Source organism: Triturus cristatus, chromosome 3_2 (genome assembly GCF_964204655.1).
Source record: "Triturus cristatus chromosome 3_2, aTriCri1.1, whole genome shotgun sequence".
Classification (NCBI taxonomy): Eukaryota; Metazoa; Chordata; class Amphibia; order Caudata; family Salamandridae; genus Triturus; species Triturus cristatus.
In genome coordinates this window covers 512,641,431-512,929,788 of record NC_140584.1, presented here as the reverse complement: position 1 = coordinate 512,929,788, position 288,358 = coordinate 512,641,431, and the positions used below count along the sequence as shown (strand labels likewise).

Sequence of the window (288,358 nt, the reverse complement as noted above, 5' to 3'; positions counted from 1 at the left end):
CCTTGTAGTTCTAAGTAGAGCTAGGTGAGCAGTCGAGGGGTTTTGTCTCAGAGACCTTTCTGCTTGTCTGAGTTCTCTTCTTTCATTGTTGAGGTCTGGGTTAAACCATGATTTAGATTTAGTAGCTCTCAGTTATTTTAGTTTGAGCGGGGCCACTTGGTCAAGAACAACTGAGATCGATGAGTCGTAGTGTGAAGTAAGCGCTTCAGCTGTGTACGCGGGGGGGAAGCTGTAGTTGCTCAAGAATATTGGATTCAAGTACAAGAATTGGGACAAGTTTGATATTTCAGGTTAATTGGTTGGGTTTTTTGTAACATCCAGAAAGGGTCTGAAAGTGGTATCGATATTGAAGAGAATCTGATGGTGGTCAGACCAATCTATAGGAGATATGGAGCTGATGGAGATCAGGTCATTTTTAGTGATAATTGCATCCAGGGTGGAGCATTTAATGTGTGTTGGTTTATTGCAGAGTTGATTTAGGTCGTTAAGACCCAGACGGTTCAAGTAGTCGCACTGAAGTGTCTTCTGCGTTGTTCCAATGAATGTTGAAATCACCCAGGAACACATCCTTCGTGTCAGTTAGGGCGAACCTAGAAATAAGGTCAGAGAGCTTTTCTGTGAAGAGGGCTCAGTCACCAGGAGGATGGTAGATGGTGTGGAATTTGATAGGATGAGAGCCTTTGGTCAAAAGTTCCACCGCAAGGTATTCAAAGGTCGAGTATTTTGCCTTGTTTAACATGGAGAGTTGGATTTCTATTTTGTGAATAATGGCTAGACCTCCCCCATCCCTTTTAGGTCTGTCCTGTTTGATGATAGTATACCCGGGAGGGGTAAGCAGGTCGAGGATGGGGTGGCGTGTTCTTTTAGCCAGGATTCAGTGAGGAAAGTTATATCAATTTCTTCTTTGAATATAGAATCGGCACTATCAGTAGCATGTTTGGCTGCTGATCTACAGTTGAGGAGCATGCAAAAGAGAGGGCTGGACTTTTCTGTGGAGGCTGGAATAGTTTGAATGGTGTTGAGTTAAATTTGTGGTCTGGTTTCATTTCTGGTTGAGGGGGTTCTATTATTGTTCACAATTACTGGGATAGTGAGGGGGGGTTGAGGAGGCCTTGTCTGTGCTTTAGTAAGGCAGGATTAGCTGAGAGCAGCGGCTTCAAGATCAGATAGGGTGCGGAGAGCATGGTGGGGTCTGTGGGACAGACGGGTTAAGGAAGTGGAGAGCCAGGGGGAGTGTTTGGAGGCTATGGTAGGGAAGCCGATGAGAGGAGGTAGTTTATAACTCTCTGGGGTGTGGTTTCTGGATAGCTTCGCCGGTCTAGAGATGTCAAGTCTAATGTGAGCTATTTCATTAGCCAGTAAGTCAAGTTTCCGTTCCATACGGGACAGATCTGTTAGAGTGTGTTATTGACGCTTCCAGCAATGTGTGTAGGAGGCTTCGCGACAGGACCTCGGGTTCTAGGGGCTAGCAAGAACAAAGCAAGGGCTAGCAAGAACAAAGATGGGCGCCAACATCTGCATATTAAAGACCCATCCCAATTTCTAGCGTTTCCTGTACTCTTTAAGAAAGGGGAAATGTTTCTCAGTAATGAGACACACCCAATCTTTTGTAGGTTGCGTATAACCACAAATTTCTAAATGTCTAAACAAACCAAAGAAATTAATGAGGAATCCCTTTCATCAATTTGGTACATACTGAGGTACAGAATACCTAGAAAATATTGCTTACATCTAACTTTCCTAACATTTTCTATAACTGATTATAAACTAATAAACAGTTTCTTAAAAGCCTGTATTACCCGGAGATGTCTTCGTTCTTCAAGTGAGTGTGGGTCCATTCCACATTTACTCATTGTTTCCAAAGTATGTCTCCTTACTCAACATAGCAAATCATTCAAACCCTCAAAAAAACAAATCTCTTTTGTGTGATTTTGCTTTTAGAGACAAGAACCAGGCAAACATAAAAAAATAGTAATCGATATTTTTGGTTGTTTATCTTTTTTGTTGTAATTATTTTATTAATATAACAAATTGCAAGGGAAACATTACCATGTACATCCATCATGGGTACAGAAGAAGGGAACATCAGTCAATAGTAATACATTTACATCCAACAAGGGACCATGGTATGTCCAATCTAACTGAATGTCAACGACAATGGGTGTGGGGAGGAGAGCGATTTGTAAAAGAAGTGAGAGAGAGGGAAGGAAAGGAAGAAAGAGGAGAGAGACACAAGAAGAAGAGGTGGTGAGGATCGGAGGATGGGGGTAGGAGGAGTAGTAGGGGTAGCCAGTACATGCGAGTAGTGTAGTGGAGAGAATGGGAGGGGGATGGGAGAAAGGAAAGTGGGGAGGTAGAGGTGGCAGAGGTAAAGGGTCAGCCGTCCTGTAGGAAGGGGACCATATACGAAGAAACATCTCGGCTTTATCCATTAAGTTATAAATAATCCTCACATAGGAGGCCATTTTGTACAATGCAGGGAGTGCCAATGGCAAAGGATACAAATCTAGGCTGTTGCAAGGGTGGTGGTGGTGAGTAAATGGCATGCATGATGTGCCTACTGGGGGAGGTCCGTCAGGTCATGCATTAGGATCAGTGGGTGGAGCAGTGGTGTAGGCACATCCATGATTCCCTCAATGTGCACCCCACCACTTTCCAAAAGGGGCAGATGACAGGACATTGTAATAAAACATGGACAATGTCAGAAGGTGTGTGGTTTCACCGCCAGCATGAACAGTAAGGCAACAGTCCAGCGATTTGAAGCTGGTCCAACATCCAGTGCCATCCCTGAAGAATCTGGAAATGACTGAACTTCACTCTAGGAGCTCCACCCTCTCCTTCTCCTCATTCTCTATCCAAAGACGGGCCTGCCAGGTCAACCTAAGGCTTGCTACTTTTGGCTGAGAGTAGAGGTGATGAATCAGGAGATTAGAGAACCCAGACATCACACCTTTAAACTAGCCCCAGGTATTAAGGTGTGCAAGCACTAGGGAGCTGGGATCAAACCAGGACTGCAGGCCCAATCTGCTCGTAAGGCAATGCAGTAATAGTGAGTCATGGCAGGTGAATTCTTCTTGCAATGCTGCAAAGGATTTGAACTCACCACGGTAGATCAGGTGTGTTAGGGTGTTGATCACCACTACAAGCTAGGGGCCCCAATTAAGCATGGTGCCACCAATGCCGATAGCAGGGAAAGCATGGTCAGTACATAGGTGGACAGTGGGAGGGTCCTTCCCCGCAGTGATGAGTTTGGTTGGGACCAATCTCAAAGTCAAGCTCCATTCTCTCCATAAGCAAATGCAGGTGGTCCGCTACCATGTGCTCCAGGTCTCTGTTAAAATAGATGGCCAGATAATCAAAATGGGCAGTTTTCCACTGGAATGGATACCTGGCAATAGCAGTGCAGGTGGTAATCCTTGATAGTGGGTGGGCCTCACTCTTTCCCCACTTGCACCCATAGCCAGATATGGCCGCAAACATGTCAATAACCTCCAGAACCTCAGGGATGTAGGAGGGTAGGGCTAATAGAGTGAGCAGAATATCACCTGCTTATCAGTGCAGCATTGAGCCCCCCACAAGCATGCCCACGATCTGGTCTGACTGGCTCAGAGTCACTGCCAGGGGCTCTATGGCGAGGAGAAATAGCAGAGGGCAGAGCGGGCATCCCAGGTGTGTACCCTGTTGGACCGGGAAAGGGTCAGAGAGAAAGCCACCACAGTTAACCTGCATTGAGGGATGAGGTCATAGAGCCAGTGCACTATCCTGTCGAAGGCCTTTTGGCATCTAACAACAGTGGCAAGCCCTCTTCCTGCTCGTCCACTGCCATCCAGACCACATGAGCTAGTGTTCACAGGTAGTTGTGTGACTAGCAGCCTGGGACAAACCCTAACTCTGTGTGGTGGATGGGGGGGCGGATCCATTTGAGGTGGATTGCCAGTATGCTGGCCAATATCTTAACATCACAGTTGAGGAGGGAGATGGGGAAATAGTTACTGCAGAGGAGAGTCTCCTTCCCCGGCTTGGGGAACCAAAATCAGGGCTTTGTGGAGAATAGGCCCAGGGAGCTAGACCGGTCAGTCTCTGCATGAGCCTCATTGAGATCTACCACCTCGGTCTTGGTCCACCTGCAAAACTCAGCCAGAAAGACATCCTCCCCTAGGGCTTTATAGTAGGGTAAATTCAAGATGGCCTGCACAGTGTTCTCTTTGGTGTTCGCACCGTGGAGCAGTTCCCTTCCCCCATCCACAAGGCAGGGCAAGCAGACATTGTCCAGGAAGGCAGCAACCTGTGTTGCTTCTGGGGGTGTTTCAGGTGCATAAAGGACCCTATAATAGGAGGCAAACGCGTCCACGAATTCCTGCGGCTTGGTGACTAAGACCCCAGAATCAGTGGTAATGGTGGGTATAGCCATCCATGCCTCTGTTTGTCTCAGCTACGCTGCCAAGAGTCTGCCCGCCTTCTCCCCTGCTCCTAATACCTGTACGTCAATTTCATATTTGGCTTTGGAGGCGAAGCGGGTACTGAGGTCCATGCGCGCCTTCTCAAGGCTGCACCTAGCGGCATCAGAGGGACAGGCTTTGTAGGCCCCTTTTAATGCCTTTTGCTGCTCTTCTCTCTGCCTGTTGGACGAGGCAGCATCAATTATTAGCTGGCCACTGACAGCTGCCTTCGCCACCACTGATAGGGTCAGGGCTGAGTCAACTGAGTCTTTATTGCGCTCACGGTAGGTTCTCACATGAAATTTGAGTTGTTCCTTGCCCTTTCGATGATTATAGCAGGAGAGGTTGAGTCATCAGAGTTTTCAGATCAGCCTTGCCAGACTCAAATATGCCAGCAGATCAGGGAGTGGTCCGAGCGTGCCCTCTAGGATGGAAGCCTGGCACACAAGGATGAGCAGAAGGTGGACCTCAAGGAAGGAGTCCAAACCCGATTGAGTATCATGTGCCAGGTGCAGGTAGGTGTATTCTCTGTCCCCCGAGTGCAGAAGGCACTACATGCCCAGAAGGCTGCGGTCTACTATAGCTCCCAGGAGAGCCCCATCCACTTTATGGATCATGTCGATAGGGCCTGTGTGGTCCAAGATCATGTCCCAAGTCAGGTTCTAGTCACCCCCTACCAAAAAGCTTGCAGTGTCTATTTCTGTCAAAATCAGGTGAGCTGGATGAAGAAGGGGATTTTTGTGCCCGTCAGTGTGTATACGGATCCCATGCACAGCACTTTCTGGATGATTTTTAGTTTGCAAATGCATTATGGCCCTCAGGGTCAACCCAGATTTTGAGCATCATGTGGGGCAGGTCCACCCAGAAAGGCATGCAGCAAATCCGTGTCGTAGAAGTCTTTGGATTTGCCATGCATGGTGATTCACATCTGTGCCAGGTCAAAGAGCCAAACGTGATGTCCCACTTGCAAAGCAGTGACTGGAGCGGGGAGAGGAAAGCCTCTCACCTGTCGTTTGACATCCAATGTCCAAAATGTCCACTCTAGACTGTGCACTCACCACTCACAGGGCTTGTCAAAGCATGGTTAGGCATGGACCTATCTCATAAGGGTCACAGAAAACCGCTTCTGTGCTGGCTCCCCATGGGCCACAGTGCTAAGCTGGCCGCGTGCTTCCAGTTCTTCAGGGTAAGCATCCGGTGGTGTTACCCTCAGGAGTGGATGAGGCAATGTGCTCAAAACACAAGGTTCAGAACTGCATTTTAAAATTCAATAAAAAAGTAAGGACAAATTCAAAAGGAAGTCCCAGATCAATAAATAAGAGAAAACCATGAAGCTTTATCAAAAAAGTAAAGTGCAATTAAGGAAAACAGAAATAAAGTTCAATAGATCAGTCATAAGTCTCAGAAATCAATTGCCACGAAAGCTCGAAGCATTTTCAATAGATGCAGAAATTAGCAAAATCAGAAAATAGTCTAAGTCCAAAAAGGCCACCATCCCTATTAGAAACTCAAAGGGATCTGGCTCACCACCCCAACTGAAGGCCTTTTATAATACTTTTCACCATATAAAGCAACGGAAATCTCACAGTCAGCATGGGGTGAGTAAATGTATCATTACGAAGCATTATAAAATGTCCTATATTACCACCATCCCAGCACTGACCCATAAATAAATATTCATATGCCCATCTGCACTAAATTAATCAGAGTTGTCAGAATAAATCTAGTTACATTGACAATGTAAAGACTCATAATGAATGACCTACAGCAAATGAGCAGGAAACACCAGTCTTCTCCAGGTGTTCTTCAAGAACAACATGCCGTTATAAAACAAACAGTGCACATTTTGCTGCATGTGGTGTCAATGAGAAATATAAACACACTGTGAATATTAGGAAGCATCAGCCATGCAAATTCAAAATGGTGTTGAAGCTCAGTTGAGGCCTAGCTTGGCATAGGCCAGGAAAACATAGGGGCCGTTTACGATGGTGGAAGAACCGCCAGCCACGTCAACCGCAACCGTGGCAGTCGCAAAGACCGTCCGCCACGGAACCGACACAGGTGATCGGTCCACATTAGGGAAAATGGTGGCGGTGCCCAGCAGGCAAATTACAATGCGGGCTTCAGCCAGCCTTTCTGTGGCAGGTAAACCGCCATTGAAAGGCTGGCGGAGATTGATTTTGCAGGCCCGTTGTGGGCCCCCTGTCGGGGAGAGGTGTGGGTGCACTGGGGGGTCCCCATGGTACCCCCCTACATTTCACTGCACCAAGTGGCAGGAACCATGTTGTGCCTGCCACATAGTGCAGAGAAATGCACAACATTCACTTTTAACATCGCGGTGGGTGCTGCTGTCTGCAACACCCACTGCAATGTTAAAATGTTAAAATGCAAGATGCGACCGCCATGGTGGCGGTAGCATCCTAATTTGGTGTGCGGAGCCGCCGCATGTATTACGGACGGTCCCGGTCACCACCACGATGGCGGACAGACTCCAGTCCGTCCGCCATCGTAATCGGCCCCATAGTTCTGACCATTAAAGCATGTGTGTTTCAATTGCAATAAGTTCATATTAATATGCATATCAAACATTAGTTCTAACACATGTAAAATACCCAACATAAAAAATAATGATAGGGCTTTTGTTAGACTTGAAATTCTCAAGGGTCATCCCCAGACATTTTGCCTTCCTCCTCCTATTTTTTTGCTGAATTCGTTTTTGTTGGCCTTAAGACTCTGTTCACTTTACCACTGATAACTCATGATAAAGTGCTTGTGCTCTCTCCTCTAAACATGGTAATATTGGGATAAATCCAATTGGCATATTTAATTTACTCATAGGTCTCTAGTTAAGTGGTACTGTATGTACCCAGGACCTGTGAATTAAATGCTACTAGTGGCCTTGCAGCACTGATTGTGCCACCCACTGAAATCGCCCTCTAAACATGTCTCATACCTGCCATTGCAGAGTCTGTGTGTGCAGTTTAAACTGCCATTTAGACCTGTCAAGATAAACCTTTTGCCAGGCCCAATCCTTCCATTTTAATATATATTAGGGCACCTCTGTGGTAGACCCTGGCCAGCCCAGAGGGCAGGGTGCAGTGTATTTAAAAAGTTGGACTTGTACTTTTAAGTTTTTAAATGTCCTGGTAGTGAAAAACTACTAAATGTGTTTTTCACACTGTAAGGCCTATCTCTCCCATAGAATAACACTGAAGTTGCCTTATTACGTTTTGTAAATGTAATTTCCAAATGTTAAGAGGTAACTTGTTTCATTTTTGGTGAAGCTGGAATCCTAATTTAAAATGCTAACTTATGGTGAGGTTGAATATTAAGTTACAATTCTGAAAATGCCACTTTTCTTACCTTAGCCATTTCAGTCTCTGCAGCCTGTGTCTGGACACATGACTGGGTGTAGTTGGCAGTTGAGCTTTGTGTATTGCTCATAGACAGCCACTCACAATGGGTGTTTCATTGTGCCTGGATGGGCCATCACTGGCAGGATGAGAGGGAGGAGCTGGGCCCAACCTCACTTACACCTGAATAGGCTGTCTCGTCTCCACACAAAAGGCAGCACACACCCTGTAGCTAGTCTGGAGCAGGGAAGGCAGGGCATCTGTACACTTCAAAGGAATCCTTCAAGAAGCTTTTCTTCCACTTCAAAGGCACAAGTGGGTATAAAATCTGGACCACAGACACCACCACTTCAGTACACTTCTGGACCTGTGGCTACTATTCCAGGAAGATGGACTTCTGTGCTGCTAGAAGGACTGCTACTCTTCTGGACTGCTGCTCCTGAGGAACTGCTGCCCTGCTTTGCTGACCTGCTGCCTTCTTGCCTGGGTGAGAAGGACTGGACCTGCATCTCTTGAATACAGAGTGACTCCAAGTGCTTGTTGGCTGGCCTACTGATCTGAAACCTAAGGGACATAACAGGGTTCAAACAACATTGCAACTGAACCTGGACTCTGCCATCTATGAGTCTATCTGGCCAAGGGCTGCCACCCCAGACTTGGACCCTTGAACGTAGGCTTAAGGTGCCCTGCCAGCGTCAGAGGAGCCAGTGGAATGGACTCATCTCCTCTGTAGCCCTGCCCCGAGCAGAACCAACACATCTCCACTGCTGCGTGGACTGGACCCGTTGCAAAGACTTGCATCGCTGCAGCAGCTCGTGTTGCCTTTGGAACCATCGTTGTGTGACGCATTCTAGGTGTAGGCCCTCGCATCTCTCATTGATGACGATGCTGGACTCCACATCACAGCTCTTCAGAAGTGACACACTGCCCCAACTGTACGCTGCATCCCAGACTCCAGACCACGCAACACAAGCCCCCTCAGAGGGATCCTTGACGTCGACATAACAGGACCTCGCACTGCAGCCCCATCACATTTTGGAATCGATGCATTGCTACGGCTGTGCAACACATCTTTAACACAGATCCACACAATGCTCCGCAACCCAATATTTAGGGTAGTCTGTTCAGCGAGCCTAACTGGGTCCCTATAGCTGGCCTGCGCTCCATCGCAGTCAGCCTGAACTTGTGACATTGTCCCAGTCCTGTATGGCCAGATATCCACAGTTGTTGCTTTATGCCTTTTGCTGCTATTTTCTCTAAAAACATTTAAATTCACAACCTTCTGTACTACTAATTGGATTTTTGTCATATTGGCCTTGTTTTATGTACTTAAAACGATTCTATTTTTCTAACTCTAACTTTTGTTGTGGGTAATTTTTATGGTGTGTTTTCACTGTTTTACGGTTTCAAGTGTTGCGCACATATTTTACAAAGTTCCTCTATGTTAATCCTGACTGCTCTTTGCCAAGTCACTATGGGGGTTGAGGACAGGTTAATTTGGGGTTGCTTGTGCATTACCCTGACGAGGATTGTGGTTGCTGCTTGACCAGGACTCACGCCCCAAACAACCAACAACTCAATGTCTTACAGCTTTCCTCCTAGTTATAATTTTAGTCCTAGTCAATATATTATAACTTTTTACCATAATGCTTCTCATCACTTAAGTTGCCTTTAATTGAATAACCTTGCTACCATTGCAAATGACAAAATACTCTAATATTCTATTTTCCATTTCCTCCTAATCTTTTCCTTATCTTATTTCTTCTCTTCTGGACCACTTCTTCCTCACCTTACGTGTTGCCCCTGCATCCTCACTGCCACCATCCAATGATCTAGCTTTCTGCATATCATTATATGTAAATCATTCTCCATAGAGTACTTCAAGGCTGTTTGACATGTTTTAATGGCCAAGGACAATGTCAGTATGATTCAGCCAGGAACAAAGAGACATGAACTCAATGTATGTACCCATCCAGAGCGCTCAGTGGAGCTTTGTTTCCCATGCATAAGCCAATAATCGAAATTGAAGGACCAGAACTTGAAGTTCCTCTGATTTTTCTATTATTGGAAAATATCCAAATTATTCCCATATGCAACATTTTAGTGGGCAAGCGATCATGTTGGCAATTGTTCTGTGAATTTCCTCAAATATGCTCCTTCTAAGAAGAGGTGCACATGTCCAGAGTATCATTGGATGTTCTGCTTCTTTTTCCATAAGAGGCCACACTACCTATAGTTCTAAGCCTTTTTCAAGAGAGAGACCTGAAGGACTAGAATATTCTTGGTTTTGTCACTTAAGGTATTACACATATAAAATAGCAGATTCCTTAGATGTGCACATTCTGCTAAGTGATAGAGTTGAGGAGGCAGACTATGCACATATTGATAGTGATTCAATGTGATCCCTCCTCTTTCTAGATAAGGTAATGCTGTAGAACAGGTAACAATGTAATAAGATGAGGACCAAGAAATCATCAGGGGATGAGATTAATTGAAGCATTCCATCCATCACTTTTTTGTATACCTCAGTGTGGTACCCTAAGTGGGATGGGTATGCCCAGACGTGGGTCCCGTGCACACTGTGCCACCGAAACCAAGCTATATGTGACTGAACAGCTATGATAAGGTCGAAACTGGTCTTGGGTTGCTTCTGGTTCAGGTAGGACCTGGATTGGCAGTTCGGGCTGGACTGCTCCTATTGAAGTAGCATCAAGACTGATTTACGTATGACTGAGGTCCAAACTGAGATGGCATGGTTTGCAAAAAAACGATGCACTGTAATGTGGTACTTGCATGTTCAAGGGAAAGTGTTGTGATTGCCAGGTTCCAAGTACAAGGTACCAATGGTTAGCTAGGTTTTTGCTGCAATATATTTTTAGGTTTCTGAGGACGACTTAACAAACACTGGCTCACAGTTGAACAGCAGATCGCATGCAACAAATGGGAACATTTCAGGAAAGCAAATGTTTGGTGCAGATAGGAATTTTAAGAGCTTCTGAAACAGAAATGTTTTACACATAATTAGCCAGTTCCCTGATTCTTGAAGAACTGAATTCATGCTGATTCATAATGTGACACCCTACAAGAAAAGCTGATGAACGTTTTTAGGCATGGAATCTCGCCAGCATCATGTTTTTAAAAATACATACAAATATTCTTCTTTTTAAACTGTTTTTATCTTTAAACATCAGCCAAAACATCAGCAGGTGAGCCTGATACACGTTAGATTTGATATTCTTACAATCCTTTGTTCCTTTCAGGGATACGGAAATTGCACTATGGGAGTTCATTCTCCAATGCTCCTCTCTCCTCCATTACTTTGGATTAGACATGGCTCTTCCTGGCTGAACATTCTTAAAAAATGAGGTAGTTCACTTACAAGTTACAAATTCTGCGTGTTGGGGTGTGTGTTATCAATCCCAGCCCCCTGTATCTCGAGATTGTAGTATTGTAGCCATGGATTGCCAAATTTTCGTAAACTTTTTTAGACATCCTCTGGGCTTGTATAGTGTTTTTTCAGCTCCCATATATAAGTCCAAACTGGCACGCCCTTCCGCCAGGGTGGGCAGGCCCTCCCCTGAACAGTGTCTAGCAATGTCTCTTTTTAAGACTATCAGGCCCCAATTGCTGAATAGGAGTTTGTATCTAAGGAGATCAATTTCTGTAGTGATACCCAGGATGATATATTTAGGGTCCATATGGATCTGTGCATCTAGTATATCATTAAGTTCCTTCACTATTCGTGACCAGTATCTTAGTACATGCAAACATTCCCATGGTGTATGTATGTAGGTGCCTTGATCGGTTTTACAACACAGACAGTTGGGTGTTCCTGCCCTACCCATAGTGTGGAGTCGCGCCCTGTCTTAATATACCCTATGTAGGATTTTGAATTGTATTAACCTTAGGCAGAGTTTAATCGGTACCTCTTGTGAGTGCATCAATGCCCCCTCCCAATCGATGTCTTCCAGCGGGCCGGTGGTTTCCTCCCATTTAGATATGAGGGATATCAGTCTGTCAGGGATGTTGTTAATTAGTGTTGTATATGTCCAGGAGACAGCCTTTGAGGGTATATCCTCTTGTAGCAATCTCCCTTCTAGTGGTGCATATTTGGGGATGTCTGTAATGTTCATTTTTTGTGTCCTCCAAACATGTTACAATTGTAGATATTTGCATTGTTGAGTATACAACAGTTGGTATTCAGCTTGGAGAGCCGTAAAGGTAATTAAGTCCCCTTCTGTGAGTATGTTACCTAGTGTTGTTATCCCGACTGTGTCCCAGCCCTTAAAGCCCCATAATTTCGCTAATTCAGGTAACCTTCTACCCTCCCATAATGGTGTAGCTTTAGTTAATTTCTTGTCGTTCTCATCTGGCATTCTGACCCCCTCCAGGCCTCGACCCTTCTCTGTGTGGTTGATAGTAGGTCTCGTACTCCCGCCCCCCACAAAGAAAGTGAAGATAGGTATGTTTCTGGAATTAGAGCTTCTCCAGGGTGGTCTCCCGGAGCATGACACCATTAATTAATTACAGTTAAATATGTGGCTCGATAATAAGCTTGAATACCTGACAGGGCAATTCCCCCATTGTACTGACTGCGCTGCAGCGTTTGCAGCGCCACTCTGGGGTGGCCCACATCCCATAGGAATGTGTGAAGTTCATCGTTAATTGTCTTAAAAATAGTCTCTGGGATCTTATGGTATGTGTTTTGGAGTATGTATAACAGTTTAGGGAGTGTTATCATTTTATACATGGCTGCTCTCCCCAGCAGCGCAAGGGGGAGCTGTCTCCATCTGGCCACATCTTGGAGGAATTCTGCCATAACCAGTTTGATGTTTTGATTAAGGCAGTCAGCTTCATTTGTGGAAATGTATAGCCCCAAGTATTTGAAGCCCTCCCCGGTAATATGTAGTTTTCCTGGCATAGAGCATAGTTCTATGGAGCTTCCCACTGGCTAGAGACTCGACTTTCCCCAGTTGATATTATATACTGTGTATTTACCATATTCCTTAAACAATTGTAGTATCAGGGGGAGTGTAATGTCAGGGTTGGTGATGTAAAGCAGAATGTCATCTGCGTAGAGGGATATTCGTTTGTCTGTAAGTTGACCTCCAGTGTCCTGGAAGCCTCTAAGTTCTGGGTGAGTTCTAACTAGGCAGGCCAATGGCTCCAGGACCAGCGTGAAAAGCAGAGGAGATAGGGGACATCCCTGTCTGGTTCCTCATCTAATGGGGAAGTCAGCTAACTTTACCCCATTAACCCTAACTCTAGCTCTGGGGTTAGTATACAGTAGCTCCACCCAAGTCATAAATTCTCATCCAAACCTTCACAAGGACTTGCCTCATGAAAAGCCAGTGGACTGTGTCGAAGGCCTTCTCCGTGTCCAGTGATAGCAGACCTTGTGGGGTAGACCTGTTCTTCACTGTGTCTAGCCAGTTGGCCAGCCAATGGAGATTGAAACACATAGCTCAGCCAGACATAAAGCCTGCTTGGTCCCAGTGGATCAGGAATGTAATCACAGAGTCTTGTTTGTCGCTAAGATGGAGGCCAAGATTTTTATTTCAATGTTTAGCAATGATATTGGGCAGTATGTTCTGCAGCTCTCTGGGGGTTTACCCGGCTTTGGAATAACTACCACCGTAGCTTGACAAACATCTGATGGAAGCGACCCCTCCTCCCACGCCACCTGAAACGTATTTAGAAGGTGTGGACCCAGCAGACTAGCATTGTGCTTGAAGAATTCCGCTGGCAGCCCATTTGGTCCTGGAGTTTTCCCTGATTTTTGTCTATTGATGGTGTCAAGGACTTCAGTTACGGTAATTTCTGTCTCTATGGCTTCTCTATCTTCTCGCCGCAGGGTAGGAGTGTCTATAGCACTAAGGTATTCTGTTATCTGGGATTCGTCTGCCAGTAGCCTAGCCTTATATAGGTTTGGGTAAAAGCATGTGAATGCCCATGCTATGCTGTGTGCAGTTACATGCCGTTCTTCCGACTCCTGGATCTGGGCCACCCAGCTCACCACTCTATCCTTCCTGCCCAGCCAAGCCAGGAGCCCCTCTGCTCGGTCTCTCGACTCATAGAATCTGTAGTGTGCAGCCTGAATTTGTGCCTGTACCTCCCGTTCTTGTAGGGCTTGAAGTTCCCTGCGTGTAACTGTGATTTGTCATAGCAGGATAACCTCAGTGTCTGGGGAAATACTTCTCTCTCGTTCCAGGAGTTTACCTTCCAGTGTTTCTATTTGGTGAGTTTTCACCCTTTGTTTTCAAGCTATGACATCCTACACTCTACCTCGAATTACCACCAAAGGGTGGCAGCTGAGGCCACTGAGCTCTCATTCTCTTGATAGTATAATTCAGGCTCCTTCCTTATTGCTCCCGCTACTGTTTTGTCACGGAGCTCCAAAGCATTGAGTCTCTAGTCTGATCGTTGCCTGTCACCTCTTCCTCCTATTGTCAACCAGAGAGGTGAGTGGTCAGAGATGCCCCTTGCAAGGTATTCCACCTTGTCCACTGTTCGTATGTCCCCTCCCCCGGGGCAAAAAAGTAATCGAGTCTGGAGAAGACTCGATGTGCTCTGGAGAAGTAGGAATAGGCACGGTCTAGCGGATGTTGTCGTCGCCAAAGGGTGATGAGTCTGAGCGAGCTCTCGATGTCCACCAATGGGGTGGGAACCCAGGTTCCTGTGGCAATGTGTGTGCAGTCGAGGCCTGGGTCGATTACATCACTAAAGTCACCTGAAATGATGTGTGTGGAAGGGTCCGATTCTAATAATATCCTGGCAATTGCATCTAGGGTTTGGGATTTCAGTCTTGGTGGGACGTAGACACTGTAGACACTGATTAACATTAGCTCTCGTTGTCCCCAGGTTCCATGGACAGTCAGTACTGTGTATGTTTCGTCACTCATTATGTGTATATCTTATATCCGTCTTTGTGTGCGTGGGTAAGCCTGTTTGTTGGTCTCTTCCTTCCTGTCCCTGTCAACTACAGCACTCCTGCTTCTGGCTGTATGGGGCACATATTCACAGACAAAACTATAAGGCTTTTGGTCCCTCAACCTATCCCCCCACCCCACTCTCTCCCACTTCCTAAGTCGATCCCCTGACGTGTCAACATGACAACCTGTTGCATGTGTAGCCTCAGAGGTCTGTAGTCCCACCCTCTTCCCCAAACCCTCTAAATACAAATCAATTCCAGTAAATCCTTGTGCTCAGAAACACTAAGGTCTCCTTAGTGGTTCTGCAGTTCGTCTGCAATCAGCATAGCCCATGGTTTAGCCCTTGTCTTGCTGCTGGTGTGTGTTCTCTGAATTTCTTATCTCGGTGCCTTGATCTTCTAATTGGTTAATGTTCTTGAGAAGTAGATGGTTACTGTCAGTGTCCGCAAGATACTCCTTATCCGAGGGTTCAGTGTGCGTGCTGTCCCGTTGACTGTAGTGCTTTTGGCTGGCTTGGGCCTGTTTTGAATCTTCGTCTGATTCTGAGTGCATCTGCTTGTCCAGCGCGTATGGGGTTCCCCTTAGTGGAGTACCGATCCATGTTCTGCGCTCTCCCATAACCAGACACCTCTTTTTCACCCTCTGTGGTTTGGGTTCCGGCCGCACTATTGCATCTCCGATTTGTGACCACTAGACCTTGTCATGCGTCTCAGAGGGGAGCACTCCTTAATACAGGCCCAGGCTTCTTCTGGGGTTTGAAAGAAGTGTGAGTTGCCTTGAAAGATGACTTTTAGCTTGGCTGGGAAGAGAAACATGTACTGCATTTGCATGGCTTGCAGTTTAACCTTCACCGAGTCAAATGTTTGCCTAATCTTCTGCACTTCTTGTTAAATTGGTGAGTTTAAGTTCCCCTATATGCCGTGATTCTCTGAGGATTGTGTCACTGAAAATTCAGGAACCATGCAATTATTGGTCGCCAGGGGGCACTGTGGGCCCATTCAATTGTAAAGCAGGATGAAAACCTTTCCGTTGGAAGGGAGTCACGCAGCCACGTTATTAAGTATGTCACTGGGTCTAAGTCCTCTGCAACCTCCGGAAATCCATTAAAGCGTCTGATTGTAACTTATGTGTTGTGTCTCCTACCTCTGAGAGGCGAGTTTTGGTTTGAGTCACCCTTTCGGCGATATTACGCAACCAAGGAAATCGAAGATCTGGAAAAGGTACCTCACAGCTATCGAACTAGCAACCCACTGTAAATATGCCCTTTCCTCCCAAGCGGACATGTCTGAGGTTCATGTACTCACTGACTTCTACAACTCTACTATCTCTAGCATCATGGATTCTATTGCACCACTCCAACAACAAAATGCCTGAACAAAAATATCCAAACCGTGGTTCAACGACAACTTAAACTCAGAACGCCGCAACCTTAGGGAAATTGAATGATCTTGAAGATCCAAACCATCTTCTGATCAGCTAAAAATCCTTAGAGCGGTTAGGAGTTCCTTTAACAAACAAATCAAGAGCGCTAAGGCCAACTACTTCAGATCCCAACTTAATCAAGCCGCTAATCGCCCCCAAAAACTTTTGGAACTGGTTAAATAGCAATCGGTGGAAGCTCCAAACCACTCTTACTCTGGAGTCAGCCCACCCTCATGCGACAAACTGGCTGCTTTCTTTACTGAAAAATCAAGACTCATCAATATTGAACTTGTTTCTAAGAAGGCTCTATTGCCACCCTTTGGGTCCACGCCCCCGCTGGCCCTCTTAGAGAAGCTCAAACCAATCTGCCTTTACTCTCCTCAGTGAAAGCGACATTAACAAGATTCTTCAGAGTATCAATCCATCTAATCACTTCAGCGATCCGTTGCCACCTTCTATCTTCAAAGAAATCAAGGATGTCGTCATCCCCATCTGGACAAAGATTGTCCACGCGTCACTGTCACAAGGCACGATACCAGATTGCCTAAAAGCAGCTCAAGTATCACCTATACTAAAAAAAACTAACGCAGATAGTGCTGACCTTAACAACTTCCGCCCTATCTCCAACATCCCCACTCTAGCCAAACTCCTAGAAAACTGTGTCCAATCACAACTCTGTGCTCACATCGAGAATTTCCAACTTCTGAACCAACATCAATCTGGCTTTCGGAGTGGGCACAGCACTGAATCGGCTCTCACTTACGTTATGAATGAGATTTTAAAAATGCTTGACCAAAATTAATCTTGCCTCCTAATCCTCCTTGACCTTTCCTCTGCGTTTGACATTGTCAATCACAACAACCTCCTATTCATTTTGAAGAACAGGATGGGCCTCTGGTCGTGTGTTGCAATGGTTCTCGTCCTTCCTCCACCACAGATCCCAAAGAGTCAAGGCGAACCACTCTCTCTTCCAGCCCTCTCCAGTATCCATGGGGGTCCCCCAAGGGTCCGCCCTATCTCCTATACTCTTCAATTGTTCTTGGAGCCATTAGCTAATGCTCTAAATTCCATGAACATTCTCTTCCATATGTATGCGGATGATACGCAAGTTTATCTGAAAATCTCCTCCCCGGATAACCTCATATTACTCAACACTACTCTGATGACTACTCAAAACTGGTTAACCGAGAACCCCCTCCTGCTCAACACTCCAAAGCAGAATTCCTTCTCATTTCTCCTCCAAATCACATCCCCAAGTCAGACCTTTGGATGGACCACTTCACTGCCTTCAACGGCTTCCCCCTCAAATCTCTCGGAATCACCCTGGACAAGTATCTGAACATGAAGACTCATATTAGCAATGTGTGCAAGGGAGCTAATCACCTGATGAGGATACTCAGGAATCTCAAACCATTCCTTCCACAAGTTGACTTCAAGCAGGTGCTCCAAGCTCTTGTTTTGCCAAGGCTAGACTATGGCAGTGCTACTCTCTGTATCCTCCCCAAATATACCTTGGCCCCCCTAAGTGCACAATTGAACGCTGCTGCCAGATTGGTTATGGGTACCAAAATAAATGCGAACATATCCCCAGTCCTAAAATCCTTTAAGTGGTTACCCTATGAAGCAAGAATACAGCTAAAGATTGCCTGCCTGTCTCACAAAGCCCTCCATTTCAAAACCCCCAGTTATCAAGTGCAAAAGCTAGAATTATCAGGAGGTTGTAGACTTTCAAGAAGTGCTAACTCTTTCCTCCTGAAACCACAGATCTTTCGCAAAAAGAGAACGTGTCACCGAGCTTTCTCCGGCTCTGTCCCAAATATCTGGAACTCTCTCCACCGGAAGTACGCAGAATCTCCTCCACGGTTGCTTTCAAATTGGAAGCTAAAAGATTCCTTATAAACAAGTTCTTTCCTTAAATGGGTTTGGATCGTCTTCTCTAAGGTACTGGACTTACAACTTTAAGCCCTGCTCTGGGTGCTACTCTTCTGTAACTTATCATTTGCTCCCCTCCTAGTTCGCTATGTACTAGTTATTGTATTATTCTCTATTGACCCCTTTTGTTTGTAACTGTTCTGTTTGATATTCTTATTTGATGCCGGTACTGCATTTATTACCTTCCTTCCCTCCAATTGTAAAGGGCACTGATATCCTTCGGGATCATGTTCGCACTATATAAAACTTTATAAATAAATCCTAGTGCAGGAGGGACAATTCCGAACTTTTTTCCACTATTTTTCCCTCAATGACCTCTCTGGAGGCGTGGATCACTTGGAGGATGGCTGCATTGCCTGGTGGTCCTGAGGGCTCTTCCTCCGTTTCCACTGGCGGGGGGAGCACTTTTGTGTACTTGTCCATTTTGCCCTGCTTCTAGGTTTTGGGTTCTTCATCCCACGCCATTGTTCGGTTGGTAGGATTGGATCTACTGGCCGGTTTCATGTCTCTTCTTGATTACCTGTGCTAGGTCCGAAAAGTGATGTTGTGTGGGTGGCCCAAGAGTCATTTAGAAACCTAATCGGAGGTGACTGGGGGGGGGGGGTGTCTCGTGTTCCGTTGCAATCTTGGCCTCAGTCGGTGTCTGTGCAGTGTTGACTCCTATCTTTTATCGGTGGCCGCCAGCTACTGCTACTTTCTCTGTTACCTCCATCGCCACTATCTCGGGTGACAATCTGTCCCTCACCACTAGCAGCGTGTGGTGTGTCTTTTAGCGAGGAGTGTGGACCTCTCCGAGCATAGATGTCTCTCTGTAGTCCAGGGGGCGTTCTTGTCTGTCATCAGAATGCTTTTTGCATCATCTGAAAGTTCAGGTCTCTCCGCTCCTACACTGGATGTTGCATCAACTCTTCGTTGCATGCCAAACTAGGTGGTGGGGGGAAGAGTCATCCGCCCACAGTTCCCCATGTCTCCGGATGTATTATGACCTTTAACGCTGTTTGTCTGGATCTCGACCTCCGATTCCCATTTACTGCTGCAGTCGGTGTCAAAGGGCCCTCTGTACCTATTTGCTTTGGTTCTTTTCCAGCTCAGCCTCAGGGATATTGCCGGTAGAGCTATTTGTCCTGATTCTGCGGTGCAGGCCAGCGTTCAGTGTCGTCTCCCAAGGTTTTCTTTTAATCGGTGTTGGAGCACACCTTGTTCATTAGGCTATGGGGTCGCGCCTTCCACACATCTCCGCTGAGTCTTCTTAGTTTCACAGGGGTCTCTGAGAGATTCTCTGCACCTTGCATCTACTTCTAATCAGCAAGAGTGCGGGTCGTGTCGTCTGTGTGCAGCCATTTTGACTGCACATGGATCAGAGTACAATTGTCTGTATATAACTGGAAACGGCACGGCCACTCTGCCACACTGACCTGGTAGGCGGCAGGCCACCTTGCTGTTGTAGCCAAAGCTGTGTTGCATTCCTGAGTGCTCTTTGGTAGAGTCTCTCTCCTTAGGCCTGCGGTGTGGGTTGGCGTCTTGGCCCATCCACTGCGGCCCTTCCAGGGCCGATCCAGCTGTCTCCTTGCACTCGTTGGGCTTCTGGGAGTGTGAGAAAACCCGAGCCTTCTTGGTTTTGCAGGGGTCTCCAAGAGGTCTCCTGTGTCGTCCCTCCACCTTCAAATGGCATGGGGCGAGGCCTGGCACAGTCAGTGTCGTCTGTGTGCAGCTCTTCTCACCTGCACAAGGATCAGGTCCCGATGATATATGCGTAATTGGAGACAGTCCGATCACCCCTGCTACATTGATCTGGCACGCCGCGGGCTGTCTCACTGCTTCAGCCAAAAGCGTGCTGTGCTCTTGGGACCCCCCGGATGGTCTTATCATAAGGGCCTCTATCAGCAGGGTCTCTCTCTCCAGGCCTGAGGCATGGGTGGCACCTCGGTCCTTTCTCTGTGCCCTTCACTGGAAACACATCACTGCCTCTCTACTCTCAGTAGACATCTGCAGCTGTGGGCTGGTGTCTGGGTCTGTCTTCTCTGGCCCTCTCAGTGCCGATACTGCCGCTTCGCTTCCTACTTTGGGCTACGGGGTTGCGCCCCCCACACAGCGACTCTGAGCCACTGCAGCTTTGCTGGGGAGGCCTCCGAAGGGCCCTCTGCTCCCTGCCCTCACCTCCAGCCAGTGTAAGAGCATGATCCAGCCCACTCTGCATCGCCTGTGCACAGCCCCTCTTGCCTGGGTGGGTGGGTGCCGCACCGCGCCGGAGACGACAAGTCACTTTGTTGCACCAACCCGGCTGTCGTGGGGCCTCCCCTTGACTCCAATCAAGCCCTCTCACTAATCTTGGGGGCTCCCCGGGTAGCCACCTACTCCGGGGCTCTGTTTTTATCTCAGGGGGGAATGCGACTCAGTCTGCCCTTTCTCACCCGTGCGCAGTCTCTCTGACCTGTGCACGGGCTAGGCCCGGATTCTCGTGTCTCCTCTGGTGGGGTTGGGTCCCCGGTTTCTTGCCTCCGCCGCCACTCAATATGCCCCCAAGCCTAATATCCCACAGAGTGCAGCAGAGGGACTGACATCCGCACTTGCAGCTCGGCGCAGGTCGGTGTTTTCAGCCTAGAGCGTCGCTTCCGCCATCTTGGGCGGGCGCGCCTCGTCTCTTTGTCGTCTGATTTTTTCGCTGCCGCTCACCTCTCTGCTCAGATGGGACAGCGTTATGGGTGCTCACATGTTGCGGGTAATGAACGGCACTGCAAATAAGCAGCGGATGGTGGCTTGAAAGGCAGGATTATAGTCAGGATGAGTGTTGGGCTGCCCGAGCTCCGGCATACGCTGCTGTTCGGCCATGTTCCTGGCCACGCAATATGTACAAATATTCATACATGCACAAGCTTTAGGTCAGCCCTCTTCATCCATTGGTCCGTTCAAGTTTCATTCTCATTTGCTCTCACCTACCACAGCATAGGAGATTATTAATGAGTCCACGTCTTCCATTGGGTGACTTACAATGTCAGTGCCAGCATTCTGCCACCAGAGAAAAGGGTGCACTTGAGGGCAAGGCTGGTGTTGCTGGGCTGCTGGTCCACTCCTTTATTTTTATCATTTATATATTTTTGACAATTACATTTTTTGCATGTCCCTTAAGTTTGCAAATGAAAATGTTTAAACTTTGCATGCTTACCATGGCCAGACCTATTGCCTTTGCCAATGATTTCTTGTTTAGTTTTAACTAAAGTCTTGGCTACCGGAGTAGGAGACTGGCTGTCACCCCTACCAATAAATCAATCAACAGTATTTGCACTTCTTATGTAGCTTGATCTGAATACACTACTCCAGGGGTGTAATCAGTGGCGGGTCCTCCGCTAGGGGCGCAGAAGTGTCGCCCCACAGCCTCGGAGCAGCAAAAGAAATGAAAAAATAAAATTATAATAACTAGTGTGATTATCATTTTATTTTGTCCTCCGGCTGTGGCAGTTTACTTAAGGAGCGGGGCTGAAGAGCAGGGGCAGAGTGGCACAACCCTCCTAAGTGCGCAGTGACTGTTAGGTTGGCCCTCTCGGCCGCCCAAACCGATATTGCGCACTTTCCCCCTTCTCCATGCAGGCTGCTTTACAGCGTGCATGAAGAACATGCCCACCCTTACAAGCCCTAGCTGAGCACCGTGTCACGGTGCTCAGACCAACCATAACATTGCATTGCAGCGTTGGGATTGGCTGCGGGCAGCATGGGAGCCCTGGTACTTCCTGCTTCTTACAATAAGGCAGGAAGAGGACGCAGGAGAGGCGGCGGCGGCCGGACGGGAGGAAGGGATTTTTTTTATAGTGATCCCCCCACGTCCCACCCCCGCCCCTTGGCCCTCCACCAGCCCCACTGCTGCTTCCAGGCAGCAGGCTCGACTGGGCATAATGGAGGCCCCTGCAGCGCCCGCGGTGCGGGGGCCTTATGGTTCCTTGCCTTGGAGGGGCCCCCTCAGCCCTTAAACTATGCCATTACAAACCTTGCAGAATGCATGCAATGGCAAGGAATAAGAAACATAAATGCTTGGTAAAGCCACTCTGCTTCCCTAAGCAGAAATGAAAAACAGAAAAGAAACACTGTCAATGTAATATCCCTAGTGTTATGTTCAAGGGGAACACCCCCCTGCTCACGGAGAGGGTGGTCTAGGCTGTGACCCGGAAGAGGTTAAATAAATAAATGGGGGCTGGACCGGATGATCCGGGTCAGTGCACCTAAGCGCAACTAAGGTGTAGGTGTGTGTTTCTTTCCCCCGGATTCCGGAGTGTATGCTGCCCGCCTACCGTACACGCTGTACTCGCTTGGTCTGCATCCAAATATAACAACTGGCGACGAGGGTTTTTTTCGATAACTCCCGACCCACGAAGGCTGAATCCTCGCTGCCTGCTCCCCCGGAGCCCGTTGTGTCCCCGAGCGCCGGAGCGCTGCCTGACCCGCTCTGGTGGCGGCTGCCACACGGAGCGCTGCTCCTCGCACGTGCGTGCGTCTACGCGGCCTGCACCTGCCGCCTCCCTGTTTTGCTCTTCATCCAGGGCCCGCATCGGGGCCGATGTCGTCACGGTGACGAAGCACGCGCACGTGCCTGGCGTCGTGCATACAGCGCGTGTGGGAGCGCTCTCTTCGGCCGGCCTGCTGCCTGGCTGCTTCCTCGCAGGAGACTGAGTCCCGGTGGTGCTGCACAGAAGAAAGGACGCCACCTACAGCCTGCTCTTCCCGGTTAGTTCCTGTGTGTGTGCCCTGTGCAGTGGCCTGCTGACCGTGGTGGAGGCATCGGTGTGACTTATGGGCTGCTGGGAGACAGCGGGGTGTTCATGACTGCTGAGTCTAGCCCAGGGGGCCTATCCTGACGCCTCTGATTTGCCACGTGGGGCGCGCCCTCCTACGCTGGACGCCCGGACCCTGAGGCCTGGCTGCTGAGTGCCTGTAGGCCGCAATTTCACCGCTGCCTGCGCCGGAGGTGAGGGGTTTTGGTTTTCTTGACTGCGTCCACCCCTGTAGCACATACTCTGTCGCGTCCAGGTCCGCCTGCACCTGCTGAATCGGACCTCCCGCCCAGCCGGCGTGAAGATGACGACGGTGCCCCCGATCGAAGCGTTCATAGTGGACGGCCCGCCATCCGCCCAGGTGGCTAAGTGGAAAGAGTGGCTGGAGCGCCTGGAGAACTATTATGCCGCAGTCGGCCTAAAGCCCGAACGACATCGGCCCATGCTACTGCATCTGGGTGGTTCTGCCATTCACCGACTGGCCAAATCCGTGGTGGAAGCCGGGCCTCCCCACACCTATGCTACGCTCAAGGCAGCTCTGACCGCGCATTTTGAACCCCTAGCAAATCCAGATTACGAACGTTTTCTCCTACGACAAGCTAGGCAACAACCGGAGGAATCCGTTGACACCTTCTATGCTCGGTTGAAGGAGCTGGCAAGTACCTGTACCCTACCAGACACAGATGACGAGCTGCGGGCGCAGTTCATCCAGGGCTGTTCGTCCGTCAAGTTGAGACTCACAGACTCTTTTACCTTTGCTGGTGCCCTAATCTATCGCCCCCCAGGTCCCTGTAAAAGCTTTCTAGAAAGCATAGGAGAAGCACTGAGCCCCCTGGCTACGCGCTTCTCTAATTTCACTGTACTAGGAGATATCAATATCCATCTTGATTCACCTATGGATTCCTCAGCAATCACCTTTAGGGATACCATGGACGTATTGGGCCTGACTACATGCGTCATACAGCCCACTCATGAGGCGGGGCACACGATTGACTGCATATCAACTAACCTGCAAAACATTCAAATCAAATCCCATAAAATCCTAACCTGGACAGATCATACATTAATACCATTTGTACTACCATTTAAAATACTTAGAAATAATAAACTCGCAGGGAAAACTGTACACAGCAGTCAATTAGAATGGAAAGACGCCATGAAACATCCAAAACTGCTTAACATAGCAAAAGAACACGAACCTTTATGGTCAGGTCAGCCTGAAGATGATAATAACAACTTCAGGAAATGGATGTCAGTCTTGAAAGCAACAGCAGCCCCGACCAGCCGTAAACCTAGACCTACGGCTAAAAAACAATCAGCACCATGGTTTAGCCCCATGTTAAAAATAAAACAAGGAGAGGTTCGTAGAGCCGAACGCAGATGGAGAACTAACTACTGCATTGAAGACAGGAATAACTACAAATCCACCAGAAGCGCATATCATGCTCTGATTAAACAAGCCAAAACCAACTTTTACACCTCGGAAGTAGAAAATGCCAGAAACAAACAAAAAACTATTTTTAAAATTGTCAATAGTTTTAATAAACCTAAAATATTAGAGCAAGAAATACCGCCTTCAGAACAATTATGCAATACCATCGCAAACTACTTTGAAAACAAGGTATTAGCACTCACCAAGGATTTCATCACCGCTGAAGTTAGGGTTAATGAGGAAAACGTGGAAAGGGACAGACTGGAAACTTTCCTGCCCATTAGCCTGGACGAGACCCATAAGGCTATCTTAGCGGCTAAGTCAGGTTCCCCGTTTGACCCATGTCCTCCCGCACTGCTACATATGATGGTGGAGGTAGCTAACCCTGTGATTAACAGCATTGTGAACTCCTCTTTGACCACAGCAACAGTCCCAGCTGAATGGAAGCTAGCGGCAGTCAAACCTTTGCAAAAAAAGCCACTCCCTGATCCTACCACCTTATCCAACTTAAGACCAATTTCCCTTCTCCCTATGCTGTGTAAAATCACTGAAGCCTGTGTAAATAAACAGATTACCAAATTCCTGGAAGGAAATGAAGCCTGGCATCCCAATCAATCGGGTTTCAGGGCTCAACACTCCACGGAAACTGCCCTCCTGCTCACCTCAGATACCATCCGCATGGCCCTGGACCAGGGTAAGAAGGCTGTCCTGATTTTATTGGATCTGTCGGCGGCCTTCGACACTGTGTCACACGCCATTCTGATTAACAGACTTGAAACCTCTGGCATTTCCGGCACAGTGTTGGAATGGATCAAAAACTTCCTGAGTGACAGGAGACAAGTAGTTACTCTCGGAGAATTTCGCTCCAAGGAAAAACTGATAAAGATGGGCGTTCCACAGGGCTCAAGCCTCAGCCCAACGCTGTTTAATGTATACACCGCCCCTTTAATTAAACTAATATCGTCATTTGGAATTGATGTAGTCGCCTATGCTGACGATACTCAATTGATATTGGTTCTGGACAAAGACACACAGGAATGGGAAGAAAAACTTAAAAACTGCCTCACGGCAACCTTTGATTGGATGAAAGTCAATCATCTAAAATGCAACACAGGCAAGACAGAAATCGTGCCAATGGGCCCAAATAACAACTTCACGCCCAAAACCTGGTGGCCAGAAAAGGCAGAAATCCCACCGAACACAACCCAATCGGCACGAAACTTAGGGATTACATTTGACAGCAATCTCTCGTTCAAGCAGCAAGCCTTGAAAGTGGCAGGTAACTGCTTTGCCATTATTAAAGGACTCAGGAAGTTTTTCGACCTCCTTCCTCTTGAGGCTAGGAAGACGGTAACAGTTGCTTTGGTGACGTCGCGGATAGACTATTATAATAGCCTATATGCAGGTACTACAAAAACCACCACACATAAACTTCAAATGGTGCAGAATGCCGCAGCTAGGTTAGTCCTTAAATGGCCGAAGAAATCTTCTGCATCATCTGCACTAAATACTCTACATTGGCTCCCAATTAACAAGAGAGTCCTCTTCAAAATACTGATTATCACCTTTAGAGCCACCCATGCTCTGGGACCAAAATACCTACAGCAGAGATTCGCCAGATACCATCCCTCTCGCAATCTCCGTTCATCTAGCTCTAATCTCCTGTCAGTACCTAGGTTCAAGCTCAGCACAAGAGGTGGCAAATCCCTTCCAGTACTTGGGGCAAAAGCATGGAATACTCTTCCCCCCGACCTTCGTGCCCTAGACAAGGAAAAAGATTTCAGAAAGGGACTGAAAACCTGGATTTTCAAGCTACAGGACTCCCGCGTTAGAGCACTAGTGTAACAGTTGGGTGAGTTCCATCCACTCCCTACCTGTTTCCTTCATCACTAAATCAGTATCTGGCGCCTTGATGCTCCCTGGAGTGACTGCAGCGCGGTACAAATGCTATTTTACATTACATTACATTACATTGAGAGAAAGGGTCCTCGAAACGCCCGGAATCTCCATGGCCGACATTCTCACCATGGGCCGGTCTAAGGAGTTGTCCAAAGTGCGCGCCGCACATATGGAGACAGCCCTTCAACGTCAAGTGAAGACGGAGCCAGTGAACGCGGTGGTGGCGACCACCTCGAAGAAAGCACCTACAAAGAAATCGGAACACAGCAAACCACCACCCTCGTCTCGTTCCTGCTACATGTGTGGAGGACCGTACCCACACCAAGGTCCATGCCCTGCACAAGGAAAGAGGTGTTCGGCGTGTCGTCGTCTGAACCATCTAGCCAAAGTGTGCCGCTCGGCGGGACGTCAGCGGCAACAAAGTCGGCAGATCAATGCGGTGGAGGCCCCTCAACAGGAGGCTGAGGAAGATGATATGGACGACGATGAGGACGAAGGCACGGTCCATGTAATTCACGCCCTGCAACCTGATGGATGTCCGAGACGGAGGGCCCCAAAGTGTAACGTCAAGATTGCAGGACATCTGACGCCGGTGCTGATTGACACAGGTGCGTCCATAAACATAATGGCCCAGTCCATGCTGAGATCCTTCCCGATACAGCCCGTCCTAAAGCCTACGTCCATACAGGTGTTTGCTTATGGCTCCGGCACACCACTCACTGTGCTAGGCGTCTTCACCACCGACATCGCCCATGAGGCTAACTCCGTTCGCACAAAAGTGTACGTCACCAAGGAGGGTGCGGGAATGCTGCTGGGCTGTCGTACGGCGGAACATTTGCAACTGGTGGTGTTTGCCTTCGCTGTGCACCTGGAGGATGTTGAGTCACTGGTGAACGAGTTTCGAGACCTGTTTGACGGAATCGGATGCTTAAAGAACCACCTGGTACGGCTGCACATAGACCAATCAGTACAACCAGTTGCTCTCAAGCATCGGAGAGTAGCGTTTCATCTGCGGCCGAAAGTCGAGGAGGAACTAAGAAAATTGGAGGCCGCTGACATCATTGAGAGAGTGGAAGGACCGACACCATGGGTCTCCCCCATTGTGATAGCCCGAAAACCGAAGCAACCAGGTGAAGTCAGAATATGCGTGGACATGCGTTTGCCGAATCATGCCATCAAGCGGGAACGCCATCTGACACCCACGGTCGACGACATTGTTGCGGAGGTCAGCGGATCACACTGGTTCTCGAAGATGGACCTTCGGGCGGGCTACCATCAACTCCTGCTGGATCCCGAGTCAAGGGCCATAACCACTTTCTCCACCCATGTGGGCCTGCGCCGCTACAAGCGCCTCAGCTTTGGGGTGTCCAGCGCGGCGGAAGTGTTTCAGGACACCATCAGAGGTGTATTGGCTGGCCTCAGTGGGGTCATAAACGTCAGTGATGACATTCTAGTACATGCACCGACTCTGGAGGAACACATGAACCGTCTACGATGCGTGTTCCGGAGGCTCCAGGACAGTGGCCTTACGTTGCATCGCGAAAAGTGCGAATTCCTAAAAAAAGAAATAGCGTTTTTTGGATATCACTTCTCACAACAAGGAGTGTCGCCCGACCCCGCGAAAGTCCGTGACATCCAGACGGCACCTGCCCCGACCACAGTTACCGGAGTGAGAAGCTTCCTGGGCATGGTCACCTACTGTGGTCGATTCATCCGGAACCTCACGAACCTAACGGCGCCCCTACGGGACCTCACGAAGAACGCCGCCACATGGGAATGGGTTCCCATTCAAGAGAAGGCTTTTCAGGACACCAAACACGCTTTGTCCGCCGAAACAACCTTAGCGTATTTTGACCCCACCCGGGAGTCTGAACTGTCGGTGGATGCCAGTCCCATTGGTTTGGGTGCCGTATTGTCCCAGAAGCAACTGGACGGTGAGTGGGCCCCGGTAGCCTACGCGAGCCGGGCTCTGACGGAAACAGAGCAAAGATACTCACACATCGAAAAAGAGGCGATTGCGATACATTGGGGGTGTCGCCACTTCCACCTCTATCTATATGGACAGCCATTCACGGTTCACACTGACCACAAACCGCTGATTCCTCTCTTCATGGGCGTGTCGTCGAAACCACCTCCAAGAATTGAAAAATGGATCCTGCAGCTGCAAGAATATCAATTCAAAGTAATCTATCGCCCCGGGACACAAAACCCGGCGGACTTCCTATCCAGACATGCCCGGCCGGTTACCCGAGAAGAGGAGTCTGAAGCACAGGAGACGGAGGAGTACGTCAGGCTGGTGGTGGAACGCTCTCGGCCTCTGCCCATCAGGCTCGAGGACATCCTGGAGGCGACCAAACGGGATGACTGCTGGGAGATGGTGATATCAGCGATTGGATCAGGAAGGTGGCATTCCCTGCTGGAGAACCTGACACACCGCACAGATGATGCACAAGTGGCGTTAAAAGCTCTTCACAACGTCCGGTCCGAATTGGCCGTGTCCCCCGAGGGATGTCTGATGAGAGGTACGCGTCTGGTTATCCTCAGGTCACTACAGCAGCGAGTGGTGGACTTAGCTCACATCGCGCACCAAGGGGTGGTCAAGACAAAATCACGCCTGAGGAGCAAGGTGTGGTTCCCGGACTTGGACAGTGTGGTGGAGAGGACTGTCCGGTCCTGTGCGCTCTGCCAAGCGGTGGGCCCCGCTGATCCGCCGGCCCCAATCCTGACGGAAGACATACCTCCTCACCCGTGGAACCGGGTGAGTGCCGACTTTGGGAGCCTACCGGATGGCCGACACATGCTTGTCGTCATTGATGACTTCTCAAAATACCCCGAGGTTGAGATACTGGACTCCATTACTGCGAGCAACACCATACCTCGGTTCGAGAAAATCATGGCCAGCCATGGGCTAATCAAGGAGCTACGCACAGACAATGGTCCGCCATTCACCAGCCACGAGTTCTCTGAATACCTCCGATCAAGAGGTGTCCGACATGTGAAGATCACACCCCGGTGGCCACAGGCTAATGGTGAGGCTGAGCGCTTCATGCGCACCCTAAACAAAGTACTCCGGATAGCAATGTCTCGAGAACAGAACATGGAGTGTGCCCTGTACAATTTCGTGAAAGAATACAGACTCACACCTCACTCGACCACCATGGCCAGCCCTGGGTCTTTGTGTAATCAACGGGTGCTGAATGATGTGTTTCCTCAGTTGACACCGTCCTCGCCTGCATATCGTCAAGTATCCAAACGCCTCCGACAGAGGCGGGCCAAGAATGACCGAATGTCCCAGAGGCGCCATGCCAGAAGCAGAGCGTTGGTGGCCGGTGACTTGGTGCTGGTGAAGAATCGACATCCCCGAGGGAAGTTCTCCCTTCCGTTTGAACCTGAGCCCTGGGTGATCCAGACAGTCAAGTGCACGATGGTCACTGCCCAGAGGGGTCGTGAGACAGTCACCAGGAACATCTCCCAGTTCAAAAAGTACCAGTGTCCGGCACAACCAAGTGAGGTGGTGCCAGAGTCTGAGGATGGCGAACCGACGGGTGACGTCTTCAACGAGGAGAGTGTTTCACCTGGGTCAGCCCCCCCAATGCCCGGGGCAGCTGTGGACCATTCGCCAGGGGCAGTTGGGGCTGAAGGCAGTAGAGATGGGAGCGAAGGTCGAGGTGGACACAGATATCATCTCCGAGCCAATCCAGCGGTGTCGTCTCGACTGAAAGGTTTTGTGATGGACTGAGGAAAAGAAATGCAGTCTTGTCTTCTCTCTCTCTCTCTCTCTCTCTCTCTCTCTCTCTCTCTCTCTCTCTCTCTCTCTCTCTCTCTCTCTCTCTCTCTCTCTCTCTCTCTCTCTCTCTCTCTCTCTCTCTCTCTCTCTCTCTCTCTCTCTCTCTCTCTCTCTCTCTCTCTCTCTCCTGGAAGGTTTTCTCCAACCGGTGTTGTTTTTGTTTTGCCATGATAAAGTAGGAATGTTATGTTCAAGGGGAACACCCCCCTGCTCACGGAGAGGGTGGTCTAGGCTGTGACCCGGAAGAGGTTAAATAAATAAATGGGGGCTGGACCGGATGATCCGGGTCAGTGCACCTAAGCGCAACTAAGGTGTAGGTGTAGGTGTGTGTTTCTTTCCCCCGGATTCCGGAGTGTATGCTGCCCGCCTACCGTACACGCTGTACTCGCTTGGTCTGCATCCAAATATAACACCTAGCAGGCAGAATCCCAGCAAAAAGTACCTCAGGTGTCTATGGCAGGAGCGCAATGTAGGCCCCTGCGGCACAGGGAGGCCCAAATCTCCAGGGGACCCCATTTGAGCCCAAATCCAAAGAATATTTGTGCAATCTGGGTGACACCGGTGCCCTTCATCACATTCTGCTGGGCTGCCCCACTATTTTGTGTGACCGCCACTGCCAAAAGCTTATCTTCAACACATATCTTGACAAAGGGAAGACAAAAACACACCCTGACCTCTCTAACTGAAACTGAACGGTATGAGTAACACTGGGTCGGAGAGCAGATCTTTATTCACTTTTTCTTACAAACATACTACAGCTAGAGATGTATATGCTCGGATAAAGAAATTATGCTGTGCCAGTGAAAATAAATGTAACCCAATAACACGATAATTGGAGCAAGTTGAATAGTATAGGCATATTCACGCATGCAATGCTACAACACAACCTGATCACCTAAGAACAGTGTAACTGGCTTGAAAAAACACTGCTATTGTCACCCAGAACGCGTGTAAATATGGCTTGACAGTGGAAAACAACCTTGCTAATCGTTACGAGTTATTTTCGTGTGTGATTGTTGCGCAGTCAATAAAGGTAACCCTTGCATCCTACATCTAGTTAAACACTTTTGTTTAAAATGCACACACAAGACAATGCTGCATGGTACCCAGACATGCAGAGTGGAATAAGCTTTTTATTGTCCAGCATCAAGTCCCTTTTGAGGTTTGGCCTCCGAGTCATAGTCCGTCTCCACACTCTACTCTAATGGTTAGAATACTACAATGTTCACTAATGCAAAAAAAATACTATATATCGAATCTATATGTTCAAATCTCTTGTTTATGTTGACCCTACGATTATGCTGCTCAGCAAGCACATCTGCTTTACGGAAGAGCTGTGCAGACCGTCTCCCTAGGCTAGCACCGAAGGTGCAGCTGCGGTCTGCGCTCGGCCTGGGCTCCCCAGTGATTGGCTGCAGTGTTGGAACCTCGAGGTTCCAGCTCCGGCAAGGGGAACGGGCGGAAGTGAGGACGGGAAGATTAAGCTGGCTGACGGGAGGCGCTGGCAGAAGGCAGGCAACGCACTGGGACGGACGGCTCAGTTACACACCAGCTGTTTGAGCTTGGTTCAACAGCACAAATGTGGATATTTGTCACGGTAAAAAGTAAACCAGAAGGCGCAAGGGTAAAAAAGGAGAATGGAAAGAGGGCCGCATAGTGGGAAGCAGAGATGAATGGCGTCCATAGTCTTACCGTAATTGTTCAAGTGTCAGGCCATTGATTCAGGAACTGCACTACATTAGCTGAGGGAGGCCAAAACAACAGCTGATTATACAGATACAGTGCTTCCGTTGTTTGTTGCAGATGTGTGTAATAAACGATCTAAAACATTCTAAACCACCAGCACGGAGCAGAAATGGTAGTTACCAGTTTCCTGAATGTGCAACATTCCTACAGATAGGTTTCTCTTCAATAAAACAGCTGCAGATTGGGGAATACCTCCAGCGTGCTCTGTGACTGTAAAATATTATAAGATAAACCAAAGGTATTACCACTGTTTATATTACGGACTTTGCAGCTAAAGTTAATTTATGGTTTTACTAACGGTGGAAGCCCATTATAGGCTTCTATTTTTGCCTACAATATTTTCTTATTATAGGTGTTTTGTGAGATAAGATTGCATCTGTAAAAAGATCATAACATCTGTAGTTGCTTGTAATAAATTAATACAAGCTAGTAGTGATGCTTCAGCACCCTCGGTTTTACTTTTGACCTACAAGTGGTTGTAACTACCCACCTTTATTTATCACATCTGCAGTCTGACATCAGAGTGCAGTTGTAACACTCCTAGTCACCTGAAGTAACTTGCTATAAGCTAGTGTTCGCGGAGTCTCAGTTTCACGTTTGGCCTGCAGGAGGTAGTAGCCACCAACCTATGTTACATATTTCTTTATGTCTTGATTGATTAGTGATGAGTCAAGGCATTTGATTCATTTTGGCTCCGAGCATAAATAAACACAGAAATTTAAAAGGAAGTAGCACTCATAGCATTCTCGACTTTAGAGTATTTCATGTTTCCGATCAATCAGAAGTCTCACCTTATTACATACAAATATGTTCAGGTCACGATAGCCCGGTTGAGCCCACACATAGTATCAATGTACAGTAGGAAGAGGAAAAATCCTACAACTTCATCTCTCTTAGCTTCCTTCATAATCACCGACATCCTCCCAAGATTGGCAGTGGGTTCAATGGCTCATGGATCCTGGAACATTGCAAGGATGTTTGGGACTATAGCCAAAATATAATTTAGCTGTTGGTGCAGATCAGTCTACAAATAAAAAAGCGTCTTTTTGTCCTTTTTTCTTATACATGATGGTAGCACTCAAAGGCTACTTACGTCATGAAGGCACCAGCGAACAGCTTTGACAAAAGGAGCACAGTGGACCCAGGTGCATCTGTAGTCCTTAGTTCACCATCTTTCACACTAGGATCTTAGGAAGTACAAGTACAAGAGTGCCTGGTTTATGTCTTCAGAGCTGTGGTTAGCTCTTACTTTGTGGGTAAACTTTGATCACCTCTTTTGGTGAACGAGTAAGGCTCCACAAGAACATATATTTATAACAATGTCCAAAGGCATAGTGTGACCTTGGTTGATCAGTCAATCCAAGGTGTTTGGCCTTTTTCTAATTCCTTGTGTTCTCAGAAGCTACCAGGCAAATATCAGGTGACACATGTCATCCATCAACACTGTCCCAAGGCATTGTGTCTGTTGCACTTCTCATTGGATTCTAGGTACTCCTATTGGGCTCTGACTCTTCAAAGGGTAGTATGGTCAAGCAGTTGAGTCTTAATGTAGAAAGTGATAGAGTTTTGACAATGATATCCTGCTAGGGAAAGATTCTTACTTTTCAGCTTATCTCTGAAAAGTTTGGGTGGTAGTCTTCTGTGTATGGCTTAGTTTGCAGTTCTCACTGAGTGGCACAATGGTAAGAGACAGAATGTTATGAATAGATCCAAAGATATGCATCCACAGTAGGTTCATCGTGGTCTATCAAGATAGTGAGGCTTTTATCTAATAAATGGCTAACAGCAAATAAATTTCAGGGAGTCAATGCACCCCGAGACTACCAATTGGACAACTATGGTTAAGGCCGGTTTCAGTAGCATATTTACATCTGGTTATTTGATTTTCAGAGTTAGAAGTAGATGTATATGAGGACATTGCTTTCCTGCTTCTGTTTTGCTGGGATCTTTATTAGTGACTGATAAGCAACCTGATGGCTCACTCTTCTGACGGCTGGTGATTCTTTTCTGCATGTACCTTCTCTCCTTCATCGGCAAAATAATTTTAAAGTTGGAACACAATTAGCCAGAACTGATCCATGGGTCAGTCTAATGAACAGGATTCTGTTTCTATCGCTACTCTATGTGAAGTTACTGAAAAGAGGCCCGACAAACTATGCTCCATCCAAAATGCCTTTGGGTTATATCAAATTGTAATAATGGTGAAAGGTGCACATAAGGAGGGAGGATCCTAGTACACCTCATTAGTTGAACTGCTTAAGTGGAGAGTGTTTTGACCTTAGCTTCTAGATGGCATATCTCTTTCTTTGTACTTGTGATCCAGTAACGAACCCCTAGATTAGTTAATATACATAGCAGTAGGGGCGCTAGATAGCCAGCGAGCAAGATGGCCGCGCTCTTGTGAGGCTCTTGCAGCCCGGAAACAACATCCACCAGAATCTAATGCCTTGAGGCGGCGAAATCGCCCCAACACCTCAGTATGAACGATACGTTCTAAGATGCAACTAATGCGGTGTTCGGGAGCCCAAGAGGACATTCATAACTAGCTCGCTGCTGCGGGCTCCCGGATGCGTCCTGTGACGACGATAAAAAGGCGGAGGTGGTGGCGTACTAACTGAGCAGGAGACCCGGAGACCCAGAGATGTTCCACTGAGGAGATGAGCAGTGATAAAGTAAGCACAGTGTGGCTGCGAGTGGATGGCTGCTCGGCAGTTCGCCCGACTGCGACAGGGGGGCCTGTGTGCTTAAACCACAAACTGCCTGCTGATCGCACTACTAATCGGAACCGGCCCTGGCCACTAGATGTGGCGGAGACCAGCCTTGCCTGGGGACAGTCCCCTGGGCTGAGAAAACTGCAGCGGGAGGTGCGGGCTAACTGACCGGGCAGCGGGGACGCAAAAGCGGCCACTCCTCAATCCAACTGCAGCATGATGTCGGGTCGTCCTGGTTCTCGGCGGTGAGGGCTGAGCTGTGGCTCCTGCCGAGAAGTGGAGAGTGAATTGTGCGCAGCCCGCAGGGTGAAACTACGAGGTGGCGGGCCATGTGAGATAACAGAGACCTCGACCTGGAGTCGAGGAGTCCAAGGGGCATCGGAGTCACTAGTGCGAACTGCTAATTCTACAGAGGGAATGACCTGGCCCCAGAGCACATACTGGGATCTGTCTAGCTCGGCCCAAATCGGGCCACACAGTTATTAGAGGCCCCCATGGGACACATAAACACTGCAACCCGGGCTGTGGTAGGGGGGAGTGCAAGACCCTCCAACTCACATTCTGTGCCCACAAGCCAGCACAAACAAAGATTGGAGGGCAGTGAGGGGCCTGCTCACCCTTCTAGGAGGCTCAGCAGAGAAACGCACCCCAAACCCCATGTAAAACAAACTGCACCTACCCAGGGGGCTGAAAAGACGGACATCATGGGCAGCACAGATGGAAAAGAGGCCAAATTACAATTTACAGCACAGAAAACAGGCCCCGATGAGCCAGATGATACAGACCAGCAGCGGGAAGAAGACAGCACCACATCTGGTGACTCACAAGATGCGGATATATAAAGCCACTGCTCCTTATAATGCGGAATAGCCTCACAGCCATCGAGTCCATGATGGACGCAATGAACATGCAAATGGACTTCATTACGCAGAGATTGGAGAAACACGATGGCCGCATAGCTGAAACGGAACAACAAATCTCTACCTTAGAGGACAACTCCTCACTAGGCCATGAACGCCTCCAAGACATGGAAAGGATATTAAAAATCATAGCTGCTAAAAATGAAGACTTGGAGGCGCGCTCACGCAGGAACAACGTACGCATACTGGGGGTCCCAGAATCCACCAATACAGGCTGCATGGAGGAGTATGTAGAGAAGATGTTGCTGGAACTGTTCGGGGCGGAGGCGCTCTCAAAGATCCTGGTGGTGGAGAGAGCCCATCAATCACTCACGACTCGGCTGCCATTGGGCGCCTCCCCACACCTCATCCTGGCTCGGCTGCTTAACTACAATGACAGTGACAATGTGCTTAGACTGGCCAGAGAAAAACATGAACTAATGTATGAAGGAAACAAAGTGTCGATGTTTCCAGACTTCACTATGGTGGTGCTGGAGGCACAGAGAAAATTCCTGCCAGTCAAGCGAAAACTTCAACAGGCCAACATGCAATATTCAATGCTCTACCCCACCAGGCTACGACTCCCATATCGTGGAAAGACACATATATTTATTACCCCACAACAAACTCAGGACTTTCTTAATAACATGAAGAAACGATCACCTTCCACACGGGATGAAGATCCAGCTTCAAGGCGGTCGTCCCTGGCTCCTGAAGAAGATTAAAGACTGAAATCATAAAGGTAATGCCCACCCATACACATTTCGAACTTACACGCCTTACCCAGGGCACACTTCTGATGCATAAAACTGACCTGACACCGGGCTAGACAATTGCCTCTCCAGCCCGAACCTGCACAGAAGACACTGCTAGAGGTGAGGAGCTAGCCTCTCCAAAAATGACTTCCTGGCACACACCCGCTTTCCAGCGGGGAGTGCAAACGCCCTCTTTAGTGCATTCCCCCATCGGGAATCCCCTGAATAGTGCATCTTGTTTGTTTAAAGTTAATAATTTTGTTTTCCTTTCTCATTTCGATGGGCACTGCTCCAGATCACCCTCAGACTACATTGTATGTTATACAAATGTTCTTGCAACTGCCCACCCACCTATTGGGAGGCCCACAGTGGTCTAGAAACTGTAAGATGTATTGGATTTCTATGGGACATTATTGAGAGAGTTACTATTCACCTGCGGGATTGGGCCGTAGGTGTGGGTGGGGGGAGGGTCATACATGTTGGTATAGTTTTATAATATTGCAATGTACTGGTAAATCAGATGTCTACACCGTAATGCATATACTTAAACCATTTTGCACATCCTCAGCATGACAGCTCCCACACAGAAAATATGTCAAGAGACAACATGGCCGTCACAACTAAGACAAACCCGAACGCGGCCCTCGCATACAATTTTTTAACTTGGAATGTACGCGGGCTCCGCGACCCCTGCAAGCGCAGACACATTTTGAGCTATCTAGATAGACATCAAATACAGGTGGCAATGCTACAAGAGACGCGCCTTGACCCCAAAATAACACCATCCTATGGAAAAAGATGGGCACCACACAGCTGTTTCTCAGCATAATCTACATACACCAGAGGCACCGCCATCCTGGTTAAGGCCGGCGTAAAGTATTGCCCAATGGGAGAACTCCAAGGCCCGCAAGGCAATACAGCGTGATGTGGGGCAGACTAGTGGATCACACGGTAACAATGGTGAGCTGTTATGGCCCAAATACAGACGACACTACGTTTTTTAGCAGACTCTGGGGACGCATTCTAGAGATAGGCTCCACCTTTATCATATGGGTGGGTATTTAATATAGCGCTAGACCCGCTTGCTGATCGCTCGCAAGTGATCTCGCCAACACATCCGCAAGCAACCAAACATCTAGCAGACATTGTCGCAGACCACCAGCTGTTTGATGCTTGTCGGTCTCTATACCCACTAGCGTACATTCCAGCTGGTCCATAACAGGTTTCTGGGTGCTTTCCAAAGGCTTAACCACATGGCTCCGCACAGCGACACACTTGCAGCCCACATCTTCTGGCCATTGCACTGGGCTATTCACCTTAATCCCGCCATGCAGGGAATCCCCATATAGGTCCTGGAGATTACAACCCACAACCTTGTTAGATAGTGCTTTCTGCAAGGAGATATGACAGGAAATTGAGGATTTTTTTCCCTGTAACCAAAAAAGTGTCCCAACATTAGCGTGTGTTTGGCAAAGCTTCACGGTCACAATACGTGGGATATATATAGCCAAGGGCATAGGAATATTGCGTACCATTAGGGAGACCCTACATTCACTAGAAAAAGAAATCAAACAGACAGAGGAGTGCCTACCTAATGCCCCCACCCCTCAATTGAAGGCACAGCTCAAAGAAATACTAATAGATTACTCAGCTGAGGCAGAACGCAAGTCCAAGTTCCTCTGCAGATATCACCCGGCGCGGGCCTATGGGGATGGCGAGCACCTTGGAAAGGCCCAAGCTGAAGCATAGAGAACCCCCAGATTCTCTAATCATATCCTGGAAATATTAGACAAAGAGGGTAATGGACACATTGACTCACAGGAGATTCTCAACATTTTCACTGACTATTATGAGAAGCTATACCACCAACAAAGACAACCTTCTACTGATGCCGCATCTTACTGGGAGGATACTGCCCTAGGGTAGATCAATAATTCCAGCATAGACTTCCTATCAGCCAATATTGAAGAGCTGCTATAATAGGCCTACGCTCGGTAAAGGCTTCCGGGCCAGACGGGCTACCTGTGGACTTCTAGAAGTGCTACATTGACCAGCTAACCCCATTTCTCAAATTAGTCTTTGAAGAAGCCAGTGAGCGCGGGACTCTTCCCGCGACCATGCTGCAGGCCCTGATCATTTCCTTACTTAAGCTGGGCAAAGATGCCAAGAAGTGCGAAGCAGATAGACCCCTATCCCTGATAAATTGCGACACCAAAATATTAGGGAAGGTTATTGCAAATAGACTGTCACTATTGATGGAAGGGCTGGTCCTGCCAGATCAGTCAGGCTTTATACCTGGCAGAGCCACCACCCAAAATTAGCGCAACACGTTCGCGCTGATACATGATGTGGACCCAGAGATCTCTGCTGCTGGGATTTTTTTCCTGGAGATGCAGATACCGAAGACACTCTGACTTTGGTGCTTCACACAGACGAGGTCCATCATGTCCCCTTCAAGCATACCCGACTGGTGAAACCGCGGACGGGATTCACAACATTCTTAGCGCAATTCCATAGGACCACAGGTGTATCATTAACCCGCAACTCTGTCTCCCCTGTGTCTTGGTCCTCCAAGCACGTTTGGTGCAATACCGCTAAAGGGGTTCACATCTACATCAGTGTTTCCACACTGATTAAAGGCAATTATATTCAGGCATGTAATAGAATGTCCTGATGATGATCCCGAAATGTACAAAAGGGATCGAAACATTGTCGACTTAATGTACATCATAGACACTTTTCTATTGAATACTATTTATGTGTAACGGCCAAAATCATCAAGAAAAATTGGAGAATCATCAACACGGGCAAACGAGACTGGGACCTGCCCCTTTTTGCCTATAAAAAATCAAACAGCCTACGGGATCAACTCATCTCTACGCGGCCGAGAACCATGGAAACCATCACCAACCCCACACTGCACAAAGTGTGGAACCTCCCTAAAGTTATAGGTCACTACCCCTGTGGCGACTGCAGTATCTGCCACCTCACGACATATACCAAGACCTTCGACCTGGAAACCGGAAAAACATGGCACCAACGTAAGCACACGAACTGTAATTCAACCAATCTAGTGTACTTGATTGAATGCCCATGCCAGCTCCGTTACGTGGGTATGACCACGAGAAAAATACGCACCAGAATCACTGAACACAGAAGTACGATTCGGTGCAAGAAGACTATCAGCAAACTCACAGACCACTTCCTTAGGTTTGGACATACCACCAATGACCTTAGATGGACGGTCATTGAACAGATCCCTGCCCACCCTACAGACAACGAGAAGCAGCTATTGTCCAAAGAACAACGCTGGATCTACAGATTGTCCACCCACACGGAGGGACTGAATGATAATATTCCGTGGAACAGCCTCAGCAGATGAGGACCCCCACACCTGACAGATCATTTCCACTCTCCTGAGTGCCACCTCATCAACAGGGCCCGCCTAGGGCACAGGATGACCATGTCCCAACACCAAACGTCCTCAGGGCGTCATACTGGCTGAAACATCCAGGTGGTGACCTTCTCACTCACAGGTCCTTCCTTACATACACCACATAGTGGGTTCATCACCCTTATTATTATTTTTTGCAGGACCAATATGCAATAAATATCTCTGCACGTTAACGTACGTTACCTACTTAGCCCCGCCTGGTTGCCACTTCCATTTAAATAGAGAGGGTGTCCTCCCATTACAGTGCACAGATGGAGCGCGACTCCCCCAATTGGGTTAGCACTCCCCTAAATAACCGCACATTTGCACGCACATGTTAGCAACTTAGACATCCAATTGCACCATGGAAATTAATAGAGAGAGCGCTACATACACCTGCATGCGAGTCTTTCTTCCATTTCCTCTACTACAGGCACCTCCTCGAGACAACAGGAAGCGGAATACGCCCCGTCACTCGTGCCCAGGCCAGAACACCTGACACAGCTAACAAGCAACACCTGGCGCTTTCCACAGGTATTTAAGCGCTTTCTACATTGAAGCTCATTTCTCACGGAGCCTCTGCCCGGACAACAGGTTCATTGAGGGTCCAGCGACATCGCGCAGTAAGTACCTGTACTCGACCAAGCTAACGGTACAGCCACCTTTCATGCTGCCCTCGGCCGTGTCTGTGTGTGCATCCTTTTACCGTTACCTTGTTGGGTGCATACTACCCCCTCCCCCAACAGCGTTTTTCCTTTTCTTCCCCCAATTTAGAGTGCACATGGTCCTGGCCCCCGGCTGAGCTCCATGCTGAGTTGTTCGCTACAATCAGGTGTAAGCAACTCCACTTTACTATTTTCACCAACATTGGTTACAGCATATAGGCCTAATTTCACACACAATAACGCATATTGTGAGACCGGCCACTTTTTCACTACCCGTCACTGACGCTAACACTACCGCCTTGTCCGTGGTCACTTCTAGGCACCTAGCACCGCCTCACTAAAAGCTTTTAGCCTACTACTAGGAGCCTTTACTTAAATCTTATGTCTGTCCCCCCCCTTTTTGTACTCCCTACAGGTACAACCCGAGAGGAAACACCTCTTGCACATATAAGCACCGTAGCGTGTGCTTTACACACAGGGCACTGACAAACTCATAACTACCCCTGTAACACCCCACACATATAAGGTCCTGATGAAAGCCAGTAGAAGAAAAGGCCTAGCTGAAACTAGTTCACCGCACAGGACGTCGGAGGCCATAAGCCTACCGTGCACGTCCCACAGCCTTTGTTTTTATCGACTGCCTGGGGCCCACCATTAAAACAGTCTTTGGGACACCCAGGACAGTATTTTAAACCTCACTCAGAGCACACTCACAGCACCCTCACGAACCAAAAAACCCGCTCCACAGTAATCTGGCGTCGAAGCACACCTGAGGTACACTCGGTACCTCGGATGGGGCCCAATGATGAAGCATGCCACCAACGAGGTTGGTGGGTGAGGGCCTTCATAAAAAACCTAATGGTTTTTTTTCCACCCGCAGACATACAAACAATTTAAACCAGAGCTAGTTATCATTGATTACTAACACTATTTGAATGTGCAACATACAAACAAATTACTATGCCTGAGCCTTTTTGTTTCTCTATTTTGGATTCTTTTGCTCTTTTCACATGTCTTGTTGGATGCAGGCTTGTGTCCTACTTTATTGTTTTTGTTCAATTTTATAAATGAAAGCATATCCTATCTGGTTGGGCAGCTTTAAATATAGTACTGACTCTGAGTCTATATTAATCTTTCTCCTTGTTCTTTGTCCCTGTTTAGGGGATTTTTTTAGACGCCACAAAAGCCTTCGATTCCCTCGAATGGGATTACATGTACACAATACTGGGTAGGATGGGCCTCCCCATGCCATTTCTGGCATATATAAAACTATTATATTCCCAACCAGAGGCCACCATGCAGATTAATGGTTTATACTCTGCTCCGATTCTCACCACAAGGGGCACTCAAAAGGGGTGCCCTCTCTCCCCATTACTTTTCACCCTGGCCATAGGGCCCCTAGCAACTAAACTACGACAGCATCATAGACAATATGCTATACAGTACCCCACGCAACAGATACTACTGTCATTATATCCTGATGACATCACCCTTTACTTGCGTGACCAACACATCAGCCTCAACCCCATTTTATGAGAATTCATCAGATGCGGAGCCTCTATGGGATAGGCATAAATTGGGGTAAATCACAGATCTTCCCTCTCACGCCTAACACAACAATGTTCCCTCTGGAATTCCCACTGCAATGGTGTGAGTCAGAAATAAAATATTTAGGCGTAGTGATAACAAGGAACATAGAGGAATCAGTAAGATATTCAGAATCCACCACCATTCATGCCACATCTGGCTATAGAGCAGGGATACATGGCTCCCACACCCCCAAAGTCATTCGTAGGAACAGGCGTCCCTGGAGAGGGAGTCACTCATCGCACGGTTACTTGCATCAACAGGTCCTGGGAGCGCATAGCTGGACTAGTGCACAAACCCATGCTATATTCTCCGCTGAGACCCTTGGCATACCTCCCAATTATACCAGTCATGCAGGAGGCCGTGTGCCGGCAAATGCTCAGCAAAAGTGACCTCCAGACCTGGGGCAACTTATATCAAGGACCGGCAAGAACTCCTAACAGGAGAAACTGACAGGAGAAACTGTTAGTATATTCCTATATTTGACCTTAAGACACAAAGTCAGGACCAATGTCCCTGGGTTCCCACATGAACCAGACACAATGGAGACATTGCACACTTTATTGAAACTGACAGGGCCTGCACATGCGTTGTCCAGCATTTACCACACAGCGCTGCTAGAAACACCACAAGACGCAGGGAGCCAGGGAGGCATGGCACCACGACCTACCTGCTCCACTTACTTACAAATAATGGACATACTGCTGCGTGCAGACAGAAACGATTACGGTGAGCAGGTGATTAAGAATAACATATTTTAAATTTTTGCGTAGAACTTACTACACACCCGCACGCCTCCGCAAATATAAGCTGAAGCACGACAACCAATGTAAGAGATGTCGTGCTTAGCGAGGTCCATGTAAACTGGCAGGAGGTGGGGGCGGCGTGGTCAGCAATGATTGGAGTCCCTCTCCCCATGTCCCCTAAGCTTGCGCTTCTGGGTTATACAGCTGATATACAGACATCACATAAATAGCTCTTTGCATTAGGTCAATTACTGGCCAAACGTAGAGTGGCGTGCAGATGGGGTGGGGGTGAGCCCCTAACTTTAAGGACTGGATTTCCGACTTCATCTATTATAAGGACCAGTTAATGAGCTATGCGGAACTGCTGCCTGCCTCGTCCTGCCCCAGAGAAATATGGGAACCCTTGGTGGAGTACTTGAGGAAGCACTCGAATTGAGGCCTGCTGCCAAGGTGGGGATGATCAGGTGGGAAAATTGAGGTTGCGAACCTCTGTGGCGGAGGGGGGACAAAAACACGTTTATATATACCTAAACTGTCAATGGAAATCACTGCATTTGTGAGATAGAAATGTGGTTTACTCTCACACGAGGTGTTTGTCTTCACATGGGAATGTGTACTTACCTTAAAGGGGAAAAATGCAAATAAGTGGTTACAACTTGATAGTGACATCAATTACCTGTATGAAATCCAGATGTACAAAGGTTTTATTGACATTGATATGCATTAATATGTGAAATTACTATATGCCTTGATGAATGCAAGTTGAAGAATTAATTAAAAAAATAACTAAAAAAAATATACAAAGCAGTAGTTATAATTTCTTTAGTAGTATTCAACATATTTTTCCTCTTCAACTGTCAAGAAACATTCAGTTGCTGTTTCAGGGTAGACTTCATGCTTTCATTTATTGAAGTCAGCACTTTTGCTTGTAGATACGGTCCAAAACGTGAGCCGGAGTAGAATCTTGCGCAGTTGTTCAAGTATTGCCAAAAGCTGGCAGTGACTGTGTTTTTCATCCTGGCTGTTAATGTTGGATTTGTATAGAATAGTTACTTCAACCATATACATAGGAACGTCAGTTCTGATGATTTTTGGAGGCTGAATTCTCTGTGGTCATTATGTTATCTGTGTTCAGACACAGACTACAGATCACGTCAGAACTGCAGAGACAAGAACTACCGGCAATCATCAGAACTGACATTCCTATATAATATTAAGGTCTTAAATATGCCACTTAAAAGCTAGGGAGAAATAACCCTCCTCTTAAGCTTCTCTACTTATCACAAGGTCCTCCATTGCAATGTCTGGTTTGTCTATCTGCAATTCATATTATTTGAATGTTGAGGAGAACAATGCTCTAATTTCTCTTCTTGACATGGAGGTTCAGTGCGCAGAGAAGAGTCTACTCCTTGAGGTGGCCATTTCTAAGTGATCAGTGAGGCCCTATCTGCATATACTTGCACTTGTTTGCTTTTTCAATGGTCTTTTCAGAGCAATCATTAGATGTGGTGTTGCACTTGAAAATGCATTTGTGCTCCATTGCCCACTAAAAAATCTTCCTCTTTGTGTTGAGATATAAAGCTGGTTCTTCACAATCCTCAGTTTCCTCCTGTAGTATCTAATGTAAAAGTAGCACTTAATATGGAATCAAAAATGTTGCTTTTTCTCATGACAATTAAGAAAACACATCAAACTGGCATCTCTTACTGGCCACTGGGCTTTTAAAATGTCTTTGTTAATACGTCTGTTTTCCACCCAAAGACATATATTTGTCTGCTGCCCTTTTCATTTGAGTCAAGATATTACTTTGCCATCCTTCGGTTTGAAACCTTGCTCCTAAGCAAGAGTGCAAGCTTTCTTTTCAATGACATTGGGATTTTGCAGGTGTACCTTTGACAGCTGTCAGGTATCCTTTCTGGAGGATTCTTTGTTACTTTTGGTCCACATCACCATTTGAAAAATGCACTAACCGCTTTCTTGTGGTGATTTGCCATGGTTATAGGTCAGTAATAAGGTGACCACCTAGCTCTATGACATCATGGACAGTGTTTCAGACCTGGGCTTTTAGCTAGCAATTCACTGTTATCAGGGGTGTATGTCCAAATGGCACAATCAAAGGAAAATGAGGCTACAACACCTAGAATGCACAGGTTTTCACATGAAAGTCCACAACTGAAAAAACTGTGCCTAATGACATGGAGTGAGGTGGCCAGTCTGTTCAGGGGCATCCAACTTTGGTGATGCTGGAGGTCATTCGACACAATAGGATGGTTTCAATACGAGGTGGACTGCAGGGCATTTATCATTAGCAGAAATTTGCATGCTGCAACCTGAGATTCCTCCAACCTGTTTTTCTACCTTATAGACGGAGAATGGGCGAAGGTCTTTCTATTGTGTTTTGTGCTTCAGTTCTTCCATAGTGGTTGTTTGCTAACATATGAAGAAGAGGTGGTGCAGAATCTGGTGCAATTGTGATTTTTTTTATAATATTTTTTTTATTGAACAGATCGAATCAACAACAGAGTACATCACGGTGTAAGCAATTCTATGGTACATTGTAGTTACAGTTTGTTCAGTGCGTGAGTCATTACTTGCAAGTTGTTACATCGTTTACAGCGACGGAGGGTCATCATGCGTGGAAACGTTCGTGGGGGTACAGACATTACCTTGATATACATTCCAGTCATTCCAGATGGACCATTTTTGGGGGCATCCCCGTGCCACGTACACTGTCTTTTCCCTGAACATGCACCAATCCATGTCTGTTTTCCAGGTCTCTACTTAGGGTGTATGTGCAGCTCCCCATAGCTGTGCGATGTTCCTCTTACCTAGCATCAGCCCCAGTGTTACCCAGGTGGTGCGCTTATTGTTTAGGTGGGCTCCCATACATTTAAGAGACACCTCTTCGCTTCTGGGCGAATGTCAAGTGTGAGTACCTCACTGAGGACCTCATGTATTTTGCGCCAGTACCTTTTAATGTGTTCACATTCCCACAATATATGCATGAAGGTTCCCTCCTGTCCACATTGCCTCCTGCAGTCTCCATTCTCCCCATTTTCACCAGACACGGCCCTGTTATGTACACTCTATGCAGAATTTTGAGCCGGACAAGTTGCAACCGAGAGGAGCTGGCCACTTCCCATGAGGATGCCACTACTATTCTCCAGTCCTCTTCATCTAGGACTATACTGTTCCGTTCCCACTTCTCTCTTGTGTGTTGGAGTGGGTCACTAGTGTTATTAATCAGTTTTTTGTAATTCAATGATATGGCCTTCATGGGCAGGTAGCCGACTAACAGTCTGTGCTCGAGAGGTGAGGACTCCGGAGGGGTGACAACCATCTGCAGTTGTGCCTTTAAAGCGTGGCGGACCTGCATGTATCGAAAATGTTGTGTCGGCTAAGTCATACTCTTGTTGCCAGGAGGCAAACAATTTAACTTCCCCTTTCACCCAGAGGTCTCCTATCTTTGAGATACCTATGATGACCCATTTGTCGAAACCCTTTGAAGTCCACAGGTCTCCCAGTAATTCCGTAGTAATAAATCTTTCAAATAAAACCCTGACGGAAACACATTAGCAAATACTGAATAGAGGGTTGTCTTATTGCCCTTGGACAAGTTAAGATCTAGTACAGACCAAAATTGATCTGTTTAAGTTTACAAGGAAGCTTATACTCAATTCTTTCTTTGCTGATCAAACTTCAAGGCCAAGACCAGTGGGTAATCCCTTACCCACGAGTGATCTTTCTGTGCAAGACCTAGAGAACATCAACCTACTTACACACTTAACAACAGAGGGGGCAACAGATGGGCTAGAATACTTAACAACTACAGCAGAAGAACTTGCCATAGATATATTTCACTGTAAAAACACATCTTTAAAGAAGAAATCGAATTTCACTCCAGCACTACCTCCTGGAAACACCTATAGATATCTTCTTCTCTGCTGTAAGCAAGGACTTAGAACTTGAACGTCAAAAATACCTGGCTAAACAAAAATATCTTCCAAAAAATGTCACAAAGAGGGAAAAGAAACTCCTGACAGAACTTAGAAATGACCCCACTCTGACTATCAAGGAAGCCGACAAAGGCGGAAATCTTGTTCTCCTTGACACCGCAGATATGTTATGAAATATACCTGAAATATACCTGTGATTCATAACTCCTCTGAAATATAAGCCTTGAAAAAGCCCTGCTCTACTTGACCTGGAGGGCAAAACACATGTCGGCTGACAGTTCTTGATCAATGTGATTTTGCAACAACATTTCATCCAAACAAGGATGTAATTTTTGAGGTGGATTTACTTAAGAATATTTATTGAAAATACACAAAACAAATTGTTTCACAAAAGAACTCGAGCTTTCTCTTTGATTATTTCAATCCTAAAAAAATGGAGGAGCATTAACTCAAGAAAACGTTCTACATGAATTACTTTTGAGGCCGGAGAGGTCCAGTGCCTTTAGTGAACCTCCTCCGAAACTATTCAATCTTTTTATACTGGGCAATACTATTCAGCATTGGGATTCTCTGGACCTTGTAAACTAAGAATCTCGCGCTGCCCAGTAGTACCTTTTGAGGTCTGGGAGGCTAATCCCTCCATCATACCAATTTGGGTTGAGTTTAGCTAGTGCTATGCGGGGTTTTCCATTCCACAACAGGTTTCTCTGCAGACTCTCGATCTCTCTAACATAGCTTGCGGGTACCAAGTCCTGGGAATTTTGCAGCACATATCAAAAGCAGGGCAGGGACATCATTTTAAAAAGAGACGCCTTGCCCAGCAGGGAGAGCAGGAGTGCCTTCCAGCTTACAGTGTCCCTCTTCAGTATTTTCTGGGGTGGGAGCAGGTTCTGATCAAACCGGTGTTTAGGGTCTGCAGTGACGAAAATGCCTAGATACTGAAAGTCTATTGTGGTGATTTGAACTGGGCAATCCTTGGGAGAGCAGGCAGGGGCCTGCTGAGAACGTATACTATAGACTTACCCCAGTTAATCAAATAGCCGGAGTATCTGCCGAAGGCTGCAAATATGTCTAGCACACTCACAAGTGATGCTTTTGGGGAGGCCAGAAACAGGAGAATGTCATCCGCATACATTGATATGCGATCTTCCCAGGCCTCTGACCATCGCAGTCACCGTATCACTGGATCCCTACAAATCTATGACGCCAATGGCTCCAACACTAACGCAAACAAGAGAGGGGAGAGCGGGCAGCCCTGGCGTGTCCCTCGATGCAGTTGGAATACTTCTGACTTTTTGTTGTTGATGACAACTTGGGCTAGCGGATCCGAGTACAGGAGCCTGACCCACTGGTTAAAGCGAGGACCAAACCCCATTTTTGCGAGGACTGTGTTAAGAAGATGTAGCACCACCAACAGACCAAGCTGCTGCTTCTCCCAGGACGTCCAACAAACTGCCAACCCCCTTCCCGCATTCTTTCAAAGCCCACAACATTCGCAGCGCGCATCTGTTCCAACATGGAACACAAGAGCACGCACGAGATCATAACAGACTGCGAAGAGGTACGGCCACTCGACGGTGTCGAATGCCATTGTGGCATCCAGTGATACAATTATCGCCGCCTCCCAGATTGTGGCAGCCCTTCCCATCACTCCATGTACTCTGCGCAGGTTTAGCGCGGTGTTACCCTGAGGCATGAAGCCCGATTGGTCTGGGTGGACCAGACCACTGATCACTTTAACAAGTCGGTTGGCTAGGAGTTGGGCTAAAATCTTGGGTTCCGCATTCAAGAAGGAGATTGGCCGATAAGAGGCACATTCAGTCTTCAGTTTGCCCTCCTTATGAATTGAGACCAGTGTTGCAATCCTCTGGTCTCGCGGAAGCACCCCCAGTTCTTTATTTTCTTCATACATTGCACGCAGGTACGGGGCTAGTTTGTATGGTCTAAGTTTGTAGAGTTCGATCGGCAGGCCGTTCGGACCTAAGGCCTTCCCCGATCTGAGGCTTCGAATTGCTTGGGCTATTTCGTCGTTGGTGAGGTCACCTTCTAGTAAGGTAAGGTCATTGGCCGAAAGGGATGGAAGGGTTATGTCTTCGAGCAGCAGCTGAGAGTCGCTTTCTGTGTATGTCGTATGTGAGCGATGTGTTTCACTGTAGTGAGCCGCAAATGTGTTTGCAATATCTTAGGGGTCAGTGATCGAGTGACCTGCCCCGTCTACTAGCTCAGGGACCAGTCTACTTGCAAGTTCTTTCTTATCTAGCCATGTGATTAACTTCCCCGCTTTGTCCCCGAGATGGTATATTCTGCTCTGCATCTCCCTTCCCAGTGCTCTGGCTCTATCAGTCACTATGGCTTTGTAGTGGTTTCTCTTGAGCTGCAGAACATGTAGTTTCTCTGGCGTCATCTCCCCCTCAAGTTCTTCCTCCAGCCGGAGGATTTCATTTTCTGCTTCAACTTCCTCTTTTAGTTTCTCTTTCCGCACCCCGGCTATCTGAGAGAGCGCTTGCCTTCTTTATACAGTTTTGAATGCTTCCCACATCGTCTGGGGGGATTGAACCAATCCCTCATTTTCCTGGAAGTAGAACTCCATTGCTTTGTGCGGACCTCTGGGTTGCAGAGACAATTATGATTTGCGATGCGTAGAAGATTTGTCATTTAATTGTAAGTCTTCATTAATGAGAAGGAAAAGGGATGACATGATAAGGACTGAATATCTCACTGATAAACATCACAAAACTAAGTACAACTCTTTCTCTTCAAAGCCCTTGCTTTCCCTCCTGTTCCTGTTTCGATATATGAGACCTCTTCTTGAATTGGTACATCATGGGACTAAAAGACACCTGATGAGCGGTTCTGCCTACCCATGCCTGTGACAGGGGAAGGGTCAGCGCCTTTTCAGTTTCAGTGTGATGAATTTTACTTGTATGAAATCTGCACAATAATATAATACACATGTAAAACAAGAAATCCAGGTTAAAAAGGACAGCTTCAAATCAAACTTTCAAAAGTTTCCACATTTATTAAAGCACATTCGACATCTAGAGACTTTCGCACATAGCATCAATCACAGAATGGAACAGACCGGTGTTACTAATGTCATGTAACTCACAGAGCGGTCACTTGCAGGGAGTGCCAAGAGGTAAACATCCACACTGCTCACCTGTTTTGCAACAATCTACGTACACATCACTGCCTAAAGTTCAGGCTACCAAGACTTCTGTGTCTCAGCCTGGCGTGCTGTTGGAAGAGGTCAGCGGTTTTGTAGTCAATTACCAAACTGTTAAAGTGCAACATTGTCAATGAATTGATCTATTTCGTTGCAGTGGCAATGTCTGTGCACATGAATTGAGCCAACATTACACCAATTAAGTACAATTTCAGTGCAACCCTCAATGTTTTTAAGTGTGTGCTAAAGACGCAAAGTTAGTTTGTAAGCTTTAAAGACTATGGTTGTCACTGTTCAGAGAGAGGAATCACGTTAGGGCTTATTCTCTCCTTGTGTCCTGCATGCTGTCCTTATGCACTTGAGTTAAAGATACTCGCCCATCTTGCAGTGCTGCTCCCGGTAATGGATCCAGTAATCAATTAAATGAGTCTGGCCTATTTATTGGTGGTATTTAGACCTATCTTACTGTGCCAAGGAATATTGGAAGTTAGCTCGTAAAAATGTTACTCCCAATGCCTCTTTATGTAGTCATCTGAAGATTTGACCAGCTGGCATTAATTAAGCCAATTGCCTGTTTGTTTCCTTCCGAAACTTTGTAATCTATGGGTAACCCAAGTATGAAGTTTGGGAGACATTTGATTCCCTTAGAGTCTGGGATCAATTAGGATATTTGGAATCCTGGAAAGGGGACGATGCCTCAAGTAGATCGTGGGAACCCAAGCCATTTTTCATACACCCTTCTTACTCTAGTCATTTCACAATTTTTTTCCTGATACACAAGGTCCTTATTTGAGGGACTCTGGGAGTGGAGGAGGTTGCCTTTTGGTGAGAGGTAGTGTCAGGAATTTTAGAATCTGTAATCGCCAAGGGTAACAACTGATTTCAAGAGGATGTAATCACATTTCCTAAATTCTACGTTGCAAGCTTGTTGTTGGTCTGCCTAGAAAACTACAGCAAACTGGCCACTGGGGCTAGGGAAATGGAGAAAGAGTTAGAACACTCTGTATATCTAGCTCAGTGTGAACCAGGAAGGCTTAAACAGCATTCTCAGTATTATTGTAGGTTCAAGGTTGAATACTGTGCAATAAAATTGAGATTACAGTGATTCTATTTAATTAAGTGTACTTGTGTTGTGATATCTGTGTATTTCTGTGTTCTGCTACTGAGATCATGTATCTGTTTTTGTATTATAAAACATCTGTCTTTTTCTCATCTGTCAGTTCTTCACTTTTAACATGGGGCCCTTATTTATAAGTTTACAATGAATACTTTGACTCAGTTCTGAAGAAGGCAGTCATCATCTACCTGTCATGACCCAACAAAAGCAAGGGAAAGGAAGGAATGGTTTTCCTGTGCAACATGGAAAAGTGAAGAGAATACAAAGAAAAAGACTGAGATATGGTACCAGGAGGTTGTGGAGGACAGGACAGTGGCAACTGGGACAAAGGCACAGAGGGCAAATCCTCCTGGTTAGGAAAGAGATATGGATCAGTCACGACATGATAAATGTGCTTCTGGGACAATTTAAGAAGCAAAGGCAGTGGGAACAAGTTGCCTCACAACAGTTGGTCTATGTGGTTTCCTTGTTTGACTAGTACATTTACTGTCTTGAGCCTTGTACTTTTGTTTCAATATTTTTTTGCTTTTTTGCATTTTCTATCCTCTAGGTAGAATTTACTTTTGAAGGCTGCTCGTGTGTCAGCATCAGACTGTCTATTCTAGTCTCCACCAAGTGGGTACGGCATTTCAATAGACAACGTCTACTGGTTCTATCAAGCCCTGTGAAGTTCTCCGGGTACGTCTTGTTTTTGTCACCAGCATTCCCATTCGCAGAATTGGGCGAGACCATATCCGTTGACACCTAATGAGCTACTATACGGATTAAATTGCTCAGATATCCATACTTACCTTGTGTGTGTTTGTATAATTAGTCCAGTATGACACCATGACTGTGTGAGTATTACCACAGCTGCTGCATCTTCCAATTTGAGTGGTGTGACCCATCGTGAATATTTGTGACTCAAATCTGAGACAGCTGATATTTCTTCATTTACTTTCCTACCCCGCATTTTCCCCGGACGAGGGTGAAGGACTGGCAAACGTTCATGAGAGCCTGTCGTGAAAAGTCCACCACTTTCATATTCAATCGTGACATTACCAATGTGCTGAAGCATGAACTAGCTTGAGCTGGAATTTTCGAGTACACAGATTTACTGCTGAAATAAGGTCTTGTAGCATAGAATAATTTCACCACTTATGATTTGCATCCACCTTGGTTGCCTTCCAGGACCTGAAATTTGTGATGTGGGGCAGCTAGGTCAGAACTGATCCTTATTGAATCACATTGCTGGAGTTAAACAAAAGTCCTGGAAGAAACTTTTTCTGTCCCTCATCTGACTCAAGCCTTACTAGGAAGAGGAAAGAGAAGAGATGAAGATGAACAGCACCTGAGGCTGATCTCCCAGTAGGCTTTATGGAGTCTGATGTCCAAAGCTAAGGTACATTTTATTAAAAGGGCCCCAGTGAAATTATCTGGTGCATTAGTACAAGTTGGGGTCAACAAGTTTAGGATTTCTTTTTGGAACTTGAAGATTTAGGTCTAAGAGTCCACTGAGGCATATCACAGTTCTTGTATTCTTAATCTCATTTTGGTTCAGCTTCTTAGCCTCACATTTTCCTCAGGTGTGGGGTTTTATGTTTGATAGAGATATGGAGAAATACAGTTTGAGGGAAAGCCAGAATGTGTGAAAACCTGAACAGTCAGAGAGGAGCTCTATATCAGTGCTTCTTTCAGGTTTTTATCATCTTCCAGCCTGCGGCTTGAAGTATGCCTATACGAAACACCATTGTGGAGCAGGGCATTGCCACAATCCAGACGCAGCAGAACGTCAGCAGTTTTTAAGTTGCACTGTGGGAGGAATAGTTTACTTTTTAAGTAATTTGTTACTTGAGGGCGAGATTAGTGTCCAGAGATGTGTTTTTTTTCTGAAGATTAAATATTGTTATAAATAAATGATGGCTCCCATTAAAAAAAAACAGATCATCAGTCCTATTGGAGATAACCTCTGGTTTAGTTTGAGGACAATCATGAGTGTTACCTGTGCATGGTACAAGAGTGGGGTGCAACTATTCATAAAATATGAATAGTTTATTTTATTTTTCAATTACATTGGGGCACTACAATATACAATATAGGAAATGATACATGTAGTGCAGGCTTCTTCTCATAGCTACTGTAAAGGATCATGCATCACCTAGATGTGATCATTTGGTTTTAGTTTGGCTACAAGTCTAAACCATACTTCTATAGCTTTGTACTTTTACAATAGCAGAAAAGCTAAGATTTTTGCATTGACTATTTCAAATGACCTGCTCAAATAACATTTTTCAATATGTTTGCCGAGGAAGAAATGCCAATTCATAAACATGAACACATTTCTTGGCATTCACCCTTTTATCACACAGATATCTTTAATTTGAAAAAGAATGCACATTTGGCATTACATCCAATCCTATATTGTACATATAAAAGAAGACCTACACTAGGGAGGAGGAAAATAGAGCATGAACTCATCACAAGACAAACTATAGTTTGGACAGTTTATAGTAAATGTTTCAGCTTATAGCTATAACATATAAACACAGAATTAGAGCCAGAAAAATAAAAGGGACAACTATTAACAGCATGCACGTAAGAGTTTGGAGATAACAATCAAATACACGTATGTTAAAAGCACAATATGAACGTTAAAACCACACAAAAGTTAATTATATCCCTAGTACATTAAACACTTCATAAATTGGTTATATGAAAAAATCAGCCTGCCAGACACGTACTGTATATCAACATACTGTTTGTTCGTTTCTCAAGATAAGCCATGCAGACCATAAATAAGAGGCAACAGTTCAAGCTATATCAAAGTCATCTGCCCTATAGCACATAGATATGGCATCATGATAAGACCTTATTTGAACTTATTGAACAGAGGGTGAAGCCAATTCCGCCTTGGGCCTGCGGTTTTTATGCAAAAAAGCTAAATATATAATATTGTATCCTTCCCCTCCAAAGTGCATGTTCAATCTTGGGACAGGTGCACCTTCCTTTTTAGAATGGCATACTCTAGTTGGAAGTGTTCCAATTATGGCCGGACTGGGAACAGCAACCAGCCCAGGCAATCTGCTAGCCCGGCCCTGGTTGCGGTGGTTAGGGGGTGGGGGACTAGTGAGATGCACCGCTCCCGCTTTTGTTAGTAACAAAAGTGGCCCCACGATCAAAACTGGCCCCAACCCTTCGGGCTCACCATGAAAACGCCTGGTGCCCGCTATGGCCAGTCCAGCCCTGGTTCCTATCATAAACTTTACATATGTTGTGCATTTCTTTTCTGGGTGTAACAGATCAAGATATACAGTTTGACTAAGGGGATAAAGCTAGAAATGGTTAGCAGTTAGAGGATTTGTGCTGTTACTAGCAGCATTAAGTTTCAAGGGAAAGTATGCCTCCTTGACAGCTACAGTGATCTCCCCATTTATTCAACTGGGGTCCACCAGAGAAAGCCCAAGCCTATCTCATTAAGTACTTGTTTCCTCCAGCTGTGTCCTTTTGTACGTTCTATGGCTAGTACTTCCATAACTGATGGCAGGTACACACTTGCTAAGGGATTTCTGTTTCAATGGATCCAATTAACGACGGGTCTTAAACAGCTATTTTGGATACAGGTAGCATACCCAGTTCTGCATACAGGGGAAGCAGAGGGGGTCCCACGGCCCAATTATTACAAAGTACACAGGAAATTATTTTCCACTATTTGCAGGTCCCTGACTTTGTCATCACCCCGTATCTCTGCACTATAGAGAGCTACTGCAACAGCTTTGTGCTTGTAGACCTTCAAGGGAAAAATGAGCAGCTGGCTGCCTATCTTTTGGATTATCAAAGAACCGCATTACATCATGCTCTAAACCTAATTGTGGATTTCTTGAGGTGGGGCTGCCAGCTAAGTGAATAATGAAAACACTAATCCAGATAGTTGAACTGATCATCCTTTCCTAATAGTCCCCATCTGTCTTAAATTACTTTATTAAGTGTAAACCTCTTTTCAATACCATGACCTTTGTTTTCCTAACATTAATAAGTAGGCGTTTCTCTACAAAACCAAACTAAAATTATTGATCATAGTGTGCATGGAGTGTTCAGTTAAAGATAGGAGTACAGACTCGTCTGCATATAGCAGTTTTGGTACCTTCTCATCTAGTGGTTTAGGGCAATCTATGCCAGTCACCGCCAGAGAGGCCACTTAGTTACAAACAAGCTAAATAGGAGAGGGGAAGTTACACAACCCCGTCAAACTCCTGCGGCAATGAGGAAGGGGGGCTGCATTCACCTGCTGGACTAAATTGAACTCATGCTGTGTTATGGGAGTGAAGGCCTTTAATGGCTTCCAACAAAGGTGGGTCAACACCAAGCAGCTGTAGGTTGCACAAAATCCTTTGTCTACATACCAGATCAACGGCTGGCCCCGGGTCTATATTGTGAGTTAAAGTGGGCCTTTTTTGACCATCACATATTTAGTGCATATTGCATAGAGGCGAAATGCCTTTTTTATGGCACAATCCCTTTTTTTAAATCCGGTCTGCCAATTTCTTAACACTTCCTGCGCATCAGCCAAACCATGCAAACGATTCAGGAGTACCCGGTCGATTATTTACCCCAACCTCATCTAAGGGAAAGATAGGTCTGTAGTTTGCAGGATCAGTACGACTACCTTTCTTATGGCGGTGGAACAATATAGCAGACTGCCAGGACTGCGAGATGCAGTCAGACTGGAGAGCGGCATTATGAACTTTCACCAAGATGCCCGCCCAGAAATCTGTGACTACTAGGAAAAGGTCCATAGGGACTATATGAGGGTCAGAGGCTTTATTATACATTTGCTGCCTTACAGCTCTCCTTCTATCAAGGTGAAGGAGGTGCAAATTGGCAGTACTACTAACATCAGGGTTTGTGGGGCACATGGAAGGTCAGGGTCTTGTCTATTTAGCTTTGTGAGATGAGTCACCCACACATTGACCCCGATGTAATCAACATTTTCACCATATTCATTAAACCTTAGTGAAACCATCTTCCAGAACTGCTTGCCATAATTTGCTTTTATTGCTGCCAAAAAGATGCTTTGTGCTTCCTAAGTTCAAGTAGCGTGCTTCAGACGTAGGCGAGGTTTCACGCAATGTCAAGGCCTCGAGAGAGCTCTTTTTTTGAAGAGTAGCTTTCTGTATCATACCAGCCAGTAGATTGTTACTTTCTCAGTTTTCCCACCTTACTGACTGTACATTAGTAGTTTGTTTCCAGAGCCATATGGTAGAGTAAACTCTTGATATGTATAGGTGTCTTCTTTATGCCCTCTACTAATATATCCATCCACAAGTAGGGTATCATGATAAGTTTCTGGTCTGGGGTTATATTCAAATCGATCACTATGCACCATTATTCAGTGTTAATCAGCATGTATTCCAGTAAACTTTCCCTATGCCCCTATCAATAAAAGCACTTTGCTGTTGTCAGACTACATGCGCACCTTTAGGAAGAGCATACCTGTGCTTATCAGAAGAGAGGTAAAACCAGCTTCTTCTTTCGTTGTCCATCCCACTTCCACAAGAGGAAAAAGATACTTTTTTACCTAACCACCTGGATCAGTGATCTCATCACGCTCTAACAATAAGTTACCTATCTGCATCCAAATCTGAAAAATGATGGTGCGACTGGCAGGCAAAGTAATAGAGAGGCGGGGCCGGCATCGGCCACGCCAAAGGTATGGCGGTCGTGCCGGCCCCGATGACCACACAGGGGCGGGCCTGTCGCGCGCAATGATGACACCACAGGCACGCCTGGCCAACAATTGGTCGGGGTTCAGGAGCACGCCCCGGAAGTGATTACAATTACTTCCGGGTCGCACGTCTGCCCAACACTAGGCCGGTTAGAACCGGCCTGGCCTAGTATCTGGGGGTGGGTAATTAAAGGCTGGGGAGCAGTGGAGTCTGCCTCTTTGCTCGACGCTCCAACACCCTGCCTTATGCAACACCAGCCTCGCTAGGAGGCTGTATTTTAATTTCCTCTCTTTTATTTTCCAGGGGTCTGCACTTGTCGGTGTCTTCCCTTACAGTTCGTAGGACTCATCGGCGGTTCAGGAGAATCGGTGGAGGCACTCGAGGCAGAGCGGTAGAGGAGAGCTCGATCAGCTGTTTGGCAGGAGAATCGGCAGGGGCACTCGAGGCAGAGCGGCGGATGAGAGTGCGATCAGCTGCCTACATTTGAAAGCAGGTTTGGGTAGCGCGATCCGAGAGTGGATCAGCTGTTTTTAGTGGCATGTGCAGCACGCTTTCAGACCATCCTGTATTGTTGAGGGGCCGGTTCTAGTAGCGCGAGCAATGCGCTTGTGAGGGCATTGTTGCAGGGTAATGTTTTGGGGGGATAATCGTTTGCACAGTGAGCGCAGCGCGAGTGAGTCAGCTGCTTGTTGCCTATGAATTTACTGCGTTTTGACTAAGCGGTGGTGAGTTTGTGGTGCTGGGCGTGCATAGGAGCAGCGCTAGTGGGAGCAGTGTATTTCCCCATTGTTGTTGCACCGCATTTAGACGCCGGGCTGTTTAGGGGCTCAGGGTATGTGCAACTTCTTTTTTCCCATTATTAGGGCATGATTGGGCAGCTTCCTTGATCTAGGGAGCCACGCAGCTCAGCTCACCAGCCTCACCTAGAGGCTGCACTTGATCTGTTTTTGGTATGCTAGGTTTCAAGCACCAAGGAGCTCAGCAATGTGTACGTGGTCACGGAGGCAAAGAACACCAGGACTTCTCCGAAGTGCAGGGGATCAGCAGTCTAGTTTATGAGACACTTTGATCATAAGAGGGCCTTAAGGGGACACGGAGAGGCCTGCATACCACCTCTTCCGGGAGCCATGCGGGTTGGAGATTACTCACCTGACCCACTAGATTAGCTGGTGCGGAGTGGCTCCGTTTGCTTGGGTGCTAGTGGCCTGTTGTGTACCTCCTGCGTTCTTAAGGTAAGGGCTTGGACAGTGTTCCAACGCCATCGATGTGCTGTGGGGTGTGTTAACTAGACATCTCAAGGGTGCCTGGTCTCAGTATTGGAGGGCATTGTATGTGAGTTGGGGTAGTCACTAACACATTTCGTTAACTAATGTTACAGTTTTTGGGTAAGGATAATGGCCAGTAAGGCAAAATGGGGTGAACAGCCTTCTCGCATGGAGAAGCTGATGGAAGCTATGATGCGTAAAATGGTGGCTATGGAGGATAGATTGAAGAAGGTTGACAAGATGGGGCTGGCTCTTGCGGACCTCAGGGAAAAAAATAGATGGGCCGAAGGGGGTAGAAGATAGGCCGATGCATACTATAGTGACTCCTAAGGCGGCCTTCCCCCCCCTTCCAAAAAGGAGTAGAGCCAAGAAAGGGGCGGCAAATGAACCTGTTATACCAGTGGCCCCGGGGTCAGTACCTTGCCCCACGGAAGAACCATGTCCATCCGGGCTGTCCCTCCGTTGGGGACAGGTGGGCACCCAGCACCAAGTGGGGGTAGCCCACAGGCCCCAGTTGCCCCCACGGGTGAGGCCCCCACAGGTAGGAGCCCACAGGCCCCAGTTACCCCTATGGTTGGAGCCCCAATGGGTAGTGGCCCACAGGCCCCAGTTGTCCCTTTTGTTGGAATCCCAACCGGTAGTAGCCCACAGCCACCAATGGCCCTCATGGGAGGGGGTCCAGCTCCCCATGATTTAGTGTCAAACTTAGCAGCGGTTCTCCCTTGGTTAGGGAAAGTGGGTAACTGGTCTCCAGCAGCTGGGACATCTGTTAATGGGGAGGATTTGCTCGCCAAAGCTAGGCAGATAGTGGCTCAGTTGGATGGGGCACAGGGATATAAGCCAGGGGGGGGGGGGCACACCATCCCCTGTCATCCAAGAGGGTGGGGCTACCCCGGTGGAGACCAACAAGGAGCTACCAGCAAACAACCCATGTGTGGACATTGCGAAGGAGAAGCCGACAGAGCCAGCTGGGGCAGCTCCATTAGGTAAGCAACAGGCGTTGCCTGTGTTAGGTGTGGGGGAGGCTCGCACCCCTAGAGAACACTTGGCAAGACATGTCACACAGGAAGTTAAAGAAAAAGTCTGGAAAGGGAGTTATATCAGTATGTTCTCTTTGCAGCTTGATGAAATAGAAAGGGAGGAGGCCAAGAAAAAGAAGGACTGGATGCTCCCGAGGGAATGGGCGAGCGAATTGCTGAAGTACAGGATTGAGGAGAGTTTGAATAACTGAGTCAGAGGTTTCTCAATTTACATGGCAATTATGGCAGAACCTTTCCCCAATATGCAAGCAGAAATGGCATGCTACCAGACCAGGATCACTGGGGCGCATGGCAAATATGGTGGGGTAGGATGGAAGGAGTATGACAAGAGTTTCAAGAGAGCAAAGGCGTCTGACCCCTCGCTCTCTTGGAATCAAATTGATATGATTGCCTGGTTAGACCAATTTGGGTGTGGGTCTCAAAATAATCCCAAGGGGCAGTTCTTTCAGTCCTTTCGGCCACACCCCCCCGCAGGTTCCCCCACTAGTTCCAGCAGTGGGTTGGAGAAAAGGGACATGTTGGGACTTCAATAGACGCACATGTGCTAGAGCTGCAGGCATGTGTAAGTTCAAACATGCATGCTCTTTATGCGCCAATACATCACACCCTGAGTCCAGGTGTCACAAAAAGTCAAAGGATAAGGGAAGAAATAAACCGGAGTAGGGGTATTGCACTGCAGACAGCATGCTCGCCCATTAGAGTAACGGCATTGACAACACGGTTAAACAGATTCCCTTATCCTTCAACCGCCAAGTTGTTACTAGATGGTTTCAGGTATGGTTTTAGGATTCCCGCTCCAGAATATGTTAGGACCCCAGAATGCAAGAACCAGCTCTCTGTAAGGGCTAAACCCAGTATGGCGGCAACAAAAATTGAAAAAGAGCTATGATTGGGCAGGGTAGCAGGGCCATTTGTTTGCATCACGGTACAGAACTTTGTCTGTTCTCCTTTGGGCGTGGTCCCTAAAAAAGAGAAGGGAGAGTTCAGGTTGATACATAATCTATCTGCACCTAGGCGGAAATCCTTGAATGATGCTATCAGTGATGACTTGTGTAGTGTAAAATATTCATCTTTTGATCAGGCGGTGGAGATGCTCAGGTGTTTGGGTCCTGGCACATTGCTGGCAAAGTCAGACATTGAGTCAGCTTTCCGCTTGCTGCCGGTCCATCCGTCAGACTTTCATCTTCTGGGTTTTTAGTTTCAGGGTAAATTTTACATGGATATGTGTATGCCCATGGGGTGCTTGGTCTCCTGCGCCTACTTTGAGAAGTTCTGTTAATTTTTGGAATGGGTTTTTAGGCAGGTGACGGGTACCAATTTGTCTTGCATTACCTCAATGACTTCCTTCTCTTGGGGTTGCCGGGCTCTCGGGAGTGTGGGTGGGCTTCAGGAATTTTGAACGCTCATGCAGGCTTTTGGGGTCCCTTTTGCACCAGGGAAGACAGTTGGGCCATTAACAACAATAGACTTCTTGGGGATAGAGCTAGACTCCTTCCAGGGTTGTTTTCGGTTGCCTGAAGAGAAGATCATTAAATTCAGGACAGGGTTGCAGCAATGCTTGGCTTAAGATAAGGTCACCTTGCTGCAGCAGACGGTAGGGCAGCTGAACTTTGCTTTGCGTGTTATCCCTATGGCACGACCATTCTCACGATCCATCTCACAAGCCATGTCAGGCCTCAAGGAGAAACAACACCACACCAGGTTGTCAGCTGAGGTTAAGCAGGATATGCGGATTTGGTTGGCATTCCTGCAAAACTTCAATGGCATGGTATTGTGGCCCGGTCCACTCACCACTTCTGCAGATTTGGGTTTAATGACTGACTCTGTGGGTAGTGAGGGATTTGGCGCTATACTCAGTACTGAGTGGGTGGCACAGCGATGGCCGGCATGGTGGGTACAGAGCGGCTTGACAGAAAACATTGGTTTTTTGGAACTGTTCCCCATCTGGGTGGCATTGTCAGTGTGGCCGGAGAGATTGCGTAATCAATCTGTGGTGTTCTGGTCAGATAACATGACAGTGGTGGAATGCATCAATCGGCAAGCAGCAAGGTGTAAGATGATCCTTTGTTTGGAGTAGGAAATAGTCTTCTTATGCATAAGATTGAATATGCAATTTAGAGCTAAACATGTGCCAGGGGTGCTGAATCATGCTGCTGACGCACTCTCTCGCTTCAAGGTGCAGGTTTTCAGAGCACACCTCCCGAATGCAGCAGAGAATCCCACACACTTCCCAGAACTACCACACCTCATGGCAGCTAGTCTAGCACCCAGGACCAGGAAGGCATATGAAGGGGCGTTTTGGCCATACTGTACCTTTTTGGGAAGGGAGTGGGTGGAAAAGTGGTATGACACAGGGGCGGTTCTTGCTTACCTGGGGGCTTTGCAGAAAGAAGGACGCTCAGCGGCAGCTGCTAGGAGACATGTGGCAGCAATCTCTTTCTTTGCACAGGTGAAAAGTAAGAGGGATCCCACCAATACTTTTATGGTCAGGAAAGCATTGAAGGGGTGGCAGCGCCTACAAGGATCTGAACCAGACACAATATTTGCCTGATTGATCTACTCCTAGAACCTTTAGCTCTTGTGGAATCTAGTGAAATTTGATTTAGAACATATTTGCACGGAACATCCCCTTGCTTTTTCAATTTCAACGCAGGTCCCATTTTGTGGGGGTTTGTCTCTTACGCCCTGAAGAAGGTGGTACTCCTGAGCTGGAGTTGTCTCACCGAAACGCGCGTCAGCATTGTTAATTAGGCCCTCTCCATTCCCATTGATTATGTACTCTAGATAAGTGTCTCGACATTTATCCTGAATAACCATCAGAATACCTTGGGATCACCTATGCCACTGCTTTGAGTTGGGCCCACGAGTGTCTTTGGTCTTTTGTTGAATGAATTATGTAATGTTGTATGAATGTGAGCTGTTCGAATTTGAGTGTATGTAGTTTTGATCAAAAACATTCTTTCTCTTTTCTCCCCTGATTGGGAACCTGTTTTTTCCTTTATTCTGTGGCATATTTCTTTTTGTATAAATTTCAGATATTTACTGTGTGTGTTGAATACTTTCATTTTTTGTTTTAATGCACTATGTGATTCATTCATTGTGATTATTTTTGTAAAAAAAATCCAACAAATTCTATTTATGTATTATAAAAAGTGATATTAACAAATGAAATAAAAAAAGAGTTGTATTATTCAGTTTGGTGACTTCAAGTGTTTGTATGCCATATTACCTTAATCCGATTTGAGTGTCATTCTCTGTTTATTTTAATGTATGATACACTGTACATCTTTCAATTATAGGGGTAGAGTTTACTCTGTTGTTGCTTGGATAGCGTTAGAGACAGGACATGACCTTTCAAGTGAGCATTGGGTGGGGCCTGATAGTCGGTCAACTATGCAGGCCTGTGGCGGTAAGGTCATGATTGGTGAGCAGTAAATTTAAGGTCCTTAGAGGGCGTTGTAATTCTTGAATGGGGTTGCCCAAGGGGAAGGGACAAGTGGTCTCTCATAGAACTCCAGGGGCAGTTACAGACGGTTGGCTGGATGGGAGTGGGAGTTACGCTTTCGAGTAGACTGGTTGGCCATCCCGCACGTGCACAATGGCGCAAGTAAATGGCGCATAACTGCAAGGGCCCCTTTATGGAGATAATCTACAGAGCGTTTGAGGTGACCGGGGGGTGGGGGGAGTACCCTCACAGTGAACAGGCCCTCTGCGCATGCGCACTCCAGTTGGAGGGAAGGCATAATTTGATAAGGATCTGACGCCAGTTATTGACCTTGCCGTAGGCTCAAATATTAAAAATTAAATGATATTGTGATTATTTGAATATGATAGGTTTAGATTCAGTTAGGAATATCTTTGTATTAGAGATATGTTAAGGTTAGGAATCTAACATCTGTACATATCAATGTAATCAATGTAATACAATGGTTTCTGCGTATTAAGTAAATAATGTATATACATTTTTGTTTAAAAAAAATTTTTGTTAATAAATACGGCTGGGGGTTTTACGACTCCCTAATCCAAAAATGTCCTTCTCATGGTAAACGTGTTACTATCTGGGTACTGAGAAGGGAGGAGGGGGCCTAGGCCGTACCTGGCCATACCAACAGTAGCTGTACACCTTTCACTCCAGGTTCACACGCTACAACACCTGGCAGTACAAATAATGTAGAGTGGATACATTTTTCAAATAGACAATACCCCTCAAAAAATCCAAAAATTGACTGATCCCCAAAGGAAATGCATCTATTTCAAGAAAAAATTATATTCAACCTCGTATGTTAGATGTATGGGCCAAATCAAGATAAGTTTTCTCCAAGATATCTAGGTGACTGGCAGAATTCAAAGCAACACAATGTTGTAGGAAAGATCTGAAACCTAAACCCTGCTCTGATACTGGATAAGTTAAGTGCATCAGACAAAGGCAGGCCAATTCTTTCAGATATTATGGAAGACAATGATCTATGTGATATTAGGCGATTAATCAAGCTGAGTGAAAAAAAACTTCACATTCTCTCATGTGTACAGTGGAATATTTCAAGGATAGAGGAGTCCCTGCCCTCCTGCACATTAATCTCTGAAGTCACACAATGCACAACTGTGCAGGGTGTAATCTCAGATCAGTCCCTGGTTGAATTAGGACCTTACTTTGACCTTAAAGCACCACCAACACAAAACTGATGGATTGACATCCCCAAACATAGACTTCCCAAGGACAGAAAACTCTTAGGGATCATAGAAAGAAATGACTGACGTGAATGAAGTCAAAGCTCCAAGCACAGGAATTAAAAATTTTGCAGCAGAATAAATCCTCGTGTTGGGTGGATAATTTTTGTACCTTCCCCTGCTGAAGATATCTTTGGACTAAGGACCTGATTACGGTGTTAGGCGGTTGGACCGCCGGCCGCTGTTGCAGCAGTCGGGAGACTGTTTGACAAGCATGCACCGGTCTGACTGCTGTCATCTGTACCATTGCGGGGGCCATGCTGCGGCTATGGAAAAAGGCCACAGCACATGAGGATGCCCTGCAGCACCTTCTGCACATCCATGTGCCATGCACCATGTCGTGCATGGCACATGGTGCACAGAGTTGATTGGGGCACTACATGTGCCCCCAGGAACACTTTTCATTAGCCTATGATCCATTCATGGTGAAAAGGCTGTCGGAAAGGGATACCATAATCCTGATGGCGATGCCTGCCTTGGCACTGCCACCATTTTGGGATGCTCCTCCGACCACCGGACCTGCGGGATCTATTATCCTGGCAGAGACGGCGGTGTTGCGTCCAACAGCTGTGGGTCCAATCAGCAGTATCATAATACAGCTGTCAGACCGAAGGGCTGTTGGCGGTCTGACCTCCAGCATCGTAATGAGGCCCCAAGTCTTTTCTATGGTGTTCAAAATCCTTCAGCTGGGCATTCTTGGGGCTGTACGTGACAAGGGTCACATCAAAATTTGACATCTTTGTCGTGAGGTCCTGCTGACACTCTGGAGGTCTTACAAGTCCAAATATTTTCTAACTTCCATCTTTTCAGAGTTTCCTGAGCAGCTCCTTTCGGTCACTTCTGAGATTCTCTGGACCTCATGGACTTAGAGGCCAGAACCCACTGCAGCACAGGCTACTAGAGGTGTCCTGTCCAGTTTCAGTTGCTACTCGTCAGCTGTAGACTTCAGGAAAAATTCTTGCTGTGTTACTGTAGCTCAACAGGAGGTGATCCAACTGATCCCTGGAGCCCACTTAGTCCTGGGTACAAATGGGAGCAGGTCCAGCCTTTCTGGTCTTCACCCAGGTCTCAAACAGCAGATCCAGTCCTCTTCTATTCTTCCACAGGTCCAGAAAGTATTCTGATGACCTGCAGGTGTACCAGGTTTGTCGATTTCACAAGCTAACGGGTGGGGTTGACTCCTGGACACTCACTAACTAATGAGAAAAAAGTTCCCAGGGGCAATCCTTCCTACTTTTACAGCATGTTCTGTTTGCCTCACACAAACTATCCCTAGTTCACTATTCTGAGGCAAAATTCAACATGACAGAATCTTGTAGGCCAGCCAGGTGTGTGCTTAGAGAAATGAGCAGTCCATTTCTCTTTAGCTGCACCATGAGTGTTTTGGGGCAGCTCCCCCTCCCACAAGACTGGTGCTAAGCTGGCTATAGAGGGCCCTTCTCCAGGTCTCCCATTATACTGAACAATGAATGGACCGGCTTTTTCCTGGTGTTTTTCAAGTGAATGGCTCTTGGACCCTCCCAGTTGTCCTTCCTGAGCTGCGATCTGTCAGATACCCCACACTCAGGTCTTCAAGTGGAAAGGCTTGAGCTCTGTGAGCACTTTTCACACCTCATTAATCGGAAGCCCTGGCATGGCCATCTGCCACTAGGCTAATGCTAAGGTTCAATGCAAAGAAGTGTAACTTTTTAAGTGTTACATTTTATAAATATTTATTAAAAAATCCAATTTCACCATTTCAGTTTATTTTTATACTAAACATTAAAAAATAATATTAGAATCATTACTGTAGCTTGTTCCACATCAAGCATAGCTGGTTACAATTATGCTATGAGCTCTCATTTTTCTCATAGGACAGCTGCAGCCCTTTAAAGTGAAAATAGCTTTTTGGGGCTAGTCACTGTAGGTACATGCTATGTACCACTTTGAAATACTAGGCACCTTATTTTGTGTGCTCAAGGGCCTACGTGGAGTGACTTGTATAATATTTAAATTTAAGGTTCTTTTCTGTCAAAAAGGGTTATTGTGACTGGTTTGTCTGCAGGTTTAAAAGCAGCATGAGTCAGGCTATACAAGTAGATATAAATCCATCTTCCTTTGCCAGCCTAGTGGATGGTACAACATGCTGCAATCCACAGGTGGCATTTATATTTTCTATGCCATTGGTGTATTTCCTTCACTATGTACAGTGGCCTTAATGGCACTTAGGAGTTAGCCAATGTTACCATACTTTAGGGATCTGAGCACATACACGGAAGACAGGACAGCAGTGCCCTTGTGTGCAAAATTAAAAAACCAGCAGCATCAGTCTGAACAAATGTGGCTACCCACACAAATAAGAGGCACTTTCTCTCAATGTTAGAACTCACATGAAAAATGAGAATGTAATAGTCATACCACAAACTTGTCTTGTAAGGATACTCCTCAGTCTCTGCCAAGCCTTCCACTCCTTCCTTTTCCACATTCATACACCTCACATGGACCCCCTTTTCTCTCTTTGCTTCTGAATCAAATGGCCGGTAACTTAATGGAATCGAGGCACACTCATATTTAGAGAACTGTCATCTAGATTTGGTTTGTGGACCTTAATAGTGTTTGGAAAGTGTTATAATGACTAAGGACTATATTGAATATAATGACTCCTTCTGCATATATCAAATTTACGAATAAAGTCTTGGGAGAGAGCAGTTGGCCTAATGGCTAGGGCGGTCGACCTCATATCTGGGGAACTAGGTTTGAGTCTCGGCAAGGACACGCAACATCTTGTGATTCTGAGCAAATCACTTAATCTACCTGTGCCTAACAAAAAAAATGAATGTGTCCTCATGTAACGCAACTGGTGCTCGTGCAAAGCGCTCTGATACCAGATACCTTCGGGTCAAGTTTGCACTATATAAAAAAAAAAGTCTTCTTAGAAGAAATGGCCTTTCAAGCTAACCAGGACATTGCATTTCAGCTTCATCTATATTACGGTTTCACCACAACTTGAGATTCACAACTCAATGTTCTTTGTCATGAAGTTTGGGTGCCTCATGTACTGAATGGTAATAGGATCTTCCTTGACCTATTGTGAAATTACCATAAATGTGCTTTTTTTTGTGCCTCTATGGGTGTTTGATAGGGTACCTGTCAGTAAGCTGGGTGATTGTGACATGTCTGCCTGAGTGACTGTTGAGTGAATGTCTTATTTCAGACTGTGTGCCGCATATTTTTAATTATTGCAGATTCAGTATTCATTAGTTTTTGTTGTTCTAAGAAAGCGTGTAATATATTGCATGTCCACATTCTATGTGTGTGTGTGTCTGTGTGAGAGAGCTGGTGACTGGAATGGGAGAATTAATGATGTAATTTAATGGAGAGTTACAGTTGGTGAGAGTATGAACACCTGGCTAAACTAATACAGAGGATGCTAACTTAAGGGACTAAGATGTAAATAAAGGGACTAAGATGTAAATATTCTATCACCCTCTACCTCAGAGGCTTCTGACTCCTTTGCCAAGAACCTCTCTCAAGACCCAAATTCTTAAATTTTGTTTTCCAATCACTTAACTTGAATCTTATTTCTACCATGTTCTTTCATGAATGTAATAAAATTTATAGTTTTACTAGTTTGGCTAATATAAGAATAGACTATCATGCATACCAATTAGACATTTATGACTGCTAGAGAATAGAATACAACATCTTTAAAAAGCTCTTTAATAAAGTGTCAAGTCATTTCATTGTCATTTAAGTGTATGATTAGATTCAAGATGCAAAATCAAGAGGTTGCAACCATCACAGATGAAATTATTGCTGTGCACATTTATCCTACTTGTTATTTGACTTATTCTGTAGGATTAAAAAGCAAAACATTTACAAATGTAGAAAATGGTTAGTCAATTTATTAATTAATGAAAGTGCTTACTGAAAAACAACTATTTTTATGCAGCTTAATCACACTTCTATTGAAGAAATACAGGTTTCAAATTTTATGATGCTCTCAAAGACACTGCTCAAAGAAACATCTTTTATTAAGATACTTTACCAAACAAAATAATGTCAGGGCCACTGGAATTATGCTTCATGGCCAAATTATGTAGCAGGGTTGACTAAACTATGCTGCAAGAAAAGGTGAATTATTTGGTGTAAGCGGCACATTTTGTGATATTATTACTTTATTAGCTCATCTTTTTTTACATGTTAACAGTGTCTGGGCAAATGTGTTACCCCATTAGTAAATACAGCAATTAGCACCTGAAAGATAAACCTTTGTGAAAAACCTTCTAATACTGCATGGCAGCACAGAATGCAGCATTTTTATAGTTGTGATGGAAAATGCTGTGGCCTCACATAATTCCATTGATCATGCTTAAAGTCTATATAAAATGCAGCTGACTTCATGTTATACTACGCAATCATTACAAGCATAGTTAATAGACTGATGCAGAGAATATACTGCTATTTTCCTAAGTACAGTCAATTTTTACCTCTAATCAATAAGATATATACTTTATAATATACTGTTAACTATCAAGTCATGCATGTACCATATCACATATACCATGCTACAAATGTACATCACATGTTGACTATGCAGATATACAGCATCACATTCTTAAATTCCAGAGTCTATTTACATAAATGTAGATCAAGATATTGTTTCTAGCTTTTTTTAAACTATTCAGTTTTAAACATATAGCCCTATTAAAATTAGTCAATACTTGTGCAAAGCTACAGTACATTATGTAATGTGACTTTAAACCACACTGCAAACTTGTATGTGTGTTAAAGTTCAAAACTGCAAAATGTGTGATGGTTTCAAAACCCAGAGTCAGAATGGCATATGTGAATTAACTAACAGCTATGCAAAGCATCACAAATGTTGAAATGTGGTTAGTTGGACTAACACAACACTTTGTGTCAGGTAGATATGACAAGTCATGGCAGGCACTTAAGTGGCATGGAGTGCAAGTACATTTTCTGGAAGGCGAAACAATGCAATGGGAGCTAAAACCATATGACCTTTAAAACTACATTCCGGGAATTATTACCTACTTTGTAATAATGTGAAATTTTAACATGCATATAGTGAATAGTAAAAGTACAATGTAAATGAAGACCACATTGGAAAGCTCGCAGAATGTACGTCTTTCTATGAAATTGCTTTACTGCTCCTGCCCTGAACCATCTTTGTCTTTCAGGTCTGTGAGGCTGACAGTTTAGAGAGACTTTGTATATAAAGCAGAATACATATTTCAACTAAAAAGCAAGTATGCTTTGATGCCTAGGCCTTTTACATCACTTAAAATATTTTGGGTTTTGTAGATAGTATTGGCCAATCTAAGTACACTTCAATATATGCAGCAGTTTATGAATTCACTGAGATACATACATTTAAGTTACAAAACAATGCAACAAATACTAAACTATCACTTATGATGCAGTGCCGACCCATCACTTAATAACATGATAAAACAACTCAATAAAATGTAATATCTAAAATGTTGTTACAACACAAACATATGTGCATTTATATAAATGAACAATATCCTTTAGATCTATGTAGAGAGAACTATAAGCATGCATGTAAAAGACATGCATTCACAAAAATAGGCACAAATAGGCCTGCTGCATTGACTGAAGATGCGGTTCAACATACAAAGTGAAATCTATAATAAGACTAATTCAAACATATATACTGATTAGGTTTAATAGTTTCTTATTTAAGTCTTAGAATTATTTAACACTGATACGAAACTGACCAGGTCTATAATGTGATGTTTTCAGCATAAATGAAAGATCCATTTCTAAAACTGATATATCCCTAAGATTTTTGCGAAGCATACAAAGCATTCTCATGCACTCACATAGCTCCTGCACCAGAGTTGACTCCAATATGCAAAGATATGCACATAGCCTTCAAACAACTGCTTCCACAGTACTCTTCATGCTACTCCATGGCCTCAAAAAGTGAAAACCCAAAGCTGTACAGAGCAGTTGATAAAGAGCGACACTTCAAAACAATTCCCATTTGATGACACTAGGCTGCTTTTAACTCATAGCACTGGTTAATACGTTCATGCTTCTATCAAATGTTTCTCAGCAGATATATGAAGCCATTAAAATAAAGTACCCTTGATAAATGTACATATGAATTAACAAAGTTAAAAATAAAAATTTATAAAAACAAAATTACTCTACTTTGTATGAAATAACACATTTAAAGGGAATATAAAAAAGAGTTTCTTGCTCCTATTTCCTTTAAGTAACAAACAAGTAAAACGTGCATGCTGTAAATAACAGGAAATTACCTAAATTAATTATGCTCTCTTGAACAGAGGTGTTGTCTGTTAACAAAAGCACTGAACTACATATCGCTACGTCTATGGCAAAGCTTTTGATCTGAGTAAAAGGAGCAAGTTTTAACAGTGGCCATACATAAAGAGAGAAAAACATAAAGGCATGTAATAGAAATACTATTTAACAAAGACAGAAAATAATTGCATCTCCTATAAATTCCTTGTACCGTAACTGTGTAGGAAAACATAAGAGACATTTTAGTGCTTTACAGTTGTGTCTCCTAGAAACCAATTGATGAGCAACATAATGTGCCCGACGTTTCTTTAGATAACTCTGCAAGCCATGCCACAATGCAGCAGTGTCATTGCGAGAGGATGATAAAAGCCAGAAAATAAGCTGTAGGTATATATAAAATGTTCATTGATTTGTATGCCTAGTTTTCAGTGTAGCACAGAGACTATAATTTCAATATGACCGCTCTTATGAAAATAAATTAAGGTTTGAAAGGAAGGTTTTGGAAAGTATAAAAATCCATTTATATGGACTTTGTATTGCACATCCTTCCTAAAGTATCACTATCCATCTAAAAACATCACTGTTTTGACTGAAATCACAAGCAGTCATTTGGCAAGTGAATTTTATATAACAATATTTTGGATAGTGGTACAGTATGGTTTAGCACCTACATAATTCAAAATAATTCTTCAGACATTATACCATCGTGCAAAAAAGAGTGCAGTAATGTGTATGGTATACACCTTTGTTAGAAAATATAAATTCAACACTAAACAATTAAATGAGCAATGTAGTAGTTTTAGGGTTTTTCTAGCTACCCTTATTTAATGCAGTTCCTAAGTAAGTAGAGTGATAATAATCCTACCTATAGCATAGTGAATATATTCATACCTTTGATATAAATAAATATCAATCCCTTGTGATAAGTGTATGTGCTCTTATGAGCCTTTCTCAGTCACTGTGGTAAAAAGATTTAACAATGTCTGAGAGCGTCTATGAATAAAAGGGCAATGCTTATCTGTGGAAGGGAAAGGATGTTCCGAATAGAAACAAATCGCAATAGCATAATAGAGAAGCAAACGTTATGCACATTTTACACATAGTTTGCCATTAAACTCTAAAAAACATACATCTAATGAAATACTTGAGGATCCCACAGATAATTTGAATAGAAAAAAAGTATTCATTTTGTTTTAGATTGTAGTCTGATGGGGTGCTTTAAGCTGCACAAACCCTATCCAGCTTTTATCTATATGTAGAACTATGGGTTGCTAATATTCAGCACTAGCAGTCTGCATCTGAAGAAGAGAAGCGGCTGACCGAAATCGGATTCAAACAATGAATTTGGGAATCTGTGAAAGTCACTGTTAAACATAAATTACTTTCACATCCTCCTCCAAATGATTACAAGTGAACTTTTTTTCTACACATGTACCATTATGTCTCAGAGAGAAAGAGACTGAGATAAGGGATTTGAAAGGGCACATGGTTGAAATGGAGACTCAGGGAACGAGAGGGTTGAGAATTATAGTTATGCTTGAATCCATGAAAATGTCCAATGGTTTCCTGCACTTTAGTATAATTGAAAATAGGAAAAGGTTTTCCTTGTGGTAATTTTTGAAGAGCTCCCACAAAGTGCTAATTGGCATGCATGTTTCTTATAGGGACTGATGTTTAAAATTAATCAACAATCTGCAAAATTTCAGATTTACCAAAAGTGTAATTTTTGGAATTACTGTATGCTGGCATCAATCCATATTCTGAAAGCTGTATTTTTTACTTTCAGAAATAATTTCCCTCAATACTTGCCCATAACACCTATTTGAACTTCTTATGAGTGACTATCTCAATGAAGACTACTTACTAGTGGCAAGTAATACTATCTACTCTAGGTGCTTCACTCCAGATTCCCAATAGTTGTTGTGCATATTAAGTGATCCGAACAGCTGTGCTAAGGCTGGTGTTAAATTAAAGTCTGAGAAGACTATTCAGACTCTGTTGAGTCTGAAGTTAGCCACAGAGAACTGAATGTGATTAATTATTGTGTCAAATGTTCTGTGGCACTGGATATTAGGGTGCTGATACACCTCAGCAAATTGGCCCATTAGGCCAGCAGTGAGTAATCAATCAGTTTTTTCTAAAAATCCCATAATTGTGCAATTTTCCAGCGAGCTTGATGCTAAAAGGATTAGGTCTGAGTGTGCCTGATTTGACACAAGGACTAAAGGTATTTGAGCTGAGTTACTGTATTCATACCTTGCATCTGTAAAGGTACATTGTACTACAGCCACTTGCTCAGTCCTATGCTTGAGTGTGACTTTCCTTATACTGGACTAGATTTTCTTCATTTGCATGTTTTCTAACTGTGGAACCAGAGACATATCATAGACTTTAATGCTCCTAGCTCTATATGTTTCTACATGCTGATTTAATCATCCATCTTCTTTGCAATGTTTTGCACTATCATTCCACTCATAATTGCGGCATGAAAGGGAAATCCCTGGGAATACTCAGTTTTGAGAGAAAGTATTCTTGTATTGTTGTCAAACTGTACTGGTGGGAGGCAAATCTACCTTAGGAATCCGATCCCTGTGTTTGAATTGAGTTTGTGTAGTGTGCAGGCCAATCCGTAACGATTTCACACTTCACACTATACTAGCCGGGTCTGGTGGCTCAGTGGACTAATGCGTCTGGTGCAGGGGCCTGTGTTCGACCTCATGGTCACAGGTTCAAATCCCGGTGGGTCCACTCAGCCTTTCATCCATCTGAGGTCGATAAAATGAGTACCATTGAGTTGGGTAACAATAAACATCTGTTATTCAGCGCCAAGATACCCGTAGTGGTGAACGTGCGCTTTACAAATACACGTGTTATGTTATGTTATCCAATGACTGTGGTATTTGCCGAATTTAGCAGAAAATAGCTGGAACTACTTTGGGGTGCATCATGTTTTCTGATATACAGCCAATCGTATCTACCAAGAAATAATGTTTTGTGTTGCTCCCTGCATGCAAGGTTGAAAGCCACTGCCTGCTGCTCTTCCCCTCACCAAAACCTCCCAGGCAAAGTAGAGACAATAAACCTTAACAAGACTAACCCAAAGAAACCAAAACTCTATGGAACATCTGTCACCAAAATGAAATCCAAAACTTAAGCGAACATCTCAAAACAGTTAGACATGGTATCTCATGTTCTGTGTATTCATCCTATGACATTAAATAAGATTCAAAAACTGATTTTCCATACACCACTATACGATCCTAAACATTGTTACAGAACAGATGATGTACAATATATATTGAAAAAGAAGGCAGTGTCCAGTAGGATCCGCCTCCAGAAAGTTTCAATAATAATGAGCAACCCTTTTTTCCACCATCATTATACACGGCATTTCAATCAATGGCTGGCCACTGTTATCTGTTTGCTTTTTGTATTTGTTTATTGATTTATAGTGGACAAAGTCCAACTCCAAGGCGATTTAAGTGGTATTCTTCATAACCTGTAATGGACGGCTCTGACATCTCTTCCTTCGTGGATTTTGACTATTTTGGCTCATTCTTCGCCATTAGCGACGCCTTTTATCATTAGGAAGTATTTTCTATGCCTGTCAATTTCGGTTGGACCTCACGTGTTTACTTATCGTCTCGCTCAATTATCGATACAGATTCAAAAGATACTGTGGCTCTCCTGATGAAGACGCTTTGCTAGCGTCGAAACGTGCGTTGAGAACATCTCGGTCTTCGCCACTCCTATTTTCATTTTTCTGTATTTATATTCTGTTATTTGATTGACTATAGATGTGATTTGTTGTATACTGTATAATGCACGGTCTATTTTATTTAATTTTTGTCTGAATCACTTTTTCAAATCATATAGTCCTTCATCATCAATTTACCTTTATCATTGCAACATTTAAATATAATAAATTTCATATATTTTTTTATAATATACTGTATGTTGTGTCTCCTTCTATCACTTTTATGTTTTTCTATTGAATATTATATTGTTTTGTGCTTAGACTGCCTAGGTGTTTAATTTTACAATCTTACTCAAAATAGTTCCAGCTCCAAAGGATGGACATCTAATGGGTATGAAGACGGGTATCAAGAGGAACAGTTAGACTGGTAATTCAACAGAATAGGGAAATATACTAATATTCGGTCTGATTATGATGCCCATAACCTATCTTTTACATGAGAGATGTTTGGCTTAATTGTTTTCCACCTCCCACATGCCTGTCAAGTTGCCATTGCTCCCCCGATATTGCTCTACAGTGCAATTCCGAAGCTTAAAGGTAAAGTTGCCCGACACACACATGAGATTCACTCTTCGTTTTCCAAAAGTAATCACATGGCAGAAAGCCCTAAAGTATTTAAGTATTGAACCAAGCATGGACTACCAGAAGCATACTGTCATCCACATTCAGATCAGTGAGGTTTCTTCTTTCAGATTGCATAAATACTAGTATACTGGCAAGAGTCATTTATGACCAAACTAACACTTCTAATTAAGCATACAATCGGATGGAGTAGGCACATTATTTCCTAAGCACTCCGATTCAATGCCAATGGCAACTGCACCTTTCAGGTAATAATGCTTGAAAATGTCAGAAACAGATATGATAGTCTGTAAAGATACAAAGTTGCAGTAAAGTCTCATGCACAATTAAAACGGTTTCCTAGCCAAGATGGAAATTTTATTTTGATTACAAGTAATATTTACATATTACATTCTTGGCTTGGGTAATTTGATTCCTTTCTCTTATTTTGGTCTTGCTTGTTCCATTCTTTCTTTCTTCCCTGGATGCACAAACTTTAAAAACACAAAGCATCTTAAATATTTGACAGACTGGCAGGAAGGCTGATGCAAAGATCATGTCCAGAACTAGATATGCTTTTTTGATTTTCTTCAGATGAGTCCAAAACGTTGTTTCTGGGAAATGGGTTTTTTAAAAATAAAAAGTATTATTATTTCAATACAAAGGCTGTTTTTTAAAGCAAATGCTCTGTTTTAAATGCCTGTACAACTCAGTGTCCATTTGGAAAAAAGATGAGAAAACAAACATCCAAAATTTGCATGTTTTTCATTTTGAAACCACAATTGCTCCCTCCTACTCAAGTTCATTGTAACTCTGGAATGTATTATAAAATAATAGTGATGCAATATGACTTTTCTGAACTAATATAATTTGATTTCAGTCAACCAACGTTTTCATTCAAATTGGGATTACAGATACTTTCTCAATTGAACGTTGAAATCCACCTAGTGTACAAAACACAATCCTAAACTGATAGTGTACCTCCAAATCCCATAATATGGCAACTGCCTTGTGATGTTACTGAAATCCTTTAACATTCCACAGAAGTCCTCGGGTTTGGCTGTGCGATCTCACATATAACAAAATACGATTTCCAAGGCAAAGATATTTTCAGTGGATTCCCAAAAGGAAACATCACACAAATGTTTTTTCATCGAGGTGCTACAAATCCTTTTTCTACCGATTGCCATAAAGAAATGAGACCCGTGGGTAAGTTCCTGTCAAGCGAATGAATAGCATAAATCCTGAAACTGCCCTCCGGGGCTTAGCATTTGGATCCAGTGGATATTAGCCATACATAGCAAACAACAATTGAATTAAGACTACAGTGGAATGCAGGTCAAATACAATTACATCCCTGCAGTAGCAAAGTACTGTTACTATCACTAGAGAATGTCAGTGTCATGATCTTCCATTACAGAAGCAGGTCTATACATTGACTGATACATTTAACCATGCCACAAATTTAATCCCTTTTTGTTTTTAAGACATTTCGCTGAATACCTTCATTTTTAATGATCTGGCACTTAGGTAAGGTAACTTGTCTATAGGCGTGAGGTGAATGACAAGTTTCTCCCCTACATCTTAATTATGAAAGTAATTTGTAAGCTACTTAACAACTGCAGCAATGAAGACTGACTAAGAAGGCAATACTTTACTAAGGCCTCTTTTTCCCTGCTCCTGTGTATGTAAAAAAATATTTAAGTAACAAATATACAATGGCAGTTTGTTTCTTCAGGATGGCAATTCTTCATGGTATGCTTCAGAAGCTCTTTACTCCACACTCCTGTATTTGGTAAATAAATTGTATAGAACTCTTAGCGTTGACTTTAAGTCACAATTCACGATATCTAGAATTGAGAAAAAACAGAGTTAGACTCAAGTGAGCATAGAAGAAGACCGTCCATTTGTTTATCATGATTATCATGTTCTTCATGCTCCATTTACATGCAGCTCTACCTTACGAGCATGTCCTGATTAGATGTCCATGATTTGTAGAATGATTTATTTGGAACTTGCATCTGGTGTAAATGATGCATTGGAAAAATAATCTCACCATGCCCTTAATTTCTTTGGAAACTTTATTCATTATGGAACAGGTATTTTAAAAACACTAAAGAGATGTTTAATTTATATTTCTTAAGTTGCAAAATTCAACAGAGATAAGAGAATTTTAGAATCAGAAGTTTTAATACTATCTTCAAGAGTACTATTACACATTTGTTAAGAGTTTTGTTCTTTCTTATTAAATCTATTTAATAAAAGAGTACTTATTGAGACTTCAAATCTGTACTACAGTGTTTCACATGTCCAAATATTTGCAATAGTGCACTACCGGAGACAATATCATTTTAAACTAATATATCTTTCAGGATAGCTGCTCACAATGCATTATCGCTATGTAAAATCAACTATTAGCAATTTGGAGAAGACCACTCAATTCATAAGCCTGATTCCTCATTTTCTTTGTATTATCCCATTATTTCCTGTCCCTTAGTCCCCCTTTTCCATCCTTCCATCAGTGCTTTTAGTGACATTTAGGGTAAAGTAAACTGGTATACAAATTATCAGCATAACATAATTGGAAGGCAGGGAAGACTGTAGCAGAAAGGAATGCAACCATATTTTAAACCTAATATAGACAACAACTTCTACCATCTTATTTGCGATCAGGTTCCTCAACCTCTCTGGCATTAGAGACAACTTACCTTGGTTGCACCATTTCAACCACACTGGCAATTATCCACGTGGCATTAGTTAACACTCTAAATCCTGTTCCTGGCACTCAGTTTTTACATTCTTCAAGTAGGCCAGATAGATTCAATTTTAATAAATGAGTTAGACCTTTGGTTGTTAATATTCTGTATTCTGGCAGATGACTATACTAAAATGTCAATATTGAAGACAAATGTTTTGTTTCTTATAACTAGCAAGTCTTTTATATCACTTCATGAATACAAATAGGAAGAATCTGCATTCCAAGTATCAGAAATGTGTCCTGGCAACTGTTCTCACTATTTCCACTGTCTTCCTGATTATGTGACTTTTCTTGTCCCATTTTCAAAGTAAGAGGCCCATTAGAATGTCGGGTGGATCGCCACCGACCGCATGGCGATGGCAATCTGCCCGACATTCCTTCCCGCCCGCACGCCATTCTTCCCCCGCCATATTACTATGGCGGGGGGGACCCCGGGCGGATGGAAAGACCGTCCGCCGGTTTTCTGCCGGTGGGCAATCCGCCTGATTGCCTACCGGGCGGAAAAGCTGTTAATATGGTGGCGGTGTCTGGTAGACACCGCCATCCATATTAGAATGCAGGCGGGGACATGCCTTTCGTTGCTGCCACGGAAAGGCATGCGGTCTTTAACATTGGGGTCCTGTAGCAGGCCCCCAGGGATTCTGGGGGATGGGGGGTGCACATGGGTGGTACCTGTGGTATCCCCCAAAAATTTCAATGTACAGCGTGGCAGGCACCACGTGGCGCATGTCACGTTGTGCATTGAAAGGCACAACTTGCTTTTGTGGCATTGCGGCGGGCGGTGCTTCTAGCACCGCCCGCCGCAATGTAACAAATGCGGGATGCGCCCGCCAGTGTGGCGGGCGCATCCTAATTGTAGTTGCAGGACCGCCGCATGCATTGCGGCCGGTCCCGTTTCCCAGGGGTATGGCGTGCGGACAAAGTCCGCCCGCCATACTAATGACCCCCTTAGTGCACGCTGCATTACTCTGTGCCAGATATAAGACAATATTTGAAAATGAGGATGTAGAAATTATGGTAATAATGCACACATTAAACAATGGTGTTTTTGATCAGGAAGTTGACAAAGTACAGGGTGATGAGGGCCATCAGGGTATCTGTTCGAAAGGTCTATTAATAAAGCAAGATGACAAAGAAGTACTTTCAAGATTTTGGGTGAACTAATTGTCTCCCTCCACCACAGTCATTGTAGGTGTTTAGTGGAGGGTTAACCTACATGGTTCTAAATATTGAGCTAAATAAATTTCCTAGGAGAACTTAAAATGCATTCTAATTTAATGGACATATGAAGTGTCAGGTGTGCACATTTTTAATAATGAACACATAATTGGTGGGAATTGGAAAATTAGTACAATAGATGACATTTCCTAATTCTCCCACAACTGTGCAGTATGTTGTTAAAAAGTATGTGCAGCCTCCCTCTTAACCACCTTCTGGCTCCTGCAAGCACTAATGCATATTAGGATAGTAGTCAGGCAAGGCGGACCATGACAGGTGATGGGTGGCTGGGCAACACTTTTGTGGGGCCAGCACAGAGCAGGGCACCAAGTGGTTGGATGCAGAGAGGTGCTTTGTAGCAAAGTACTGCTTAGGTTGCCACAAAAAAGTTTTTGTTTGACTACACCACAGGTAGATACTCACTTTGTGTAGCTAGCCCTAATTTGACAGAAATCTGCAGAGATGTAAGCCATTATTCTTTACAACTGCACATACCACTAACAAGGGATGGCTTTGTTAGAGAGTCAGAACTCTTGTTTTATTATAAAAATTTACATTCTATTCCAATATTAACTTTATTACTTTAGTTTAGTATCTGCTGAACATTCTCAATTTTTGCCAGAAACAAGGACATAGTGTTAAGTCTGACCCCTCGGAAATGAGTGAAAAGATGAAGGCTGGTATGGGGGTAGCTAGATCCACAGACCCTAATTTTATTCTTGAAGTAGAAGGAAATAAAACAAAGCATGTGGATATGTGAAATGGATCTGGTTCAAATATGGAACTCTTTTATGGTGTTCATAAAAGGAGAAATGACGTCCTCTTCATGGTACAAACAATGTCAGCTAAAGATAGGGTTGCAGGATTGAATGAACATACTTTCCTAAAAAAGCCAAACACAAAGGCTGCCTCCATGACACTGGCAACAGGATGACAAACTATTTTCTGACTTTAAACACAGATTAGATGGGAGTCTTGATGCTAGTGGGTCAGTCCAACATCTGGGATGCTACATCCTGGTCAACTGATAAAGGCATCTTTGCCCACCCTTATCCTAAAGTCACATAAGCTGGGTTTTAAAGACTACAGTCTGACTCTAGTTCCATAGATTAAGATGACCAGGGGTGACTGTCCTGCTTTTTTGCCAACTATAGAGACCATCTTTTCTTCTGACTCCATGAAAAGTTGTTAATGCAGTAATATCCTCATGTATTTTATTTTTATTTATTTATAAAGTTTTATATAGCGCAAACTTGACCCAAGAGGGTATCAGAGCGCTTCACAATTAGGATCGTTGCGTTAAAAGTTACATCAGTTACAAGAGAAAGTAAGGTAGAGTACACATCAGCAATGTTGCAAGAATTCGTAGGAGGGAGGGAAGGAAGGAGTAATAGGGGGAGACGAGGAGGAACTGTACCCAATGTCCGGCTGGGTAGGTGACGGTCAAGGGGGAAACCAGGGCCAATCTCCTCATTAGCTGTCTAGCAGCTCCACCGGGCATCAGCCATGTTGCTCAGGTCTCAACCTTGAGGAAAACCAGTTTTGAGGTTATTTGATTTGAGAAGTTTTTATATCACTGGCTAGACCCGGAGGTATCAGAGCGCTTAACCAGAGGATCCTTGCATTACAAGGTACATCTAAAAAGGTTTATATATCGCTGGCTAGACCCGGAGGTATCAGAGCCCTATACCAGAGGAACATTGCGTTACAAGTAACATCAGTTACAATAGCGTAGTAAGGTACAGTAAACAAACAACGAGGTTGAGAGAATGTGTGGGAAAGAAGGGGAGGAAGGAGCCATAGCAGGGAGACGAGGAAGAACTGTGCCCAATGACCGGCTGGGTAGGTGACGGTCGAGAGGGAAACCAGGGCCAATATCTTCATTAGCTGTCTAGCAACTCCACCGGGCATCAGCCATGTTGCTCAGGTCTAGACCTGGAGGTATCAGGGGGCTTTACATAAGGAAACAGACTGTTACAAGTTGCAAAAGTTTCATAAGAGACACAGAATAAATAAATATACAATACAGGAGTAATTGAACAGAAACGAAAATCAGGATCAGAAAGACCAAGAACAGCTGGTAATCCACAGGAAGGAGACAGCAGTGGGGAAGAAAACGAGACAAATGTCCGAAGTCCAGCCATAGCGGTGTGCCAGAGCCAATCTCCCCTATAACTGTCGGAGCAGCTCCACCGGGAATCGGCCATGTATGCGTTTCGGGCTCTGCCAGAATAGATTGAGGATCAGGAGGAGATCAATAGTCTAGAATGTATAAATTATGAAAACTCCCTCTGCCTTGAACTTCAAAGGTATCTGAACCAGCAACTTGAAGTACAAAATGTGAAATTTAATATCATACTGCAGCTTCTAAACAGAGAATGCACAGCTAATGTTTAACAAAATGATATTGCCTTTCAGTGTTCCATATGATAATGTCTAAGATTGTCTTTATACCACACTGCACCATAAGTTAAGGCCACACTTTAATCCAGGACAAATTGAAAAAATGACTTGCCACTCCTTCTGCTAAGATCACACTCTTTTACACCTTAAAACGGTACAAACCATGAATAAACAGAACGGGCTGTAGCTTATAGCTGAAAGGCTTTCCTGCTCCAAAATGTGACATGTAGTGTCATAGAAAAAGGGGAGGGGGAGAAAAACTGATCCAGTAATTATTATAGTAGGCTTTGCAGTTTTTTTCAGTTAAGTGTACCCTTTTGATTTCTCATATCTCCCTCAGGAACTAAGTACCAGCTTGGCAGCACAGATCACAAGTGGAGAAGTAAATAAGACTACAAGTGAATTAAAGCACACAAAGGCAGATAGCCCTCATGGTTTACAGAGTGACGTCATTATTCATCCTCTAAATGGAATGGTGAATAATCTTTTTCAGTATTGATGTGAAGAATGAAACACTGAACCAACCTGGTACGATTCCATGACGTGCTTTTAGCAAGGAATGGAGAAGTCTGTAATGGATTCTCATATCGATAAATATAGATTTGAAAACATTTATAAAAATTAAGGCATGGAGTTAGGTGGGTCACTCCAGTCAAGGGAAGAAACTATTTTAAAAAGGAGCTCTGTGGTTGCATGAATGCAGAGAATTATTAGGTAACCGAAACAAAACTGCAGAGCTTGGTTTATTTATATGTTGACCTGAAAGAAAACTTGTTGCTTCTTGGAAATCAGGACAGCCTGTGAGAACAGTGGTGCACTTAATTACATGTGACGCATGAAGAAGCTAAGTTAGTCACTCTTGAAAATCCCTGCATCAAAGCAGGAACACGGAGGGTTTCTACTACGGAAGCACAACTTAAATTCCAATGCTTTAAATCGAAGTTATCTACAAAAGTTAAATTGGATACATTCATTCATAACATCTCTAAAAGACCAGTACAACCTAGCTAGCTGAGACTCAAGGCAACTGATGCAGCAGTTTTCTTAGCAAATTATAGTCAGCTAATGAGAATATCTGAAACATTGGTGGCACTCAAAGGAAGGTAAGAGCTCAACCGGTATTGCTCAAGCATAAAATTACCTTCTGGCCTGGGTTTTGGTTTTTCCAGCCCTCCATCTTGCATCAGTTCAAATGAAAATGAAACATTAAGGACCTAAGGGAACATCAGTACAGAGGTTTTAGCATAGCAAACAAAACCCACACATTTACAGTAAAATGCACGTCATATAAATTTTTTGAAAAGTGCTCTCTGTATTATATGAAAAAATTGATTACTCAGTTTTATATGTAGTCTTTTTGAAAGGTATAACCCACATTTTCATATTTCATACCATTTCTTTACACTATCAACAAGTGCAGGATAACACTATTTCCAAAACTGCTGCTCCCTGCTTACCATCCGGTTGTCTACTCAAGGATGTGTCATGGATCATGGACAACATCAAAACCATAAATATTGTGATAACAAAATACTTTGTCAAAAATATCAATCACAAGAATGTATTTTTTCTATGCAGATAATGATTAGTACAAAAATATTGAAAAACAAATATTTTACACTAATACATACAAAAATATAGTTTTTTACTATATATGTAGTTTAAATAAGTGAAACTTAAATACTTTAACATATACCATTAGTATAACGTAAATTAAATATGTTTAAATATTTAAAAATAAATATAAATATTTGAACACATATATGTATTAAAGTGTGTACGTTTATATACACATGTATAATATAAGACTATTAAACAAATATTAATTTTTATCTTTTATTTCATATTTTTTTAACAATATAACTATAACTATGTATACACACACATAAATAAATACACATAAAAAATAAAAATAAACTGGATTTAAAAAAAAATATTTTCAATTTAAGTGTAATAAGAAGTAAACAATATATAAAAATACGTTTTACTAAAGATATCTTAAAAATTACATACAGTTATATATATAAAAAATATAAAAATTCATAAATATAATAAGATATATATTTAAGCAATATTAAAAATAAATCTATAAATAATAACTATACTATTAGTAACAATTACTGGTCACACTGCAGTTGGTGCAACAGCAGTGAAGGTGTTCGATTGCAGAGGGTTAAACTATACTAATCCCACTCCAGTCTGTATACAACATTAGGGAAAGTGTTGGACTCAGGAGGGTTAAGATTTACTATTCCCACTCCAGTCTGTGCTTCAGTAGGGAAAGCATTGTACTCCGGATGGGGTGAATTGTACTATTACAACTCCAGATGGTGCAACAGTATAGAGGGAGTAGTTCACTTCAAACAAATAACATATTTTAACAACTATTAAATATATAAAAATATTTCAATTTAAAAAGGTCTAAATCTTAACAAAAATTAAACAATCACATAATTATTACACGGTTTAATAATTATCAATTAAAACAAATATTAATGTAATTAATATATCACACTATATTCTCACACATAACCAACTAATAAAACTTCATTGAAATTAAAAAGCATAACACAATTAACATACACTGTAATAACAGTTTTTTTAATAAATGAATAATTTTACATTTAGTATTAATTAAATAACTTCCCACCCTTAACTTCTACAAACTAAACACACACCTAAAATATAACTGAACAAATTTGATAATTTCACAATTTACATGATCAATTAAATAATGAATGACCAATTCATTTATCAATAATTTCTTAATTAACTTCCCACCCTGTATTCCTAAAAACCGAACATCCCACACCTAAAATATATCTTAAAAATTATATTATTTACACAATTTACATAATTATCAATTACATAATTAACTAATAATTATATTGAACTTTCCAGCCTTTACCCCTACAAACCTAACAAACCAAACCGGATGTATAACTTAGAAAATATCTTAATTACACAATTTACATAATTATCAAATAATTAATATTCATTATTAATTAATAAGTAGTCATTAGTTGTAGTTCATTACCTTCCCACCCTTTACCCCTACACACCCCACACTAGCAACAAAAATATAGATAAAAAATGTAATAACACAATTTACACATAATTATCAATTAAATAATTAATTATAAAAAGTAATTGTTAACTAAGTACAATTAATATACTTCCCATTTTGTACCCCATAAACTGCACAACCTACTACGACACTAAAAGTAACAATTTCATTAAATTTAAAAACAACAAAAAATGTACAAGCTATATTAAAAACATTAACAATAATTAAACAAACAATTTATAACATATACAAGTAAAACTTGTACTAAAACATATAAAAATAATTAAAAATCGATATTAACAATGATATTTTGGTAAATGCTATTAACAGATATTTTTAACATTGATATTGACATATATATTTTTGTCAACAATATTAACAACAGATATTTTTGGCATTGATATTACTTACCCGATATTCCTGCATCACGAAATTTGTGGCTCACAATATTAAAAACTCAATATTTCTGCATCTCAAGATTTTTTTACTCAAACATTTGTCCGAAGACCATGTATCATACTAGCCCGATTGATTGTCCTTGCTAAGGTAATAGCTAAAGTCAGTGGCAGAGGGACTACTAGCCTCAGAATCCTAGCCTGTCATAATTGTGGAGGGACGGGAGGAGCCATTCCCGGTGTTATAAAGTGCACTCTTCAACCAAGCTGTGCGGGACGAACAGGCCAGTGGCGGGGTATTACTAGCATCAGAATCCTCTCCTGTCATTATTGCGGAGGGGTGGGAGGAGCAAGTCCCTGTGATGGCCTGAGCGGTATTTCGCGCATTTTTCAACCCCATTGCGGGGGACGCACAAGCCAGAATCAGGGGGAACACTAGCCCCAGAATCCTTGCCGGTCATCATCATGGAGGGGCGGGAGGAGCAAACCTTCATGATGACCTAAGCACCATCATGATGGCCTAAGCGCTATATAGTGCATTCTTCAACGCTACTGCATGGGAAGCACAGGGAAGGGGGACTACTAGCCCCAGAATACTTCCTTGCCTGTCATCATAGTTGAAAGGAAGGAGGAGCAAGCCGCCATGACAGCCTGGGCACTATATAGTGCATTCTTCAACCCCGCTGTGCGGGATGCACAAGACAGCTGCAGGGGGACTACTACTCCCAGAATCCTTGCTGGTCATCATCATGGAGGGGCGGGAGGAGCAAACCTCCATGATGGCCTAAGCGCTATCCATGATGGCCTAAGCGCTATATAGTGCATTCTTCAACACTACTGCATGGGAAGCACAGGGAATGGGGACTACTAGCCCCATATCCTTCCTTGCCTGTCATCATAGTTGAAAGGCAGAAGGAGCAAGCCGCCTTGACAGCCTAGGCACTATATAGTGCATTCTTCAAACCCGCTGTGTGGGATGCACAAGACAGCTGCAGGGGGACTACTACTCCCAGAATACTTGCTTGTCATAGTCGTGGAGGGGCGGGAAGAGCAGGCACGCATGACAGCCTAAGCACTATATAGCGCATTCTTCAACTCCGCTGTGCGGGACACACAATCCAGCAGCAGGGGGACTACCAGTCCCAGAATTCTTGCTTGTGGAGGGTTGGTAGAAGCAAGTTTATTTTTCACAACCAGAGAGTGAGAGAATAAACAACGTAGTTGCGTTCTCCCGAATCAACTTTTTTTCACAAAAAGCAACCACTGTTAAACTGGCAGAATAACCAGATCCAAGGATGTGTTAGGAATGTTATTCAACTACCTACTTCTCAGGTGGAATATCAAAGATATTGAAGTAAAAGCCTCACTCACATAATAGTGACATGCTTCATCATAGGCAGTTACTCCACACCCAGAGAAGATGGTACTCTCTGGGCGGACTCAACCAAAGATGTAATGGGAGTTCTTAGATAAATGAATAACTGGTTAAGCAGGGAACCAGATCAGATTTAAAAATACCTATGAGTGTACCCTTTTCTGAGTCCTTTATTCCTGGGCACTCATGGTATCACTAAAAACTTATTCTTGGGGTTGTTTTGAACTTGATTCTGTTCAAATATACCCTCAGATTTGTGCCAACATGTTTCGGCCCATATGGGTAGCCCAGTCGGGTCTGAGGGCCTTCGTCAGGGCGGTATATCTCTGTGCCTTATTCTTTAAGGTCCCTGCCATGTAGCCGTGCATGTGTTACATGCAACCCATCAAAACGTGAGGCCTAATGCACTCACCTGTCCGTGTATTATCTCCAACTTCAGTAGATTTTCTATGGGACATGAAAAACAATATCGTATATTTTTTAAAAAAAGGACATAACATAATCCTTTCTACAGCCCATCTCGTACTCTTAATCATTGATTTATAGTTGGAGTGTTGGTGTACCACCTGTCTATGTGCTCACTAATTAGGGCTTAGTGTAATTCATTATCCATTCCATTTTAACAAAAGCCACATGGCCACGACATATATTCACCCCACTACGTGATCATCATCCAGTTGGTGTTGTCTATGAGTGAGAAGATTGTGACTATACAGTTTGTCTTGGCCACCGATCCTACTGATCTACATTTAACCAAACCTGTCTATAGCGTGTTGTCTTTAGAGTATGAAGTGGGAGCGAGTGTATTGATTTGACATAACTTTACCCAGTCTAGTGAATCATGATGACGCTCACCTACTGTTTGATGCCTACTAACATCATGCAGCTCTCATGTGTTCAGGTGCTGTCCTGTAGTCAAACACTGGATAAAAGATATATATCTATATAACAGCATTTTTTAGATGTTCATCAATCTACACCCCCTGCCGTAGGGCGCTTTTGTCACCATGGTTATATGTAAGTCTACCGTTAAGTAATACTGCTTCCATGGTAATTATGTACTAGTGCTCCATCTAAGTTCCATAAGCACCTCACCCCCGATAATGGTTTCAGAGGTTTAACCTGTGTATGAGTCTGTTATAGAGAATCACGCCCTTCTACTCTCCCTACGTAATAGCTATTGCGTTCTTCATTGGTTCGCTATTTGTTTCCGGAACCCGCTCTCCCTGTTTGTTTAGATTCAATAACCCTCTCGCTTCTAGCCTTCATGCTATGGCAAGGAAGAAAGGCAGTTCGTCTCTCGCATTCATGGGTTCGTCTCTATGTTAACATTGCATAATGCGTGTCTCGGGAGACAGCTCCCTCTGTCCGTTTTTCTTAAATACCCCTCTCGTTTTTAATCATCATACTCTGGCACATTTCAAAAGGACAATTAATCTCTAGCATTACTGGTATTGTCTCTATCTTAGCGCTGCATAATTGGAGTCTTTAAAACATTGTATTTGGACACCCCTGGTATGCGCAACCTCCCTCTCACTTACTTCGTCAAGGACACCGCACCGCCGTTACACCTTGTCAAACACATCGTCCGCCGTCGGAGATGTGTACGCGGCTGCCTCGACTTTTAAGCAGGGCTTCCCAATTTCATTGGTTGGCTGTTCTATCCCCTGACGTATTTTCTCTATGGTTGAAGAACGTAGTGTCGACTGATTTTCTGACGTGTATAAGGTTGAACTACAAGATTTCTGGGTAATGTAGTTCGGTACGCTCGTGTTTACGGTGTTCTAGACCCCTCGTGTTAGAGTACCTTTGTTTTGTAATTTTAAATTATTTGTTAATAAATTATGTACCATTTCGAGGGTTATTCCTCGGGGTATCTAAATTGTGTACTATTTCGAGGGTTATTACTCGGGGTATACGGCACTAATTCTCCCGTTAGGAAGGACAGAAAAAGGGTGACTCACTATATAAGCTGTTGACCCGTGTTGGGGAGTCATTTACATGGAGTCCTAATGGGTCACTCATACTCTGTACACCCGTGGTGAATACTCATTAATCTTTTTGTTAGTGTGTTACTTTTGACTTTGTTGTTCTCATCCAATTTCTTCTTAAATTGTGCAATTGTGATTTGAGTTTTCAGACCATTTTCCAATGTTTTTATTTCAATGAGAAGGGCATCTGAGAGTCTTTTCGCAGTCTTAATGATTAAGACGAGCCAGTCCCTGCTGCATTTCCATGCAATCAAAGACCAGCTCCGTCTAAATTCCGGGTCATTGAGGAATATTCGTGGGGAGTTTGCCACAATCAGACCATTGGGTGCTATATTACCCCTCAAATATTCGGTCATGATTGCCCCGTGTAGTAAAGTTTTAAGTTGGGTCCGTTTTAATTCCGTTAAGGAATCCCAATCGCCATTGTTTTGGCTTACATACGTAAGTGTAGTATCAGAGATCAATGGTGGCATAGCTAAAATGGATGATATTTCATCCTCGTCGTAGGCTAGTACTTCCGCCATAGTGACTGGATGATTATGAACCTGTAGGGTGATCAGTTTGCCCTCGGCACTTTGTTGTAAGGACACCTAATACAAACTATGTTTGGTGTCCTGAACCTCCTCTAGAGATGCGTGTTTCTGAAAGCTCTCAGGGCTATGGAGGCCCCTCTAAACTTATTTTTCACAACCAGAGAGTGAGAGAATAAACAACGTAGTTGCGTTTTCCCGAATCAACTTTTTTTCACAAAAAGCAACCACTGTTAAACTGGCAGAATAACCAGATCCAAGGATGTGTTAGGAATGTTATTCAACTACCTACTTCTCAGGTGGAATATCAAAGATATTGAAGTAAAAGCCTCACTCACATAATAGTGACATGCTTCATCATAGGCAGTTACTCCACACCCAGAGAAGATGGTACTCTCTGGGCGGACTCAACCAAAGATGTAATGGGAGTTCTTAGATAAATGAATAACTGGTTAAGCAGGGAACCAGATCAGATTTAAAAATACCTATGAGTGTACCCTTTTCTGAGTCCTTTATTCCTGGGCACTCATGGTATCACTAAAAACTTATTCTTGGGGTTGTTTTGAACTTGATTCTGTTCAAATATACCCTCAGATTTGTGCCAACATGTTTCGGCCCATATGGGTAGCCCAGTCGGGTCTGAGGGCCTTCGTCAGGGCGTTATATCTCTGTGCCTTATTCTTTAAGGTCCCTGCCGTGTAGCCGTGCATGTGTTACATGCAACCCATCAAAACGTGAGGCCTAATGCACTCACCTGTCTGTGTATTATCTCCAACTTCAGTAGATTTTCTATGGGACATGAAAAACAATATCGTATATTTTTTTTAAAAAGGACATAACATAATCCTTTCTACAGCCCATCTCGTGCTCTTAATCATTGACTTATAGTTGGAGTGTTGGTGTACCACCTGTCTATGTGCTCACTAATTAGGGCTTAGTGTAATTCATTATCCATTCCATTTTAACAAAAGCCACATGGCCACGACATATATTCACCCCACTACGTGATCATCATCCAGTTGGTGTTGTCTATGAGTGAGAAGATTGTGACTATACAGTTTGTCTTGGCCACCGATCCTACTGATCTACATTTAACCAAACCTGTCTATAGCGTGTTGTCTTTAGAGTATGAAGTGGGAGCGAGTGTATTGATTTGACATAACTTTACCCAGTCTAGTGAATCATGATGACGCTCACCTACTGTTTGATGCCTACTAACATACGGGACACACAATCCAGCAGCAGGGGGACTACCAGTCCCAGAATTCTTGCTTGTGGAGGGTTGGTAGAAGCAAGCCCATGTGACAGCCCGATCGCTATATATTGCATTCTTCAACTCTGCAGTAAGCGCCAGTATCAGCCAGGACAGGGCCACCCCCTTTGGCCCTGCAGCTAATTTTGTACCCCTTGAATGAACACACATACCTACTCTCTTATGGTAATGTCTACTGGTGTAACAAGCTTTCTTGTAACAAGCCAGGTGATTTAAAAAACCTAAAACTGCCATCTGGTTCTGAATTTGCTTGATAGAGTTATTGCCTTTGTTGTTGACTCAATTAAAATAACTATGTGAAAGGCAGTAGAAGCCTACGGTTAAGGGAAGGTAAGGGTAATGATCACATTCACACCTTTCCCTTGGAGGCGAAAGCACCGCTGGAGATTAATAAGTTGGATAGTCTCAAGTGTGGTCTGATTAATGTTAGGTCTCTTGTAAAGCACCACCAGGAGATATACATACTGATTGATTCCCTTAAGCTGGATGCACTATTTCTCACTGAAACCTGGACTCATCCTGACTCTGAGGTTGAATTGGGAATGTCATGCAGCGGTTGACTGGTAGAGGAGGGGGAGTTGGTTTGATCTTCAAAGATAGCTGAAACTTTGTACAACTTTCTATCGATAACATAGAGAGCATGGAGCTCATAGGGTTTTCTCTGACGTGCCCCAGTGGACACCTGCTCTCGGGCATGGTCCGCTATAGTCCCCCCCCCCCCCGTTGCAGTCAACCCCTATTTTCTGAATTTTATTAATACCTTGTGTAATTTTGCTCTCACCCATTCCCACATGGTTCATGTGAATAAGACTTTTGTGACTTGCTTCTCCCTCATAAAAGCTCTGCCAGAAAATTCTCCCCATGCTTCCTTTGGCAGCTAGAGCGCGAGTAGTTAGAAGTGTTATTTTAAGTCGGTTGGACTACTGTAATGCCCTGCTCTTCGGCTCAGCCAACTTTCTCATTCTGAAATTACAAAGAATACAGACAATTGCCGCTAAGTTGGCTTTAAAGAGGACTCGAGGCGATTCTGCATCTGTGGCTCTTAGTCATCTTCACTGGCTCCCTCTAGCTCAGAGAATCCAGTTTAAATCACTATGTATTATTTTCAAGGCCCTTCATGGACTTGGACGTCTGCCATTGCAGAGAAAGTTTGCCTGGCACGCTCCATCACAAAATATTCATTCTTCCACTGCTCACCTGATTTGTACCGCCAGAATAAGAACCTCTAGGTTTGGGGGGGGGGGGGACAGCCTTCAGCTGTGCGGCTGCACATCTGTGGAATCATCTCCCGGCCGATATCAGACAAATAGCAGAATACCTCCAGTTTAGGAAAAAACTTAAAACTTATCTCTTCCCTAGTTTGTAGTGCAGGCTATTCATCCGGTGGGTAAATAAGTGCATGTTGAGGAACCACTGTCTGACAGCGCCAGGATACCCATGGGATGATAGTGCGCTGTAGAAATATTGATTACATTACATTACAGTAGAAGCCCCAGCAGCAACCAAGAAGGGGGCTAAAACAAGAAGTCACTCTGCTGAGAACTGCCTTCTTAGCGAGATCGACAAGTTAATTGTGGAGGTTGGAGGCATGTTAAACCAAGAAAAGAAACAGCTTGAAATCATGAGTAAAATTACCCATTTCTATTCAGGGAAACACATGGGTCCATCTGGGTCCATCTAACATGAAACAAGTTCTATCTGAGAAAGATTCTATTAACAAACTCACCGACTACTAGCATAGACCATATTGGGAATCAAAGGCCCTCACAGGTTGTTACTCAGGTCACCGCTTGCCTGGAAACCGAATGTGCACAAACCAAAGAAGCAACTGCTCCCACTCATGCTAATCATGGGCAGCTCCTCCTAAGGAGTATTTCATTGCACCAACAATAAGCCTCAACAAGTGACTAGCGACATACAGACAAATGACTGAATGTGTGTGCCACCCCATATTGACATTTATGAAAGTGAAGTTCTCCCAAATTAAAGAGGCTATTTGTTTGTAAAACGATAAATTAAGAAGCTTCCATGAGGCCATTAATATAGCTTTAAATTCACATCCTAGCTGGAGTTTTCTTGATGTTTGTGAACCACAAGAGCTTGATCCCCCAGGGCAATCAAATTCCTTGCCAAAGGGCAATGGTTCTGATGGACAATATGCAAACTCTTTAATTTCTGACAAGTGAGCTGGAGGCCTCCTTCCCCATCAAACTCATACACTGCACCCGAAAACAAGGGAGCACTTGAAGTTTCTACCAAACCATCAACCGTCTCAGCTCCCCGTGTGCAAAGTGGTCAATCCTACAATGCACTACCTGAACTTGTGGTCAAGATGTAATGTTCCTGTCAGACCTAGGGAAGGGGGAGATAGCTGCTACACTTGCAATCAACAAACAATGCTTTGGAGGTCTCACACCTGTGGCAGAGAGCATACCCACATTTGCGCAGATATATTTTCTAGAACTTCCATTGAGAAAGAGGAGATTTTTATGATAAATGTCCCCAAGTTGAAATCTGGTCAAGAGGAGTGCATGGAGTAACTTATCAATAAAGTCACTTATCAATAAAGTCACACACTGGATTAGATCTAAACATCAATGCAGCTCTATAATTCACAAGGAAATTATCTCAGCTACATGCCTTGCCGATGAACAAAATAATTATGGCTCCATAAAGAGAACTCTGAACGGTCTCGATTTAGCTCAGGGTCTCTTGGCTATGGTGGCAGAGACCATTCCAATGACAGATTCCAAAATCCAATTTAAAATGAGTTTGTAATATGTGAAGAGTGGAAATGTTGCTCGGATGAGTCTGGGACACGACCTCAAAATATTTAGGAAGCTATTCAATCTATGGCCCCAATCTCATCAAATAAATCTAGAGAAGCCTTACTTAAACCTGACTTGCGTATGTCTGAGAAAGAGACCTTGATTCTAAGTGCTGGCAACTTATCTCATATGTCGACCCTTTACACAGATCTGGCTATCCAACCAAAATGTTTGTCTGTAATGGCTACCTTTGCTGGAACTGCATTTACTCTCTTGGAATATTGTGGGATAAATTGACTGACCCTGTTTGGATTGAATTTGTTAATCAATTCAATATCATTTTGCTTCAAGAGACTTGGTCATTAACTGCAGTGAACATAAATAGATATACTAATTACAGCGTCAAAACACTACCATCGAGAGCGGGCTGACCCAAAGGGGGTATTTTTTATCTTGGTTTGGATTACCGTGAATCTGCATATGAAGCAGTTTCCTATCGATTGTGAGGACATATTTAGGCTGATTGCAAGAGGATTGAAGGCCTATGTATTAACGTGTACAATGCTTATAATCTCTCAGGGAGCCCTAATAAGGAATCTGCGTCATTAACTAAACTAGAATACCTCTTGTCCAATAGGCCCTCTCACTCCCCATTAAGCATTGCTGGGGACTTAAATGTTTCCTTTGAACCCTTCCCTTGTATTGAATCTATAATGGAGCTAGAAGATGGAGTCAGAGGTATCCAGCGACTGGTTGCTGAACCGTAAAAAAAATGGTCTAGTCTACTGTGGCCCTACAGCTTAGTGATTTAAATGTGAAATTTGGTATATGTGTTTGCAATGGCAGATCCAAATCAGATTGCCAGAGAGAACACACTTTCTCCAGTGGCAGGACCAAGAGTAGAATAGATCATGTATTTTTAGTTCTCGGTTTATATACTATGTCCAATTTCAGTGTGTGTACCAGGGAAGACTGTGATTATTACCCCTTAGATCTGTCTATTAAATCTATATTCCCCCTCAGTAACAGCCCTAGTTCTGACCGTTCTGTGAATTTTTTTATTACCTACCACCAACAGGAGAGCAATTAAGTGGGGAAAACATCGGAGTAACTCGGATACTACGGCTACAATTTACAGCACCTTTAATAAATTTGCTGATACTCTAGTAGAAAGCCACCGACTGTGAGGACTAATTCATGGGAGCGCATCAGAACTAGTTTAGCTCCATTAGTTCGATATGTAACACTGAAGATACACCTAAAAGACCATCCATCTCTATCATATCCACCTGGTATAATGCTCATTGTAGAAAGGTCAAATCTGCACTAATAACGGCTTTGAGACAAGGGGATATCCAGATGATCAGAGTAATGAGAGAGAGATACAAAGACGTAATCACCAAAACTGAACAGAAATGGATAGATGACAGTTGGTATGACCCTCTAGAAGCATCCATAAATAGGGACTCTAAATATTTCCAGCATCTTTGCTCATGGTGGCTCCACAGCTATAACTCATTATAGAGCATCACATACCAGTCCATAGCTGGGAAAAAGATTTTGCCACATTGTACAGTGATCCTGCCCTTCTAAGTGATTTGACAGCCCAGCATAGAGATAGTCTAACTGCACCATTTAGTGGCCATGGTCCAAACAAAGCTCTCTTAACTTTCTTTCTAGAAGATACTCATAGAGCTATTAATCAGCTGAGCCCTGGGAAAGCTCCTGGCCCTGATAAAATGTCAGGCGACCTCTATCGATCTGAGCAAAAAGTCTGAGTCCCCTATATTAAAAAATTGTCGAACAAGATACTGGGAGGTGATGACATCCCTGACACATGGCAAGGTGCTGAAGTTATACCTGTGTCCAAAAAGGGCGATAGAAATAATCCAAGGGAACTACCACCCTATAAACCTGATAATCTCCAGAAGGTATTTTGTCATCAGGTCCTGGATAAGGTACAGAAAAGGATAACTGACACTAACATTTTATCTCCCTTACAAGCAAGGTTCAGACAAAAGATCCCCACAATCAATCAGACATTTCGGTTTACCTTACCGTAATGGAAATATCTTCAGTTAACTAAAGATCATCTTTGTGGCCTTTGTCGATCTTAAAACAGTGTTTCATTTAGTTCCAAGTCAAATTGTTGACAGTTCTAGGCCAGATAGGGATGACCCTTGATTTGCTGAATGTTGTAAGACTGTACGAATCGAACTATGCTCAAGTGAGATGGGGGGCAAGGGGAGAGCAAACCAACGGTATTCCAATTGTGCGAAGAGTAGGCCAAGGCTGTGTTTTAACACCAAACTTATTTTTACTTTATATTAATGATGTACTCAGATATCTAAATGACTGTGTCTATGACTCCCACAGATTTTGCGGCAGCCCTATACCAGCACTTTTATTTGCTGATAATACCCAACTAATCTTGCTCACCCCTATGGGTTTGCAAAATCTTCTAAACAATTGTAAGTTTTTTTGTGATGAGAGGGGCCTAGAAGTCAACACATTAAAAACAAACTACATAATTTTTTATCCTCGCAAAACTTTCAGAGGTGACTCTCTAATGAAGGGGGTCACTTTACAGAGGGAGGAAAGCTTCCACTACCTTGGCATCAGCCTAGATAAATCAACTGCTTGGTCAATGCATATGAGTAAAGTAAGTGCCTCCCTGCTACAGAAAGCTTTTTTATGTAGCTCCTGCCATAGAGACTTTCTGTGCAAAGGTTCAGAGCGCAGCCTTGTATGTGGCTGCAGCTCGGGCTATATGAAGAAAAAGCAGGTGGCTGCTAAAGAAAATCTTTTTCTCAGATCTTTGTTTAATCTTCCACAAAGTACATCTATAATCCCTCCCTTTTTTTAAACAGGCCTTAAATGGCTTAATGATATAGTAGCCCTAAGACCTCTGCTATTCTGGATATGCTTGTGGAGAACCCCAGAGCTGAAACCTTAAAGAACTGCACTGAGATCTTAGGTATGCCTAATTTGTTGTCCATCAAATAGTTTACTCATATAAAGTCCACCTTCCAGGTATTAGGCAGGAGTGCCATGTGGAGCAACCCTTCTTCTATAACTGGCAATACAAAAACAGCAATCAAAATAGCATTCAGGGGCCATATTACAGTAAGTGCCCAGGGGCACAACGGGCGTTTGCACCCGCTTTGCACACCCTGAGGCACTTTGGTATTACAGAAGGGAGCTTGGATCTCTAATCCCCTTAAAAAGTCCAGGCAGGTTGCTGCCTGCAATGTGAAAACACGAAGCTGTTGCAAGCAGCCACTCCTTGTTTTCACGTGAATGCACTGCCCCCACGGCAGCGCAAGTCCCCGGCTGCCCTGGGGCAGCGCATTCATCGTAATAGGGCGTATTTTCATTAGTTGCGCCCGGCACACCTTTTACAAGGTGCATTGAGTGCAAACAATGAAAATGCGTAATACGACCCCTGGTCCTACATTGAAGAACAAAGGACCTCCTCCTAATCCTGAATCTCAAATAGAAGGTCATCTATCTTGACAGGCTAAGTTGGCCATACTTATTATTCTTCCTCCCTCATGCTCAACCACTGATTTCATATGATGTGACTAAGCTGCTCTGTCTATATTGGTTATCTTCGATGTGAACATTTACTGTTGTAAAGTGCTCTAATGCCTCAAGGTCTAGCTAGCGCTATATAACACTCTTAAATAAATAAACAGTATCTCAGAAATAGTAGCTCTGGCTTTTTGACGGCAAACTTTTTTTCTTACAAATGTAATCTAATCTTTGAACTCTATATTGATGATATAACTCCATCTTTAGCCAAGAATTTATGCATCAAGTTCACATTGGGCACTCTCCAGATTGGACAATACACACATAGCTGGAAAAAATCCTCAGCAGCCCATCTCTCCTGCGTCTTCTGTGGGGTAATTTGAGAAGATGTGGAACATGTACCATTCTTTTGTCGTTGGTATGAAAAACCAGAATCAAATGGCTTATACCTCTCTAGCTGAATCTAGGATTTAGACAGTATATAGTAGCCTCCATGGTATTAAGGTTGAATGCAGATCAGTTTATAGCATTTGCTGTGAGTAGGTACTTCTATGCAGCATGGCTGATAAGAAAAACACTAGGGAGCCCTTTGTAAACAATCTCTTTTAAGCTACTTGTTAGATTATTTGTAACAGGAATAGATAGGTTAGGCTGATTTTTTAAGAGAAGACTTAGTCATGATACTGCTAGGTACTGTGACACAGGGTAGATTTTGCACTTATGTAGACTATATTTTGCGTGCTTCTTTGATACTTTTAATCTTCAAATTGCTGCTATTCCATGATGCACTTTGTACTTTGCTTTCTTTGAATGCTCAAATATGATACCCCAAATGAGATCTTGTATATCACACACTATTTTGATTTTTATGTTCTTAAATGTTTTTGTATGTACTGTTATTGTGATTATGCATGTTAAATGGGATTTTTGAATATCGAAATAAACTTATTGAATTGAATAGTTAAAGGAAGTAAAAGGATCTTCAAGCCTTTGCAATGAAATTAGATATATCTGGGCATGAACAGAGGTTGTATTATGTTTAGAGTGTTGGCATTCACTTATAATCTTGGTACTAGAAGGTACTAAAACTAAAGGCATTGTTACAAAACATAGGCACTTTGAAGCAGGGACCAAGGTGAATATCAATGCTTTCAATTACTTTTGAAACCTCTTAGTGGGCTGAAGAGAAACGCTTTCAACAGAGAGGACTAAACACTGAGAAGGGGTAATCTTTGTTAGCCTGCATTCCAAATGAAGGACACCCATCTCACATTGGAAGTCAAGTACAAACAATGAGGAAAAGTGCAGAAACATGTTCTCCCTAATTCCAGTGAAATGCCATAAACAGTTTAATGAGCAACAAAAAATGATGCTGAAATTAGCCCTTTGGTATATGGGCAACAAGTGCAGAGAATTCATAATCAACGCTTAAAATTGTGCAGATCCTATAAGGTGTGCAGACACATTCTGAATCACCTAGCGATGGTCCATTATGTACTTTAGTAGGAATATGGAATTTCCACAACCGAGATCAAAAAGTCTGTAAGGACAGAAATGCATCAATCTTGAATCAACAAGAATGTGAAAATCTTCAACAGAATTTTGCAATGGGAGAAACCAGATGCACAAGCTCTCAATTTGTATGTGAAACTGAGAGACTCAGAAAGGCAGTATGGATGAGTGAGGTTGTGTAACATACTCCATTACATTTTTACGAGGCTTGGCAAACTTTATAGTTACAAAGAACGGCTGAGAAAAAATCCCAAAATGTGTTTTTTGTTTGAGAAAAGCCACAAACAATCATTGCTTACTGAATGGTTATGTTGCAATAAGAAAATGTTGTGTGGATAATGGTTTGCACATTTTTTGCCTCTCCACATGCAAAGCTGGAGTAATTGCAAGGTCGCCCACACATATTCTTTTCCTATTCTGAAAAATATCTGTATATTAGTCGGAATCAAGTATGACCACGTTTTTTTCCCTATAGAAAAATAAATAAATTATTATAAATAATTTACAATTTATAATATATATTTATAATATACATAAATAATTAGAGAGAATGTAGCAAGGTATAAATAAAGAAATGTCTTACCTTTTGTTCAAAACTATCCGGCGTCAAGAAAAAATTGTATAGTGGAACAAAATAGCCTTCCAGTAGACCCATGAGTAAAACCAAGTACACGCCATCTGCAAACTAAGATATTATGGAAAGCATTAAACATTTAGCAGGCGACTGCATTGGAATGTGGCACAATCTCTATAGAATTACATTCCACGCACATGTTAACCCATGTTTTACTGATTCCTTCAAACAATTTATGTGGGGAGTAAGTATAGTACAGAAGTAATAGAATGTGGACATGTTAAAAACATAGGAACTTTTAGTATCTCACAGTAATGTATACAAGAACTATATAAATGAGCTCAACTGAAGCCAAGAGAAAGACTAAAACCTCATAATCAATATCTATGTTTCATGATTGGTAAAATAGCCAATAAGCCAGAAAAATACAGCAAACATTTCTAAGAATGAGGTAAAGATACAGCATAAAGTATATTTAGATCAATTTATGTTAAAATGTATCAAATTGGCAAGTGGATAGAAAAATAATACTTCAAAATTTATGAACGTCTACTCCATCAACTGATAATGTAACACAACTGAGCAGTAGGCATACACTACCACAAGAACTACAAATACTCTATACACTTTCAGAGCTCTCCGGTTCTCCCCGGTTGGTACTGTTTGGCAAAGAGAGCATTCTGGACAATAACCACTACCATCTTGGTGAAGTGAGCTCTCTAGTTGCTCGAATGTACTCAGCACACCATATTTAAGTTGGCAGGAAGTGCGGATACGCTGCTGGTGAGCAGAAGGCACGCCAAAGGCAAGCTCGTCTGCGCCCATCCATGCCCGATCGTCACCAGTTGCCAGTACCCCTACCTCTCTTACCCCAGATGAGGTAAAATTACAAGACTCCCGGGTGCATAAAATATACACCAGACTCAATAGAAGGACAGTTTTCATGCAATTCATGTTAACTTTCTTGTGTGGGGGAACTTAGTCTACACGAGAATTATTCGATCCACCAGGGAAGACCAAGTCCTTCATAGATGGCCAAGAGACAAGGAAAGGTATTGACAAATGTCTGAGCCTCATAAACTGGTGACCGCTATCAGTAGTATGTATTGTAATGCCAGGTCTATTCGTAAACATGCCACAGAACTCTGAGATCTTTTAGACACTTATTCCCCAGATATTTTTTTTATTACTGAGACCTAGCTAAATTACTTGGCCCAGCTGGATGAATCCATCACTGTTCCTGGTAACTCTTCTCTTGGGAGACTAGATCTAGAGAATAAAGCAGGAGGAGGTGTGGAAATTGCATTTTCAGGTAAAGTGAAGGATTCTGTTATCTGCACTCATCTATCAAATGATTTGGAGATTATAGTGTTTACATTAGATCTTCTTCCTCATAATACATGGAAGAGGGCCTTACTTTATTGGGCTCCAGGCCCTAAGAAAGACTTTAGCCTCCAATTAGTAGACATACTGTGAATTCATGTTTTAGAGTCAGACAACTTTTTGTTACTAGGTGACTTCAACTATCATGGGGAAAGAACGACTGATATGTAAGTAAACTTATTGTTGACAGACCTGAGGATGGCAGGTCTGTTACAATTCGTAGTAGGCTCAACCCGCATTACTGGCCATACACTTTAATATTTATTTATGCTACTCAACTGGAAGTTAGTCATCTAGTATCCCTCACCTGGACAGATCACTATTTGATCGAATTTGAGATCCCGAAAACCCCTACTCCTACATCACAGTATAAGGAGTTCCAGCACCCAGGTAATTTCTGTAAGAAAATAATTTGGACATACAAATAATTTCCAACCTCCAGACCTGAAGATGGCCTTAGATATTGAATTGGCTAACACACAGTTTCAATAATTCCTCTGTAAGGTCCTGGATTTGGTGGCCCCACTTTGAGTAATAAAGAAGAGGAGGGGGAAAACACAAGCATATTTCCTATAATGAGGACCTTAAATTAGAAAAACAGAAGTGTAAGAAACTGGAAAGGGCATGAAGCAGATTGAAAACTCCTCAGGACAGGAGCAATTATAGATTAACCCTTACAACCTTTCATAGACATCAGAGAGAAGCACAAAGGCAATTTTTAGTAGTCAGGCTTGAAAAATCCTGTAATTCTACGAGATATTTAAGACGCTAAATGAATTTATAAAGCAGGAAGCCTACAGGACTCCAATACCTGCTTCAAAAGAGAAATGTGACTCTTAATTATTTCAGCGAGAAGATGTTAGACCCGTCAGCCTTAGGTTAGTCTTCCACCAAATGTTTTACCTGCTTACCTACAATTTTGCTGAGTTCCTTTTGTTGAGCACTTTGCCACTGCTAACCAGTACTAAAGTGCATGTTCGCTCTCCCCTAAACATGGTTTGATTGACTTATCCACAACGGACACATTTAGTTTACCTACAAGTCCCTAGTAGAGTGCACTACATGTGCCCAGGGCCTGTAAATTAAATGCTACTAGTGCGCTTGCAGCACGGATTGTGTCATCCACACAAGTAGAACTTTAAACATGTCTCAGACCTGTGTGCAGTTTACAGTGCCATATCAACTTGGCATCCAAAATCCCTTGCTAAGTATTAAACTCCCCTTTCATTACATGTAAGTCACCCCTTAGGTAGGCCCCAGGTAGCCCATAGAGCAGGGTGCTGTGTAATCACAAGATTTTACATTTACTTTTAAGTTTTGCATATCCTGGTAGTGAACCTCCCCCCCCCCTCAACCCCCCCCATTCATGTTTTACTACTGTTAGGCCTATCCCTCTTGTAGGTTAACATTTGAAATTCCTTAATACACTTTATTGGCTGTAATTTCTGATTAAGGAGGAGTAGATCCATCATCTTTCATATCACTATAGTGGTAATAATAAATCTTCTTTACAGGTAAAGTTAATTTATCATTACACTTTTAAAAATGCCTCTTTGAAAAGATATCATTTTTCTGCTATTAGCCCTGACATCTGGGGTGGGTGACTGCTGAACTTTGTGCATTCCCCCTAAACAGCCACACACAAAGGGAGCTTAGTTGTGACCGAGTGGCCATGCACATCCTGATGGGCCATCATGGTCAGGATGAGAGGGAGGACTGGACACTTACACCTGAATAGGTTGTGTCCTGTCCCCAAACAAAGGACTGCATACTCCCCTGGAGTTAGTCTGGGGTCAGAGCTGGGAGGGAGACCTCTGTTCACTTCAAAGCCCTTCTTTGAAGTCACACCCACTTCAAAGGTACCGCTGAGTAAAAGAACTGAACTTCTGACCCTACCACGTCAGTACACTACTAGACCTGTGAAGAACTCTGCCAGTCATGAGGGGGGAATGCTGTGATGCTAAAAGGACTGCTACTCTGCTGGACTGCTACTCTAGAAGAACAGCTTTTCTGCTTTGTTGCCCTACTGCCTGCTACCCTCTGCCCAGCCGAGGAAGGATTGGACCCATCTCACTTGAACCCAGAGTGACTCCAAGGGCATACTGGCTTTCCCCCTGTTCTAAGTCTCAGGGACATCAAAGACTACTCATCAACCTGCAACAGCACCTGGACTTTGCTTGCTGGAGGTCTTGCCCTACCAAGTGGTGCTAAATCAGTCCTGGGCCCCTGGAAATGGGTATAAAGTGCTGCAACTGCCAGAATCCATGTACCGATGACCAGCGCATCTCCCTCAATGATGCCACATTGCCGCTGCTGTACAGACCATGGACATCGCATCGCTGACTGCAGGGTGCGTTGTCTCCAATTTCTGACACATCTCCGACTTTGTGCTGCTTGGCAACTGATGCATCGTCTTCAACCCAGTGGTTTGACGACGACGCATTGCCTCCTTGCTTCCAGCATCTCGACTCCGTTGCAACAAATCTAAGGTACTTTGCGGCAGGCCAAGGCTCCCCCTGTATCTGATGTGTGCTCCCTCACGGTTGGCCTGAACGTTTGCATTTACCTCAGTCTACCATGACCAGAGTGCCCCAGTTGGCGCTTTAAACTTTTAAGCACTAAAATTTCGATTATTCTTTGAAAATTCATAACTCTGGTTACACTTATTGGATTTTTGTCATTTTGGTGTTAATTTGTTCATAAGAATATATCCTATTTTTTTACTTTGGTGTGGAGTCTTTTTGTGGTGTTTTCACTGTGTTACTGTTTGAAGCGTTGCACAAATACATTGCACATTGCCTCTTAAGTAAAGCCTGACTGCTCTGTACCCAGCTTACAATGGGTGAGCACAGGTTAATTTATGGAGTGCATCTGACTTACCCAGTCTAGGATTGTGGTTCCTGCTTGGACAGGGTGCATATCTCTGCGAAACAGAAACCCAATTTCTAACAGAAGGAAGATTACTAAAATATATAATGATTTTGACCCACAAAGTGACTGCATTAACAGGGTCAGGACCTGGTACTATTTTGCCTTTTGTTTCAGGTCAATTAGTGAAGTTTGAACCGGTTACCCTGGAAGAGGATCAAGAAATAGTATGCAATAATAAGTCAGGATCACCAGAAGATGCTTACCCAGTTCATTATTTTGCTTCCTTGGCACCGCTAATATCATCACATATTGCTGATTTGTTTAATTTATCCCTAGAGGTCGCTACGATACCAAATACGTGGAAAATTATATGTGTTTCTCACATCTTAAAGAAACCTACAGCCGGTCCCACCGTTACTGCCAAATTCCGTCTGATCTCATTACTACCATTTTCTAGCAAGATCATTGAGAAACTGGTAAATAATCAGCTTACGAAATATATAGTGAAAAATCATATTCTGGACACCTCACAATCAGGGCTTAAGGCAACCCATAGTATGGAGACAACTTTCCTGGCTGTTACGGATATGATTAGAACCAGCTTGGATTAGGTCAGATCGGCTATGTTGATCTTGCTAGATCCATCGGCAGCGTTTGATACAGTATCTTATGCAATCCTAATTCTTAGACTTTCTGAGATAGGAGTGAAGGACAAGTACTGGCCTGGTTGAGGGACTTTTTCACAGAAATAACTCAGTTTCCATCCCCCTTTTTGAATCAAAAACTGGTAACAATACTTGTGGAGTTCCACAGGGTTCCAAGTTGAGTTGAATGCTTATGACTATATATGTGGCTTCTTTGGCCAAACTTGTAGAACCTTTTGGAATTGAGATTTTGTCATATGCAGATAACACTCAACTAATAATTTCCTTTGGCTAAGAGTGCAAGACAACCAAAGCCATATGTTATAACTATGCTGGAAATTGCTTCCTGGATGAGACAGAGTTGTCTTCTGTTGAATGGGGTGGGAGGGGAAGGCAGAGATTCTTATTTTTGGAAAAGAAAGAGAGCACTGGGATCAAGATTAATGACCAGAGGAGATGGGCTCCCCTCCTTTTCCAAAAGCGTTCGTTAAACATCTTGGTATTTTACTAGATGATATGCTTTTGATGGCCGAACAGGTCAAAGCAATCTGTGCATTCTGTATGGCATTTTTTGCTGGCTTAGAAAAACATTCCTTCAACTATTAACTGCAGAAAACTATTATTTAAGTGGGCTACATTACGGCAATGCCCTTCTGGTTGATATTAAGGAGGATCTTTTGGCCAGATTGCAGGTGATTCAGAATACGGCAGCTCACCTAGTATGCAATCTTGCTTATGGCTCTTCTTCAGAATCCTTAAGATTGCTACTCTGGCTCCCTATCAAGAAACGTGGCATTTTTAAACTTATCTGCCATGTCCATCAACATTTGTATATGGAAGGCCCCATATCTTTCCGATCTAGAGTACGTTTTTATCATCTAGGAAGATGTTTTAGATCTTCTATACAGTGTTGCCATTATCTCATCGCATTCAAATGACCAAAAATGGTGGTTGTTCATTTTCCTATTTGGCCCCATATTACTGGAACTAATTACCCATAGAGATTCTTTAGTGTCCAATTTTTCTAATTTTAAAAAAACTCTTAAAGGCATGATTATTTAAAGATTTTCCTAAGTGAATTGGCCTTTCATCTTCCTTTTGCAGTGGTACCTTGAGTGCAGGGATACTCCTTTGAGAGTGAGTTGTAGCGCTATAGAAATTTAGTAACATAACATATCTGTGTTCAGTGGAGGAATGAACAAGTACCGAGGGAAGAGAGCAAAAGAGCTCTCTAACTTGACATGAATCAGCGAAAAGCACAAGCTAGAGATCAACAAAGATCAACTGATCTATACTGGCTGCAACAGAACTACACAATAAGCTGGTGAATTCTGATCTGATAAACATAACATCAAACAACAAGAACACGGTCATCCATCTTGGGTGAGGGGGAATCACACAACTAACCATAAACAGAAAGTAAGGTTAAATGACAGAAGCGGCATAGATTGGTGCACATTCATGCTTCTTTTTATAGATTTAAAAGGCAAGTGCCAAAATTGAGGAGCAACTGCTACAAAGCCGTCAATCAAATGATAAATCGGTCAAGCCAGGAGTAGATTTATATGTCAAGATACGAAGACTCCTATTTTGCTTATACTTGTCTTTACTACTTCATATCAGCAACATAAGATTTCAGACAACGTTATGCACAACTTCCAACTGCAGTGTTTTAGATATAAAGAAAATCCCATAAATAATCAAACACCGAAACAGTCTATAACATTGCATTCTGTCATTTCAGATTTCACTTTTCTTTCTGGTCACTGCAAACATTTATGGTAGCATTTTCGACCCATTTTTTGTGCGCTTTGTTAATTCATTAGAAGTTCAGAATAAAGTGTTGCATATGAAAGTAATTGCTTGTGTTTTTATGCATATTACGCATTAAGTCTACCATTTCAATCAAGGTGGTTCTGCCAAGAATGGGCAGTGGTGCTCGAACTATGGGTGCAGGAGCTGCTACGGCACCCCCATAAAACATGAAATATTCGATGGAGAATGAACAATAAGGGGGCCACTTTTTAATGTTTTTCTTCATTACTGATCCTGAAATCAGTGGCTGCCTTCCAAGGGTCTTAAAATGCTCATCTAATAATATATCTAGACAATACCATCTCTTTTAAGGATGCAGGGTCGCAACAATTCAACTTGGCGTAATACTGCTTCTAAATCTAGGGTTTGTTATGAATAGGGACAAATCGCTTTTGGATTTAACCCGAAAAATAGAGTTTCTAATCAAGTCAAGTCAAAAATAAAGTTTATTTAGACCAATTGATCTATAAACCACAATACATATTTTATCATCTAATATCGTCATAACACAAATTCATTCCATTTACTATAAAAATTCTACTATCATAAAACTGCATTTACACAATTAAAACCAAAATTCATAAGAGTTAAAAAACTTTGGCCTTTTCATGGGTCTCTACTCAGTTTAGAAATTTATAAACCCCCTGCATAAATTTCCCAATGGCTATCGCAATGTCAAGATTTTCCATTTCCACTAAGAGATCACGTGCTCGCGAGCGCTCATTGACATCATATTTTAAAAATATCAGGCGAAGAAACCCTTTACGTAGATTTAAAAACAGATAGCAATCCAATAAAAGGTGCAAAATATCACACTTCACTCCTATTTTACACACACATTTACCATCCGGATGTGCAAGGGCAACTTTTATTCCGCTATTTATAAATAGCGGATTGGTTCCTATTCTTAACTTAAAGACTTCTTTCCTTAACCAACGGTTAGGTAGCAAAGCTGGAGTCTTTCTCCCATCCAGCGCTCATAAACTTTACAGAATCTTTTTCTCTCAGATACTTTAAATCTGTTGCCCTCGAGCATACCTTACCCTGCACTTTAAGCTCATTCTTTATCACATTTATTTGAAGTGTCATAGGGTCAGTGTCCACCATCAGGTAATCACAAATGGTCAGGAGTTTCCTTCTTGTTGCCTTTGCCCACTTTAACTCACTGGATTGAATTTCCTTCATACACCATTGTGATACCTTGGTGACTTCCCCCATACCCAGGCGTATCCAGAATCTAAGCAAGCTTGACTGGACCTGGACATTCCATGAAGGTAGGTCCAATTCCAATCTAATTGCCTGAATCATCGCCGACCCTGGAAGGGACAGCAGGGATTTTAGACATTTACCCTCCTCTTTGTCCCATGAGCTTTTCCCATCAATGCATAAAACCTCTGCCCCATATTGGAATTGTGGCGGAACCATAGCCTTAAAGGCGGTCAATAGAGGTTTATGTGACATATCGCCATAGCTATAGTCAAATCTTTTCAACCCATATACCGCTAGATGCGCTTTTAATTTCTGTGCTTCCAGATGGGTATCCCACTTCAAAGACCTTGTGAACTATATACCGAGGTATTTATATTCCTTTACAGTATCTAACTTGGTTTGGCCCAAGTACCAGCTAAACTTCGTACTCTTCTTCCCAAAACACAAGATTTTTGTTTTATCCATATTTACTGTAAGACGCTTTGCAGTGATGTATTCGTTAAATACATTCAACTTTCTCTGCAGCCCTACCTCTGTTAGGTCCATTATTACAAGGTCATCGGCATACAGCAGGCAGGGCAGATGCTTACCATTTATTTTCGGGCTTGCACCTCTGGCTGTACCCAGGAGAAGGGGCAAGTCTGCTAAAAATATGGCAAAGAGTAACGGGGCCAATACACAGCCCTGCCTCAACCCATTGTTTATAGGAATTTCCTTTGTAAGCCCGCCAGAAGTATCTTTAATTACACGTGCCCAGTTATGGCTATGCAATTCTTGAATTACCAATAGGAGATCAGCAGGCACCTCATACTTCCTCAATGCTTCCCACAGACAATCCCTGTCCACCAAGTCAAAGGCTGCGCGAAAGTCCACGAAGCAGCAAAACAATTAGCCCTGATGCTCCATGGACTTCCTCGCCACCGCCCACAGTGCAAAGCAGTGATCAACAGTTGAGTGCCCCTCCTTAAAGCCACCCTGCTCAATTGGAACTATTGACCGCTGCTCCACCCATTCCTTTTCTAATCTTTAAAATAGATTCAGGGACACCACTATTGAAACTGCACACTTTGAAAATTCAGAATATCAAGAAGGAGATTTGGAAAACATTGATAAAGATGCAGATTTCCTTACATGATTTGGCAACAGTAGTGGGCCTGTCTTTCCAGGGCTCCTGCATTACAGGGCTCTACAGTATCTACAGAGTCAGCATTTATGTCATGGGCTTGACATATATAAGCCCGGGTTTGTGATCGAAGGAGGCCAGAGCAGAATTAGAATGGTGGCTCAATTACATGCAGGCTTGGAATGATCGAGTCATTTTGGTTCTGCACCAGATCGGGTGATCAAATCAGTTGTCAGCTGGCAAGGTAGGGGAGTCTGTTATGGCAAAACTTTGACAGGGGCCTGGTGGTCAGAGCAGAGTCAACCTTGCAGAACACATTTGTGAACTTCTGCGTAAACCTGTTTCTGTCAGGATGTTCAAATCAGAAGAGACAAAATACACTGTTGTGTATAGCCATGAAATGATAGCATTTCTGTGTTATGTGATGCAGAGGTGGAACCAGATTCAGATTGTTGTTGGTTTTGGCAATTTTGTCTGGACCAAAGGATTTATGTGATCGAGATCATTTGTCAGACTTGAGCAACCAGCTGGTAGAGTGGTACTGCCGGCATTTCTCAGAGCTGGATGCACAAATAGTGGTGGGCTACAGAAATTGTGTTGAGTTTATCAGGCAGACCTGTTCACACATATGTTAAATCAACAAATGGTTCAATGTTAAAGCTTGACACTAGATGGAAGGAGATGGGAATAGATGGGTTCCTTCAAAAGTGGGGATGCCAGGTGAATTAATAATTTTTGCCACTTGGAGATTGCTGGCACATGCCAGGAGAAAAGTGTCAGATTAAGATCACAGCAGGATGGGTAGTGCAAGCATGGTACCCAAACCTTCTGGAGTGGTCCATGGAACATCCTATCCTTCTTCCCCAACATCTTCAGGTTCTCACAGATCCAGAGGGTAGGGGCCATCCTTTACTGTAAGTTAGCCTAGAAAACACCAGTGATAAGTGTGGTAACACAGGCCTTTGGAAACAAACTCTCAAACTCCATAGGGAGTCTTGGGCACCCAAAACCAGAAACATTAAGTGAAAGCGGCTGGGCAAGATGAAATAAGTTGGTGTCTGGAAGGATATTAGTATCTAAGAAAAACAAAAAGGCGTACCAAAAGCTAAACACCTAGTGATTTGTCATTTCAGCTGGACAAAAGTATGTGGATGGTAATCTCTTAGGGGAATATCCATTGAGTTTCAAGTTGCAGATTAGGATATGCCAGCAGGATCCGCCTCAGTCTAGATATTCGGCCCTGCAGGCTGTGAACAGGGTATTTCTGATGTGCATGATTTGTCCAGGTAATTATTTGTTACCCATGAAAGAACGGTTGTGGAAATTAGTAATGTTATTATGTCTGATCTCATGTAAAATAATATTGGATGTTCATGCATTAGATGTGATAGGATAATGATGCAAAAGGTAGAACAAGGAACATAGGTCATATCAAATGACAATTTTAATCAATTAAACAATTAAAGTCACAAAAACAGCACAGTGAGTATGAATGCAGAACCACATGCTTGAAGCTCCTTGATAAGTGACACACGCATGTGATAAACATGTTTTTCTTGTGTGTAAAAATAACAAGAAAACAGCCCGTTCTACCAAATCATATATTAAAAAGGTGTCAGTGGTATAATCAGTTGGTGGCATTTAGATCCTCAAGAAATACCAGGATCATCATTAGGACTCAAGCCCAAGGCCATATTAGCAGCCGCTGAAAAGCATAATAGCTCACAAGTAAACATCTATAGAGAAGGAACTCACTAGAATAGCTCTAAATTTCAAAATGGGCGGCAGAAGACAGGGGCCCATCGTGTGGGCCTGGCAGAGGCAGGCAGAGACCAGGGACAGGCTACTAGAGGAGAAGCAATGAAATACTGTTAGCCAAAATAGCAGCAAAGTCTGATGAATACAACCTTCAATGATGCAGAAAGTGTAGATGTTAGAAGGCCTTATGGCCGCATGTGACTCTCCTGGTGGATGCAGGATTCAACGTTTGCTCTAGCCACCAAGAAGGGTGCTCAGCACACTGAAATGTGGCTGACACAGTTAGGAGCTATATCTAGTTCATAATATGGCCTAAAGTCTATTGATATTGCTATAGAGTAGTGAAGAAAAGAGAAAGCATAATACTCACCTCTGTATCCTTAACAGAATATACATTTTAATATAGTCCAGAAAATCAAAATTATCTGCACCGGATGCAGATGATACTTTCATCCAAGAAAGTTTCACTTGGGTGTTAAAAGAGTATGATATCCAAATAGGGGGACGGGGGGGGGGGTGGGGGGGGGGTGGAGGCTAGGTTGACGAGGTCCAAAGAACGAGCCCCGGAAGACTGTATGCAAAGGAGGTACAAAGTTCCTCAGAAACAAAAGAGGGGCGGAGATACTAAAGGGTGCGGGTGATCAAGGTAGTCCCACACTTACTAAAAGATAAGAACAGTGAGGTGAAAAGAAAAAGGGGGGAAATTCCCCTTACGGATTAGAGCTCTCACACATCCAGCAAGCTAGGTGTCATGCTTTATCATATGAGCCTGCCCCTCGTCAGGTTGGCGCTGCAATACCTGACGGGGTCCCAGACCGGGGCTCTTTAGCGGGGATCTTTTGTTCCTGCCGGTTGGTGCAGTGGGGGTGAGGGCCTAGTGTGTGTAGATGTGAATGGAAGTGGATTAAAACAGGTCAGTAAGTTCTAACCATTTTTTTATTCATAAGGTAAACCGCCTGATTAAAAATATCGAGAGTGGCAGTGTACTAGATGTAAAGTGTCTAGTCGTGTAGCCCTACTCTCAAGATCAACATGTTTCATGCCTCTGAAGTCAGGAGGATCTGGGCACTTCCTCAGGATCAAAGAAACCCTATCTACACTACGTGGTCAAGTGTGCTCTATGTACCAGGACTAACTGACCTGTTTTAATCCACTTCCATTCACATCTACACACACTAGGCCCCTCACCCCCACTGCACCAACCAGCAGGAACAAAAGATCCCCGCTAAAGAGCCCCGGTCTGGGAGCCCGTCAGGAATTGCAGCGCCGACCTGATGAGGGGCAGGCTCATAAGATGAAGCATGACACCTAGCTTGCTGGGTGTGTGAGAGCTCTAGTTCCATAAGGGGAATTCCCATTTTTTCTTTTCACCTCACTGTTCTTATCTTTTAGTAAGTGTGGGACTACCTTGATCACCCGCACCCTGTAGTATCTCCTCCCCTCTTTTGTTTCTGAGGAACTTTGTACCTCTTTTGCATACTGTTAAAAGAGTATGCCATCGATTACTTCCATGCAGCATAATATGGAATCGGTGAAACCCATATGATTGACCTGTTGTGCGAGCCTGGCAGTCACAGACCCAGAGTCTTTTGGTAAGAACTGTAGTTCGTTGAGAGTAAACAATAAAAAGAGTATTTTCTGAGATGCTGAGTGACAAGCAAACAGTATAGGGACCACTGTATCAGAGACAATGGAATGATCATTACGTACAACTTATTTTGAATCGCATCTAGAATCTGATTGTGTCAGGCAAATCAAAAAAGAAGATCTTGCCAATCAGCAAAGATGACAAATTAAGAAATGCCTTTCAGCATAAATTCTACTTGGACACTATATTGAAACACAAACCCTCCTCTGGGATGTTTACGAAATCAACATGTCTCTGTTGCTAAGAATTGGAAGAACTTTTGTTGATGATTCTTTAGCTCAATCAAGTATGTTGTCAAAAAGGAATTTAGGAAGCTTAAAGGGTGATGGTATAGGGCCCAATGTTAAATTTAGTCATAGATATAAGTAATGACCAAATTCTTTTTTTTTTATACTTGCCACGAATTAACAAAGGGAGTGCTGGTAAGCATAATCAATTTACGTGCCGAATTTCACTGCCATCAGTGCAGTGAAATCCACACTTATAAATCCCACTCAAAAGGTAGTAGGGGGTGCTCCAATGTGTTGTGTGCATTTAAAAATTGAGAACACCCTGAAACATGGACATTTATAGGCATTCTGACTCCTGTCCACCTTACATATGGTTAGAGATTTTCTCCAACCAAGGCCACAAGAACTCCCCTTCCAAGGTGCGAAGGAGAATGGATCACCCCTAAATATCTTGGTGACGTAGGGAAGAATTTTCTCCATACTGAAAATGCTTCCCTGTGGAGAAAAGAAAGGGTGCATTTGCACAGGGGATTCATTAACCCTGTGGAGATAGCTTCTATATGGAGAATGCAATTAAGGAGTAAAAGGAGTCCTTGGGATTGGCAACAGAACCCTAGGAGAAGTATACCTAGTAACAAACGGCTGGATCAGCCGTCCAGGTGTGCTGCTGGGAAAGTTGTTGAATGCCAAAAAGTAGTAAATCCACACCTGCACCTAGGCATAAATCTATAGGTGCAGCTGTGAATTGAGCTCATCTTATTTTTAGAAATGGAGTCCGAGCATCAGCAATACATTTTTCACTATCATCACAGTATTATTAAAAGCACATATTTATGCCAGGCTATTGAATGGAGATAAGCGTTATTCAGCTGAAGCTCTTTTTTTCTCCAAATCTTGTGGTATTCGCCTCTTTTCAGGCGCTCTTATTTGTGTACCTTGGAAATTAAGTAGGTACCACAGATAGATGTATTAACCTTTTCTAGATGTCCATGTTTGTCTTTGTTGAATGCTTGTCTGTATTATCAAAATGGCTGTTTGACATTAAAGCCAATATTTTTCGTTATTTTCAATATCTTACCTGGGTTTCCAATTCTGTGACTTCCAAATTCAGTTTATTTAGATGCTTGTTCACAAATGTAATTAATGTCTGAAAAATAATAATGCATTTATTGTAAGCACAGTTCGCTTTAAATCTATTATATTTGTTTCTAATGCAATGAAAAATCCTCGTTTTCAATAAAATGTGAGTGCAATTATCATTAGTACAAGGGATGATTCTCACTCTGGGAAAACATCTGTGATCCCTAAACTTAAAAATAGTTTCTCCTTATGCTTTTATTCATTTGCAATACAAGTAAGGCATTAAATGCTGTGAATGGGGAAAATGCTGCCAGGAATTTTCAGGAATCCAAATGCCTCAACTCCCTTAAATCATACAGTTTAGGCAGAAGGAATTTTGCACCTACGCATGCGTTTAAGAAGAGCACTGCAGCTCTAGAAAGGGATTAAACAGCCGTAGACAACTTGCAAGGACCACCATTTTAAGAGTCAACTATATTTTTCAATATCCATTGTACTTGATTAGTATACAGAAATATCATTTGGAAATATTTAGTCAGAGCATGTTCTATGAAGGTAACTGTTACTGGGGTTGGCTCCATGAATCACAAATACATTCACAGGTCCCAAGGACACTCCCAATCCACAAAAAGGTGTTTGCACAGTAAAATATGCATTCATACCCCACCAAAAAGCAATTCAAACACTTCGGGTTTGTTTTACATGCACTGTGATGTCTATGAAATTTAGCATTTTCATCTTAAGAAATTCTAACCTTTTTCACAACGTTCAGCTTGTCTGGAGCATGATCAAAAAGAGTATCGAAAGCATCCCGCTCTGCAATCAAAGATATGTTTGCATTAGTTTCATTCTTTCAAGGTGGATTAATATTCATTCAAGAAATTGGATCAACTACTGCTGTTTTAGATAACTTTGATAAACACTTAAAACACACAAGTATGCATTGCATAAAATAAATATGTGGACATCATCATTAGAAGAGATATCAACCTATACACTTCCTCCTTAACAATGGTATGTTGCATGGACATTAAATGATAGGAGTAAAACATTTTTTACATGCTCCTCCTGGACTGATGTGCCTTCCACGCAAATTCTAAGTGTATTCAGTAGAGGCCCAAATGTGCATGAGCAAACTCGATGGTCCGTCTGACCCTACCAGTAAGAAGTAGTGAGCTGCAGTGCTCTGCCCCGTGTGAAGAAAACACAGTACTCAAACCCCAGAGATTTACGCACACAACACCGAATTGGTGTTCCTTTGTTCAGACTGTCACAAAAAGAATTTGGGAGCACCAATGACTTTGAGCCTCTCTAAAGCTGTGCCACCCTGCTGCTAGATGTAAAAAAGAATATTCTTTAAATTGAAAACTTTGAAAAAGAAACTTTAAAAACTCACTTTATTTAAATTAATCTCGTACATTCATCTATGGGAGAGTCACAGGGTGTCGCTGATATTCCTCTTGGAACTCCACTCTTATGTTGCGGGTTGTGGGCCATACCCATCGCAAGAGGAGAGCCTCACTGAACACGTTCCACCGCAAAGCCTAGTTGGGTTCAGTAGAGTAACGCAAAACATTGTCCCCCTAGATATTGTGAAGAGGGGCCTCTGAGTGTCCCATATCTCACAGATAATCATTGGCCTTGGGCTAAATTGGGGCACCTCAGGGTCCTGTGTAGTGATCCTGGTTGGGTCCGAATCAGCTTGCAGACCCAGAGAGCTCGGTTTCTATCCCTCTCATGGCATGGGCAACAATAAGGGCAGTACCGTTAGCAGCAGCGGTCCGTGCAGGTAAGCGCGGTGGGCGGGAAGGGGAATGTCGACAAACAACAGAAATTGATTGATTTATTTATTTTCCCTTATTCCGTCATCTGTTGACTTACCGCCCACCCCGCCCCTGCCCTGCCCCACCGCACTCCCCTGCATGGACCACTGCTGACCCTTAGCCAGTCAACTTGCACACAAACGTGCTCATGTTAGGACAGTATACTGTGTGAAAAAAGGTAGGACTTCTTTTTAAAGAGGTAGGAGAAAAAGTACACACTCCCAGAAACTGAAAAAAGACATGTGTTCGAAGATGTGTCCGTTTTTCTCTCCCTCCAATAAGAGTTGCAGGGAGGAGAAGAAGGGGTGGCGTTCCTTTAAATGGTCCAATATGAGAGAACCCACACCAGGTCAGGAAGAATGCAAGGACGACAATGAAGTTGAACTAATTAATTCCTTTTCCTCTTTCTCCAGGAGCCATGGAGGTACTGCCTGAAGCCATAGCACCACTTTAAAATCAACACCCATTATGTCTATAAATGCCACTTGTTGTTGTTGGGTCTTACATTAGCCAAAAGGGACATAGCGAGGGCGTGGACAGTACCGAGGCCCCCTGCATTAGCCGCATGGAAGAATGGCCTGGACTTTTGCATGGGCCTAGAAAAACCCATCTTCATTGCCAGGGGGTGCCCCCTAAAACACTTTAAAATATGGAAAAGGTGGACGGAATATCGGGTATTGCTCCTAGACCCGGTTCCGATAGAATGGGACCTGCGTTTATAAGATTGGGCTCGTAGGGGATGATTCAGGGAGAGGGGTGGGTGGTGGAAACCTGGTGAGTATCTTTATTCTAACATTGGGAGGGTTCTGTCTAGAGTGAGTGTATAGTGCTATCGGGGGGAGGGGGAGGGGAGGGGGGAGTTAGATGTTGATTGTATTGCCTATAATTTTTCTTGGGTACTACTCTGCAAAATGTCAAAGTCAATGATATATTTTCTGATTGTGCGGTTGTCTCTGGAGTACAGGGCCCTGCAGTATATGTGCCACTCGACAAATAAAATATGTTTAAAAAAAAAAAAAATTAACACCCATTGATTTCCTTAGTTGCATCCTTAAGCGCATTTATGTAAGCCATATGGACTTGCATATTAGGCATGGTAAGGCCATTTGTCAATTGGCTGTACTACATTTACAAACTTGTCATGAGCTACTGGTGTTTCTGTTCTCAGATTACTCTGCATCCTCTAGTTGTCTTCCTTTTTCTGACTCTCGCTCTGGTACAAATTCTTCAACATCATTGACCCCGCCCTACTCCTGACTTGCTCCACATCATTAGCTTTCCAATTGCAACTCTCTTATGCTGTGTTTTGTTTTCTCTGCACTGTTCGGATAAGTTAGCTGCTTCAGAGTTTCATTTTACACTCGATTCTCCTCGGCTCAACAGTGTCTTGACTGCTTCTGTGCTTTTGAGCTCTATTGCAACTTTTACCTAGCTCCAGCAGTCAGCATATTCTGTTTGCTGTCATTTGCAGTCTGCATATCTCATGGTGACCAGATGTGGATGGACTCTCTTGCTAATAAAACAGTGCCTCATTGTGGAAAGCTTCACAGATTTGGTTAGAAGCACATACAAGGGCTATCTTGGAATAGGGACGACGGCCACTAGAACATTGCACAAAAATCTGCTATCCTGAAATTTACCAGGTAATTTTCCCTGGTAAATATCAGCGGTCTTAACCTGGTGTTTACCAGAGTACTCATATAATTTGCAAGATGGAAAGATTCCAGAGGCAGACCTGTAGGATAGTGCTGATGTGCTCATAGACAGAATGCAAATATTGACTTTAATACTAAAGGGATAATTTAAAGTAAAGAGTTTACATCACCCGGTGTGCTAAGACAATTAGGGAGCATAAGAGCAATGCAGATACCACTGTTTTAACCATCTACCAAGTGCAAAAGCCCATGTAGGCCGAGTAAAAATTGTATATGATAAATTGGCATGTCCTACTTTTATCGACAGTCAATACAGCAGAAGAGCAGTGCGTTAAGCATTTTACAGCCCTAACCATTTCATATTAAAATCTGGAGATTTTTCTTTACATCAAAGATTAAGCCGTTACACAAGATGAAAAAATTACTTCATCCGTCCCTTTTAAGATTTGTAGTTGAAACCTGTAGCCCTCAGTCTGAATGTGGCAACTCTAGTGCAGTAATTTTGCACCTGAAACAATTGATTCATTGGAGGTGAGGAATTCCGAGATGCAAAATTATTTTGGCATTTTAATATTTCTGTTAAGAAAGAGAATGTAAGAAGGAAATTGGTCCTTCTGAACCGATTTATGCCGGCAATTATCATATTCTGGGCCATATCACTAGAACAAATCCTACCAGGTTTGACCTTGTGTGATTTCATTCAGAAATCAGTTCTGGTAATACATGTAAAATGAGCACATTACATGTAGTACTAATCTGGATGGAAACTCTCAATTCCACCCTAATCGATTTCAAATAAACTTGAATTGAAAGTAATGGAGATTACCTTGTGGCAAAAGTTAATGCCTTATTAGCCACACAGTTTTACTGCAGGAAGCAGAATTAAAGTTATTGAGAGATACCTTATAATACTGCAAATGTTCCAAAAATCTACCCCCACCCAATACGCAGAAGTTAACATGTGGTGAACTCAGAAATGGCAAGAGTTTGGAATGATGGGAATAAAGACAAAAGGTGCAAATTCTGACACATCCAAACATCTTCTATTGTAATAATGTGAAACGGATGCATCAAAGGGTGCCTAGTCATTGCTACAGCATAACAGACACTTTGCCCAGTAACTGTAATATCATCAAGCTAGTCTTTAACGGATGTGACCTCAAAATCCTATTACTCAAGTAAGAAACAATAAATGAGGTTTCAACAGTAGACCTCTGGTGAAGGTTGTCAAGCACCCTCAGAGAAGGGAGCTTAAAAAGAAAGATCACTTGACCAGGTCACCTTGTCAAAGCCTTCAGGGCTGGATTATTAAATCCTACCTATAAAGTGGCCAGAAGTTTTATTTTCTATGACGTTTTCTATAACGTCCTTGCCCAGCAGCAGCCTTCCCCCCCACCTCTCCTTCCCTTGGTAAAATACGAACTCAGTGTAATTCAATTAATCGTTGTGGGTGGTGTCATCTTGAAATTGAAATCCACATTTCAGAAGGATGGAGTGCATTATGAATGGAGAAAATCTTTCTGAATTCTTCCTTTGGCCTGTTCGTTGTAATATGCAGGAGTAGTTGACGAACAGCCGAGAAGAGGAATATCTTGAAACCATATTTTGTATTTCAACTAGGAGAGAATGTGGCCTAACGCTTAGAGCGGTCGACCTCGAAGCTGGGGAACTGGGTTTGAATCTTGGTAGGGACGCTCAACATCCTGTAATTCTGGACAAATCACTTAATCTCCCCCTGCCTAATAAAAGAAAATGAATGTGTCCCCTGTAACGCAGCCGGTGCTCATGAGAAGTGCTCTGATAACTTCGCATTAAGTTCTCGCTATCCAAAACTCCGTAAAAAAAAGAAAGAAAAGATAAGCATTAAAATTCACAAACATGAAACATAAATAACTGAAAGGCTACACCCCGTTGAGTGGCAGTTTGAAAATGTTCAGATCTCTCTCATGCGTAATAAGATCATTAGTTATGCACAGCACTTAAATCCCCCCACATAGTATGTAAATGCTGCAAATGAACCACACAGGCAACATATCCTGTTCCAGTAAATAATTTTACTATGAAGAGTAAACACTAAAACGCAGCAAGCTCTTCATGGCTACCAGGTAAATAAATGTCAGAGGAAATATAGAACGTGAAGGGACATCCATATAAGACACCCCAAGGCCACCTGAAGAAGACCTACAATAGCACAATGTTAAAACGTTCACTGAAACGTTTCTCATGCAAACAGTACTACAGATCGAGGTCTGCTGGCTAGGTACCAATTGAAGGCACCATCAACAAGGCAATGAAGTCCAACCCCCTGGAATATCAAATATAATATAGTTTTCAGGTCAGTGGAGGGTCAGAGCATTACTTTACATGGGGCATCAAAAATACTTGCACCTTATACTGAACTCCAGATTAAATGCTGCTTCTTGCAGACAGGGCAATAGAAGCAATTGTGGTCACTGGAACTACCCACTACTCTGACCTATGTATATGAATGTAGATAGTAGAGATTATCCGTATTTGTTGTCACCTACCAGGCATAAGGACCACTGCGCCATGCTAAAATCACAAATCCAAACTTCTTACATGCAATTAAATTAGTTAATTGTTTTCTGAAATGATCGGACACACTTACACACGTGATGCTTACCATGTCTTCCAGATAACGCCCTGTTACAAACGAAAAATACAAACAGGAATAAGGTAGTTAATTTAAATACGTATAATTTTGTTTAAATCAATTATGCCTTAATGCACAACTAATCTTAGCTAGCCCGGTTTGTTTACAGTGAACCAAAACTATTGTGAACGAAGAGCCACTTTTTCTATGAAACTAGCAATATAATGAGAGAGTGGCCTTCGTGGCTTGACACCATATGTTATTTGTGTCAAGCCTGGTTATTATGTAACCTCTTGAAGTAGTATACATTCTAGAAACATATACTTTGTTTCCCGCATTATAGAGTTCAGCTGCATACTCGGACCATTTTCTACCTAAGAAGGGATACAGAAAGAATAGGTGTGCTGAGCAGAAAGAAATCCCCGTTTAGATAGTTTTACAAAACATTGCAGGCGATCCAGCCACAAGGTACGATTGCTCTATGAGGCTTTGAATAGCTTCTCTTGCATTTGGTAATACAGGAACGTTGCAATACAGTAAATGTTTCTGCAAATCCCTCTATCCCCAAACTGGCTGTAACCTTGAAAACGTGAAGGCTGTAACCTTAAAAACCCTCATGGAGTGAAGCCATGTGCCTTAGCTTTCAATCAATCTTATGCATATGGATATTCATGCATTCAAAATAGCGCAGGTCACAAAAGAGGCCACTGTTCGCTGATGATGGAAGGCCACAAAGAAGGGCTGCTCTGTACCCAGGACACCGCCTAGTGTGCAGTGTTGCAAAGTATTACCAAATCATCATTGATTGATTGAGAAATTAGTTTTGACAAATCCATTGACCTGTGTTGTTGAGTTACATAAATGTATAAACCGCATGGAAAAAAGTAATGATGTTCTTTCTAATTTCATTTCTTTACAATACCTAAATCAGAGCTAATAAATGTCTTTACAAAAACTAGTTGAGAACTAATACATTTCTTTACAACACCTCGTTCAGAGCTAGCAAAAACATTAGTTCATGGTTTTTTCACAATTGTATTTTTTTGTATTTACTTCCAAAAAAACTCAGCAGAGAATTAATGTATGTATTAATATTTCTTATGGTCCTCTATTTGGCATCCTTCAATACCCGTTAAACATGATGGGGCGCGTTCTATAATTGTTTTCCTCCTTATGAAAGTCTTATTAGAAACCTCCTTAAAACTCAATCCCAAACACAGCATGCACTGATATAAGAAGAACAAGTGGGACGACAACCAGATTTAGATGGGTACGGTTGTGATCCATCTTTAAAAAACATGGAAATTGTTGACACATTGTATTCCCTAGTGTGCTGGAAGGTTACCCCATCCTTGTTCCCGTTTAACCTTTTGTAAGATCAATAAAATCTTATCTTGATTTCCTGGGGCCTGGGGGGTCTAGAAATGGAGCCTCTCTTTAAATGCACATGATCAGAACCGTGGACCACCTTATCCATCAGAATCAGGGGTATAATGGTGATACAGGGTTTCACAGGGTAATTAGTTTAGTGGGAACTGCAGTGAAAGAGATCTGCTTCTGCTTGAACGACCTGCAGACATTCTTTTGTCAGGCCTTGTTACAATGCATTGCGAATGGCCGAGGCTGGTGTCAATAATAGCACAGGGATAAAAAGTTCTGACTCTCCTCAACGACGTATAGTAGTGGGACAACAAACCAGTCACATGTTTAGCATGTTACTCCACTGAAATGGTAGACGGACTTCTAGTTGATGGTTTCCTAATAGGAGCAGTGAGGCAGAGAGCCCTGCCGATTGTTAGATTGTCAGATGTAATATTCATTAAAAGGTGTGTCTTGGCATCAATGAAGTGAAACCTAGACTGGAAGGGACGAAATGAGGAAGGTGCAGAAAATGAAATGGTGTTGACGATTGTTTGTAGTCCTACTTCTATAATCACAGTCCTCGTGACACACTTTCCTACTGTGATCAGGACAGTGTTTCAAGCTTTTGTCATTGATTCACTGCCATCAAAGCTGGCACTGGTAATTCTGGGTAAAGTGTGCAAAACCACTCTGATAAGGGCAGAAGTTATTAGAATGTTTTTTTCTCCAGTGTGCTGGTGTACCTTTTTATTAAAGACTCTTACGAGCAAGTCTAGGACAAAGAATATTCAGAAACAAACATTGGCAAAGCCAGTAGGTCTTTCCTATGTAAGAGCGTTTGGCTTTGCAAATGAGCATTAACCATGTTGTACTCTAGCATGGCTGCTGTTCAGCACAATTAAACGTTAGTGGCATACAGAAGAGTGGCGTGCTGTAGAGCGGAGTGCCGTAAAGCAGAGTTTTGAAGAGTGGAATAGAGGGGCATGTAGTGGATTGTCTTTGATTATCATGGACTGGAGTGTCATGGACTGTCATGGAGTAGAGTGCAGGTGAGTATAGCAGATTGTAGTGGAGTGGCATAGAGTGGAGTGGCGTAGGGTGGAGGGGCATAGGGTGGAGGGGCGTAGGGGCATCGGGTGGAGGGGAGTAGGGTGGAGAGGAGTAGGGTGGAGGGGAGTAGGTTGGAGGGGCATAGGGTGGAGGAGTATAGGGTGAAGGGGTACTGGGTGGAGTAAAGTGGAGTGGCATAAATAAGAGAAAGGTGGAGTAGAGTGGCACAGAAAAGAGTGACAGAGCAGGATAGAGTAGAGTGTTGTGGAGTGTCAGAGTGGAGTAGAGGTGTAGAGTGAAGTGGAGTAGATGAATACAGTGGAGTGGAGTAGAACGGAGGGGTGTAGAGTGGAGATGCGAAGAGTGGAGTGGAGTAGACGAGGGTTGATTGAAGGGGGAGTGGACTAAAGTGGAGTAGAGGGGAGTGGTGTAGTGTAGAGTGGAGTGGAGTTGTTTAGAGTGGAGTGGTGTAGAGTAAAGTGGCATAGAGTGTTGTAGAGTGGAGTGTGTTGGATTGGAATAGAGTGGAGTGTCCTGGAGTGAGGTGGAGTAAAGTGGTGTGGCTTGGCAGGTTATAGAATAGCCTAGAGTGAAGTGACAAAGATTGATGTGTAGTGTCATTGAGTGGCTTAGAATGGAGTATGCTTGGAGTGTTAGCACACTGCCATTACAAGCAACAGATTTTTAATTGAAACCATTATATTTGCACACAGTTGTATTAATAAAACTATACAGTGCACAAACAATGTGTGGAAATGGCATCACCTAGTGTAATAATTTGTTTTGATCGTATGAAAATATTTGTTTCCACCACATTTCAGAATTTCAAAAGAAGGGCTTCATTTGTGCTTTCCTAATTCTAGCATATTCCGAAAGATTTGCACAGTTCATTTACAGACATTTAAAGTTTGTTGTGTGCTAGAAAAAATTGTTTCATTCCCAGTTCCCAGCATAAATCCTCCCACTTTGAAGTAAGAGGAAGAAAAGTAAACACCAAGCTCCCTTGGAAGACAGAACCGGACATTTGACCTCTGCCTTTGAATGCTCAGCAAATGTGACAAGATGAGAACAAAATTTACAGGTCTGTTTACAGAAAGTGAGCACTCATGCAAGAATACAAGGAGCGATGGTGAACAGGTTATGCTCTATGCAAGGGACAAAGAAATGCTGAACAGCCTAAAACAAATAAAGCCAGCAAATAGAAAGACAGAAAGTGTGAGCTATAAAACACAAAAGCCAATAGTAAGCAATGGGTGGAATGCATTACAAGGAAGACTTCTAGGCCTGGACGGTAAATTCCGTTCCGCTCGCAGAATTTGTAGAATTTGGGTAATTTCGTGTTCCGCAGAGAACGCGGAATTGCCAAATATTCCGCGATCCGCGGCTTCACGGAATTCTTTCTTGTTCGTGCTTTAAAAATGCATGTTCGCAAGATATTTCTCCCCGAGCACGCAAATAGCGTTTATGAACAGGAAAAAAGCATTGCGAACGCGCGAAACAAGCAATTTCACGTGTTCGTGGAACTTTTACGTGCTCGCGGAGATTTTTTACCGTTTCGCGGATCTTTGCGTAGCGTGACTACGCAAATTCCACCCACCCCTAAAAACTTCCAGAATGCCCACAAGAAGTCTTTTCACAACCAGACAGCTGTGCAGTCTTGTAGGCTTCAACCTAAAAAAGGTAAGTAATCATGAAAATTCCCATCCATGTGGTCAGCCTAGAATTTCCATGATGCTTAAGTATGTCTTCAGGTGGAAGCTTCATAGTTAATACAAAGGGGGCTCTTAACTAAATAAAAAAGCAAAAAAAATGGTCTGGAATGTCCTAAAGTTTACATTGACTATGCCTACAGCAATATTGTGTTGGGAAATTCGTAATGAAAACAGAAAACCATCACATAATTAGAAGTTAATTATTAAAGTATTCAACTGAAACAAATTCCCAGTTCCCTACTTTTCACTCAGCACTGTCTGTCTCTTTTCTTTCATTATTTCTGTGATGTATGTTTTCATTTGACAAAGGCTAAACAGAAATCACGGCTTGAAGCGTGATCCCTACAGGAGCCCGGATAATGAAAACTAAATATCAGCAAATGGCTGAATTTTTGAAAAACATCTGTGTCCCATTAAGGACCTGCTGGAAGCAAAATGTTGACATACTCTGTGTTCCCAGTGATCTCCTCTTGGACTTGTCGATGGTGGAGCATTCCTTCTCTCTTCTGCAAAAAAAAAAAAAAAGAACATTACAGGACAATATTTTGATGGTCACAAATTAACACTATAAAAAGAATCCTTAACATGAATATTTTTATGATATTTTCGCTTTCTGCTGACACATTATTTTCCATATTAAGTTGTTTTGATTAGGGGGTTATTGGCGATTTGTGGTTTTATTTACAAAACAGTCAAACCGGGGAAACACATACAATTAATTTCACTACACCCACTTAGAACACTTTAAGCAGCTCTTGTGATTTTGGATTTCGCTTTGTTCATCAAGTGCATTTGTACCAGACATATATATTTTTTAAAACCTTCTGATATCCAGTCGAACATAAAATACATATTTGTACTAGTAATAACACACGATGAGTAACTATTTAAATCTCCTACTAACAAAGCATATTCACACACAAAAAATGTTTCCATGGTCCAATTATTATTTTAATTAACTAACCTAACTTGAAATAGATTCGTTTCATGAAAAGAATGGTAGCTGACAAAATAACGCAAGTCTTTTGTGACAAGAGCAATACAGATGTACCGGCTAAATGCACTGAATATTTTCAAATTTTCACAAGCAGCAAATATTTACAGGTCTTTAAAAATGGTTGCCGCAACTCCAAAAGAGTTCATGCTTAAATATTTAAAACCCTCCTGCGTGGAGTTTTGGAAAAACTGTTCAACTATTGTAATCCGAAATACTTATGTCAAGGAACTTGAGGCAATCATTCTAACATTATGATTACACCGGGTAATTATGTACCCTAAAGAGTACTAAATATGGTTTGTTCAACGAGAATGGTTTCTCTTTCATTACCAAGTTGCAGGAACAAATCCTAAATAGTTGTTTGATTTAATCATGGCTATTTTAATATGTGGGGTGCTCGTATACAACCTGGTATTCCACTTCTTCTTTGAAACGACAGTCAGTTCACAAAATTGATAATGGCCACAGTGCCTTCTTAGATTAGTACCAAGAGGAAATAAATGATAAGTGTTGGTAACTCAAGAGAAAATCAGTGTACTATCTATATATCTATCTATCAATCTATCTATCTACATGGTGATTTATAAAGCACCCCAAAAGACCTCAAAAGAGGTCTCAAGGCAGTAAAACTCGAATAGACAAAATAAACCAGAACCAGAAATAAGACTAGAATTAGAAAGGCCAAGTTTCTAACATTTTCCTTAACTTAAGATGGTTCTCTTCATCTCTGATAGATTGGGCAAGTTGAAACATTTTAGACATCTCTCAGCAGGCTATGACCTTCCTTAATAGACAGAGAGCCGGTGAGTCATCACCAAAGTCAGGCACAGGAAGGCAGAGTAGGCAATGTAGGAAGAACCTGCCAAATACTGTGGTTGTCGCTGCATAAAGCAGTACGATTGCTTGAAAATTTCTGGTCTTCCTACATACAGTTATAAGATGAATCGCTTGGCTGAGTGGTGGGGGAAAGCAGCCGGCGGAGGGAAAAAAACCCCATTAAACTGGATATTCTTGAGAACCTAATCCCTGTTCTTGAACTTAGTTTATTTCACACAATAAACAATGATAATATAGAAGTGGGTGAGCCACTGAAAGTTCTAGCCAGGCTGGAGCATGAAGCCTGGCTCTCGCCCAACTCGCGGGTCCTGTTGGAACCTCAAGCCCATAACGAACTGAGCTTTCATGGGGCTTCTGCCTCCTTCCCTTCCTGGATGTGGCATTAGGGCCAGAACTGTCGACTTTCGAACAGGAAACCTGGTTCGAGACTTGCCATTGGGTCAGTATCCTGCGATCCTGGATAAATCACTTCATCTCCCCCTACCTATAAACAATGAATGGTGCCCACGTGTAATTTAACTGGTGCTCATTTAAATAGCTCCAATACCTTCGGTCGAGTTCAGGCTACATAAAACTGCAGAAAAATGCACAAAAAGTAAAACAAAGCCTTAACATAAGGAAAGTCAAATAGATACCCAACTACTGGCTGATTTCGGGAAAACAGACAACCTGCTTAGATCGTGGCTTCACCAGTTAAATTGTGTGATCTTTCATTAAACAAAAACTCTTATTCACTAATGGCTCAGGTTTAAAAGTACTTCTCAGTGCAGTGCAATAATATGACACATTAATGTCAAAGAGTGCACATGTTAAAGAAATGTATTTCCTGGAATTTCAAGGAGACTTTACATATTTTAAGTGATGTTTATGATTTACATAGTAAACATGTTCACGGCTCGGCTCATGCACGGGCTCCAAGATCTGAGCCAGACCCTTGAATTGGCTCGGGCTTGGCTCTCCGTGTTAATTTTGTTGGCTCGCCCACCTCTATGATAATATGCAGAGAATATAGGTGAAAAGGAGCACTCAAATTAAACACCATCTGCTGGACCACACATTTTAATGTCTCATCTGACAAAATGTACTCGCTGGTCGAACAGTATCTAGATTGGTGCTTACTCCCAACAACAACGACTTGACTATGCAAGGTCATATTGCTCTGGTGAAACTGACATCTGGTCTGCCAACCCCACATGATAACCTCACTACAATAATGTTATGTGAACTGCTTTTCCACATTATATGAATGCAATACTAAACCAATTTACTTAGGGGTGGAACTCACGGACATGTTGAGGGTTAGTGTAGTTCGGGGGGCGGGGGGGGGGGTGTGGGGGGGGCGGGGAAGACATCCGGAACAATGAGGCCAGAGTCACGAGTTCCGGAAGCAGGCCGAACAATGACTTGCCCAAACAACGACTTTGCCTTAATGGTGCATCTGTGTGGTTAAGGCTAAGTTGCTCTAGTGTACGGGATGGGCGGGAAGAGAGGTGCATCGGAAAGCGGACATGGACAGGTAAATGGGGTTTCAGGGTAGTTTTCAGGGGAGTTGGGGTAATTTTTAGGGGAGGATCAAGGTAGTTTTTAGCGGTGAGACGGTTCTGGGTCGTTTTTAGGGCAGGTGGGGTTTCGGGGTAGTTTTCAGGGTTGGGGGTTCGTTGTAGTTTTTAGGGGTGGAGGGGGTATAGGGTAGTTTTTAGGGGAGGTGGGGTTTCAGGGTAGTTTTCAGGGGTGGAGGGTACTGGATAGTTTTTAGAGGTGGGGGTTCTGGGTAGTTTTTAGGGGGCGGGGGTTTGAGGTAGTTTTCAGGAGTGGAGGGGGTTTGGGGTAGTTTTCAGGAGTGGAGAGGGGTTCGTGGAAACTTTCAAGGAGAGGTTTGGGGTAATTTTTAAAGGGGTTGGTTTTAGGGCTCAGGGAGGGAGCTGGCGTAATTTTGGGGGATTAGAGGAGGGCAGAGTTGTATTTAAGGCCCAGGGGGAGAGGGAGGGGGTGGTAACCTTAGCCACGCAGACCCCTGTACCATGCATGCCTTTACCACAAAAATATGTGGTAAAGGCATGCGTGGTAAAGCAATTCGTGGTTAAGACGCGGTTGTTATAGAGATCGCGTTGTTCAGGTATACGGGGTAGAGGAAGTCGTTGTTCGGACATACAACCGTTTAGGGGAAGAAAAGGGAGGGGAATAGCTTGAATGCTATAGTACAGTCATGGTTGGTGTAGTCTAAGACAACAGAGTCATCACATAGATGCAAAGAAACCAATTGGATATGAAGAAATACATATAGGTAACAGGATTAAACAATTGGTGATTCGAACCAACCATTGACAGGGATGTTAGGGGGATAAAGAACTCTAGATGGGCAGACAAATTGTGGTGTACCCTGGTGAGTCATGGTAAGGGAGGAGTCTGGAATGATGCTAAGGTTCCGGGCGTGGTCCATCGGGGTGGGTGGGTTTCTGAGGGCAGAGGGCCACCAGGTGTTGTCCCATGCGGTGGTGGATGGTCCAAGGACGAGGACCTCTGCCTCTGCCTTCTCAGAGTTGAGCTATAGGCAGCTGTTGCTCATCCAGGCTGCGACGTCTTTCATTCCTTCCTGAATGGGGAGTCTGGTGCCTTCTGTGTTCTTTATGAGGGAGAGGATAAGCTGAGTGTCGTCAGCATAGGATACTATACTGAGCCCATGCTGTCTGACGATGGTGGCGAGGGGGGCCATGTAGATGTTGAAGAGTGTGTGGCTGAGCAAGGATCCTTGGGATACTCCACAGTTGATCTCTGTGGGTTCGGTGAGGAAGAATGGGAGTCTGATCTTTTGGGTTCTGCCGGTGAGAAAGGAGCGGATCCAGTCGAGGACGGTCCCCTGTATGCTAGCGTAGTGGAGTCTGGCAGCAAGAGTGCGGTGGTAGATGGTGTCGAAGGCTGCGGAGAGGTCTAACAGGATTAGGGCCACGGTGTGGCACTGGTCGAGTAGGGAGTGGATGTTGTCGGTGGCGGCAATGAGGGTGGTCTTGGTGCTGTGTTTGCTGTGGAATCTGGACTGGGAGGAGTCAAGGATGGCGTTCTCTTCGATGAAGTTGGTCAGCTGGGCGTTGACGAATTTCTCGGTGACCATGGCTGTGAAGGGAAGGAGAGAAATAGGCCGGTAGTTTTTCAGGTCCGTGAGGTCAGCCGAGGGTTTCTTGAGGAGGGGCTTGACCTCCGCCCGCTTCCAGTCATCGGGGAAGGTGCCGGATTCGAAGGAGGCGATGGTGCGGCGTAGTTTGGGTGCTATGGTGACAGAAGCTTTGTGGAAAATGTGCGGCAGGCAGGGGTCCGTGGGGGATCCTGAGTGGGTGCTCATCATGGTTGTGGTGGTATCTTTGGTGGTGACAGGTGTCCAGGTGATGATGGTGGGCTGGCTGTCGTTGCCAGAGGGGAGGGTGGTTTCAGGAGTCTGTTCGCAAAAGTTGTCGTAAATGGCCTTGATTTTCAGGTGGAAGTAGGAACCGAGCTTGTCGCAGAGGTCCTGGAATGGAGTGACATCCATGGTTTCTCTGGGGGCTTTGGTGAACAGCTGGATGACCTTGAAGAGTTCCATTCAGTTGCTGGCATTGGTGAGTATTTTGTTTCGATGAATGTCCTCGTGATGACTCTTATGCGCTGGTGGTAGTCTGTCATGGCATCTTGTAGGTTTTCTGTTCTTTGCGGTTTTGCTGTTTCTCCAGGGTTTTTCGAGACGTCTGCAGGCACAACTGACTTCTTGGAGGTCAGTGGTGAACCACGCTGCCTTTAGGGGGGCGTTGCCTGTCAGGGTGGCAGAGGGGTGCCAGCTTGGCTGCGCAGATGGTGAGTCAGTGACGTAGTTCCTTGGCTGCAAAGCTGGTGTTGGTCATGGTGAAGGGGTTTGTGGATGAGGGTGGAGTTGAGGTGCTCATCTGTGAACCTGCTCCAATTCCTTCATGGGCGCGGGACAGGCTTGTGTACGTTGGTGGTGTTAAAGGAGAAGTGTACGCAGTGGTGGTCTGTCAGAAGGGCTGCGAGGTGTGTGGATGTTGGTCCCTCCTGCAAAAATGGGGTCGAGGATGTGTCCGGCCTTGTGGGTGGGGGTGGTGACGAGATGCTTCAATCAAAGCTTGGCAAGGTTGTTCAGGAGGGTGGTGGAGTCGAGGTCGCTGCAGTTGTCGAGGTGGAAGTTCTGGTCTCCGATGAGCATGTATTCTGTGGAGGCGATGGCGTGGGGTGCGATGAGGCCGGCAAAGGGGGTTGTGAAAGAAGCGCGAGGCCCGGGTGGCCTGTAAGCTAGGCTTCTGCTTAGCATGGGTCTGGGGCTGGTCTGGATCTGAAAATGGAGTTGTACGGTGTTTGAAAGGGTGTCGCTCGTGCTGAAGGTGGTGAGTCGGAGGGAGCGCTTGCGTGTGATGGCGAGTCCCCCTCCTGGGTGGTGGGCGTGTCCTTCCTCTGGATCTTGTATCCTTCGGGAATGGCGATAGCGATGTCGGGGCAGAGGCGGTGTTTGTCCAGGTTTCCGTGAAGGAGACATCTGGCAAGGAGGTGCCAGATCTCTACGGCGTGTCTGTGTAGGGAGCGCACGTTGAGGAGGATGCACTTCAGGGCTTTGGTAGTGCGGTTGTCCGGCGTGCGTGCGGTGGTCATGGGGGTGCAGTGGGTGGTGAAGGATTGTCAGCAGTGTCAAAAGGATAACTGGCCATGGGTGGTGTTCGGCGTTGACTGCTGGCAGTTGTTGTTCCTTCCGGGGTTGAGCGTGACGTGGGCAGCAGAGTCATAGCGGTGGGAGGTCAGAGATCCAGGGTTCCTGGCACTAGTGACGATTGGGTCGCTCTCAGACGGGCTTGCCTTTGGCATGCTGGTGGCACGCCCACTGCGCGCGGACACGCAGCTGCCACCATTAAATAGGTGAGGGAAGCACAGGTGGGAGCAGGAACCGGCAGGGGGGAGGGGCCACGGGGACGGCAGTGGCGGGAAAAGGGCACAGGGACTAACGGGCACAGGAAAACAGTGAACAGGCCAAAATCGGCCGAGGTGCAGACTCATAATACAAAATTAATTCACAGGCACAATAACAAGACAGTGAAGAGGATAGAAGGAAGACAGGAAACCGGCACAGAAAGATAGAAAACGGCACAAACACAGAGACAGACAACAGCGGGCCAGCAGAAGAGCAAGGCTCTCCCACTGAACCACCAGGGACGAGGTGCAGGCAGGAGCCTGCGGGTGGAGGAGGGCCTCGAACACCTACCTGCACAGGGGCAGAGGCAGCAGCACAACAGCGGAGCTGCTTGGAGAGAGAGCAGGTCTTTGACCAGGAGGTCAGAGGTCTAGCTCCTCTAGCTATGTGTGCCCACTGGCACAATTGGTGGGAAGTTGTGGTTTGACATATTCTCATACGCAGATGAAACGTGAACCATCTTCTCCCTGTCATCTGAGATATTCCACAATTCAGAAGCCTTAAACTCCAGTTTGAGAATGGTTGCAGAGTGGATTAACAATTTTTCACTAAAGATTTATGGAGACAAGACCGTGGTTTTGGTGCTGAGAAGAAATCCATCCCTTTGAGGCCCCCAACACTGGCCTATAATCTTGGGCCTGCTCCCAGATCCAGCTCCCTAACTCAAGAATGTATAATTTTTGCTGGACGATAAGTTTTTGATGAAGTCTCAGGTATTGAAGGTGGCACCCACTTGCTTTTTTGTTTTATAATGGTTGTGGAAGATCATTTGGTTACTTCCATTTCTAAATGAACAGGCGATGGTACAGGCACTTATGTTAAGATTAGACTATGGCAACATGCTCTATTTGGGGGTGGGTAAATTCTCCATTAGACGGCTGCAGGTGGTCCAAAACTCGATGGTGGGAAGCTTTATAGACTTCCGTAATGGATCTCTGCAGCATATCTTTTACGGGAGCTGCACTGGCTCTCAATAGAGAAGCGAGTGCAGTTTTAAACCTTGTGCTATGTGTTTAAAGCAAGATTGGGGGTGGCTCCACATTACCTGCCAAACTTGTTATATCTTATCAGCCATCACATCTTCTTCACTCCAGTGGACTGTCCCTGTGCGTTATCCTGACAGTGAAACTTTCACGTATGGGAGGATGGCTGTTTGCTTAACAGGGACCTAAGCTATGAAACGCCCTTCCAGAATTATTGAGACAGTGTCACTCGCTGATGATTTTTTGAAGACAGCTGAAGATCTGTCTGTTTTGAATAGTGAATGCACCGGGAAACCCCAATGGGTAGCTGAGCACTTTACAAATTTTCAAAAAAAGAAAACAAATGTGAAGATGAACATACATGCATCATGTCACAACAGTGACCAAACTTAACCACATGTCCATGCACCACCATGCCTGTACATGCTTGCATGACCATGCCTGGGTGTGCATTTACCATGCATTTCATTTTAAATTACTGTTCCAAGATGCCGTATGTTGATTTTGCAGTGGTAAGTTAAAAAAAGATGAAGTGTGGCAAACAGAATTTATTTTGGAAAGGAGCAGTCCAGCAGGAAATTTAAGCTGCCTGGCCCTCCAAAAAAGAAAATATATATTTTAAAAAATTGAGGTGGGTGGGGGAAGCAAGAAGTGGCTGGGCAGAGAGTGGAGGGTGATGTAAGCACAAGAGAAGCAGAGGGGGAGGGGGTAAATAACAGAAGAGGTGGGTTAGGGTGTACAATTAATATACAGTGGGACTTGCTGGGGTGGTTAAGCAGTAGACAAGCTGGGGAGGTGGAACAACAAAGAGTGAGTGGAGGGTTGATGAGTGGGGAAGAAGCACACGGGTAAATTTTATGAAAATGTGCACTTGCACAGAATGCTCAAAGAAAAATAAACATAGTAGTCCCCTGAATGTAAGGGGTGAACGAATACAAGTCAACCAATCATAAGGATGATAAGGAAGCTAGGGTCAACGGGAGGGACAAGCACAAGAAGAGGAGAGAAAATCATTGATTAAAAATGCAAGCAAATGAGACTGACAAGAAAGCCAATGAATGGTGAGCAATGGGCTGACCCAAATCCACTGTAAATACTGGTATTGTTTACAATAGGTCTTCATCAACAGACAGCTGTCTGTTGGCAAAACCTGAAAAGGTAACTGGTAGACCTAAACAAAGGTGCCACGATAAAGGCATTTAAAACACATCCACACAAATTTACTAAGATGCTCAACGCTCTGCAAACATTTCTTTAATCACAATGTGTCCATTTATTTCTGCATTTATTATTATTCTTCCACTTTTCCCAGTCATACTACTCATTACTTTTGGGTAACTTACCTGAACAACTACAACATGAATGGAGACATGGTCTGGAAGTCTGATTGGTGCCCTGAAATACTGTGAAAGGGCAACCAAGAGATGAAGAATGGCTACCACACTTTTTGCATGTATAGCTGAAACAAAGCAAACGTGCATTTTAGGTACCCTGAACACAGTCAGATTTATTGGTATAATCTTTAGAACAATCATATTTTCTTATACAGTACGGCTTTGAGAACAGCAGACTTATCTAAAAACATACTTGGTTACTTTGCATATCTTTATATTCACTGTTTCAATTTTATAGTTGGATAGCCCATCTTCCGGCCTAACCACCAGGGAAAAAAGTCTTATTTAAAAAAATTACAAATATTAACATTTTTCGTTTTAATATATTTTTGTGTTGTTCATCTATGATTTTGCTTTCACTTTCTAAAAACACATTGTTAATCAGACTTCCGATTAAAATAACATAAGAGTAGAACTCTAGCTTGGAATTCAGGAAGCATCGGTAAGTGCAGCAAGCTCTGCCTGGTTAGTCAACATATTGACTGAACAGTGTAAGTGGGCCATTATCGAGTAGCACTGCAAAGCCAACTATGTAAATTCCATTTTATCAAATTGAATAATGGATCAAGGTGTGATAAAGAAACTTTTTTTCAAGCTGTGTTTAATTTCAATATTACTTCCATTTGTAGAAGAATTTATACCAGTGCGGGAGTGTGCTGATGAATGTATGTTAACCTCAGACTGCCAACCATTATTTCAGACTTGCTTTAGGCAGGGATCTTCTTTGTGGCAGTATACTGCTAATGGATGAAAATCAAGGCAACTGCAGCTTTGTTAAAGCACAATTTGAACTTGTGTTCTATTTTTTCAATGGAATTGAACGTGGAGAGATGGATCTTAAAGTCGACCTTTCGTGAGCCTGGCCTCTGTTGACTTGTAATATGATAAAAGATGGTTCAAACAGACTTCTTTCACATTCAGATTTTCAAAATCATACAAGAGATGTTTCTCTTGCAGGTAATACAATTACTAATATTCACTAGTGAACAAACAATATTATGAGGGCATCAGTTTTGGTCTCTGGCAAATGGAGTAATCATACAGATTGAGAAAAGCATAGAAACAATGGTTTTGACAAAATGGAGCAGTCTCAAAAAATGAATGGTTGCTAATGCACACAAGTATAGTTCTTATTTACATTTTCTAATCAATATGCAAAGTAAATATGTCACATTTTTATGTTCAGCATTCTGCTGGTCACGCCCGATACAAAATATATATAACGAATAATATCTCTTTTTAATCTTAATATATTAAACAAGTAACAGGGGGGGATTTATACAGATTACGCATCTGCAACAACAACTGAAAAACATTGAGGTTTTGCCCCTTAGGAACTTCTCAGGGTCATCATCAGGACTGGGGTATGCTACTGTGCCTCAAAGGTAATAAACAACAACAATATTAAAAGAATAAGTATTGCATAATGTTTACATCAATGGGAGTTCTGCATAGAACAAAATCAAACCGAGCATGCCAGTGGATGCCACAGTGGATGCCACAGGGGTCCAGGCAGATAAATTATAAGGTTACCAAAGAGGAACATGAAGCCTCACAAAGCTTACAAAAATGGCAATTGCATAACCATTAAGCCAAAAGATAACTGGGAGGAATAGTGATTCCGGACATTGTAACAAATGACCATAAAATGGTGAGGCATTTGACAAATAAAAACTACAAAAATCAGACTGGTTATCCCTTCCCACAAATGAAAAATGAAATGTTGAAATCACAGATCAAGCTATAGTTGACAGGTACATTTGCAAGTCATTTCTGTGAACAACAAGACTCTCTTCTCTGTAAATCAGTTTCGTACATCTTTCCCAAAATACATAAGAACTTGACTGATTCCGCTAGGAAAACATCTGTTTGAGAGCAAGGCTTGGTCTGGGAGCCTCCGGGCAAATAAATTGATTTTTTTCATCAGGTACATGTTCAAATCATAGGTGTGTGATAGCACTGATATGATTTATGGTGGAGGACTACATTTCAATCTCAGCATTGAGTTGCTTACCCCACTTAATAAACAGCTTTTTTCACACTAATATCATTTAGATAGGCGAATTACTGAATTTGAAGGCCTTCTTACTTCATGCCCTGCTCCTACACAGATGTCCACTTATTTCTCGAATTCCGTTCATTGAACTACTTTATCATTTAATTTCAAACCAAGGGGTCTATTATGATGCGCAACGGGCCCCCAACTATGGAAACCGCATGCCTTTCCACCACGGAAAGTCTGCTACCCGCTGCCATCCTAATATGGATGGCGGTGTCTAGCAGACACCGCCACCATATCAGGTCCCTTTTCTGCCCGGTCACACAGTGACCGGCGGAACACCAGCAGACGGTCTTTCCGCCTGCCGGAGTCCCCCCGCCATACTAATATGGCGGGGGAAATGGCATGCGGGCGGGGGAGAATGTCGGGCGTATCGCCGCCGCCATACAGGCGGTGGCGATCCGCCCGACATTCTAATAGACCACCAAGTATCGTATATCAGTGCCTATTTCAACACACCTTTTGGTAACATCTTTCTTGACAACGGAGGTGTAAAATAATGTATTGTTGATTTGCTGTGGGTTGCTGTGGTTAGTGTGCATTATAAAACGACTAAAAGTAATTCAAAATGCTGCAGCACAAATTCTTTTGAAAATTCCCAGGCGCCACTCTGCTAACTCTACCCTGGCAAGTCTTCATTATTAGCCTGTGCCCAAGAGGATACATTTTAAAGTATTGTGTATGGCCGATAAAACAATGCATAACAGAGTTCCAAAATGGATCTGAAATCTGCTCACTCCATACACTCCTGCTAGAATGTTGTAACATTTGTTGGCAGTACCTAGGATATGGAGAACCAGGAGTGGTGGCAGATCTTCTTCCTTCCTAGTACCCGGACTTTGGAATGGACTTCCGCTAAAGCTAAGGCTGACAATCTCTGAACCTTCCTTTAGGAAAATTCAAAAAACTTTCCTGTTGTAACTGTTTCGCAGAGCAGTTTACCTGAGTGTTTTATCAGCGCAGGGAAGCCCTCATAGGTAACCAGGAACTTTACAAATGCTTAAATAGAAGTGGAAAAACAAGCAAGGGCTGAGCTGAATGAGTCTGGCCTGGCTCTTACATCATGACCAGTCAGCAAAATTAGGGTACTGTCCTTATTCCTTCCTAATGTAGTTTTTTATATATAGATCAAACAGGACTGCAATTCACAGGTATCTCACTGCAGACCTGTAACAGGACCTCTGCAGGAATACGGTGGCCTGCTTGTTTTGATAATTGATGTTACTAGTGTCATTGAGGAGCTGACCATCTCTCCCTTTACCACTAATTAAGTCAGGGAAAGGCAATGAGTAGCATAAAAATGATCTTGTTTTTTTATGTTCCGCTTAACTTTTTTCAAAAAAGATAATCCGACATTTAATAAATATATATCGTGTCAGAGTGAATTAGCATGGGCTGCTTGCATTTTAAGCATGGTGTACTAATTTAGATATTTAAAGTTTTAAACAATTAAACAGAAACTCCTGACCTTTGGTGGAAAATGGAAGCAGCAGAAAATATTCATCCGGTGAGTGACCTACTCAATATGTAATCAGGAAACCTGGGTTCAGATTCCAGCTCCCCCAGCTGACCAACAGTACAGTTGTCGCTTTACCTCACTGTGCCTCGTTTTGATGTCAAACCTGAGAGCACCTTGAATCAGCTCAGAATGTGCACTATATGAAAAGCTTGCTCATGTGTATGCTATACTGGCTAGTAATGTTGCTCCAAATAGAATAAGAATCTTTGCCATATATACAGAGCCCCCTACAAAGTGAACGTAACTTGAGGCAGTGTCATTAGTGCTTTGGGGAGAGGAAAAGTTGACGCTTATTTTGACAGATGTTAATGTAGTTATTTAATCTAATGTTCTAAAGTGACACACAAGCATTCACGAAATAACCTATTTATTAATTTGAAAAATTATCACATTTTGGCATGGCCTTTTCTCTGTTATTTACATACCAAACCATTTGACGGCTCAGCTTGTACTTTTTTGACTTTTAGCCAAGCCAGATCCCTGCCTCGGCTGTCTCTCTAAATTCCCTGGCTTGCTCAGCACTGTGGTCTGCAGTTCCACCTCTTCTTTATGCATTACATCCATGAGCTGCTAGAAAATCATTTGTGATTCAAAAACATATGGACTTTTCTGTGCAATCATGGGTTTTGATTGTAGAGAATTGTTTGAATTCTTGTTCTGTTGCACATTGACCTCTGAGCTAGATGCTTTTTTAACAGTCCAGGACAGTGACTTCGCCTGACCCTGCCATCTAAACTGTGTACAGTTTTCAGTGATCAATCCTGGTCCTTTGTGGGAGAGGGTAAGGAGTTAGATTTCCCGTCGTCCTTAAACAAGTTTTGATCTTCTCATTTGTGGAAAGGCACAACTGCCATGAGGTCTTAGGTGTAAATCAAGCAAGTAGATTTTTGGGAAACAAATATTATGATGGACTTCCCCATGCCAGAGGCATCACTAACCAATATGAAGCCCATTTCATTTTCAGTCGAGGGCATACGTTTGGGGAGGCCAGGTGATGTAACACATGATAAGAATGCTTAACACTGTGTTGAGATGAGATTATGAGTTCTCTTTTTAATATAGGGCCACAAGAGGCCCTGCCTGCCAATGAAGATGCTTAAAAAACCTTTATCCCTCCAAAGAGTTGGCATAGGAGGAAAATACAGATCTGAGCATCCGGCTTATAGCTCCACACTAAACGAAGAGATATCAATAAAGCACCCAAAAAACTGCTTCTGCCTTTCCTGACCTCCACCTATCAAAAACACATTCTAGAAGGAACAGCTGCTGACTGATTCAAGGACTGAATCTCAATGGAGCAACCACATAAGATGGGAAACTCAATATGGATATTCAATTCAACACTTTTTTTACAGGTTAAACACCAATGATGGATAATTTTTAGAATCTACCGATAAGTGTATGAGCAGAGGAGAGCATTATAACTCTTATTATTTGGGTGTTCTGCCTAGTTTTCAGATTTCTATTTCAATTACTCCTTCATGTATCTTCATTTACTTTTATATTTACTTGATAGTAATAGATGTTGGACTAAAAAGCTTTTATATTTTGGTCATGCCATTTTACACAATCAGATCCTCAGGTTATGGTTTGAATGCATTGTTAGTGCTGCTGTATTTTATGAAGTGCAAATAAATATGTTATTAGAAAAATGAAATTCTGGTCAGTTGAAGATGCTGTATATTCGTAGATGATGAAGCTGTAAAGGGGGTATATAAACATTCAAATATAATGTACAACCAGTCATGTTCTCTTTAACTAGGGTGTATTTCGCAAAAAGAGCGAGGACACCTGCAAGGTAGGATGCAAAGATACCAGAGAGGACACATACCGGTTCTATGGTTATAGTTGGGATGCAGAGGTAGCAGCAAGGGTACTGCCATGAAACCCACACAGATGCAATGCAGCAGTGACCACTAGCAGTATTTCGCCACGAGCTGCACAGACAGGTAGCAAGAGAGGGGGGGAATGAAAATATTAACTATAAAATAACAAAGAGAAATATTTTAATTCAGGCAGAAACTTTTCCAGCCAAACCTATGAAGTTTCAAATTGCAGAGAAGAACGAGAAATGGGGGCATCCAGTTCATAACTCGAAGTCCTTAACCTAAGAAAGAGGAAATAAACTGGTAATTTAGCTGGAGAAAATGCTAATTTCCCATGGGATGATGAGCTGCAGCACTGAGGGAAAGAGCCAGTAATGGGTGGAAACCAGTTACAAGAAATGTTTCTTCCAGAAGAAGCAAATAGGAGTTTGGCAGGGTACTCTCTATCCAAATGAGGTTAACCCATCGCTCCCCATAACACAGCAGAGTGCGCCAAAGAAGAGGATCAACCAACCATTAAAAAAAAAATCATCTTTGACATGCCAAACAGGGATAAAACTTCATGGAACATTATGGAATTCAGCTAAAAACTAGTGAACAAAAATTGACAAGTGTTGTTTCAAATCAAATCAGGTGTTTGTTAAGCGCGACTACTTACCTGTAAGGGTCTCAAGATGCTGGTGGGTGTGGGGGGGGGGGTTCGCAGTTTCTAGTCCATCAAGGAGGGGGTCTGTCGGAGAGCCAGGTTTTGAGGTTTCTTGCGAAGATGGGGAGCGATGTTATCTGTCTAAGGTGGAGCGGAAGGTCGTTTCAGGCTCTGGCCGTGTGGAAGGAGAAGGAGCGGTCTCCCAATCTGGTCTTTCTGGTGCGGGGGACCACGGCGTAGGAGAGCTGGGCTGATCTTAGGGTCCTTTGGGGTGCGTGGAATTTGAGTCTGCTATTCTGGTATGCTGGTCCGGTGTCGTGGAGGGCCTTATGAGCGTGGGTTAGTATATTGAAGGTGACTCTAGCTTTGATGGGGAGCCAGTGGAGTGTGCGCAGGTGCTGGGAGATGTGGCAGTGTCTTAGCAGGTTGAGGACCAGTCTTGCGGCGGCGTTTTGGATGTTCTGTAGCTTGCGGGTGAGGTTTTTGTTTATTCCGGCATAGAGTGCGTTGCCGTAGTCAAGCCTGCTGGTGACCAGGGCGTGAGTGATGGTCTTTCTGTGTTCAAGGGGGATCCATTTGAAGGTCTTACGTAGGAGGTGGAGGGTGTGGAAGCAGGAGGACGAGACAAAGTTGATCTGGCTGTCCATTTTGAGCTCTGAGTCCAGGATGATTCCCAGATTGTGTGTGTGGTCCGTGGGGGTGGGCGGGCTTCCGAGGGCAGGGGGCCACCAGGTGTCATTCCAGATATCTGGGTTTGGGCCCACGATGAGTCCATTTGGCAATGACTTTCATGCCTTCTCGTAAGTTGTGTCTGGTGGTGTTGGGTTCATTGGATAGGGAGAGGATGAGTTGGGTGTCATCGGCGTATGACACAATGTTGAGTCCATAGGTTCTAACGATGGGGGCGAGCGGAGCCATGTAGACGTTGAAGAGCGTAGGGCTGAGGGAGGACCCCTGGGGGACTCAACAGGTGGTAGGTGTAGGGTCCGAGAAGAAAGGGGGGAGTCTGACGCGCTGCGTTCTGCCGGAGAGGAAGGAGCAGATCCAGTCGAGGGCCTTGTCTTGGATCCCTGCATCGTGGAGTCTGCGTATCAGGGTGTGGTGAGAGACTGTGTCGAACGCCACTGAGAGGTCGAGGAGGATGAGGCTGCTGTTTCTCCTTTGTCCAGTAAGGTACGGATGTCGTATGTTGCGGCGAAGAGGGCAGTTTCCGTACTGTGTTTTTTTCTGAAGCCGGATTGGGAGGAGTCAAGGATGTTGTGCTCTTTGATGAATGTGGCGAGTTGGCTATTGAGGACTTTCGCTGGGAACGGGAGCAAGGAGATGGGTCTGTAGTTTTTGAGGTCGGTGGGGTCCGCCAAAGGTTTCTTCAGAGGGGGTTGATCTCAGTGTGTTTCCAGTCGTCAGGAAATGAGGCGGTTGTCAGGGAGCGGTTGATGGTGTGGCAGAGCATGGGTGCGATGGTGTCGGTGGCTCTTTTGAAAATGTGGTGAGGGCAGGGATCCGTGGGGGCCCCGGAGTGGATGGACTTCACCGTCTTCAGTGTGTCTTCGGTGGTGAGGGCTGTCCAGTTGTCGATCGCTGGCTTCAGGGTGTCGGGGGTGGTTGGTGAGGGTTCAGTGTGTTGGTTGTCTTCGTCGATGTTGTCGTAGAAGCTCTTGATTTTGTGGTGGAAAAAGGCGCCGAGTTTGTCGCAGAGGTCTTGTGAGGGAGGGATGTCGGTGGACTCGCTGGTGGGTTTGGTGAACTCCTTGATGATGTTGAAGAGTTCTTTGCTGCTGTGTGCATAAGTGGAGAGTCTGTCTTCAATCGCTTTTTTTCTCGTTTTTCTGATGGGTTGGTGTTGGGCGTTGGTGGTGTTGTTGTGGGCTTCTGTGGATTTGGTGTTCCTCCAGGCCTTTTCAAAGGTGGTGGCAAGTGTGTCTGGACTCTCAAAGTTCGGTGGTGAACCATCTAGCTTTCTTGGCGTGGGTGGTGTTGTTTTTCTTGAGGGGGGCTATGGTGTTGGCGCGGTCGGAGATCCATCTGTGCATGGTTCAGGCACCGCGGTTGGCGTTGTCGCTTTCCGTGATGGTTGGGGTGGAATTGCTGAGTGATGGGGTTAGCTGGTCGTCAGTGATTCTGGTCCAGTTTCTTCGTGGGAGCAGGTGCTGGTGTCTGTGGATGGTAGGTGTTCTGAAGGTGAAGTGGACGCATAGATGGTCAGTCCATGGGAGTTCGGTGGTGTGGCTGAAGGTGATGGAGTTTCCTGTTGTGAAGAGGGGGTCGAGGGTGTGTCCTGCTGAGTGCGTGGGTTTGGTCACGATGTGGTGGAGTCCAATGTTGTGGAGGTTGTCCAGGAGGGATGTCGTGCTGGGGTCCAGTTGGTTGTCGAGGTGGAAGTTGAGGTCTCCCAGTAGGGTGTAGTTGGTGGATGCGATGGCATGCGGCGAGATGATATCTGTGATGGAGTTGGTGAAAAGTCCGCAGGGTCTAGGGGGCCGGTAGATGAGGGTTTCTCAGAGGGTGGAGGTAGGGCTGGCCAGTATCTTGAAGTGAAGGTGTTCCATCAGGCCTGTGGGTTCATCGGGGAGTGTGCTCAGGCAGAGGGTGGATTTGTGGACGATGGCAATTCCTCCTCCCGGGCGGGTGGGGCAGTCCTTTCTGGAGATCTTGTATCCTTGGGGAATGGCAATGGCGGTGTCTGGTCCTGAGGTGGTGTTGGTCCAGGTTTCGGTAAAGAATGCTACATCCGGGATAGTGCTGTCGAGGAGGTCACAGATGTCAGTGGCATGTTTGTGGAGGGATCGGATGTTGAGGAGGATGCATTGCAGGGTCTTCGGTTCGGTTGTATTCTTATGGGCGGATTGCGCTGGGTCAGTGGTCTTGATGGTGCTGCAGGTGTGCCAGCAGCGATGACAGCTGAAGGGTCCGTGGGTGTCGGCAGGTGATGCTTGCTTGCAGTTGTTGTTGTGGCCTGGGTTGAGAGCATGGAATGCCGCTGGGTCGTAGCGTTGGCGTTGCAGAGATCCAGGGTTCCTGGCACTGGTCGCAGTCGGGTCGCAGACAGGCGCAGACGAGCTTGCCTTTGGTGCCCCGGCGGTGCGGCCACCATTAAGTAGGGGTCGGGGAGGGCTGGACAGCTAGGAGGCGGGGAGGGGAGCTGGATTGGGCCGGTCGCACTAGTCGTGCTGAGGGGTAGGGGCCATGGGGGCAGCAGCGGCGGGGAAAAACGGGCTGAAAAAGGCAAAAAGAAAGAGAAAAGTGAAAATAAATCAGAAAAAGTGCAAGAAAGAGTGAAGGAAAGACAGAGGACACAGGAGAGTGAAAGGGGGAGATTGATATGAGGGTATAAAACGAGTGAAAAACGGAGGAAAGACACAGAAGGATAGTGAAGGGGGAGCTTGAAATGAGGGAAAAAAGGAGTGAAAAGGAGAGAAAAAGTGGAGCAAGAGAATGGAGAGAGGTCCACTGGACCACCAGGGATGAGGCGTAGATGAAACCTGTGGGTGGAGGAGAGCCTCGAACACCAACACTCGAGAGTGCAGGGGCTTGGGGGAAGGCCTCACTTAATGGTGGAGCGGCGAGGGAGGGAGAGCAATTTCACTGACAATGAGTCAGTGGTCTTGCTCGCCTGTCCCTGCAGTTTCCGCCATTAAGTAGGGGTCGGCGAGGGCTAGATTGGGCTGGTCACACTGGTCCTGCTGGGGGGAAGGGGCCGCAGGGGCAGCAGCGGCAGGGAAAAACGGGCTGAAAAAGGCAAAAGGAAAAAGGCAAAAAGAGAGAGAAAAGCGCAAATAAGGCAGCAAAAGTGCAAGAAAGAGTGGTGGAAAGACACAGAGGACACAGGAGAGTGAAAGGGGGAGATTGAGATGAGGGTAAAAAACGAGTGAAAAACGGAGGAAAGACACAGAAGGAGAGTGAAGGGGGGAGCTTGAAATAAGGGGAAAACGACAGAAAATGGAGGAAAGATCCAGAAGGAGAGTGAAGGGGGAGATAGAAGTGAGGGGAAAAAAGGAGTGAAAAGGAGAGAAAAAACAGAGCAAGAGAATGGAGACAGAGATCCACTGGACCACCAGGGATGAGGCGCAGGTGAAACGTGCGGGTGGAGGAGGTCCTCGAACACCAACACTCAAGAGTGCAGGGGCTTGGGGGAAGGCCTCACTTAATGGTGGAGCTGCGAGGGAGGAAGAGCAATTTTACTGACAATTAAATTATTCATTTCCTGGGACAAAGTGCCTTCCCCTTGCTTGGGCCTTGACTCTTCCAGCTAAGATGTAGCCTCTATTGACTTTTGCATCTTTTGTGTAGATCTTAGGGCTATTACACAGATGTATTTATGTAATAAAATTCTTGATTCTGGTGTGGCACCCTCTACTTGGAGATCAGCAACAATAGTCCTAATTTTTAGTACAGGTGGCTGTATATGCTCCTTGAAATAACACACAATTGCTCCTTTGGGTGGAGTTTAGACATATTTGGGTAAAATACTCGCCACTAAATTGAACAGCGAGCATGAGGTGCTGGCTTAAAGACAGGGATGAGGGTGACGGTAAGAAACATCCCAACTTTTGTCGATTATGAAGAATTATGTGTCTCTGAGGAGAAGAAAGCTATTCTTATCCTACTCTTACCTCAGAGCAGCTTTAGATAGTGCCAAGAGCCTTTAAGGATACACTCCAAGTGGCAGAGATAATCAGTGGCCTGACAGAGGTATTACAGCTTGAATTTGTTCTGGTCAGGAGCATACATGACCCTTAAAAGTTGATATTGGGATTAGACAAAGATGTCTGGTGGCACAGATACTTTTTAATGTGTTCTTTATGGATAAGGATAAATTCCTTAACATACTGGAGAGGTCCTTATAATAAAAGGTAGCCAAGTCTCCTCTGTCGTTTGTGAAGACAATGCTGTAACAAGGACTGAATTAGCTAAGCATATGCTCTTGTCAGCATTTGAGATACAATGCAAAGTAAATAAAAAACGTTACACACCTGTTAGACCCGACATCATTGACGAGATATTCCCACAGACCTTTTGCCTTGATCTTTCCTGTTTTGCTGTGTTTGTTTTTGTTGGCTTTAGTACTCTGTGGATTTTACCACTGCTAACCAGTGCTAAAGTGCTTGCCACCTCTGCCTAAAACATGGTAAGATTGACTTACACTAGGGGTGGGCGGTACTCATGAAGTCACTTTAAAACTGTGTGTGATTCCGTGGAGTTCAACGAACAGGCAGAATTAGGCAAATCGCGCTGTAGTTCTTCGCTGGAGCACTGTGATTGCCTGTTACAGCCAATCCTAGCACTGCTCCTATACTGTTTAGCATTATAAGCAGCAAGAGAGCAGTGCTTGGATTGGCTCGATGCTTTTATCCAGCAAGCAGTGCAAGGCAGGAGCTGAAAATGGTCTGCAGCCTGCAGACAGGTATGTTTATTTTTCATCTTAATAAAGATTGAAAGTAATTCATGTGCCTCACCACTGTCTGAAGGGAGCAGCTGCCACTGATGTCTATGTGAACTAAGCGATAAACACAGACTGCAGCTACAGAATGAAGTTTGTATTCATCACACAGGATACATATACCGCAGACTCAAAGGATTTTAGAAGATTGTATTCATGTAACAATGGATTATTTCAATATATTCAATTCTTTATCAATGGGTAGTGTTTTATTTTTTTAATAACATTTTCCTTCAGTATAAGAAACACAAGTAACCACAGAAGATTACAATACAAAACATGTACCACCATGTCAACACCTTAAATAAACAGCCAAAGCAGGTGTGCTATCCACACCCACCCGCATGCACCACATCCAGTCAAAACTCTTTTCCTCTCACCCACCGCATGGCTTTTGCACCAGGGAGCCTTACTTATGATGCTTCATGGGAAGTAGCCTCTGGTTCTGATCTAGTGAAAAGATAATGCCAGAACCAAGTCCAAATGTCTTTAGGCCATCAGGTTTTAGGTACTATGTCTTCATAGAGTTCAATTTGCACAGCAAAATGTTTGTTCCGCCAGCCACAATTTGTTAGGGGACGGTGTCCCCATCCCCAATGTTTTGCTACTAACCATTTGGCAAGCAGGAGCGCAAGGACAGTGAACTTGAATTTAGGATGGGGTATGTGTGGAACATTTAACCCAACCCAGCAGTGCCGTACTCGGGGATAGGGAACTCAATTAGTTCCTGAAGGGTATTAGTCATTTGCTGCCAGTAGCTACAAGTGCGAGGGCTCGCCCATGCAAAGTGTCTAGCTCGGCATCCCATCCAGAGTGCGTGTAGTGTATTCAAATATAATATGGTTATAAGTTGCTTGGAGGATTTAAAGAATCGGGCTCCTCTGGAAATTTCACGGAGACTGGTTTGCACTGTGGCCTGATTCTGTGATATTAAAAGATGTCTAGCAGTATACGTGTTTTTAATGAGTCCAATGTGACAAAGTGTCCCCCTTCTTTAAAGTCTACCCAAGTGTCTATTTTTAACTTGTGTAGTTGTGATACTGCTTTTTGTTCGCTTGTCACCCTCATAGGGAAGTGTGGATGTGATCATAATGGAGAACTTGGCGTGTATAGTGTATTTTTCATGTTGCTTTTAGAACTTGCCCCCAAGCCGAAATTGTGGAGTGCATGGCGATTCTCTCATCCTGCTAAATTGAACATTTAGACCAAGGACCATTCAAAGTAGAGATGGGATTCGCAATGTCTTTCTCTATGGCAAGGTGCACCATGTAGCACTGTGGCTTTAGCCAATAATCAGCGAAGTGGGCCTCAGCAAACATGTTTTTAAAAACATCATATTGGGGACTGTTACCACCCCACCCCCTCCCATCTCATTTGTACGCCAACATTTATGAGGTCATACAGGAAATTGAGTAATACAGACATTTTCACCAAGCCCAGCAAGCCCAATATGGATAGTGGAAGTTTAAGCCATCTGTTTATCTGTTGTTCGAGGTGATTAAGCGCACGACCATAATTAAGCTCAACAATTTCCTCTTTATCACGGCTCAACCAGATTCCCAGGTTCAGTACATCATTCAGTGGGAAATCTAGACCCACAGGATGGGTCTCTATAGTAAGTGAAAGTGTAGCAGATTTATCTCAACTGCTAGTGAGACCAGCCATCATTCAGAATCTGATGAATTCCCACAGTATGGGGTTAAGGCTTACCTGAATTTCCCTGAGTGATATCTTCAGTGTAGAGTGATATCAAGAGGAGCAGTCATGAAAACATAGTGCGTATGGCTCATGGTTTTGCCTAAGCTAGAAGCTAATGGTTCAAGCTCTAACGCAAATCGAAGCAGTGAAAGTGGGCATTGCATTGTATTGTGATTGGAGAGAAAAGTAATCTATTTATATATAACTTAGCCACAGGAGACTCATAAAAGGTGTGAGCAAGGTTCAGGAAGTGTGTGAGGGTTCACAATGGGGTCAGAATGTTTTGGAAGTGTCACCATTCGAGTGAGAAGATGGTTTTGTTAGCATCTAAACAAATAGTCTCCAGATCTATCTCAGGGTTTATTTGCTGGTGAACAGCAAAGAGGTTTTGTAGATTATGCATAGTTGGCCTTCTCTGTATAAACCCAGCTTGGTCTGGAAGCATTTTGTCTGGGAGCAGCAGAGGCACAGTGATGGCAATAATTTTAGTAAATATTTTGGCGATCCAATTAATTAGAGAGAGGGGCTCTGGCTGCATCTCTTTGGAAGGCTCTCCCGAGCACCATCAGGAACACACAAGACCATAGGGTTTTCAGGAAGGCAGTCAAAACCTGACTCTTCCCTTGATTTCTCCCTGTACCTTGTCTCGTCTTTCAGTCTCCATATCTGTGGATCCAGCGCTGGGACGCGCCATCGCTGGGGCAGCCATGCGCTTTACAAATCCGATAACATAACATTACTTGCAGCTTGCTGCATTTTGTTGGGCTACAAGAGAGCAATCAAAAGTGCTTCTCGCACAGTGGGGGGGGGGGGGACCCTGGATCCTGGTTTGTCTAGGAATGCACCCAGGCTAGGCAGGAACCATCACTCTAGTCAGGGTAAGCTAGATACACAATAAGATAACCTGTGCTCACCCTCTAGTAGCTTGGCACAGATCAGTCAGGCGTATCTACAAAGGCAATGTGTAAAGTATTTGTGCAACACACAAAGTAACACACCGCAAAAAGACTCCACACGGATTTAGAAAAGTAGAGAATATTTATCTGAGCAAAATAAGACCAAAGTGACAAAAATCCCAAAAGTAGAATTTGAGATCTGAGTTTTTAAAGATTTTTAAAGATTAAATCCAAAATAGTTCTTAAAAGTCACTAGCGGTCAAAAGGTTACCTGAGGTCACGCGGGACAGATGGAACTCCAAAGTTCAGGCTGACAGTGATAGAGGTCAGGCTGCTTATAGGAGCCACACAAGGTCTGCTGAGAAAGTACATTGGATGGAGCAAAGTGCAGACCGTGAGGGCTTGATGTGTCAGGTCGCTGCATGGCCATCGAGCTTCACTGAAGTGAAGGCACAGCATCATTGTTGAGCCATGCAAACAGTCATCGAGCCGCGCAGGCTGTGGAATTGCTGTCATCGGGCAGCCACTGCATTGACGACGAAGGGCGATGCAGCAGAATTTCCCACGCAGTTGATGCAATGCATCGATTTTTGATGAAAACAGCTGCAGAATCCACTTCTGAGGCCCAGAACTTGGAGGGGGCACCTAGGGCAAGGGAAGGACTCACAGAAAGCAGAGTCCAGAAGCACCAGCAGAATTGTAGGAAGTCTTTTGTTTCCCAGAGACTTCAGAAAACAGGAGGCAAGCCAGCAAGGTTTTGGAAATCACTTGGTGGGAAAGCAGTGTCCTTCCAGCAGAGTCAGGGGGCAGCAGGCAGCAGAGCAACAAGGAGAAAAGCAGTCCTTCCAGAAAAGCTGTCCAGTTGAGTCCTTTAAGCAGCACACCAGTCCTACTGATAGAGGTTCACGTCAGAGACCCAGTACTCATACCCAAAAGTGCCTTTGATGTAGGGGGTGACTTCAATGGAACTCTTTGAAGTGCACAGGGATCCCTTCAAACCCAGCCCATTCTGCCAGGGGGGGGGGGGGGGGTAAATCATTATTTTGTGTGTGGACAGGACACTACCTATTGAAGTTTAAGTGTCAGCCCCTCCCTTTCTTCCCTGCCCAGGAAGACCCATCAGAATGCAGATGAGTACTCAGGATGCAGGTGAGCCTCACCTTCCTGTGTTTGCGTCTGTCTAGCGGGAATGCATAAAGTGTAGCTTTCATCCAGACACATATTGAAGACAGGTTGCAGACACACTGGGCAAGTTTAGAGCAGAGAAATGTCCACTTTTCAAAAGTGCCATTTGTAACATAGTAATGTCAAAATCTACTTTACCACTAAAGAGGATTTATCACTACCATTCCAAGGATATGAAACGCGATTAAGCTACTCCTTTATAATCCAGAATTACAGCTTAAAACTGATTTAAGGAATTCCCAATGCTAGCCTATGAGAAGAGTAGGCCTTGCCTGTTTGTCACTACCAGGACATGTAAAAATTAAAAGTTCATGTTCTACCTTTTAGTTCCACAGCACCCTGTCCTCAGGGCTACCTAGGACTTACTTTAGGGGTGGCCTATACTTCGTAAAAGAGGAGTTTAAGGCTTGGCAAGTGCTTTTACAAGCCAAGTCGAAGTGGCAGAAAACTGCACACACAGGCCCTGCAGGCCTGAGATAGGTTTGGAAGGCTACTTGTGTGGGTGGCACAGTCAGTGATGCAGGTCCACTAGTAGCATTTAGATTACAGGCCCTGGGTATACGGTATGCTACTTTACGAGGGACTTGCAGGTAAGCTAAATATGCCAATCGGCTATACACCAATGTCACCATGTTTAGGGGAGAAGCACTTGCATTTAACACTGGTTAGCAGCGGTAAAGTGCTCAGAGTCCTAAGGCAAACCAAAAAGTTCAGGGAAAAGGAGGAGGAAGGCAGAATGTTTGGGGTAACCTTGCAAAAAGGGCCATTTCCAACAACACCTTTGTCTATTGCCTCCATAGATACATCTAGGACACAAGGCACCAGTATTTCAGAGTAAGATTTATGTAATTTGAGAGGAAGACAGTCAGTGCCAGGCACCTTACCATTCGGGGGGCTTCAAATGACTTCTTTGAAATCATCTACCATCAGAGGGGGTGCCATATACTCATGTTGGCCATTGTTTGCAGTGTCCCCTAACTAGTGGTACAATTGTGACATGTCAGAAATGCTACGTGAGGAGGACAGTTCTGCAAAGTAGTTTAAGAGAATGGTCTCAATTTCTGCAATCTCAAATTGGAGGCAATGGAAATAACAATGTTCATTGCCCAGGGATTTTTTATTATGGGGGGCTAGAGTTTTTCCCAGCCTTTCCCCTTTCCTACATGCTCAGGGGCTTTAGTGTATTTTCCTATGTATTTCTTTTCCTTTTCCCCTGTTCGATTGTATGTTGTGATTTTTTTCCCCTGAAGCTTACTCTCACATGCGTCTGGTCTCTTCGGGCCAGTTTTTCCTCTAAGTGTTTAATATTTACCTCTAGTGCCTCCACCTGATGGTACGTTTTCAATACCCCATGCAGTTTGGCGATAAAATGCCCTCTGATCTCAACCTTGAAGGCCTCCCACAATGTGGCCATTTCTGCTACACTGCCCCGGTTGAGTTCAAAATATTGCCTAATTGCGTTTCCTATTTCGTCTTTGAATACTTTGTTTAGAAGGGCTCTTGGGGATAGGTGCCACAAGCTATCATAGCTGTCTGCATCAGGTATTTTGACATGCAGCAGCACGGGGGGAGTAGTCTGACAGGGTGTGGAGAAGGTGTCCCACTGCTGTGACCAAGGGGCTTAAGTCCAGAGTGACTGTAATCCAGACGAGACTACAAGTTATGCATAGCATAGTAAAAGCTTCCCTTTCTTAAGTGTGCATTTCTGTGCTGTCACATTTCAACAAGGTCACCCTCAGATATAATGCCTGCAATGGCTTTACATGCCACAGTGTGGGTTCTGCTTTGCATATGGGACCTGTACATGTGTAGCTCAGGCCTCCCACCTATGCTCGTTTTTTGGTGCAGTTCTCTAATAATGCCCCAGAAGGTATGAAAGAAGCCAGGATTATCAGTGTTCGGGCCATGGATATTAACTATTGTGAAATATTTTCCCTCCAATACTCTTTGTAATATGATGTAATACCCTGCATCGTCTGCAATTGTGTGCAATGTTCCCCATAGCATGCCCAGTTTGTGACATATATATGTCCCACCCACATATGTCGAGAAAGAGGTAGTGGTCTCATATCCCACCCATTTACCCAACATGGTTTTATAATTCCTGGAGGTCCGGTGGCTTTCTTGAAGCTGAACTATGTCTATGTGCTTTCGTGATAATAAACCCACCACCTGCTGCGTCTTTCGGGGATTATGAAGATCATGTTCGTTCCATGTGAAGTAGTGTTTAGACATGGAGCGTTTTGATCAGGTGGTTGGGTCTAGGGAATGCACTAGGCATTCAGCAGCATGAGGAAAATCTATGCAGTGCTTACATGGCATTGTCAGATCACTGAATCAGCCAGGTGTGTTGATTTGGTTCATTTCGAACAAAACTTCTCTCCCCCTCCTACATCATACCCTCAACCATGCAGGCAAATGTCATACACCTTCCGCCCCCCTTCCCTGCGACTCTCTCCTTGGACTAACAGCAATCTCAAAACAACAGAACATTAATATAACTAGGGTTTTGTCATTAGGGTGGTGGAAAGCAATAATCCCTAGAGACTGGGTCTACCAACAGCCAGAGGACTAGGGAAATATGATATTTATTACATACAGCAGGAGGTGTCTCGCTGTACACTGCAGTACCCATCCCATTGCATCTCGGACGGACACTGTCTCCCTCAACAGATGCACTTGCAGAGTTGCTGTTTTTACAAGTTGCTCCCAGCACAGGTGTTGCAGTTAATCATTATGGCTCATCCCACAACCTTGATAGGAGTCTCCTCTGCTGTAGTCACCGGCCTTCATCACTAACTTACTAGACTCTTTGCAGGTTTTGACAAATGTAGTGTCCTGCGGTGGGTCTGTGAAGATCTCTGTCTTTTCCTCAGGTACAATCCTAAACCGTGCTGGGTATAGCATTGCGTTGGATATCCAAAGTGGTACCAGATTTTTCCTTACTTTCATTAATGCCTGGCTGGCTTCCTGTATGTCGAGTGTTAAGTCCAGGTAGAATGGTATGGCATTTCCCTTGTACTGGAGGTCCTCCTTTTCATGTTCAAACTGAAGGATCAAGTCTCTATCCCAGAAATTCAGGAGTCTGGCAATAATGGGTCAGGCCATGGCTCAGGGAAGCAGGTGGGGTGCCAATGACTGATGTGCACACGCTACCACAGTTTCGAAAAGCAGTTGGCACCAAAGTGTGATGTCTCAATTTTACCAGTATCTGTTGATTCCGCTATACCGAGAATACAAATATTATTACAACCTACATCTGCTCTCCAGATCGTCATTTTCAGCCTTGATAATGGAGATTGCTTAGTCGATTTATATAAGTTTTTCTCTATCCCTTTGAATGCTGTCTTCAAACGTCAATATTCTGTTCTACGCTTCCGTCAGGCAGTCTCCATGTTTGTCCATCCTGGTGGCCATGTCATCCTAGTGAAAGTTAAGTGCAACTATCTTCTTATCAATGGATGTGAGGCTATATTGCATGTTCTTCGGGAGCGCCCTGAAGTCCAGGTCATCCTCTGATTCAGCGTGGTCTCACAGTCCAGATGCACCAAGTGTGCAAGCAGAGTCTTCTTGTTTTACTGTGTGCAGGATTTCAAAATGGATTTTAGGCTGTTTGGGGCCCCTGGACTGCCCCCATGGTGGTGGTCAAACTTGGCTAGAGGGATTTTGTAAACTCCGAGTCAGAAGCCCATCCCCAGCAAATTTGTTGCCCCCTGCATCTCAGCCTAGAGGTCGCAGGGAGCATACTCCATCCTAAACGCCCACAGACCTGCCTCTCCTCAGACCTCTCGAGGGCACGAGCAGTTTGGAATTCCTAATATTATGTGCCATGCGCCAATATCTGCAGGTAGTTTCATGTTAAGAGATGCCAAGTGAATTCCTCTCAATGGCCCAGTTTGCAGCCCTCATCCCTCCAGTCTCAGAGTTTTCACCTCGGGGACTACAGTACAGTCTAGGAGGAAGGCTCATCAGGCCATCCTCAGGCGATGGCAGCTCCATCCAGTTGATCATGGTGGAGTTGAGCCAGAGCACCCCTCCTTCCAGTGGGGGGGCACACACATATCCCATGTGCACCACTGGCTTTTGGGTGCAGCATGCATGGGCAGCAGCATCCTTCCTTCATCTCAGGAGCGCCTCTGCTTCTGCTGCCTGTCTGTTCGGCTGGATCTTGGAAGGTGATCACCTCCATGCAGAGCAGTCCGCCAGTATTTTGTCCCCTTCAGACCCCGTAGTGATTCATGAATTGCGGCTGCCTGTGATCTCCAGAAGCCATCTTGGGAGCTTTGAGGTGATTGCCTATGCCATGTTTTCTCTAGTCAGTGGTATATTTTCCATCCGGGAGTGGGAATCTGCAGCCATGCAGCAGCTGTTAACTTTTCTCCTTCCTACATGTTATTTCATTCGTATATTATTTCCTCAGCGTCAACAGCTCTGGGTCTAATCAGCCATTTTGGCCACTGATCAAGCTTCACCCTAATGGATAGTGTTTTAGAAAGAATTGAAGCTGCATAAACGTTTACCAGATCTGTGAACAATAAGTTTATCTATTTGTTTACTTTTGAGCTTTAAATAGTTCTGACATGCCACTTAGATGTTACTTCAGAGGACTTGTGAGTGGGAAGGAGCAAAAGGTAAACAAGAACATATCTAGATGGCCAGAGGACCAGTTAAGATAAGAGTCAGTGGACTTGTAAGTAAGGTAGGTTTCCTACTCAGGATTGTGAATATTGAAGGCATCTTTGAAGAAAGTGGTTTTCAACTCATTACTAAAAGGACAATAGTTCTTTTGATTTATTATTTTAAGATTTCAAGATCATTTGAGATGTCAGGATCAAGGAATTTGAAGGTTGGTCCTCCATGTCTTTTTCTTTTTGGTTTCCTTGGTTCCTTCCAATGTCAAAAGGAGTGGCCAAATTTTGCAATTAAAGCTACCTTTCTCATGTAGGGTCTAGTGTATGGTATTTTGGATTTAATCTCCTATTGTCCATGAAGCCAATGGAGGTTCTTCCAAGGCAGGTGAGTTGAGTTTATAATATTTGTCAAGGTATAGTCTTACTGCCTTATTTTAAATACTTTGCAGTTTTTGAAATAGAGTTTTAGGGATTCTGGGTAGGCTTGGGTGAAATATCGGTCATGCTGGTGAAATCTTGTGTAATTTCATTAATGTTGTGAAACATTCCCGAAATGTATACCACATTGCATAATTATGCACAGGTTGTTGCAAACATTTAGCACGGGCGAATGGGAACAACATAAATGAAAAGAATACAAGCGGTTGCTGTTTGCTGTACTTGTGACTGCACTATTTTATAGATTGCAATACATCCTTGCAAATAAAACGGGTGTGAGGAAGCATTTGCACGAACATCTAGCATTGTTAGAAATGGGATCTCTGGTTGGCTAGGGCTTGCGCCAAAGCCAGGCAGAGACCACCACTCTAGTCAGGGCAAGGGAGCTACACGCCAAAGATAACCCCTGCTCACCCCCTTGGTAGCTTGGTACGAGCAGTCAGGCTTATCCTGGAGGCCATGTGTAAAGCATTTGCGCATGCACACAGCAACAACATCCCAGGCACACTACAAAAGGAACTCCACACAAGGTTACATCAAAAATAGCCTTTGTATTCTCATAACACATTAGAATAGTAAACACATATTATACATGGTGACACCTGGCACTAGGTCATATCTACAAGGGATTATTTACACCTGACAGGGCCTACTACATTATTCACAGTATCACATTTAGGCACGAATTACATTCTGCGCCAACCTCACCAGCATAAACACACTATGCAATCATCTCACAAGTCTAAACACATTAGACCCTACCCTCCTAAACATAACTCACATTAGGGGCATAAATCTCACTAGCATAAACCATAATGTGTAAAACAACCTCATAATCATAAAAACCACATTTAGAGGTATAATACAGAGTGCGTAAATCACCATACAGGAATCACATTTCCTAGCACCACATAAATCACATTTAGCCCATATTCTCCTGATAAAGACCCTAGTAGAGGCATTAATCACATTAGGACCTGGTGCCCTATCACTCTCAGTCCCCCTGGCCAACTGCCATCTCAAAAGGGGCTCAACCACCCTGTGTCCAGAATGTCAGGGCTGCTGCAACTGCAGCAATATTCAAAAGCGCGTCATTGCGCTGGGGCAGAGGAGTGCATCTCACTCCCATTTCACACAACATGTCCCCAAGAACTAGGAGCCTAAACGTAGCAGCTGGCACTAAGTGCTGCGCAGCTGTGAGGACCAAATGTGGGCCCGAGGTACTCACTGTGTCCTCTAAACAAATATGCCCAAATTGGTGCGAGCACCGGCAATGTGCTCCAATCTGGAAGCACCCCACGACGTTGCAGCTGCCCTTTAGCGAAACGGGGAAGATGTGGAGGCATGGACACGCAAAGGGGAAAAGCATGGGCCCCTCTGGGCCCTCTTAAAAACAATCATGCCCACGTTGGAGACCACACGGGGCTCTAAAACAATCATGGCAGGTAACGTTGGAACGGCCCGCAATGACGGGTCCGCTCATGGAAACAAAAAGATACTAGCCATGTATCCCGCCCAGCCCTCACTCACCGGGGCTTAGATCGGGACATCTATTTCGGCGCTGGGGCTCCCAACAGCTCACGGGAGCCCCGCTTCTCTCTGCGCCAATCTTCCTCTCTGTGCTGCGGGATCGGCAGTACTCCTCTCGCGGTGCAGGGCATCCCTTCACTCCTGGGAGCCTCGCGCTGCCGTCGGCGGCCTCAGCCGCCTTTAATCTTCACCCGGGCCCCCTCCTGGGACACGGGACTTGTAACGGGCACTCAGGGAGGCGGGGTAGGCTCCCGTACTCCTCTCATGCAGCCCAGCTTCCGGCCGCACTCTTCTCTTCCCGCTTCCATTTTTCGGGCCCCACCCACAACCAGGCGGGCCAGGGATCATGGCGGCGGTCTTCTCCCAGCAGAAATGAGGGGTAGGCTCCCTCGCAATTAAAATCAGCAAGCGAGGTGGGCTCCCGCCTACCACAGGCACCAGAATGCGGGGTGGGCACCCGCAAGCACGATCAATGAGCGGGGTGGGCACCCGCTCGGCAGCCATCACGGGAGAATCCCTCCGGTGGGGGATTCCCTCTACAGGGCCGGGCATGCTACTCTTCCAAGGGGAAAGTAAAATAAAGAGCTCCCAGGGGCTAGGAGCCACAGCTCCTTTAGAAAAGGTCCAGGAGAGGTTTCAGGGGCATAGCTGGGCCCAGGGGCCAGCACACAGGGTCCTCCAGCAGGGAGGCAGCCCCCATGGCTATTCCTCCTGGGCCCCAGCAGCGGCAAGCCCTCCTCCATCAGGGACAGAACAGGAACAAGAAGTGAACATTTTCATGGGGTCACAGCCCCTGTATTTATACTACAAAATCCCATTGTGTCACAGCACAGGGCTTGGGGGATACCAGTCAGAAGTGGTTTAGAGGGGATTTGGAGCACATTGTTTTGCCCAGCTCCTCTCCCCTTGGTCAGGTGGGGGCTCAGTGATCAGACACACCACAGGGGGCGGCGCTTGCATCGTGGAGGGAAGGCACAGCCCTATTCAGGTCCCAGGTGCAACTCCTCCCTCCCATCTAGATGCAGATCTCTCTATTCACCACTGGGCTGACTCACCCTGGCTCCTGGAGCCACCCACACCTCTCAGCTCCAGTCAATCACAAGCCAGACATGCAATTCACATCAGGCAGGCAGACACACAGTACACAGAAATGTCCCCTTCTAAAAGTGGCATTTCTCCACCAGTCACCATAAATCTGCGCACACCATTGTGCAGCATTTATTCTCACGAGTTTATACATACTAAACTCACCCCTGCACTCCTCTTATACCAGGAATTACCATGGACACACATATCCCCCATGCATTCCTATGGGAGGGCAGGCCAATTTCACCACACACACTCAGAGCGTGCACGCACTTTACACTGGGCCACAGTGCTAAAGTGCCCAGAGGCCTAAAATCACTACCACCATGTCAGAGCTTAAGGCAAAAAGTTCAAGGGTTAACCTGCAAAAAAGGGCCAAGTCCAACAAGCATCAAATGCCAGTTTTAAATTTTGTTTATTCATCAACAATTTCTTGTGCTTTTCTGACATTTTGCTTAATTACGCAAAAGTACATTATGGGAATTTCACACAACACTAATTCTGGCATAGACCCAGTTGGAGTGATCTAATCTAGAGAGGATCAACATCTTTCTAAATTCAATGAGGTGGGGAGAAATGACACGAGAGGACTGAAGGCTCTTTTCTGAGCACAGGCAGATGAGACAGATGTACATTGTAATGTTTTACCACTGGGCTTATCTTAAGTGCAGAAGAACATTTTATTGTCAAAGATGACGCCAAGGATTTTATTATGATTTGTTGCAGGTGAATGGTAAGTATGGATTGTCTTGATCTATGAAGAACTGGAAAAAATCTAAAAGCCTTCAATTCTTTAAAGCCCAGAGATGAAAAAACAATTGAGGCGTGGGGAGGGTAAGATATAGAAGCATGACAACACCCTTTTTTACTTCGTGATAGCTGGACAGTCTTCTACCGCCTACCTCCCACCAACACTTTGACAGGAGGTATGCAGATTTCAGACTGCCTGCTGTTAGAGCCCTGTGTGCACCATTGATATGAAGGAGTAAGTGAAATGGCACCACAAGTATGATCTCTAGCAATTTCCTTTACAGGGACAAGTGTTCTTGAAAAGAGAAAATACCCATCAGCTTAATCCTCACCAGTCTTTGCGGCACTCATGGTGTAACATTAATTTGAAGGCACGTTTGGTCCCTTCGAATATGATTTAATGTAGTGATAGCACTTATAAGCCAAGATGTAACATAGTGATATTTGTACACTAATACAGCTCGTGCAAAGATCTTCAGTAGTTCGTAGAAATAACAAATAATGATTTGAAAATTAATTATGCGCAAGGGATTGGTTGATGAAGCCCCCTATGCTCAGGAGCAAGCAGGAAGCTGGAGGTATGCAGTGCAGTCTGGAGCACTGGCGCCAGGAACCCAGGCAGGAAAGGTAGTCCACAGGATGCCCATAAGTGTCATGCGGGATGCACCACTTTATTTTCTCGACCTGTGATTTGCCCTTCATAGCCTTTGTGATTGGTCTGCTAGCAGTTTCACATCAGCCCGTCGAAGAATACTATCTGTCTGGTAGAGCCATAAAACCATTACAATATGGTAGAAAAAGCTTGGAAACTTTTTTCAATTATATGTGATTTGATTAAATAGGTAACATATATTCGTTTTTTTCAATATATCTAAAAAAAAGTGTTCATTGCATGCTCAATGAATACCTACACCATGCAGTATGGTATGCCCCAGTAACCAAATGGCTGGAAGCAATGTTAAACAACCAGTAGGTAAGCTATGAAAAGTCCACACTGCGGTGGCAGAAATCCAACACCACTGAAGGCATTGTAAAGCAACTTGGACATTTGCTATATGGGCCTTAAAGGTGCAAAGGAGGTCCAGCTACTCACAGCATAGTCATTAAGTGAGAACGGTATGTAAGTACAGTGCCTGGGAGGAGTAGTGCACACAGGGGTAGTAAAGGCACAGACCCAGGAAATAGTGTGTGCCTGTCCACCCAACTGCAGCTGAAAAGGAACAAGGTGCCTGTGGTAGTCAGCTACCTATGATGATTTTGGGAAACTGATCAGTTTGGAAGATGCAAAAGAGTGACAGGAAAGGGGTCCACAGAAATGAGACGGGAGTGAGAAATAATCAGTGGTTCTGGTCAAGGCCTTATTTGAGCCGAAAAAATACAAACTGGGAAGATTCCTTATAAAGATGCCCTTACCATACCTATTCTTCTACGATGGGAAGAGGATTGGATCACCCCAAGACTTGCAGGGGGAGCAGGGAAGGGCTTTCTACATGGTGAAAAAGGTTTTCATCACAGAGAAAATAATATTTGTTATTTTGCGCTTTCAGCTCTCTTTTCCACTGTGCTAAAGTGAAAGCTATGTACAATACAAAACAGGGGGAACAGGCAGCCTTACAAAAATCACATGCCAGGTGCAATAGTGCATCTGGAAACCTGTGCCGGACGTTGCTTTTCAGGCACTCAATTACACCTGCTTTATGAAAGGCAAAAAAGCGCTAAAGTAAGTTTAGGTGGAATCGTTCGACTCCACCCATACTTTTAGACTTTCCTACTTGAATTTGGCCCGATATGTTCCAAGCAAATAATTAAATCTTAAGGCTATGCACATATTGCATGTTAAATTATATTACCGCACAACCAAGCTAGGTGAATTTTCTCTATACTGTACTGTGAAGTCGATGTTTTTACAGGTCGATATTTTAGCTTCTTATTTTTAGATGTAAGTCACAAAATATGCTGGATGGAGAAGAAAGTATTACACCTGTTTATGATGTCAGAAATTGGAATAATGCATGGACATGTTTAAAATTCCACAGTGACAGAATTGTAATAGGACAATTGTTACACCCTTTATTGTCATGTTTTACATTCATAAAAGATCAATAGCTGAAATTTAAGGAAAGTCTTATTTTTGACCGCTGGCAAGTATATGGCTTTTGAATTTTAAAGATTTGTTTTTAGTTACATTAAAAAAGTTCCTTATACTTTTGGTGCACTGGAAAATAACTTGGGCTTCTGTTCCGAATTTCAAGTAGACTTTTCCAATGAGTTTAAGTGAAATGAGCCACATATTGGCTTGACTTTTACTGATGCTCTAGTTTGTAAACTGATTTTATACAGAGTTGTGTGTACAGATTTAAAAGCTTTTTTGTAACGTGTAGATTTTCTGGAACTCAAACAGGCATCCAACAACAGAAAAAGAAACAAGAAAAATATCTTAAAATGGAAAACTTACAGTCAACATTCCACTTGATGCTTCTTGGCGGAAGCTTAAGAGTTTCATTGATCTTTTCCAGCACGGTCTGTAGCTTTTGCTTTTGAGCGATTTCAGACTGTGTGACTTCTGCAACATTCAATTTCTCATTCTCAAGGTTCTCTACATTAAAAAAAGGAGGAAAAACAGGGAGAACTCGGTGACCTTTTTTATTCTGTGGCCAACATTGTTTGATCAAAGTGTATTGCTAGCGTTCTTTTTTTTATAAAGTAAATGCTCTTTGCAGAGATTTGAAAAACATGTCTTAAAAACGAATGTAAATAATGGCCTAGTGGCAAATTCAAATAGTCTGCAAGCAGCAAACGGAGAAAAATATTAAAATATAGTGTAGAAATAATTTTAGGTCATCGCTATCTCTCAGATTGTTCCATGCTGTCCATTCTTGTGAAATGTCTCCTGTAAAAACAACTAGAAACATTTAGCTGTAAATGAATATTGGAAGAGAAATCTGTAGAAAGAGTCCTCATATTTGTATCGGATGGTCAAGCAGCCTTCATGTACCGAAATTCTATATATATTGCCTAATTGTATTATTTATTTTCAAGTTTTATATAGTGAGAACTTGACCCATAGGTATCAGTGCGCTTTACAGAGTTTGCACAGTTGCATTAGAAGATACATTGAATTACAGCTGACACACTACTTTAGTACAGTAGTCACTACCTTGTACAAGAATGCAAAATGTATGCAACAACACCTTAAACATAATGAAGATGGAATAATTTCCATGTCAAATCAACGCCCAAAAACTGTGTTTAAAAAAAAAATATATATATTATAATAGTGCATGTATTCAAGTATATGAATGTTATTTTTGTCATAGAGAGTAAAGTTTATTGTGGAATTCATTTTCTTTGCTTATCCTTTTGTGTGCCAGTTGGCTGTTGTAGAATAAGGCCTGTACAATGTGCACAGCAAAATACATGCCCTTGGTGAACTAATGTACTGTGCTGAAGTAAACATCTTGTAACGCAAAGCAAGCCATTCTCAAAGACATCACCTGTGATTTGCAATTGCTTGCCAGCCTTGCAACAGACACCGTTAGCATACCATATATGAGTGAGACGAAGTGTCTACCTCGGACTAGTTTCATCCTTGCCTATGCTTGGCAAATGCCCACTGTCCCACCACTGGACATGTGATGATCACGCACATCACCACAACATACCATGCAGGTGGCATGTACTATTAGATTCTTTTGATTGGTCCTGTATCTAAAAATCTGTACCGTCTGGTCATGAACACATAATATATTTGTTCTAAAATTCACAAAGATTCTGGTGTACTTGTGATTTTATTGGACATATACTGAAATGCCTTCGTAAACCTTTTTGAACTTTACAGGAAAAAAAGAATGTGCTGAACTTCTTGGTTACCATGTCAGCTGTCCTCTTCCATGTATAGAAACAGTTATACATGTGAGCGTGACGGAGCCCGTCATTTTATTGTTTAGGCTTCTACATTATAAGTAATCATCCAATAGGGTACAAAAGAAACCTCAAACTTGCTCTTACCATGTAGTGTTTACATAAATTTATAGCTGTACTCATAATTCCACATTCTTCAACACTAACATACCACCACTGCAGAAAGAAATCTAGCATTGTAGCTCACTGCAGAGGACTATAGAAGTTGTTAAAGACCCTGAACCTGAATTATTGGACAGAGCCACAGGTGAAGGCCTATTACAAGGATAATGGCCTTTATAAGCCAGTGTAACCTCAATCAAAAGGACTATGAGGGCCACTAGGAGAAACATGTTCTAAATTAACAACAGACAAACAGAAAGCCAAACATTGGCATGCTGGAACAGAAGGTCTATACAAGCCATTTTTGGCACTCGGCCCTTTCATGGTCTTTAATGGAGCTTCCAACATTCCAATGTTCTAATCAAACAATATCATACCTTGGGGGTCAAAGCACTCTCAGTTAGCTATCGACTGGTTTGGAGTCAGAAGGTCTGATATGAATCCACAAGCTCTTATCCCTGGGAATGCCCTCCCACTCGGATAATATTGCTTTGGATTTACAATTTGAAGTGAAATTCACAAAATTGTTTGCTGGATGGTGTGTTTCTCATGGGACTAATTAGGTTACAAGAAGCATACAAGTTAGATTACCTTTTTTTTTAGCAATAAGGCTCTGCCATTTTTCTACCATCGAAATGCATTGTAGTGAATGCCAGGATTTAAGGGAATACAAATGTATCATATTAAAAAGACTGACAGCATAATGGTTTCACAATATAAACCATTCAATGGTGTTCCACTGTGATTTTAATCCGTTAAAATGTTGATCCTTTACGGGGATTTCATGAACCATTTTTAAGAGAAAACACCTTTCTCTCATGATTTTTACAAAAATTGTGAAAGGGTCTCCAGAAGTGAAAATGAGGGCATATTTTCTACACATTCACACATATTATCCATATTCATGTAAAACAAAAAAAGTTTGGCATGCTGAGTGAAACATACTTCCAAAACCAGAAGCAGTCTGTCCCTTGACGCCACAAGGTTCTCCTGTAGTTTTGAGATTGATCAACAACTAGAAAGATAACATTCTAAATCCTAGACAAAAGTGAGGCACTCCTAAGTGCTATTTTGCTGGAATAGTAGTTGATGAATTTTAAGCTTTTTCTATGGAGAACGCTGTGGTAAATGAGAAGTGATACAATGGCAGATGTGAAACCAGCTGGTTTACTAAAATGAGGGGCAGTGTGAGAAATGATTTTTAGTCCGGTAGATTCGTGTCCACCATAAGTAATATTTGGTCCAATCAAAGGTTTCTGTAATTTAGTCCTGGTCTCACCCTCTGGCAAGAATGGCACAGAGCAGTCAGGTTTAACATGATGAAAATGTGTAAAGCATTTTAGTAGTACCAAAATAGTTAAATAGTTAAAAACACAAATAAATGAAAAATCCACTCCAAATTAGGAAAATAGGATGACATTTTATGAACAAAATGAAACCAAAATGATAAACATCCAATAAGAGGAACAGGAGATATGAATTTTTAAAGATTTAAGTGGATAATGCACAAAGAAAAAGTAAAGTGGCACTGATAATCAATGGTCGCTGTAGATGGGGAACAAGGTGCAGTATCAGGCTGACAGTGATGGAGCTTGGGTCAAACATACCAAGTGAATGAGTCCTGGTGAAAGTATGGAAGTCAAAAAGCTTTTACTTGTCTGGAGAAAAGGTTTACAAAAATGTACAAACATTCCTCTGGTGCCGAAACAATTAGAAGTACTCGTCTAAGGACCCAAGCACCAATGGAAAAGCATTTGAAGCTTCACAGGATGCTACGGAGACGCTAACAGCAGGGTCCATTCCGAGTCGATTGCTACATGTTGTCAGCTAAGTACTTTCAGAAAAAGGTCTCTTGCAGCTTCATGTGACCCTGTAGCCATGACCGAGGTCAGCCAACTGACCCTTGGAGCCCATGTCTTTTTCCTTTTACAGGTGGGAGCAGATCCAGCCCTTCAGGTCTCCTGACAGGTTTCAAACAGTAGGTGCAGTACTTCTTTTGTTCCTCAACATGTCCAGAAGTACTCTGAGGAAGGCTGGATGTGGGTCTAGCCTTGTAAGGTTCACCACCCTGCGGGTGTGGTGGGGGGGCACTCTAAGACACTCCTAGTTTCATTTTGACCTACAGGGCAAAGGATGCCAGGATTGGACCTTCCCACTTTTGCAGTAGTTCTTCTTTGCTTTACTGCAACACAACCAAAATGCACTAGTGAATGGAACAATAAGTGTGCAGTCCACAGGTGACTTTCTTCACTATATATTGTGGCCTTTTAAGAAACGTACATTGACCAATCAGGAATTAGCCAGTTCCTCCATGTTTATACATGTGTTAGAGGTCAGTTAGCACATAAACTGGGCACTGGACATGAGTACCCCTATGTGCAGAGTCTAACAACCAGCAATAAAATTCAGTACAAGTAGCAGTGGCTGTAGTAATGATCAATGGGGATCGGTATATCCACCTAAAATATTAGACACTTTCTGACCAAAGTCCATCCATGATTGAAAATGTGGTTCCAAATGTCAAAATGGGGATGTTAGAGAAGATGTACTGAAAAATGTAAATGATGAAAGTTAGAGAGGATGTACTGTTGATGTCTCAGTTGGCTAACCAGTTTGCGATACCATAATCAGGACTGAGTGACGCAAACAAAACAAGAGGACAGGCCCTGAGGAACCAACAAAATCCAGACATCAATAAACCTTAAGAGAAAATAATAAATGTGGAGTACTCCTCATAGATGTGCACAAATGCACTCCCCAAACCAAGACATTTTTTAACCACAAGTGTCCACACACAAAGGGGGCATTTTCTCACAGAATGTATGAGTTTTAGTAATTTAATTTATGGTGCAATATATTTTTAAAGACGCTAAATATAATCAATGTGTGAATTCTAGACCTTTGTCGAGCAACCTCTTTACACATCTGTCTACTGAGGCTACCCATCATCTCTGTAACTTATTATGGCTTCAATTTGAAAACATTAATATTTTGGTAGACACCAAAGTTTATCTATAGGTTATTTAAACTTCTATTTTAATAATGGGAGTAGGATTTTTAGATGCAGGAAGCTAGTTAGAACAAACCAGATCTATCTACATGAATTTGCTCTGGCTACAAAATAATTTTTGATAATTTAAATATAAAGAATAATAAAACATTGAAAAATATATATTTATTGTCTAGAAACAATGTTGCTTTGTATAACTTATAAACAACTGCATTCACATTATTTCATTAAAATCTATTTTAAAATAAGTAGAATTGTAAATGAATATATTTTCGGACTCATGTATTCCAGTAACATGAAGCAGCATATATAAGAACAAGCATTTACAATGCAATCGGTCTCGCCTTTGGGACCTTATATGTATTTAGCCATGCAGCACATTAGCCTGGGTGCTGAAACATATACGGTTCTTTAACATGGAGGGAAAGTAAGCACCAAACTGCATGACACGCCAGGGATGAGAACACATGTAGAGAAATATTGCCTTTCAGCGGGAAATGGTATAGTCCAAAGCTCTGTTTTTAATATAAAATCAGGGCCTGTGGTGGTCATATCACTGAAAATACAAAATTTGAAAAAAATATTATTGTCTACGGGTGCTCGTGGAAGACAATTTCTATGGACTGGAATCTAGAGACTGCTAAAGTGATTCTGGTATTTTACTGACCTCTGCTGGTCGTTTTCTATCAGGACAGTTAAATAGAGGCAGTTGAACAGAAAACAAAAGTCCCTAAGTGGAAGCAGACAAGTCCTAGGGCTGATCTCCAGAGCCCACAAAGTACATACACATATAAGTATATACTAAAGTATATACAAGAGGTCTTGAATGCTCAAACTAAAAATGTTCGTGTACATATTCAACTTTTTGGAATGAAAAGTGAACACATCTCCCAGTAGAAATACATTCTGTAAACCAGGTGAACATTCCAGGTATTTATTTGAGGTATTCAAACTCTGTGATGTACACACACAACTGTTATTGGAAGGAGGGGTGATGTTATGGGAATTAAAACTCTAAGGAGGCTTGTTTCAGGTACTAGCAGTAAATCTACTGGGTATATCGACTAACTAGCAGGCAATCAAGAAGCAGCCTTTTTGGTAGTGTACAGTTGTGTGATTTACAACACATAGATGCATTTAAAAATTGTCCTCAGGACCGACACAATCGAATAGAGGAAAGGGACCCTGGTACAATTGTACTATTGGGAGGTAATCTACAAAACAGTGGCTGGGAAAGCAAAACAAAGCTAGAACTGTATGTGACTGTCACAGACAAGTGTGCTCACATGAATTTAGACCACTTGGCAGTTAGGTCTGTGGGCAGGAGGCCATGTATACATTTTGTTTAAGCTTGGCTGTCAGTTCTATGATAATATGTGTAGAAATGCAATTAATTTGATGAGCGTATATTTTGAGCAAGTACGCTGTTCTTTAAACCAATTTTTGCACTAATAGTACTTTACTGTCTATGGTCTGAAGTAGGCAGAAAAACAGAATAAGCACCAAGTCTTATGTCTGTGCATTAGCAAACAAAATGATGGGACCATCTTTAGTTTCCATGCCAACATGCCCATCCCACAGAAGTGTAAGCGGAAGACAGTCTTTAAAAGAATAAGGTGGGGTTTAATTACAGAGTGGAGGAGACTTGCTGTGTCAACCCCATGTGAGATTGAAAAAAACCAGCAAATTGAGCAGGATAAGATACTACAACAGGAGGCATTTAGTTAAGGAGGCGAGAGCGAGGATGGAGTGGTTCCTAAATGCAAGATGATGTAAGGAGAGGGGAATCACTTAGGGCCTTATTTGGAGTGTGGCGGAAAGCATACTCTGTCACAAGTGCATTCAATTCTATGGCAATTGTAGCACAGCCAACAGTATACCCATCATGTTGTGACAATGTAGTCCATTTGCCAAACTCTAAATAAAGCCCTTACTCCCACTCTTTTTAAAATAGCAGTAACAAAGCAATAATAATAATAAACATAATCTTTCACAAAATCTGTACAATGATATCTGCATAAAGCAGATAGTGCCAAATAAAGTAAACTGAAGATAGATAGATAGATAGATAGATAGATAGATAGATAGATAGATAGATAGATAGATAGATAGATAGATAGATAATATAGAACCCAAGACATATGAGGAGTACAGGATAACATTGGTCATGAACAAGATGAATAGGAGCAGTCCTTTTTTAATAATTCATTTTTATGGAGGGATGGAGAGGCTGCTATTCAGCAGTTTGGGCCCTCATCTCAATATTATAATCAAGGGTATATTTGTGGCAGTAACGGAAATCCATAGAAACATTTTCAGAACTGGAGTCATGTTCTGTCTTTCAGAGAACTTCTATCATAATTCCAACTGGTCTTCTTTTTACTTTATTCATAATGAACAGTAACTATTGAATATCTAATGGATATAAAAAATAACTAGAGCTGTACATATAGTGGGTGGTGCCATTTTGTGTAAATTATTTTTGTCTTACACTAACTACTGCATTCAATCAGTAGTATCACAAAGGAGTAATTGGTTCATACTGCTTCATTGACTAGGAAATCCAAGGTTGAGTTACTCTTTGGTGTAGAGGCCTAGCATTTTACTAGATCGGAGTGAGATTTGAAATTATGGTAGCGTAATATGTGCAATTTTGGGAATTTCATGTTACTCTTGTTAAGCAAAATTTACAAAATTATGCCATTATGCCCATTTGCTTAATATCAAACACACTAGGGCTACTCAACATTCCCTCAGGAGACTGGGTATAAACTTAGTCATAAAATAATAGGTTTGAGAATGAGTCACCTATATATATTCAGAGTTGAGATGGTATAAAAGTCTTATTTATATTGGATTTAAACATAAGATACACAAATTAGAAGGTGTACCAAAAGTAAGTTGTAGAAAGGTTCTCTTTTTTATATATAAATAAGACTTCAGTAACAAATATGAACACATTGTACATAACCTATTACAAAAATGTTCAATCCAAGACCAAGATAAAACATTATAAACAGCACAGTCAACCCATAGTAATCACAAACATCAAGTAGTAGTGGCTGTAGTAATGATCAATGGGGATCGGTATATCCACCTAAAATATTAGACACTTTCTGACCAAAGTCCATCCACGATTGAAAATGTGGTTCCAAATGTCAAAATGGGGATGTTAGAAAAGATGTACAGAAAAATGTTAATGATGAAAGTTAGAGAGGATGTACTGTTGATGTCTCAGTTGGCTAACCAGTTTGCGAGACCATAATCAGGACTGAGTGACACAAACAAAACAAGAGGACAGGCACTGAGGAACCTAACAAAATCCAGACCTCAATAAACCTTAAGAGAAAATAATAAATGTGGAGTACTCCTCATAGATGTGCAAAAATGCACTCCCCAAACCAAGACATTTTCTAACCACAAGTGTCACTAATCATACCGCACCAAAAAAGTGCCTATACTCATCATAGATGTGCTGCCCAAACCACAAAAGAAATAATTATATATACCACTAATAAAATCAAAATTCCAAAAGTTATTCTATAAAAAAAAAATAAGACTCATGACAGTCATAAGAGTACTTAAAAATCTACCAGTAGCAATACTAGGAGAAAATAACAAAGCAAAGAAAGCACTAACTCGAAAAGGGCCAGATCATCCTGAACACCTAGAAAAAAGACAAAAGCTGCCATCCCACATCACAGAAAGAAGTATGACCATGTCAATCAAAACAGGCAAATCAAAGGGTTGATACAGAGTACCATGCCACCTGTTGGTTGAGACCTTTCTTAACAATGCTTGCTTGCCAAATCCATCTATTCTCCTTCAATGTGAGTAACCGATCCACATCATGTTTGCGCTATCCATTGTAAAAACTTATAATAAATGGTGCACTTTGTGGCAAAGATTTACCTCGAACGCATGGTAACAACACAACACGAGCAACTGTTTTTCCCGCTGCTGTTGTTTAAAAGCATTCTCATGCACATAATAGAACAAGGTAAAGATTTACCTCGAACGCATGGTATCAACACAACATGAGCAACTGTTTTTCACGCTGCTGTTGTTTAAAAGCATTCTCATGCACATAATAGAAAAAGGATGTATTTCACGCTAAAAGATAGTGGGAAAGAAATATTTGCCCTAATTTCATGTAATTTCACATAAACAAATCACTCAAATATATGCCTAGGCATGTGCAAGTTCAGTGATGTGGCAGGGTGAATTCTGAGGTTTTGAACATCAAAATAATCGTAGATACTTTGGGGCCGAAGTCCAAATTCATTTAGAGTACAGAAAGCAGCATTACAATAGTACTTTTGTTACATGCTCACATGACTTTGGGAATCAGCCCAAATGTCAGCATTTATCAATAACTTGGTTACAAAGACAGTTTTGGATTTTCATTGTTTTTGTGTTTCTGATGTAAATGACAGAAGATATTTTCAGCATCAATATTTGTATGAAAATATAAACAGTGGCTTTGAGAAGTTTAAAATACAAGTTTGAATGAATGGAAAAAATGCTGACCAATGGGGACATTCACAAATCTCTGGGAAATGTGTCTCGACGGAATGGTCTTTATATATGTGGCATATTATGAAGTATTGAATCTATGCCCTCTTCTTTTGGCACCAACACAACCACACCAGTGCGGTCAAGATAGATATCCAATTCATTGTTACAAAATTATGGAGAATAATTCAATTAGAGCTGGTTGTCCTCGCTGGCCCAATAGATGGACTTTCTCTGACACTTATCAAGATAGTCTCCTTATCCGCAGGGCCCAAATCATGTTTGACAGTCACGCAAAAGTGTATAAATTCTAAAAAAGTCTTGAGATTAATCTGTGTGTGGTGGAAAGGAATATTTGCTTTTCTTTCATCACTGTAAATGGTAATTAGTGGTTTTTAAAAGGTTGTTAAATGTCCAATTATTGTATTATTTCTGGCTTAAGTTTTAGAGAATTTTTGTTGTTTTCAGAATAAAAAAAGTGGGTTCTTTTTGGCATAAGAGTTTGCTATTAGCTTTTTTATTGTGTAGCATCGCAAAAAAAAGGCGTGCGAGACTGTAGTGTTTTCGATACTCCGAAACATTCTTTCTAGAGTCATGACTTTCAGACTGAATCGGTACGTGTAATGTAGTACTATGTATGAAGGAATTAAGGTTATAGAAAGGACAATCTGACTAAGAGAAGGTTATGCTTTATCTTGGGGTTAATGTGAGTTTTGCGGAGTATATACAAATGCATATGCTACCACTATTGCAGACTGGAATCTACCAATATTTGGTGGATGTTCCACTTCTGCCCAACTTTACATAGCTCTCCCCTTCAAGGATATTTCTCTCATGCAGTATTGTAGGGGAAGATCCTGCTCATGATACTCTGCTTTATGACCAAGAGGTGTCAACTGTGTGTCACTCTTCTGATGAATCATGAGGCCACAGAGAACATTCCCTCTTGAAGGCAAGTTCCATTTCCTCATAGGCCAGCTGTGCAATTGAATGTTTTATTTTCAGAACTATAAGTGAGAAAGACAAAGAGAAAATGGACCAGGGTAAATGAGCACTAGAGAGCAGAGACCACAATGACCAGACCTCTGTGGGGGCTAGCGGATATTTATTACAAAAAAAAACAACTCATCTGTGGACTTTGTACATGGATCCAGGTGGGCACTGTGTGAGTTTTGGACACACTTCGACTTCAGCAGCAGATGTACAACTAAGGGTAATGTGTGGAAGTACGTATGGAGGGGGATTACCATTTTTCTTAAAGGTATACCTGCATTGATTCTTTTAACTAAATATTTGGTCCTGTAAGCACTAGGCTAATATCAGTGATGAACCATGATAGCAGTTTTCCACTGAACAATAGAAAAGAGGTTATCTGTCCTTGATGTAATGTTGTTGCCTGCATTCTCACCTCCAAGAGCCACTAAAGGTTTTTACTGATCGGGAACTTTGGGCAGGCATTCTCATGATATGAAGTACAGTGAAAAAATCCCACCAGACTGACAGTCAGAAAAAGAACAAGCAACACCTTCATATTAATTTTTAGGTCGAGCATTCAAGACTTCTTGTATATACTTTAGTATATACTTTCGTAGATATACTTTAGTATATACTTATATATGTATGTACTTTGCGGGCTCTGGAGATCAGCCCTAGGACTTGTCTGCTTAGGGACTTTTTTTCTGTTCAACTGCCTCTATTTAACTGTCTTGATCGAAAACGACCAGCAGAGATCAGTAACATACCAGAATTGCTTCCTGCTGAGGGACTTTATTTTCTTTATTTTTCAGTCAACTGCCTCTATTGAACTTTCTTGATAGAAAACGACCAGCAGAGGTCAGTAAAATACCAGAATCACTTCTGCATTCTCTAGATTCCAGTCCATAGAAATGGTCTTCCAAAAGCACCCATAGACAACAATATTTCTATTAAATCTTGTATTTTCAGTGATATGACCACTGAATGCCCTGCTTTTATATTAAAAACACATCTTTGTACTATACCATTTCTCGCTGAAAGGCAATATTTCTCTTTATGTTTTGCCATACCTAGCGTGTCACGCAGTTTGGAGCTTACTTTCCCTCCATGTTAAAGAACACTAGATGTTTCAGCACCCAGGCTAATGTGCTGCATAGCTAAATACATATAAGGTCTCAAAGGCGAGACCGATTGCATTGCAAATAGTTGTTTTAGGATGCAGGCAGTAGATGTCTTTGAGAGTTTTTAGCTATCGCCAGCTATTATGCCATCAACCTTTAGGAATATTAAGCCATGCTTGAGAAATCATTCAGGACTGGAAACAGCCCTTCTTTGGAGCAGCAGAGGAAAGAAGAACTGAACTGCCTTTATTCACAAGTTGCTTTTAGTTTGGAATGTATGGCCTTATCTGAAATTCTACATCCTATGTGGGATGCAAAGATCCGTTTTGACAAAAAAACTTTGATGCTGGGAATTGCAAACACTTGACAAGAATTCTGGACAGCATCAGCTGTAAGGCAGCTCTGGCAGGAGGTCAGAAGTCTAAGCAGACCGTCAGCGATAGAAGTATCGAAATTAATAACTGAAAGTTTTCACGCAAACTGTAAATAAGGCATACATTATTCCCAGTTACAAATATGCCCAGTTATAAACTAAGATGTATAATATTTTATTTTATTAGTTCTGAATTGTGATTTTTCACTTTAGTAGATCACAGACACAAAGTGTGAACGTATAGTAAGTAGTGTGTTTAATTTCTCAAATATTGGGGGCAGCTCTCAAACGTTGGTGGCAGCTAGTGAAAATTTCGACCACATATATATTCTAAAATGCACACATTTTTAAACCAAATGTACCATTTGGGAGATATCACCATTTTTCTAATTCCTTCTTTTTTCTATAACATAATTAATTTCCTGAACTGGCAATAAGGTCTTTTATTATAGCGCTCATTGTCAAAATCTGCCATAAATGGCAAGTCAGGAGGTTTTCTAACCAAATCTCAGGAAACCATGGAGAAATTAAGGACCTCTGGAAAAACACACTGTTTTGTGAGCTTTTTTCTTTGAAAAGGCATGTCCAGGACTTTGAAAACCTGCATGCATCCTCAAGAACTAGAGTAACGTCTTTAGATGGAAGATTTTGTTGACTTTTTATGTTAAATCTAGCAGGTCTTTTTCAGTTTGGGAATGCTGGGTCTTGGCTGGAAAGGAAGGAGTATCAAAGGGGAAATTCCATTAGCAGTAACTAGTTATACTTTTCTACACAGCAGTATCTATTAAAAGATCTTACAAACCCTTTTCACTAGTTCAAGAAGATAAAGACAACTAATGTTACCAGGATGGTTTATGGGACATACTTGGAAGTTTCCAGACCAACCACATTGATTTTTTCAGTAAAGTAATTTCCCAGGACAACAAGGAGACAAACTTCTCCCAAACCTCCAGGGAACTAGAGATCTAACTCTGCTTGGATGTCTATTTTGCTGCGTGGAGAATGTTTTTTTTCCTCTCTGGGTTTGTAAACATTTTACTCCCAGAATTTGCTACTGACCCGTGCTGGATTTCCATCTAAATGTGAGAGGTGGAATACTTAAGTGGGATGAACTGATCTGTGGTGAGACACTCCTATCACTTTTTCTGCAAGTGAGCATGACCTCTAAAGACATATGTTGAAGATTCCTGGCAGAAAACGCCAGAAAAAAAACTTGTGATAGCATCACAGAGAAACAAGGTGCACAAAAGTAAATGACTCTGTCTCAACCATTCCAGCTTTTGGGCACCCTTACCTGGAGGTTCCATAGTGAACGTTATTGGTGCACTTGTGCTATCTAGCAGCTATTGTTATAACAATGTTTTTTGGTACTGATGGTTGCTTTCATTACTTTCACTTTTCAAGTAAAGATTTAGACATGTACCAAGGTTTTGGAACAGGTTAGCCTTGCATTCAATCCATTCAAAGACAAAATTAGCTATTTATTAGTCCTGTGCTACTCTTTTCTCAATTTTTAATTAGTTCATATTTTATCTTTTCTGTAAAGTTTTTTACCGAATTATTGAGTTGTGAGCACCAACAGGTTTTAGAGCTTCCTTTTAATTTGAAGTCAGTGGTCCTCACAAAAGTGAAAATCTAAAATAGGACTCATTACTGAAAGTAGCAAGGTTGCAACTCACATCAGGATAAAATTATTTTATATTAAAAAGAATCAGAAACAAAAACCTAAATCACTTACAGTCTCTTACGAGCTTGAATTATCTTAAGGAAAACTCTAAGGACTGTAAGCCTACATGGGAGCTCAGGTCATTAAAACATAATTTATTATCCAGTAATGAGTTATTTTACCCCAAGTTGCAGATTCACAATCCTATAAGTTGGACGACTTGACAAAAAGTTTTAAATATTTCCCACATAATGTACATGCGATAGAGAGTAGAACAAACACTATCATTATACTACCTCAATGCACACACGGTAAAATGAACAAATCAATAGCAACATTGGGAAATGTAGCAAGTTAGTTTCTGAAGGTATCCCAAGCTAAAGAAATTCTGTTTCTATTTATATAAAGATGAGCAATTGGTGTTGGGCTGCAAGAAACAGTTGCCAATATGAGAGATCTTTTTGAAATAAACATTTTTGGGAGTAATGTTTGGGGAGTAGACAGGATGGCAGTTTAATATCTGGGCATGGTTGAATGCTGATCCAACATGATGCAATGCAAGTCTCATGACTCACAATATAAAACATTCATTGTATAAACTTGGACTGGCCAAAAATTGGCTTAGACTGGAAATATTAACTGGAAGTGACAAACACAATTTGAAGAAGTAGCAGTGGAAACATGCAGAAAGTACCAGCCTGGAAGAAATGACCTGCAGTTGTGCTGCACTTTTAATGACTATAAAATCAAGTGGTAGACTACATGTGCTGGCTTGGAAAGTTACCTTTATGAACACAGCTGACAGAGAGATTTGTTTCTACTTTATGTTTTGTATTTGAAAACAAATAAAGTACAAGCCAAGAAAGAGAAACTAACATTATTTATCCTCATGTTGCATACAATACAGCGTGGATTAATTTTTAAAGTGGGGGTGTTGGACCCCAACACCTACAACTAAATCTACAGAATTGGTACAAAATTCAAATGCTACTTAAACAGCAGGACTACAAAAGGAGCCAAATGTGCCAAATTCATTCAGCAGGAGTGAAGGAAGGAGTTTTGACGGTTACAGTGTTGGATCGAGGGAAAATATTTCCAATAATACATGGCTAAAACGTGGTAGGCTAGTGACATTTATAGGAAGCACATCATATAAATGGCCTCTTTGATGCAACTAAATGATCAGAAACAACAAAACTATTCACTTTTGTTTACTCCCAGTTCACAATGTGAAATGGCCTAGGGAACCATGGTATCTTAACATAAATTTACTCTCAGCAGCAAGTGTGCCCTCCTCAAATTTAACAGCATAATCCCATCTTCGACTATTGACTGTGCTGATCGATGTATGTGAAATGTTGAAGATGTTCATCTGATGTTGACTTCCTTTTGAGAAAACACCATAGTCAGACACATTCATAACAAACAAAATGGTTACTTACCTGTAGGAGTAGTTTTGCAGCTTGAAGATTTTCTGCATTAATATGCTGTGCATTAATCCACCACCTAGTGGTTAAGTCCAGAATTGTCTGTTTCCTCCAATTTTTTTGTGTCCCTCCCTGATGCTATCAGAGGTATGCCAAGAAAGCTCCATTGCACGGTCGCCATCATGAGATTATTTTCTCCAGTGTCCCTATATTTGCAACTTTCATTATGTTAGATTACTGTGTCCCTTCCCTGTTGCAAATCTCAGCACTCATTTTCTGGTTGAGGTGGAAAAGTTGCATGTGAATCCAGAGGGTCTCCAAACTGGAAACTGCTCCTACAGATAAGAACCCATTTTGTTTGCAGCATGAATCTTTCTGGAGTCACATGCTGTGCATTGATTGTGTAGTGGTATTCTCTTTTCCTGTGGAAGGGTGGGTAGAGAACAAGCATGTATTTGCAAACCAGTGCGTGAATACGCACGTGTGCCTCCATGCCTTCTTGTATGACTATAAAGTAATGTTTGGCAGAGGAGTGTACTGAGGATCAAATAGCCATCATGCAGATGTTGTTGATGGACACATTTGCTATGAAGGCCAGTATTGAGACATTAGCTATGAAGGTTAGTATTGCCCCTTTCTTCCTCGTGGAGTGCACTCTTGGTCTCCAATGTAACACCTGCTGCGGTGTGGCACCTTTTTATTGTCTAAACAATGCACCTTGCTTTGGTTGCCTCAGTCACTGGTAACCCCTAAGTCACAGAGGTAAAGGATACAAAGAACTGGTTGGTCTTCCTTATCGATTTTGTTTCCTGAATGTAGTACATCACAGCCCTCTTGATGTATTGCTCAGTTATTCCATTTTCCTTCTTGTGCATATGTAAAGCTTTATGCTGCCCTCATGAGCATAGTACGCACTTTATAAAAACAATATAATAAATAGATAAACAATAAATAAAGAGTATTTGTTATCCATTACTACACAATGCAGGCAAATTATATTATTAATCTACCCATGCCATTTAAGGAGAGGAGGGCGTTTCAAACTTATAACGAGAGGGGCAATAATTATTAATGAAGAACCTTGCTGGAACCTGTTTGAGTTTCCTACCTCTTCGAGAGTAACAAAACAACGAAGAACTCTTTAACAAAGATGGGGGGTGAGACTTAACTTTCCAAACACATTGGCTAAAACCCTCAGATTTTATATCCAACTCCAAAGGGAACCCCATGAACTATTACATTACTGCAGGAGAATTATTCTTCTGTTGCAGCAAATCGTTTATGTACATATAAAAATGTAATTGTCAACTACTCCTTTTCAAGGCTGGATGGATTGATGAATCTACAACACACAAAGCCCGGATAAAAACCTCCTAACACCAATAGGGTCCATAGGCCGTTTATCACTAGGTTAGTCATTAGCCGTGTGTCTCAGTCCGCCTTCCAGTTGTGGGCCATTTCATCAAGCTTGTCAAAATTCTGCTTCAAGGCATCTGTGTTCTCCTCTATATTTTGCAATAGTTCATTCATACTTGGTCTTGTGTCTGAGGAGTCGTGTGACTGAGAAGACTGTAATCGGGTTAGTTCGCGTAGATTAAACATGCTCTTGTTTATGCACATCCAAGGGGAAAAACACCTTTTACTTTAAGTTTTTAGTGGCCTGCATGGCCTTTTTTCAGGGTTTGCTGCACTCCCACTCTTCTGCAGTCCACTGATCTGTAAGGGGTCCAAATAGTATTTTTAATGTGGACCAATATTTTAGCTCACTATCTTCACTTATTGGGATAATACATCCTCTCTGCAGCAGAATTAGGGTTCACATGTTCACTCCTAAAACTATGCAGAGTATGTGGTACTCACCAACTTCGTCTACAAATGCCTGCAGCTTCATCGCTCTCTCCCCAAAACAATCCTCTCTGCACCCATTAAGATAAAACTTAATTTCCTTCTCCCTCTTTTGGCTCCCAATTTTGAAATAGCACCTTCAGTGCTATGCCCGGGAGGGAAGGTCTGCTGTCCCTGCCTCTATAATCTTACTCAGGCTATGCTTTGGGCACAAAATGAAGAAGTGTGAGTTGTCGTCTTGTAGCCTCAGTGTGAGTTAGGTGGAGTTGTATTCTGAGGGGCTGTGCATGCAGGAGGCCCAGAATTAGGAAACAAAGAAGTGGGCCGGATAAATGCATCCCAAATATTATCCCTGAAACCAGGGCCGTACCATCATGATGGGTGGTATTTGGAGTGGAGATACCAACTGGAACCTCTAACTCCACATCAATTACTGGCTGAACCATAATGGGTCCCTTTTAGGAGATGCTCATATTAATAGGGTCTGCTCCAATTTACCAGAGTTTCTCCACGATGTCTTACATTTATATATTGCCCGCCTGACCAGGCCCTCTTCTGTATAATTACTATTAGTAAGAACAAAGGCTGTGTCACTGTAACAAGGGTGATTTTGAAAACATATTACCACTGTACTCATATTTAGATACCAAAGGCTGGGGTAGTAGTGGAGGGGGTGGGAGGATGATCCAAAATGGTTCAAATCCCTCATCATGTCTAGATCACAATTTGTCAAAATGGACAATTTCAGATTATATTCTCTATCATTATCTTGTGGTGCACCTCAAGCTCTATCATCTCTCCTCTCCATTCCATCCTTAATATGAAGACTCTAGAACTCATCCTACAAACAAAAGGGTTAAAACATACACCAATACGATGACAACATACAAATCTTTGTTAAAATATCAAACCTATCCTATATCTCCTCCCTTGAAAACATCATAGAAAATCTTTTGAAACTGATTAATACATTTTCCCTCCAACTTAACCTCATCAAAACTGAATTTGTCCTCCACTCACAAAACCACCAACCTCCACTCCACAACTTGCTTCCAAGCCTAACCGACCTAGACGTCGCTCCTACCTTTATTCCCTCAGCAAAATCTCTAGGATTTACCACTGAGCAGAATATCTCCTGGAAATCTCACATCACTCATCTTGCTAAACACAGCCTCATGGCAAGTCCACCTATTAAAAAATGCTCAAACTCTCAATCCTAGCCAAAGACTTCATGTCTAGTCCAAGCTTGCGCCCGGTCACACCTTGTTGGCTGGCCTTCCCAAAACTGCACCTGTCCATCTTGGTGCCATCATACATACAGGCATGGTGAGAAAATAAACTATGGATTTAGGCTCAGATCTCTGTACTGGGGTGTATGTAAGACATTATCTTGCATGCTGTCCATCGATTGTTGTTTTTGCATCATACATATGGCAGCAAATCAGCATGTACAGTGCACAAAGAAATACACTTTAAATTACCCTATGACCACCAACAGAAATAGAAAAGAAACACAGGACTAAGACTAGAAATCCTGAAAGAAAAGAAGAGAAAAATTCGGCCCGTTTCCCTGATTTTGGAAACATCTGCTTCAGGACATAAGACTCAACATCAACCTAACATCATTCAAAGCACATCTCAAGACACACCTATTCAGAGCCCATCAGTAAGAGTCTTCTCCCACCCGCTTGTTTCATCATGATCCTCCTCTATTTAGGTATGGCCTCCCCACACAATTTCCTTCTTAGGACCACCATGTGGGACACGGGGAAGTAACAGGTAATAGACTGAGTGAATTAGACCCTGATTTTTTGTACTGCAACAAATATATATCCCACTTTAGGAATTTGTTTATTAAATACAAAAAATGTTGACCAGCTACCATGACAAGGCAGCCTGATGGCATTACAGTTTTGACACACCACCTTAGCTAAAGTACTTTTGTCAAAATGAATTCAAGCAAGTCCCACCATGAATCTCCAGACTGGGTGGATTGCCTTCAACTAGGTGGGTGGAGCCAGGGGTCACTCAAGAGCCAACAGGCTGGTGACCGATCTGACAATCTTTAAATGATGTCCATAGCCTAGTTCGAACTTTCAATTTAAAAAGTACAATCGGTTTTTGAAAGAAATAATTTGAAGGTAAACATTTTCAGCATTTTCAGATAAAACAGCTCTGCATAAATTCCATTTGTCAAATGTCACATTTTATTATTATGGAGTTTTTTCCATGTTTAGAGACGCATGAATATAGTGAAACTTCATTTACTATCAAGGAAACCTCAATCCACATACAAAAAGCACAGACACACAGTAACTTAATGATGCTTCTTTCATTGTTCCTAGGCAGAAATCAGTAAGCCCTCCTAGAAGCGTTTAATGTATTATGTGATTTCCCTAGTATTTAAACAAACTACTGCATACAAATCACACTGCAGTTCGCAAAGCTCATGTTTCCTATTAAAACCTTTACATAAATGATTAATTTGTAGGAGACGTCACACATTCCATTGTGCAACGTTTGCAATTCCTATTACTTAAACATATGAATTAATTTACTTCTTGAGAAACCTGTGAGAAAGGAGAGACTTTAAATCACATCCCTGATGTTGTTGCGATCCAGCAAAATGAAATGAATTATAGATGTAATGCAAGTGCATAGCACCAAGAGATAGTGGAGAAACCTTTTTGTGACTCAGCATTGTATGGGTAGTAGGTGCAATGTGGAGTGGGAAGGCAGCTAAGGAAGTGTTATTAGAGGATAGTTTGAGGTGTAAATTTCCAGGATTCACAGGCAACTCTTTAGGGAATGGTAATGCCAGGAGTAGAGTAGGTCTGGCTGCAATAGCAGAAAGCATACATAGGGTCCCCTAAATGCAGACCACGCAGCATGCTGTGTAACACACAGGATTGTATTTCACATGTTTTAAGCTGTGGTCTTAATTAGTGGTGGGTGGTTAACTCCACTTCGCGGGCAAAGTTCGCAGACTTTTGCGACTCTGTGCTTCAGATTCCGCCCTCCTGGCAGAGTTTGCCCCCGCCGCCCACCCCTAATCAGTGGTGGGCAATCTGCAATGTCGCACAATTGTCCACAAGTAGTTAAGCATTACCTACATTATGTGAAGCCCAGCATTTTAGCAGGAGTTGGAATAGGAGTCAGTCCATGAATGCACAAAGGTTGCCAAGAATCACTGCGATTATCCAAGGGCCAGTAGGGGTCAGCACGGACCATGGCGAGCCTGACTTTAAACAACCCGTACAGCAGGTAATGATTGTATCTGTTGCATCAGAGGGGATGCCATTGTGTCCCTGAGAAGTGCTCTAGTCTTTTTCCAAAGGAAAGGCGATAGCTGACACTTCTTACCTGGACCCCCAGTGCGCGACATCACTTCCCAGTGCCATCTAAGGAGCAGCATGGGATTGGAAATGCGAGACCATTAGAAACGTGTGGGATCCCGGCCCAGGGCTGCAGCTGCAGGCTCTCGCAGAGCTGTGGGATTGTGTGCACGACCTGCATAGGAGGTGAGCAGTGCACCCTTCATTAATTGCCTGTCCATAATTTAGTGTTCTGGAACACGGAATGTACGTGTGGGGATATGGAGGTAGTAGCAGAGCTGGAGAGTAGTAATGGGTCTTTTGTTGGATTAAATTTATACTTTTTAAACATCTTGATATTACTGAGACTCTTTTCAGCGCATATAACATATTTTAGGCAATGACCGATTTCGAAAATGTCAAGACTTGCTGACCCACTGACAACTTTCTTTGCTAAAGTTTGTTTGCTGACTGCTTTTATTGGTTCTATAGTGTTGCGACTTGCTGAACATCGCTGATTTAACACATTACAGTAAGGTGAGCAGTTCTTACTTTACCATTATCCCTTGCAGCTGCATTTGAAAGACACTGTAGAGTGCGCGTGATTTGGAGTCAAAGCTGATGCGAGTGTATTGGAGCTGTGTCATAAGTAACTAGGCCAGAGTTGCACTACGCGTACTTCCACAGAGTTTTATGCAACTCTGCTGAATCCCATGTGGTGCAACTATGTGAACTCCACCCACCTTTACTCTTAACAACTTAGGCCACACCCCTTTAAGAGTCTTCCCCTCCTTTTATATCATATTTAAAGCACTGTGGTCCCCAATATACTTTTGCCTACAGTTAGCTAAAATCGGTCTTGTCAGTTGGACACAAAAATTGTGATGTTGTAAAACTGTGGAGCCCTTGGAGCCAAATCTGAAACTTGTGGAGCACTAAGAATCAGTGACCACTATGCTCCTCCGAGGCACTCGCTTCATAGCGTAGCAGGGAGAGGTGGAGGAAGAATAGTAAACCGATGAGAGAACAACAGAGTTGGCCAGGCAGGAGCACACGGACAAGACCGTGAGAGCAACATGGAGCGTGGTGGGGAAAAAGAAGCACACTAGAGAGACTGATGGAAAACAAATGCACTAAAACTAGCAATGAAAAGACACAGTAATACATTTATCCTTGAAGGGAGGAACAATCACAAGAAGAGAATGGAAAGCCACACAAGTTAACAAATAAGAAGAAAGCAAATAAGAATGGCAATGAAGCCGACCAATGGTAAGCAATAATAGGACTCTAAGGTACTGCAATCTAAAAAGGCATCTTGCAAATGCACGGTCTAGTTGGTGAGACCTAAAAAGGTTTGTGCACAGTGGCACCATCATCCTCTACATAACGCACAGTTATAAGTAGGGGAAAGCATCAGGCAAGCTCTGTCCATTCTATGAAGAAGTTAATGATTAAAGGAAAGACTGGACAATGGATGATATATTGAAAATAAGGACCCAAGTAAAAAGAAGGGAAAGATAGAGGGTCACAGTAAGCCAGTTCAACTTGAGAATGCTTCACTCTTTTTTTAATCAATTACAGGAAAAGGACCTGCAAGTATTCTAGACTTTTATTTAGACACGAATGAAGCTGCAAAATACATGAACACCCCATAATACTCAGAGGTGTGTAGGGTAGTAGACATGGCAAGACATTTATCCTGAACAGATTGAGAAAATCTCGAGAAAGTCCTGAAAAGAGGACATCTAGTCATAGAAACAAAGGGAACTGATGCAAAGTCATTTCTTACACTCAAGACAATTTACTAAAGGTAGATGCACATAAATAAACATATACAGTCAAAAACAAAAAGGATTTGCATTGGAGACGAACAAACAGAAACTGACATTCAGCACCCTTTCCCCCTTTGCCAATATATGCTTAACTATACTCATACCTTTTTCATTAAGCAAATGCATTTTTAGAGGACTGTTGTTTTAAAGTACTTGTTAATCAGTGTGAAGAAAAAGTGAATGTACATTTTCAGCTACATGAAGTGGCTGGCATCTGTGAGTAACAATTTGCAGGATTTTGCTTACCAAAAAGTTTCTGAAGCACTTGCCCATCGTACATATCCTCTGCTAGATCCTTCACGATTATTCTTTCTCCCACTAGAGTATCATTAATCCAGTCAATTAGTACCTGCAAATAATTTCAATAAGGTGGAGATAAAGTAAGCCTGAATAACTAAATATGACCATCAAACAAGGCCAAAGGGAGTATGTATTTTCAGCACAGTTAATTAAGTGTAGCTGAAAAGGGAAGCTGAAATTTCAACAACAAGTTGCAAACTTCCACTAAGGTCGCTTGTGTATTCTCGTCATGTACCGAGGAATCTATTGTGATTGACTCATTAGGGTCCAAGAAAAGAAAGAGGCCCTCTCACAAGAGGTTTGGTTTCTTGGAGCATTACAGCAAGTCCTCGGCACTGATTCTATAAGGGAAACCTCTGCCTGCTAAAGATTGGTGAGATAGGAGCTGCTCCATTGTTTTCTGTCCGACTTTCAGAGGTTTGACACTGATAGATGCAGGATGTGCTATGTGATTCTCACTCCACTTTAGGAGCTGTGAAGATGCTCGGAGTCTCTCAGAAAAGCATACGCCTGTGCCTTTATGTATGAGGTATTAGGAAAAAGCAAGTGACTATGCAGAGTGAGTAGAGGATGTGCAATGGACATTGTGAGAGCTTGAGTGAGAAGGCAAATGATTATGTTGCATTCATTAGAAAGCACACACATGATGACACAAAATTAAGGTTGTTTGTTTACTACTCAACTGAGCCTGTGCTATAGAGTATTATTCACTTGAAGAGTGATTGTAGAAACACAGAGGGAAGATCTCAATGCACATGAGCACAGAAGAGAACCTACCATCCATATACGTTCTAACATGTGTAAAAAGTTAAAATACTTTTTAAGCATTGTCTTGCGAAATCTATTAACACTTCCGACGAGAAGTTGGTTCATTATCCTAGCGGAATATGTTGGTTTTTGCTTTTTATGCAGCTAATTTTTAGGTAAAACATTGATCCACAGAATGGCATCTCATTGTCTACAATTTAAAGCTCATTTTCTGATTAGGAGCAGTTCTGAGGTTTTATTGATTGGTGTTTCTGGTCGCCCAGTTCCTTATATCAGATTCAAGCCATCTTCCTAATGAGTTACACGTTTCCTATTTCTCTGGAGTAGTACAGGAGTGGTTTTATGTTTGGTGCACAAGACCACAATAGTAAGTACTCGTTTTGTGTTTTACAAGATGTACATTCAAGATGAGCAATTCAAGGCCTTATTTTTCAAAAAATGTATTTATCTGCTTAACAATTTGGCTTAGATATTCAAGTATTCCATCAGTTTCTTTTTGATCAGGATCTTGACATCACGAGAGCCTCCAGGCTTGCAAGCAATCACCATGTTCTGGTGTGAATGAGTGCAAGGCGGCAAAGGCAGCCTAATACCATCACCCATCATACAGAGAAATCATGGACTTGCACGATGCCCTATTTCTTCCTTGTTCCATAGAAGGAATTTTGTTGTCTGAGATAATTTCCTTTACTTGAACTCGTATGTCTAGAGGCTGTTTCTCAAGATCATAGAGAATCAAGGTGCAACCCACCAATGAAAATCAATATGGTTCATATCGGTCTGTAGTTAATTCTCTTTCAGTTCAAAAAGGATAGGATTAAGCACTTGGGGAGCGACTTTTCTTTTTGTAGAGGGTATGCATCGACTTGCTTATGAAATGTAGCCTTCTATACAGGAATAAATGAGGCAGAATCTGATGTCACTGAATGTCATGCATGCACATTCTCAATCAATAACAATGAAGTGATCAAGTCTATCACTTGGGCTGTCTATGTGAGGGGGAGACGGATATCAATGTCAAACAAATAAATTAAAAAAGATCACAAAATAGATGATTATACTGGAAAGGAATCATAACACTTACACCATGAGGGTATGATAAATAGGAAACATACTACTTCAATGACTTGCGTGGAAAAGCTAAACATCTGAATGTGTGATCGTTGCGACATAATGATAATACCTACCTTTATAAGTTCTTGTAATTTGGGGTCATTTCTTGAAACTGGAACAATCATTGTCCTAACTTCATTTTCCTCTGTAAAGAAATAAAACAGAGTATTAATAGATGCTTTTGCTGCATTTAGGCCAATACTTCATGGGCTGTTTAACACCTCACCTAGCATGGTATCCTCAGGATCGAGTTCAAATGGAATTGGACTCAGAGGCAAATTGATGGCATTGATCCCTTCTTCCTGCAGTTCGGACACTAAAAAACAGAAAAAGTGAGAAAGCTTACAACATTGCTGCAACAATGCAGTGGATGTTGGTCAACTTACTGGACCGACAATTGCAAATTAGCTGTTCTGACTACCTCTTCTCGATTACATTATGTTTTAATTGTATAACATTTATGAACCAAGCACATCAGGAGTGTAAATCTCACCATTAAGTCTGCAAGAAATAACAATGAATTTGCTATAGCGCTAGACCCAACATTGCACCAATCCCCACCCCTGGGTAGTCATCCTGTACTTGGTGGTTCGGAGCACGATAAACTTGGAGAGTAAGACTTAAAATAATAAATAATTAGAACTATAGAAAACATTTCTTGCAAAATTAACTTTTAGAATAATATACTGGCTGCCCGTTGAGCACGGAATAGTGTTTCATTGACCTGATCTGTAATATTAAAGAAAACTGGACAATAAGTTTGTCTACCTAAGTCAACTAATAATATCCTGTCCCAAACAGCATTCTCACACCCTATTGGCTGCTCATTGAGCAGTAGATTATGTTCATTTCAGGCTCTCTGCTTCATAAAAGAACTCTGGGCAACAGGCTCCATGTACATCAGCACTGTTCATATTCAGCACCCCAAACAGAAACTCATGTTCCTTCTCTTAACCAGTTGAGAAGTTGAAGTCTATTAAAAGGCACACAGACATGGACTCCTCCCCCAAACCTGGACCTACGATGACCACAAAAAAGCAGAAAAAATGCTTCTCTTGTACTAAAACTTTTCCTAAACTTTTCTGCTCCAGGGTGGTCATCTGTACTTCTCATGTTCTAAAGCTATGCCACATTTTCATTATATCTTGAAAGAACACATTTGGATAAATAGATCCTTAATGGAGATCAAATACCTAGTGAGTGGTTAACCTTAAAATCTGACATGAATGGTGTCTACAAAGATCAACGTTGGGGACCCTTTGGGATCAGAAAGATACCAGTATGAATGTCACTGCTCCCGCCAATGTTTACTAGCTCTCAGTACATTTCTCTTTCTAAGGATTAATGTATGACAATATATCAGTGAAATACAAAGTGCATTTTTGTAATTGGTTCACTCTAATAGTTAGCAAATCACAAAGTGCTGCTACACGTTGCAAATAAATAGCTTACATTTAGAAGAAGCCTGTGGGCAGCATGTGTTGTTTCACTGCAAATCAGTAATACAACACTTTGGAAAAGCATTGTCGTTGAACTGAAGCTCACAAACACTTATTTAAATTGACATGTTAACTTAAAAAGATTGAAGTAAATATCAGCGTTGGAGAACTAGAAAACAAAGCCTCCATTTCCACCAGCAACCAAAGTATGTATAATTGACCCCACCATTTGCATTAGTTTGCTTTTGAATGTTTCTGTCTGTGGATTTGCAAATATCAATTTTATTTTCAGTCATCATCCTAAATGGAACGCATGATAAAAGACAGGGTAGTCCTAAACAACGGCATTATTTTTGATTGCTATTTTAATTACATCTGTGCTAAAATCTCTGAATTGACTGTCCTCCAGTACCTTTAGCTCCTTAAAAAAGCAGGATATTTAGGGCTTCATATGTCATGCTGTAAACACGGAATCAGCCTTTCTCTGCATTTGAATTTATTTGCCCTTTGAACAAAAGCACAACACAGTCTTTTAAAATGTCAGGGAGAGCTTAAAAGAAGTGTTTGAAGAATTCCATCACCGACTTTAAATGAGAAATTTAGACATCAGAAATTTCATATATATGCAAGTATACACGGAATGTTGAATATTAGACATCTGTTGTTATTGGAATGCGCATCTTTGACATTTTTAGCATACGGAGTCCATCCTACCCAGCTTGGGTCACACACATACATACTGAAATTGTCCACATCACCAGAGTTAGTATTTTTACAACTCCATGAGTCTGATGGGAACACACTTGTAACAAAGAACAGTGTAAATATTTTCAGCGTCCTAGGCAAAATATCATTTTGACTTCTGGAATACCCCATATGCTGGCAGAAATTCCATTTTGGGCCATCTGTTGTAAACTTGAGCCACCACAGTTTATTTGCTTACATTCAGAATAGCTAGTCACAAGTAGGACCAATGCTTTCATAACGCAATCAAAAGGGGAAGTAAGACTATTTTCCAAGTCAAGTTAAAACACACCAATAAACACATTATTTGCATGGTTGGACAAAAGTGTAGTCCTTCCAATTGGTTTTATATATTCAATAACCAAGTGTTTTGTATGAGAGATGGGCTCTGAGCGAGGCATGGTATTTTTTATAAGTTACAGAATATTATGTGCATCTGTTAGACCTTGCATCCATGGCATGGGTTCCCCTGTTTTTTTGCCTCTACCTTATGTATTTCGGATTGTATGCTGGACTTTGTTTTTGCTGGTTTGTGTACTCTGAGCACTTTACCACTGCTTTACCACTGCTGATCAGTGCTAGAGTGCAAGGGTTCCCTGTGTAAATTGTGATTATGATTGGTTATCCATGAATGGCACATTTGATTTACTGCTAAGTCCATAATAAAGGGCACTGTGTGAGCACAGGCACTGTACATAAAATGCTACTAGTAGGCCTGCAGCACTGGTTGTGCCACCCACATGAGTAGCCCTGTAAATCTGTGTCAGGCCCGCCATTGCATTGTCTGTGAGTGCAGTTTTCAACTGCCATGTCGACTTGACAAGTGCACCCACCTACTAGGCCCCAACCTTCCCGTTTTGGTACATGTAAGGCACCCTTAAGGTAGGCCCAGGGTACCCCTATGGGCAGGGTGTAGAGTATGCGAAAGGTAAGACATGTACTGGTTTGTTTTACATTTCCTGATAGTAAAATACTGCCAACTTAGTTTTTCACTATTGCAAGGACTAGCTCTCCCATAGGTTATCATTGGAGTTGCCTTGTAACATTTTACAAGTGTAACTTTCAATTGGGAAGAACTATAGATTTGGAGTTTGGTCTCCCTGAGCTCAGGATTTAAAAACACATCCTTTAGGAAAGGTGGTTTTTGAATTGTGTGTTTGAAAATGTCCGTTTTAGAAAGTGACATTTGCTTGCGTTACCTGCTGCCTGCCTGCCTGTGGAAACAAAGTCTGGTTTTGATTGACAGCTGGATTGTTTGTGCATTCACTCTAGACAGTCACACAAAAGGAGCTGAGGTGTGCCCTGAATACCCGGGTGGCCCACCACCAGGCTGAGAAGCCTTCCTGAGCTAGAGTGGTGGGAGTTGTCACTGGCATCTGAATAGGGCTGTGCCTGGCCTCTCACGATGCCGTCTCCCCCCCCCCCCCCTGTAGTATATCTGGAGCCAAGGCAGTGTCTTGTGGACACAAAGACTTTCCTTTGAAGTATGCCTACTTCAAAGGCCAAAAGAGGTACAAGTACTGGACCTGTAACCCCAAATTGTAGAACACCTTTTGGATTGAGTTCTGTGTCAGGAGGAGTACTGCCCCTTTGCTGTGTGTTGTTTTGCTGGGTTGGCATGCAGTTGCTGCTTCTGTCTGTGGGCAGTGAAAGAACTGGACTTTGCTTTTGAATCCTGCTTTTCCAAGGTTCTCCAAGAGCCTGTGTCGGACTGCCTCCTGTTGGAAGCCTCAGGGCCATCAAAGTCTTCACTTGCAGCATCCTTGAACTCCACTGCTAGGAATTCTGACCTGCCAAGTGGTGACAAAATTGAGGCATCGCCCTTCCAGCGCCTATTTTTCTGATGCAGCACTGCCATGAAGGAGAAGTTTCCACGCAGTGCTGCTGTGAGGCCGAAGTAATAGATGCAGCAGCTGTTCACGTGCCAAAGAACCGCCATAAACCAAGCCCAAGCACCGTGTTTATGATGTCTGAGATCACCACACTGACTACAAACCAGGCCCTGCTGTTTGGCTGAAAGAATCAACGCATCACTGGTCCTCGGCTAAAAGAATGTTGCTGCCACCTCGACCTCCAGCGTGTTCGGACTTCCATGCAGCACACCTGTGCGCAAAGCTTTCCACCGCAACAGCAGACCAAGACCGTCTTTGGATTTTGATTCATCACTTCCCCTTGCAGTGCGGAACTGATGTAACACTTCTCCTGCGTGCAAGAGAACTGATGCATTGCTTCCCCAGGAACTCAGGAATCAACGCATTATTGTGTTTTCTAGCACATCCCTCAGCGGCCGTTTTCTTTGTGGATTTTGACATACCAAATGTATTTTGTGTAAAATCACTGCATCCATAGAGTTCTATGGACAGAATTGATTAAACCTTTTAAAAGGGATATTTTGCGTTATATGTTGATTTGTGTCATTTTGACCTTGTTTCGTTTAGATACATATTGGTTATTTTTATAAACTGGTGTGGTGTCCATTTGTAGTGTTTTCACTGTGTTACTGTGTATGTTATGTACAAATACTTTACATATTGCCTCTGAGATAGGTCTGACTGCTTGTGCCAAGCTACCAAGGGGGTGAGCAGGGGTTATCTTACGTGTGTAACTCCCTTTACCTCACTAGAAGAAAGATTCCCTACTTGAACAGGGTGCACACCACTGCCAACTCGAGACCCCCATTTCTAACAGCATCTCTTAGCAAAATATTCATATTTCTTATTCTAGGGAAACTTAAATATGCTTGAAGAATTTTAAAAGCCTTCCAAACTCAATCTGCGTTACCTCTAAGAATTCCTGGATTTTTCCCTGTTCAAAAATATATCTCATGGTTTGCATTCCTTGGATACGGAATCCACTCACTTAATAAATTTAGATAGCAGAAAATGCAGTTATGGCCTTTTCTGTATCATGGTTTATGAAATCCACGCATGCAGCGTGTCACTGTCCCTTAGACAAGTGTGGTAATGTTTGCTGCATTGCGGTTAGATGAGATGCCACATTCACATTTGCTCCATTATATGTTCCTTAACAGGAATATTGCTCTTTTCTCACTGCTTCTAGTTCCTGACTGAAAAAGGTTGTACGGGTAACTTGGGACATTGGGCCCTGTCATAGACCCAAAGTAAGCATGTAGAGTGAATGGACAATCTGAGGTACCCTAGTTCCAGAATCAATAAGGTACTCAGGCGATCTATTGGCTCCTGTGAGGCCACATTCAATAATGGATTTTCATGCCCCAGCTCTTATTGGCTAGGGACAGGCCATATTCACAGTGAACCAGGAGATTTCAAGTACCTATCAAGGTCAGAGGGGGGTCAAATGTATTTTAGAACTGATACTTCAGTTGTGACTCCCGAGTAGGGATTGTACCAGAACTATGATCCATACCAAAACAAGTCTTTGGGATGTACCACTGGAGTTCACAGGAGAGCAGATATACTGGTGAAACACACTACCTCCATTACTTGGTAAACCAGATGGGGAAAAGAAGCCCCATGCCACATTACTATGCAATGACCTCGCAAAACCAGGGCTAGAGAGTGGCAGTAAAGCATAGGTGGGAGCAGGGAAAGTCTGCAAGCTTGTTAACAATTGTAACCATCTTCCTTGGTGTTCGATAAGGACACAACAGAGGAGAAATTCTTGTTCATTTAAATAAAATAAAAAATAGAATAAAAAATGACGTAACATCAAAAGGATTTTTAAAAGAATGTGTGTTCACAAAAATAATGAATGGGTTAACTGTTGGCCACTTGATTCAGCGTCAATGAAATGGCCACAGTTACTCTATCCAGTCACTTATTTTAGTTTTTTTAAGGAGCCTAAATGTTTAAATGTGGTCCCCCCCTCCACTTGAATCCTTGGAAGACATTAATTTTGATAGCTCAAGGGGGCTATCTATGTAACCAAATCTGTGCACCATTTGCACATGGAACCAAGTGTCCCTGTGAGCTCCCTGTCTCTTTAGGCATAGGGAATATCTCCATTTTCTGTGGATTTAGGGAATTTTCTGAATGACTGCTTAAGTGAATCTCCAAATTTTCACTTCATTAACTTTACTCTGGAGCGGCAAGACCATCATCTGCAAACTAGCTATGGAAAACAGCTCCCATGCAGCCACAGTGCGAGATGAAAGCATGCGTAAAATTGAATTCTCAGTGGTGTTAGGCTACCAATCCTCCTGTGTTCACTCCTGTCCTCCCCAATCATCTGAAATCCTCATGAAGATAAGCTTGGTATCATTGTTTAAGTAGTAATAGTAAATAAGTGCAGAACACAAACGTTTATCATTAGCCCACCACTGATGCCTTCTAATGTCACGATTGTCAAACACCGCAACTGCCAAGTTAAGATGCCACCTCATGCTTCTTTTTTCTCCCACCCTACATGGCCTTCCTCTTTATCTCACTCCTGCGGGTTCATCTGTGTTTTCTCTTTGTTATTGTTTCCCCATCTTTCCCTTTCTATTCTTTTCTTTACTTCCCTCTCTTAATCTGGGTCACAGTCTGATGAAAATCCTGATCCCCAAAATGTAATGACGTGCTCCGCCCACCAATGGTGAGCACCAGCACAAATTAAACACTTCTTGTTATGCTAGCTCTACATTAAATGCCATTATTGTACTTTTACCATGATTATGTCACAAACTTGAACCAAATATATTAGGGCAAAGTGTAGGTTTACTAGTGGTGAATATGTACGTCTACTTCTATTAATACACCTGTAATAAAGCACCTTCCAATTAAAGTATGAAGGCGTGTATTAGAATCGCACTGCAACAACCAGACAGTCCATAGTCACTAGCTGCTTGGACACAACTTACATAGAACAGCTTAATGGCAAGAGCACCAGAAAAATTGTTGCATTCCACTGATGAGATATACACAGCTGAAAGCAAAATTTTGTATGACAATGGAATACTAGTTCACAACTCTGTTAGACTATGCGATTGTGAGCTAGAGGTGATAGATGTGATCAATGTATTTTGTTAGGTTTAACCATAGACAGCTTAAGTTCTCTGGGAATGTCGAACGTCAGCATGCACGCCACACAGCACACACAACATGAAATACACAAACAACATGGAACATGCAGAAACAAACTTTGTGTCAGCCTTTTCCAGCCACTGGCCTATTTAGGTTGAAAAGTCTCTCATCTTTGATCAGCACACATTTCACTGATGTGTACAATTTTCTCCAATAGTACCTTAAAACTAGTGCTCGAGTGGAGAAGTTTATCTTTTTTGGACACAATTTATTTCATTTTTCACAAGGTGACCAGAAACTGTGGCCACTTAAATGGTACCTTTCATTTAAATAAACGGCAATATGTAGAAGAGCAGCTCTTTAAAAGAAAAAAGTAGGCAGAGTATGTTTGATGCCGTAGGGTTATGGAGTAAACAAATTAAACAAAAAACAGATAAAAGAAGAAAAGGATAGGAAGAAATTTGAACAACAGACTATTGTACACAACATTCAAGAATTACAATTAAAAGCACAAGAAGAGTGTTGAAAGTGATGAGTGAAGGGTTAGACTTTAAATGCAAAAAGTATATATGGCCAGGGCACTCCCTGGTTGCCTGAAGGCCGTGGCAGCAACTGCCATTTCAATCAGACAATCAGCAGGACATGTATTGGATCATAAATTGACGTTTTTTTGTTCCCCATTCAGTTGATGTATTATTGAATCAAACTAAGACACAATATTTGACGACTGCTTGTCTTACTGGGTACAAACTCACTTTGTTAGCACCACACATTACACTTAAACGCTGCCTGACCTTGAATCCAGCTACTTTGTTGCCATTGCTCTCTGAACAGCCTAGTGATATACATGACTGTATTTTTAGAACTGAAGAACAACAAAGGGTCGAGTGGACCTGACTGACATGCCCCTGCCTGTTTAGGGTGAATTGTATGTAATTGGATCTTGTTTTAAGCTACCCGATGGCACCACGACCGCAGCTTATGCTATTACTACACTGCATATAATTGTGGCGACAGCATGGAGAGTTATTTCAAAATTTGCTGACTGCATTAACGCTACCAAAGCGAGTGGCTATTGTCAAGTGTAGCGCGCACTAGAAAATAGAAGTTGATGATAATTATCAGATTCCTGATGAGGATGTACATTTTAAAAAGGCCCAACAAGAGACAGCTATAGCAGAAATGACAGTTGAAAAATTCCATTATGATTTGAAAGAAATAAACACAGAAGTAAGGGAGTTCACAGAGAAATATGTCAGATTAATAAAACATGCAGAACATGTCTTATTCAAATTAGAACCAGATGACGACCATCAGTGCAGAAATTTTACTAATAATTGGAGATAAACTCAGTAAAGGATTTTTGATGGAATTGATTGGAAGTTTATGTAACTTTCTGATCACAGGTTCACAGAAACTAAATGAAAAGAACAGAATAATGCAGGAGAGTAGAAGTATAACTTTTCTAGGTTATCCTATGGTACTGAATCCAGACAATATATTTTTTCACATTCCATGTGCTGAAGAGTGGCATACTGGTATTGATTTTTGTCAAGTTCATGTCACAGTGCTATTACCTGAGAATAGTCACGAATACTGTCAACAAGAAGATGAAGGTCTGGGACACATAATTAGAAAAGGAGCTAGAAAGGTGTCACCAGAGAGAGTGGAAATAATTCACCAGATGAATCCACCTGAAATTCAGAAAGAAGCCAGAATGTTTTTGGGAAATAGTTGGCTGCTGTAGTGAGTGGTTACCAAACCTTTCCCTAGAGGCTAAGCCTTTACTGAGGCTGACACACAAGGATGTGTCTGATCCACTTCCATTGGACAACAATTGCACAAAAGCATTCCTAGAGTTGAAAGAGAAAAAGTGTCGCGCCCCAGCACTAGGAGTGCAAGTTTATTTAAAAGAAAATACACCAATTAGCAGTGAGACGGAGGCCTGCTCCCTCTCAGTGCCTGTTCAGAAACATGAATGTGTTCAAAGGTCTGTGACGTATTTCCCAATGACCCTTGACCCCAACATCACAGAAATGCCCAGCTGCCTTAATTTAGTAGCTATGGTAAATGTCAGTCACAAAAAGAGTGAGAAAATAATGACTTCCTTTGTAAAGTTGTTTTGGGATAATACTGTGACCAAGAAAGGTCTGAATTCAAATGTATTGAGCTTACAGCCAACAAATTAAATTGCTTGTAATGAAACTGAATCTGAATGTCTAGGTGTCATGAATCTATGCATAAAGCCAAAGTTACACTTTAAGGATGAACGTCTGATTGGGCCCAACAATGTCCATTTTGTAGATTGCCCAGGTTTGAAAGGTAACAATGACAGATTAGGAGCAGCACACGCTGTGCTCCCTATATATTATGTAGTCAAAGCTTCATGGCTTTTAGTAGTTACATCAGCCCAAAATTCGAAATTGATTGCCCTTACCCGAACATGCAGTATAACTGCTCAAATGGGAGTCATCATCGTCATGGGAGAGACAAATGCTAATTCAGTTGTACAATATTGTGTCCTGTTAGCATATACCTTCAAAGGAATTTTCACAGGTGACTATGAAAAAGATACTGTTTCTTTAATGCTGATGTTAAGGACCTAAAGAGGAACAAGAAATGTTTTAGAAGTAGAACAAGGTTGTATCAGAACAGAATATGAGAAAAATTACAAGTGTATAATAGCAAATGTGTTATTGCAAAAACTGATGCCCAGGTATAGATTGCCAGTTTCTCTGAAATAAGATCATAATAAGGTCTCAAAGATGATATGTGCAGAACCACAGATTGGACAAAGATTGGATTGTAGCTATCTGCCTGACGTTTCAAGCACAATAAAGCAACACAAAGACAGCAAAGAGTTACACTTTCCAAAAGACTGTTTCAGCATCACTGAAGTGGCTTGAATATGTGCATGCAAATGCACTTGTGAAAATCACGGATCAAAAAAGACTAGCCATTGCTGTGAAGGTCTGCAGACGTGAAGCATGCAGTTTCTCACCAGATTGCAGCAGCTACACAAGATCTTTATAATGGCTGGTGCCAAAACTTTGATCTGAGAGATGTTGTAAAATGCAAAGGCCTGTACCAAATGATCCTGGCAAAGACTGTTATGAAATGGGGTGGCCTTCTAAATTGGGTGTATGCCTCCCACACACTATGGTCCCGTGTCCCCCTGATAAAACAGCTCCTCTTCAAGAAAAGATGCCAGCAGTGGTCAAAAGCCAACAGAAGAGGGTCGGTCAAGCTGTAAGGGAACACATACAGTCTGAAGCAGCACTAAAGCAAACTGCACTGGAAAAGCAAAAAGTGAAAACTGACTCAGATGAAAGCGGTGTCAAAAAGCTGAATGAGTCAGGTGCAGCCTCTGAAGGAAAAATTAGTGCTGTGGGCCTACGAGTGAAGGAAGAAAAAAGCTGGCTGAAAGGGTATCCAAAATGTCTGCAGTGGTCCCTTGAAAAATAATTTGCACCCATAGTTGAAACGTATGAAAATGATCAAAGTGAAAATAAAAGTGAAAAGCTTGGATTGAAAACGTGCAAAGAGTTTCTCAGCACCTGAGTGGTCAAATTGCATGGAAAAAAAACTGAATACCACACTGAATGAACTGTGTAATGCAAAGTTTGAACTGTATGAGCCACCCTGATGTCAAGCTGATAACAAAGAGTCAAGAAATGCTGAAATAAATAACTGAGAACTGTCAAGAGCTGACGAGAAAAGAATCTTTGAATGAAAAGATTTGTGGTGCAGAAAACCGCTGATACTATCAGTGTGTACATTACTTTGCTCTGCCCAGTGTTGGAAATAGAATCCACCAGTTGGCCCAGAAATATTTCTTGGAAAAAAAAAAGCTATCTACTTATCGATCCTTCAAGCTGTAGGGGATGAACTTGTGGACGATCTTTCTTGAATGCTTGCTATATTAACTTTCGTTTTCATTACTATGGTTTTATTGAACTGCAAGTCTTTAACGATTTTTTTTTTTTTTAGCTTGGACTTTGATTGAGGTGAAAATGAGGTTTGATTGTTTCTTTCTGAAATTCCCCATTGACTGATATATGCATTGGACATAAACTATAGACATTTATGAAAAAGAACATTTTTGTGCAGCGTTTTTAAGAGAAAATACAGTTAAAGACATTGTTGATTTTTGGTTGCCAAACATGGAGGAAGAACGCCCGGATATTCAACACCCTGCGTCGAGAGAGACTAAACATAAATGGACATTAATTTATTTGGCAGCAAGTTTCTCTAGTGTTATGAGTATTTGTGTAAAAGCTTGGCTCCTACATGTGAAATTTCCAATGCATACACTTGTATGCCCAACACCTACACCCGAACGTTATTATTTTATTCTTTCACTGTTAGATGAGAAACATAGGTTTTCTTACCAGAACAATTCATTTATTCAAATGTTGCATTATACGCATAGTATTGCTAATATTTTTTGATTGTTGGGTTTGTGGATAATTGCCTGCACACCAGGAAAAGGGGGAATGCTCTCATCACTCCTATTCTCCCACAATGGCTCTTGCACGCACGGCTTGGTTTGCAGTTTTATGGGCAGCACATGTTAGCAAGATTTTTACCTTTGATATAGGAGGTCTTAATAAAGAGCTAAATATAGCATGTTATCCAGATGATGATGGCAACCCACAGGCAAAAGGATCAAATTTAGAAGTGGAGGAATATGTTGGTCATGGCGATTCTGTACTCATGAAGTTTATGTAGCTGGAATATAATTTTTTTATTATTTAATTAGACAAAATATGTTTAGTAGAGTCTAAAAGGAGGGACTGTTGAATGGCAAAACATGTATTCTGTTAAGTTAGCCTCTACTCCTCTTCCATTTTGTCTCCCAGCCCCCATTTTTGTGTTTCTGCGGGGACATTCATAAAGTCCAAAGTTACATGTTCACTGGAAAGCTGGTTATACTGATAATGCTTGCATGTCACAGTAAGCAGCCCGGCCCTACCGAAGGGCCTATGTGAACAGATGCTTTATCTGTTTGCCCACCAACGCCTGTAACCTCCCTTGCCTATCTACAAAGATGACGTGGGTAGGGGTTTATCAGGATTCCACAGTTCAGCATGTAAGCTTTGTGTAAGGGGTTGCGTAAGCATTATGTAAAAATGCTATAAGAGGGTTATGTAAAGTGTGATGTAACCATGACAAAAGGGTTTTTGGTGAATTCCTATGGTACCCAAAATGTATAAAAGGCAGGTTTGAAACTGTTCTAGTTTGTTCCCTCTCAGGCACTTGTAGTGTCTGTATGACGGAGCCAATCTCATGAGATATAATAAAACTTGTGTTTTGTTCCACTCCAGTGTCGATCCTCATTTTGTGAGCCAATAGAGTAAGGGTGTCCCTGCACCAGTGAGATGGATAAGATATCTCACTTCTACATTCTCTTATATGGGGAACAGCTAGATGAAGAGTAGCATTGGCAAAGCTGCAACAGCCCACTAGTCAGGAAGGACTAGCTGCCCAAGAAATGGAAAGACGCTATTACTAGCAGTACAGTTGCAATGGTTTACACAATGGATTCATCCACAAAGATTTCCAGGAGAGGTGAATGTGGAGAGAAAACCAGATTTGGATGTGTTGTATAAAATACTCATAGCCCCGGTCAGAGGACCAGTGTAGGTAATGCCCACTACGTAGATGGTTGTGCGGGACTGTTGGAGTCGGCGCTTCAGCTAACTCCTACTCGGAGGCCATATGCCCCGGTCATTCCATTGAGAAGTTTGGAACAAATTATTCCTGGGGTAAGATAGTGGGACCTAGCGGAGTGGGCAAACCATGAGGTGCGCACGTTAGGAGATTTGTATAGTGACGGGGTGATATAATTTGTGGAATTTTAAGCTACTTTTAAGATCCAGAGAGGGCAAGTTTTTTTGATGCATCGAGCAGTAATGGCTAGATTACAGAACCATTGGGTTATGGGTTTAGTAGAGCCACAAATACACAGCGTTTGTCAAATATTGTACACCACGATGGGTCATATGAAGGTGGTGACATGCATTTATCAGGTAATAAGAAGTGATACGACAATGTCTCTTGTTGGTTCAAGAGAAAAGTGGGAGGAGGATTTGGCACATCCAATACCAGAGTTGGAATGGTCTAAAATTCATGGAGTCATTCATTGTATCAAGAAATGGGAGATTTGAAAGGATACATTTTTTCTACTTGCACATAGCATATCTAACTCCAGGAAAAAATAACTTGAATTTATCAGACAAATGTGGCATGCCTGAGATGTGGTGAACATGTTGCAGAAATGTTGCACATGGTATAGTCATGCGCATTATTAGTGGAATACTGGAGGGAAGTAATATTCTGTATAAATGAGGCAACAAAGAGATCAATTGAGTGTACTCCTATGGTCTTGTCTGCTGGGGGGGATTTCCAAGACCTAAAAAGTGTAAAAATACTAAAGGATTTATTGATTTAACTCTGGTGCTTGCAAGATGTGAAATAACTATAAACTGGAAGGTGCCCTGGGCCCCGACGGAAGCAAAACGGAAAGTGGAGCTGGTTCATTGGGCAGGCTAGAAGAGTGCAGTATTGTATAGTGGTATGAGGAAAGGAAGAGGGTCACTTGAAAAAGTTTGCGCAGGGCATCATTTATTAGATTCTCTTGAAGAATTTGAAAAGAGTGATGATTCTGGGGAAGAAAATGGGTAATAATTTAATTTGCTTTATAAATATGTGTTGTATAAATACTATAACGGGGACTGGACTTAAAGGAGGGTGGTGGTAAGTTGTTGAATATTGTTATGCATGTCTTAATATAAATGCTTATAATAGTGTGTCTATAAAAAAACTGAGGTAAAGAAGATTCAAAAACTGCAAGTGCTGGTTTATTCTTTATCCATACAGACACACATGCACTCATCATGAAATGGAGAGCCTAGAGTGAAGTCAGGGTCCTGTACATAAACTTAGGTCATAGGATTACCCCCATTTCTGACACTGTAAAGAATGATGCTGTTAATGCCACTCAGTGGTGTAGCGAACCTAGAGAAAGGCCCCCTGCAAAGCACATGGAGGTGGCCCTCCACGCTCCTGACCCAGTCTGGAAATCTCAGGCCAGGGGCCCACTGCCTGTGCAATGTGACTGAGGAGACCCCCTAAAGCTTGGGTCCCCCACACACTGGGGGCTTCAGGGGCTAATGTTGCACTACTGATGCCACCCCTTAGTGGACAGGGGCAGGGAGGCGATTGACTCCTGGTTAAAGATAAGAAACCAAGACCTCTTACTGAATACGGACTTCCGTGGCTAAGAAAAGTTAGGCTAAGCTGTTTTGGGGTGGATGGTCAGCAGTGTCTAATGAAACAAGAACTTGTTTCCCAAATATATACACTTTCCAGGCATGTCAGGAGCTTTTAACAGGCCTTGGAAAATAAACTGAAGCAGGGCTTCAAAGTTTAAAGCAAATGTCCTCCATTAGAACCATAAAGCATGGCAGATCAGGTGAAGTTTAGGGGTATTAGCAGAGTTATCTACCCCGGCACTAAGAAATAGGACAGGCATGCTTTCAAATCTATAAATAAATGTTGGAGTACAAGTGTGGGGCCCTCAAAAGATGCGGGGCCTGGGGCATACTGACTTCCCTGCCCCCTTTCTACACTCCTGACTCTTATCCCACTATACCTCAAGCAAAACCGTTCTGACCCCGTGAGATAAGATTAAAATGAAAGCAGGTGCAGTTTGTAAATATAGTTGGGGTGACCAGAAGCGTAAGGGCACACAGTTGGACCTGCTGCGGTGCATTTGATCTGAAAGCCCACGTGCATGTTGAGGAAGATGAATTCAGCAGAAAATACAGTCCAGATCATGTCAGTCGTTCAGAAAGTCACTTAAAACTCCCATTAACCACCCACATGAACCCTTCCACCTCCTGTTCCTTTCTGCATCTGGTAGACCGGAGAGCCCTCGTCCCCCACTGGCCTGACCAGATACAAAGCTGAGCATCCTAGATTCTGAATTTAGAGCCGTTTTAAGAGGAAAATGAACATTTATACGGCCTAGGAATTGCCTCTAACTTGTCGTGCTATTGTTAGGTGGTTTTGAGTCAGCAGAAAAGAAACCATTCAAAAAGCTGAAATGAGTGAACTTCCTCTCTCAAATAGAAACCTGTTACACAGAGCTCTAAGAATTAAAAACACGATACCATATTGTGTAGAGCGGTTGGGGTGGTTGAGCTGTGCAAGGAACTGAACCGACAGGCACACATGCACATATCCGAAGTCTGCTCTAGAGCACATCTCCTTAGCTGTGTGTTTGGTGAGTCTGACTTCGGGACATACCACTGACGCCCCCAAAATGCAATTTTAAAGTGTGGTGGGAGTGCAAGCAAGCGAGGCGACTAACACAAAGCAGTAAACTACAGAGGCCTTACGTGTAATATACTCTCCAATTTATAACATATAGAACACATTCCCCCCAGTGGGGTATCTTGGCGCTATATCGCAGATATGTGTTGTTACTCGACAACACTGAAGAGCGGTCTCACAACAGCTCCTATTGCAGCACACGTGCACCAGAGTCGTTGTAGCTCCCATGGCAGCACTTGGCCAACAGTCTTGCCTGAGTTACTATGGCAGTTTTCAGCTAGCAGTCTCATAAGAGCTCATACACCAGCACACAGCCTGCAGTCTCACGAGCGCTCCTATGGCAGCTGTCAGCCAGCAGTCTCACTCACAAGGACGTCCATAGCGGCTCTTGGCCAACAGTCTCACCTGAGATCCTATGGAAGCATTCAGATGGCAGTCCCCCGAAGCATACACCATAACACTGGTGACCGTGCCACTAAAGCTCATATGCAGACCTTGAGCCGGCAGTCTCACAGGAGCACAAATGGAAGCGCCTGCCCATCAGTCTCATTAGAAATATTTTGGTAGCACTCAACCAGCTGTCTCCCAAAACAACATGAGAATGCCACAGTCTAGTTCTCTCACCAGAGCTCTTGTGGCAGCCCTCAGCCTGCAGTCTCACAGGAGCTCCATGGAAGAGGTTAGGATGAAGGGGATTGGATGACTCAAGCAGGTGTGCTGCAATCCGTGGTGATGGTAGTGAAGACCGAGGCTTCGTCGGGGCTTGCCTTCTAAATGCAAAGCTTCATTTTAAGACAGCTAGGAACCAGCGATGCTCAAAAGTGCGGTTGTATGTTTGGAAAAGCACCTCTTTTTCAGGCACACAATGAATACTGCATGCTTTAAGGCGGTTTAGTTAATTTTGCTTCTCACTTAATTCGTATTCTATTCTATATGATGCAGTAGTGGTGCAAAACATAGTTGTAACATATAGAGCCAGTTGCTGCTTCCTTTCAGAGAACTGGTCCTGACTGGCTCACTGCCCTAGACAGCATGGGTGGGAGCCCAGGCAGAGCAGACAGAGATCTCCCAATATTGTGCAGAGACGTTCAAACAAGGGCAAACTGTGGTCTTAACAGCTCCATAAATTGAGAGGACATCCCCACCCAGTGCAGCCAACCCCACCAGCATGCAGTGCTGAAAGACTGACAGACAGAAGTACAACTGGAGAGGAAAGGTGTCAAACTTTTCAGACTGTGCCTTACCTTATAAATCTAACTCTGCCCATTAGATCCATAAAACTCATCCACACACACATATACATGTAGAAATACACACACACACACATACATATACATACATACACGCACACGATATAACACTTGGTGATTCCCTCACACCATCAAGCAATACTAAATGTGATTGTGCATGGTCCACAGCTGCATGCTCACACACACTGAACAACATTGTCGGTTTGTGTCTGCTCTGCATTAGGTCTTACGTTACAAATCCTATGTTTACTTGTAACTAGGTAACCCAAGGCACTTTAAAACAATAAAATTGCATCAGGAAATAAATGCTAACACTTCCACCGAAAATGTTCAGCAAATTTTCAATGTACAACTGGATGTACCCAATACGAAAACGTGTAAACATAGCTTTCTTGAGCTTTTAATCGAAAATAAATAGCGTGCACATTAATTTCCACATTTCTTTATTGTAATAAAAACATGCAAGACGGGAAAGGTCCTTAAAACAAACTTAGATATGAAATCATTCTCCGCAGTGGTAACAGCCAATAATATTTTCTTAAAATACCACATGATGACATGAAGAAACGCCTATCGTCTTACACTAACAACCCTGGTTTGGAGGGAAAGTAATTCCTACCTTTAGGACACAGCACGCCACAGCCCATTGTACACATTGCCAAGCCGCGCTCATCCTCCCCACAAGGAACCAGCACCTTTGGCGTTTCCAGTTCCCTCCTGAAAGGACACCTCTTTGTTGCTGCTCTGTGCAGCAGGGATGTTTGCAGCCTGTTTTTCAACCAAGGTCTAAGTTCTCCTCATCACTGGAGCACAAGTGACAGACAGCCTTTATAATTTAATTCGAAGCCACTGGAGACTTCTAGACCATCTGCAAAACAAACAAATCTAGCCATTTACTTCCTGGCAAGTTCCTGTCTGCTTTCCTGTAATCTCCTGTACCAAAGTCACTGCGGCAGTACCGCCCGCATTGCTAAATCATTCAGGAGTGGTTAATAAATGTTCTGGGAGGCAAGCGAGTCCTTCCAGACGGTGTGCAATTAGTGCGGATTTCTAATTAGATAGATTATTTTTTGCCACTGTCGGACATTGCGAGAGGGGTTCTCAGGTAGTGTCGCCAAAACAGATGTGAGAAAATAAAGGGATACAAGTGATTGTGCCAACGTCACTCGATACCTACAAGACTTATTCAGGGCCAGGCCCTACAAATCCAGGGTCCAACCTTCCTAACCACTATACAACACTTCTCCGATACATGGAACGTATACTAAAAGCATAAATAGTCTGGAACTTATATTCACAGAATTGGAAAAGGGGCAAATACAGGTTGATCTTTAGCTACATTTGCTCCGGAGAGACCATTGACTTAATCAATAATGACCCTAAAAACGGTCCTTACCAGCAGATGTTTCCGAACCCAGAACTGAGACTGCCGCATGAGATGAAAATCCCAGAATGAAGAGGTTAGGCCATAGGGTTTCTTTTTCAGTAGTAATGTGAACCACAGCTTACTACTTGGCTATGATGCATGCTCTCCGGCCTTTCCGCTTGAAATTTAGACCGCGGGTCTCTAGTCCATGGTTTATGATGAAGGTCTTCTAGCAAATCTCAGGGTTGTGCCTCGCAATTCTCCAAAGGACGACTCCACATTAGTCACTTGAGTGGCGCGCCTTTTCTCACGGCCACTTATGGTGGCTCAATATTCAGCCTCCTGTTGGTTGACCACCCACCATGCGGTGTTCAACCATGCCCCCTCCACTTCTTTAAAGTATCTCTGGTCTCCTAATTCCGAAGTGTTGATAAGAATGCTGTTCCACTTCCTGTGTTCAATCTTTGACCTCTCAAGGGGTTGCTGGTGCTTGTCGGTGAGTGTTGTGTTAATGGGAAATTAGTGGCATATCCATAGACGGATCCTTCATCCTTGTTTAACACTCCTCCAACTCATAAGTGGTCCTTTTAACCTCAGTGGGAGTGTGGGCTAGCTCAGTGCAATGCACACAATCATACTCCTTTAGGAGAGTGACTGGTGCAGTTTGTGTACTTTCTGGGCTGTATCTGAGCAGTTGGAGATTTGTACCCACCTCCTTCTCCTATGTGCTCCACCTCTACTCCTTGTTTTCCATCATTTCTCATGCTTTTGCAGACACCCTGCTAATACCCACAGACTGACTGGGAAATAAAACTGCTGCATTCAAGAGGTTTCAGCACATCACACCAGTTCTCAAAGATCTTCACTAGATACATCTGGCAGTCAAGATAAAATGTAAACTGGCATGTGTAATATCCAGGTTGATGCAAACGTAGGGCTTTGTAGAGCTCATGGATGCGAGAAAGACTACAGGAACTGCTAAAATATTAAGTAGGTCATGCTAGAAACATAGACTTTCCAAACTCTGCTGCTAGGCAAGCATTCTCAGGGAGAGCTCCAGTACTGTGGAATTATCTACCAATGGACCTGAAATGTACCAAGCCATTTGTTTCAATTCCAAAAGGAATAGATAACATTTATTTACGCCACATCTTACAAATGCAAGACATACTATCAGACATAACCTCTATCAGGCCTTCTATTTCTCCCACCTTCATTTTAGTTATAGTCTAATTCGGTCTTTCAAACTCTTGCTCTGACGTAGATGAAGTTGTGTTAAATTCTCTCTCTTAGCCTCTTATCTTTCTTTAGCTTTATCATAAGTAGCATCACAGAGTTCTTTCTAGGTTTACGGATATTTGCCTCACTCCTACACACCTTTTATTACACAGTGTGCGGATACAGTTGGTCTAGAGGGGTGTATAACAAAGATAAAATTAAATAAATCTCAATAAAACATTAGTTCCTGGCGAAGCAATGCTCTCTCTACCAAAATTTTAATTAATATGAGAGTCCGAGGGACCGAAGTGGGGTGCCCTTTGCCACTCAAAACATTTTTTGGTGAGCCATTATAAGCTATGCAGAGGGGGATATCCGGACACGGCTCGATTTGCTCTATGCGTAGATCTGCACCTTAACTATCGCTTCCACTTAAGTGGTTCTGGCTGCTTAGCCATACCTTTGGACTTATCTACTACTGACCATCTAGGACACACAGGCGGTACCTAAAGGCCTGAGGCCTCTTCTGCTACGTTGCGTATACTAAACGGACTACGCGGACCACGTTCTATGATGTCTACAACCCTTAAAAGATAATTAACATATCAACAATTGCCCTGAAGAAGCCCATGCTTGGACGAAACTCGTTGGCTGTCTCCAACATACGCACACCAGGCGCACTTGAAATAAAAATACACAAAGACCTTAATCAATGACTACCGACTGTTTTCCTACTCCTATATTGTATTGCTTTACTGGTTAGTAACTGTTATTGCCTCTCATTCACCTTGTGTACATTAGTTAAATTGAGCTGGAGGTTGCTGGTGGGGGCCACCCGCAGCACACATACTTTTGCTCATCTGACACTTCTGGAAAGCAAGAAAGGGAGAAATGCGCAAACTGAAAAGAAGGGAGAAGAGAAAGACGGAAACCCCGTCACCAGAGGAGAAAGAGAAAGGCCGCAAATGTCTGGTAGTGAATTAAAGAGACCTAAGGTGGATTCAGTACTAGCAGCCATGGTAGTCGGTGTGCTGACATGTAATATTGCTGGCCAGATTTCTGATCCTCACTTTTGGGTACCTGAACTCATCATTTTATAAATCAAGCACGGATTATAAGGTCTGCTTGTGAGCCAAAACAAAGGTGTCCGTTTTAGTAGGCAGGCAACAGGATGGATTCCTCTCTCAGTAAATATCCAGCTGCTGCCTTTTCATTTAGGTGAAATGGAAATCAGGGTTTCCTATAAATGAACTTGTTGGTTTTACATAGTGTTAATTAGTGTTGCTGTTTCATAGCATGGTATGTTGTAAGTGTTCCTGTTACCTAATTTCAAGCACTCATTTTATGAACATATGGAGGGTGAAAAACTGAGCAGTCTGAGATCGGAGTGGTGTTTACCTTGATAACGTATCCTAATTGTTTAAGGGAAATAGAAGTATTCCATATGTAGATCACTCCCCATTTTCTGGTCCTAGGATTTATATATAACACATCGGACAACCACCTTCAGTGGATTCAAAGACCACCTTACTATGTCTTTTCATTCAATCCTTTTTTAAGACTTGGTCTTTTTTATTGCTAGAATCTAGCTTGGCCATTGCTCATCTCATTACACAAGTAATTTGCACCTTCTCTCAAACTGAGTATCCAAGTTAATTATCCTGTGTTTTGAAGGGTTTCCAAGAAAAGCCATACAATTTTACAGTTTGGACAAATTGATCTTATCCTTTCCTGGAGGTCTCAGCAAAGTGTTTATTTTATTTTTTTACACTCAAGCTGCTGTTTCATAGAGTTCTCAACAGAATGTGGGGATTTGGGGAACAATAAATGAAACAGGCCCCCAAATGCCTCCCAGACCAATCACGGTGGTGGTGTTAGGTGGGGGGCCACTGTCTACAAATATTCGCACCACAGCCTCTGGATCAGCAGGATATTTTCAGAGGCAGACTTTAGACAAATTGGTGGGTGGCATTGGATCAGCAACTTTATGAGAATGGCAGATGTACAACTATACAGGGCTTTAGGTTCAAAGTAGAATACTTTTAATTCAGTTCTCCATATGTCCAACAGCCTCTGTGGCATCTTCAGTGTATATGTGATGTGATAAACCCATTTCACTCAGAGGAGGAGGTTGACTCAGTTTGTACTATCCGAAGATTTCTGAAGGTTCATTTAGCAGGGGCAACATCCACCCCACAGTGTCTACTGGAGAGGATAACTGCAAAAATCAGCAGTAACCATTATTGAACAAGATCATCCTTATGGCCCTCAATTTAAGACCTCTTTCGTCAATATTTGGCCACGGCCTTGTTCTCTATTGTGTGTATCACTGATTAATTCTACAATCAAAATGTGGCCGTATTAGCCAATGCACAGAAGTACCATTATTCTCAACAAAGACTATAAATAAACCCCTTAGTTTAAATGCACATTAAGACCATTCTATTGTTTCCTAATGAGGAGATGTCACTAAATTCTTATAAATTTAGAAGAGGAGATGCACACACCATGTCACTGCATGTTCCCAGCCCCCACTTGCTAGGAGAGGAGAACAAGTAAAAAGAGACAGGTTGTGGAAGAAAATCAGGGCGGAGAAGCAGAGTAAGTGGGGGATGAGAGACAGGATAGGGAAAGAATAGGTTTTAAATAATTTTTAATCAACATTCTGCCTATTTTATTATTTCTGAGTTACCATTAAAATGTCACGGGGCTAAACACCAGTGAGCTAAACACCAGTGAGCAAGAGAAGCAACATTTGGGTTCTGAGGATACTTATGGTTTAATAGCCATGCCACTTTACATGAACAGCCCCTACATGCCTGACTATTTCAAGCTACATGCAAAAACAACAGTTGATGGACAGAATGCAGAACAATGTCATACATTCACCCCAGTACAGAGATCTGGGCCTAAATCCATCGTTTTTTTGCTCACCATGCCATTCCAGTTTGAACCCAGCCATATGCAAATCAGTCTTGACCCTGTGCCTCATGGGAACAGTCCAGCCCGAACTGCCAAGCCAGGTTCTCCCTGGACTGGAAACAAGCATCCTAGGACCGGTTTCGGGGTTTCACCCCTCTTCAGCCAGGATAGCTTGATTCCAGTGGAATGGAGAGCACGGGACTCACGTCTGAGCATACCCGTCCCACTCGGGGTGACAAATGCAAAAACAACAGTTGATGGACAGAATGCAGAACAATGTCATACATTCACCTCAGTACAGAGATCTGGGCCTAAATCCATCGCTTTTTTGCTCACCATGCCATTTTTGCATATGGCCATGTCTGAACTGGGGTGGTGGAGTGAGCTAAAGAAGGATGATGGATTAAACCCAGAACAGTTGACTGGGGGTGAGTGTTTGATTTGCTCTAACGCTCCGTCCATCATCCCCCTTGGTATCGCTTTGTTCGCCCTAAGTTGGCAGGGTATGCCCAGACATGGGTCCCTTGCTCACTTTGCCACTGGATTCAAGATAGCCTGGCTGGCGAGGGTTATGAACCCGAAACCGGTCCCAGGATGCTTGTTTCCGGTCCAGGGAAGACATGGCTTGGCAGTTCGGGCTGGACTGTTCCCATGAGGCACAGGGTCAGACTGATTTGCATATGGCCATGTCTGAGCTGGGGTGGTGGAGTGAGCTAAAGAATGATGATGGGTTAAACCCAGATCAGTTGACAGGGGGTGAGCGTTTGATTTGCTCCAACGCTCCGTCCATCATCCCCTTTGGTATCACCCCATTTCAAGCTACAGCCATAGATTCCACCTAAAGTGGAGCTGAAGAAATTTGTAAGAAATTACAAATAATGCAAATAGACTTTCTGGGTTCTTCCAGTAAGAAAGGAGGCGATCCACTGGAGGGCGTTTCCTTGAATTCTGATGTGATGTAGCCTCTTGATCAGGGTGTGGTGGGATACAGTGTAAAAAGGAGCTGAGAGGTAAAGGGGAAGTTTCTCCGATATCAAGGAGGGGTCGGATGTTGTTGATGGTTGTGATAAAGTTGGGTTTGGTGCTGTGGTTGGAGCGGAATCCAGTTTGGGAGGTGTCAAGAGGGTGATTGTTCTCTAGGTGTTACACGAGTTGGTGAGTGATGGCCTTTTTCAGAACTTTGGCAGGGGAGCAGGGAGATGGGCCTGTAATTTTTAAGGATACTGGGGTCAGCGGTAGGTTTCTTTTGAGAAGGGGGTTTTACTTCTGCATGTTTCGATTCTTTAGGGAAAGTGGCCCAGATGAGAGAGGCATTTAGGAGAGTGGTGAGCTTGCTGCTGATCCTGTTCCTTTCGAGGTTGAAGATGTGGTGAGGACAGAGGTCCATTGGGGTTGTGGAGTGCACTGACTTCATGATAACTGTGTTGTCCTGTGGCGTGAGCAGGTCCCATTTGGTGCGTGGGTTGTCCGGGGTGGCTTCCGTTGGTGCATGGTGGAAGAAGTCTGAGGGGGTGGGCTGGTGGTCAAAGTTTATGTTGGTGGTAGAGATCTTGTCTTGGAAGAAGTCTGTCAGTTTGTCGCACAGTTCTTGTGATGGGACAATTATGATATCGGTGGTGGTGGGGTTGGAGAACCATTTGACGATGTTGAAGAGTTCTTTGCTGTGGTTGGACTGGCTTCAATGTGGTCAGCAAGGGCGATCTTTTTAGTTTCTCCCAGAAGCCTGTGGTAGTGGTTGGAGGCCGTCTTGAATATGGTCCTGTCTGTGGTGTGCTTCCTGGTGTGCCATTTCCTTGCTAGTTGCCTAAAATCTCGTTTGTCAGCTCTCAAATCTTTGTAGTACAATCTGGCCTGCTTAGCGGCTCTCCCGTCTCTGCTGGGTCTGATGGAGGCACGTTGTTGGCGCAGTTGGTGATCGAGGTGGTGATATTTCTGACAGTCTGGTCCAGCTTGGGAAACGTTTATGGGTGGGAGGTGTTGAAGGCGTCCCACCACTGGCTCTCTGATACTTTGCTCCAGCTGCATTGGGCTGCGCTGGTAAGCTTGGGCGGTGGTTTGGTGATGGTGAAGTCGATCATGGGTTGGCCTGTCCAAGTGAGCTTGGAGATGTGGCTGAACTGGACTATGTTGCCTGAAATGAAGATGGTGTCAAGTGTGTGTCCTGTGATGTGAGTAGGGCTGGTGACCAGTTAAGTGATTCCAATGTTGTTCATGCTTTCGAGGAGGTTGGTGGTGCTGGCGTCAATGACCTTCTCACAGTGGAATTTGAGGTCTTTGAGGAAGATGTAGTCTTTGGAGTCTAGGGCGACCGTGGCTATGAAGTCAGGGATGGAGTTGCGAAAGAAGGGAAGCAGGCCTCCTGTCTGTATGCAGGGGTACCTCCGATGGTGGATTTGCCATCTGTTTGCAGTTTGAAGTTGAGGTGCTCCAATATTGGGGTGGCGTTGTCTGTGGTGGTGGTGCAGTGGATGGCCTCTCTGTAAATGATGGTGATTCTGCCTCTGGGTTTGGTGTCCCGGTGTGCAATCTTGTAGCCATTGGATGTTGCTGAGGCGATGCCACGAGAGGAAGCGGGGGTGAGCCAGGTTTCAGTGAGGAAGATAACGTCGGATGAGGCTAGTGATGTTAGATATTTCAGTGGAGTGCTTGCAGAGTGATTGTGTGCTGAGGAGAAGGCAGTCTAGTTGTCCTGGTGCGAGACTTCTGTGCCGTCTGGTCAGTGGGGGGTGGTGGTCACAGTGGCAGGAGCTCCGGTGCTGCAGGAGAAGAGGCAGTGTAGCAGGAGAAAAGTCCTTCTGTGGAACAAGGTGCTGCGCCTCTCTATAAATGATGGTGGTTCTGCCTCTGGGTTTGTTAACCAGGTCCCGGTATGCAATCTTGTAGCCATTGGATGTTGCTGAGGCGATGTCACAAGAGGAAGCGGGGGTGAGCCAGGTTTCAGTGAGGAAGATAACGTCGGGTGAGGCTAGTGATGAGGTTAGAGATTTCGGTGGAGCGCTTGCAGAGTAATCGTGTGTTGAGGAGGAGGCAGTCTAGTTGACCTGGTGCGAGAGTGAATGGTGTCTGGTCAGTGGGGAGTGGTGGTCGCTGTGGCAGAAGCACCGGTGCTGCAGGAGAAGAGGCAGTGTAGGCAGAGGAAAGGTCCTACTGTGGAACAAGGTGCTGTGCAACAACAGTTGTTGCGGAGACCAGTGATCAGGGCTCAAAGTTTGGCGGCGGTGTAGTTGCAGGGGATAAGAGATCAAGGGTTGATGGCGCTGGGCGTGGGCAAAGTGTGGCTTGCCTTTGCTTTGGCGTTCCTTCAGCCCACCTGTGCTGTGGCCTCCATTAAATAGGTCCTGGGTGGAGAGTGGAAAAGGCGGCAAAAGCAAGGGAGACGGCAGGAAGGCAAAGACAATAAGGCATAGAAGAAATATGCAATCAGGCTGAAAATATGCAGAAAAGGCCAAATAAGGCTAAGAAAGCAGCAGAGAGAGGAGTTCAAGCAAGAAGGAAAATAGAAAATCGAGCAAAAAAAGGCAAAGGCAGACAAAAACCAAGCAGGCAACGAAAAGGCTCAAGAGCAAGGCGAAGTCAATACCCAGAGGATCAACACTGAATCTGGGCAGCAAGGGAGGTCAGTTGCGAGGTGGAAGCAAGGAGAGCTGATCAGTGACCTGCTCAATGGGGCTGCGCTACGGCCTCCATTAGGTAGGTCCAGGGAGTATGAAGGGGCACTGGGTGGCAGGTTAAGGAGAGGCAGGAAGTGGGCGAATAAAGCAGCAAACGTGGGGAAGATGGTGGGAAAACAAGGATAGTGAGGCAACGAAGAAATAAGCAAGCGGGCAGAAAAGGCATAGAGAGGCGCTAAGGCATTTAGGAAAATACAAATTCGGGCAGAAAACGGCAAAGACAGACAAAAAGTAGACAAGCAAAGAAAAGGCTCAAGAGCCAGGAAGAGGCACGAACCTGAGGGTCAACGTGGAATCCGGGCAACAAGGGAGGCCAGCTGCTCGGCGGTGGTGAGGAGAGCTGGGCAGGAATACTTACATGACCCCCCCCCGCGGCCAGGATAATTAGAACCCATGGATTAAACATCATATCCTACTCAGACGGCACCCAGCTCATCCTCTCTCTCTCAGAAGATCCCACAACCACAAAAGTCAAATTCTGCAGCTGTATGACAAGTGTCGCTGACTGTATGAAAAACAACGGTCTCAAATTTAACATGGACAAAACAGAAGTGCTGATCTTTGGCAACAACCCTTCCCCACAAAACGACTTGTGGTAGTCAGCGGAACTAGGGCACTCACCCACACCTACCAACCATGCACGAAACCGCGGTATTATACTGGACCGCAAGCTTTCCATAACATCCCAGATCAATGTGGTCTCCTCCACCTACTTCCTCACACTTGATAAACTATGGAAGATCTTCAAGTGGCTCCCATCAACACCACACACACCATCAACCAGGCCCTAATCACCAGCTGTCTATAATACGGCAACACCTTCTACACTGGAATCACCTCCCACCTCCTGAAGAGACTTCAGACCATTCAGAACTCAACAGCCAAACTCAACCTCGACCTCCTCAAATGGACCCACATCACCCCTCACCTCAGAAAACTCCACTGGCTCCCCATACAGAAAAGATTACAATTTAAGATGTTGATCCACACCTACAAGGCCCTGAACAACCAAGGTCCTGCCTACATCAACCATAGCATGAGCTTCCAACAGCCCTCCAGACACCCCCGATCTGCATCTCTGTCCCTTGCTCACACCCCTCACATTCACCAGAGCAAAACTGTGGGACGTTCCTTCTCCTACCTCATGGAGAAATCCTGGAACGACTTTCGTCTGCACCTCTAAAGCTCCACCCCTCTTCTGGAATTCAGGAAGGCATTAAAGACCTGGCTGTTCTGCAGACCGAAACCTCCTCTGATTACAGACTGGATTCATGATGTAACATTTTGCCAGGAGCAGCTTTCCGCCTTCTGGGAACAAATGCCCACGGCATCGCGTCCCAAGGACATTTGGGGTCTGTTTGTCACCTGGTTGAGAATGTCCGAGCAAAACACACCAGAGACTGGTGAATTGCCTGAAGCTAGCTCAGTTGTTTCATAGATAAGCTGACAAAACTTTGGTGAAATGGACTGGCCATGCATAAGTTGATGGTTCCTTATGTAGACCCCTTGTGTAAATACAAGGTGAACTATGTAGAAAATATGTGTTTCCTCTACTGCCTATATCACTGTGTAAATTTCCAAGTATGTGCCGCTCAAAGACCATGTATGATAACCTGTATGATTCTTAAATCTACCAAAAAATAATAATTAAAAAAAGACCTTAGACCTGGCTGTTCTACTGATCTCTCGGCGACTTCCTCTTCCCCAGCGACTGGATACCCTCCTGGGTGATTAGCTGCGCTTTACAAATCCACTGATTGATTGATACAAAAACCTGCCTTAAATTCATATAATCTCTAAGCAATTCAGTTCAACGGTTTTAACATAATCAATGTCATGATAGCTGAAAAAACAGAAATGGATCGTAAGGTCAGAGTTAGTTTCAAAGGGTTGAATGATAGAAAAACGCAGGAAAATACTCTGCATGCCTTTACCACACATTTTTTGACCATGGATTTTCTGGGAACGCGTATACTTTTACAACTAATACCTTTCCTGCGCATCGATTGTATATATATTTATATATATTAATAATGTATTTGTGGGGGTGGGACCCCCACAACCCTGAACTTACCTTAAAAGCGTTGTAAAGGCATACATTGCAAAAGCATATGTGTTCTAAAAACATGCGTGGCAAAGGTACAACGTTGTAAAAAGCATGCTGTAAAGGCCGGTTCCCATTTCAACGCAGCTTTATCAGCCAAAGGTAGGCATCCCTCAAAGATGTGCATTTTCTTACCAGCCTACAAAATGTCCCGTGAGAATTGACAGCACATCCACAGCAGGATGCACATCGATGGAAGCGAGGCACTCAACACATTCCATGTTCACCCACCGAACTGCAACCAGGAGCGTATTTAGCGCGTGCAGTGAAAACACACCCGGCCATGTCCTATTGATTATACAGCGTTTCCCAGCATAACTGGCGTCTCTAACCCACACAGGTTCACATTTCTAAATTCAGTGAACGTCAAGGTGAAAGGGATGACACAGGAACCATTACAAAGGTAACATAAGGACAGCAGTGATGAAAAACGCTAAACATGCATGCCACACAACACATCACAGCAAAAAGTATAAATCTAGAAATAACCCGGCAATGCTCGGTAAACAGGCTTTGGTTCAGAGAAGAGCTAACTCAATTAGGGAGCGGGATGCAGTTACTGTCATTTGTGATTATGTTATCCCGTGCTCGAAACCTGCCAGATAGAGGCTCATAAAGGTACCTAAAGGTCTGAAAAGGCCAGGATGCAATTATGTAAAAGACCCGAAAACGTCCAGACAGCGGTGGAAGAAATGCGTCAATTGCACTTAACATAAAATGTCATATTTCACTTTGACGTTGATGCATTTATGGTATGTCTATTTTGCTGAAACAATTATGAGGTTATGTGTTTACTATCAGAGTATTTAAGAGAAGTCGCTTTGCTAGTAAAATGTGGGAACAGATGTAAAATTGCAAATATATTAATGTAAAAAATAAACACAGAAACATGTATGGCCCGGTTTTACTTTAGAAAAGCGTATAGTAAATACACTGCTTAAAGATGAGCAAAAATTACTGTATACCAAAGCAAACAATTTGTAATTGCACCTTACTGCTATCCAATCAACGCCAAGACACCCATAGGTATTCGAGCGCTTTAGAAACATTTTAACATAACATAACATACTTTGACAAAGTCAGCTGCAAAAATACACTGTGCCTTTTTCATTTCACTGTACATTTATGCTTTTCGCTGACAGTTTTTTTCCACAGCATCGAAATTGAAATATGTATTTTTTTTTTTTTTAACAGGATCCTTCATTATCTCTAGTATATTGAAATATATAAATACAGTGGGCTATGGGGGGAGATCCTTGCTATTATTTGAGGGGATGTGGCCTAACGGCTAGAGCGTTGAGGTTGAAGCTGGGGAACTGGGTTCGAGTCTCGTCAGGGATGCTCAACATTCTGTGACACCGGGCAAATCACTAAGTCTCCCCATGCCAGAGAAAAAAGATGAATGTGTCCCTCTGTAAGGCAACTGGTGTTCATGTAAAGGGCTCTGATACCTTCGGGTCTAGTTCTTGCTACATAAAACTCCGGGGGAAAATGGCTTCCTGGTATACATCATATTCCTGCTTTTAATGACGTTCTTCTCTATTCTTTATTTGTGGCACACATCGAGCATTTCTTCTTTACTGTGTTCCCTACGGCTAACTTGTGTCTTTCCATTGCTTGCATTCAGTGAACTACTTTCGCTTTTTATTTCTAGAACTGTAAAAAACTGCATGAGCTTTTTACTTTCTGTTATATCTAAGGTTTTATTCTATGCACCTTCCCTGTTTCTCGGTCTCTGCTGCTCAGTCAGTGGGAGTAGAATGTTGTTGTGGATGGTGATGTCACTGGAATGTTAGGATAGCTGTGAGGTGGAGTGTCAGTTAGATCCTGGGCTGAGCAGCAGGGAGGCTGCTCCTGGTGGGGCCCGATTAACATCTTTACTGGAAAACCTACTTAACATCTAAGAACAATAAACGTATTCATCTGTAACCTAACCGCGTCTACTGGAACTCCTTACTATGACACAACATAAATTTGCAACAAGTTGGATCAAAACTATGCGTGAGGACTTACTCCAAGCTTCATAAAGGTACTTTTATTTATGATTTTACTTAAAAAAGGAACCTCCCGCTCCACCAGTGTTCAGATTCGACGGACGGCACATTGACTGTGCATATGCTTCCTGCTGCCATTGCCATAGCGTATGGTTCCTGCTACCTTTGACACCCTGCTGCCGTTTACAGGGCGTGTTTTATTTCCTGCCAGATTCCTGAACATTGACTTATTCGCAACTGAAACCTTTGAGACACTTCTCATTTGCTTCTCTGTACTTTTGTGAGCTTTATTCTGGATACATTTATTTGTGAGTGCCCTTCCTGCCACACGCTGTCTTTGTTAACTGGCTCAGTGGCATTTGGATTGCAAATTTCAACTTGTGGTACTTTGGAGGCTATTTGCTAACTTCAGCTGGAGCCTTATTTGAGCTCAAGTAGTCTTGCCGTTACACGCCGTCTTGCTTGACCGGCTCAGAGACATTTCCCTGTCCTGTTTTGCTGTCACACGCGGTCTCTGTTGGATTTTCAGAGACATTGGAAATTGCCAATTTTTTTCTGGAGTTATTGGAGATTAGACCTTGTGGATTTACAAAATTTTTAAAAAAAAATGTTTTCAGCATTGTTTAAATCTTCCCCGCACTCTAAGTCAGTTCTTACCGTCTTTTGCTGGAACTTTGCGGTCCAGATTTTTAGCGTTCTCTATTCCTGGATTCTTCTCCTCGACCTGCTTATCAGCACTCCTCAGTGACGTTACACATCACGTACATTGCTCACGTCTTCCTATTGATGCGCCCTGCTTCAGGTAACCTAGCAACGCCACGATCCTGCTAACAACTCCGCATTGTTTCCACATTTTTGCGCGGTGACGCCCACACCTCTTTTTAATTATTTTCCTCAGCATGTGTTGATGCACACATTTACAACCTTCTATTAACAGTGTCCCTGAATGGGTACAAGCGTTTTCTGGGGCAGCAGACAGACGTTGGAGTTCACTACTTCTACTCCTACGAGCCCAAACTAAATTACTTACATTTAGGAAAAGTCATTCAACAGACCAACTTCGGCGGCATAAGAAGAGAACCAATAACCGGCGGCATTTTGCTTTAATTGCTAGTACCTCTTGAGCGGTGACGCGCACACCTTCTTCAAAACTTGCTACTATCAGCTTTGACATCTGTGAAGCCATGTTTGTGAGCTATTTTGGGGGACATTTATTTTACTGTCTATTCTCCTACTGCCTCTACAGACGCTATGCAGTTTTCTTTGTTGCTTCACCTTAAGTGCTGATCTTCAGGTTTATTGGCACTTAAGCAACGTGATTTGCTGCCTCAACTTTAGCTCCTGTTACTACAGCGTTTTACTATTATTCATTGTCTATGTTTACAAATACCTGCATTTACTTTCTATCTTTATTTTTACAATTCCCTTATGTTATTTAATGTTTCTCACCTATTAAACAATGTTTTGATGCTAATTTGTTTCGTATAGTACTGCCATTATTTCTCTGATATTACTGCCTTAATTTAATCATAAAATACATTTTTACCATATTGTCTTGTACATGCTACTGTGCTGTTAATGCTTTTCTTTCTTTACATGTTGGTTTTGTTTACATTTCCCTTGTGTTTATTTTCTCTTGTGTGGTCTAACTTGAGGTGTGACTGTATTTATTTTCTGTGTGTTGCAGTTCACCCTGATCGCATTTTCCTTGCATTTACTGTTTGGGATTCACAATTTGGGGTTTTCACCCTTTCTATACTTTTCACCACATGTCTTTCCTCAGGGATGATGTGTTGGGTGTACGCCATCCGTTTTGCTTTCTTGTTGGGTGTTTCCACCCATTGCTTGCTTTCTGTTGGGTATAAAAATCACCCGTTTTTTAGGTCTCAGCTAGCGAAGGCTGCGCTTGCGCAGTCTCGCTCGCGAGAGATAATGACTTGGAGAAATGTAAATGTAAATGTGTTTGTACTTGTATAGCGCACTGCCACCCCCAACGGGGGCATCCTGGTGCTTTTACTCATACCGCTGTGGAACCCTTCCTGGCTTTCCATGTGAGGTGTCCACTCCTGGGCACCCCCATGGTGAGGCCAGGCATCCCAGCGCTGTTGGGGCCGTTGTGGAGATTAAGCAAGCTATTGCCCAGAGTTGCAGCGTGGGACCCATGATTAGAATAGGCACTGAGGCGAGAATATCCGGTCTGTGGAATTTATAGCCCGAGACCCTGCCGTGACGGGAATCGAACCCTGGTCCCGGACCAGTGCTCTGCATCGAGGTCTGCCACTCTAACCATTGAGCCACACTTCTCCACAAGAAGGGAGAAGAGGGGCTTGAACCCGCCCCTCTTCTCCCCTGTTCTCCATTGGCTGGCCTCTTGAATGCTGGCCAGCCATTGGAGAAGAGGTCCGTCACTCCGAACAGGCCCCGTCCTTTTCGGATTCGGGGGCGTGTTTTTTCCAACTTTTCTAATTATCTCCTCCAGCCAATGGCAAGAGGAGAGTAAAGAAAAACACGCCCCCGAATTAGAAACCGCCGCTGCCTTTCTCCGAGGCATTTCTGCTTCGCCTCGGAGAAAGGCAGTGGTGTGCTTGTTTTTGTTGTAACATTTCCGTAGCTTTTTAATTGGCAAAATGAATTTTTTGTCGAGTCCGTGTCAAAAAAGTTACGCAACCCCGACGCAGAATGCACACAGAACTACTGCGAGAGCCGGCCGCTAAAACTGTATGACTGCAGCCTCCATCACGAGAAATAAGCCTGTCCCAGTGCTGTGCCAGAGGCTGACATTCTACCCGGCGCCGCGGTTAATTCAGCTTATATAGCCTCTAAAATACACAAGAAGCTACCGGGGCACTTTCCATAACGATAAGAGAAATCTCGTGAACCAGGCTTTCTCACCGCTTGCACATATGGCAAGCATTACTGTATTCATAGGTTTGTTATCTTTCTTCTCTTTTCATGACAACTGGAGCCCTGGTGATCACATGGTACATAGTGACTGGCAGTCGCATTGCCCTCTGTGTGCTCTGGTTCAGAGGCGTGTTGCTATGGTGCTCGCAGTGCAGCTTTCCGCTTCCGCACAAAGATGGCGGGCTCTGACTGGTGGAGACCGGCTTTACTGCGGGCCGGGAATTTACTGCGGCTGGGTTTTAAACAGAGCAGCAGGGGGAGGCTGCACAGCTCTTCGGCGGGTCCTCGGGGAGCTGGAGGCGGTGGTGCGCCACCTGTATCCGAGCTGGACAAGGCTGATGCGTGGCTGCTGAGGAAGGCCCATGAGACCGGTGAGGGTAGTGGGTAGGGAGTTCGGAAACTCCCTTCAAAATCAGTCAGTGTTTGCGTGGGGCACAAAGGACATTACAGTACAATACTTCCCAGCGCGTGGTTTAGATCAAACAAAATTAAAATAACCCTTGCGTAATGTAATTTAGCATTCATGTAAAGCGCTCCAATATCCTTAGGCCGAGTTGGCGCTATATAAAACTGCCAATCAACTATATATGCTACATGTGCAGTAACTCCTTCTAGCTCTGCGTCCTCCCGCTTTCCTCCGGGGTGGCAACGATGCCATCTGGACTCTGCCACTGCCAGCGCCAACACAGGCCCTGGGGCTCAGCGCTGACAAGGTCGATCAGGGCACTACGGGTGTACGTGTTTCACACCAGGGACAATGGCTTCGGAATTCGACTGACCCCGCTTCAGCTCGCGCGCTCCATGCATTCATGGAGAGAAAAACAGACCTGATGATGGCGGGCATAACTCCAAGCTTCAAGAAACACAACAAATCAGCAGCAGCATTTGATAAACAGAAAGTAAAAATAATGCCGCAAACACAGCTAAAACAAGACTGCCAGGCGCAGCGCGTTAAACCGGACATCAGATACAAGAAGCCACCATCTCAGCATGCAGGGAAGTCTGCCGTCTTCACTCATTCTGTCAATAACATAAGCAGTTCCCCCGCCTTTAATTAAGAAGTAGATTGAGAAGCCTTGTGAAGGCCAAGGTGGCCATCCCTCAAGCTTTCCGGGCTGGATGCAGAGTGAGCCACCTTAAAAACTGAACATACACTGTCCAGGGGGCCTGTGACGTGTCAGCATTTGTATAAAGATGGGTACTTGAAGGAGGAGGAGCGGTAGCACAGAAAGTGTCCTCCCAAACGCAGTTTAGAAAACACTTACCATAAGAGATGATAATAAAAAGAAATGTGAAAATGGACAGAGTCCCCAATCCAGCAACGGTCTCGGCATTGTTAAGGTTAGAGCTATTGGCATTGCTCATGACAATGCCGTTTCTTTAAATGTTTTAAAAACAAAAATAATGTCATGAGCAATGCCAATAGCTCTAACTTTACCAATGCCGAGACCATTGCATTGTAAATGCTTGTTTATTCTGGTTGGGTGTAAGCCACCCTCTGCTTGATTTCTGCTTGGATGTAAGCCACCCATTGCATTGCTTACTTATGATTGCTTTCTGTGCAAGGGATGGGCACCATAGATCAATGCCTAAATTTACAACTATTAATAGGCAAATATACGGTGGCCAAGAAAGGAGTCTTATTGGCAGTCTTTATGGACCCGTCATCGGCTTTTGACCGTGTAAATAGGTCAAAACTGTGGTCCCTGCTCTTATCCCATGGAGTAGACAATAACATCGCCTACTTCTTAGCTGACCTACACAGGGATTTAACGGCTACGGTACGGTATGACCAATTGGGCAATTGTACAAAAGACATACCCATATCTAATGGAGTTAGACAGGGGTGCATTTTGGCACCCCTGCTTTTTACGCTTTATATAAATGAATTAGATAATGCTTTAAACACCTCTTGTAATGATATCCCCCGTGTAGGGAAATGTTTAATTCCCGCACTTTTATACGCCGATGATGCCGCCCTACTCGCAAGAACAGGAGTGGGCCTTCAGTTACTGCTAGATTCATTTGCGGGTTTCATGAAGGCGTTGGATCTAACTGTTAATTTTGCAAAATCGCATGTTATGGCTTTTGGTCCGAAATCTACAAAGATTAAAACTTTTAAATGTGGTGGACACCCATTATCCAGGGTATCATCATTGCCTTACTTGGGCGTTCTTTTTGATGATCAAGGTTCTTGGGTAACCCAAATAACTGCAAAAAAGATTGTTTTATCTAGAGCGACTGTGGCTGTTCTAGGCTTCGCTAGAAAGTTAGGTGCCAGGCCAATGAAGGCCCTCATTCAAGTCTATAGAGCCAAGTGCTTCTCTTTGGCAATGTATGGAGCTGAGGTATGGGGTATTAAAAATGTAAAAAGTATACAGATTGTCGAGGATAGGTTTTTAAAAAACCTCCTCTCAGTCCCGATCTCGACTGCCAATTATAATGTCCATCAGGAGCTTGGAATTGGTTTTGTAGAAGACTCCATTGCCCTGGCCCCATTACTGAAATGGATCAGCATCTGGTTAAACCCGGACTTACAGCTCAATCGCACGATCATGAAAGATTGCATATCATTGGATTATGGGTCACGCATACCCTGGCTAAAATATATTCAGAACCTGGCAATAAAGCTAGGTAGACCTGAATTATATCAGTCACCAGAAGCCCTAGTAAAGGGAGATATAAAATGGTGTAAAGAAATCTTTATGCATATAGTCACCATGGATAGGGAAGGGAATGAGCTGGTAAAGGGTACCGTTAGGGCTCACCAACTATGTAAAACAACACCATCCATGGAATCATACCTAGGATATGTCACAAATTTAAATCACTGTTTCTTATTGACTAGATTTAGATTAAATCAATTACATCTACTGTATGGAGAAAAGAAAGGTTGGAAAAGGGTTGAGGATCTTGGCCCGTGTTCTTGTGATAATTTTTCATTACAGGATATGACACACTTTCTTTTCTTCTGTGAGCACTTTATTGATATCAGGAAACGCTTTTTATTCCCTATATTAAAAAACAAAGGCTTTGTGCAGGTGAGACCTGCTCTTCTTTACCTTCAAATGTTAAATGATGTTTGGGAAACCTATAATATTGCGAATTTTTTATCTGTTGTAATTAGATTTTTGAGGCAATGAATTGTATCCTCTTTTAAATGCTTTTTAAATGGAATTATTACTTTTTTTTAGCCTTAGTGACCATTTAAATTGAAATCTGTATCTTTTTAAGTGTTTTTATAGTAGTATGCTTTTATGGTTTGCAATATAACCGAATAAAGACTTTTGACTGACTGATTGCTTTCTGTTTGGGTGTTAGTCACCCCATGCTTACTTTCTGGTTGGGGGTATTTCACTCTTTGAATGCTTTCTGGTTGGGTGTATTCTCATCCTGTTGGGTGTAACTCACCCCTTGCTTGCTTTCTGTTGGATGCTAGCCACCCGTTGCTTACTTTTGGTTGGTTGTAGTCTTTGACCTTTCTCCTCTTTGCTGGGTTACGTGTTTCTCATTTTCTTTGGTGGTTGTGGTGGTAATTCGGAGCATTCTTTTCTTGTTTGTTTTCGTGTTTTACTTTTCTCCCTTCTTTTTGAAATTTTCTGGTTTCAATTTTGCTTTGCAAAGGAAGGAGATGTGTGTCTTCTCTTTCTTGTATTCCATTTTCTCTTTGCATGTTTCAGCATTGTTGTATTGTCGCAATTTAAGGGCCTGTGTAATTCTCGAATGTCGTTAGCATTTTTGCATTTGCGACATCTTATGCATGTTTCTTTTCTCTAAATACGGTTTGTATTTTTGCATTTGCGATATCTTATTATGCAAGTTTCTACTTTAGTCTTTTGCGTTTCTTATGTAATGCTGTTTTCTTCTTGCATTTTGCATCATTTTTTCTTACAAGTTTCTTTTTATGTTTTCGTCTATTACATAAAGGGGGAAGGTGTGTTTAATCTAAGGTTTTATTCTATGCACTTTGCCTGTTTCTCTGCCTCTGCTGCTTAGTCAGTGAGAGTAGAATGTTGGTGTGGATGGTGATGTCACCGGAATGTTAGGATTGCTGTGAGGTAGACTGTCAGCAGGGAGGCTGCTCCTGGTGGGGCCTTATTTACATCTTTACTGGAAAACCTACCTAACATCTTAGAACAATAAACCTTTTCATCTGTAACCTAACCACGTCTACTGGAACTCCTTACTACGACACAACACTTTCTTATTTATATGCCCTATCCTCCCGAAGTGCCCTGTGGTCTGCGTGTTGCTCAAACGTTCCCTCTCGCCATACAATTATTTCATTGTTTTCCGTCGACATTTTTATTTGAATTCTCCCACACATCTTTTGCTCTTCTAAAGAGATTTTGCACAACTGTAGTAATCGTGCGTAATTTCACCAAAGTAGTTTGACACTTCGTGAAATTTTCTTGAAAAACTTTACAAGATTTTGCACACCCTTCCTTGAAATAACTCAATGGAACACAGATGTTGGGGGCAGTGTAAATCGAAGGAAGACGAGGAAAGTGCTCTGGGGCAAAAATACAGGTCAATAAAAGGCCCAAATAACCTTGAGGCAATAAAAGCAGACACTGAAGAGGCCTGGATACTAGTGCCAGCAAAGGTGGTGGCAGAGTATCAACATGGAAATCTATGTAGAAGTGATTGAAACACAACCCCAGAAACATTAGTGTCAGGACACAGTACTGTCCAAGGAAGGACATGCAGAATGGAACAATGTAGGTGACAAATGGCCAGCGGCAACATACCCTGGGGAAAAGAACAGTGATAAGGAGCAAGCTTCATTTTCAAAAGTGATTATCTTTGACCCCTTCATTAGCAAGGCCAATGAAGGTAGTGCTGAGACAGGCCAAATCTCAATGGGTGAGATCAAAGACACCCCCAGAGGATAAAAGAAATGTTTAATGTAAACTCAAATGGGAATGAAGGGGGAGAGGGGCAAGATAGCCCGCTATAAGATATGGGTTGAGGTCCGAGTCAAAACTGAGATGTGGGAGGAAATAATGGTGTGGCAGAAAAAAAGAGGTCAATTAGAAGGCAGATGTTGAGTAGTGTGAGAGTTGATGGGCAACTTTATATATTCAAGAAGAGGAATCAAGGTCAGTTTAGAATATCTGCAGGTTTTGAGTGAGAAAAGACAGGAGAACAGCTAGATCTGGAATAGACATAAGGTGGATAGGCTGGGGCGTGAGAGGCTCTAAGCATCTAGCAGGACACCAAGCAGATTTTATAGATAGAACTGAGAGACTGTGCCTGTAATGCCAGCAGCAATGAAAGCATTCTACAGCAGGAAAAATGAGTGATGTGAGCACAGCACAGAGGCTGCTCTAGAGCAGGGCCAGACTGGGAACTGAAACCGGCCTTGCAAAGAGCTCGGCTGGCCCTGGGTGGGTGGTTGGAGTGATGCTATTGAAAAGTATTGTCCCGCTTTTGTTGCAGGGGGCTGATATTGTAGCTATGCTGCAAACCTGGCCTGGGTAACAAAAACAGCCCCCCGAGGATCTAAAATCGGCCCACCTCCCTGGCAGCCACCAGGGAAATGCCCGATGCCCACTGCGGCTAGTCCGTCCCTGCTCTAGATAGCCAAGCGCATCATCAGAAAGAGGAACATTTCTTCCCTGTGGAGAAGGAGCTAAATGGCACAAGAGTGAGAACAAACGAGCCAAGGACTTCTAATGGTCAATAGAGGTGGCAGAGGATAGGCGGAGGAGAAGATGGTGCTTGCCAACAGGTGGCCAAACAAAGGAAGAGTGGCATTCTTGTGGTGGGAATGGGAGCGGATATAGGTAAATGAAGAGGAAGTGGGAACTGGTGGCTAGGGATAAAAGAACAACACTGGGAGAAAGAGATGAAGGAGAGGGCCTAAGCATGTGGGAGGTAGCTAACATCTAGGTTCACTAGATAGGAGAGAAGAAGTCGAAAGAAAGGGGTGCTAAAAAGCAAAGCATAAGCATGGAGGTAATTGAAGCTATCTTATCCACACTACTAGTTTGTGGATTATAATTAATGGCCATTTCCCCACAAGCTCTCTATGCATTCTCAAGCAAATACTGTGTTGAGAAATCATTGCCTTGGTTTCACGAAGAGGCTTGACAAATACAAACACCACAACTTGTTAAAGGCGAGGTTTCAGCAGTAACTAGTAATTTCATTGTGTATTTTAGGGTCCATAGTGTCATTTTCATATGCTAACACCTGAAGAAGCTCTACTCCAGCACAATGTCAATAGTCAAGAAGAACTTGTCCGCATTGCAAGGACAAAAAAAACTAAAAGACATTTTTTGTGTTCTTTCTTTTTTTAATAGGGTTGTTCATTGCACATAATTTCTTGGTTATATAGATATGGTAACAAAAACGCTTATAACATTTTTTTATTATAACTTTTCAACATGCTGCACAGCAGCCTCACTGCTCTACAACATAGCTTAAAGACATTGGTAAAGCCAATAGCTCTTGCTATACCCTTATCAGGTCCCAAAGGCGAGACCTATTGGCTATGCCAATGCTCGTTTGTTACTGGGGCAAGTTTTGCAGCGTTGTTGCAATATCAGGCCCCAGTAACAAAAGCATCAGTGCTTCACACGTGATCCCCTACCCCTGGGGGGTAGGGAGGACTGGTCCTACAAAATTGCCATGGCTGCTTTGGGATCCCAACCCCGATATCCAGGCCTCACATATAAATCCAGGTTCATGTGAGTAAAGTTTGAGAGCCTCTGTGTCTGGAGAAATTCAGAGCAGAAGTTCAGAGCAGACGTCAGCAGAACAAGCTCTGCTCTCCAGTCGCATATTTCCCCTTTCCTGGCATCGGACACGTCTGAAAGCCAGCTAAGGAGCTCTGCAGCCGTCGTTCCTGCTTGCTTTCATCTCAGTCATTTTCCAGCATTTCTTCCATAAAAGGGAAAGGAGACCCTGCACTTGCAACTGAGTAATCCAAACAATGTGTGCGGTGTTCAACCCGCTCTGTCCCTTCAAGCACAACGAAGAGCGATTAACCCTGCGAGTACAGTGTGCACCAGCAGAAGGTTCTGTCTCTAACAGCACTGTCATGGCATGAGTACACGGTGTGTGCTAGCAACTCTAGCAATCACACTGTTAACACGCAGGAATGCTTCAAAGCACACCATCTCATGGCTGGAATTCACGGCTACATTTGGATATTTCTATCCCAAAAGAAAGGACACAGAAGAAAAGTAACTTCTCTTCATGGCATCTATTATATTGTATCATTTTTGTTAATTTTTTTTAAAATCCACTGTAAACTACCAACAGTATGAAAAAACAATTTAATAAGGATGAACTTCAATGAATACACAACGGAAAGGACCCACCAACGTCCCCGCCCCAAATCACTTATTGCAGTGCACTGATAGGACCAAGAAAGAGACAATCTCAAAATAAAAATGACAAGAGAGATATTCAAACGTCTATCCAAAAGTTAATGCAAAGAGAAAGGTATTTAACTGTGTTATACAACACATCAAAGAAGGCAGCAAGATAAGAGTAGGGAATTCTGAAAGAGGAGAAATCCTGAGATAGTGTGAGAATTTTTCTGTCATTGGCAGTTGAAAGATGCAGAACCTATAGGGAATATTATGATGCTATCTCCATGTGAACCTACCACCTTATGGTCCTGAAGAAAACTCTACCGCTTCTGTCTCAAGAAGGCACACACATGACACATTGCATTTTCTGGCTCATGACTGCCCTGTACTAACGACCTATAACCGGCATTGCCTCATGCCTCATTCAGAAACTCCTAGTGACTCCAGATGGAGTCATTGAATTGATCACAGGACTCCCACGACTTAGACTAAACCACTAGTATGTAAACTCCAATATCTTACGTTTGAACAGCAAATTCTGTTCAAAACACTGCGTAATGTACACGGATTAAGGGTAGGAAATATTCCAGTTTCCTGAAAAACAAACTATATCACTATGAAATCCTCTGGCATAAATTTACCCAGATTGCCTAAATTCTGCAAAGCCAAAATGGGTGGACACATTTCCTCCAATTGTGCCACCGGATTTTGGAATGCCACGCTGATCCATTTATGTATGGAAAGCACTCTCCCTTTGTCCATGTGCCAATTGAAGACCTGGCTGTTTGGACAAACTTTCAGTTTGTCACCTTAATCCTGTCTGAATGTGGAAATTGTTTTTGCCTGGTACTGCGTATGTGTAGAGAACTATATGCGATTGTGATCCTTATAATTAACTGTTAGTATAACATAACAATGTTAATTCCTGCAATGCAAAGTATGAGAAATAAACACAATTTCTATCACAAACGACTGCTGAATATATGCTTTTGGCTACTTTGACTTTTAAAATCACCAGGGACCATGCATTTTAACATAAAACAGTGACATCCATTAAAATGTACATAAGTGGACACAGTTGTACAGATGGACATCTGTTGAAATTGTATTCGTTGAGTAGTAATATGTTAAAATGTCCAATTATTCATAGAAGTGGAGTGCATATTCTTCAAGGGAACTGCTGTGGGCCATTGTTCTAGACCCTGCTTGTCTGGTCTTTAGAAAAGAATGCCGAAACATTGATGGGTTGAACTATCAAAAGCAGAAACTACTTTTTTGCCCCGAGAAAAGGGAGACATTGAGGTTGCTTTTGAAGTCGTTTATAAGGCTGCGGAAAGATCTGTCCACAGCTAACAAAATGTATGCGTTTGCCAGTGAATTAATGAGTAAAGATAATCAACATGCCAACAGCACTTCCCAAATAGTTAGGATACAAAGGAAAACATGGCAATGGTTTGTTCAAGGGATACTATACCTCTGTATTCGAGGGCTGATGAACTGGAAAAAAGATAGAAGTCTGAAAATGTCACCAGAAAATACTGAAAACAGGGTTGTTTTCAATCTAATGTCGCCTGCCTCTACTTCTAGGTTTAGCCCTTGCATCAAATTGAAAAAGAATGTTGGCAGCACATTTCAACTCCATAACATCCTACGCATAAACATTCTCATACAAAAAATGCAAACATATATAGTGCATAGAGTGGAACTTTATTATTCAGTTTTCCAGCTTTATATGTTGCAAAACATCTAAAACGGTTTTATCTGAAAATAATATGTTTTATTGCTGAAACACATTATGGATTTGCAATTTTTTCCGAAACGCCTTTAGCAGTTGGTATATTAATATGCATAAAATGTTTTAATTTTTTGAACCACAATAAACTAATTTTACAAAGTAGAGGTATCGAATGAGTTCAAACAGTATATATTTCAATTATTATTATAATTACATTTTGTTTCCCAGGGGGCTTTCCATTTCCTGCTTTTTATCAATGGTCTTTCTTTTTGTTCTCTTCAGGTCACAATAGATGTTCTCGGTACTAATCCAAACCAGTGAAAAGTTGAATATTACCCGATTATTGCAAGCCCTGAAATGTTCCATATGTTTGCTCACCTAGATTTCACTTCACCCTCCTTATTGTAGAACTACATTTTCCAGATTTCTTTCCAGATTTCTTTCCAGAACAAAGCCCATAAATAGGCTCGCTAGCCCCTCTGGCACTAAGGGCTTAGTCAACAGCCAACCTGGGACAGAGCACTTCGACCGATCTGCAACTTATTGAACATTACTTGAGTGAAAGGTTTCGAGGTAATGACCAGTCCTGTGATATTTCACAGGGATAGTTAGTGGAACCAAAACCCTCTTCTTTCTACATGGGTAGGCACACTCAAGAACACTCAAGAATATATTTTCAAGATTTATAACAAATCAAAATCCTGTCCTAGCGCACACAATACACATAGTAACTATTATCAAAATAAACAAGATAGTGGTGTTAATGCTTATGAGGAGGCAGAATAATAGAACATATTGCTCCATTACAATGTTATAATGAAGCTTCTTTATATCAAGATCCTCAATCCCACCTTTATCTCAACTACCCACGCTAAACCTAGCACCAAAAGAGGCCTACCACGCGTTTCATAGATAGTTCCCAACAGTAAACCTTATGAACAGCAGAACCAATATTCAGCAAGGAAAGAGCCACAGCGGTCCTCATCTGCAAGCTGGTAGATAAGCCGAGTGAAAACTAGATGTCCCTTCCCAGTAGCCTTACAGCTCTGGAATGTGATCATGGCTCTGTATACCACTCAGTCTTGAATCCCTGGTACAAAATCCCTCTTTATCTAATAATACCCTTTTCTGGTTTATGTTTTCAGGTTGAACATTTTCAAAACAAACAATTGGTAGTAAAGCTCTTCTAACCTTTCACTTACTTACATTTTGGGAAACCATTCATATTGTTTAAAAAACCATAAGTCAAAAGTTAAAATAGCAAGTTGTATGAAGCATTCTTCATTACTTAAAAACAATTACTCAAATAAAATTCAAAAAGTACTGAAAAAAAGTATATATTCAAGCAGACCGAATTATCATGTTGCAATTAATAATAACATACATAAATGTGCATCTATATTTGAAACATATACCTAAATAAACGCATATAATTTGAAAATATATATGATGAAAGAATAGATATTAGGCTGATAACAGTAGGACTTTCTACCCAAACGTATAAGGGAATTTACTGATTGAAGCGCATACTATTGTAGAAGCCTGCAGTCAGTCAATCTCACTGTGCAAGACGCATGTACTCTTGCACAGAACTTCAGGGTTTTCCCTTTATTGGTCTATACTACTTTGATTATTCTCTATAATAACCACGCTTATATTAACAGGATATTTATGGTCCTTCAGGCAGTAGTGGACCCAGGCCAAATATCCTTTCAAAAGGTACAGTCTTGGAAATATGCAACTTTCCAGAATATGTATTAAAACAAACAATACATTTTGGGGTGGCAGCTGCTAGTAGGATTGCCCGAGTGAACAAACTGATATATATTAGCAGTTGTGTGGGGTGTGTTGTCTTTAGATACAGTCTGCAAGGAAATATTGCATGTTTTGAAGGCACTATTCTAATTCCTTTTTTAGCACAAGTACAGACAACGATTTGCAAAGCCAAAAGCTCTTTTAAATGCATATACAGAGCTACTGGCTCGGCTAATGCATCATTCTGAACTCACGGTTGTGCATTCCAAGCATTGTGGTCATTTTGGAATGCATTTTCATGTGCTTTATGAAATGTATTTCAAGATGCCTATGGTACATGCTTACACATGTATGAGCATGGTGACCATATTCAAATGTTTTTTATAGTATGGAAAAAAAAGTCCAAGATTTTCACTATTTTGTCGACTTGCATGTGCATACATAGGTGGTCACCTTGGGAGTAATTTATTCCAAGATGGCTGTGCATGCATACTCATACATGCTTCTCTTCTCACCTTTTAACAATTTGTTCTGTTATACTTTATCATTTATTTATGGTTCCAAGATAGTGGATAATCTTTTTGAAATGGTAAGTTAACAAGAAAAGGATGTGGTGACATGCCAAACAATATATAATGGAAGCAGCCCTGTAGCAGTGTCCAGCTGCGTGGCACTTGCAAAAAACATTGTTTTTCTCAAAAAAGCAATAAGAAGGGAGTGGGATCAATTGATGAGCTCAAAGTGAGTGCCTTGCAGCAACGTGCAGCTGCCAACCCTACACAAAAACAAAGAAAATAAACAAAGGAGCAGGGGGACACAAGTGAGGGTTGGGGGAGCAATGAATGAGCGCGATAGGCTGATGCAATGAATGAGCGCAATAGGCTGATGGAATGAAGCAGGAAGAGAGCTGATAGGCAAGAGTGAGCAGAAAGCCACACATTAGATTGGAGTGCTAAAACACAAATGAAACTATCCTTCGCAAAGCCAATAGGTCTGGATTTAATGTGCTGTAGCATGCATCAAAAACCCACTAAAGCTAGCCAAGATACTAAAGAAGGGCTGTGTTGAAGGCTCCTTTGCCTTTAATACTGTCCTGTTTTATTGAGAATTCAAGGAAAGAGAGCTACAGTTGTAAAGTAGTCACTCGTGCAGTTTGAGTGGAGGTGGAAGGATACTCTCAAATAGCCTGCAGCATTAGGTGAAAATAAGACACTGAGCTGATCAAAGATGTGTTTACAAAGTACCAAGCCAAGGGCTGAGAGAGGCTGGTCAAAGAAAGCCAATGGCTGTCAGGTGTGGACCCTAAGCACGCTTTAAGCATATTGTAAGCAATATATATTGGCAGTGGCCTAACTAACGCTTAGGGGGACCCCCTGCAAGGAATGGTGAGGGGGGGCTGCTCTGGCTGTTGCCACCCTCTCTGAAGACGTACTTCACTTCTGAAACCCACTTCGACAAAACATGCAGAAATTTCAGTGATACCATTAGTATGAAAGAGAACACAACTAACCATGTTCTATCAATATGCTCTTCCATTAAGACTGGAATGTACCAATGTACAGAGTGGGAGTGTATGGGATAACTGAATTTGACCCTTTTCCTGTTCTTTTTCACCATAAAGGTGGGTGCTGCTTCAGAGGTGAAAGTCTACCAGCTGCACAGCGAAGACCAGATTCAGCATAACTGAGGTAGGGGAGGCAGAGCCTCCAGCAACTCAGCCAAAGCCTAAGGGGGGCCCTAATTGTTCTTCATCACTTGCTTCATCATTGTGATGAAACACTGTCTTCACTTCTTTTCCACACGCAGTTGCTGGGATCTGCATTTAAATATTTATACAAGATGAGCCATGGAAGTGTCCCTCCTAAACAAACACGGTCTGACTACAATGAGATATAGCCTGGGAACTAAGTTACAGATTTCACAAGAGACATGTTGCTGGTCATTGGCAAGTCCCTGTACATCTCACTGTCCCTTGATGACTATATCTAACTAAATTAGAGGCAATTCACTCAGTGCATTCAATGGTGAACTTTAAGACATCCGTATATGGTCATCAGAGAAGCAAATGAGCTCTATTTTTATAAGTCTGGTTTGGAAAGGAGATTTCTGAAAAATAAAGCGAAACAGTGATTTTACAAATTTACTGCATTTTTATTCCGACGAGAGTGCCAAGAAATTCATAGCTTTTTATGGCCATCTGATAAAGAAAAATCTATTTCTATTTCTGCTCTTCTGGATCAGCTGCAGCACCCAGCAGGGGTATTTGTCTCCTCTAAGCCTTTTCCGAACATTGCGTGCCTCATAGAGGCATTAGACTCTCAAAAGACATGTTTATGCGACAGGAGAAATGCGGAGTCCATTAATTCATTCTTCTAGTGTGATTTACTAATGAAGATGTTCCCCCTCAATACATGTAAGCCACAGCATGGGCAGCAGCTGCACAAGAGTGTTTCAAATAAAATAAGCATCACTTGGCCGCAGTGCAAGTTTCCACTCACACAGACTAAGCACAACAAGGGCAGCTTCAGTGAGAACATCCTTTATGCAAGTCAGGCACAGAGCTCAAGGCAGCTGTGCAAGCCTCCCCCACACAGAGCGGCCGCTGTGCAGGCCTCCCCCACACAGAGCGGCCGCTGTGCAGGCCTTCCTCGCAGCATGAGCAGTTACTGTACCAGCCTTCCTCATATTAAGGCTGCGCAGCAAAAGCAGCAGCAAGCAGGGTCGGAAGACTGTATGGATTTGAGCTTGCTGCAGGCAAGGTTTGTTTTAATAGCAGGAAAAACTGACGCTAAGCCTAAAACAGGCCCACAAACAACCAAAAATATGGCCCATACACCGACCTGTCAGACCAGCCATTCAGGCACTGCCTGATTGACCTATAGGACAGCTCGACCCTGGCAGCAAAGGCCACCTCACCAGTGGTTAATTTGTAAAATAAAATAGGTGCTAGGGCTCTCGTCAGGAGGCAGCTTGCTCGAGCCCATATCTCCTGTTAGCACCGCCTAAAACAGAACCATGAAAGCGAGGTAGAAGATGTGGCGTAATGGCCAGAGCTGCCGACTTCAGAGCTGGGAAACCAGGTTCAAGTCTCGGCGTCAGCTCAACATCCTGTGATTCTGGGCAAATCACCCATGCCAAAAGCGCCGGTGTTGAGGATTAAGTGCCAGTGTTGAGGACTGGAAACCACCAGCTCAAATTAAGCACTGCATCTCACAAACGAAGTGCAGAATAGGAAGCATTTCTGCAAGACTTGTTCACAAAACACAGCCGGTAAGAGATGCAACTGACTGCTTACATCAGGTATAGAACAAAAAACAGGCCCTCAAGCTAGGCACAGTTGTAATAGCTATGGACAAAGTAAGACTAGTGTTGGTTGGTGGGGTCACTTATTTACTCCTTGCCCACAATAAGCTATTGTTTTTTTTAACTAAATCGTTCAAAATGCACATGGTCATTGTGACTGTCCACACTTTCAAAATATGGGAGATTGTTTTATTCCCACGTCACCTCGAGGAATTGCTTCTGGTATGGTTGGATCAGAAAGATGATCTGCACACTTGAACTGCCAACTAGAGGGAACCATTCGATTCTGCGATCCTTCCAATCTCACTCAAACATTGCTGCGATTGCTGAATTGTTTGTGGTGATGTGTCTCTCGGACAGTAAACTTGGCAATATTCTGTCACAAAAATGAGGTAGGATTTAGTACGTTTAGTAAGTATTAATTGAAATAACGATAATGTCCCTGGAAATCATATCATATTGCCGTTGCTGCTATAATATTATGAAAGCAAGTTACACCAATTGTCACTCAGGAGGACGCTGCCCTGCTTAAAGTCCTGATCCATGCGGAAGACACACTGGCGAATTACAGATGTATTTCTGACGACAGTGTGAGGTGCAACTGCCTTTTTGAATACATGTACTGTGCGCTCACACACCTGCTCCTGATCACTCAAAACCAAGGGGCTCACCTGTAAATTATTAGTAATCTGTCCACTGCCAGCAGCTCGGTCATTGTGCCTCAAGCCCAACCTGCTGCCTTATTAGCATTACTAGGTGTTCAATGCCAGCAGAGACAAATTCCAGTCAGATCGTTAAGCAGATGGTTGTTTTCAAGTGTGTAAATCGTATTTAAGTGGAACAAGGCTACAGTTGCGGGAATAAAATTGTTAAATAAAAATCCACAATTGGAAAATGTCATCCAAACCTGATCACCTGGTATTGTAATAGTGTGGCCATCACAAGAAGCTCTACCAATATGCCTCAGTCCTGATCAGCAGCAACATCCCTCTGTAGATCAATGACCATTACAAGCAACTCTGCCAATGTGCCTCAATCCTGCCATGAATCACTATTATCCTTGTGGGCAAGTCTACCAGTGCATGTCGATTCTGAGTTTGCAGCACCATTATCCTGCCCTTCCATTCAACTCAATCCTAACCTGCTAAGCCATAACTCTACTTTTCAAGAACTCATGCCTATATAAGCAAATCCGCCAAAGCATGCGAATTCTGACTTTCAGCACTATTACACTGTTAGAAATTGGGTTTCTGACTGCAGAGGTATACACCCTGTCCAAGTGGGAACCACAATCCTAATCAGGGTAGTCACAACAAACCCTAAATTATCCTGTGCTCGCTCTCTGGTAGCTTGGCACAGAACAGTCAGGCTTAATGTAGGAGGCAATGTGTAAAATATGTTTGCAACACTTCAAACAGTAAGACAGTGAAAATACCACAAAAAACAACTCCACACCAGGTTAGAAAAACAGAGATTAATATTATAAATAAAACAAGACTAAAACAACAAAGATCCAACAAGTAGAAGTTGAGATGTGAATTTCAAAAGAATAAAGGCAAGATATCGCTAAGAAGCAATAAACGCTTAAATGGTCGCACTGGACAAGAAAAAAGTCAAAAGTTCAGGACAACCGCGATGGAGCACATGCCGGCTACAGGGACCCACTTGAGCCCATTGAACCAAAGAACCTTGATCCGGAATGTGTCGATGAAGATGCAAGGCACAGCCAGAAGAGATGGGTTGGTGTCGAGCCACACAGTGGACGAGATGCGCTGATTTTCTCCAAGCAACTGCGGCAAAACGTCAGTTTTGAATGTGAAGTGCTGGTTCCAAATGCAATGTGCAGCTGCTGTTCCCGTAGTAGGCAATGCATCAATTATGAAGGCGATGCGCTGTTTCCAAAGCTGATGCACTGGGTCTGCTCCACACAACGATGATGACGGCTCACCCTCTTTCTCCCATTCTCCAACTTCTGTTTTGATTTCACAATAGTCCTACTCCCATCTTTCTCTCCTCCATTTCCCCACCCTCCTGTGGTTTCTGCTGACCCTACTATCCTCTCTATCCACTTTGATCTTCCTGTTAAAATGACACACAGAGGTCACCACTCACCCGGTATCAGAGGATCATTAAGAGGGTGTCAACTCAAGCCCACATAAATATTAACTGCTTCCTGAAATGTCTTCAAACCCTAAAACATTTCGTTTGAAGTGCAGGGCTCTCTAGCGAAAGAGCACTGGCCTTGTGTAATTTCCTACCAGCTGGCCTGGGATATTCCGTGGGGCCACATACATTTATCCATCATCTCCGTCTGACCCAGGCTCAGAGTGAAAGAGAAAGTAAAAAGTTACTTTCTTCCCCTTCAGGCCAGGGTCAGTATAGTGCCCTCAAAAAGCAGCATCTGAAGGCTGAATCGGAGACAAATTCACACACAAGCTGAGGTGGTCGCCTCCAGGGTTCAGAGACTGGAACCCTACGCCTCCTCCAAAATCGTAGGGGCAGCGGGGTGGGGGAGTGGAGGCAGGGAGGGTGTTACACAACTATCTTTGGGCATGACGTACAACATAATGACTACCTTTCAGAACCCAGTTCTTCACTGAAAGTTACAGGGGAAGAAATATATATTTTTTGTGCATCTCAGAGCATTGCTTTCATAAATTTTCACTTGGACAATTGGTACTGGTCAAACACTCGTCTGCAATACCCATTTTGGGCTGTTAGTTCAAATGCGCGATCAATTCTTAAGTTCTTATTTTAATCAGTGGGAGAGGGTAGTGCTGAACTCATGCAAAGGGCCTGCATCGAAGGAGGAGAGGGGTGGAGAAATGGCCCTGTATTTTCTAGTGGGTGAGCATATGCCTCGTTGAATGGGGTAGTCCTATTGCCCATTTGAATACTCTCTTTAGTGGAGGTGGTAGAAGGTCAGTCCTTCCATAACATAGCTGGGGCACCTACAGTGCTTACTTAGTAAATAAGTGAGTGCCGGGGCCCTTCTCAGAAGACCAATGCGCTTACGCCACCCATTGCTCCTACCAGCTCTTCCAATGCAAGTATCAATATGACCACTACCCATCACAATCCCACAAGCGTGACTATTTCGACTACTCCAGGCCACTTAAAGCTATACGAATGGTGTAAGGGGCAGGTATAATTACTTTTTAATTTATATTGTATTATTAAATTCTATTTGTTGTGTTCATCTCAAAATTAGACAGACAGTGCCTCCACATGGTGAACTGTTAACCCCAGTATTGAGAATGAAGTGCTGGTGCCCAAATTAATCACTGGCTGACTATCACTAAATATCCAGTTATAAGCGGGACTCTAGTTTTCTAGACAGTTACTCATGCTCCAAATTTCAGGTAAGAACAGTGATTATTTTTCTCTCCAGTCAGTGCTATGCATCCTAGTCAAATTCCTTCTTTTATTTCCTTTGATGTTCAGCACTGGGCTAGAGGTTGGCGATTGGAATGGGATTTCCAATATAGGGTGGAACAAACGTGGACAGCAAAAGGAAATCTAGGACTCATAACTTGAAGGCTTTGGTCTTAAAGTTTGTTACTCGTGCTTCATGCCTCCACAATAATCTGAAAGACACACAATTGATTGACGGAATGCAGAACAAATCAAAACATTCACCCCCAGTCAAGAGATCTGGGTTAAATCCATCAATCCCAGTTTAGACCTGGCCATATGCAAATCAGTCTTGACCGTGTGCCTCATGGGAACAGTCCAGCCCGAACTGCCAAGCCAGGTCCTCCCTGGACTGGAAACAAGCATCCTAGGACCGGTTTCGGGGTTTCGCCACTCAGTCAGGATAACTTGAATCCAGTGGCACAGTGACAGCAACAATAAGGGGAATAGAAATTGAAGGTCTCATTTGACTGCAGAAATAAAAACCTTGCATGGATTTCCACACCTACACATGGGTCTAAACTTTCTAAAAAAATAATCCTAGCTAGTGAGAGAAATCACCCTTAACAGAAACAATCCTTAATCAAGCAGCCTAGGCTCCGCCGCTCCCATTCTTTGCTAAGTCAGATACTAATACCAGGGGTCAACCAATGTTGTTCTTCCTGCTAGGAAGCAAGGCAAGTGAAAACTTAAGTTCAGCTCACAGAAACTCCTTCCTCACTTTGTCCACTTCTCTGAAGCAAACTCTCCCACATCAATTTAAACCTCTTTTCCTAATGAAACTGAAAAACATGAAAAACCATAGGCTGGACAGCATTACGTGCCTAATAAGAAGACAGAGCAACGATACATGAAAATGCGTGGTGGCAGAAAACCAGGATGATCCTTGCACATTACCTCTCATCTGCATCCACAACCAGCCTCTCTTTTTCTTACTCATTCATTCTTCTATTTCTTGTCCTTTACTGCTCTCTCCTTAACTATCTAATCCCCAGTTGATAAATGTTCCTCTTTCGAATCCTCTCCTTAACCACTCGTCCATCTGCTCTCCTCTTTAAGCATTCTTTCACCTCCTCAACGATTCTCTTCTCTCCTTACCTATTATTCCCTCTTGGTACTCATCATTTTTTGGCCCATCTTTCCTTACCGATTTTCTCTTCTATTTATTTCCACATTTTATACACACCCAATCCTGCCTCTTTCTTCCCCAGGTCCTTTCCATATTCATCTTGTTATCTTGTCTGTTATTTCCCTCTCTTATCCACTTCTCTACCTTTTCCTCTTCCTCTCTTTTCTTGCACATGCTCCTCTCGTTTACTAGAGATCTCCCTCACTTCCTAACACATTTTCTTCTGCCTTAATCCATTCTTACCTCAAATATCCAATCATCTTACACTGCTCCTTACTCAGCCATGCATCTCTCAACCCATCTTTTCAATGTTCAGCCTCTCACTAGCAACAACAACCTCTATTTACCCATCCTATGTTTCAGCACAAATATTATTTTCCTTCTCCGTCGTAGTTTCTGTATTCATCTCCTTACCCATTTCACTCAGTTTTTTCTTACTTTTCTTCTCCTCCAGTTACCCACCCTATCGCAGCCTCACATTTTTCTTCAATTCACCTTCCCAATCATTCGTATACTAACTTGATTCTCTCTCCTCTTGACTCATGCTTCTCCTCTCCATTTCCACACCTCTCTCTCCTATGTTAGCTCCAAGCATTATTCAATTTGACCAGCTTGACATTCTGCCTACTTTTGATTTAAAGCAACAGACGAAATTAAAGCATACTTGACATAGAAAACATGTTTATCCTCATTTAACTGAGGAAATATACATAACAGTACATAACAGCCTGATGTGCCTTGTTGATTTTAGAAAATTACCCTCATCGGATGACTGATGAGGACATGTGAGCAAACAAAATTAAGACGTGCATGGGGGTGGTGTTAGGGAGTGTGATAGGATGTAAGGGCTTGCCATTCTTCACTGGCAACAGTTTTTTTGGGCAAAATACTTGTTATTTTCCAGTTCAGGAAAATCTTTCCAGAGATCACAAAGGCAACATAGAAAGATAAACATTTGCCTTCGTGTGAATAATCCTAAATTTCGGAAAAAAATAAACTTTCATCCAAATCAAAAAGAATTTCAATAACAGTCCTGAAAACATGCATTCAGAGCAAAATGTGGAGGCGTTTTCAAATGTGTAGCAATTTACACTTATGGTGCATTTGACACATGTACATGCAGGCACAATTGTACTAATTAAATACATTTTTTATTTCACTACAAGGAAAATCAGTTACCCCTTCCACACAAATGCTAATTTAGCAAATTTAGCAGGAATTCCATTTATTTTCCACCATGTTAACAGATTTACTGCTGCCCTTGGCAGGTGTAACTCTCCACCTGTTTGCAGAGTGGTACACTACCTACAGCGGTTTTATCAAAATCATTTAAAGATGACCGCAACGCATGGCAACCTTGAAAAGTTTTTTTTTTTAACTTGGTAAAAATCATTAAAAGATTAGTGTTTTGCATGCATGTGCAAAAGTGGAGGCCATCTTGGACTAACTTTACTTACAGCACAAGACAAACCATTCCAAAATGGCTGCAGTGCATCGCTGTACAAACACCAATGACTGTCTTGGAATGATGTAAATGCTGTTTTAAGCTTTCCCCTTTCCGATATAAAGGAGAGGGATTCTCAAAGTGCAAAGTGGCTGGTACAAAATGTGGCTGATGGGGCGGATCATTTTTTAATTGCGAGAACAAGGGCTGTGAATAAAGTACAGCAAGCATTTTGAGAGAGAAAATAATCTCTCATGCAAAACAGTGGCAGTTCTGACCAGTGGTGGTTCCTCCTTTATGGCAGAGGAGTGTTACTCAGACCGCAGGTAGCAAACAATTTAATAAAATGGTTAATGGACATCTTGACCATTTTAATGAAGTGCACTGTGTCTCAGCTCGGGGCCATTCCTGCTGCTGATTGGCAGCAGGAATGACTGGCCTAAAGTGCGCATGTCTGATTGATCAGCTGTCTTGCAATGATCAGCCCGACATGTGCACCAATACTAGCAGTGGCGGCTCCTCTGCTAAGGCGGAGGAGCGTGGCCCCACTGCTCATAGAGCAGTGAGAAGGGAAATAATAAAACAATAAATAACAAGGTGATTATCGTTTTATTTTTGGTTGCTGCAGACTTGGTTAGGGAGGGCGGGGCTAGGGCTCAGGGTGAGAGGAGGAGAGGACTGTGCACACTGAGGGGCTGATTGCGATGCATTAGGAAATGACCAGACGGTCGTAATCGTAATCAGCCGGTCTGATTCCGTTCCAGTCTGAATGATTTCAGTAATCCCATGGGCGGCTCTTTCCGCCTGAGGGATTCCAATTTCGGATTCCGACAGCCATCCTGTGCCGGCCTTTTCAACACAGAAAGGCTGTCAGAAGTCGACTTTGGGGTCCCACAGCAGGGCCCCCATGGGTGCACGGCCTCCAGTTGGAGCCCCCCGTTGATCCCTGCACCCCAGGCAGGCACCTTAAGGTGCCTGCCACGGGGTGCAGGGATGAACCGCACCTCTTCCTTTTATAATGAGAGCATGCATTCCGGACGGAATTCATGCTCCCATTGTAAAGAATAGGAGTGGTCCTAATTGGTTGGTGGGGACCACTGACAGGAGGTCAGTCAGTCCCAGTACTGAAACGATGTTGGGCAGACTTAAGTCCGCCCAACATCGCAATTAGGCCATAAGTGCGCATGACTGCTTGGCCGGCAGTTTTCGGCCGGGCAAGCACTCATGCACACTTTGAATAGTCCCCTCCAGGCTGTAATGGACAGCCTGGTGGTGAATATGCACAGGCTCCCTGTCATTAGCTGAGCACCGATTTATGGTGCTCAGACCAATCACAGCGCTGCATTGCAGCATTGTGATTGGCTCAGGGGATCCTGTGTGCCGGGTGCTTCCTCCAGCTTCTTCCGGAGCAGAGAAGTGGAGGAGAGACGCGGCCGTTGGAAAAGCTAAGTGTTTTTTTGTTTTTCTATTCCCACCCAACCACCCGCCCCCATTCACTACCAGCCACCACTAAATACTAGCTGTGTAACAGCTGGGCGGATTGGAGGCGCAGGATCCTAGTCTGAAAAGGTGTGCTGCATTAGCCTGCTCCGAACGATCATGGCACTACTCTAATGCTGAAAATGGCATGAGAACAGCTCCAGGATTGGTTAGGTTCGTTGGCCCTTCACTTCAGAGTCAGGCTCTGTTGTTTCTGGGAGTAGTGGAGTGCCTTCCTACTCTGAAGACACTGACCAGATTGTGGTTCCTCGTCTCTGGGGTCTTCCCTGCAGACCTGCTTGCGTGAAACTGACATTGGTAAATACTTTGGTTTTTATTTATTTCAACAAATGACATTATGATTTTTCCAACTGTTAAAACGAATTTAACAGGGGTGCAGGGCTATTAAGTTGTTCCCTTTAGCCCAGAGAAACTACTGCACTTGATTCACCCCACCACTTTCACATGTCACTAGCTGACACCGACCCTGACATTGGCAGTGGAAGGATACAGATTATCCAATCAAAACACAGTGAGACCGAAATGCTCCTCAGATGGCCAACCACAAGAACAGAGAGAAAAGGCATTGAATTAGGACGAGCAAAGAACTAAGATGGGCATACAAACTATCCAATCATGTGCAAGGCACAAACATAAAGCCAATTCTAAATTTATAGTGGATAGAACAGGATTGTTTGCCAATAGACTGCTAAATATGTAGTATGTTGGACCTAAAATGTGTTTGCTGAATGGCTCAAAGGTGTCTCCGTTTTCGACATGATGCTACTACCTTTGACTTTTCCAAGATGTTGGTGTCCCATCTGATTGCTCTTAAACTAACTACAGGCAATCTCTATTCTACATGCTTATAATTTTTCCCTAATGCAGGCAAAGAAGACTAGATGAGAAACCAAGCCCTATTTACCTGAAAAGCCCCCTACCAATTGTCTTATGCCCGACTGTTCTGTCAAACAAAAATTCTCAGGAGGAGTTTTACTCTAAGCAAGTACCTCTGAAAACTACTTTACAACCTCCTCATTTAGTTAGGGAATGCAGTTTGAAACTCAAGTCTTTTAAGATAGCTGTTTATTGACAAAGTATTATACACTATTTACACTAGTGTTTAACTATATGATGCATGCACCACAATAAAAGCAAGCTTTAATGAAGCAAGGACATGCAAGACTCTCTCTACAACAGTGACATTTGCCCACTAGATGTGCTAAATATCTAATAGGCCAAAACATAAAAAGAAGAAAGAGAGGACATTCCACTGCCTAAATCTGAGATATAGCAAAAAAGGAAAACACCTACTCACAGGAAAACACTTAAAAATGAAGGTCACAGTATTGTGCTGGAACGGCGAGGCTTAAGAGGACCATTGTGAACTATCTGGATGATAATGACAGTGAAACCAAAGAACCAATTCCACACACCCAGTTCAGAGACAAGACTAGCGCTTTAAAATGTGGTTTAGAGCCAGGCATGTGTGTAATGTACCACTATTTCGATGTTTACGGACACTGCCATCAGAACCATGACGTACATTACATAATGTAATGTTTGTATGTGTAAATGGTCGATATTCACTAAAATATAGATTTATGCCTGTTTTCCTAACACTAAAAGGACATAGTAGGGGCATTCTAAGAGCAAATTGCACATTCACGATTTCTCTTCTATTCACATTTTTAAACCCAACATGTTTACCCCTATGAATGTCAGCCCCGCCTGCACTTGTTCTAAAAACCACAACAACGTGTGAACTTTCCTCCACTGTCTGTACCATTTCCAGCAGGTCCTCTGGGATTCATCTCAAAGTGCTCAGACACGTGTACCAAGTGCAGGAAAAGCAGGTATAACGTTTTGGATAAATCATAAAGGCTAGTTAGTACTTTTTGGGTGTTAACCTATCATGCACCACATGCATCGTGCCAGTCCTTGGGCACCCCACTCATACTACCCAATTCTTGTGATCCCCTTAAACACTTCTGCTTGCATACTGCAGCCTTGTGGAATGTAAGAAAAATGTGCGTTCATAATTAACAGATTGTATGGTCGCAGGACAGACTCACCATGGTCAAAGTTTTGCGAATTGGATTCATGGGCCACATGTATCAACATTTGTAATAGCGATTAGTTAACCGCGATTTTCAGCAAATCGCAATTAGGTAATTGCTATTACAACTGTAATACTGTGTACACTCCAAGGGCCATATGTAGGTAGGCTAACATTTACCACTTCATAAATACCGAATTTTACCGATTCGGTATTTATGAAGTGGTAAATGATATGTAGGTAATGAGTCGGTAATTATTACCGATTCGGTAAAATTCGGTAATTACCGAACCGGTATTTACCGATTCGGTAATGAGGCATACCTTCTCATTGATGGGAAGGTATGCCTCATTACCGATTCGGTAAATACCGATTCGGTAATGGGGGGGAACACATGCAAGGGTGACAGGGTGTCACAATGACACCCTGTTGCACCCCTGAAACGGCCATGTGTGCACATGTGGCACACATACATGCCCTAAGGGCATGTATGTCTGCCACATTGCACACTTGTAGGCGCTTTGTAATGCATTTCCACATCCATTCTTCATTTACCACCAACTATTAGTTGGTGGTAAATACCGACTCTAAACATCACCCACACACTCCCCCTACATCTCATTTCTGTATTCGGAATTTACCGATTCGGTAAAATTACCGATTCTGTAATTTTACCGATTCGGTAAATTCCGAATACAGAAATTGTCCCCCTACATACCAAAAGCCTAAATACCGGTCGGTAACGGTATAATTACCGAAAATCGGCCGTTACCGACCGGTATTTGGCTACCTACATGAGGCCCCAAGTGTTTTATATAGCAATTAGTAGGGGGTCGCAAATTGACCTACCTCATTAATATTAATCAGTTAGGTCGTAATTTGCGACCCCCTAGGAATCGCTAAAATCACGGGGATGGTGACCTGCTGCGGTTGCAGACCACCATGTCCGTGATTGCTTTTAAATAAAGCAATCTTTTTTTCTTTTTTTTTTTAAATGCAGTCTGTTTTCCTTCAAGGAATAGGTTGTGTTTAGAAAACAAATGAATAGTTCACTTTTAATCTTTTAAGAGCACGAGGTGGTCCGTGGACTGCCTGCTCTTGAAAAAAGTTTCTGCATACATTCACATAGGGGAAGGGCGCCGCATTCAAGGTCACAAAACATTCATACATACAGCAGCGATTCGATATTTGGAAGGTACGCCCTAAACACGCCCATTCCAAATACCGAATCGCAAACCTATTTTGCAATTCGGTAACAGGTTACAGAATTGCAAAATAGGGTTTGGTACATGTGAAAAACATTTTTTGCGTTCGCTAATGGGCCGATTCTGAGAACTGACCCATTTGCGAACGCAAAAAAGCTTGATACATGTGGTTTTATATTATTTTTAAAAGGTCATTGTCCTTTATAGGAGAGTAGCAATACAGTGAAAGCAAGGGACATCACTAGCGAAGAAATTGAGTAGGAGTAATGGACACACATGAGACATCTGGTGCTCTGCACCCTAAACAAATTGAATGGATGCCACTTTACTTGAAATGACAACCCTAACGTCCACCTTTAATAATAGTAAATTTGAAGGATCAAGGCAACTTACATAACTAGTAGCCTGGAGTTACAAAAATATGTATTTTAATGAAACAGAAAAGCGCAGAAAACTGCATCATTTTTAACGTTCCACAGTGGACATATTTCAGTCACCAAAGTCATGAAAATCATTTCTCCTGGGTCCTGGAGGGGCGGGGCCCACAGCTCTGCAGAGGCTGGCGTCACACATTCCTTCTATTGACATTTTCAATAGGCAGACTATCTGGGCCATGTTTTAGTGCCATGTATAAAACATGACGCAAGTCAGTTTCCTCAGCAACCTAGCTCACGGGTGCTACACAGGTCACATGTATGCAGCTCTGGACACATTAGTAGGAATTAGTGGTCTCGAGGCTTTATCGTCCACAAACCAAAGAGGAAATCATCATTCCTTCCACAATATTCACAGGGCAGTGAAGAGATAATTACCCAGGGTCGAATCAAATGTACTGGCAAGCTCACAGGTACATATCACAGGGACTGGAGTCTCTCATCTTCACGTTGTCAGCTTCTTTCTTCTTGATCACCACTTGATGCCATTTCTACTTTACTCTACTTCCAACTTGATCCACGTGTCACTCGTTGGCTGGTGTGCCACGGACACGTTTATAGTATAATATGCTATTTTCACAGACAGATTATTATGAGGTGCGACATTTCTTTGTCCGTCAGTTCAGGCACATCATTGCGGTGAATCAAATCTTCCTAAGTTGCTTTGTGGGAAACAAGAACTAAAATTTTTAAGTATGCCAAGATAAAAAAAAAAAAAGACAGCTTGCTTAATGTTGGCTCAAGGAAAAAAAAAACTTAACAGACATTGTAAGAGTTCCCTGCCTGGCTAGCTGAAAATCAAATTTCATGAGATTATTTTTGCATGGAAACTTTGAGCCCTTAGTTCTCTCCATGAGTGAATTCAGACATAATAGAAAAGCGTATTCATCTGTTCGCTTATTCCTTGTAGTTTCAATCATTGCCCTTTTAGAGATTCATATTATTCGTAACCAGTCGCAACTCTCAAATAATTGTGAGGGCAAACATATATCTTCATTCTATTAGACATCCCAGCGGTGTCCCTCTACGGGGCCAGTACCAGCAGTTACCAGTCCCTTTGGAATTATGAGATGGGTGGGAGCACCGCGGATCTTAAATTTAACTAGAAGATTTCTGTGTGAAAGTAGAAATGAAAATTCCTGAAGAGGAGATCTGGGCCCCTCAAGTTTGAACCCCTGAAGGGCCTATTGTGGGTGACCAGGTTTTAATTCTACTCATTACATTTTTATATATTTGTGCAAGCACTCTTGGTGCATGATATTCATTAAGCTGTGTACAGGCCCATTACAGTTTAGATGCTGGGTCACTACAAAATGAGGGAATTTGAGTAAATATGGCATTCTGCCTCATATTCCCCTAGTAATTCTACATTTACAGCCAAAATGTTCACACCGCGAAAAGAGCTGCTGGACCTGTGTCATCCCAAAACCATACTAGTTCCTAATAGTTTCCATGAAAACTGGATTTAGAGCTTGCATCCAAACCATGATATCTGCGAAACTGTAAGACATTCACTGATGGTTTAAATGGCTCTACGCACATGATGACCAGTCTCGCCAAGCTGAGGTGATACGAAACAATTCACCATACCCTCTCCCAATAAATAAAATATGCGATTGGGCTACATGGAAGCTTCAGTCCACTGCACTTTGCTAATGTTCTCCTTGTTAGGGACAACTTCCTCTCCATACCTTGAGGACCATTGTGACATTTGTCCCAGGGTAGGTCCGAGTAGAAGGACTGCTCCAGACTCCCAAGGCCAGTCCCACCATGAGGGAAGGAAGTTGGATGTTGGGGATTGCAACTTCTAATGGTCTGTGTTAGATCAGATGCCCTGCACAGATGTTGCTGAATCCATCCTGCTGTCTCATGAGACAGAATCTATTTACAACTAGATTATTCTGTAAGAAAATGGGTTAATAAGAAAAGGGGTCACCTTCAAAATCTATAATCATATCAAATCCATGATTGGTACAACTTCCATGGATATCTTTAGAAGTACTATGTTGATTTGTATAGTGCACTAATCCAGGCACTTGGGCAAGTGTATAGGTGTGTAGTCCTCAACGTGCTTATACAAAGAACCAGGTCTTGTGGAACTCAAGTGAAGAGGAGACTCCAATGTGTTGAGGGAGGTTGTTTTATGTCGTGGGTGCAATGTAGGAGAATAAGTGACCACCAGTTTTGCTTTTGTGGATGCCGGAAGTGTGCGTGAGTGACGCAGAGCCTAAGTGTCTTGGTGAAAGTGTAAGTGGCTCTTCAGGTATTCTGATCCTGTGCTATGTAGGCTCTGTACATACGCATGAGAAGTTTGAATTGGCTGCACTTGTGAATGGGGAGCCAGTGAAGCTTCCCGAGGTGCGGTGTGATGCGAGTGTGGCGTGGGAGGTTGAGTAGGAGTTTTGCCGTAGAGTTTTCTATGGTCTGGAATATGTGTAGGAGTTGTTTTGAGGTTCTGGCATGGTGAGTGCTGCCGCAGTCCAGCCTGTTGTTGACGAGTGCTTGTGCGACGGTCCATCTGATGTTCTGAGGAAACCATTTGAAGATCTTTCAGAGCAAGCGTAGGATGTGGAAGCAGAATGTGCACACAGCATTGACTTGAGCTGTCATGTTCAGCTAGTCATCTGGGATTCTCACTAGATTTCTTGCATTGTCTGTGGGTAGTGGTCCTAGCTCTGATAGCCACTAGGTGAAGTCCCATGGGTAGGTCTTGTTGCCAAAGACCAGTACATCCATCTTGTCAGAGTTGAGCTTCAGGCAGTTGGCTTGCATCCAGTTTGCTACCACGATCACTCGGTTGGTGAAGTTGCTTCTGGTGGTGGTTGTCTTGTCCATCAAGGAGCGGTTGAGTTGGGTGTCATTGGTGTAGGAGAGGTCAGTGATGTCTTGTGGTAGGTCGATGTTGTGTCATGTATATGTTGAAAAGAGAGGGGCTGAGGGACGATCACTGTTGGACTCCATATCAGTTCCTTGTTCTCTGATGTGAAGGGTGGCAGCCTGACCCAATGGGTTCTTTCTGTAAGCAAGGAACAGATCCATTTGAGAGCTGGTCCTTGTATGCCAATCTTGTGAAATTGTCTGATCAGGGTGCTATGGGAGACAGTGTTGAAGGCCGCGGAGAGGTCAAGCAGATGAGGGCCACTGTTTCTCCTTGGCCCAGGATGATTCAAATGTCATTGGTGGCTGCAATGATTGCTGTTTGGTGTTGTAGTTCTTTTTGAATCCTGATTGAGTGTTACCTAGAAGACTGATGTTCGAGGTGGGTTGTGAGTTGCTTGTTGCTGTCCTTCTCAATCACTTTGGCTGGATAGGGGAGGTGGGTTGGAATTTTCTCTGTTGATTTGGGTCTGCTGTGGGCTTTTTGAGGAGGACGTTGATTTCTGCAAATTTTCATTTATCCAGGAAACTGGCAGACGTGATGTAGGTGTAGATGATGTGGGTGCTAATTGGTGAGGCTCCCAGGTTGTAGATGTGGTGAAGGCATGGGTGCATTGGGGTCCTTGAGTGGATGAGCCGCATGATTGCAGCTGTGTCTTTTCTGGTGAGGCTCATCCATTCAGTCAGGTGGCCTTCTTGGTTGGTGGCGGGGAAGTTCGCGATGCGTGCTTTGGCGTTGGGCTGGTGTGCAAAATGTTTGTGTATATTTGCAATTTTGCTGTGAAATACGTTGGAAAGGAGGTCACCAAATTGTTGGGAGACAGCGATGTTGAAGACAGCGGCTAGGAGTGTGATTAAATCCTTAACGATAGAGAAGATCTTGTTGCAGCTGTTGGAGCTTCCTTCAATGCATTCCACTAGTTCTTTTAGCTTGCCTTCTCATATTTGCTGGCAATAGCATCAAAGTGCAATGGTGTAAGTAGTTCTGCTGGTAGTGTTGTGACTAGCTCTCCATTTCCTTTCTAGCTGTTTGCAGTGCCATTTGGTGTCTTAGGGGACTTCTTTGTACCGGATGGCCTGCTTGTTTGATCTACTATGCTTCTTGTGTTTGATGCGTGACAGAGAGTTTGTGCAGTTCTTCATCCCGTTGTCGATATCCTTCTTGAGGTTGTCTGTGGGCTTAGGTGGATCCATGCTGAGAGTGCAGAGCCAGTCTGCTTCTGTGATTTTGCCTTAGGTGCAGATTGGAGTTCTGAACCTGGTAGGGTTATTAACTTGAGGTGTGTTGATTTGGAAGTGGATGATGTAGGGGTCAGTCCATACGAGTGGTGTGGTGGAGTTGTATTTGATGCGGTCTGTTGTGGTGAAGATGGTGTCCAGTGTGAGCCCTGTGATATATATTGGTTCTGAAAATAGCCGGATTAGTCATATGTTGCATAAGCTTTCGAGGAATGCTGTGGAGGAAGGGCCGTTTCAGTCTTCCATGCGAAAGTTGAGGTCATCGAGGAGAATGTAGGCTCTGGAGTCCCTGGCACTGGGTGCAATCCACATGCGTTCGAGTGCAGGTAGGCTTGTCTTAAGCACGATCACTGTGCATCTGTGTTGCAGCTGCCATTAAGTAGGTCCTGGGAGGGAGAAGGAGTGCAGGGTGCTGTGATGTCATTTCCTGTGCTGATGAGTGATGGAAAATGAAGTATTCTTGCTTGGCTTCTTTTAAAGAAGGTTTTGGTGGAGAAACCAATAAAGTCAGTTCCTGTCCAGGTGTAGGATGGTACATTTTGTGATGTCACTTCCAGGTGGTTGTAGGGAACAATCACTAACTCATCAAAAAATCTCCTTTCCAAAGATGAAAATGTAAAGTTCCTGAGGATAAACTGTATTTATCAGGCAGAAATAAGAGCAGTTTCTTTTATTTATTTTTTATTTTTTTTATTTCAGAAGATTTTTATTGATTGTTTCCAAAGCAAAGACTTACTTACAGTACAATACATGGGGGTTCTAACAGAATAGACATAGACATATCAAAATAAACAATAGGAATAGAGCAATAATTACACGACCAATCATTGTCACAAGTACACAGAATGATATGCTGTATCTTACAGAATAGCACATGTAGTATCCCTGTAATAAGGCTATAACACTATTTGTTCGGCTGAATCTGTCGTCGCTCACATGGGTAAAATCGAAGGGACATCGGAGAGAGTTAGTAGAGAGCCCTGGCATAAGAGGTCTTGTAGGGGGATATAGCTATAAGTGGGGAGATTCATGGAGGCTTGTGAGAGGTAAAGTAGTGGTCAAGGGTGTCCCACATGTGTCTGGAGGAAGGCCTCCATGGAGAGTTCTGTAGAGTTATATTGTCCGCTCCCCTTAGGTTAGTGATCCAGTTTAGCCAACACTTAAAGGAGGCTTTGCGGGTGTCTTTCCAGTTGTTAAGGATAGTCTTAGTGGCAGCTATAAGTAGTAAGTCAAGAAGTGCCTGATCATTACCGTTGAGTGACCCCACTTTGAGAAAACCAAACACTAGTGTCGGGAGATCTCTACTAGGGGAATATGAAAAAAGATCATTTATGAATTTGAAAATCTTGTTCCAGAATGGCGTCACACAATCGCAATGAATTAGTAAGTGTTCGAGGTCCCCTGTTTTGTCTTTGCAATTCCAGCAGATGGGGTCCTCCCTGAGTTTATGGGAGTGGAGTCTGGCTGGAGTCCAGAAGGCCCTATGCAACAGCCAGAATTTTGTCTGTGACAATACTGGGCTGATCTTATATCTCATGGTTGATTTCCAAGTTTCGGACCAATCTTGTTTCGAGATCGCAAAGGGGGCAAGTGTCTCCCAGAAGGAAATGAGTTCCTTATTGAGGGAAGAATGTTGTGGGCATATTGATTTATAGATCCAGGATACTTGGTGACCTAGTTTGTGTAGTTTTAATAAGTAACCCGGGAGGGAAGGAGGTAATGTTGAGAGTTTTGCTTTGGATATTGCGGACTTTATTTTTAAAAAGTTATAGAATTCTATCGGTTGTAGATTGTATTTGGCCTGTAACTCATTAAAGGAGAGGGGGTAGGTCTCATTGGAAAGTTGGTAAGGATAATAGATCCCCTTACTGAACCATGATTCATTATATAAGGTTTTCCCTTTATAGCGTATTTTATGATTATTCCAAAGAGACTCAAAGTTAGAATACTTAAGGCTAATCTCTAAGTGTTTGTCAATGCTCAGTAGGGCGGACTTAGTGTTCTTGAATATTGACTTTGAGCAGGTGACAGAATTCAGGTGTGTGGTCAGGAGGGCTGCAGGCGCGAGATTCTTAAGGATTGATTTCTCAATGTCTAGCCAAACAGGAGTATATTCGGACGGTGGCAACAGCCAGTAAGAGCCTTGTTTCGCCAAGAATGCCATTTGATAGAGCTTGAAGTCAGCTAAATTGACCCCCCCATAGTGTTTTGTCAAGTCTGAGTTTTTTCATACTGATTCTTGCTCTTTTCCCTTTCCATAAAAATTTCGAGAGTAGGAAGTCGATTTTGTGGTGGAATTCCTCAGTTAGTTTTATGGGTAACATAGTGATTAGGTAGTTCACTAGTGGAGAGATCATCATCTTGATGGCCTCAACCCTTCCCCACCATGTTATAAATCTAGGTGACCATGTATCTAGAAGAGATTTAATTTTCTCTAGTGTAAGTGCTTCGTTGCGCTGGAGTGTCTCTAATGTTGTGCCACCAAACTCAATCCCCAAGTATTTAATGAATTCTGGTTGCCAGGTGAGACCTGAGTCACTGAGCACGTCCCGAGAGCTTAGAATATTTAGCGGTTTAACTTCAGACTTGTCCCGGTTTAACTTATAGCCGGAGTATATCGAGTATCTTTCTATGGTAGACATAAGAGCCTTGATGGATTCACCAGGATCTTCCGTTATCATGAGGATATCGTCTGGGTATGCGGCTAGCTTCACGCAACTTTTCCCGAAATGTATTCCCTTAATTGCAGCGTTATCTTTGATATCTGTGATTAGGGGTTCTATGGCTAAGAGGAAAAGTGCAGGGGAGAGGGGGCACCCTTGTCTAGTGCCCTGTTCTAAGTGGAAGGAGTCCGACAGTGTACCATTAATGGCAATCCGGGCGGTAGGGTTGGAGTAAAGTGCCATCACCATGTTTATGTAAGATTCACCAAGATTAAAAGAAAACATGCATTGTTTAAGAAATGTCCATGATACCCTGTCAAACGCTTTTTCTGCGTCCGGGGTAATGGCAATGGAGGGGGGTGTCAGTAAGCTTGGCTTTTTCCAGGACGTGACAGAGTAATCTAGTGTTATCATTAGACATGCGGTATTTGAGGAATCCCACCTGTGAATTACTGATCAGTTTTGGGAGGGAAGCGTTCAGTCTATTGGCTAAGATCTTTGCATAGATCTTGCAATCTAGGTTGATGAGTGAGATCGGTCTGTAATTCTTTGTTAAGAGGGGATCTTTACCTTCTTTCGGAAGGACGATAATATTGGCTTCACCCATTGATTTGGAGACACTGCCCTCCCTTGCGATAGTGTTAAATAGTTTTAGCAGAGTGGGACTTAAGGAATCGGCAAACTCCTTATAGAAGATAGCCGAGAAGCCGTCCGGGCCCGGGGCTTTATTGTTTTTGAGGGATTTGATAGCAGTCGAAAGTTCCTTTCCAGTGAAGGGAGACCCTAGCGCACAGCTATCTGAGTCTGACAGCTTTGGCAAGTTCAGTGATTGTAGATATTTGGAACACTCCTCCAGGTTCATTGTTTGTTTATTTTTATATAAATCTTCGTAGAAGCTATGGAATGTACGTAGTATCTTATTTTGTTTGGTTTGGATATCACCCTTGTGGTCCTTAATCGATGAGATAGAGAATTGTTTTTGTTTGTGTTTGAGATATGACGCAAGTAGTTTCCCTGCCCTATTACCCTCACATAGCTTGAGTGCCTTGAATTTATTTATCCACACTCCAGCCCGTTTGCTCACTATTTTATTATATTCATACTTCTTCTTGATTAGTTGGTCCAAGATGGTTTTGTGGCTTATATATGTCAAGTGCAAGATTTCTAATGATTTATTTTTCTTTTTCCAGTGATTCAAGTTCTACATTAAGCTTTTTGTTGATCTGCGCTTTGATACTGATAGCGACACCTCTGATGGTAGCTTTAAGCGCATCCCAAAGTGTTAGTGTGTTCGTGTCGGGAAGATCATTTAATGTGAAGTATTCCTTAATTGCGTTATCAATTTTTAGTTTATTAGCTTGGTCGGATAGTATATCCTCATTAAAGCGCCATCTTTTTGGTGGTAGGGTGGCGCGGGTACCTGCGATCCCGGCGCTAATACTGGAATGGTCAGATACAAGTTTAGGGGCAATATCAGTAATATCTATGAGATGTGTAACTGGGCTTGAGATGAAGATATAGTCAATCCTGGAGTAGGAGTTATGCGGTGCCGAGTAAAATGTGTAGTCTCTCGTGTCGGGGTGTTGGAGACGCCAAGAGTCCTTTAGGTTGAATTTGGAGCATAATTTTTTCAGGACCTCATGTGAGCGGGAGGGGTGGTATTTGCAATTAGATTGTCGATCCAAATGAGGGTCCATTGGCAGGTTAAAGTCACCGCCCATTACTATAAGATTTTCCTGAGGGAGGCTCTCAAGAGCATTGGAGACCTCCCAAAAAACTGGTTCGTCGGCATTAGGCCCATAGACATTGACTACATGGATATGGTCGTCCTCTCTCTGTAGGTGCGCGACTAAAAGTCTACCATTGTCATCATGGGTGTGTGAGGTAATAGTAATGTTGGATTTTTTTAGAAATAAGGGTGATCACACCTCTTTTCTTATGGATTGCCGGGGAGCATAAGGTATGAGAAATCCAGTTGTGATTTATGAATCTTACGTCTTCTTCTGAGAGCTTTGTTTCTTGGAGTAGGATTATATCGCCTTTGGTTTTTGCTAAGTACTCTAAGGTTTTCCTCCGTTTCACAGGGTGATTGAGGCCCTTAACATTCAGAGATACAATGGTGAGATTATCTGTTAGCGTTTTATGTTGTGCCATCTAAGCGTCTGATGTCGCTTGTAGAAATAGTGAGCCCTAGGGACGTAATATTAGTAAGAGTGTCAACACTGACTAGACTGTCGTAGGTGAAACATGTGTGACAGGTTACGGAGCGAGGTATTAGTGGGCTGTTACACGTGCCGGAGAGAGTAAGGTAGCTGTTCCTGAAGATACGTATGGGATAGACATCAGCTGATATAACAGCAAGGTTTGATTTAACAAGCATACAAAAGTGGGATAAAAACACAAAGGAAACAATCAAATTTACATATACCCCCCTCCCCGCCTCCCTCTTCCTCCCAACACCCTCCCTCCCCCCCTCCCACCCCTCCCTCTCTTCCCTGAAGAAATCGAACTCAGGAGCTGCGACGGTAGGACCGTCTAAGGCAACACGGAGTGATACGAATAAACATTGTCTCATCAGGAGAAACAATTGTGAATTGACTATTAACTATGAGCGTAACTGATAGGTATATACGGAGAGTAATAGGGGTAGCTAGCAACATCTTTATAAATGTCAAGCCCCCAGCGCTAATAACAAAACGCTGAGTAAAAGAATTGTGTGACAATATATGAGCAGTACATAACAATGCATATCATAAACATTTCGTAAACACTGCATAAAGAATAATAAAGTTTCCAATGGAACATCAACACTCAGTCAAGCATTTCAAAAGGATATCCGATTCTCAGGTTTTCCGCTTATTGGAACATCAACACACAGTCAAGCAGTTCAAAAGGATATCCAGTTATCAGGTTTTCAGCTTATTGGACGAACATACAGATATGTCCATCTTCTGAGAGGGACCCCCCTCCATGAGACGCACGAGGTCTTGAGGATTTGTGAAGACGTGATGATGAGTGGATCGCCAGTTTCAGAATCTTTACGTAAACAATGTATATCATAAACATTTCGTAAACACTGCATAAAGAATAATAAAGTTTCCAATGGGACATCAACACTCAGTCAAGCAGCAGTTTCATGAGGAAGAATGCGACTTTAATAACTAAGATTAACAGAAACGATGGAGAAATATTACTTCCTCCATCTTCGTTGGCCCAAAATTAGTATTTGAGAATGTATGCAAATGGTACCATACTTCAAACCTGATAACCCCTCAAACACAATGCATCTGTATGTAGTACAAGACATTCTACAACAGACATTTTTTTCAATTACATCATTCTAACTTTGCACTGAACAAGGAGGTGCCTACACATTGGGATCAAGTTGAGAACTACATCGCCTCCTGGAACATTAGACAATTCTGAATAAATGTGTGTCACATTACAATTATCAAACAATTAGACAAACTTAGGTTTTGCTATGTAAGCAGTCGCCCACAGAGTAGATTGTTCCTGGGATATAGATGCCGCCATCTTCCCTTTTGATTAGCTATTGGTTAGTAGAGCATAATGTGCATGGCAGACCACTACATGTGTAGCTGGAAGTGGTTTCGGTGTGTTTTGCCAAGTGAATTTAGGACTGGATGTTTTTCCATAATACAGATCTGGGTTTTCTGCTGTCAGAGGTGAGGCAGTTGTTTCAGGAAGCTATGATGTCACCATACACTTTAATATGTGGCGGTTAGTTAAGTGCCCTTGAGAAGCTGCCACGATCTTGTGAGGAAGAAAATAAAAGCTAAAAAAACTCTTCTCTGATGAAATCGTCAAAGGGTTGGAGAAATAAGGAGGCAGGAATCCAGTAAAGGAAGTCTCAAGAGTGAATAGTCGGGATCAGCAAGTAAAGGATTGAGGAAACAAGCTAAGGAACAAGGCTTTGCAAACAGGGTGAGGCCTTTAAATAGTATGAGAACACGAAATGGAAATTACATCAAACACTACATGACAGAAGGCATAATGTATAGATAAAGTGAGGAAGAAACCAAATGAGGAATAGCCATGATGGAAATGGAAAGAACAGAGAATGAAAACCTGAAGTGGACTAGCTGTGGAGTAACTTTAAAAGCAGTGGCGGCTAATAGGGAATGGTGGCGTAGGAAGGTGGGAGGAGCGGTTAGGAAAGGTAAACAAACAAAATAAAACTTACCTGGGGTCACCGTTGCCAGCCGCCGCCTCTACTTCAAGCAGGAACCAGGAAAAAAACAGCCTCCCAGAATCCCCATACCAATCACAATGCTGCCTTGCAGCAGCATTCTGATTGGTCTGATCGTAGTGGTTTAGCGCTCAGACAGGGGCTTGGATGCTAGGCATGTTCTCTACCTAGGCTGTATAATACAGCCTGTGGGGAACATGCTAGGTCTGGGTGGTGAACTCCGCTCCGCTCACGCAGTTTCGGAACTCCGCTTTACGCAGAGCTCGCGGAGATCCGAAAAAAATCCACCCCAGGTAGCATAGCGGAGTTTTTTTCCTCACTCGCGTTAGTCAACATCAAGTTGGTGAGCGCGAGCGAGGAAAATCCACCTCCCGGTAAGATCTCTCAACATGGGGTGGGTCAGGTTTCTAATTGCTCGCATTGAGAAACTGCCCATTCGCATTGAGAAAGCTGCTGCTCGAGTAAAACTCTTCTCGAGCAGCAGAAAGGAAAGCAGCGCCCGCTTGCGCTGTGCATGGTGCCGTTTGCGATGATTGCACAGTGCGGGCAAGCATACGGCACTGAAAATCACAGCGAACTGCATTTCTCTATTGCACTCTGCCGCTTGTGGCGTAACGCGGCAGAGGTTTTTTCCACTTTGCTGAGTTTCACGTAGCACAAATCCGCGAACTCCGACTAGGGTTAGAACATGCATAGTACGCATGAAGGTTTAGCCAGCCCAAGACAGCTGGCCAAACCCTCATGCACACTTAAGGTGCAGCCACCACTCCTCCTCACTCAGTGTACGTCAGGCCCCCACCCTGCACCAACAACCTGGCTGGCTGCAGTGTAACTGCAATAGTAAAAATACTAATAATAAACAACCTGCTTAGTGGTTATGGAGGAAGGGGATAGATTATCTGGGAGAATTGCACACACCGTTCTTGGGGTAAATAAAGTACGTTTGTTTCATGAAGGAGGAAAATTAATATTACTGAAATCTCATTAGTAGACTCTTGCAGTATTCTGGATTAGTCAACATCAGAGTGTTGGTCAGTAGCTTGGCAGTCTTGAAGAGGGATAGGAACGGAATTTTCTAATGATGAGAAGCTGTAACTCGTCAGCTGGGGCAGTGGAGGAGATAAGAAACTGAAGATGCTCCTCTTGCTGAAGTTAAACTGTACACCAAATATCCTGAGCAGGTGGGTTTTAGGGAATAAGGGAGCGCAGAGAAAGTCAGGTAGGGTTGTAGGAACAGAAAAAGCAGGAAATGGAATCTGTGTTAATTGAGTAGTGCATAATGAGCGGATGTCATCCAGTGTATGGTAGTGGCAAGGCTGCCCGTGATTTGTTTGAAAGTGAGGTGACAAGGAGGAAAGGATAAGGTCTGCATATCATCAGTATTGTGGTCAAAGGCGAAATCAAATGAGAATATGTTGGTAAAAGAGATGGAATAGAAGGGACATGGGAGATGGCCCAGTACAGAAAACTAGGGAATGCCAACTGGCTGGTTGGTAAGCAGATGGAGTCATAATGACTATGAAACAGAAAAAGAGTTGATGGTGAAATGGGATATACACCGGGCTTCGATTGTGCATGTAATGCAGCCGAATGTGGCAGCAACAATCAGTGTGTGGGGTGTCACCCATTGAATGCTACTGAGAAGCCAAGGAGGGTGAGGATAGAAGAGATGTGAATGCAACAAGATGCAACGAGAAAGGTGCTTTCAAGTGTGAGGACAATTTTGTGGAGCAGAGTTGTCAAAGACAGACGAGCATTAAATAGGTTAAAGGAGGACAGAAAAATAGTGAGTCAGATAAACCCAAGCTGCTCCAGGGTTTTGACGAATATGAAGAATTGGGGTGTAGGGTGATAGTTGGATGTAGACACTGATATAGAAGCCCCAGAGAAGGCCTGCTGGTTGAAGAGGGCAGGCAAGGGAGATTTCTGAAGGAGTGAGCAAGTCATTAGATGATACGACTGTAGAATGGGCTGAAGGGGTCACAGCCAGGAATTACGGGGGGGGGGGGGGGGGCGGGGGGGTGGGCGGGGTATATGGATCAGATACATGGGAGAATGGATGGTCAAGTACATACATTGAACCTGTTCAAAAGAGACAAGTGGTGGATATGAATAGGGGGTGTGAAGAAAATGTTGAGAATGTTTCCCATAATGCTAATCTGCGAAGAGACAAATGGTGGATATGAATAGGGGGTGTGAAGAAAATGTTGAGAAAGTTTCCCATAATGCTAATCTGCAAAGAAAAAATCCGAATCAAAATTGCTAAAACAGATTTCACCTCTTAATCAGGTGGATAGAGGGATGAAATAGGGATGGAGAGCTATTAATTATCACAGTGAGGCGATCACTATATATATATATATATATATATATATATATATATATATATATATATATATATATATATATATATATATATATATATAAAATGTTAAGGCCCAATGCTAGGTAGTAGTGCACTTTTACAGACAGTAGATTTGAAAAACATAGAAACGAGGAATTGGTAAATAAACTGACAAATATACAGTAACCAGACAATTGAAATGTTCACTAGGGATTACAGCTACGACATTACACATTAGGAATACTGTACATAGGAACAAGAAACATAGTGTATCAAAGGTATTATGTTTACATTTGAATTGTTTTAGGGTGGTAGGTTTCATGTAGTATGAGAATATAGTTAAGTGGAATGCTGTTAACAGGATGTTCAAGGATTCTTTGCTGGTCTGGTGGTGCTTAAGGCTACAGAAATGTCTTCACTTGCATAGATGGATTTATGAGGTAAAGGGGAAACTCGGAAGTTATGGGTTAAAGAGTGTAGAAATTTTACAACAGCCTAGAGCGTATAGTAAGAATTGTCGAATGAGGCAGTCTTAAGGAAACAACCAAGGATAGTGTGTCTCCCCAGGAAGTGCACTAGCACATCAAATATTATGCTTCAGTGTTTCTTATATAAAGTAACTTCAGAACTGCTGTTCAAGGCATCATACTCTCGCATCTGGATGGTGGTAGAACCCTGGTCCATGGCCTCCCAGACTCCACTCTCGACTCCCTTAATTACTTCCTAAACACCAAAGCGTCTCTCATCCAGGGCCTGAAGAAATGCAACCACATCACCCCATTTGTTGGAACTTAATTTAATCACTCGCCTTGCCGGCCGGCACACCCTTCTAAAACAATTGCATCATTTACAAAGCCATTGTGATCAGCATCCCCATTTATCTTGTGGACAGGCTCACCATCGCTGGGGGCACTCGTACACACACATTCTAGACAGAATGTAGCATAAGTAGTTTAAACATAAAAACAAGCCAGCAGGCCTTTTGCATCTATGCACCCAGGTTATGGCACAACATTCCTATATCCATTAGGATCCACCAAATGCTGCTTCAATTTAGGGAACAGTTGAAGACTGACCACTTTAAAGTACACTACATCACAATCTAGTAACAGTACACTTTTGCTTGTTGACTTGAGTTACCTCTCCTATCACTTGTTGACTGTGTGCTTTCCTTTGACCCTATGCACCATTCTACTGCCATTTGGCCAGGTTTACACTAATCAAATTTTACATATTGCATAAATACATTTGTATAAGGAAATTTTGGAAGTAGAGAGGGAGCAGATATGCTGAAAGTTGTTTATTTCATGGAGAAGGAGATGTTAACTGTTAGGTGTTAATACAGTGATGATAAAATGAGTATGTGATTCAAGGGTTCACAGTGGGAGTGATTGGGGAAGGAGGTGGTGTTTGAAAGTGGTCTGAGAAAAACTGAATAAAAGATTTAGCCTACTGAGAATACCTTGGTTCAAAGCTGATGTCACCAAAGTATGTAAGTAGGATGGAGTGGGGGACGCAGAGTTAAAAAAAGAGACAAGATACTGCAAGATAGGCCCCATCATACATGAAGCGAAGGAGACAAGTGTTATGTAACCACAATGTGGAGTTGAAAAGAAGAAAATACATTGATTACAGTATGTAAGACTGGCAGGCTGGTTGTGGACAGGTAAAGAAGACATAAAAGGGAGGGATACATTTACAAGTGGAGGGCTACCACCATACTCTATGGATGTGTTGATGAAAGTGGCCACGTCAGAATGCAAATGATGGGGCCCCCAGGAAGAATGAGATAAAGGCCCACCCTTGACACAGGCTTTACAATGAATGGGGGCCCTGAGAGTGAGTGATCAATCTGCACTGCAGGAGCAGCAGTGGCCTCTGATAAGCTCCTGGAAAGTGGCCTGGTCAGTGTGAGGAGTAGGTGGTGTGGCTTTATGAATGGGGTCAAACAATCTCTTTGAGATGCTGAGTGTGGAAGATGATTCAGAGTAGTAAGTGAGGGAGGTGTTTGGTGGCCTGGTGTTCCATTGTCGGCATGATACTCTCGCCATACCGCCTGTGCTTTATAGAAGGTCGGAGTTGAGAACGGGAGCGATGATGTGATTTGGGAGTTTATTTACCTGTGTCTGGAGGTTTGTTGTTGTGGTGGTCTTGTGTAACAGGGGTGAGTGTTGTAAAGGTGAGGATTGCTGCAGGCAAATAGCTAGGTTATTGACCGTGGAAGGACAAAATGCAAATTGAGCCTTTTCAAAAAGTGTACTCTTTGGCTCATGAGTTACACACTTCCAAAAGAGCTTTATTATTTTGCTTGTCTCATCAGTATCCCGTGACACTGATGAACAATATGTTCTGCCCCAACAATAGCTACAGTGGAGACATTTGTGCTGATTGTCAGTCAGTTGTATTCTCACGCTACAAAGGAAGTGGATATGTCATATGTGAGCAGCTCTAACCTTGCATACTGGTACTTTTATTGATGTCGTTCACGATAATGACATACAATGGCAAAATCCAGAACCCAAAGGAGAAGAAAAAGTGGCAGGGTGAGATATGCATGTCTGAAGAGGGTCAATATTAGATCCCGAGGTTAGGCTGAAGAGGACTGTCCAGGTGAGTTGAGTGGGTATGACAATGTCTACATACTGACAGCCGATTGCATTACAATCGGTAAACGTTGAGGGGGGGGGGGGAGACTATACTTCAGTGTTGACTCTAGGGGGTATTGCTTTTTCGCAGAAAATATGGAAGTGCACTTCAGATTCAGCAAGCAGGGATTTTTTTAAATTTCTGGAAATTCTTAAAGTACTTCCTAGAAAAGGTTGGTTTGCTTGCTTTAGTGACTGGTGGAAAAGTCATTGGATGAACGTATGGCAGTGTACCCAAGTATTTAGCGGCAATGATAGGCAATAATCATACAATACCATCGGTCCTGGCTATAGTGTTTAGTTGGTGTGTTTAACCTACAATAAATATAGATTACAAAGTAGAAAGGAGCGAGATTCCACGTAAGAAAAACCCCGGGATCACATTGCGTGATACTAACTGGCCATGCATGACACTATGTCACAAAGTAGTAAGCGGCGGAGCTGCAGATGATGGATTTTAACTTGAAGATGGCCAAACAAAGTCTCAATAAGTTTCACGTCCCTTCGAGAGTCTGGCTTGAAATATCCGCGACTTTTCACAAACTCTGATGTCCTCCCCCGCTTTATAGACATGTTTTTAGAGCAAAACTCTGCTGGAGTGAACTCTCCTTTTCAGAACTGCTTTGGCTGTTTTAAGGACAGCCACAGCACACAAACCGAATAACATGCATCTGCAATGTGCTGTCCTGCCTGTTGTCAGGGCAAACTGCTCCGGGTACTGCTCCGGGTACGTCATTTCGTTGTCTTCCTCCGGGGCACATTTTTGGGAAGTGACGTTTCACGGAGAGGAGGGGGCAGAGCGTTCCGTGTTCGGGATAAGCGGGCACACCCAAAAAATGCAAACAAGTCCCTTCACACAACAAACAGGCAACGCAGAGGTTTCATCCACATTTAACAAAACAATGAAGCAGATCAGACTGCCTGTGGGGACAAAGTGTGTCAGTAAAGCCGTGAGTCTCCTGAACTTTTTGCAGACAGGACCCGTGCAGCGCCCAGACATAAACACAGGCACTGTGAGCGCTTTATCTCTTCCGCTCAGTACAGTGGGCTGTACCAATTAAAGCGAACCGGAACGGCTTACCTTCCTTGGCTTTTTTCCTTCTTGCCAAAGTTCCTCCGAGTTTCCCCAGGAACGAGTCATCTTTCTTTCTTGATGGAGGTGATTTAGGAGTCGGGGACTTGGGCGTGGAGGGGGATTTTTGCGGGGACGTTGCCATGCCGCGGCGATAGTAGTTCTGGGGGTTGACGAGTGCAGTGGGACCTCCCGCCCGGTGGGATGATCGCAGAGTCAGATTTGTGAGCCCTGCTCCGTTAAAAGGGCTGTTCCCTTTCCAGCGGAAGCGGAATCATTTCAGGCATTCCAGGCAGCTCCCCCTCCCTCCGCCCATCCCGCGAGGCTCCAGTCCAGGGAAGCGGCTCTGCAGACCGGTGCACTGCAGCAGCGCAACCTGGAAGCAGAATCCGTCCTGACGCTGGCCAGGCCTCCTCGGCGGCCTGGCCTCGCTGGCTGCCCAGGGACTGGTGGTTCGTTCGACCACTCAAACCAGGTGGGAGAGGAGAGTTCCGCAGTCTGCCAAATGTACTTCAGTTTACCTGTTCTCTCTCGGGAAAGAATGCCGTTCCTCAAACTCCAGATCTACAAATTTCTCTCCTACACACCGAGTCTCTCTATTTTCAAATGTAGCTTACAGTCTGTATGAAAATATGAGCCCTCTGCGTCCACGCCGGGGTTAAGAAGCGCCAGGGGCGTAGGAGACACTAAAATTCTGGGGGGGGACAGGGACAACCTTGTGCACTTTCCAGTGACCCTATACAAATCACCGCCCGTTAAACAAATACAATCGCATACTTTCGAAGTGAAATATTGAGAAAAGCAGGCATGTAGTCACAGTTTGCATGTATGCTTTATTGTTATTTACATTCATATAGTAATGAGACCAAATGTTTCAAAAAAACATATATATGAATCTTACATCTTAATGCACAAAGCAAACAAAGGCCGCTGACTTAGGGTGGGGGCGTCGTGTTTGCAAGTGCATTATGGTTTGAAAAGTACCTGCTGCTGCATTCCTGGTCTCCAGCAATTTTCAGGCAACAATAAAAATGTGAAGATAACTTTGGTGATTAATGTTCTTTTTTGAGAGAGATCGAAGGCTTGTCTAGTGAAAGTTTTAATTCATGGTAAGGTAGCCACAGTGCCGTAATATGCCTGCTGCAAAGAACGTGTACCACGCAGATCACAAAATGCATATCATGTAAATAGGTCAGTGAGTTACTGCTTTTGTCTGAGATATTCTTTTGGTATTTGAAGTTTATAAGTGAAAATCCTAACATTGAACAGTGAGCTATTAACCGTCATCAAAGAGCTGCATAAAAACTTCAAGGTATAGATTAGAACGTTATGATTTTCCCCAGTCTTTCCCTATCATTAGGATAGAAATCAATTCTGATTATTGAAGAGAACCCCCCAACCATGGTGTTATGTTTTACATTCTGAGTTTGTGTTTCTCTAGTGTTGCAAAGCCGCCCTGGGCACTCCCCAACTTTTTGCGGACTGGTACTGGTGGTACCTGACTGACTGACCCTGGCCTCTGCCTAAACAGCCAGTGCTATTCTGAAAGAGGCACTTAAAAATACAGTGAAAACACCTACATACACTAGGGTGCACTATGGGTCAGGGTACCCCTATGATTGGCATGACCTCTCCTATAAGGCCCTAGTACATAATAGGGCAGGGGGATTAGAACTACTTTTTAGTCCATAGAATATAATAAGGCATGGCAGTTTAGAGGCCAGCAGCCCTTTCTGCGCTTGCATGCGTGCACTGCTGAAGCCTGAGGTCAGTTTAAAAGTAGCCCTGTGTTATAGGGCTGCTTTTAAAATGCAAATTGTGCCCAAACTCGACTTTTGGGTTTGGGGAACTTACAAATTGATCAACTACAATGTTAGGGCAAAATTAAGTGGAAATATGTTTTCCACTTAACTATGGCTGTATCATATTTGCCACATAATACATCATCTGCTGCATAATCTAACGATTTCCTCCAAAACAATTTTGTAGCTCAAACGGATCCCAAATTACTAAAAGAAATGTGACTTGTGTTGCTGTGAAGTTTAGGGCCCTTTGCAAAGGTTAGTAAAGAAAACAATTCCTAAGAAAACAATTGGTCCCAGACACTCCTAATGACACTCAAATTAATACCTGTAGGAGAGTGTAGTATGCAATCAATTCATACAACCAAAAATGTATAATGTAAAGGCACATTCAACAGGGAAATCTCATAGATAAGAGGCCAACCAAAGTCAATTAAATTGCAAACATCAATTTATTTCCCGCTGAATCATATTCATAAAATGCAAACTTAGGGGCTGACTACGATGGCAGGCGGACTTCAGTACCACCGCCATCGAATCGGGGAATGGGACCGCTGGCCTTCAAGGTGGAGGCCCCACGATGGGCATTACAATGCGACTGCCACAACGGTGTTCGCAGTGCCTATCTTTTACATTGCAGCAGGTGCTGCTGGCTGCATCATCCGCCGCAAAGTTAAAAAAAAAAGGAACATGTTAAATATATCGGTGCCTGCCGCATGGTGCAGTGATATGTTGTGGGCATCATAGATGCCCCCCAGGACCCATGTCTGGGGGCCAGGGGTAAAGGGGCCTGCTACGGGCCCCCAATGTCCCTTTCGCCAGCATTTCCATGGCAGGTGAACCGCCATTGATAAGCTGGCGGGTAAGGGACATCGTAATCCCTGCTGCGGTGCATGGTAGGCACCACCAGCATTGTAGGAACCACGAGCCCCTCCACCACACCGGTGGGCTCAAGAAGCCCGTCGGGTACGTGGTGGTTGGTCTTTCCGACCGCCAGGTAACCACCCGCCATTGTAATATGGCGGGCTGTGATGCAGTCACCAATGGCGGTGGGACCGCCACCGACGGGGTGACGTGGCGGTCCCACTGCCATTATAATCACCCCCTAAGATTGATGTGCATGCAAATCCTACATTGCCAACCCCTGGCAAGTTGCACTACTAGTGCTGGAAAAAGGCCAATGAAGGTACCAATGGGTGAGGTGGACTGGCCTCAAGGGTCTTGTGACCTCAGTGACAGATTCACCGTCGAGCTAGGATGTGCTTCTTCATATGCCTGCCCGTAAGACTGGAAGTGAACTGCAGTATGGATTGTGGTGGACAGGTCCACCTGCGGGTGCTAAGACACCTGGGCTTCTAAGGTCTATCGGGCCTTCTAAGGTGTAGCATCGGAATAAGCTCTGTCAGGAGTGTGGTATGGTGAACTGGTCATGAAGGTCTGACCATGGTTCTCCAGTTCCAAATTCAGCAGCTCTGGCCAGAGTGCCACATTCTCTCCCACACTGAACACCATACTGCCCCACTGAGAGAAACTCGCACTGCCTTCAGCACAACTCAATTGTGCTGCGACTAAATTCAAATTATGCACTAGACAACAGTAAAATGCTGCCTGAAAAAAAAATGAACACCACCCTGGAAAAAGCAAACACTCATAGGGAATGCAAGAATAAGCAAAGCATGTGAACTGTAATCAGAAAAAAACATGGTTACATTAACGGTTTTAAACTCATTATTCAGAAATCAGTAAGTGATTTTGCCTGAAAAGTTCAAGACATGGCTACAGGACCAGGAAGGGACCCCTTTCAATGTCCATTGCTTATATCCTTTCAAAATGTATGCAGTTTGGTTTAAAAAAGACCACATCCCCAAACACAGAGCCGCATTTTATAAGCTAAAATAATTAAAAAGTTGAAAACGATCATATTAAACGTTTCCACTCTACCCATCAGCCAGGTATTGCAGTCCCTTTAGGAATGGCGCACTTACCCACCCTGGGAAAACAATGTTGTTCAAAGAAAGAAGATAAAAAGAAAGTAGCGCTTTCACTGGCAAACTCTGTAATGTGGCGCTAATGTGTGTGGGTGTAAATAACAGTCTGGCCTGTCTGCTGTCCACTCTGTATTGCTTTATTTAGGTATTTAACTATTTTTTCTCTCCATTCCGAGGTTTTTTTTTTCAATAGAAAACGGTCAGAAAATGAGGACATTTACAGCCAAAGTGTTCAGCCTTTTTTGGATCAATTTCACAGGGGAACAAATAAAGAAAAGGAGAGGGAAGAGAGAGTACCTTAAGAGCTGCCTCTTGAAATCAGCACGTAAGCAGGAGCGAGACAGAGACAGAAAGAGATGGAGGAATAAAGAGAGTTGGGCAGCCGCCAGAGGCAGATCAGGAGTAGTGGACACGGTCCTTGCCATGAAGGAAAAGAGACAGCGTTTATTTTTTCTCCGTTCTCCCCCCTTCCCAGAACGGCTGAGCCTTCCTGCAGCATAACAAAAGGCAGAGGGCGGGTGGCCTCTGACTCCAGGCAGGTCAAGTGCAGGGCCATTAGGTAGCGCTTTCGCGTGCTAATGGCCCTGCGATAACAGAAGGGAGAGGGGAAATTCCTTTGTCCCCTCGTCCCCCCCACCCTTGTCCCTCGTGTCCCCCCCACTCCAAAATCTGGGGGGGATATATCCCCCGCGTCCCCCACACTTCCTACGCCCATGAGAAGCGCCATGTAAGTGATACATGCAGAGAGGGCGCTTTTTCAAGCATTGAAGCCCTCTTCGGGGCTCGCAAGAGTAAAGGAAACCCGTCATATAAATACGGATACAATCAGTGTTTTAAAGATTTAAAAGGGCAGTACTCTCCGGCACTGAGCACCTGCACGTCTTCAAGGTGAAAGGGAGGGTACCTGCACTTCTCAGCAAAGCTGCAATACAAAGTACCAGCACTTCTTAGCAGTAAACAGGTGCCCTAGGTCGTGAGCAGTAGTATTTTTTATATTTTCCTTTAAAGCACAGAATACAAGAAAACATCTCTTGAATGTTGCAGCGTTTGCTTTTCTGAACTACATCCGTGTGTGAAGGTGGGAAATCGTGAATGGGATGAACGAAGTGCTTTGGTACAATTGGAATCTGAGGTGCCAGGCAATTACCGGAGCACGACCGCAGGCCACCGTACAGAATAAAACCCGAATGGGACATTCACATTCCAGAACTTGGCTTGCCAGAAATTAACCTCTTCCGGAGCTCAACCAGCTCCTTTTATTAGTTCAAGTAATTGGACACAACCGTATTAATCGCAGTCGAAAGTTAATGTGGGCTCATCACATGCGCAACACCACATTTCTCCCCAAAACTATAAAATACAATAATAAGAGACAGACAAGAGAAAGAAAAGAAAACTATTGAACAAAGTCTCCGTATCACTGAGAGGGGCTGGGATCCTCTCTTGGACCATATCAGGTCGCACAATAGCTCTGGGTGACACAGGAGGGGAAGGCCTTCTACTAGGAGTGGGTAACTCAATGGTAGTAGTCATTTGAGCATCACCTTACATCGCTGCTATCTCTACACATAGTGACACATCAGAGTCTTCGGCGTCGGCCACTCCTGCTGACTGGGATTCACTCATTTCTGATAGATGGTCGTCATGGGTCACTGTTCTTCTTTGGACTCTGGAAAAGGGATACGTTTCATGTTATTGTTCCTGCCCCTTTTACCAGGGTGACCTGGGTTCAACTTACTCTTACTATTGTCCATGGGGACATTTAGAAAAAGGGTCTGAACTTGCTGCTAAGGAGACGATTGTTCAGAAATACAGTGTCTGCTACAATCATTTCTTTTCTCCTGAGACTGAGCAAGTCATTTTTGCTCCATCTCCACGTTTTAGTCTTTTCATGATGCAGTGGTGCTGGAGCCTAAGAAAAGTGGATGGGAATGGTGTCCCAGATCACCCCTCCATGACATAGGTGGGTTGGTGATGGCTTCGTCATGGGGTGTGGCGTTTGATGATCTATCATCATTACCAAATACATATGGCCTCCTCAGTGTTCCCTTCAACTGAGTGGAATATACATATAGGCTTAGCTAGCATTTTCATGGTGTTCTGCCTCATTGTTGGCTTTTGGCCAGCTTGGTGTGATCTTCCAATGTTCAATCACTAACGATTCAAAGTACTTAGCCATTTCCTGACCTTGATGTGGGGACCCATTGTCCTTCTGCAGCTCGTGAAATTTGCTGTAAGAATCCATTATTTTAACTAAGTTAAAGATTACTGCTTCGATTTGGGAAAAAGGGGGTGGTGATGGACAGAGTTTCTGAATGATGCAGAATACTCTTACCAAGTCAAGAGATCATGGTTTTAATCCATCACCGTTTTTTAGCTCACTGCACCATCCCAGCTCAGAACCTGGCTACATGCAAATTAGTCTGTACCTGTCCCAGTGCATGATGGGAACAGGGCAAACCAAACTACCAAGCCAATTCTTATACTGGGAAGGAAACAAGCTTCCGGGGACCGGTTTCTGGCATCACAGTCTTCGTCGGCCCGGCTTGCCTGAATCCTGATGGTGCAATGAGCAAGGGACTCACGTCTGAGCATACCCTCCCACACTGAGTGTGGATAAAATCGATTTGGGAAACAGGGGGTGGTGATGGACAGAGTTTCTGAATGATGCAGAATACTCTTACCAAGTCAAGAGATCATGGTTTTAATCCATCACCGTTTTTTAGCTCACTGCACCATCCCAGCTCAGAACCTGGCTACATGCAAATTAGTCTGTACCTGTCCCAGTGCATGATGGGAACAGGGCAAACCAAACTACCAAGCCAATTCTTATACTGGGAAGGAAACAAGCTTCCGGGGACCGGTTTCTGGCATCACAGTCTTCGTCGGCCCGGCTTGCCTGAATCCTGATGGTGCAATGAGCAAGGGACTCACGTCTGAGCATACCCTCCCACACTGAGTGTGGATAAAATCGATTTGGGAAAAAGGGGGTGGTGATGGACAGAGTTTCTGAATGATGCAGAATACTCTTACCAAGTCAAGAGATCATGGTTTTAATCCATCACCGTTTTTTAGCTCACTGCACCATCCCAGCTCAGAACCTGGCTACATGCAAATTAGTCTGTACCTGTCCCAGTGCATGATGGGAACAGGGCAAACCAAACTACCAAGCCAATTCTTATACTGGGAAGGAAACAAGCTTCCGGGGACCGGTTTCTGGCATCACAGTCTTCGTCGGCCCGGCTTGCCTGAATCCTGATGGTGCAATGAGCAAGGGACTCACGTCTGAGCATACCCTCCCACACTGAGTGTGGATAAAATCGATTTGGGAAAAAGGGGGTGGTGATGGACAGAGTTTCTGAATGATGCAGAATACTCTTACCAAGTCAAGAGATCATGGTTTTAATCCATCACCGTTTTTTAGCTCACTGCACCATCCCAGCTCAGAACCTGGCTACATGCAAATTAGTCTGTACCTGTCCCAGTGCATGATGGGAACAGGGCAAACCAAACTACCAAGCCAATTCTTATACTGGGAAGGAAACAAGCTTCCGGGGACCGGTTTCTGGCATCACAGTCTTCGTCGGCCCGGCTTGCCTGAATCCTGATGGTGCAATGAGCAAGGGACTCACGTCTGAGCATACCCTCCCACACTGAGTGTGGATAAAATCGATTTGGGAAAAAGGGGGTGGTGAGGGACAGAGTTTCTGAATGATGCAGAATACTCTTACCAAGTCAAGAGATCATGGTTTTAATCCATCACCGTTTTTTAGCTCACTGCACCATCCCAGCTCAGAACCTGGCTACATGCAAATTAGTCTGTACCTGTCCCAGTGCATGATGGGAACAGGGCAAACCAAACTACCAAGCCAATTCTTATACTGGGAAGGAAACAAGCTTCCGGGGACCGGTTTCTGGCATCACAGTCTTCGTCGGCCCGGCTTGCCTGAATCCTGATGGTGCAATGAGCAAGGGACTCACGTCTGAGCATACCCTCCCACACTGACTTGGTAAGAGTATTCTGCATCATTCAGAAACTCTGTCCATCACCACCCCCTTTTTCCCAAATCGTTTTTATCCACACTCAGTGTGGGAGGGTATGCTCAGACGTGAGTCCCTTGCTCATTGCACCATCAGGATTCAGGCAAGCCGGGCCGACGAAGGCTGTGATGCCAGAAACCGGTCCCCGGAAGCTTGTTTCCTTCCCAGTATAAGAATTGGCTTGGTAGTTTGGTTTGCCCTGTTCCCATCATGCACTGGGACAGGTACAGACTAATTTGCATGTAGCCAGGTTCTGAGCTGGGATGGTGCAGTGAGCTAAATAACGGTGATGGATTAAAACCATGATCTCTTGACTTGGTAAGAGTATTCTGCATCATTCAGAAACTCTGTCCATCACCACCCCCTTTTTCCCAAATCGTTTTTATCCACACTCAGTGTGGGAGGGTATGCTCAGACGTGAGTCCCTTGCTCATTGCACCATCAGGATTCAGGCAAGGCGGGCCGACGAAGGCTGTGATGCCAGAAACCGGTCCCCGGAAGCTTGTTTCCTTCCCAGTATAAGAATTGGCTTGGTAGTTTGGTTTGCCCTGTTCCCATCATGCACTGGGACAGGTACAGACTAATTTGCATGTAGCCAGGTTCTGAGCTGGGATGGTGCAGTGAGCTAAAAAACGGTGATGGATTAAAACCATGATCTCTTGACTTGGTAAGAGTATTCTGCATCATTCAGAAACTCTGTCCATCACCACCCCCTTTTTCCCAAATCGTTTTTATCCACACTCAGTGTGGGAGGGTATGCTCAGACGTGAGTCCCTTGCTCATTGCACCATCAGGATTCAGGCAAGCCGGGCCGACGAAGGCTGTGATGCCAGAAACCGGTCCCCGGAAGCTTGTTTCCTTCCCAGTATAAGAATTGGCTTGGTAGTTTGGTTTGCCCTGTTCCCATCATGCACTGGGACAGGTACAGACTAATTTGCATGTAGCCAGGTTCTGAGCTGGGATGGTGCAGTGAGCTAAAAAACGGTGATGGATTAAAACCATGATCTCTTGACTTGGTAAGAGTATTCTGCATCATTCAGAAACTCTGTCCATCACCACCCCCTTTTTCCCAAATCGTTTTTATCCACACTCAGTGTGGGAGGGTATGCTCAGACGTGAGTCCCTTGCTCATTGCACCATCAGGATTCAGGCAAGCCGGGCCGACGAAGGCTGTGATGCCAGAAACCGGTCCCCGGAAGCTTGTTTCCTTCCCAGTATAAGAATTGGCTTGGTAGTTTAGTTTGCCCTGTTCCCATCATGCACTGGGACAGGTACAGACTAATTTGCATGTAGCCAGGTTCTGAGCTGGGATGGTGCAGTGAGCTAAAAAACGGTGATGGATTAAAACCATGATCTCTTGACTTGGTAAGAGTATTCTGCATCATTCAGAAACTCTGTCCATCACCACCCCCTTTTTCCCAAATCGTTTTTATCCACACTCAGTGTGGGAGGGTATGCTCAGACGTGAGTCCCTTGCTCATTGCACCATCAGGATTCAGGCAAGCCGGGCCGACGAAGGCTGTGATGCCAGAAACCGGTCCCCGGAAGCTTGTTTCCTTCCCAGTATAAGAATTCGCTTGGTAGTTTGGTTTGCCCTGTTCCCATCATGCACTGGGACTGGTACAGACTAATTTGCATGTAGCCAGGTTCTGAGCTGGGATGGTGCAGTGAGCTAAAAAACGGTGATGGATTAAAACCATGATCTCTTGACTTGGTAAGAGTATTCTGCATCATTCAGAATCTCTGTCCATCACCACCCCCTTTTTCCCAAAAAGATTACTGCTTCTACAGATGTGGAGTCTATGATGGCCACTTCTTGGAACACGTACAGTCATTGATGACTACCAGAAAGTGAACTCTATCAGGGAGCAACTTGAAGTCCGCGCGGACTATCTGCATTGGATGGTTAAGAGCCTTTTCTGTGAAGCTGGGTTCTGGTGGCTCATGAGGGTTTGCTCTTTGGAATTGGAGAATGCTACCTACTGTTTCCTCTACCAGCTGATCCAACCCCAGAAACCACAGCTTAGTGTGGAGAAGGAATTTGGTCCGCAAAGTCACGTTCTGTGCCATATAAGCAAGTTAAACAGTTTGGTATGTGAGACTGCTGAAGATGATTAGCAGAGTTTTTCTGAGGAGACAGCCTTCAGGAGTGGATGCAAGTTCTTGGCCCACTTGGTGGAGTGATCAGTGATAGGACTGAGCCTTCTGGGTGTGCAACAACATGATCTTTTGAATTGTTTCCCAGTCATTCAGTTGTACTGCCTTTATGGTGCATTTCGTCACTGGTGGTCACCGCGATGTTACTTGGAGACATGGGCTTACCTTTGAACCTTTTGACAGTGACCCAATCATATAATCTTCTGTCTCTCAGGCCTCCTAGGCTTCTCTAAGTGTCCTATTCACATATGCCACTGGCTCGCATTCATCACACTGCTGCTTTTGAGATAGCACATTTCCTAGTATTGTGGGGCTAGCTTCTACAGGTGTATGTGATCTTTGGTTGAGCCTAAGTATTTTAATGTCATCTCTTCAAATGATGCTTCCTTTATGACTTTGAAAGATCCTTGATGGACCTCACCCCACCGCCATGGGACTGTGGATTTTGTCAGTTCTCTCACTGGCTTTGTCAGCATCATGAAGTTGGGTATGAACATTCTTCAATAATTTACCTTCCTGTACTTCTGTTACTAAAGATTGGGGTGGACCTTTCTCAATGCCCTCTACGTTTGTCAGATGAAGCCCTTCAGCCAAAAACTTTTTTCCAAAGAAGCTAATTTCCAGTTTCACAAGTTCACATTTCTTTTTGTTCAACGCAAGCCCAGATTGGCTCACTCCCTGAAAAGTTTACCAGACGAGAGTAATAGTCTCATACTGCATGCACCAAGATATCATTGCTCACATTCATCACATAGTACAGCACAGGCTAGCACCTCTCTAATAGTGTTATGAAAAACATAATCAGTGCTGAAAAAATTCAGAGTTCTGTCTTTTATATTCATATAATGCTTAGTGTGTCGTGAATGTATTTATATCCTCAAATTGAGTGCCTAAGAATAGCTGGTGATATCCGGACTTTAGATGGAGTTTTGAAAACCCCTGCAAGTCATTGACTTTGGGTATCCGGTCATCCACCATTGATGTCAAATGACATTTGCATTGAATGGCAAGTGCATGTCTACGCATATATGTACCTCATCCAGTTGCGGAGGTTTTTGGTGAGGACGATGGGTGCCACCTGAAGGGGGTTTCCCTCTACCCGCTCAATGATATCCACCGCTTACAGTTGTTTCAGTTCACTTTCGTCCTTTAATCAGAGTTTGAAGGCCACTTTTATGTGATGGGGCAATGGATGGTGCAGGATCTGGCCCTTTTTGCAGGATTATCCCCAAACATTTTGCCGCCTTCTACCTTTTTTTCTAACCTACTTGTGTTGAATTTAGACTTTAACACTGCTCCAGTACTAAAGTGCATATGCTTCCTGTGTAAATTGTATTGGTGATTGGTTTATCCATGAGTTACATGTTTGATTAACTAGTAAGTCCCTGGTTAATAAATTGACGGGGCCGACTTTGGCCCCGCTTCTGAAGGTAGTCCATGCTAAATTACTCCCCTCGATTGCCTATGGCAGTGAGGCAATGCAGGGAATAGACGCAAAGGATCTGGACAACACACTGGTCAAAGCATATAGAACCATGTTCTGCCTCCCACCCTACACTTCACCGGCCCAAATAAGCCTGGAGTTCGGTCTTTTAAATCAAGTCTTGGCCAAGCACGGAGCTTGCATCATCTGCTGGCATAAGATCAGAAGCGCCAATGCAAACACGCTAAACCATCTGCTGTGGCACAACATTCAGCACAGGGAATCCTCCCAAGCTAGAAGCTACCTCCAGCTAGCCCTGGAAGCTACCAGTCTCAAGGGACTCTGGGACATGCAACTCGGCTATTTAACTTTTAAAAAACTAGTCTGGAAATGCATAAAACAAATTTCCTTGGAGGACAAGGCAAGCTTCTCAAATAGATCTCATGCCTGGATGACCCTGAACTCCTACAAATCACTTACCCCACAAACATTCTTCAGTCAGCAATATACGAAAGCCATAAAAATAAATTTTCTAAGGCATAGGTTGGGGATTCTTCTGTGTGCTCAGCATCTTCCACCATGGCTGAGGACAACAGCACAAGACACCTGCAGGCAGTGTAACACCAAGCAAGGAGATATTTTACACCTAATCTGCTCATGCAAGGAGCTGCATCAAGAACGGCAGCAGCTCCTAAAAGAACCCATTAAGCAGATAGGCACATACACCAGGAGGCAAGCAGTGCTGGCCTGCTTAAACTCAGAGAACACACAATTGAACTGTAGACTGGTAAAATTCCTTATGCTGGCAGAACAAAAAATGCCCAAAATACCGAAAATTTGATATAACAAACAGAAAGTTTTGACACTGTAAGATGTCCTGTAGATGGGGAGGCCTTTGCTTTGACCGCACCAACTACGGATCACCTGCACTTTAGTGAACAAGCCCGCACCAAGTCCAGATAATCTGAACATCTTACACAAGACGACACTGGTCTATGGGCAACTCCGGTTGGAGCCAAAAATCTGTAACTGCACTTCACTACACCCCACGAAATAATGATATTCACTAATGCCACTATTTTTAACTCTGATTTTAAAATGTATAGCATATTTCTACCTTGGGTTTTAACTGTTTTTACTTAAAGATATTTTTCTACAACAGAGTGTTCAAAATGGTGGCAATGGCTGACGAAATCATATTGAATATTTGTTTAAATTCTATTTCATTTAAATGCTAATATTGCAATGGTTTTTGTTAACTATGCAAAAATAAAGAAACTTAAAAGTCCCTAGTAAAGTGCACCAGGTGTACCCAGGGCCTGTAATTTAACTGCTACTAGTGGGCGTGTAGCACTGATTGTGCCTCCCACACGAGTAGCTTTGCAAACCTGTATCAGACCTGCCACTGCAGTGTCTGTGTGTGCAGTTTTAAACTGCCATTTCAACCTGGCAAGTGCTCCCACTTACCAGGCTCAAACCTTCCCTTTTAATACATGTAGGCCACCCCTAAGTTAGGCACAATGTAACCTCATGGGCAGGGTGCAGTGTATTTAAAAGGTAGTGCATGTCCTGTTGTGTTTTACATGTCAATGCTGCTAATTTCGTTTCTCACTATTGCATGGACAGTCTTGGCACAGAAAGGGTGCCATGGGTATTGCCTTGAAATATTTTTTAAGTCTTATTTCCCATTGGGAGCTGATAGAGAATTGGAGTTTGGGGTCTCTGAACTCACAATTTAAAAATATATCTTTTAGTGAAGTTGGTTGTTAAATTACATGTTTGAACATGACACTTTTAGAAAGTGGTAAGAACAACAATTGGTCCCGACATACCTCTCATGGAAACAAAAGAGGCAAAAGGACTCTTAAAAAGATTTATAGAGTAATTAACCGAGTTTTATTATAATTACTTAAACAAGAGAGTAAGATACTCTTCAATCATACACCAGGGAGAAGAACAAAACAGAATTGAGGATAAGCAAACTTCTTTATATATTTTTTGTTAGAGAAATCTCATCTTCAATAAAACATTCAGACGGTAAAAAGGAAGTGCAAGAAAAATGCTCGTGTGCGAGGTGGGTGGAGAAAGAGAATTCAGAAAAGGAACAGTTTGGAGATCATAGTATCTTAATCGTACATTGATAACACTGGTTGCAATAATGATTTAGAAAAGCAAACCAGTATTCCTTGACCTGTTTACAACACAATTTAATTATAATCTTACATGTCTGTTTTTTTGAGAGATGCTTCTGTTATTTCGAATGCATCTTCATGTTGAGTGAGGGACAGATATGTTGTATTCCAGGCCGTAGAGGAGGGGTGTGGCTGTTCTTACCTGACTTAAGCAAAGAGGGTAAGTTTAAACCTTCGCATGCAGGTCTTCATCAGGACAATAGAAAGGACAAGCGTGATAGATGCCTGAAAAGGCAATCCTGGTCAGTTCAACACTCCCAGCACGTGGATAGTCCTTAATACATGAATGGATCATGTCGGAGGAGTGGGTGGTCACCGCACTCAAGGGGAACCCTGTTGCTCCATTGGCAGTTCAAAAAGAAGAACTGAGTGTTCACTTAGTGTTCAGTTCAGGGCAAGAGATGCTTACCAATTGTGGGTAATACCACCGCATTTATGAAGAACCCCATTGCTCCATTGGCGGTTCAAAATGAAGATCTCTTTTGTTTCCATAAGAGGTATGTCTGGACCAATTGTTGTTCATACCGTATTGGACCCAGGTCCATTGACATTCTCTGGGTTACCCCATTAGCTTGTAATGACTTTTAGAAAGTGGGTATTTTCTTGCTTAACCAGTCTGTGCCTCCGCCTGTCTGTAGAATCTATGTCTGGGTTAGGATGGCAGTTGGTCTCTTGTGCATTCACTCTAAACAGTCACACAAAGCTGTCTCCGCCCTCCTATAGTGTATGGAGCCAGATCATGGAAAGGCAGGGTTCTGTGCACTACAAAGACTTTCCTTTGATGTTTGCCTTCTTTAAAGGCAGAAAGGGGCATAAGTATTGGACCTCTGACACTCTCAAATCAGAATTCTTCTGGACTAAAGGACACTCTTCCAGGAAGATGAGCTGAATGCTGTTGGAGTGACTGACACTGCCTGTTGCTTTGTTGTGCTGGCCTGCTGCTTCTGCCCTGGGAGTGAAAGGACTGGACTTTTCTCTCTGTGTCCTGGTTCCATGGTTCTCAAAGGGCCTGTGTGTGCTTCCCTTCTGAGGTTCTGTAATTCTCGAGTCTGACTCCATTTTGTTCTGTGCCACCATTTTGTGTTGCCCTCACGTAGGCCTGTGAAGGTAGCCTGGCGAATAAAGTGGCCTGGCCTTCTTAGTTCATGTATACATTAACTAGGTTTCTTTTTGACTCTGAAATGAACTGTAAGAAACTGACCTCTGCACATGAAACTGACCCCGCAAAGCCAATTTCCCTGATCGATCTTTGTCTGAGATTGCCAATCAATGTTCAGGACATCGTTAACTTTTAGTTTCCTTGCACATGCCTTATCTTGTTCAGCATGTGTTACCGTTTCTTTTTTTATGTTTCTTCATTACATGGGTTATGCTTTCAATTATAGGTTTGTCCGGCGTGTGGAGATTGAATTTGGGACATTCCTAATAATTAACTTTTGGGTTGGGATACTGTAAATTAAGTTTTTGTTATGTGACACTTTGTTTGAAAATGTACTTTATTGGCTAGAATTTTGTGCAGTGAGTGTACATTTCTAATGTGAATATTGGGTATAAAAGGAGACGTCTCGCCGTAGTAAAATGAGCAGTCTCCTGAGAATTTACATCGTGATGTATTTTTAGGATCACTGTTACTAGCTGCAGCTAATAAACTTGGTCTCTGATGCCATCCAGAAGTATTCCGTGTCTCTGTATACCAAGACAGGTGAACTCGAAGATCTTAGGCGTGTCCCTGACGCCGCTGGGTTAAACCCTGGTTCTTGAACTGGTGCCCAACGTGGGGCGACTTCAGCGGTACTGGTCCAAGCCCGAAGATTGTGAGGAGCCCCGTGAGGAAATTCTGGAGGACGGCTGCCACTTCATCGACCCCCTGCACGTCGACGTGGACCGAAGGTTTTTTCTGCGAGGCTTCCCCTTTCCGACGGCTGCGAAGGACTGCTGCCCTGACTGTCGCCCTGTCTTGGACCCTCTTGTGATGATTTGTAAGGCGAGACGTTAGACGGTCTTCTGGTGGCGTGACAGACATTTTGGTTAAGTATAAGTGGGTCACTCCCACGACTTTGTTTTGTTTCTTGGTTTTGATTCGGCCATTGCAATAGTCGAAGCCGGGGGGTTCGTATATTTGCGAGTGTATCATTTTTGATAACCCCTTGAAGTTTGAAGCAAGACTAGTGAGCTAAAAGATGCCTGGTTTTAGCAAATTTAGGAAATGGTTTTGTTGTAGTTGTAATAGGGATTCCCGATTGGAGGACTGGTGTCCGATACCTCCAGTTGGAACTCCAACTTATGAGCTCTATTCAAAGCATGGTGTAGGTCCTATTACCTTTAATGCAGTATGGGTCCGTTATACAAGGAAAGATGGTGTTTTACGATGGCCCCAACATGGTAGTTTTGAATCAGATGTTTTAGATAACCTAGAAGTTGCGCTATTTAAGAAGAAAGCCCGGGCGGCGATGTTTGACTCTTTCTGCCTTTGGCGTAAGGAAGCCAAACAGCGAGAAATTAAGCAAGCTAAGAGAGATAGGAAGGAAAGGAATATATCGGTAATGCAAGCTGCTAGGCAGTTTAAGGAAGATGAAGAAGATCATGCGATTGAAGTGTCAGATAGACAACATTGCATGGCCATTGACAAATGTTACCTGGCTTTGCCACCTCCCCTTTCAAATGTGACTATAGACCCTGAAAAGGATCCTTTGATGTCACATTTAATGAGATTACCACCCCCTTATGTGCAGGGTGCTACTGCACCTCCGTTACCTCCAGTTGTTGCACCCCTTGTTGTCGTTCAACCCCCTGTTGTTGTGCAGCCACCCGTTGCTTCACAGGTGGTTCTCCCTCCCCCGGCGCAACCCCCTCCAGGGCCGCCAGCCTTGCCACCAGCCTTACCTCAAACTCCTTTGTCTTACACTCCTTTATCTTCGACTTCTCTTATTTCTATCCCTACGTCTCTGCCACCTCAAAACACTTTGTCTCCTGTCTTCATGTCAACTTCTTCTCCTTCTGCTCGGCAACGAATGAGTGAGACTCTCACTAGTCTTTTGTCTCCTTTCTTTGGGTCACAGAATATGACCCCTGTTTCTGAACGTAAGCAGAGACGTAGTCCGCTCCCTGGTCCCGAAGAGCGGGCAGTGTTAGATCTCCTTGCTCGTAGATGGGTTTCGAATACCTCCAAGTACAGTCCACAAGTGGTTATGGATATCTTCCTACAGTGGGTGGCACCAAAACAAAGGTATGTTTTTGATGTCATGTGTACCTTCCTTCGTCAGGAGTGGGAAGATAATGAGTTGGGTTCAATTCCATTGGAATTGCTTAATGTTCAGTCTGAATTTGCTAAAGGGACAATAGTGGGTTCCGATGTTGAGGAAGCGGTAGAGACACTACTTACTTTTAGGTCTAGACTTCCACCTCAGTCATTGTTCGAACCTGACCCTTCTATTAGGAGAAAAGTGAAGCAGTATCCTATGAGAGCGGTTCCCCCTGTATGGAGAGAGGCAGTTGTGGCTGATGCCGCTCATGGTATTGCGGCTGCACCGGCTCATTTTCAGCGAGTGTGGGTGCATGTCCCTTGGAAGAGAGCTGAGGTCCTGGCTCTTAAGCAGACTTTGCCTGACCCCCATAAAAATCCTGCTGGTTATTATAAGGAGTTGTCTCAGACAGTTGATGCATGTGTTATGAATTTAGCTGATATAGATATGTTGATGGGTAATTTGTAGTTCCTCAACCCTTGTGGGCGAAGATCCGTCACGAGAATCATGCGCCAGAGTTAGGAGATACGTGGGTTAATATTACTGCTGCAGATGGTCGGCAGGTAGGAGGTGCCAAACCTGAACAACTTAGTTACAGAACTACCTGGTAGGATTATTAATTTAATGAAAACTATGATGCCTCCTCTGCGGGTGAATTGGGACAAGTTAGCAGCATGCAAACAAAAGAAAGACAAGAGTGTGTCTGATTTCTTCACTAGGTTTGAGGAAACATTCATTGATCATAGTGGTCAGGATATGAGTACAGAAGGTGGTCAGAGGTTGTTTGTAGATACGTTTGTTTTTAATTTACTTCCTGAACTTTCTAATAAGTTAAAGGACTCTGAGAGTTCATGGGCTGTTTCTTCTTCGGCTCAGATATTGGCCACTGCACAATACTATGAGAATAGAGATAAAGATGAGAAGGATAAAGTAGAGAAGAAGACTAGAGAATTAAAAACGAAAGTTCTTCTGCAGCAGGCTTATCCGCCTCGCCCTAATCAGCGTCAGTTTCAGCAACCTTCCCAGTTTCAGCAACCCCCACAGTTTCAGAAACTGTTGCAGAAGCCTGAGTCTTTTGCTTCGCGACTCCCGCTAGGCTCTAATCAGTGTGCTTATTGTAAAGAAGAAGGTCACTTCAAGAATAGTTGCCCGATCTTGCTACAGCGTGCGAATGGTATGTCTGGTCTGAGAGGTCGTGGTGGTTTCCAACAAGTACCTATGGGTAGGGGACGTGGTACGTTTCCCCAGAATGAACGTTCCTTTTCCCCTCAGAATTCTATGAATTATTTTGACCAACAGAATGTTCCGACCGTCCAGTCCGCTCAGTACTGCACTGATGATTATTATGTTGGAAGTGAGAGTGCTGGTTTTAATGATAGTTAGGACAGCCATGGACAAAGGGAGGGAGTAGTGTCAGTTCCAGTAGACCAGAGTGGACCTTATGTTGAAGTGATTACATCAGGTGTGGCAGAACCTTTTCTTTTGGATACTGGTGCAACAAAGAGCTCTATCATGCACTCTAAACTCCCTGGCGCACCTTTGTCTGGCTTGACCAATGTTTCAGTAGGATTTTCTGGCGCCCTAGTTCGTAATCCGGTTTCTTGTCCTTTGCCCCTTTCTATTGGTGCCTGTGAATTGGAGGCTCCCCTTATTCTAACGACGGGCTGTGGCGAGAATCTGTTGGCCTGCCAGATGGGTTGTGGAAGGAGGAATGTGTGAAGATTCAACAGGAAGTGTTAAGATGATTCAGGCAGAAGCTACTGAGAAAGAATTGAGTATGTGGAGAGAGAGTACGGGAATGTTGGATTCAACAGGCTGTTGGGTTGAGTTGTCAGAGCACCAGCGATGGTTGTTGCCGGATGCATATGTGCTTCTGGTGGTTACTATGGCTCATGGGTTGGCTCACATTAGTTCAAAAGGGATATGCAAGTTGTTGGCTCCGGTATGGCAGAATGGTGGAATTCCTAAGTGTGCTGAGAATTTGGTTAAACACTGCATGATTTGCTTGATGCATAATCCTGGAAAGGGAACCCCAACTCCAGCGGGTCATTTTGCTCCTCCAACGTATCCGTTCGAGGTGCTGCAGATAGACTATATTCATATGGAAAGATGCAATAACTTGAAGTATGTCCTTATGGTTGTTTATGCCTTTTCCAGATGGATAGAGGCCTACCCCCTAAAGGATAATACTGCCTTGTCTACAGCCAAGGTTTTGCTCAAAGAATTCTTTCACAGATATGGCTTGCCGAGGATGGTATGGAGTGATAATGGAAGTGAATTTGTGGGTCAGATTATGAAGAAAGTATGTGTGGGTCTGGGTAGTAAACAGATATTTCACGCTGCGAATCACCCCCAGTCAGCAGGCCTGGTCGAGTGCTATAATGGCACTCTGAAGCTGAAGTTGGCCAAGGTGCAAGCGAGCACTGGTCTTACATGGCCCGATGCCTTACCATTGGCACTTTTGTCCACGAGAACGACAGTACATTCTCGCGTGGGACTTAGCCCATATGAGATTGTTTTTGGACACCCGGCAAATGTCTGGGGTGTGCCGAGGCCTAAGAAGTACAGTGATATCGAGTACCCTATGTTGGTTGACTACTTGCATGATTTGACTGCTAAATTGCGTGTTCTTCACCAACAGGTCCATGACACTTTGCCTTCAGTTTCTGTAGACGCAGGCCACACGATTCAACCTGGCGACTGGGTTCTAACCAAGAATTTCCAGAGGTCAAAGAACTTGGAACCAAGATGGACCGGTCCATACCAAGTCCTGTTATCAACTCGGACTGCTATTAAGGTGTTCGGCAAGAAAAACTGGGTACATGGTACCCATTGTAAGAAGATACCTTTGCCCTTACCGTACGATAAGTGGGTCCGGGAAGGTGTTGCCGATTCCGAGAGTGAAAGGGTTCCGAGATTTGTACCTTTTAGCGATGCACATCTGGAATGGACTCAGTCAGAACGTGCGGATGATAAAGTCTTGCAAGAAGCTGTGCCGCCGTATTTGAGACTTGATACTACGCACCCAGAGACACTCTTTCAGGATCAAACTGTGCCTGGTAAAGAACGCTACAACTTAAGGTCTAAAAAGGACAAATAAAATTTGAATTTTTGTGTGAATTACACTCTTTCAGACAAGAGACTATTTTTCTTTTTCGAACCACCATCCGGGTTCAGCTGCAGGGTCGCGGTATAAGAACTTAAGGGGTGGCCCGCGTATTGACGAAAGGTCTGCGGTTCTAAAGACGTCTAGGACGCCTGGACGCACACTTGAGTGAAGAAGGAAAATTGCCGCGAGCAGCACGTTAGAGGATGGAGTCTGTTGTAACCGAAAGAGATGTTGAGAGAATAGATCTTAAGATAAGATTTTGTACATTGATACATAGCAAATGTTTTATAATATTGTGCTTTTTGATGTTTTTAAGTATCACATTAGCTTGTGTGGGTTGGACTGTCTATGCTACACAACAGACATCTGCACCCACCTCCCAACCTATGCTTTCTTTCACTACTGTTTCTTTGCACCAGTTTTATACGTTGCCTGAACATGAACAGACAAGGAGATCAGAATTTGTCAACAACTCGTTTATACAGTTGTTGCATCAGCATCAGTTAGTAGTAAATACCACTAATTGTTGGGTTTGTGGTCTTATGCCTCATACGACAGATAAAGGTATGCCATATTTGGTTTTGCCTTTTTCTTTTAATGGGTCTGTGTGGGCTTTTCAGACCATGTTTATCTATGCAAATGAGGTACGCCCCTTACGTTCCCTTAAAGATAACTCAAGCAATAGTGCCTTAATAAGGGGAATAGTAGCTATGATCCGAGATATTGATGCATATAATGCTATCCCTAAGGATGAGGTGCAGGCTTACGTTGGTTGGAACGTGACTGGATATAGTACCAGTTTGACAGAGAAGGAGAGACGAAAAAGGTCTCCCCTATTTGGATTGTACCCCACCGAAGCCACTTTTGTTTTCAAGGTAATGGTCGGAATCCGAAAGCTCAGCTAGGTAAGAGTGTGTGTGCTCAAACCTATGTCTATTCATCTCGGACCTCTCCACCGTTTGTGCCAGCTAAAGGCACATATTTTGTTTGTCATGACAGAGCCTACACATGGTTGCCACCTGATTTTTCAGGAACGTGTTATGTGGCGTTTCTACTTCCCCCTACAGTGTACCAGGCCATCTCTAGGTTGTATAAAATCTCTGAGTCTATCCATGTAGACGAAGGAGACTGGTCATTGACGGGATGGTTTTGGGGACTGCTGTCCAAATGGGGATGGAAGATTTTGACATTCCTTGGTATGGTTTTAACCATCCTTTTCTCTTGTTGTCTTTGCATCCAGTGTGGTCCCGCCATTTGTAGTCTTTGTGCTACTGTGTGTGTTCGGAGACCTGTCCAGAGAGAAGTAGAGAATAATAAGATGATGCTACAGCAACACCTTGATGACCTAATGAATATCGACATAGACCTAGATTCAGATTAACATGAGTCTTAGGTTATTGCCTACGTAATGGCAAAAGGAAGGTCTGAGGTTCTGTAATTCTCGAGTCTTACTCCATTTTGTTCTGTGCTACCATTTTGTGTTGCCCTCACGTAGGCCAGTGAAGGTAGCCTGGCGAATAAAGTGGCCTGGCCTTCTTAGTTCATGTATACATTAACTAGGTTTCTTTTTGACTCTGAAATGAACTGTAAGAAACTGACCTCTGCACCTGAAACTGACCCCGCAAAGCCAATTTCCCTGATCGATCTTTGTCTGAGATTGCCAATCAATGTTCAGGACATCGTTAACTTTTAGTTTCCTTGCACATGCCTTATCTTGTTCAGCATCTGTTACCGTTTCTTTTTTTATGTTTCTTCATTACATGGGTTATGCTTTCAATTATAAGTTTGTTCGGCGTGTGGAGATTGAATTTGGGACATTCCTAATAATTAACTTTTGGGTTGGGATACTGTAAATTGAGTTTTTGTTATGTGACACTTTGTTTGAAAATGTACTTTATTGGCTAGAATTTTGTGCAGTGGGTGTACATTTATAATGTGAACATTGGGTATAAAAGGAGACGTCTCGCCTTAGTAAAATGAGCAGTCTCCTGAGAATTTACATCGTGATGTATTTCTAGGATCACTGTTACTAGCTGCAGCTAATAAACTTGGTCTCTGATGCCATCCAGAAGTATTCCGTATCTCTGTATACCAAGACAGGTGAACTCGAAGATCTTAGGCGTGTCCCTGACGCCGCTGGGTTAAACCCCGGTTCTTCACTTCTGTTAAGAGGTCTCAGTGCCTGAGATCTTCTACTGAGAGTCCTGACTTGCCAAGTGGTGCCACATCCAGTGCCTGGGCCTTTGGAAGTGAAATCTGGCGAAATGAAGGAGAAATTAATGCATCGACTCCCAGCGTCTGTTTTTTATCGACACAGCACTACAAACTTTGACCATACCACTGCCAGCACCGGAGCATGGTTCCTGATTGGCGCATCGACCACAGCTTTCACTGCAGGCCCCAGCTTTCCGTCAGAGTGCATCAGAAGAACCGCTGCAGCGTGAGTTTCGATCACCGTATTACAGAAGTCCGTAATGAACCACTTCTACTCTGACGCAGCGCCTGCTGCATCACTGTGAAATCGATGAAGCTTGTATGGATTTTCAACGCATCGTCCCAGGGCGCCGATTTCTTCATTGATGTTGCACAGCAGTAAGGAACCAAGGCTGCGGGTCTGGAGACCAAGACATCACCTCCCCTTCCAATAAGGAACTGATGCATCACTGCCCCTGACAGTAAGGTACCAACACATTACTTCCCCTGGCAGTAAGGAACTGATGCATCACCTCCCTTGGGAGTAAAGAACCGACGCATTGCATTGCTTTGCTTTTCCGGCACCTCACCTCCCCTGCGCTTGTTTTGTCTTTGAATTTTGACCCATCCAATGTACTATGTGCTAAAAGTGACACATCTGTAGATTTCTAAGAGCTGAACGGATTTAACTTTTTGAAAATCAATATCTTTACCTGTGATTTCTGTCATTTTGGTCTTATTATATTTAGATAAATATTGGTTATTTTTCTAAATTGGCTTGGGCTCCTTTTATAGTGTTTGTACTGTATTATGTGCAAATGCTTTACACATTGCCTTGAAGAAAAGCCAGACTGCTTGTGTCAAGCTACCAAGGGGGTAAGCAGGGGCTATGTTAGCTGTGTAATCCCCTTACCATGGTATTCTGCTCGATTTTCCCGGCCTTCTTGTGAGGAAAAGATGATTAAATGTGACTTCAGTCTCTTACCATTCAAGTCTAAGGGTTAGAGTAGTGAATGGAGCCTATTTACTAGGCACTTCGACATGATTCTGTGCTCTTCCCCATAGATCAGGGCTCGCACACATAGCCTAGGGGATAGATTCGTTAGTATTAGGGATAACCTGTCCTGTAGTGAGGGTATTTCACGGAGCTGTGCTGAATTCAGGCCTGGTAGGCCTCAAACGCGAGAGATTCCATCTTTCTTTCTGCTCCGGCAGCTTGGGATGCTTCTAGGTCAAACGTAATGTTTTAGTTATGAGGTGTTATTCGCTTGGAGAGAACCGGTTCAGGCCGGCCCTTATCGAAGGATTGTATTTTTCTTCATGCCGAAGACACTACATCAGGCCGGCCGGCTGGGAACGTGTCCTTGGTACGGGGAGGTACGAGAATTTGGTGGGCGGCAGGTTACAGGCCGGAATTTTCCATGAGGAAACGCACCTCTATATTAGTGAAAGTCTGAGGCAGTTACATGTTCAGTCCGTAGGCGGCATCTAGCCGTTAGCAGTAAAGCTACTACTTATTCCAGGGAAGACAGACGCCATCTTGAAGGCGGAGAAGAACCGAGAGACAGATGCTCTCCTAGCAGAATAGCCAGAGAGGAGAGAGTAGCCGATAAGGAAGAGGTCCCAGTGACTCGGAGAAGGGTGATTCCAGGCGAGCCGAGGCACAGACGAGAAGGGAACCTAGATGACCACTGAGTGCAGGCTACATACTACTAAGGTGATGTCGACCCTTTCTTATTAGAGTGTACAACTTAATCTTTCACTTTCCTTTGCAGGTTATGTGTTATATTGTAATGTTATGTGATTGCGTATGTAATGAGTAATAAAGTACCCAGTTTGTAGTGAACCAACATGTGCTGTGTGTTCTTGTATGAGAGGGTAGCCTATTCTTCTAGTCAGCTGCGGCTACATGAACAGATGTTAACCCTGATCAGGTAAGTGGTAACTGAATAGGGGAAAGAGGAGCCCCTCGAACCTGAGAACAGGCTATGCTCGAACTGGCAATCCTTGTGTGATCTGATGAATAGTGAGACTGATTCCCTTTTTGTATGATATGGTGATCATAGGATGAACTGTCGCATGAGACTGCCGTCTGGGTAGAGAGGTCTGGATCCGTGTGGGATCGCGAGGCCGCCACTTGTGATACTGTCGTATGGGCAGAGAGGTCTGGATCCGTAGGGGATCGCGAGGCCGCCGATTGTGCTGAGACTGCCGTCTGGGTAGAGAGGTCTGGATTCGTGTGGAATCGCGAGGCTGCCACTTGTGATACTGTCGTATGGGCAGAGAGGTCTGGAACCGTATGGGATCGCGAGGCCGCCGATTGTGCTGAGACTGCCGTCTGGGTAGAGAGGTCTGGATCCGTGTGGGATCGCGAGGCCGCCACTTGTGATACTGTCGTATGGGCAGAGAGGTCTGGATCCGTAGGGGATCGCGAGGCCGCCGATTGTGCTGAGACTGCCGTCTGGGTAGAGAGGTCTGGATTCGTGCGGAATCGCGAGGCCGCCACTTGTGATACTGTCGTATGGGCAGAGAGGTCTGGATCCGTATGGGATCGCGAGGCCGCCGATTGTGCTGAGACTGCCGTCTGGGTAGAGAGGTCTGGATCCGTGTGGGATCGCGAGGCCGCCACTTGTGATACTGTCGTATGGCCAGCGAGGTCTGGATCCGTAGGGGATCGCGAGGCCCCCGATTGTGCTGAGACTGCCGTCTGGGTAGAGAGGTCTGGATCCGTGTGGGATCGCGAGGCCGCCACTTGTGATACTGTCGTATGGGCAGAGAGGTCTGGATCCGTAGGGGATCGCGAGGCCGCCGATTGTGCTGAGACTGCCGTCTGGGTAGAGAGGTCTGGATTCGTGTGGAATCGCGAGGCCGCCACTTGTGATACTGTCGTATGGGCAGAGAGGTCTGGATCCGTAGGGGATCGCGAGGCCGCCGATTGTGCTGAGACTGCCGTCTGGGTAGAGAGGTCTGGATCCGTGTGGGATCGCGAGGCCGCCACTTGTGATACTGTCGTATGGGCAGAGAGGTCAGGATCCGTATGGGATCGCGAGGCCGCCACTTGTGATACGGTCGTATGGGCAGAGAGGTCTGGATCCGTGTGGGATCGCGAGGCCGCCGATTATAAGAGGTCTTGGTATGTATAGTAGGAATCCCCTGTCCTTAGGTGGTAGATATATGTGGTTGCACTATTGTAAACAGGTTCTAGGGAGGGGGTAACGTTCTGGCTGGGTTAGTGAGGCTCTGATGAGCGGGTTCTATCTGATCCGAAAACCCAAGCAGAACATTTGGCGTCACGAACCGTTTACGAAACCTGTGTGCGTTGTGGTTGTATCGTGTTTGCTTTCGGTGCGTGTGTGGTTTCGTTTGTATATTATTTCTATATAATTGTGAGTGTAGTTTTTTTTTCTTCTCTCTTTCTTCTTTCTTCTTTCTCTTTTTCTTCTCTTTCTTTTCCGAGATGTTTTCTAGAAAGTCGAAATCTACTTTTAAGTTGCCCGTTGATATTTCCGGTTGGGATTCAACGCCTTATGAAGCCTTAGCCCATGAGTGGGCTGATTCTACTGGTTTGAGTGAGAATTGGAATTCTTTTTTGGAGCTGGCGGAGCCGGCTGATGTGATTACTTGTTTACAGAAGGCGCCGGTATCTAAGGGTGATGAACTTCCCGTTTTGGGGCGCAGAGGTTGGATTGTTCTGTCTGCGTACAGGATCCTGCATGAGAGGTTGTTGAAGTTACAGAATGTGCATAAGGATGTGGAAGCGACTTTTGTTGAGATTCAGAATGCTCATACTTTGTTGCGGTGTCAAAATAAGTTGCTTGCTGACAAACTTGAGACGTACCAAACTATTGCCGAGAGGGCGGCTGTGCGAATTGCTCGTTATAAATACAAAAATCGGCGTGGTCGGGTTTCGAAGCGAAAGGTGCGTCTGGTCGTGGCGAAAGCCGGACTGGATTGGAATCCTGATGAATGGGATGGTAATATCTGGAACTCGAGTGATTCTCCTTCCTCGGGTGAGGAGTCTGCCAAGCGCGAGTCCTCTCGCTCCGGCCGTGATTGTAAGTCTGCTTCTTGCGCCTCTGATGGTGCACTCCATGATTGCGTTCGTCCTTCGAGTGGGGTCGATGCTTCTTACACTGATTGTTCCTCTACTTGTACTGGTCGAGCTCCTTGTGCTGCTCGTCCCGCGGTCTCGGTGCATCCGGTTTTTCGGCGGAAGTTGCAGCAGGCTCCCGGTGCTCCGAATGGTATTGCTTTAGACTCTTTGGAGGATTTTACTCAACAAGAAATTAGTGATATTTTACAGAGATTTCGGCAGCGAGCTGGTGAGTCCTTACTCACATGGATGGTGCGCCTTTATGAACTGGGCGCTGCTGGCATTATGTTGGATGCTGGCGATTGTTTGAAGTTTTGTTCCTTGAGTTCGGATTCTACTGTACAGGATCATTTTCGTAACTTTAATGTTGGTGGTCAAATTTCTTTGCTTCAATTGGCGACTGAGGGTTGTAATCAAAAATATCCTACTGAATCTGATTGGCCTGTGAATGACAAACCGTGGTATACTTTGCGCGATGCTACACAACGTCTCAAAGAGGAGGTGATGAAAACGGCAATTTTTCTGAATACTGCTGACAGGTTGCTTGATGGTTTCCTGACATCTTCTGTGCGGAATCGTATTATTCGTTCTTCCCCTGTTGCTTATAAGCAGGTTATGATGACTTTATTGATTAATCAGACTGGTAACATGTTATCTGTGGTGCTGGAATCGGTACGCCAACTCGGTGAGTTGGGTGAGTGGTTTAAACCTGAACGGCAATCCCGGCCTGACACTCGTACTCCTGGTGACAATAAACTTACTAGACGTGATATGTTTTTTGGTCTTATGGCCGATGGTGTGCGGAAGGAGGACATTGATGGTGAGACCACTTCTCGTTTGTGGGAAATGTTTCGCAAACGTGGCTTGGATCGAAAGGAGGGTGCCCGGCGTGTTCGGACAACTGAGTGTGATCGTGGTTTTTCTGACGGTAGCGGTGATGACGACCGCCGTGGGCGCTCTGATCGTCGTGATGATCGCCATTATGTACGTGATTTGTCCCCCCGTCATGAGAGAAACAGGGAGAGAGAGGGGGAAAGAGAGAGGGGGAGAGATGATTATGTTAACAGCAGATGTAGAGATGATAGGGATCAATCCCCTGAGTTGAGAAGGAGAGAGGATCGACACAGATTGGCCGATCGAAACCCGCAGTACAATGCAGAGAACAGGAATCCATTTCGTAATGGAGATGGATATGAACAGGAGGTATCGATACCTGGGAAACGTGAGAATCTTTATCCTGATTTATCCTGGTACACAGAACGCAGTAAAGATGACTAGGAAATAGGTCAAGCTCCAGTACACAGATGGGCTCACAGAGATAATAGACCCTATGTAGATATTGATATTTATTGGAGACATCGTAATGTCCAAAGGGCCCGAGCATTGGTAGATACAGGAGCGGAGGCCACTCTTATTCATGGAAAATCAAAGAAGTTTAAAGGTCAGCCTTTTACAATTACCGGATTAGGTGGAAAGGAAACTCCCGCAGTTCAAACTTTACTTGAAATGAGAATAGGTAGAATTCCTAGAAAAGAATACTCTGTATTAGTGGTACCACTCTTAGAATTCATAATTGGAATTGATATTTTGAAAGGAATGACTTTGCACTTAGATGATGGATGTTACCAATTTGGAACTAAACATTATATATCGTCCAGGCCTGTACGGGTTGGTCGTTTAAGAATGCCCCCCATAAAAGTTCCCCAGGCGACAAAAGTGGTTCGTCAGAAGCAGTATCGTATTCCGGGTGGTCATGAAGAGATTAGTACCACTATTCGGGAGTTGGTGGATGCAGGTGTTATCACCCCAGTTACTTCTGCTTGGAATAATCCTGTTTGGCCTGTACGTAAGAGTAATAATTCTTGGCGCATGACTGTTGATTATCGAGAATTAAATAGACACACACCCCCTTTGACTGTTGCAGTACCGGATGTTATTACCCTAATTGAAAGAATCCAAAAACATCCAGGTACATGGTATGCGTCCATTGATATTGCTAATGCTTTCTTTTCGATTCCGATTGCCCCTGAGTGTCAAGAACAAGTCAGTTTTACGTGGAACGGGCGTCAGATGACGTTTAGAAGTCTTCCCCAGGGCTATGTGCATAGTCCTACGATATGTCACCGGCTGGTGGCAGAGCATTTGGCTGAGGTACCGGTTCATCCACGAATTCAGATATGTCACTATATTGATGATATTTTGATCCAAGGTGAAACACAAGAGGAAGTTCAGACACAATTGGACAGAGTCATTGAGTGCCTGCGTGAGAAAGGTTGGGAAATCAACCCGGATAAATTACAAGGTCCGTCCCAGGCTGTGAAATTTTTGGGTATTAATTGGCATGAGGGGCACCGAGAAGTGATCCCTCAGGTTAAACAGAAAATTCTTGATTTTGCAGTTCCGAGGAACAGGAAAGAAGCCCAAAGCTTCATTGGTTTGTTTGGTTTTTGGCGCCAGCATATTCCTCATTTGAGTCAAATATTGGCCCCTTTGTACCGTGTCACTCGTAAAAAGAATGCATTTGAATGGGATAAACCACAGCAAGATGCGTTCAGTCTGGCAAAAGAAGCAATTCAGCATGCTCTGGATTTATGGCCTGTATGTGATGGTGATGTGGATTTGAATGTGTCTGTACAAGGCCTTTATGCGAATTGGAGTTTGTGGCAGAAACAAGGCAAGAGTAGAGTACCGTTAGGTTTCTGGACCAAAAAGTTACCTGATGCTGGTGAGCGTTATACACCTTTTGAGAAACAGTTACTTGCATGTTATTGGGCTCTGGTGGATACCGAGCAATTGACTTTGGGACATGATATAGTTTTGCGACCTGAAATTCCTATCATGCAGTGGGTTATGAGTTCGCCGAGAACTCACCGAATTGGACACGCTCAAGAGGCGAGTGTGATTAAATGGAAATGGTATATACAAGACAGGGCACGTGTGGGACAAAAAGGAGTTGCATCTTTGCATGAGCAGGTGGCACAAGCGCCATCGACTGAGACTGAGAGTGAATGTTCCGTACCTTTAGTACAGGAGTCTCCTGTTAAGTGGGGTAGACCTTTTGATGATTTGTCCGCAGAGGACAGAAACCATGTCTGGTTTACAGATGGTTCAGCAAGGTTCATAGGGATGAAACGGCATTGGAAGGCGGTGTCCTATAATCCGATCACACAAAAATTGCTGAGTACAACTGGTGAGGGTAAGAGCAGTCAATTTGCTGAACTCTATGCTGGTTATCAAGTTCTGAAACAAGAGTTACCTGGCACATGTCATATTTTCACCGATTCTTGGTCTACTGCCAATGGGTTGGCAGTTTGGTTACCGACTTGGCATTCCCATAGTTGGAGAATCCATTCAAAAGAACTGTGGGGAAAAGAATTATGGCAGGAGATTTGGGAAATGCTCCCACAGAGTACTGTTACAATCTTCCATGTGGATGCTCATACCCCGATAGACTGTCTTGACAAATTTTTTCATAACATTGCAGATGAGAAATCTAAAATTGCTGAGGCAGTGGTGGACAGGCAAGATTCTGATATTGCGGGATTGGCGAAATGGGCCCACCAGAAAGCAGGACACTTTGGAGAGAAAGCCACTAGCAGGTGGGCTGCTGATCGAGGGATTTATATTCCCCTAGATTTAATTAAAAATGTTATTCTACATTGTCCCATTTGTCAGCATATCAGGCAGCGCAAAGTGCCCCAAATTGTTAAAGGTCATTTACATCGCGGGAAATTGCCCGCTCAAATTTGGCAGATTGATTACATCGGTCCACTTCCTATGAGTAGGAATTGTCAATATGTTTGCACCATGGTTGATACATACAGTGGCCTGTTGGTGGCCCTTCCCTGTAAGCAAGCTACCCAATTGAATACTATTAAAACATTGGAATTAATTATGATGTATTATGGTGTGCCATTCCAAATTCAATCTGATAATGCATCCCATTTTCGTGGAAGATTGGTACTGGAATTCTGTGTGGAAAACAATATTGAATGGGTGTTTCATATACCATATTATCCACAGGCCTCGGGTCTTGTGGAGAGGTTGAATGGCCTGCTAAAAGATAAATTGCGTAACTTAACAGATGACAAGTATAAGAATTGGCGAGACTTTTTGCCTTAAGCGCTATTGATTTTGAATAACCGTCCTTTTCTAAATGCTGAATCCCCACTTATGCGTTTGTTTCCTCCGAATGTTAATGCTAAGCCCAATGAAATCAGAGAGACCGTGATGTACTGGGAGATTACTCCCGGAGCTTTGGCTCCATGTAGAGCGACCCCAGGGTCGGCAGGTTTAGACCTGCATGCCATGGATGACACCGTTATAAAAAGTAAGGATCGAGTCATCATTGAAACTGGTGTTGGTGTTCATATACCAACTGGAAATTTTGGATTAATCGCCCCTAGATCGGGGCTGGCTGTAAAAGGCATTCAGGTGCTTGGAGGAATCATTGATAGTGATTATCAGGGAGAGATTAAGGTGCTCCTGCTGAATAGCAGTGAGGTTGACTTACTGATACATCAAACTGACCGAGTGGCTCAATTGCTAATAATGCCTGTTTTCAGTGGTGAGATCACAAAAGGCACTGCCCCAACGTTGCTAACTGTACGAGGCCAGAAAGGTTTTGGCTCCACAGATAATCCTGGGGCCAAAGTTTGGGTGCAGTCGCCTAAGAATCCCCCTGAACAAGCAGAAGTCATTGCAACCGGTCAAGACAACACCATTTTAGTTATGAGACCAGGGAAAGATAGCTGGGAAGCAGTCCCGGCTGACAAATGTTACTTACGAGAATGAATAATGCCTGTATTTGATTCTCTTTCAGATCATTCTTTGGACTGTTGCTGCAGGATGTGTCGGCGTTGGACTCCTTTTGGGCTGGTACGACGAGAGAGGAGGGATCCCATCAACCCGGGCTGAGTGGAGAACCCGAGTGTCGCGTTCCTTCGCTGCGTGGGATTTGTCGTCGAACTTTTGGATTACATTAGCCAAGAAAGTAACTAAAGCCCCTCATTTCTGCTTGACACCGATGAGATCGGTGACGGATATTCTAGCAACTTGTTTAGTTGCTGTCCCTGCTTCATTGGAGACTTTGACTCATATTTTTAATTTATCAAATGCTCGCCCCAATGTTCTTCTGGGCGATTTCGCTGCCCATGAGTATTGCCCCTTGTGTACTGTACTGTCAGACCCGATACCCCCCATCCAGTCCCAAATAGTTACCTATAATATCACACAAGGTGATTTGTGTTTTTTCCTTACTTGTGATCCTAGTGCGATTTCCGAATGTATGCGTTTAAGATTGAAAGGTGCCACTTCATTCACCGCTCATGAACGAACTTTGTGCCTTCAAAGGACACCGAAAACATGTACTTCTGTTCAGAATAACATGACTTGCAAGAGTATGGTAGTTACCCCCAGTCACTATCGCACGATGTTACTACCTGCCGGATGGCTTTTCTCATGTGGTAATACTTCCTGGCCATATATCCCCGCAAATATTTCTGGAGGCCCTTGTGCCATTACTAGACTGAGTTTACTAATGTTTTCTCCACATCCGAATGCCAACTCTCGTGTGATTCGAGATACAGTGAGGTTACAGGAGGATTGTGACTCATCTTTGCATTTATATTCCAAGTCTGAATACCTTAGCCTGGCTATTTCAATTGTTGGTGTTCCTGCTTTGGCAGTTTATAATGCCAAATCTATCGGGAAAATGGCCTGCTGGATGGTAAAATCCATTAATCATACTTCTACAGTCCTGTCTGACATGCTATTAGACGCCCAGGGTGAACGTAAGGCTATCTTGCAAAATCGAGCGGCCATTGATTATCTTTTGCTTAAACATGGACACGATTGTTCTGATTTTGAGGGTCTTTGTTGTTTTAACTTGTCGGATCATACAAAATCCATTCAAGCTCACATTGACAAATTACATGACTTGACAGAAGAAGTTAGAAAACACATTGACCAGGGCTGGTTTGACTGGCTCTTTAATTGGTTACCTGATTTACATATGTTACGTCAAATATTAGGAGGTATTCTGATTACTATCGGCATTTTGATTTCTATCTGTTGCTTTATTCAGTGTATTCCTTCACTACTTCAATTCTGCACACCTGGTACTAGACATAGATCAGTTAGTCTTGTTTCATATTATTCTTCCACAGATATTAGTTCCGTTTAATGAATGTATAATAGACTGAAGTCAAGGGTGAAATGTTCTGCTCGATTTTCCCGGCCTTCTTGTG

The 288,358-nt window shown here is 43.4% G+C and overlaps 1 protein-coding gene and 1 long non-coding RNA gene across 2 annotated transcripts; one reads left to right on the top strand and one right to left on the bottom strand.

The window, feature by feature from the left end:
* Positions 1-74,439: 74,439 nt before the first annotated feature.
* PARVA (parvin alpha) lies at positions 74,440-256,480 on the bottom strand. The gene is made up of 13 exons (XM_085648197.1): positions 255,880-256,480; positions 180,828-180,917; positions 180,676-180,746; positions 178,667-178,769; positions 156,775-156,915; positions 130,565-130,680; positions 121,910-121,968; positions 117,369-117,388; positions 112,001-112,062; positions 111,245-111,313; positions 97,495-97,596; positions 81,608-81,680; positions 74,440-75,937 (listed from the first exon to the last, which is right to left on the bottom strand). The coding sequence occupies exons 1-13, from the start codon at positions 256,013-256,015 to the stop codon at positions 75,861-75,863; spliced, it is 1,119 nt and encodes a 372-aa protein (XP_085504323.1). The 5' UTR covers positions 256,016-256,480; the 3' UTR covers positions 74,440-75,860.
* Positions 256,219-277,888, top strand: LOC146857632 (uncharacterized). Its single transcript, XR_014979934.1, has 2 exons — positions 256,219-256,345; positions 275,357-277,888. It is a non-coding gene; the product is annotated as an uncharacterized LOC146857632 (long non-coding RNA).
* Positions 277,889-288,358: the final 10,470 nt, after the last annotated feature.

Excerpts from the sequence above, each read along its gene's own strand:
- PARVA (XM_085648197.1), bottom strand. The coding sequence starts at position 256,015 with ATGGCAACGTCCCCGCAAAAATCCCCCTCCACGCCCAAGTCCCCGACT. Across the intron at positions 111,314-112,000 it reads AGCTGAACGTTGTGAAAAAG|ACATTAATTACATTTGTGAA; the intron begins GTTAGAATTTCT and ends ATTATTTTTCAG. Across the intron at positions 75,938-81,607 it reads ACCAAAACCCAGGCCAGAAG|ATATCGTGAATTGTGACTTA; the intron begins GTAATTTTATGC and ends TCTCAATTCTAG.